The sequence below is a fragment of the Engystomops pustulosus genome, chromosome 10 (assembly GCF_040894005.1).
Source record: "Engystomops pustulosus chromosome 10, aEngPut4.maternal, whole genome shotgun sequence".
Classification (NCBI taxonomy): Eukaryota; Metazoa; Chordata; class Amphibia; order Anura; family Leptodactylidae; genus Engystomops; species Engystomops pustulosus.
In genome coordinates, this window is record NC_092420.1 from 58,949,443 (window position 1) to 59,237,800 (window position 288,358).

General features: G+C 41.4%; 2 protein-coding genes across 7 annotated transcripts; one reads left to right on the forward strand and one right to left on the reverse strand.

The window, feature by feature from the left end:
* Positions 1 to 12,981: 12,981 nt before the first annotated feature.
* AGL (amylo-alpha-1,6-glucosidase and 4-alpha-glucanotransferase) lies at positions 12,982 to 68,244 on the reverse strand. Of its 4 annotated transcripts, none has more exons than XM_072127731.1 (34): positions 68,174 to 68,244; positions 55,638 to 55,787; positions 48,164 to 48,374; positions 43,962 to 44,128; positions 43,613 to 43,816; positions 41,372 to 41,553; positions 40,143 to 40,257; positions 39,924 to 40,047; positions 39,689 to 39,791; positions 38,403 to 38,500; positions 36,240 to 36,379; positions 34,218 to 34,405; positions 32,941 to 33,064; positions 30,217 to 30,380; positions 29,284 to 29,385; positions 28,325 to 28,480; positions 28,058 to 28,208; positions 27,740 to 27,864; positions 27,255 to 27,367; positions 25,995 to 26,129; positions 24,447 to 24,577; positions 24,233 to 24,369; positions 23,897 to 24,030; positions 23,334 to 23,509; positions 22,577 to 22,679; positions 22,155 to 22,380; positions 18,865 to 18,976; positions 18,622 to 18,757; positions 18,331 to 18,443; positions 17,982 to 18,193; positions 17,447 to 17,544; positions 15,451 to 15,538; positions 15,231 to 15,364; positions 12,982 to 13,957 (listed from the first exon to the last, which is right to left on the reverse strand). In XM_072127731.1, exons 2-34 carry the CDS (start codon positions 55,717 to 55,719, stop codon positions 13,840 to 13,842), a joined length of 4,602 nt encoding a protein of 1,533 aa, XP_071983832.1. In that variant the 5' UTR covers positions 55,720 to 55,787; positions 68,174 to 68,244; the 3' UTR covers positions 12,982 to 13,839. The 4 variants fall into 4 exon arrangements, with proteins under 4 accessions (XP_071983832.1, XP_071983831.1, XP_071983834.1 ...); XM_072127730.1 differs by lacking the exon at positions 68,174 to 68,244 and adding an exon at positions 56,116 to 56,271; XM_072127733.1 differs by lacking the exons at positions 32,941 to 33,064; positions 68,174 to 68,244 and adding exons at positions 33,390 to 33,513; positions 56,116 to 56,271.
* On the forward strand, positions 64,043 to 164,406 carry LOC140104266 (LIM homeobox transcription factor 1-alpha-like). Of its 3 annotated transcripts, none has more exons than XM_072127734.1 (9): positions 64,043 to 64,352; positions 95,489 to 95,568; positions 97,753 to 97,939; positions 154,711 to 154,943; positions 157,909 to 158,072; positions 158,519 to 158,596; positions 160,002 to 160,116; positions 162,193 to 162,360; positions 163,503 to 164,406. In XM_072127734.1, the coding sequence occupies exons 1-9, from the start codon at positions 64,249 to 64,251 to the stop codon at positions 163,658 to 163,660; spliced, it is 1,287 nt and encodes a 428-aa protein (XP_071983835.1). In that variant the 5' UTR covers positions 64,043 to 64,248; the 3' UTR covers positions 163,661 to 164,406. The 3 variants fall into 3 exon arrangements, with proteins under 3 accessions (XP_071983835.1, XP_071983836.1, XP_071983837.1); XM_072127735.1 differs by having other exon boundaries at positions 64,049 to 64,352; positions 160,002 to 160,077; XM_072127736.1 differs by lacking the exon at positions 64,043 to 64,352 and adding an exon at positions 94,077 to 94,423.
* The last annotated feature ends 123,952 nt before the right edge of the window (positions 164,407 to 288,358 follow it).

A 288,358-nucleotide genomic window follows, 5' to 3' on the forward strand; every position in this document is an offset into this window, starting at 1 on the left:
CCACTCATGAATAGAGTGGACAGCTTGAATATGCTAATGCTTCATTGGACATTTCACAGGTCATTTGCATACAGCTTTAGGACCTCATTGCTTAGGTTTACAGGCATGTAGAGGGACAATGAAGGGATAGAGGCAATGCTCTCTAATGGCAGTTTATGAAAATATATTTAGTTTAGGGGGGTTATTTTGCATGACGGGTTCTCTTTAAGGCCAAAGTGGTGGCCTTGCCTTAGAAGCTTTGCACCTACTCCACTCATCAGACAAATGGTCCTCTTAGATGTTTCTGAGAATGAGTACATTGGGGAGATGTATTAATGTGTCGCTCTTTAGACCAGGGCAGAGCTAGATAGGTCTCTGCTGCCCCAGATTTATCATTGTGCCTGATGCTGGATGACTGGTGAGTCCTCCTTGGCACCTCATATTAGTTGGTCTGTTTTTCTAAACCACCATATTGAATTTTCTAGTGCACAGTATATTTACTGATACCCCACGCCTCTTTATACCGAGAACATGTCCCTTTTTCGGACATGTCGGGAAACAGACTAAAAATGGTCTAAAACCTTCAATAAATGTGGCACAAGGTATTTCATTTCTCTCTGCTGGAGATGAATACAAAGGGCTTCCCTGGGCTTCTGTTGGTGCGTCTATTCAATTGCCATACAATAAAACACTGTGGGGAACATTTACTTTGGGTTTTGCTGCAGTTTTCTGACAGACTTTTCATGTTTTCCAGGTGAAAACTGCTTGCGCAGGTATTTAAGAAGTGTCTGCACCTCTATTCTTTTGCACGCTACCCTTTTGCGGGGCAGCTGCACTTGGCACCATGCGACACAAATTAGGGGGCGTTCCGATGCTCCGTTGGACTGTCCGCCAGGTTTAACATGCAAAGTCTTTCAAACACCCTATGTTAAAGATGCACCACAAAAATGTTGTTGAACTCTGCAGTGCAGCGACAGATTCATGATTTATGGCACATGTTCTTAGTGCGACCATTGTCAGATTTCTGTCCACTGGAAGTAATATAGAAGCTTTCACTAGAAGGACAGCAAGCAGAGATCTAGAAAACTGTGTGGAATTGATACAGAAAGTCCATATATACTCGAGTATAAGCCTAGTTTTTCAGCACAAAAAAATGTGCTGAAAACCCAAACTCGGTTTATACTCGAATTAAAAAAATATATAAAAACTCACCTTTCCGGCTTCCCCTGCTGCTGGCTTTATACTGGGGCAGGGGGCTGGCTATATACTAGGGCACGGGGCTGCCTATATACTGGGGGATATGGGCTGGCAGGCTATATACTGGGAGGCAGGTGCTGGCTATATACTATGTGGAAGGGTCCAGCAGGCTATATACTGGGGAAGCTGTGACCAATGCATTTCCCACCCTCGGCTTATACTCGAGTCAATAGGTTTTCCCAGGTTTTTGTGGTAACATTAGGGGCCTCGGCTTATACTTGGGTCGGCTTATACTCGAGTATAGGTATCTTGGAAATTTGTATAACTTTTCATTATGCAAACAATATCAATTACTTGCTGAAATGGGAACTCCCCTTCAATACAGAAAATATATTGGAAACTTGTATAACTTTTTATAATACAAAGAATAACATTAAACCTGAAATGCAATATGGATACTTATAGGAGCACATTTACTAAGGGTATTGCGCCCGTTTTCTGTCGGACTTTGCACGTTCTTTTAGGTGCATACTGCTTGCACAGGTATTTAAGAAGTGTCTACACAGCAGTGGCACAGCTGCACTATACGTCATGCGACAAATTTCTGCACTGAGATGGGCGTTCCAGTGCTCATTCGAACCATGCGCCACATTTATAATGCAAACTCTGACAGAAATGTGTCACACGTCCTATGTTAAAGCTGCACCAAAAAAAAGTGGTGCACTCTATCGTAGCAGTAGTAGGAGATTCATGAACAATGGCAGAAATCCTGAATCTGGCGCCCTCTGCACTATACACAGGTAACTGCACACACTACTGCAATATTCTTACTTAATGTGCCCCACAGTGTTATTAAAGTGAAGCAGGTTTCATTTTTAATTCCAGAAGTAATATAAAAGTTCATGATGTAATTCTCATTATGTTATCAGGTTCAGGAAATGTTCTACTTTCCAACATTGCGTCAAAAGCTGATGTAACACAAGCACTATTACCGTATACCAGCTTTGTGGGAGCAGATGCCCCCTGCATTGTGCAATGTTAAAACCTGTGAAACTGCAGGTGCTTTGTGAAATTATGGAAATATTTCATTTTGGAATGTGTGGAAACGTAATTTTAACACATTTCAACCTATAATTGGAAATTAGGTGCTTAAACAAAGTATACTTTAACCCCTTAAAAACCAAGACCTTTTTCGTTTTTGTATTTTCATTTTTCACTCCCCACATTCAAAAATCTATAACATAATCTATAATTATTTTTCCATGTAAGGAGCTGTATAAGGGCATCTTTTCTGTGTAACAAATTGCACTTAGGTTTTTAATATTCTATGCATTGTACTGGGAAGTGGGAAAAAAATTCTGAATGCAGTGAAAGTGAAGAAAAAACGCATTTGCGCCCTTTACTTGTGGGCTTGGATTTTACGGCTTTCACCGTGCACCCCAAATGACTTATTCTTAGAGTCGGTATGATCACGGAGATACCAAATTTGTATAGGTTTTATAATGTTTTCATACATTTACAAAAATGAAAACCTCCTGTACAAAAAGTTGCCGTCTTCTGGTGCTAATCACTTTTTCATACTTTGGTGTACGGAGCTGTGAGTGGGGTCATTTTTTGCTACGTTTGATGAAGTTTTCAATGCTAACATTTTGAGGACTGTACGACCTTTTGAGGACTTTTTGTTGAATTTCTTATATTTTAAATAAAAAAGCCAGCACAGCTGCGCCAAAAACCAGTCGTGTGCGACATAATCCCCTATTACATACCTGTCAAGGCTGCACAAATCCTGAAAGTGCAATTGTTTCTCTGTATAACTTCTCAGAAAGCAGTAAATATATTTATATAAATATTGTAAGGCGATGGCTTATCAGATACTGGATGGGATGTACATTTCACCCAAATTACTGCTAGGTTTTTTTTAGGGAATGGCAGGTAGTGGGACTTGCCATTCCCATTCCCTCCAGTCCACACCTTCTGGACACACTTGGGGAAACCCAGATGACTGGGATTGTCCTCATAAGAGATTCTTACTTCCTGACCCTAGTCACAAACCTTTCACCCAGCCAAACCAGTTCCCTATGCTGTACGGAGGAGACCCAATCAGGTGGAAACAGCGCTACCGTCTACAGTTGGGAATCTGCTCCTTCTGGAATAGATTTACTGGTTTGGTTTTAATCCAGCATCATGTCGTAAAGCCTCTTGTGGGTCATGCTTGATGTCAAGGGAGCTGCCTTACAAGGTAGCTAAAAGAGGCGTGGTATTCCTTATCCCGTTCTGGAAAACTTTGCATATTTTCCCAGAATCCCCCTAGTGGAGCATCCACTCTAACTTTAATTGGCATTAGGAGAACTCTTAATTCCCGAGCCTAAGGGATGTTTAAGAAGAATGCTGTTAGAGCAGGCAATGGCAGAGCTAGGCTGGAAAGCCAGAAAGGCCTTGGACTGTGTGAACTATCTGTTATTTTTGGTGAGGAAACCAATTTCTGTTTAGTCAGTGCCCAGACAGGCAGGTGTTTATTTTATGTTTTGTTTCTGTGCTGCATTTGAGTACCGCTATTGGAGTGAATGAAACTCAACATTTGGACGGCTAATGGAGTTAGTGTCATTGCCAACCAACCAGCAACCCCAGATGCTGACAATACATATACAGCACAGAGTATAATCACCCAGTAGTGCACATCAGTTTTCCAGTTTCATGTCCATTAACCACTTAAGGACTTTCCGTGTACAGAAGGGTGTCAGGGCTTATTTCCTGTGTAACAAATTTTACTTCTTAGTGAGTCCAAATGTGGTGAAATTGGCAAAAATGAACGCATTTGCATCACTTTCTTGTGGGCTCAGTTTTTATGACTTTCACTGTGTGCTGCAAATGATCTTTCTACTTTATTCCATCTACTTTATTTGTTCAGTACGATCACGGTGATACTTCATTTATATAGGTTTTATTGTGTTTTAATACAAGGTGCCGTAAACATTTTTTGCAAGATCAGCTGTCATTTTCATTGTTACCATTTTGAGGACTGTGCAGCGTTTTAAGCACTTTTTATTACATTTTTCTGTTATGGGGTTCATGGCCGTGAATAACCATTTTTATGTTTTGATAGGTATTGCCAATTGTGTTTATTATGTTTTATATCAGTTATAGGGAAAGGTGGGTGTAATATAATTATTTTCTTTTTTTTTTACTATTTATTTAGACCCTCTAGGGTACTTTAACCCTAGATGATCAGATCGTTTCTACCATTGTCAGGGCTCGGGGTCAGTGAACCCCCTGGACCACTGCGGACGATGACACAAGCCGACACCTGGGTCTTCACCAGAGCCTGTTGCAAAGCAGGTTGGTCTTGCTGAGGCGTGGTGCCACAAGGTCGTTCCACAGGCGCAACTTGTCCGAGGTGGCAGCCAAGGTTGAGGTACAAAGTCGGCAGGCAATCTCGTGGTCGGGGACAGGCAGTAGGTCGATGCAAGCGGCAGAGGTTCAAGGTCAGAGACGAAGCAATAGGTCAGGGCTGGCAGTCAAGAACAGGTCCCGGGTCACAGCGGGAATCCAATCACTAGCAATAGCTATATCATCGGCAATAGCATGAAGATCCAGCAGGGTGTGCAGGGAGAGGCAGGTTTAAAAAAGATTTCTGGGAAATGGCCAGCACCAATTAACGGTGCGCTGGCCCTTTAAAATGTGCCCTAGGGGACGGGGAGACATGAGCACAGGTCGTGTTTCTCCCAGGAGCTGGGAGAAATGAGCAGCATGGGCGCCGTGCCAGCGAGCAGGAGGGGGAACAGGTGAGCCTGCAGCCCCCGATATGGGTCGCGGGAGCACCCGTGACAACCATATACTACAATATTACTAAATATTACCTAAAATACAGCATCTGACAGATATAATTCCAACCTGTCTCTATGAGTCATGGCGTATACAATTTCGGTTGCCCCAGGATTCGACCATAAATCTTCTGATTATGCATGGCCGATTCTTCTGAATAGCTTCTCCTCTTTGCCTCTACCCTCTCTTCTCTCCATTACAAGACCAGGTAACACACAGACACTTCCTGTCGGTAAAAAAATTGGTGTTTACAATTTAGGTTGCCCCTGGATACGACCAATCTGCTCTGTTTAGTGTGATCTCTGCCTGAGCTATGGTAAGATATGGGATGGCATTACCCTATATGATCTTGATAGATGCAGCCACATACATATACCATACGGTTCCTAAGTATAAATATCCTGTAAAATGTGCACTGCATGAACTCTGCACCAGCATGAACCCTCGTTTTTATGGTGATAGGCACTTGGCTTGGCTCTTACACACTTCAGGTGTAATGTGATATTCCAAGATGGGTTCTGTCACAAACACATAAAATGGTTTGGTCCTCATTCATAGCTAAGGGGCTTCCATGTAATTCACACATGGTAAAGTATCCCTCCACCATGAGCCATGTATCTGCCGTTTCACAGATCACACCCATAGGCTCAACAAAGGCTTTTCATGATGAATCCCTTGACAGTAACCTGTCATTATGAACTTCCTGAATGAGTATAAGAGCTATTATCTTATAAAGCCAGAATAACAAGACCATGTTTCCACCTTCCTTTTTTAACCCTTGCTAATTATTTTGCACCACTTTTATATACTAAACTATATATTACCCAATACACCAATCACATGTTACAAGTAATTTAATGATGACTATAAAATTCCCATTTGCAGCATTCAGCATTGCACAGAGCCATATATTTAGCATTAATGATTCATTTACACCTTATTGACGGCAGTAAACAAAACCAAACATTGCTATATTTTATATATCTCAATAACAGGACAGAAGAACTAGTTGGAATCAGTGATATAAGGAAAGATTTTTCAGTAGTGTCTGAGAGCAGAATTGTTCTAGTTGCCAATGGCAACCAATCAGAGATCAGCTTTCATTTTTCTGCAGCAGTTTATAAAATTAGAGCTGAGCTCTGATTGGTTGCCACCAGCAACCAGAACAGTTCTATCTCAGACAATTCTGATAAATCTCCCATTGCTGGACAATAGATATGATTGGGCTATAAATTTGGATGGTTACACTATTTAGAAACATTGCAAATAACAGGGAGGAGAGGTTTGTTTCTATGTGAAATTGTGCCTCAAGCCTGTCCTGTGTGATGACTAGTATAAGGAAAATAGATGCAGCCACAATACATAGTGAAGTACTTATCATGGAGGGGACGCAATGACCTGGATATAGACTGAAGAACCAATAGCAACAAACAATCCCGCACTTATGTTAGGGAATCTCAAAAAAAGTAAAAAATACATATCTATATACAAATACTAAGGATTCGAAATAGTCTCCTTTCCCATCTATAATACAAAAAATATATGTAAATGTTATATTCAGGGATAAAGGGAACCTGTTAACCTCAAAATGACTTGAGCCTTAATAGATTGATATTATGGATTATATAGCTCCTCATGAGAGCAGTGCAAGTACATATGCAGTGACTGCCACCTATTGGTCACAGCCTGGTATTCAGAAAAAGGAAACCACATATACAGCATATACAGTATATTACTTCTTTAGTTTATTCTTTGCTTTGGCTCTAAAATGAATTTAAAATGTACTGCAACATTTACAGATGAACTGTGACCTTCTGTAAACTTGTGGATACACATATGCAACAGTTATTCATTACTTTTTGCACAACATGATGGGGTTCATTTACTAAGGGTCCACGGACCGCACAAAGGTCGGATATTCCGACGATTTTGGATCTCCGCCGCATTTAAAAAGGGGATTGTGTCGGCTTTCATGCGACACAAATCTGGGGCTCTGATGGATTCGGACAAACCGTGGGATTTAACTTACAAATTGTGTCGCAAGCCAAGCACTTACATGCACCAGGAGGAAGATGGTGAACTCCGGCGGACCTGATTGGGGAAGCGACACATTCAGCAAGTTGGGCGCACAATGTAAGTGAATCGCGGCACAGTGCATTCTTGTTGGACAATGCACTTTCGGGATCTCCTTTGGACCGGGTAAGTAAATGTGCCCCGATGTTCTCTAACAAGAAGCTTAATAGAAAAATGTACAAGAGGTGGTTTATCCCGGAACCAGCAGGAGCATAACTTGCCTCCATCTGACCAATATACGCAGGGGCATTGTTACCTCCATCTGACCAGTATACGATGCTTCCCCTGCAAAAGACAAGATGAACAGATGTAGCAAGCTGCTGAGTGATGTATATGCTTAGCAGAGGCAATAGAAGCCTACTGACTGTGGGAGAGACAACGCCGGTGATGTCACTGTCCATATGAGGGCATCGCCATGATGTTGGTGTTGTTATCGTGTGGGCAGATGAGTAGTCAATGCAGAACTTCCCTACATTGTGAAAAACTTGAGAAGGATAAGGCGGCACTCAATTAAAATGTGGTGTAAGCTTTAATAATCCAAATCAACAGGACGTCACTATGTGAATACAGCCATGAGAAATGGTGATGTGACTCTTCAGAGCTCAGCGGGTCTTTAGTCATATATGGCATAGAGTGTGTAATGCTTACTGATATACCGCACACCCCAGAAATGATGTCATACAAACAAGGAATGAACAGTTGCCTTTCGGATAGATTTGCTTTGACCCTGTCTAAACCACAAAAGCGTAAACCACTCAAGTCTCCGTTGTGTTGAGTAAAAAAATTCTTTGCTACATTTGACGGATTCTTTACCTCTAGATTGTTAGAGCCATCAAGATGTTCCCGTATCTTTCCCTTTAACATGCGGCTTGTGCATCCTACATAATCTAAGTTAGAGTTAACACACAAAACGTTTTGCAATTGATAAACTCTCTTATAGGATGTTTAACCTCTATTATGGTGCGGAGCTGTGAATGATGTATGAAGAGGGCTCCTCATATAGAATGCATATTGCCCCAAACACCTGCGATCAGTGCTAGCACCAATCAAAGTTGTTAACTCTTTGATTGCCCCCTAGGCTGTCAAATTCTGGCAACGTTTGTAATTTGCGATGCTTGCAGCGTTTACGCACATCCACACCATTTGGCCACGGAAGGGACTTAAAGGGGCGCGCTGGGCGGCGTGATTTTGAAAAAAGCTGCATTCAAAGTTTTTATGCAAAACTACGCTTGGTCAGACCTCTTCATATATCCAGCGGAACGTGGGGGGCGTGACCAGTATCATACGCTGACGCAGAGAAAGAGATTAAATGGATTACTGTTCAGATAAGAGCCTAAGTATTATTAGTAACTGTGATAATAGTTTCTGTCCCTGCTGTGGAGAGTCTGCGTGATACAGTGGGTCAGCAAATGTAGATTCACATTTCTGCTAGGAAACACTCCCAATATAATACATAAAAATAAAAACTGCAAAAGAATGAACAAGTATCAGAATTAGATGAAATTCTGTAAAATTTACTTTTAATTGGAATTTTGCTTTAACCCCTTAACGACTTGGCCTTTTTTAGTTTTTTCACTTCCATTTTTCACACCCCACCTTCAAAAATCTATAACTTTTTTATTTTTCCACATAAAGAGCTGTGTTATGGCTTATTTTCTGCGTAACAAATTGCACTTCGTAGTGACGGTATTCAATATTCCATGGCGCGTACTGGGAAGCGGGAAAAAAATTCCAAATGCAGTGAAAATGGTGAAAAAACACATTTGCAACGTTTTCTTGTGGGCTTGGATTTTACAGCTTTCACTGTGTGCCCCAAATGACAGGTCTACTTTATTCTTTGGGTTGCTACGATCACAGGGATACCACATTTGTACAGGTTTTATAATGTTTTCATACATTTAAAAAAATTAAAACCTCCTGTACAAAATTTTTTTTTTTATTTTGCCATCTTCTGGCGTTAATAACTTTTTCATACTTTGGTGTACGGAGCTGTGGGTGGTGTCATTTTTTGCGACTTTTGATGGCGTTTTCATTGCTATCATTGTTAGGACTGTGCTACCTTTTGATCACTTTTTATTAATTTTTTTATATTTTCCAAAATGGCAAAAAAATGTCATTTTTGACTTTGGACGCTATTTTCCGTTACGGGGTTAAACGCAGTGAAAAACCGTTATTATAATTTGATAGATCGGACATTTTCGGACGCGGTGATACCTAATGTGTTTATGATTTTTACTGTTTATTAATATTAATATCAGTTCTAGGGAAAGGGGGGTGATTTGAAATTTTAGGTTTTTTTAATATAATTTTTTTTTTTTAAACTTTTTTTTACTTTTACTTTAACTATTTTTCAGACTCCCTAGGGTACTTTAACCCTAGGTTGTCTGATCGATCCTACCATATACTGCCATACTGCAATATGGCAGTATATGGGGATTTTACTCCTCATTCATTACAATGTGCTGATAGCACATTGTAATGAATGGGTTAAAACGAGACAGCTTCGGGCCTTCGTGAGGCCCGATGCTGTCATGGCAACGGATCACCGCTCCCCGTGACGTCATCGGGGAGCGAAGATCCGCGCCAAGATGGCGGCGCCCATGCGGCGCCATCTTTTTGAAGCCTCCGGCAGCATTGCCGGAGGCGATCGCGGTGAAAGCACCCGCGATCGGTGCTAGCACCGATCGCGGGTGTTACCGGTAAGCCTTTGCTGCAATATGCAGCAAAGACTTACCGGCTATGGAGAGGGCTCGGCCCGCGAGCCCTCTCCATGCACCGGGACCCGGCGCGCGCCGTACTAGTACGGCGCGCGTCGGGAAGGGGTTAAGTATAGGGTCATAAAACCCATTTTAAAACCTGTTCTGTGAAGACTCACGTAGGGTAATCGGTGTATATTCTGATCTCTGACCCTGTCAATTAAAGACTAATCCTAGTTAACCCCTTAACGCCGAAGCCACTTTTCACCTTCCTGACACGGCCCATTTTTTCAAATCTGCCTTCTGACACTATAAGTGGTTATAACTTTGGAACGCTTTAACATATCCAAGTGATTTTGAAATTTTTTTCTCGTGACACTTTGTACTTCATGTTAGTTAAAAAAATTTGGTGGTATGTTTTGCATTTATTTTTGAGAAAATCAGATATTTGGTGAAAATTTGGAAAAATTAGCAATTTTCGAAATTCAAAATTTTCTACTTTTTCCACACATGAGTCATAACACCAAAAAACGTAATAACTAACATTCACCGAATGTCTACTTTATACCTCTGTGGTTTTTTATGCATACTCTTATTTTTGTAGGATGTTATGGGGCTTTGAACATCACGTGCAATTTTTCACATTTTCATAAAAAAAACAAAATCCTGCTATTGAGGGACCTGCTCAGGTTTCAAGTCACTTTGAGAGGCCTAAATAAAGTAAAACCCCATAAATTACTCCATTTTAGAAACTACACCCCTCAACGTACGTGAAACAACTTTTATGAAGTTTGTTAACCCTTTAATTGGTTTACAGGGGTTAAAACAAAATCGGATGCAATTTTGAAAGTACATTTTTTTGGCTAAATGAATGTGTTTTTCATAAAATGTACAAATTCTCAGTGGATAAAATACCAAAACGCTCCACAAAATTTGATACCCAATCCCTCCCGCATATAACTATACCCCATATGTGGTGGTGACTGCTGTATGGGCACACGCCAGGGCATCGAAGGGAAGCTGCGCCATTCAGAGCAGATTATGCATTGTCACTTTATAATGGCTATACAATCTTTATTTTTTTGGCAATTTGGACATATAAGGGCTTATTTTTTGCGACATGAGCTGCACTTTACAAATACTTCATTTAAGTGGGTCTGTAGCTTTTCGATGAGATTTTATTAACTCTTTAATGTATGGAGGAAAAGAAAATTGTCAATTTGGGGGGGTTTTTTTTGTATATTTTGGGGGTCGTACACCATACACTAAAAATACTATAATATTTTCATTCTATAGATCACTACGATTACGGTAATACCTCATTTATATAGTTTTTCATTTATTTTTACAATTTTACTGGAGAAAAACTAATATAGAGGAAATCTCATTTGTTTCTGCATCGCCATCTTTTCGGGAACTTAACCTTAATATTTTTTGGTTGACAGAGCTAGTTTAGGACTTATTTTTTACGTGTTGAGTTGTTCTTTCAATTGGTACCATTTTGGGGCACAAAACTTTTTTTGATCACTTTTTAGAACATTTTTGTGAAGGGATTTTATGAAAATTTATATTTTTGGCGAGTTTTTCGGGTTTTGTTTTTACGGCGTTCACCGTACGGGTCCAATAATGTTTCTGACTTATTGTACAGATTGTTACGGACGCGGCGATACCAAATATGTGGGGGGTTTTGGTGATTTTCAGGTTTTTTCACTTTATTAGATATGTACAGGTGGTCCCCTACTTAAGGACACCCGACTTACAGACAACACATAGTTACAGACAGACCCCTCTGACCTCTGGTAAAGCTTTCTGAATGCTTACTATAATCCTAGACTGCAATGATCAGCTGTAAGGTGTCTGTAATGAAGCTTTATTGATAATCCTTGGTCCAATTACAGCAAAAAATGTTTAAACTCCAATTCTGACTGGGGCCCAAATTTTTTTTTCTAGATCTACAATTATAAAATATACAGTTTCGACTTACATACAAATTCAACTTAAGAACAAACCTCCGGACCCTATCTTGTGTCATAGCCGGGTCCTGCCAGAAGGCACGGACCCAGCACCCGGAAGAAGATCGCGCAGCCCCGGGCCCCTGCAGTCCCGGGGCTGCGATGAGAGCAGCGGGACCCCCCCGGTAAGCGGCGCGGGGGGGTCCGAATCCAGTTAAATGCCCCTAGCACGCCGCGGTCAGCGCGACCGCGGCGTGTCAGGGGTTAACAACCGCGATCGGAGATATCTGTTGTTAGAGGAGGGTGTCGGCTATAATATATAGAAGTTTGACGTACTATTACTGCATATTGCGGGAACGCACCTCCCGCCATGCAGTAATAGTACGTCAAATGTCGGGAAGGGGTTAAAATCCAACCCAATTATTTTAAGCAACACATTTATATTGGGCAGCATGGTGGCTCAGTGGATAGCATCACAACCTTGCAGCGCTGGGGATCTGGGTTCAAGTCCCAGGGTCAACATCTGCAAGGAGTTTGTATGTTTTCTCCGTGTTTGCATGGGTTTCCTCTGGTTTCCTCACACACTACAAAACATACTGGTAGTTTGATTAGATTGTGAGCCCCACAGGGACCAATTTGGCAAACTCTGTGCAGAGCTGCATAGTATGTAAATAAAGGAATATATATTATTATTATATTCAGAATTGTACATGACCTTTTATAAGTTGCCGTTATTCAATGCCTGCCAGTCTGTAAACTAAAGGTTTAGGGAGGATATACCTGTACATCATTCTAGACATATAAAAATGCGTCACCAGAGACAGATTCACACTTATGCTAAGCGACATTAGCAATGTGATATACAGAGATAGAAACAGAAAGGTAAAGTACAGTGGAGAGACTGGCAAATGTAATATCACAATGGTGCACATGGGCAACCTCAGTTTTGGCTGAAGAATCCTTTGTAAGAATACATGAAGAAAATGACTCCTTTTATCTTCAAAATGAAAGTTTGAAAATGAGAGCGGAAAATTAATCCCAGAATTATACTATACTATACATGTTAATATACCCATAGGCACCCAACACTCATACAGTAGCAGTCGGATATTCAACCAACAGCTAAAGCTCCTTACCTGATATACACATGTTAAAATCCAAAATCTACCTTCCTTCACCTGCTCCAGGAGGTGGGACGGGACCACCCCATACACATACCAGTGATATGTGACAGCAAGAAGAAGCGAAACGTAACAAAACAATTAGTAGTATCAGCTTTATTGCACAGATTTACAGGAGATCACAGACAAACATCATCTAAACAATCTTATCTATAAGTATACACCATGCACATCTCACACATTCTGTCCTCACTGTCAGGAAGACAATAATATACTTCCCTGTGTAACAGACTCAAGTCATTATGATGTTACCCTACTTATAATAGACTACTATTATTATTATTATTATTATTATAATTCAATTCTGCCGCCATCTTACTGCGAAATGTGCAATCCTAGTTCATGGTATACTGTCCAGCACCATCCTGATCAGGAATCTGATGACTCTATTTACATCATTAACGGGGTGTACCTTTAAAATTCTGATCGGTGGGGATCTGACCACTGAAAACCACGTTGATCATAACAAGGGGAGAGCCGTTCCCCCTCATGGGTCAGCTGTCTATGCGAGAGTCACAACCATCACGGATTTCTCGCTGGCTCTCATAGACACTGAATTTAGGACACATGACTCAGATGCAGCTCCTTCAATTATGGGATGGGACCCACTTACCTGTGATTGTGGAGTTTCCAGCAGTCATTCCCTATCCTGTTAAACATACAACACCCCTTTCAGGACAGAAATACTCAATGAACTGTGTAGTAAAGTGACCCACAGACCCTAACGTAATTAATGTAGGACTTGCATGGGTTATGTGCAAAGTAAACAAGCATGTCACACAAAGATATCTCCTACAGTGATGAACAAATGACTAATCCCTGTGGTAATTTGTGGCGCATCACAATGAGGTCTGGCGCTTGCATTTGCTTCCTCCAGTGCTTGGGACTGTCTTATCCTATTATTTCTTATGGTAACACAAGTCATCGAGTTGACGTGACCTACAGGTCGTGTAGGACCTCAAGCACTACAGATATAGACCAGGCTTGTGTCTCGCAGCTGAAGGGACAGTACTGACCATTTTCATTGGTAAGTTCAGGAAGACCTTTCCAGGAAGATCTAAGAGATTCGGGGAGAAATTTTCAACATTAGAAGGATGCAACATGAATTTACAAACATCACATAATAATCCACATGTTGTTAATTGATAACAGGCTGTATAATACCTGTGTATTCAATTCACTGGTCTATTGGTTACTTTGATTAGCCATATACAAGCAACAACATGTTTTGTCTGGAGCTACAATCATAAAATATACCTGTTCCAACTTACATTCAAATTCAACTTAAGAACAAACCTAAATAACCTATCTTGCATGTAACCTGGGGACTGCCTGTATATCCGACAGCACTAGCCAGTGACCTCCAAAGAATAGAGGTACAGCAATAATAGGACTTATCCCTCTGCACTTTATAGAGCACATACATATAAGGGCATAGTGCTCTGCTCTGTAAGTTAGAGAATCCCTTTTCATTTTAAGGAAGTTATACCAGTGTGTTGGTAAATATGAGGTGAAATACTGAGGTTTTTTTGCCACATCCCTCCCCCTCCCTCTACCTGATGTAATGTCACTGCAGAACGAAGTTTCAGAACACAGCGGGAGGGAGGGTGGCTCCTGCATCATGTAAAAGCCCTTCACACTCATTAGCGGAATTTTAAAAGTTGATTTTATAAGGAATGAGATATATAAGAAGATTATCCTGATTATCCAGTGCCTGGATATATGTGTAATTGGCTCTGGTTTATCATGCATTATTCTGATGGTAGATTTCCCTTAAAAGGACTCTCTAATGAGAATTAAGACCAATAAACCACCATCATCCTCTTATATGACCACAAGGATACCCTCCTAAATTCTGGGAGATTTAGAACTATGCAGGAATAGAACACTGTATGCACATGACCAGAAAGGGGTCACGGGAAAGGAGAAGAGTCACCCTGGATGTCCTTCCTCGCCTAACTACTGTCCCATAGCACAGGTCAGCTGCTGAAGGCATAAATCAAACCAGGCTGTGGAAGGCCAGTGTGACTCTTCTCCACCATATGATATCTCATGATATATTTGTATGTAACATTCAAGGTTCTCCAGAATATACAAGGACATCACTTTGATCCTGCATCTGTTTTGCATAGAAGTTTGGTGATGTCTTCTGGACTTTATCCATCTAACCTAAAGGCAGAGAGCATGGCAGAGGCAATATATGACATATTTTGCCATCATATATTGCTTATAATAAGCCTCAGATTAGACCACAAACATTATAAATGCTTGAGCCTCCACCTGAAGGCAGTGCCTTCACTAATGTTACTACACTACAAGACAGTCCTCACCTCTCCAGATGTGTGTAGTGACGAGACAGCACATTCTTCACCAACACCACTGTCTTCTGGTAAGTCTCCTGGTCTAGCAACTTGGCAAAGTGCAACTTGGCACGCAGGAAATACCCAATGGGCCAGAGCCATTCCTGGAAAATGAAACAAACTTCTTGTCAAGATCTGGCTCAGCACAGACACAGATTTATAAGAGAAAAAAAAGCACAAGCGTCCTTACTGGTCCCTGGTGGTAATTAAATCCTTTTGCTACATTATAATTATCATTATCCAGAGCATTGTCATATACGCCGCAGTAAACCATGTCACTGAAGAATAAAAAGAAGAGAAAAAAATGAATTAGTCCTCACACAAACAATGTTAGAGACATGTACAGGAGACTACAGGCAGGCCTGGGTTATGTACAAGATAGGTTCTTTAGGTTTGGATTTGTAGGCAAGGCGAAACTTAATTGTAACTGCAGACAAAAAAATTTTTTTTCCCTGTGACAATTGGATTTCCAAAAAATTGTACTGTCATAGGAACGAGGATTATCAATAAAGCCTCATTACAGACACCTTACAGCTGATCATTGCAGTCTGGGACTATAGTAAAGCATCTGGAGAGCTTCAACAGAGGTCACAGTGGGCAGAGAGGTCTGCCTGTAACTACTAGGGGGTTGTCTGTAAGTTGGGTGTCCTTAAGTAGAAGACTATATTTATATGTATTATGGAGATGTAGGGACTTTACAATATTACAAAGGTTCTTTTGCTTTAAAAAAGGCAAACAGATGTGATATTTCTGGAGCCACATAAAATTCTGCCTTACAAAACAGGTGAGAGGTGGGTGTAACAGGGCGATATGAAATAAAATGTGATATGAAATGTAGATACAGTGCACCACAAATATACGCTCTGACCCTAAACCCTGATGTATCCAGGAAAAGTCTCCTTTCCTTTTACTCTCTATTTATTGCTTATGAGACACGTTAATAATAACGTTAATAATATCTGTTGCTCAGATAAGGAATACAGTTATACAATATATGTAATACAAATCCTGAATGATGTACTGTGGGTGCAGTTAGCTGATCAATGTGATCAATGTGTCAGGATAGATGAGAAGTGATAAGTTTCCTTCATCTGTTTGTATCAGGTATGAACCCAAGGGAATAGTGACAAGGATGGCGGTAATGACAGCTTAGCCGGCCTCTACATCTGCTCACAGGTGATCCAGGGATGAACGGGGAATTATTCTCACAGATGGCCCTTCTGCTAGATTTAATTGTTTTTGTGTTTTAGGAATTACCCAGATTAAAAGATGTAAATAAAAGAGCTCCAATTTACGGTTCTACCTGCTTATTGCCATTATTACCTGCCATTTACATGTACAACAGCCTACACTGCAACATGAAAACCTTACTGTGGTTGGAAGCTATGGGCAACAAGACAACATTTCCTATTAGATGTTATGGAAGAATGGAGCTCATTTCAATCCTTAAGGTTTTTACACCCCTGTACACTTTATCTGGCTCATACATAACATAGGAAGAAGTGGCTGTAAACTACAGCATGTAAGACAGCATTCTGTCCCTTCCCTTAGGCCTCATGCAAATAACCACAAAAACAGGCTGCAAGGTGCTTAAAGGCACTGTGTACACAATAGACCTCAATGGGGGCTGTGAGCTAGCTGCAATCTTAGTGGCCCCATAAAGAGGTGTGTGAATGAGGGCTAAGAGTAATAACACGATTCCTAGATTATTGGGCCAAGGTCACATGACCAACTTTCCACAGGGAAAGGCAAGAAAGGAACTGATAACACACAAGTAAATCCTCTAGTAGGGACATACTCTTTAATTACATTTGCATAGCGCACATTTTCTTTGGCACAGAGATTAAACATTGTTGTAGGAGTTCTTTTTCAGAGATTCCAGGTTTATAGTAGGTAACTCATGTCAAATGAAAGACTTTGCAAGGTTCAGACAACTATGACTTTAGGACTTCTACCACCAGGATGAAAGACTGAAAGTCTGAGCGGCTCCAGGCTCCATTAACACATTTGAACCTGGAGGCCCTCAGGCTCAGTTACATACAGTCTTCATTCTGGTGGTAGATGCCCTTTAAGGAGTCTACAGTCTCTCTTTTTAGCTCTTTTTAGTCTCTCTCTTTCTAGCAATAACAGCAAAATTGGATGTACACTTCAATAATGGTGCATTGAATAAAAGAACATCCACTTACTCTGGATCCAGTGTTTTCATTCCCAAAGGTCCCATCAATTTCTTCTCTACAACTTCAAGAGCTTTCCATGCATTAGAAGCAGTGAAGAGCTCTGGAGCCTGAAACACGGATGTGAGTAAACTCAATATCATAGTAGAGTAATCCTCTAAATAATAGTAAAATCACATGATTTACAAATTCTATTATGGCTTATAATAATACAGACCAAATTCTGTTACTACCTCCCCTGAGGCTTAGAACAGTCTATATATAACCTGCAGTGATATCTATGCCTATTGCTATCCACAGTAATGTCAGCAGGGAATGGCCCTACTGCCAGGCCATCACTGACATGGGAACATAGCAAAATGATGAGTGGTGTTTATTACAAAGTACTGGTCTACTTAGTGGCAATGTATAGTTCACAGCTCTTCAACAGCTCTACTTCTGTTTATTCCCCGCATGAGGTGCATACAGTCAAGTTTATTAACATTCCAGCAGAGTTGTTGGTGGTAGAAGACACTGTAAGATGTCCATTTTATAGGTAAACACTCACCACCACCATGGCAATAGGGAAGTTTGGCCGGAGCTGGTAATCGCACCAGGGGCTAGATGCTCCATAGCTATCTTTATAAATACAACGCTTGTGAACCAGGTCTGGGCGTTGTTCATTGGGATCGGAAGGGTTCTCCGAGACATAGAACGACCTTTCAAAGTGATTTTGTATTTGCTGATTCCACTCACGGAAGGTGAGCAACATCTCTTTTCCTAAATATATGAAGAACGTAAAGACAAAATTGTCAAAATGTAAAGAGAAAGAAGTGGAAAGACGTAGTTGACAATAGCAGTGCGGAAAAACTTTGTAGAAAATCTATAGTATCATAATATCTTCTGCAGGTTCTCACCTTCCCTCTGGACTGTGACACCTTTGTATGGATATACGTTTTTCTCGTTCAGGTCACTTAGCCAGCGCACAGCCGATTTGCTGAGGCCGACAATCTCCACAGCAGAACCATCTCTGAAAAGGAAATTAGGAAGTCAGAGGTCGCCATCTAGTGTTAGAATCTAAGTAATAACTGGAATAGTATGAAAAGTTATGAATAAATATTACGAATATTTTTCCTGAGTAAATCCCAGTGTTACTCTACTTCAGCAAGATGTGTCAATAAATAAGATTTTATACATAAGATTAGCACCTTGGTGTTGCTGGGATTCCTTTATTTCTCGCTCTTTCACTTTCCCCCATTTTATCCATCCATGTTCCACAGTTTAGACGGTTTCCTCCATACACAAAGCCAGTCACTGGATCAACCCCAGCAATTATGTTAAAACCTAAAAAGTGAAAACAGCCATTAGTTATAGGATAAGCTTGGCCCTGCTCAGAGAGGTTGTAATAGCCAGGAAAAAAAAACAAACAATCTAGTTTTCACAGAACCCACCTTCATCTCTCATGTTCCTGTCAATCTGAGGCCCTGCGTTCCTTTCCCTGAAGTTGATACCTTGGGCATGGCGCTGCAGGGCTTCCTGGATAACCTCATACAGGGGCTGATCCTTTAAAATAAATTTAAATGAAAAAAAAGGTGGTCACTTATGGTGCTTATCTGCTAAGCTCTTCTTGCTCTATAACGCACCGCCTGCAGATAATACACAACATACAATATGTTCAGCTTGTCCTGTTCTATATGCTACCTACAGTTAGGGCCAGAAATATTTGGACAGTGACACAATTTTCGCGAGATGGGCTCTGCATGCCACCACATTGGATTTGAAATGAAACCTCTACAACAGAATTCAATTGCAGATTGTAACGTTTAATTTGAAGGGTTGAACAAAAATATCTGATAGAAAATATAGGAATTGTACACATTTCTTTACAAACACTCCACATTTTAGGAGCTCAAATGTAATTGGACAAATAAACATAACCCAAACAAAATATTTTTATTTTCAATATTTTGTTGTGAATCCTTTGGAGGTAATCACTGCCTTAAAGGAAACCTACCACTTGTAGTGGCAGGTTTCTGATGGAAATACCGGGCACCAGCTCAGGGTGAGCTGGTGCCGGAGCTTATTTCAGCCGGCGCAGGCAGGTACGCGCTCGGCGCTTACCGTGCGCGCGGCTACATAGGAAGTGAATGAGAGCCGCGTGCACGGTAAGCGCCGAGCGCGTACCTCCCTGCGCCGGCTATAACGTTTAAAAAGTGTTTTAAACCGCGATACCGCGGTTTAAAACACTAACTAAAATAAGCTCCGGCACCAGCTCACCCTGAGTTGGTGCCCGGTATTTCCATCGGAAACCTGCCACTACAAGTGGTAGGTTTCCTTTAAGTCTGGAACCCATGGACATCACCAAACGCTGGGTTTCCTCCTTAATGCTTTGCCAGGCCTTTACAGCCGCAGCCTTCAGGCCTTGCTTGTTTGTGGGTCTTTCCGTCTTAAGTCTGGATTTGAGCAAGTGAAATGGATGCTCAATTGGGTTAAGATCTGGTGATTGACTTGGCCATTGCAGAATGTTCCACTTCTTTGCACTCATGAACTCCTGGGTAGCTTTGGCTGTATGCTTGGGGTCATTGTCCATCTGTACGATAAAGCGCCGTTCGATCAACTTTGCAGCATTTGGCTGAATCTGGGCTGAAAGTATATCCCGGTACACTTCAGAATTCATCCGGCTACTCTTGTCTGCTGTTATGTCATCAATAAACACAAGTGACCCAGTGCCATTGAAAGCCATGCATGCCCATGCCATCACGTTGCCTCCACCATGTTTTATAGAGGATGTGGTGTGCCATGGATCATGTGCCGTTCCCTTTCTTCTCCAAACTATTTTCTTCCCGTCATTCTGGTACAGGTTGATCTTTGTCTCATCTGTCCATAAAATACTTTTCCAGAACTGAGCTGGCTTCTTGAGGTGTTTTTCGGCAAATTTAACTCTGGCCTGTCTATTTTTGGAATTGATGAATGGTTTGCATCTAGATGTGAACCCTTTGTATTTACTTTCATAGAGTCTTCTCTTTACTGTTGACTAAGAGACAGATACACCGACTTCACTGAGAGTGTTCTGGACTTCAGTTGATGTTGTGAACGGTTCTTCTTCACCAAAGAAAGTATGCGGTGATCATCCACCACTGTTGTCATCCGTGGACGCCCAGGCCTTCTTGAGTTCCCAAGCTCACCAGTCAATTGCTTTTTTCTCAGAATGTACCCGACTGTTGATTTTGCTACTCCAAGCATGTCTGCTATCTCTCTGATGGATTTTTTCTTTGTTTTCAGCCTCAGGATGTTCTGCTTCACCTCAATTGAGAGTTCCTTTGACCGCATGTTGTCTGGTCACAGCAACAGCTTCCAAATGCAAAACCACACACCTGGAATCAACCCCAGAACTTTTAACTACTTCATTGATTACAGGTTAACGAGGGAGACGCCTTCAGAGTTAATTGCAGCCCTGAGGGTGCTGTCACACGTCGCGTTTACTGCATGCGTTTAAAAACGCATTGCTACAGCTGAAGGGATATTTCCCTAATTAAACAGCTGTTAACGCTTGCGTTTACAAAACGCAAGCGTTAACGCATGCGTTAACATCGCGGTTAACGCATGCGGTTGTTAACGCATGCGTTAACCGCGATGTTAACGCATGCGTTTTGTAAACGCAAGCGTTAACAGCTGTTTAATTAGGGAAATATCCCTTCAGCTGTAGCAATGCGTTTTTAAACGCATGCAGTAAACGCGACGTGTGACAGCACCCTGAGGGTGAAGACACACATGGCGTTTTTGGGCCGTTTTTGGGCCGTTTTTACTAAGTGCGTTTTCAGATCGTTAAAAACGCATGCGTTAAAAAACGTGCGTTTTTAACGATCTGAAAACGCACTTAGTAAAAACGGCCCAAAAACGGCCCAAAAACGCCATGTGTGTCTTCACCCTTAGGCCGGCGCCACACGTGGCTCTTTTGTCTGCCGAGGCCCGCCCCGGTGGGTGTGACTTTGTCTGCGTTTGCAAACGCAGACAAAAGCGCCACGTGTGGCGCCGGCCTTAGGGTGAAGACACACTTGGCGTTTTTGGGCCGTTTTTGACTAGCTTGGATTAAGATAATTGGTCAAACCTGTCAAAAACGCATGCGTTTTCAAAAACGCATGCGTTTTTCAAAAACGCATGCGTTTTTCAAAAACGCATGCGTTTTTTAACGATCTGAAAACGCACTAACTAAAAACGGCCCAAAAACGGCCTAAAAACGCCACGTGTGTCTTCACCCTTAGAGTCCATTGTCCAATTACTTTTGGTCCCTTGAAAAAGAGGAGGCTATGCATTACAGAGCTATGATTCCTAAACCCTTTCTCTGATTTGGATGTGGAAACTCTCATATTGCAGCTGGGAGTGTGCACTTTCAGCCCATATTATATATATAATTGTATTTCTGAACATGTTTTTGTAAACAGCTAAAATAACAAAACTTACTGTCCAAATATTTCTGGCCCTAACTGTACATGTAGGACATTACATTATATACAATCTGCACTGCTCCTTCAGCACATGTTATGGCAACCTTATAAATGTGAAGGACCAATGTGTTTCAACTGAAGTGATAGAAGATGCAAGATGATTGAGTTTAATAATTTGATATTACATTAGCATAAATCCCTAGGCATATAGCTCATGTAACCATGGTACATGTGTTTCCAGCTTAGTAAATAATCATTAAAGTGAAATGTGTGTGAAAATATAGAAATATACATACCACTTGTCCGGCAGGCAAATGAGGAGAATCATCTTTGGGGTACATCCTGGAGACAGGACACTTCAGTATTGATATGCCATTAGGTACAATGTTGCAGTAGTCTTGTATACACTGCAGCCACCACCACACGGCGTCTCTGCAGTTATATCTGGCATAGGTGCCTTGGCCAAGAAGGTTAGGAATCAGTCCATGCCTTAGAGTTCCGGCAAATGCAAGAATAATGTTCCTAAAGATACAATAGATACAATTAGGAACATGATCAAAACATTATGCATGGGAAAGTTCCATCTACAATATCACTGGGAAAAGGAGGTTACAGAATGGGGAATTTTATTTGCATGGTGATATGCTGGTTTTTTTGTCTTATGAAATTACAACAATTTTTTTTAAAAAGACATTAAAAAACACATACAAAAACCGACCTAGCCTCAATGTGCCTTCCAGTGATAAGCAGCAAACCCCTCAGGGATATAAAAGTGTCTCTACCCCAGCAGCGGAAAATTCCAGAGGAGAAATGGGGAAGACCTTAAAAAATGGAAAGATTTGAAAATCAATATCATGGTAGGTATCAATATCATTGGTCAGCAAATACAGCCTCAACTCAAAAAACTAATTTGGAAATAACAAAACAGGGGATAGCACAAAAAGAGGTATCCTGCAATGGTGACACATTATGGAAAAGCTCATATTGAGCATATATTGCATAAAACAAGTGTTCCTTATTGATGTACTCTGAATCCCTAAGTCATACAATATCCACTCTGCACTGAACTAACGATGCATAAATCTGTAGTGAGATCGAAGGACAAGAAAACGCAGCGCCTATGTCTGAATAGTGGTCTATTCTAATCAGAGGATCTTTCATTGTGGGAACACTTCTAAAGGACTTCTTATGATCGGAAGAGAAAAAAAACATTTAAATTCACATACAAAGATGAAGAATACACCAAAAGAGCTCCGGTCAGAATATTTAAATTCTTGTTTAAATTGTGTGGACTTTGTGCTCGGTCCGTGACTGTTTGGACAGTTCTTAATAAGGAATTAGTGTGCAACCTAGTTTTATTGTTTGAAAAACACAGTGCAGGAAAATATCTAGGAAAATATATCTAAAATAATAAAATGTGATCTTGACTCTTACAAGTATGCATGCTATGAAACAAAATGTTACTGAAACATTACCCGCAGCTAAGGAAGGACAACACTGCTCCTTCTCCTGTGTTATGTTGTTGGTACGGTATGGCACATCTGGAAGAGAAGGGGATAGCACTGGGAGAGCAGGAAATCGTCCAACTCCACACATCTGCACTGATCCCATAGCCAAGTGCTTCACCAAGGTGGACCCATTCTGTACAAAGCTAAGAGGTACACAAACATGGAAAAAGTTACTTGACAGAGATAAAGGAACCTGAAAGCAATATCAGAGCAATATCAAGGGAAATATGCTCTAGCTATGGAAACAAAAAAAGAATGCTTGGCGGAAAACTTAGGTGGCAATAAACTTTGTACCCCGCAAAAAAAAACAGACCCCCATATGCATGACATCTGTCTGGAAGACCTAGCCACGACTAGTTGCTAGGGGGCGTCAATTTGCTGGATTGGCTGTTTGCCTGCCAATCCGGCAATATGTCCGGGTCAGTCATCCAATCCTGACCATCGCGTCCGCTCATCTCTATTCTTAAACCAAATGCATCAAAAAAGAAAAATTAATTAATATATATAATAGTGATATGAATATCTCATACAGGGACATCTGTTTCCAGGCGGCTTCCAAAAGGGTTGTGTATGCTCCAACCAATATGGCATCAAAATAGCAGGGGATAAGATAACGTGGAATCTGCTTCAAGTAGGAGAACATTGCTGCAAACCATTTGCCCACCTTAAAAACAAAGGAATAAAAAAAAAAATCATATTTAGAGCCAAAGACATCAACACGCATAATAGTTTACATGTAATGTTTAACACTTGAGGAATAGGTTCTCCTTGTACTCGGAAAAGAGAGTAACAAATCCATGGAATATTTTATTACTAGTTTTTGGTCCATCCACATTAGGTCTATATATAGTTTATCTGTCGCTTACATCTGTACATGCTCCTCCACGAGCAATGAGCCGATTACTGAGGTAATCAATCATCCAGTCTCCGGACCGCAGGTTATCACAGAATGGATGTCCCAGGTCATTCTTAGGTCTGATGTCGGCCATGACAGACATTAAACCTGGCAACACGAGAAATGGTGGTTAGATATTAATGTTAATTATTTTATAAAAAAATTATTACAAAAAATAACCTCACCTTGCAGACCAGCATATTTTAATGGTGTCCAATTTGGTATGTTGTAACAACCACCCCCATCCTCCTGCTCCTCTGCATCACAGCGATATAGCACTTGGTTAAGGTCAGCCAGAGAAAGCTTAGATGCGATGCTAAGGGATAGAAACATAGTCATTTATATTAAAAGATGGCCTCAACATTGGAATTTATACTGTATTGGGGTTCTAGATTTTACCTAAAATAATACACATTGCGAAAAATATATATATATATATATAATTATAAAAATGGATAGTATATGATTTATAATATATATTTCATTATTTAACTGTATACTGTACCTCTATAACGCATAGGGCTGTCTACTATACCAATCTATATCACATTATAAAGCTATAAAAATGCTATAGATACATTGCCATACAAACTGTTGTATACATCAATTGTAGTCTCTAAACCAACATAAGGGCGAATTTCGCTGGCGTACGGGAGAAAAGGAGGGGGTGAGCGGTGGTATATACATCCCATAACGGGATGTGTGAATTCGGCATAAACAGGATGCCTAAAGTCTATATATCGGTCTGTTGTCAGAGGATCAGTACAAAGATGCATTTAGGACACTAATGCAGCAGAAAGCATATGTCATGTGCATTTTAATGATCTCCTCTTGAGGACTTGAGCAAGGATTTACAAACTTAGGTGTGGAGAGAGTAAAAAAAAAGTTACTCCTTAAATATCCATGCTGGCACTTTGTATAAAATAAGTGGGCTTTGGTTGTAGTTTGGGCATTCTGTCTTTACTGGCATAGTATGTCTGGTTTACAATAAGCCATTTCTGTTGATAAACCAAGCTGGTGCTGCATTCGCAGCCTGTTATGTACGTTGTTGGAATTCTTGCTCATATAAGTGGCCATACACATTACTCTTCATATGAATAAGATAAGTCCACACATTCTAACAGGACCACCCAACAATGTAATGTGTATGGGCAGCTCACGACTCTTTTCTGGCATCTGATGTTGGTTTCACACTACCTTTTTTTAATTAAGACTACTGCATTTTCCTGCTTGGCTATGATAAGGTATAAAGTATATTGCAAGCTATAGATATAGAAAAGTTGTCCTAGAGATGTGTAATAATAACTGTGTGTATCTTGTTAGTATCAGCTTTCCTGTGCAAAACACTTTTATACTCCAGGATTTTACCTGGACTTGGAACATGGGGGAGTTCTCTCACACAGCTCTGATATGTCTGCATTCACACAGCTTCCAAGCCCCTACCCTGTGCTGTAATATCTAACTAGAAGCCTTAAACATAGCAGAAGGAAGGGGTTGTGCTGTGTTCAGTGAAGAGATTTTATGCAGGAATACATCACAGTGCTCCAAGTCCAGGTACAATCCTGGAAATGTCCTTCTGCTACGAACAACACTCACCCACAAGGTAAAGGTTACTCAGGGATACTACCTAACACTGTCTACTGCTATGTACGGACAAACTGCTGGCAGACTCCCTTTAAAAACAAAGTTCCAACTAAGAAAAGAATGACTCATATTCAGTGTATAATACTCACGTTTCAAAAGGAACCTTTAGAATTGGGAACTGTTGGTCATCTGTCAGGCTACCTGACCTGAAATGTGGCCTGAACTGGATCAAATGATTACGTAAGATGCCCACGGATTTCTGAGCATTGGGATCCAGGCTAACTCTGTATAAAAGGCATACATGAAATGTTATGAATTATTTTAATAACTAATAAATCATTTCATAAATCAAATATATAAGCAGAAGTATAATCAAATAACCATATGTTACATGTTATGTTATAGTTCACCAAGCCTTTGGGCGCCGCTATGCGTGTACACAGACTCTATGCAGAGCGCATGCGCATAGTGATGCCCAGTCAGCTCCCAAGCCACAGGTACTGTGCATGCGCTTTGCAAACATACGAGTCTATGCAGAGCGAACAAGGATAGCGGCACCGAAAGGAGCCAAGGATGCAGAAGCAGGGCAGCGCACCGATATGAGAAGGTGGGGGGGATTGCAGAGATCGAGGCTCCAGCTGCCCAGAGAAGCTAATCCACACCCCAGTAGCTTCTGCTGGAAATTAGAATATTAGTTACATAAACTGTATTTTAGTGTAAAAAGTATCATAGGAGAAGCTAGATTAGGGTTTAGAAGGTCAGTGGGAACCTACCATCAGATCTACTGTAATAGGTACATTTCTGATGGTAGGTTTCCTTTAATGCTGGGAAGTAGGAGTTCTCCTTAAGGAGAGTTTGCCAATTAAGGCCCCCTTGTAGGCGTGTGGAGGCTTAAGCATTGACGCTCCACTAGGGGATTTGGGGAAAATATGCAAATAAGTTTGGATGGGATAATAAAAACCACTTCTCTTTTAGCTACATGGTATGGCAGCTCCCTTGACATCAAGCACGACCTTCAGGAAGCCTAATGACATGATGCAGGATTAAAACTAAACCAGTATATCTATTCCAGAAGGAACAGACTCCGAACTGTAGACAGCACTGTTCAGTGTAGGGAACGGGCTGAGTGAGAGGCTTATGACTAGTGTTCCTTCTGGAATAGATACACTGGTTTGGTTTTAATCCTGCATCATGTCATAAGGCTTCCTGAAGGTCATGCTTGATGTCAAGGGAGCTGCCTCACAAGGTAGCTAAAAGAGACATGGTTTCCAAATCCCATCTTGGAAAACTTATCTGCATATTTTCCTTTAATGCTAAAAATCTTTACTTAGCAGCTTTGGCTAGATATAAAATGAAAAGCTAGGTTTTCCACCATACAGTCCTTGGCTAAATTTATTGTAGACTCTTACCTGAATGCAATTGTACTTCCTGGGGTCAGATTCTCAAAGTCAATCTCTTGGACATACTCATTGGGTCCTTTGGTTGTCACTCCAGCTTGTCGGACTATTTTACTGTCTACGAGCTGAAGGTGTAAAATACATTTATTATTAATCATAACTGTGGAATATACCCTATATACTTGAGAATAAGCCGTTTTTGTTCAGCGTCAACCTTGGTGTCCTCTTCTCCTCGCATAACCTCACGGCATCTTTCTGGCAGTACGGGCACAGGCGCGTCTATGCTCTCTGCTCGCACACATGGCACGTGCCAGCATTGCATGTGTTCGGGCATAGACGCACCACTGCCTGCATTGCCAGAAAGACGCTGGGAGCCGCAAGGGTAAGCAAAGAGAAGAGGACACCAGGGGTGAGCACTGCATAAAATGTCCAGCATGCCCCCCAAAGGTAATACTCAATTATATACTTAAACCCACAGAAACAGCAACTATTCTTACCTGAATATGTTCCCTGATCTCTACAGTATATTGTGGTAATCCATTGATGAAACTCTTATCTTGTTTGTAGGGCTCTGCGCTCTGCTCCACTGTCCTGGCTTCTAGTATTACCTCTTCAATTTTTCCTTTATACAAAGAAGTAAAATGCTATTTAAGGTAACTTTACAGTTACGCTTTAAGGACCAGTCATACTATGTATGATTTTTACAAATGCTTTTGGTTCCTACCAAATTTCTGGGGCTGCCAAATGCGTAATTTTTTATTACGTTTAATCCATTTTACTCAGTTGTGTCCTTTCTCCTAGTAATAAGACTGTACCTGGAATGCACATCTGTGGAACCTCCTTGCTGTAGAATGAAGTTTTCGGGTCTCTAAAAGCCGTCCTAGACACGGCAACCACCGACTGGTGTGTATGGGGACAGTGACGGGTTACAGCTACAATATCCTCATCCACCTGATCCACATAAACCTTACAAGAAAATAGGAGCAGAGCACATCTAATGTAGGTGATAACAAGTACACAAGTTAATGGTAGACAAAATGGTCAAATAGATGTATCATGTCCAAAAATGCTAAAATAAATACCTGTATGAATCCGTGGGCTGCCAGCTCTTGGTGCAGTCTATTTACAGCTTTCTTCCCTGCGATGATTCCACTGTTGCCATTTACTTCTCCAGGCCCAGGGACAGCCACATTGGGGTTCCACTTAGTGTAAAATCTCTCCTCAGTGACCACAGAAATCTGCAAGGCATGATAGTCTGTTAATGGGGCTTTAGGGGACAAAAATATTGATTACCTATTTTTATGAAAGGTTATAAATAGAAAATCAGAGGGCTTTCCACACCATGCTTGTTGAGTCTGAAGTGTTCAGCACTTGATGTCTCTTCACTATCCACCAAGCACAGTGCTGTACATGGTATAGTGTAGCACCAACAAGACGTGTTTGGTAACAGCTTAATCCATTGAGAGTGCATATATACAGGCAGACCCCGGGTTACGTACAAGATAGGTTCCTTGGGTTTGTACTTAAGTTGAATTTGTATGTACTTCGGAACCATATATTTTATAATTGTAACCCCAGACAAAAACATTTTTTGGTCCCATTGACAATTGGAATTTCAATATTTTTTGCAGTAATGGGAAGAAGGATTATCAATAAAGCTTCATTACAGACACCTTACAGCTGATCATTGCAGCCTGGGAGTAAAATAAAGTATCCAGAGAGCTTCACCAGAGGTCACAGTGGGCAGAGGGGTCCCTCTGTAACTAGGGGTCGGCTGTAAGTCGGGTGTCCTTAAGTGGAAGACCACCTGTATTTGTCTAGACTCATATGTATAGGGTAGTTAGGAGAAATAATGTAGCTGTTAGCTTTTAGTTTTTGTCAGGTTCAAGCAGCTCCGCAACTATGAAAATTTAGATTTGGGTTCATTGTTTTTATGTCCGATAGTTTGGTTATAGACAAGGCCCATTTATTCCAGATGTATGCTGACTTCTCCATAAACAAATACTCTAAATAAAATTTCTGACTTACTGTAATAACCTACCTGATGTGGTACCAGTTCATCATATCCCCGGGTACTCCCAGTAGCGCAGCACGCCATGGACACAATTGCTGAACTAGGCAACGAATCATAAGCAGATCGATGCTGGGGGGAAAAGGGGGAGAACAATTATTTCATTGTGAAATCTGACGTCGTAAGCCTAGTTTTCTACAAAATTGTGCAGCTTATATCCTACCAAAACAGGTACAAAACTATACATTCATAAATTGGTGGTTATTTATTATTGTTTTTTATTAGTTACATTGATTTGTTTTATTATTGATAATGTGATTATTACTATGCTATTAATTATCTATTTATGTAAGAGTTGAAAATGTAATATGGAGAAACTGGTGATCCCAAATAATCACTGCGCCAAATAATTGACCAAAAATGGAGAAAGTCTTGTTTTTCTGTATTTATTAAGTATAGTTGTTGTGTGACTGATGGCACATGTATTACCTATCTACACTGTACTAGAATACATTAGAGGTTACTGTAACCTCCACCACTCATGTTATTATCTGAACTCTTGGCTATAGGCACATTAGATTTCCATTAATTGCATTTATGATTCATATTTCAAGGTTATATAAAGTTACTCTTTGTTACGCAATAAAACTATTCATTGCACCTTCTTCCCTCTGAGCTGGTTCATACAAGAAGGGGAGATGTCTCACACTACCAAGATACAATGGAGGGGGTAATTTATCATGAAGTCTGGTTTCTTTTTCTTTTCTCATGGTGCAAATGTGTGACTGATGTAAGCTGATGCCTATTTTACAGAATGCAAAGCTCAATAGACGATTGAAGCTGTTCTTGGAGAAAAATCCTCTTTTTATACAATTCATATCACCACAATTAATTTTTTCTATTATAATAAGATCTGCACCCGTAATTTGACCTAGTCTCAAAAAATATGCAAAAACCACTTACTGTGATGGGACTCTCATTGTCATGTGTCACATCCATAAACAGTGCATGGGCAATCCCAGGGACCAGCGGTCTGAGGGATGGCTGCACAAAGGATCCCACTGGCTCCCCACCATAGCGATATACCAGCCGGCCTTCCTCATGGCTGTTGTAGGCACTCATAGCCTCTGTCAAAAAAACAATCTTGTAATTTATTAATCATCAAGCATGAATAAGATATATTAGACATGTGAGGCTGGGGTTGCCCAAAGGCTCAATTCACTTGTGGGCTAAATGCTAAATGAATTATGAAGCAGAAACTATGATAACACTATTAAAAGTGACTGGGGGGGGGGGATCTCCTGTATAATACAAGTTGAGTTTTCTCCAATGTTATTACATCTAGCGACAGAAATATTAAAGAAAATCTACCAACACAGTCAAGTATGATAAATCAGGGGGACTCACTCGTAGATCCTGGCACCATGACTGTGATAATCTTACTATATTTGTAACCTATGGCCTCCATCCTACTAAAATCTACTTTTACAATTATGCTAATGAGTCACAGGGGCTACCCTAGCCCTGTGATCTGGATTTACAGTTTGTTACACTATCTCACCCTTGCTCACTCAGTACTTGTTCAGAGAGCAGGAAGTGCCCCTCTGGGTACCCCCAGGGTAACATTAAAGTTGATTTTACAAGGAAGGAGTCCATGGATAACACATATAAGAAGATTACCACAATCACAGTATCTGGATCTTTGAGTAAGTTTATCTGGTTTATCATGATGGATTTTGATGTTAAATTTTGTTTAAGGAGATTTCAAAAAATGCCCTGTCTTGATGCCAATTCTTTTTTTGTGTGGATAAGATCCATAGAATAAGTTATTTAGAAGAATATATTGGAGAGCTTCTTATGATACAGTTATCTTATATTTTCTATGGTGAAATGACACCAGAACTAGCAATGATTGATCCTGTATCGATAAGAAACCAAGCGTTCAGACCTTGTGCCTTTGCTTGTATCATGGTTGAATAAAGCTACAATACGGCTTGTAATTATTCAGGAATAAATATATATTTTATATATATACAGTATTAATCAAAAAACGGTGGCACACTAAAAATAGTGAAAAAACTGAATTACTTTATTCCAAGAGTTCTACGTTTTAGCCCCTGAATCAGGAGCCTTTCTCATGCCCTTTTATATATATATATTATATACACTCACTGGCCACTTTATTAGGTACACCATGCTAGTAACGGGTTGGACCCCCTTTTGCCTTCAGAACTGCCTCAATTCTTCGTGGCATAGATTCAACAAGGTGCTGGAAGCATTCCTCAGAGATTTTGGTCCATATTGACATGATGGCATCACACAGTTGCCGCAGATTTGTCGGCTGCACATCCATGAGGCGAATCTCCCGTTCCACCACATCCCAAAGATGCTCTATTGGATTGAGATCTGGTGACTGTGGAGGCCATTTGAGTACAGTGACCTCATTGTCATGTTCAAGAAACCAGTCTGAGATGATTCCAGCTTTATGACATGGCGCATTATCCTGCTGAAAGTAGCCATCAGATGTTGGGTACATTGTGGTCATAAAGGGATGGACATGGTCAGCAACAATACTCAGGTAGGCTGTGGCGTTGCAACGATGCTCAATTGGTACCAAGGAGCCCAAAGAGTGCCAAGAAAATATTCCCCACACCATGACACCACCATCACCAGCCTGAACCGTTGATACAAGGCAGGATGGATCCATGCTTTCATGTTGTTGACGCCAAATTCTGACCCTACCATCCGAATGTCGCAGCAGAAATCGAGACTCATCAGACCAGGCAACGTTTTTCCAATCTTCTACTGTCCAACTTCGATGAGCTTGTGCAAATTGTAGCCTCAGTTTCCTGTTCTTAGCTGAAAGGAGTGGCACCCGGTGTGGTCTTCTGCTGCTGTAGCCCATCTGCCTCAAAGTTCGACGTACTGTGCGTTCAGAGATGCTCTTCTGCCTACCTTGGTTGTAACGGGTGGCGATTTGAGTCACTGTTGCCTTTCTATCAGCTCGAACCAGTCTGCCCATTCTCCTCTGACCTCTGGCATCAACAAGGCATTTCCGCCCACAGAATTGCCGCTCACTGGATGTTTTTTCTTTTTCAGACCATTCTCTGGTCACCTAGAGATGGTTGTGCGTGAAAATCCCAGTAGATCAGCAGTTTCTGAAATACTCAGACCAGCCCTTCTGGCACCAACAACCATGCCACGTTCAAAGGCATCAAATCACCTTTCTTCCCCATACTGATGCTCGGTTTGAACTGCAGGAGATTGTCTTGACCATGTCTACATGCCTAAATGCACTGAGTTGCCGCCATGTGATTGGCTGATTAGAAATTAAGTGTTAACGAGCAGTTGGACAGGTGTACCTAATAAAGTGGCCGGTGAGTGTATATACATAAATATATAATATACCGTATATATGTTATTTTAAGAAAAGTTTAAGAAATGAAAGCTGTGCTGTTATATTTCTAGGGTTACCGTACTTTAAATAGGTTTATAACTCTGCTCCTAAATTCCTAAATCTACACTGTAGTATATTCCTTTTCTAACAGTGCAAACTGAATGTTTATGATATGAACACATTTTCAATTATTGGTGCACATTGTAAATACAAATGTAAATTTAGACATAACCAGTTAGAAAAGCAGAAATCGTAGCAGGGTTAATGCATGCAAAAACCCATTAGCCTACCTCGTATGAGAGAGCTAATGCCCAGCCTAGTGACAAACACATTGTCCAGCTCCTCACTCCCAGTGAACAGCTCAGCCACAACATACAAGTCCGGCCGCAGCTTCCTAGCAGCATCCAACAAGTACTACAGATAGCAGGAGGAACAAAAGATGGAAGGGGGACGAGAAGTGGCATGCAGGATGGAGAGAAGGAAAAAGGGAGAGGATGGAGAGTCAAAGGAAAGAAAACAAGTGAAGGGAAGAGAAGGAATAAGAGGGAGCAGGATGCTAGGCACAGATGTGTTTGGGGTAGATATGGAGGGCAGTGTCCATGCAGTGTAAGGGAAATGTGAGAAAGAGTGACAAGCAGAGCGTTATGGGGAGAGAAAAAAAAAACAAAAACACAGCAGCATTTAGTATTTTAGGGCAGCATTAACATTTTTCATAGAAGCAGCTCCACAGAGCCGATACCTCGAATGAGGCTGGTTATCCCCAGGCGGTTGACAAACACATTGTCGATATATTCACTGCCTGTGAAGAGCTCAGCAATCACATAAAGATTGGGTCTGACTGACCGCGCTGTGGCCAGCATATCCTACAGATACAAAGTGCTGTGTATGATACAGATCATGGACATTACATACAAGTGTTGCCGTTATTTCTTTATACACATATAGAAATGCTACACAGTCATTCATACTGCTTGGAGGAAGGAACAGCAGCCTTCAAAAAGACTAACCCTATAGTTTTAAAGTGGACCTGTCATCAATAGGACACAAAGTACAATCTCCTTGGCTACTCCTGCTCAATAACATGCTGCCATGTGCATGGTGACAGGTTCCCGGTAGGCCCCATTTACATGGGCGTTGTGGGGTATATCCGGCCGCAAATACGTCTCCATAGACGACTATAGGCGACCGGTGGCAGTACGGTGCACATAATTGTGTAGCACCAAACTGTACCATGCACAGGGAAAAGATAAAGCATCTTTACAGCCTCTCCAGCGCGCTGTCATATGCCTGCTCGGCTATGGTCGGAGAAGCATACGTTAAGTGTGAAAGTAGTCTACAGTGTCAAAATAATTTAGCATTATAGTGTTATATATTTCTAAATTCTGAATGGGAATTCTGTTGCCCTTAAACCTTCAGCCAACAAGACACTACTTATATCTTTCAAGTTTACAATTATGAATACTTTTCTGTACTACAGACTGGAAAAGACTACAGCCTCTCACGTAAGGCCCGTCTCTGGTCCAGCTACTATAGAGTATGTAATGTCGCCATGTGCAGAGCGGCCTACCTCAGCAACATGAATGGGGGTAGAATGGCAATTGTCCAGACGCACTCCATGGAAATGTGTGGCAGTGATTTCTGTGTATTTCCTCATATGATCCCACAGATAAGGACAGTCCGATGGCTTGTCCCCATAGCGCAGTTTCACACTGTCCCCCCAGCATATCAGCTCCCTGCGAAGGTACACATTGGAGTCTGGAAAGAGAGGAATAATTTACATGGTCAGAAATGTGCTCACTATAAAGAAACTGAGGCACAGCATAGTCATTCATGGGAACGGAGATTTATATCTCCCTAAAAGAATGCAAAAGTGACCGTGGATGCATGTCCCTGCTGCATTCACCTCTATGGGAGCCCCGTACTCAGCGTCTCTTCTGCAGTCCCATTAGGCTGCACACACACTTGACAACCATGTCATTCATACTGGTTACAGTGGCAATCCCCTCATTTACGTGAACCATGGGTCTCCAAGCAAACAGCAAAGCTGATTGATCTGACACTTATCACCTACTTTAAGGATAGTGAATAACTTTATATGTTTCCCATTTAAAAGGATAATATCTCCTGAACCAAGACAACCATAAACACAATTTTAGTGACATATTAAAGAGGACCTGTTAGGGCGATTTGGAACACTAAACCATCCACAGGTCCTTATGAACCGGGGGTTTAGTGTTTCAAATCACCCATTAGCAAGTTCCTCTGTGGGTGATCTCTAAAAAAAGAAAACTTTCATATTTACTTATAGATCTATTGTGCTACCCACTCCTGTGCAGTACTTAAATGAAGCTGGAGCAGTACAACTCAGCTTAAGATAGCATATATTATTATAGTATATTACTTTTCAGAATGTATGTGTATTTTACAACATACATGAAAACTATTTGTATATCACATTCAATTTTCACTTGTTATTAATCAGTGTATTTATTGAAAGGATTATATTTTGATACAATTTTTTGTACATGTATATTGTATATATGGTATAGATTTATAGACAATTCTTATTCACTCAATTTTATTTATTCATTTATTTAATATAGATATTTATTGGTATGCTTAAAGGGGTTTTCCCACCTTGCTTACTTGCTGAGATCCCCACAGATCTCAAAAACGAGGTGTCCGTCGGACACCTCAGAGCGCCTTCAGACTAATGGAGCAGACAGCAGCGCATGACCACTCTGCTTCATTCGTCTCTATGGAGCAGGTCATGAGCACCCGTCTGCTCCATTAGTCTGACGGAGCAACTAGGGGTCCAATGGAGGTACGTGGGACCCCATCAGACCCCCTCGTTTTCGTGATCTGTGGGGATCTCAGCACTGAGACCCCCATTGATCAGCAAGTTAGGCCCTAACTTTAGTTTGTGGGAAACCCCCTTTAAGCTGATATGAATACATTGGCCCTTTATATGGCAATGATGGAGAACCTTTTACAAACCGAGTGCCCAAACGGCAACCAAATCAGTTTTCTTTATTGCAAAGAGCCAACACAATAGTTTAACTTATTGCTGTCTGCTCTGTCATAGATTTCAATCATATTGGGGTCCTGAATTCACCAATACAATTTAAAGGACAGGTTATTTGGATCATTGTAGCTTTCCTTCATGGCCTACCGAACAGGAACAATTGCTGGGCCCAGAGCAGGAGCTCCAATTATTATCCAAGCTTGTCCTCACTTTCTTACTCTTTCTGCAGTCCCAGGCAGCCCAAGAGGTGACTCTTTAAAATACAGCTGAGTGTGGCATGTAAGAAGGCCTTGAGTCCTGTGTCAAGCATCCATGCCATAGGTATCATGGGGTCATATTTGTAACTCAAATATGGTACTAATATGCTGTGCACAATAAGGAGATAAATAATGGTTATGTGATACTACCAAGTATATTTTATAGCCGCTGCTATATTGGCAACTAGTATTTATGGTAGCTGGGCGGCGCATGCGCAACTCATTTCAGATATTGCCCATACAGGAGTGGGAGCTGGAGTCATCAATAATTAAACAACACAATAGAATATTTCTGGGAATTCCTTACCTGGCCCAGCAAAATTGCGTAGAGGATCATCCCCCATGACCCAGCCATTGTGGGCCATGAAGTAGCAGGCTTTATCTGGCTGGTGCATGAGCGGCTCCTCTTCTTCCAAGGACATCTTTTCAAAGGGAAAAGTGAAATAACTGAAGTGGAAAAAGAAAGTTTCATAGTTAGTAAGGTCATCCATAAATAGATGACTGACTACTCTTCCAGATGTGTATGTTTAAGTAAATTTTTTACCCAATGAAACAATTTAAAAGCCAATTTACTTAGAAAAAAAGAAAAGAACCTCCCAAATTCTTTGTAACTGATTCTGGTGCACTTGGTCATAGATTAAATATGGTCAAATATTCTAGTTAGAGTTTCTACTGTCAGGTGTCAGACAGTACGACACCGCCCACCTGACTTTTCTTAGATCGAGTGCCCAAAATTCAACCCAAGACCCACTAGCATTTCCCAAGTCCCAACATAGAATTTTAGACAGTAACTTAACTTATTGCTCTGCCTCAGCTTCCTGAGGATTCCAATACCATGGAAAGAAACTGAAAACCCTGAACATGAAAGATCACTGAGGTCCAATCGCTCCTATCCTGTCTACAACTACTCTCTATTTGGACAGGCCCAGGCAACCCAGGATGGGTCACTTTAAATAAGCGGTGCACTACCTGGATTGCCAGAGACCGCAAGAAGGTGCCATGTCTGGAAAACTCTGCGCCTGGGAGACAGCCCGTGTGCCCACAAAGAGATGTCTTAGGGGCAACTCTGGCACCTCTGCCATAGGTTCACCACCACAGGTCTATAGGATGTGAAGAGTTGGGGACGATGAAAGGTTCTGTTTAATTGTTAATTTATTACAGTACTAACTCCCAGCAATCTGACATTGTGCAGGACTAGCTCTAAGAGTCACATTGTACAGGAACCCCATAACATTTAGGAAGGAGGGGGAATTTTCAACATGGTGTCAAGGTAGGCATGTATATCTAGGAGGAACAACACTACAAAAATGTTGTTACAGTAATTTATAGGGACACAAGTATTTATAACTCAGGAAAGTTGACAGGTGACCTTCAGTTTACACCAGAACACAAAAGATTCTCCAGACAATGATATGGATCCAGTTTATTTACCACATGTGTATATCGTATGCATAACAATAGTCCTATTACTACATAATATACTCATCACCACAAAATGGAATAGGTAAAAGTATCTGGATATTAAATGGTCAAAACTGTAAGGAAATAAAACTCTGCTTTCTCTCAATTACTGGATTTGGGCATTCAGATTTATTTGTTCAATGACCAGACAGTAAAGAGAACAAGCGTTGCAGCTCGATACCAGTCAGATTCATTCATAAAACACTGGGGCACATTTACTTACCCAGTCCCTGTGCGATCCCCAATCCGGACTGTCCGACGAGAATGAACTCTGCCATGATTCATGAAGATTGTGTGCCCAATATCCTGTATGTGTCGCTTCCCCAATCAGGTCCGCCGGAGTTCACCTTCTTTTCCCGGTGTATGTAAGTGCATGGCTTAAACAATTTTTAAGTTAAATCCCGCGTTTTTTCCGAATCCATCCGATGGCCCGCCCCCCCGATTTGTGTCGCATGAAAGCCGGCGCCAAAATCCGATCGCATGTGCCAAAAACACCTTTTAAATCCCTGTCCCATCGGCGCAAAACGGAAATCGTCGGGATGTCCGACGAAAGTGCGGTCTGCAGGGCCCTTAGTAAATGAGCTCCATTAGGTTTATTTGTTGTTGCATCAAATTCTGTGGTCACATTTATGGCCTCCAGCAGAACATTCATTCAGTGAGTGATGCCAGCAAAGGCTTGGATCTGTGTCATTCATGAACAGCCACAAATAAAATAATCATTGACTTACATGGCTTGTCAGGAGGTTACGATAATGGTCTGCTTTATTCTAAAACAGTCCAGCACCTGACCACCATTTAGGCCACTATTGCAGCTAATCTGTATAGAAAGTAATGGAGCTTAGTTGTGATACCACACACCACCCATAGTCAGATGTGGTGCTGTGTTTGGAAGTAAACTGACATGTTTTTCAACCTCTGGCCAACCCCTTTAAATAACATATAAAACATAAGTAATTTGAATTAGTAAAAAGGAAGCCATGTTGTAGTATGGAAGTATATATGCTGTTACCAGGTGACAATCGGATCTTTCCTTGTTACGGCTCCAAGCTTTGGACCCTGATTTGCTAAACGTTCATACGTCATGGTTCCCAAAATGCAGTTCACTGCCTAAATGGAAAAATAGAGAACACAATGTAACTCGTCCACTGTAGTACATCGAAGGGTTATTGAGAATTGGAGAATGAGAATTATAGACCTGAATAAAAAAGGGGTTGCCAAGATCAAATGCGATAGAGGAGTCTTTTGAATATTGTCCGTGTTAGTTTTGTACACATTTTTAAGAGTGGCAAAACCTCTATTAAAAACTTAGGTTATCTCACAACATCAAAAGTCAATTCAGACTGGGAAATGTAGTCAGCTCCTACATACATGTAGGATGTAGTGAATTGTGGTGTTCAGCTAAAGTTCCCATAGTGTAGACAAACAATACTGAATAGACCACCTACAGGCCTGCTGAACAGCTATTATGAGGGCAGATTCCCCGCAGTCTGTGTATACAGCTGTTTCCCCACCTGTTGTTGTTTCCAATTTCCAAAGTGCCATAATAAGGGAGGAAGAGGATAAACATTACAGGAAACTTAGGGCTCATTCGGACGGGTGCTTTTGAGGTATATATTTTTTCGCGGATGGCATACTGACCCATTGATTCCTATGGGTCTGTTCCATTTTTTTCACGGATGGGAAGACAGTGAGAAAAAAAAATTGCAGCATGGGCTATTTTATTTTCTCACATGCAGACCATGTCAATGACCAGCTAAAAGATCCACAAAAAAATAGGATAGCACATGGATGACAATCGTATGCAGTCGTTTTTTTATCCTCAAAAGATGCTAGGCAACCAGCTGGGCTGGGCAAAAAAAAAAAAAACTTAAAAAAAAGAAAACAGATGACACGCAGACGCGCAGTAGACATGTCTGTCTGAACAAGCCCTGAGAAAGATGTATATGAATTGCAATGGGGACACCAGCCATGAAGTTATAAAACACAGCAGATTGTGCAGTGTTAAAGTAGAGGACCCACAAACCTCATTCATCTCTAGATTGGTGATGACCATAACTACATTGATCTCTGTAGGGCTGAGGGAGTAGTTTTACCATCTATTTCCATCCGACTCATAAAAGTGAATGAAGTGATGGCCATGAATCCAAATTACTGCCGACTCTATTCACAAGTGGGACTTGAGGACACCTATTCATGTGACCTCACGGCTCCCAATATCTGGATATATATTTTATCATTCATGGATGTGTGAAAAGACATGTTACACTAGAGGCCTATGCTGTCACTTCTCCAGACCTGCTCATGATGGAAGTTCATCTGTCTGTGCTTCTCAGCATTCAGTTCTTCGAGCCTCTTGCGGAACCAGGTGCAGCACTCCTCTATGGCTGAAGGTCCATTACTGCAGAACCAATCAGAAATATCCTCAGTCCACAAATACAAAAACTAACTAACTTTATTATAAAGATGTAGAGGACATATAAATGCTAAATGACCAGGAAATCTACATACAATAAACAGAACTGCTGCCTACCTGTTCGGTATGAATGTGTTAAGAGCCGTGTCCATATCCACAGTACTTCCAAAGCGTCTGTACTCGGGGTCCTGGATAATCATTAGTTGCTTTTTATCAGATTTTGCCCCCTGCTTCTGAGTACCTACAATAATACAAGCACATAGGTCATTATTCTAGAGTTTTGGTGGATCTAGGCACAGAATACTTCTACACAATCATGGGAAATGTGCTCCATACCAGCAGAAGTGAGCAGGGCTCTGAACTGTTCCACCGCTTTAGCCACATTGACCTGGTAAAACTCCCAGAGTTTGAGTTTAGGGTATATATCCTCCCATATGATACCCCGGATATTCTGCAAAAAATATCAGAAAGAAAATCTAATCGTATCAAACTAATATCAGACAATGTCAAACATATTTAATCCTGTAATTTACTATATTGCATTGCTTTCAGTATTGAGAATGACTATTCCTAGAGCAGTGTTTACATACGATTTCCTTATCTCACTTTTATTTCAGAAGCCACACCTAATATACCAATATTTCATGCCAGAACAGGCCAACACATAGCCATCATTCCCCACCCACCAACGACCTGCAATCTTTCCCGGCCTGAAAGTTAGACTTGACGGGAACAAGTGAACAATCACTGCAGGTCAGACTCCTGGGATCCAGTACAATCATATAAACAGGGGTCCCTGAACCCTATATAAAAGGAGGAGTGGTGTTCATATGGGACCTCCACTTCAATGGAATGACTGATCATTGGACTTGGCAAACAAAGTAGTGACCTTAACTGAACTTACGTGAGACCAAAACTTGGCAACCCCTGATCTACACTTTCTGTTATTGATGACTTCACTGAATCGATTTGCTAAAGTTTAGCCAAATTTATCATAGGATTAGTTTCGGGTATGAATCTATTTATAATATTGCTTTAATTATGCAGAAAATAAGTGTATAAACCCCTCTAATCCACTTAAACACATGTTTATTAAAAATCTCTTATCCTGTTTTGTCATTTTCACTAAAGTGACAGAAGCTTAACAGAAATGGTGTACACGGACAATAACGGAAACAATCAAAAGTCCATTTTAATCATTTTACTGGATCTGTTGGACTTCTGTTATCATTGTATGTTACAGATTCTCCCACGGCAAATGAGAAAATATGCAGATTTAATCCGGTGCCTATAAATCACCAGATTTTTACAGAATCTGCGTACTGACGACCAGATTTACTCGATTTACGGGTGTGTCCAACCTATGGCATCTCCACAAATTATATTAAACATTTTCTCAGATACAGCATAAGCTTCCGAAACTGTATCGCAAAATTTTGTCTTTCTTATAATACAAATCTCGAGATCAGTTTAACCAAAGGATGAAACAAGAAGGCATCCAGTGAATACAAATCTCTTGAGGACCTGAAACATGTGCGAGATGCTGACATTTCATTCACTCTTACATTTAGCTGCTGGTCATTTTGGATTAAGGCTGGAAGTCCTCGGGCAGCGTACTTTCCATCTGCTACACTACAGGTCAGGTGCCACAGAGCTCTGTCCAGAAGCCAAGCTGGCTTAAGGTGGGGTGAGTTTACAAGGTTGTATCCGCACTCCGGGTGTTCCTGGATCCATTTGCTATTGGAAGCTGTTGAAAATAAAGGAAGGGATATTGGTTCATTTAAAGGTGAGTCTTCATCTTCACACGGAGACTAAGAAAGTGTTGGGGCCACAAAAGGTTATGTGTGTGGTCTGGACCAGCTTTTGCACAGTGCAAAAACTGTTTAATGCTGATTCTTTACTCTGATGTCAGAGGTTGGTGTGTTTTGCTGGGCTGTACATGTTTCTGACTTGATAAAGGAACCCAGAACTGAAAGAGTTAACAACAGAAATGAGTGAGTCTCCATCGAAATGTGCTGCTGGGAAAACATGGAGATGTGAAATTGAGCAATAAATCATTCAAGGCTATAAAAGCCAATCCAAATAGATAACTTGCAATCCATGATGCTGCAGAACCTCTTTAAAGTCCCTGTACTTTAGTTCAGCAGCTGAATATGTGATTGATGCTTTCCTGAATGCATGAACTGATTGTCAGGAAAGAATCAATCATTGCAATGACACCTGCACTGTACACACTTTTACAGGCAGATCATATAGTACATGTATACACTGCAGGTGTTACAGACGTGGGATATATTTATGGTTACAATTCAAACCCAGGAATACATAAACTCAAAAATTAAAAAAAAAAGCTGTCACAATATTTATCTCCAAAAAACACCAAAAACTATGAGATTTTTTGTCTTCTTTTTTGACTCTTCTCCAAACAAAGAGTTATTTTTATCCATATAGGTCCTAAATAAAATGTATTCAATAAATAGCAAAATAAAGTGTTTTTATTATACAAAAATGTATAACATAAAAAGACTAGATATTTGGTATTGTTGGAATCATATTGACCCATAGTATAACAATAATACACTATTGATGCTCTTCCATAAATGGGGAAAACTTTTTAAGTTTTGCTATTTTCTCATATTATTGCGCTGAAGGAGTTAATAAAAAGGAATTAATTAAGTTATTTTTAACTAGAAATGGTAAAATAAAAAATACAACTGGTGTTGCAAAAAACAAACCCTCAAACAGTTAGGTAAACAGAAAAATAAAAAAAAGTTACGGTTCTCAGAATATGGTATTGCAAAACTGTAAAAATTGCTGTGGAGCAATCCTGGAGCATATAAATAGGTCTGGCCCTGAAAGGGTTAACCTGCATTCTGTATACTTTTTACTTTGAGAAAACCAGTGACTTGAAAGACCACGTTTAGCTCAAAGGATTTACATTACACTTGATTTTCTCATACCAGCAACTGGACGTAAGGTTATAGGTGCTGACTGTATCTAAACTCAGCACTAGCACCTACTCTCCAATGTCAGACATAGAGCAATAAGCGTGGATTGAGAATAACTAGACTAATATTAGGTCATGTGCTGTGTTATCCATTATCAATATTTTATAAGTAACACACACTAGACATCTACCAAGATACTATATTCCACAAGGGAGAGAACTTGTTAATGCCATCTAATCCACTGTACACTGTACCAGGCTGACAGTGTCTTCCTACCCCCAATTACTAAGCTGTGAGCTTGCCCCACAAACTCATGGCACCAGAGCCTCCTATAGGGCACATTCAAGGTGCATGGACTGAGAGGCAATGTGCCTCACCGTGCTGGAAACCTACTCAAAGGATAGGGCAGGTCCAACTCCTGACCGTCTATACGGCAGGGGCAGTAGTCACTTGCTATGGACATCGGTGGGGTGAGAGGTGCACAACGGCTCATGTCAAACGGGCAGCGAGCAACAGGAAAATGTCCTGGCACTAATACATCTACAGCTTTATTATTCATGAAAAGAGAGTCCACAAAACTTATCACCCATCCAAGAAGAAGTGATAAGTGTCTGATCACCAGCTTTCTGTGCCAAGGGCCCCCCACTGACTAGCAGAATGGAGGTCCCATGTCTCTTGGTTGGACATATTGTATGAGACTACTGAAGAGAAAATGACAACATTACATGTTGTCAGTCTCATTCCACTCATTATGGGGTCTTCAATCCATAATACATTTATCATCTATCCTAAGGCGTAATTATTTTTTTTATTAAACGGATATCAATTCCATGTCTTAACCCTGACTTGTATTCTTACCTGTGTGGTTATACACCACATCAGTGATGCTCAGCATGTTCCATTCTTTCCTCATCTTTGACACTAATTTCCCGACATCACTCCAGTCATATGTCTTCCCTGGCCTGGAAAAGTCTGGATTTAGCTGCAACTGGTTAGCCAGTGAATAACAGGATCGAGAAGTCCCCAGGGTCTGCAGGGGTGTAAAGTGCACCATGTTGTAGCCTAAAATGTAAAAAATATATAAATTAATTGGCAGATATTAATTTCCACCTCACTCAACATGGGCAAATCTACCTGATACATGGCCAATGTAAAAAGTTCAATATTGTAATATTTGAGCAAAGACATCAGCAGCCATTGACATTACCTGACTCCTTAGCTACTCTTAGTCTGTCCTCCCACTCATCAAATGGCCCCAAACATTTGGCAAGAAAAGTCTGAAGAGTAATACAATCCAATGGGAGAGCCCGGTTATCAGATCCTACTCTCAGGACTGGATCCACCACAATGTAACCCTCGCCACTCTTCTGGTTGCTGCAGAAAGAGAATAGAGAGAGCAGATATAAGGAGACGGTATGAGACAGAGCACCGATACTGTACTGACAGCGATTAGGATTAATGGATGCTATCAGGGTCCCAGGGCTAATGTAACTTTCATTCCAGAAGCTTTCTAATAACTATTCACTGAAGGTATGACTAGGTAATGACGGGGTTCACACATACATCAGATGATTTGTGTTGATTTCCTCCAATATGTTTTATGTCAAAAACATCAGATGATAAACATCAACTTCACCCTACACTAACTAATGATGTGATTAATATTTTTTTATTCCATTGCACAGCAAACTAGACTTTTCTACGCAGAGACATCCTACACAGTGTATATTTTTCTCTTTATTTATAAAGCATCACTAAACCTTTGAAGCATTTATTTGTAAATGCAGAAATGAATAGAGAAAGTGATAATAGTAAACTTAGTAATATACTTCATTAGCAGCTTCTCTGTAACGTTTTTCTGCTCCTTCTTTCTCCTGTACTGAGCAGTGTATCTGTACACAGCATCGAGATAGAATTTTGTACTTTTGGAGTTTCAGCGCTGTCAAAGGAGTAAGTGAATAAAAAGGCGATTTACACAAACTACATAAATAATTAAGAAAGGCAAGAAAATGAAGTACAGTTCTTTACTGAAGTACAGGCAGTTAAGGACGGACCCCTCTGCCCACTGTGACCACTGGAGAAGCTCTCTGGATACTTAATTCCCAGACTGTAATGATCAGCTGTAAAGTGTCTGTAATGAAGTTTTATTCATAATCCTTGATCCAAAAAATCTGAAACTCCAATTGTCACTGGGGCAAAAAATGTTTTTGTCTGGAGCTACAATTATAAAATATACAGTTTCGACTTACATACAAATTCAACTTAAGAACAAACCTATGGAACCTATCTTGTACCTAAAACGGGGACTGTTTATATATTACAAAGTTTACCAATATCATCTGTACTATTGCTTTATGCAATTTTGCAAAAAGTTTAGTTACCCTGTAACTTAGGAGAGTAAGGCCACTTTTACACAAACATTTTAATACAGCCATGTGCTACCTGTACCATGCTGTTTCAGTAAGGGTAGCACACGGCCACATTCACTTTAATGGGTAATAAGAACAAGCTCTATATTTCACCGTACATACGGCCTGGCTGCATGGCTCCCTATGGAGAGGGGAAGGGAGAAGAGCGCTCACCCCTTCCTTTCTCCAGCCGGCAGCATACTACTCCGGGCCCTGAAAGGGTGACATTCTGTTTTTAATGACATATTCCACCATAATCGTAACCTAAGAACGCATCCTGACGTATATATTTACAGCAAAGCGCTACTTAGGCCCCGTCTGCCCATGCATTTGATGAGAGCATTTTGATGAGAACACATCTATGACAGTGAGAGTTCCAGATCTAAAGAGGTTTCAGAAAATCCTATCAACAACAGCTCTGTACCCCATGCTATTATTGTCATCATCATCAAAAAGCAAGGGAATATCAATGGAAAAGGACAAAACTTCAATTTGAATACAGTCTTACTTTCAACGCAGATTTTATCATCTCCACATTGAACATCAGTGGAAAATATTGTAGACTTCAGATGTCCAGACATACACAATTGTTAATATCCATTGATGCTGCAGGTTCATCAGCGGTGGAAGGTTTACTACAATTCACACTAAGCTTCTGCTGGCTTTATTTTATGTAGCTAACCCCACACTATTTTGCCATTTTGTAATGCATGAATATGCTCCTTTACAAACTACGTGATGTTCACATACTTTATGGGGCACATTTACAGAGGGTCTTTGTGCCCGTTTTCTAATAGACTTTGCATGTTTTTTCATGTGCAAACTGCTTGCACAGGTATACAAGAAGTGTTTGAGCCACATATGTGTCGCAGCTACAGTATTCCACACGCAACACAAATTTTGTCACTGAAGGGGGCCTTCCCGTATACAGATGGACCGTACGCCACACTAACATGCAGAAATGCATGACAGAAATGTATTGTACAACTCATGTTAAAGATGCACCAAAAAAGAGAGGTGCACTCTGTCCGAGCAGTGCAGGGGACGCCAGATTCATGAAGAACGGGTGCCACAAATCATGAATCTAGTGCCCTCTGCACACTACACTGGCAAACTGGAACTAGTGCAATTTTCACCGTTTTTAGTAAATGTGCCCTATATCTTTAAGATCAGGTATACCAATGTTACTGTCCCCGGTGGTAGATATTTCTACTCTTCATTTAAAAAGGCAATATCTCTCCATGTAGAGGTGTAACTTATTGGCCCCTACTAGGCTCCACATAATACGAACCTTACGCTCCCCCTATGCTTTCTGGGACCAAATGTCACTGTAGCATCCCCAGGTTAAAGCCAAATACATTTCTACCATCTGTGCCCCTTTAAAGTACATCAATTGTATAGATACAGTATGATATGATCTCCTGCAGAGCTCCCCTCCTCCAACCTGTCCCAAATCTGCAGCAAACTGTGAAACAAAGGGCAGTCTGCTCTTCTCAGCCAGTTGTTCCCCTCCTCACTGCACTAAAAGAAGTTCCTTAAAGTCTAAAACAAAGAACAATGATTTCATCCAATGCATATAAATGGCTGCTATACAAAACCTCCCGGCTTGTGGGGAAATGCTGTAGCAACAGCTTTCTGCTAATTGTGTTCAATAGCCAAAGCCTTAAAGAGGAGCCTATCAGAGTTGTGGTAATTATGCTCAAGACATATTATTGTGGTAAGTGCTGCTCAAGGACATGTGACAAGTAATGGAGACAATGGTGCACATTGGAATTGCTCCATAGCCTGTGCCTGAACCTGCTCAGGCTATAGAGAGAGCACAGGCGCGGGGAAGTAACTCCCTGCCCACGCCGCCAGCCGTGCCCCTTCATACCCACTTGCATTAAAGGTAGCAGAAGGGGGGAAATGGGCACAATTCCTGGCCGTATGTTTCAGGTGTGCAAGGCCTGATAAATGTGCCCCACTGACAGCTATATCCACCACTGTTATTGGTTTTTGTTACAACTGATTTCCTGAGATGAGCAAATCACCATTGCAGCTTCCACTTACATGCCCTACATTACCTGAAAGCTTAAGTTCCCTTATTTTTTCAGGAGTATAAATTCCATACAGCAAATTGTGACTTTGTCTGAAATTCTATTTGACAAAAAGAAGCATTTTTACCTTTTACCTTAAAGAGGACCTTTCACCAGATTTTGCCCTCCTAACAATGCCTGCTGAAAAGGGTTACAAGTCATCTCTATATCACCTAAAATTAGCTGCCAGTGGGGCCCTGTAATTACAGCCATTTTTCTTATATGCAAATGAGCTTTTCTGACTCATCTCTGGCAGCCTGAGAGAGGAGAAGAGTCAGAGATGCCAGTGAACCATGCCCCATTATCCTGACTGACAGCTCTGTGTCTCTTCAAATCACTGCTCTGCCTCCTTGTACTTAGGGGCCATCTGCTAATATTCATTTACATACATATAAAGCTCTATGTACAGATGGGGAATATTGTGTCAATCTTTTTACACACTGCCTTGTGTTACATTCATGATATGTGACCAGTGACATCATCACAGGTCTCTCAGCCTTCTAAGAATACTAAACTGTACCCCATGTATGTGATCACATGAAATCACAAAAGCCTCCATGGAGGATAGAGAGGAGTAGAAGTCCATGGAGGCTGCTGTGCCTTCATGTAGTCGGATACATACATGGGGTACAGCTATTACTAAGAGGCTAAAGGACCTGAGATGACGTCACCCTGGTCACATGATATGAACTGTGACCAGTAAGGAGGCATAAGGCATTACCCAATGACATGAGGCCTCATCAGTCCATGTGTATCATAGAATGTTCATGATACAGGTAACAATGCTCTGACCCATTGGCCCACAGAGGGATGATGGGAATACAGTGCAATGATGATAATTTGGGTGTAATATGTAAATGTTCACTTTAAAAAGAACCAAATCTAATTTGCAGAAAAGTAAAGTATGTGGTGTGGTTTTTACTTACGCTTGGTTAAATCGATACTGAAAAGATCCAGCAGTCTGTAAATCTACTTTACAAAACTTGTCAGAATCCTCCTCCCGGCCAGATGGATTGTGCCACGGCAGAGGGAAGAAGGTCTGACGATCAAAGATACCACCAGCCGGTGGGTAATTGGTGTACACGGTGACATCTTTCCCTTGTAGAGTGGGTCCCAACCGGAACTGAAGCTCAAACCCTGAAATAAGGAAACACTTTGTAGTAAAAGAATAGGAACAAGCCAACATTTACAATGCAAATAGCCAAGTGTTTAAAGTTTAGGCTCTTTTCTGATGGCAGATGTTGGGGGAAAGAAGTTTTATACAGTCTATTTCTCTTTACACATGAAGAACACATGCATGCTTGGAGGAATCAGACATGGAGGTGTTTAGGGTGGTCCAGAAAGATATCTCAACTTCTGCAGTGTTTGCCCAGCTTAAGAAATAACTTTAAAAATGTAAAAAAATGTCTCAATTTTGTGCACATAGGTTCAACTATGGCAATAAATGGATGTCACAAAAATCTGCAGCTATTTCCTATGATGGGACATCCACAATAACAGAGTCCTAAATGACACTAAAAGGTCACCTCCAGGCCCCATTCCAGCACGGCTAAAGCAATGGCCGCTAATATTAGCCTGCCCTGCAGGATTATAAGTCAGGGGTGTCTTGTTTCTAAGGGCTATGACACCAGAGGAATACTTGTCTTAAATTAACTTGGCCTTTTACCAACAGAGAGATGTCGGCGGTCTTCAATCCTGGGATAAGGTTAGATATGCAATGTACACGATGGACATTATGCTGCATGACAAAGATTACATGGGCATTTATCTAATCCAGTAACATATCCAAAAGACTACGATCTACCACCGGACAACGATTCTCAGCCCTGACTTCCTGTGGAGGAGCCCTACAGATCACTTCTGCCTAAACCTGCACAGAGCAAAGACACATAATACATTACAATACAATACAGTACAAACATGTGGGAAGAAGAACTGAGATCAGATTAGACACTGGTAGAGGATTGGACAATCCAATTACAGTATGTGTTATTCTGTCATTGTGCGGCTATAGTATTAAGTCATGACATGATGTATTGTTCAGTCAATAGGTGGTGGTATTATCACTGTATGGTGGTATTAACAGAACCGTATGTTGGCCACCTGCTGGAGAACAAAACCCTCAAAAACAAACTTCATTTCCATGCGTACAGCAGACTGGACCTGGAAACTCCTCTGGGCTTCCACCCAAAACACTGAGAAAATCCCTATGAAAAAAATCCCCATTTATAGAAAATCAAGACATCACCCTCAATCTACAAAAGTGGAAAGAGAAAGGCATAACAAATATCAAAAAACTATTAAAACGACAACAATGACCTGGACATTGACCACCTACACAGGAATCGAGGCATCCCACTCTCTGAACTCAGCACACACAATAAAATCAGAACAATATTAAACAATTAGATAAAATGCCACACCATTCATCAACAAGGACGTCCTCACATTCTTAAATAGAGAAGATAGGAAGGAAAAAGGCATCTCTATCTTCTACAACACATTAGGCCAAAGATCAACACAAACATCATCAAACAGAATGGAAAAATGGGAAAAGGACCTCATAACCACAATATCCCAAAACGAATGGAACGACGCCTACCTATTCATCAAAAGAAACTTCTCACCAGGAAGCAATACTAAAAACACATCTACGCTGGTACTACTATACTAGCACCGCCCTTGGGGTTACATGGCAAAGGAGAAGTGATATATAATATCTATCACTATTATTCTTATTATCATGTAGCATTTCCTCAATTAGCTTTTTCCTTTTATATTGGGCAATACTTAGCAAAAACCTATTTAGAGATTACTAGTACTTTTTCCCCTAGACGAAGGCTAGCGCCGAAACGTGCGTTGTGGAGTTCTCCGGTCTGTGGTGTACTCGGGGTACATAAGATACCAGGGGTAAGCAATACATTTTTTGAATTATGATAGAAATTGGCCATACTGTGGAGGATTGTCTTAAATTGTCTTGGTATACATTAGCACTCTTGTATATAGGTTGAGATAATCTGACTATCATTGCACTGGCACTTTAAATTATGATTTATATCAGTTCAGTTATATGTTACATTTAACATACAATGTTTCTGAACCTTATGACTTCTCTACTCCTTGCCCCTGTATTATGTCCCCACGAACAATGTGATAATCTGATGTGATGGTTCCTCATCACCACTCCTATGTATACCTGCATATTGTTTTCTTGTATTTATGTTCTGTATGTTATTTCAATAAAGATTTTATTATTTTATTTATTGTTGTGTGTAAACTGGCCTAGTTTCTAAATAGGTTTTTGCTGGTACTATACTCCCTCATTACTACACAAAATATATCCCAACACCCCTTCAACATGATGGCACAATTGCAAAAAAGAGTGAGTCCTTCTCCACACACTGGAGCTGTGACCGTATACAACCCCTATGGGCAGCCTCATACAACATCATCAGCAGACTAACTAAAAAAGAAGTCTCTAAATCTCCGACCCAAGCTCTTCTTATGATTAACATGAACTCCATTGCTCCAGCGCACAGCCCCCCATATTAATGAGTTCATAGCACAGATAAACACGACTTGTGCTTATGAGAAAATCCCGGCCTACCAGCTCTCAAATACATCAAAGGTTACCAAAAACTGGGACACCTGGATGACTAGTACTTTCTACCACCAATAGCTTTATCAATAGCCATTGCCAAATAACCAAATCTAACGATAACACCCAACATGATAAGATTCAATAGATAGCTATCTGTTGCCAGAACAAAATAATCCCCCCACCCTATGTGCAGGCTTCTTCCCCAAAGTTGTTGGTTTTCGCTCTTCTTATTATTACTGTATCCATGTCCTGTTTGATTAAAGTTAATGGAATTTAGCAGATTAAAAACGTTTCCATTTCTAACTACACATTAGAGACTAGAGAAGGATAAAAACAACGCATCCAGGTCACTGGACAAATCCATTCCAGATAACCCAAACTTAACTGAACATGAATGAAAAACTACCTACCTGTACGACTAATTGATCAACTCAGTTGTAATGTTCACGATATATGTCTTTTGATCATTATATAACACAAATTACTGTATGTAACTTTGTTTTGTTAAAAATAAATACTTAAAAAAATAGTATGAGAGCTTAGTAGGTCAATACACTGTGGCATTATTCATTATTCAGGTATATGATTTGGTAAATGTACAATAGTATTTATTTGTTCTGGTGTATTGGAATTATTTGTGATTCTATGGACATTCTATGAAAAATAAGCACCTAATTGAACCCTCTGTTGGGGTATGAAATGTACTTTGTAGAATGTCCTCTTTTATGTAAAATCTTGCCCGTTTACCTATAAGAAATCAGCAGCAAAGTCAAGTGAGAATGAGCTGAGAAAAGTCATATTTGCCTGAGAGGAGTAACGTTTAGAGGCTGCAGTCACCTTCAGTTGCCCCGAATAGAACTTTTATTTTCATATTAAAGATAAGATCATATCATTTCAAATCACCTGTGATTTAGTGATATACAAAACCAGAGATAATGTAGGTAATGTAGGATTCAAATCTTTAAGAGGACACCAAAAGCAAGTTTCTAGGTGCTATATAACAGATGATAGGGGCTTCTGAAGTGACACTACCCCTGAAGCCTCTATACTTGACTCATATGAACAAAAATATGACTCTTCTTTGCTTATTTTTACATGACTTTTTTTTTATAGGTAAATGGGTGAAATTTTACATAAAAGAGGGAATTCTAGAGAGGACATTTGATACCCTACTGAGGGGGCAGTAGTTTAATGGGGTAAAAGCTGGTGATAGAGTCCCTTTAAATACTGATATTATTCAGGTAATAGTCTTAGAATGTACATGGTATATAGTGGCATTACTATTTGGTCTCTGTATGGTGGTAGTTTTCAGTCACTGTACTGTATAGTGGTATTTAGGAATTATTCTGTCACTATATGGTGGTATTATGCAGTCTCAGTGCGGTGGTGCTACTGTTTAGAAGTCTTACCTAATTACTATGTGTAATACAGGGAGCAAATTTCCAGCACCTATTGATAAAGAGAGCTACATTTCTGAGGTTACTGGTGTTATTATGAGGTATGCACTATTCATTCATGGTGCAGTTTGGTACAAAGTGACCCTTCAGAGAAGAACGTATAATGTATAGCTATAATACCTTAATCTTTCTTATGCTCTTCTTCCAGTTTTCATGGCAAACAGCTCCTAAGGCTAATCTATGAAGTATCCTTCCCAATGGAGAGGGAAATATTTCAGACCTCCACGGCACAATGTGCATAGAGAAGACAAGAAAGCTGCTGCCAATTTCATAGAAATAACGGGGAGACTGGGAATTGCAGGAACCACACAGGCACATTAAACAGGAGGGCACCGGGTATTTTATCCTTGCATTGTACATTTACTATAGTATTTGGTAATCTACTTATATTTATTAACCATGGCCTCCTTCCTTCTAAAATCAATGTTTAAAATTATGCTAATCAGCCTGAGGGCGCTTGCTGACATCATGGTTTTTGCAACGGGACCGCGCAGGGAGCCGAAGACGGAGCCAGAGCTGAAGACAGAAGAGGCCCAGCGGGGGCTTCGGAAAGGTGAGTACAGAGTATTTTGGGTGTTTTTTTTAGGCTGGGCAGGGGGCTGCTGGCTATATACAGGGGGCGCAGGCACTGGCTATATACTGTGGGGCAGGCGCTGGCTATATACTGTGGGGCAGGCGCTGGCTATATACTGTGGGGCAGGCGCTGGCTATATACTGTGGGGCAGGCGCTGGCTATATACTGTGGGGCAGGCGCTGGCTATATACTGTGGGGCAAGCACTGGCTATATACTGTGGGCCTGGCACTGGCTATATACTAGGGGGCTGCTGGCTATATACTGTGGGGCAGACACTGGCTATATACTAGGGGGCTGCTGGCTATATACTGAGGAGCAGGCAAAGGCTATATACCAAGGGAGCAGGCACTGGCTATATACTAGGGGGCTGCTGGCGATATACTGGGGGGCAGGTACTGGCTATATACTTTGGGGCAGGCACTGGCTATATACTGGGGGGCAGGCACTGGCTATATACTGGGGGGCAGGCACTGACAATATACTGGGGGGGCAGTCACAGGCTATATACAAGGGGACTACTGGTTTTATAATAGATGGCAGGGGTTGGCTATACACTGTGGGGAGGCCGTGACCAATGCATTTCCCACCCTTGGCAATACTCGAGTCAATAGGTCTTATAGTCAAGTATATACGGTTTGTCAAGCCTTCTATAAATATGACAACATAACAAGAAAGCTCCATACATAAGTGTTGTTAGCCAATGCTACTTCCTTTTAAGAAAAATGTCAACTTGCTGGTAAAAAGGACGTGTCATCATTCATTAGCCAAACGCTTTTTAGAAGAGGAGCTATCTCTCCCAAAACACGGCTTATCCAAGTGAGCATTTTATCTGAATGGGGAGAGGGAAAAACCTGCGGCCATACACTCTACTCGTATGTTGGTGGCTTAGTCTTACTTCTCTTCCCTGACATCTGCGCCATGTGAGAGCCATAAGGAAATTCATTTCCATTAGATAGTAAGCCCATCCTGACAACATACCCAACCCACCCTTTAAGCTACGAGGGGCCAAAAATGCAGAGCCTACCTTCCTAAAATGGAGGAGGGACAAAAGGATAGATGACTATAACAGCTACCGTCCTTTTCGGACTATAAGGCGCACCAGATTATAAGGCGCACCATCAATAAATACCAAAAGCAAAAGAGCTTAGAAAAATAATAATTTATACTTTATTCAAAATAACACATATTGTACATGTAAACAACTTTCAAAAAGGATTCCTGAAAGTCAGAATATAAGGGGAACAAGATATGTCCAGGTGGAAATGGGACAAACACAGAGTACCTATGACTCCCCTACACATGCCTCAAAAAATATGCCAAAAAGACATATCAATTATGTATTATGTCCGAAAGTAGGACTTGTTTTGAGAAAAGTAGACCTATATGTAATTAGACAGTACAAACAATCGGAGGTACCATCCGGTACTAGTGAAAAGGTCAAAAAAGCAGGCCACACTTACTCAAAGGCATTATACAAAAGGCACAGAGGCAATCAGAGGGAGGGCCAACAGGAACACCCCGACACCTCCTGACGAAGCATCAGTGCGAAACGCGCGTGTTCCTGTTGGCCCTCCCTCTGATTGCCTCTGTGCCTTATGTATAATGCCTGTGGGTAAGTGTGGCCTGCTTTTTGTAGTTGTTTACATGTACAATATGTGTTATTTTGAATAAAGTATAAATTATTATTTTTCTAAGCTCTTTTGTTTTTGGTGTTTGTTGGTTCTGGATTTTGGAGGGCGGTTGAGACTGCATATGGGGCCTTTTTTGGTTTTTCATGCACCATCAATAAATGCCTGCTAAAACGTCTAGGTTCATATATAAGGCGCACTGGATTATAAGGCGCACCTGATTGTAAGGATGAATGACCAGCAGGTGGCAGACTTGTGCACAGTTCCAGGCAGCTGTTGTCTGTAAGTACTGCTCATATATAAGGCGCACTGGACTGGCGCACCTTTGATTTCTGAGAAAATCAATGGATTTTTTGTGCGCCTTATAGTCCGAAAATCTGGCATTTAAAGTGCACTAAGACAATGTTTTATAGTGCAGTCTACAAGTGGTATAAGCCAAAGGTTGGGTGAGTGGCCCATTTGTCGTCCACCTCAAATATCATGTCTGTGGCCAGATGTTCCTCAGCATTTACATGGTAAACATGTCACTTTGTATAACCCGTCAGGATCTGGCCCAGTGGATTACAAGCCAATTAGTACTTGTTAGTAAGTGCAAGGAGTCAGCAAAGACAGGGTGGGATAAAAGACACAAAGGAAACAGGTGGGGGATGGGATCAGGGTAAACCTCTTGTGTTATAACATGAGAGGTAAGTCTAGCAGCAGGATAGATAGATAGATAGATAGATAGATAGATAGATAGATAGACAGATAGATAGATAGATGTGACAAAGATAAATATTCATGTGAAAGGTTGTTATCTGAAACTTTGCTATATCTCCACTCTTGAATCTTCTGCAAACATAAGGGAACAGTGATCTGCAGTTTTGCTTTTTTAGCAATTTCTTTCAGTGTCAACATTGTGAGTGTTGTAATAGCAGCTTCATATTATTTTATCATAACCGTCCTGTGCATCGGCCATGTACCCTCAGGCTTTCTTTTCCTGTTACTCAAGTACATAGGAGAATTGCTCAAAATGCATTTCAAAAAATAGTGTAACAATAGTAATCCCAGATAATACACATGGAGGGGGACAGGGATATTCTCCAGATGTGCAGTCTGTGTGGTGCTTCATGCTGTAAAGTATAATGGGTTTTTTTTACCTTGTTCGAGCCTAAAGAGTCTTTTCTCCAACTTCTCCATATCATTGAGCATCAGAACCCGGACCTGCTTAGTGGGCTCCATCGTGGTTTCCTGGCGCTGGTTCTCTTGTCAGTTCACGGGCAGCAGTGACATAGAAATACAAATCACCCCTGTAAAGATAAACCAGAATAATAAATAAAACTAAGTAATAAGCTATTAAATATAAAAAAAAACAAAAAAAACAAACACAATCCCATAAATGATACAGGACTTACATGGCTGAGAGCTGTTAGTAAAAGTAATGGGAAAGGCTGGCAGGGATATTACAGGGATACCCTATACTACAGGCTGGGAGCAGGGTGGAAGGTGTGTGGCCATGCACTGGCGCTGTCAGAGACACAGTGTGACCATGGCATAGAGGAAGCCCTCCTAACACGACGTTGGCATGTGAGCAATCCTTGTTATCTAGCAAACAATCTAAATATATAAGCATCTCACCTCCTCCTGGACGTACTCCTCCTTCAAAGACCCTCTAAATGTCCCTGAGGCTCAGACAGAAATGCAGGACGTGCAGAGAGCGATAGAGTCAGGACAGTGCAAAGAGCAGGGACCTCCCCGTGTCCTCAGCACATCTCAGTCCTCCTCCTCCATGCCCAGGGCCCGGCCCTCCCTCTTCCCTGCCAGGATCAGCTGAACATACACAGCGCACACCTCCCACTGCATTCACAGTGTACATTACCAGCACTGAGCTCTGCTAGACGCTGCTTACATCCATCTACTGCACTAATAACACAGATCCCATCGTATGTATGGATAAGAAATAGGGGTGTAGCCGAGGGCAGGGCGGACTGTGCAGCTGCCAGGGGATAGCTATTGATCACCTCTACTTATCGGATACTGGTGACCTATTCTATTTATGCAAACTGCAAAGGCATAAAACATTGTAAAAGAAAACAATAAGAAAAAAACTAATCAATATTTTTTATTTCAGGACCTGACAATGGTATTGTACCCGCTCTCATGAGGCTGTAATTCTAGAGACGCCTGTGAGGTGAAACATGTCGGGGGGCTCGCTGTCATTGGCAGATTGCTGTGTGTACCGCAGATACTTTCACTAGTTTAGCCTAGGAGATAGACGATTACAAGCTTGTACTACCCAGGCGGAAGTAGTCTGGCCTGATCCAAGCAGTGTCCAACAGTTAAAGGGGTTGCCCACTTTCAGAAAAAGTTGTCCTAGAGCTCACATAACACTTGGCTAAGGCTAGCTACGTCTTGGCTTATAACCTTAAAGGGGTTGTCCACTTTCAGCAAATTATTGATATTGTTTGTGAAATGAAAAGTGATACAATTCCCCAATATACTTTATGTATCAATTTCTCATGGTTTTCTACATCTCTACTTGCTGTCCTTCTATAGGGGATAGAAAATCTGTCCATAGTCATGTGATGTCACACAGGTGCACAAGCCGTAAGTATCACAGAGAGTAATCAGAGCTGTGTGATAATGACCATGGAAAGATTTATATACACAGTGTAAAAATAGAAGCTTTCTGCAGCAGGACAGCAAGCAGAGATCTAGAACACTGCAAGGAATTGATACAGATAGTATTTTGGAAAATCGTATAACTTTTTGTTACACAAACAATATCAATAATTTGCTGAAAGTGGACAACCCCTTTAAGGTTATAAGCCAAGACAGAGCTAGCCTTAGCCAAGTGTTGTGTGTGCTTTAGGACACGGCACTGGCATTAAACTTTTAATACACATAACCTAATAAAAATAAATTTTATACAGCACCGTACATCACAAAAACCCTATGGCAAAACATCAGGAGATAAGGAACTCCTGAACACAGATCCTTTTATACCCAGGCTGAGAAGTTACTCCCACGTGTTTGTCTGGCAAACTCTGTGCCTGGGCGACAGCCTGTGTGCCCACAGAGATGCCTCCGAGTGCCATCTCTGGCACCAGTGCCATAGGTTCGCCACCACTGTCTTAGGGGTATGTGAGTGCAGGATTATTGAAGTGGTTTCCACCCTTGATCAGTCCCCAGAGCTCTCTGCATAGTGACTATGCTATTAGTATTAGTGTTGGCTTGATAGTATTCTGTGTCACGTAGCATAAAGTAGAAACCTATAGGAATTCACTAAAGGACATAACCTAATAATTGGCCCTCAATGTGTGATCAATGGGGGTCTAATACTAACACTACGCGCTCATCAACTGTTTCGGCAGACACCAGACAACAAAACCTGATACGGAAGCTCAGCTCTCATTACCTTTTATTTTTTAATATAACAGAAGGCAATTTATGCTGCAGAGTATCTACAAGATAACTTACCTACCTAATTTCGGGGATATAGTTTTTATTTTGCAGCGATTCCACAAAGGTGACTGATGCGGATTGTCGCTGCAGTCATTGCACTTTGTATGTGCCATAGGTGGCCTCTCATATAATACGCTACAAATGCCCCTCTGTCCAGTGACAGGCGCTTTACCTCACTCCAGCCCATACCTGGCATCATCCCTGAGGATTCAGCATTACATTCCCAGACATCCTTGGGCGGAAGAAGTGAATGTGTCACATACTTAATAAACAGAAACATGTGACTACAACTTATATGTACTCTAGCGCCCTCTAGTGGATGGCCAGAGAAACACATCTACTTGCCTGTTAATATGTATCCATTATCTTATTCTGTTTGTAAATGATAATGTAAGTGTGTCCTATGTATTCAGGGATATTTACTCATTAGGTCAGTGCCATCACAATATGAATAATTTACATCATTTGGTAATTTGTGATGTCTTGATACTTTGAAAAGCCAAAAAAAAGCCTTTGTATCTCTTTACCGTATGGAATAGTTACTTCTATACTTTGATAGATTGGGTATTTTGGGAGCCAGAGATACTTAACATGTTCATGAATTGATTTGTTTATTTACATATGTCTTCCAGGGAAAGGGGATCACTGCCAATTTTTACATTTACATTTTGTTACAATTTTTCCAGGGCATTTGAACCCTAGGGGGTCTGATCACTTGTTCAATCTACTGCAATACAACTATGTAGGAAATGCAGAGTAGCAGGACAGGGATCTTCTAAGAAGCTTGAGGCTGCAATGGCAACGGTTTGGCGCCCCTAATAATATCACAATGGGCTCCAGTCGAAACAATCACAGCAGTTACCAGCAGGTATAATACAGCAGACACCTGTCCTGTACGGAAAGAGCTCACAGGCACCATGATGTACAGTCCCAGCGAGAGGACAGTTTTCTAGACATGATCATGCTCCTTGTAGAGGTCATTGATAAGGAAGTAGGGATTAAAAATTACTCAACCTCCATAACAAATTATTACCATTAGCAATGTACAGTATACTTTCAACTGTCTTCAATGGACCGATCAAAATCTTTGGTCCTGTTGTAAGCAAGCAAGCTGGCCCGGAAGCTGGTGTCCAGTAATAGATTATGGGGGCAGATTTATCAAGCTGTCTGAAAGTTAGAATATTCTCATGTGCCCATGGCAACCAATCACAGCTCCCCTTTAAAATATTAAAGAGCACTGGTACAATGAAAGCTGAGCTGTAATTGGTTGCCATGGGCAACTAGGAATATTCTGACTTTCAGACAGCTTTATAAATCTGCCCCTATGTCTGCATCATGGCATTCAAAATGTTCAACCCCTGAGGAAGCTACTTTTGGTTGCTTCCTTTTTATAATACATGTTACTTATGGACTAGGTTTATTTGTAGCATATGTTGGCTATTTTGACTATATATATTATTATCCCAGTGGTTCTGTAACATTTATCAGCACTATCTATAGCACTTGGATGTAATATTATTGTATTGCATGTCCCCTGCTGCCACTGTATCTAGGTCTATACTTTGTAGTAGTGGGTTGGATGTGGATTCTTAAGGGGACTTTCTTTTGGTGACACCATCATATTTCCTAGTCCCGCTTAGATCTTTCATCTGGGGTATATTTCCCCCTTCTTTTAAGTTTGGGTGTACACATATGTATTTTGAATAAAGTTTTTGGTAATTGACATATGGTTTTGTGTTTTGTTTGCAATTTGATGGTTGGCATATGTCTAGCTCCTTATACGGTTGTTTAATTGTGCAGGGGGTCCTTGCTTTTACAACTCAAAACGCCCCCTAACTTGTGTTGCATGATGACTAGTGCTGCTGCGCCACAAAAGGGTCGCGTGCGGCACAAATGTAGTACAGGCACTTCTTAAATACCTGTATGTGAAAACTGCCGCACAGCCCTTTATTTTAATAATTTCAAATTGAAGATTTAAATGAATTGTCAATGCCCGGATGAGAATACCCCTTTAAGTCACGTCTTCCTCTTTAGGTTTAATAGTTGTTGTTGGCAGGAGATAGTTAAACTCTGAGTGGTAAGTCATAAGATAAGCTCACGTCACTGTTCTTTGCATAATGTGGCGCAGACAGTAAATAATGAAAGTGAAAATGATAACAGATGAACACTATGAAGATTAGTCTGACGTCTTCTAACCTGTAAAAGAGCAGTATGAGGCAGAGCTGCGCAGGTATAACACCTACCATCATGGACCTCTGCATATTCTGCTTTTCTCTGTTATCCTTGCTGTCCTTTACTGCTGTATTAGGAGGTAAGTGCACATTCCTTGTATTAACCCCTCAGGGAGACGGACACTGCAGGACACAGCATTTTTTTCATTGCCTTGTCATAAAAGTCATAACTATTTACATTTCTGAAGTTGTACTTTTTGATTGAGTTGTTATTTATTTAACTGTTGAATACATTTTATTAACTCTTTCTGGGGACAAATAAAACCCATAAATCTTGTCATCTTACTTTGTACTAGTTTTGTGCTGTTCGCTATAAGGAATTCCTTAGTACTGACCATGGCATTTAGGGGGTAAACTGCTTCAATACAGCTTCTTAGCCCGTGCACTCACCATGATGTATTCGTATGATGAAGCACAACATTAAACAATCTTGTTCTTCACCTAAAGATTATTTCTCTGTTCCTCACTACTAGACATCCCTGTCTGCACTTCAAAGCAACAAGTTTCCATCAATGAAGGGGGAAAGGCTGTCCTGTCTTGCCTCTTCTCACAAGGAGGTTTAACAGGCAATCCCCAAGTGTTGTGGATGATGAATACAGGAGCGCAGGACACTGTGGTACATGAACAGCGCTGGCAGGAGCCATTTCACAATCAAAGTGCAGCCTATGTAGGAAGGACTGCAATGTACAAGGACTGGCTACAGCGCAGAGATGCTACTCTCCATGTGACTGGGGTCAGACCAGTGGATGATGGGGAGTACAGCTGTTGGATCATAGAGGCTTCTCCAAGCCTAAAATCATCCACTAAGTGCTGCACAACAAGACTGTATGTGACCAAGAAGTGGAAAGGTGAGGACTGCGGCCATGTAAAATCATACTGTGTTGTATAGTAACATGCTAAGTAGTCATAGCCAAAGTAATCAAAAAATGGCCAGAAAACACAATATTTCGTAGTTTGGGAAATTTGGTGGGTGGAAATACATCCATACGAAGCTCTGGATAGCACAGGTTATGCAGATATTATATTTTAATATTTCTCCTTATTAATGTGGCATCCAACATGTGTTATTTCAGCATTGTGGGGGCTCTTCTCCCCAGAAATACTGTATCAATGAATATTAATACATATATGGAGCAGCAGTGGTAACTCTGGGGCGAGATGTTCTGCAGCAGCATGTAGTACTGAATCTGCTCTGGGTTAATGAATGCCAAGACATGGGGTGAGAGGAATATTATTATTACCTGAAAATATGAGATGGCTAAAAAAAATATCACATGAACGCAAGATAACCAACTATTCCTAAGGGTTACAGTAGACTCGATTGTAGTACAGATAGCACCTGGTTATTACTACAGAGAAGCAATAAAGTTCCAACCTAAACTGCAGTCATGAGTTTGTCCCAGGTGGGGAAAACCAGAACCACCACCACCAGAAGAGCCCAACCGGCTCAACCAACCCCCTGTGCAGGGGGCCAAAGACTTCATCTACCATTAAGGGGAAGGGAGACCACTGGGATAAAGTGTGGGCACTAGGAACTGATGCCCTTGTGTAAAGAATGTACCAGTCAATAGAAGGTTATAAGAGAAGCCTGTGTGAAGGACTAGATTGTAAAGTGCGTAATACTGCAAACAAAGTAAACATGTGGAAAAGATAGACAGATAGGGAGCAGTGCCGTCCAGAACACTTAATGCCAATGCTCAGCTGCCAAAAGAAAGGTGACCCTATACAATAGTCTGTGAAAAGCAGAGGTTACATAATCCCATTCATTCTACAGCAATAATAATAATAACAAATCCATATTATATAGACAATATAACACATATCAACCCTGACTGCTGGTCTTATACCCAGAACTAGATATAGATACATATGATGCTCCCAGTTTGTATCGCTGGACCCGCAGCTGGGACAGATCTTAAAGCCACATTACATGGACTGCTTTATAAAACCATTATATGATAGGATTTACAACTCTAACAATGTGGACTAGAGTTTGCACTAACATTTTTCCAGAAGGGTAATATTACTCCTCTTACTATTTTTGAGGAGTATTTTTTGCCTAGGAGGAGTATGAAAATTTCAGTAATACATATATACAACTCATAGCCGTATATAATGTTAATAGCATGTTCTAGACAGGAGAAGCTATTCATGAAAAGGGTCTGTCCTGCCCAAACATAAAAATAAGAAGATACACGGTCAGATCCCAGGGCAACCAAAAGTGTAACCAGGAATGATAGAGAGCGGTTGGAATTATATCAGTGAAATGCTGTATTTTTGTTAATAACAATGAATTAGAGAATGTGTTATTTTGTTATCCTCAATACAAAATAATAATCTTGTCTCCATAGGGATAACCCTTTAAACTGGGTGGAGGTCATGTCAGAATGTCTGAGGTAGACTGATGTCATTTCCTTTTCTCTTACAGGAGACATAAGACAAGCTGTTGTGGCTTGTACCTTTTACATTGCTTCTTTGGCTCTCTTACTTTTTTGTCTGAATCGCTGCAGACCACAGAAGGCATCCAGTGTTAACATCTATGAAATCTGAAGAAGACGCCTATTTCAAAATGTTTTCACCAGTTTTCTGTATTTCATACTAGTTAATGCAAAGAAACCATAACATAGAATGATTTACACATGCTAAAAAGTGTACATTTTACAAATAGCGATCCATCATCTATCTTATTTATTATAAAGTGTTTCTCTAATGGCCATTTACATGTTACATGCAAAAACGTATACCGTAGTTCATGGGGGAAATATTCAGCAGATGGTCTCAGGGATTGAAATGTTCAATGTCACCAGCCTTGGTCTAGAGCTAATGAGGTTAATGTCAGTATCTGTAGTGATTTAGGGTATTGAAGAGATCAGTATTAACATCTCTAGTGGTTAGTATCAGCTGTGGTCTATTACATTTATGGGGTCAACATCTTAGGTGTTCAAGGATAGAGAAGGAGTATTGCTGCATACCTGGCGTCTAGTGGGTTAATCGCCTCTCCAGACTACAGCCTGCAGGCAGGAAGCTGAATGCACTGAACATACATCTTCTTTTTCTGCTATTATCAGCCCCAGGCTGTGACTGCACAGTTATCTACTTGACTTGGATAACTTCATGATGTAAGGAATGGATGTAAATATATTGTGAACGAGTTTGAGGGTACGTTCCCATATTTCGGCCTTTCTGATGCAGTTTTTAAAGCCAAATAGGTATGGATCATAACATATAATGAAAAGATGCTTCTCCTCCTCATCATCTCCTTGGAACTTCAAAAATTGCAGCAAAAAAACTGAATACACCATTGGGAACGCACCATTGGAATTCCATTATCAAAACGATATGTAAAAGGGCCAGTAACAAGAAGTCTTGTTATATTCTGTCACTGGCCCCCAGACAAGCACTTTCATATTCTATATATTATATGGAACACCTCTTTATAGTACACATATTATTGTGTTTCCAGACATTTGTGAGAATTGTAAAGTTATTATTATTTTCCTATTTTCCTTTTAGCTTGAAAATTCTGCCGATATAAACCAACTTTTATTATTTAATATGCTGCTGTTTGTGATTGTTTTATATTTGTGTCCAAACTTGTCACAATAACGTTTAATGTGATGGAGTAATAACACAAGTGGTTGCATGTGGAAAAGACTATTTCTTTTCAGAGTAGTTGTTATGTTCTGTTCCTCGTCTGCTTATATTTGCTAATAAAGCTGGGTTTGAATAAATAACTACTCTTCCAGTGCTGAAGTTCTTCAAGGAAGTTCCCACAGTATTATGATACAATGGGAAGTATTATAATGGTGTTGTTCAGAAATAGCCAAAAATGGATGTCATAGTCCAAAAACAGCCCCACCCTTGTCTACAGATTATGTGTGGTATTGCAGCTGTTCCCCATTCATTTCCAGAAACCTGAACTGTTTTATCAGATAAAACTCAGACAGGGGAAATGCTGTTTTTTGGAGGGCAGCAAGTCTTTTTCTTACCCTGAACAACTCATTGTGGAGACTATTTCCAGCAAAGTTATATTGCCTCAGCTATGCTGTTTTTGTAAATGAGGAAATTTACTTAAATGAGCTTTACAGGAAACAGAAACAAATGGCAGGGAATCCACTCGGATAAAAATGAGTTATTCACATCTTCTCCCAACATATCTGACTGCAACAAAAAAGTGAGGTAAGTAACATGAGATTTATTTTTCCATTTTCCATTGGCAGTAGACCAACATTTAGCTTGCAGATAATCCTAATCCATTTACTTATCCATATTCAGATTATCCTAATCCCTTTCAATTAAGTCCTAAAAAGTTATACAACTAAAATATTCAAGAAGCATGAAGAACAGCATAAAGACCATCTTTGTTATGAACAGCCAAAAATCTGATGAGCATGAAGGGTCTCCTCACTCTAACCATCCAATCTTTGCAACATGAGACACAAATAAATGATACTGATATTGCCAAAATAAAGCTGACTTTAGCTGGGAGGCTTTGTTAGAGCCAATTAATACCTAGTTTTATCATCAGTTTTCTGCATCACTTAATATGTACCAAAACCACAAAGAGAATTTATTAAAACTGGTGTTGGAACGCCTCCTCAACTGGCATTCCAGCTCCCTATCTATTAGAGCAGTGGTGGCAAACCAATGGCACGGGTGCCAGAGGTGGCACTCTGAGCCCTTTCTGTGGGCACTCAGGCAATCACCCCGAGACAGCGTTCACCAAACAGGACCAAATCTTCCTGCAGTCCCAGGTACCTTGAGAGATGCTGCTTTCAGAGTTTTTTAAAGAAACACTTCATATTCAACTGCGGAAAAAGTGAGAAGGTGTTCACAGAAGTGCATTATCTTTGGAAGTCATCCTGCTGGATCCTCCATTTTCCTGTACAGAAACCTAAGGAGAAGCCACAATGATGTCTGAATTTGCCCTCCTTCTTTCAACTATATTGGTGGCCTCAGGGGGCTGATATGATTGAAAGCTGTGACAGAACAAGGACAATAAGTTCTGCTTAAAATGCCATGTTGGCACTTCCCGGCAAATAAGTGGATTTTGGTTGTAGTTTGGGCACTTGGTCTCTAAAAGGTTCGCCATCACTGTATTAGAGGCTCTGGCTCTGCCAGGTTGGATCTATTTAGACCAGGCCTGATGTTGCAGAGTTTTCTTCTATAGTCTCTATCAGTTTAGTGGTGCGCTGGGCATTCAAACCATTCCCCGTCCCACTCTCCGTCCACGTAAAACTGCGTTTGGATGCTTTGAACCTGCGTTTTTAAACAAACTGAAAACGCATGCTGTAAAACGGTCCAAAAACGCAATGGGTGGCATCACCCTTAGGGCGTGTTCACACGTTCCGTTAGCATTGCATTCATAACGCGACACTAGTGCACAGGGGGCGGGGCTCGAGCCGATCGCATATGCGTTTCCCGGCTTCTGGCTCACAAAAAACTGATGGCACTGTCAACTCACCTATACATCACATGTTGCATCCTCTATTATTTGTCTTCAAATAGATAATTTTGTTTGGGTGTAAATTACTTTAAATATAATCTTATATATCTTACATCTTACATATAATCTAAACAGTGTTTATTCTGAGGGGCAGGATGCCTTTACTTCTAGTAAGATGTCCTCTATCACATTATTACTATACAGGTGGTCCCCTACTTAAGAACACTCGACTTACATACGACCCCTAGTTACAAACGGACCTCTGGATGTTGGTAATATACTGTACTTTAGTCCTAGGCTACAATGATCAGCTGTAACAGTTATCACAGGTGTCTGTAATGAAGCTTTAGTGTTTATATTGATTCTTATGACAACCCAACATTTTTAAAATCCAATTGTCACAGAGACCAAAAAAGTTCTGGCTGGGGTTACAATGATAAAATATACAGTTCCGACTTACATACAAACTCAACTTAAAAACAAACCTACACACCCTATCTTGTATGTAACCCGGGGACTGCCTGTATAATCCAGCAGCATAACACACTGCAGGATATTCTGTTTAAAAAAGGCCTTTAAGTACAAAAATCTAAAAAGTAATATGTTTAACACACAAAAGGTTAAAATAAATGATGCAAAGAGGGAAAAATCCAATTCTATGCAAATTCTTTATTTTCTGAGCTATTACATGAAGTGGAAGGTGTTTTCGTTTTCATATACAAATTCAGTCTTTCACAAAAATGCTAAACTTGTGTATAAATTAAAATAACAGTGACATACCTCCGAACTCAGGGTAAGAGGGACAAAAGAGGAATCTTGTACCCTAAGGTTGGTGACACACATGGCGTTTTTAGGCCGTTTTTATTGTGTCTCTTACCCCCCATATTGTGTCCTGTTGTTGTATATTAAACATCAGCTACATATCTTTCCATTACCCCTACAGAATATATGTCTCAGCTATGTGTGTCCCGAAAGTTCTCTGCTTCACTATTGCATTTAACTCTATCTGCATCCTATAGAAATTAAAATAACAATGGAAAGAGAGTCAAAAGAGGCCATGACCATTGCCCAGCCCCCTAGTTTAGTATTATTTCTACCTAAGTAGCCCCCACTTATATAATAGGGAATGTCCGGAATTTAACAATACCAAGAAGTTTTTGTTGAAAAATTATGTATATATTTTATTAATATTCCAAATCATACACATATACAGCTCCCAAAATGGGAGTTTAAAAAGTTAACAAAATACCAGGGGAACAAGGTGTCCCAGTTGAAAATGGGACCACACAGACTACCAAAACGGCCCCCCTCCTCCTTTCCGTGCCCCAAAAATGAAGGCGTGCCAAATATAGATAGTGGTTATAACTATGCCCAGCAACAGGGCCAAAGAGGTAGAAGAGGGTGAACAACAATACAAATTTAGCCAATTCGATAAACCGGATGTCCGGGATTTAACAGAGAACAGGCAGCAACTGGCAGTGCTGCTGGTGAATGGGAGCGCTGGGGGAGGGTATATGTGATTGGTTTTTTTATTCCATCTTTCTGTAGATCCCTAGCAGTTTCCCTATTTTGGGTGCCCCCTCCCCACATATAATTCCCCTTTACTTGCATTTTATGCTCCAATAGGCTTTGCTGTAATCTTAGAAATAACAATACAATACAATACAATGGGGGACTACTAAGGTGTATTTTGCTCCTTTTTGCTACATGCACTTCTTGGCTCAATAAACTGCACCTGAAAAATCATCTTGGATTTGAGGTAGATAGTGGAAGCTATTACAGCCGTCCTCCTGCAAATGAGCGCAGGCACACAGCTTCTGGAAAGGGTTAAATGAGTGCAAGATGAGGTGAAGCTTTCTACCCTCCAATAAGGTGTGAGTAACATATGACAAGGTGAGATTGGCTCCTGAGTAACATATGACAAGGTGAGATTGGCTCCTGAATAACATATGACAAGGTGAGGTACTGATACTCATGGCTCCTGAGTAACATATGACAAGGTGAGAATGGCTCCTGAGTAACATATGACAAGGTGAGAATGGCTCCTGAGTAACATATGACAAGGTGAGAATGGCTCCTGAGTAACATATGACAAGGTGAGATTGGCTCCTGAATAACATATGACAAGGTGAGGTACTGATACTCATGGCTCCTGAGTAACATATGACAAGGTGAGAATGGCTCCTGAGTAACATATGACAAGGTGAGGTACTGATACTCATGGCTCCTGAGTATCAGTACTCACAGGCAGACATTACAGCTTTGGCCCTTATTCACACTTGTTTATTTTGGTCAGTTTTGCGACAGAATGTGCAAACCAAAATACAGACTGTAAGTGTGAATGCGGCCATAGCGTGTCTTGGGCAGAGAAAACCTACATACTGTCATAAGATAAATTACAATGATTGTCCCTAATGCTGACACTGTACTATACATGGAGCACACACTGAAAGGGGCGCAACACCTATCTGCATGCAGATTATAACAGGATCGCAGGGGTTAAACCCGCTTTCCGCCCTGCACTCACATCACCATATATATACACAGCACTCACCTTACTGTCACCTCAGCTGTTCCCAGGCTGTACTCTGTCTTCCTACCGACTGACAATAAAGTTGATTGAATTTTTTTTTTTCAAAATAGCTTTATTGAAAAGAAGACAATGTACAACACTCGTCATACACGGATTGTGTCTGGTATGAAGCTGTTCCTCCGTCCTATACCATTCAGTACTGACATAGCTAGAATGGAGCTACATATAGAATCTCCTCCATAGCAGCCTCACTACAGGGGAATGCCTGTGGGGAGGACCTTGAAGCTGCTCCAGAACATCTATAAGCAGTAAATTATCTTATCATCTTGTCAACTAAAAAATGCAGTTTCACTTTTCACATACTCACAATAAAATGCTATTTTTTTAGGGTTGTAAAGGTCGTTTTTTCTGTATGATAACGTGGAATGATCGAACCTGTCCAATTGATTAAAGGGGGCACCAGAAAACTTACATATAAAAGTTGACATATTTTGTGCGCAATCAATTTTGCAAATTAATTTTTAAATGGCATTTTTTTTTTTAATAAAAAGTGGTTGCCTTAAAAAGGGACAGATTGTCAGACTTAATTGTTTGACAGATGCCTCATGAAACAGGCCAAAAAAGCTGGTATGATTCATGCCCCCCATAATCCTCTCCCCAGCCCCTTTCTATATATGCTAAATTTATTTTAATGTATGTTGGGAAAGTTGTACTAAATGTTCCTAAAAGATCTGACCTCTTACCAAATAAGAGGTCGGATCCACGTATCTCCTACGCTGGCAGTCGGGTATATTCATGAACTGACAGCGGCTGTGGGCGTGGCGTGCTTAATGACAGCGCATCATGGAGAGCCGGCAGCGATTGCGCAGTATATGCGATGCTGCTGGCTTCTCTTACAGGTCCCCTCTGAGAGCGGGCGAGAAGTGAAACAGAGGGGCGTGGTGGACAAGTGTTGGGGGAGTGTCGGCCAGAGTATACAGAGAAGTGCCAGCCCCCTCATGAATATACCCGACTGCCAGCGCAGGAACATTTAGTACAAGTTTCCCAACAATACATGCAGCCTGTAAATGTATGCCCACACGGCTAGGACCGGGCCAGCATACATCCGCCGCGATGAAGAGGAGGTGGGGTGATCCCTCTCCTCTCCATAGAGATGCATGGCGTAGGTCTTTCTCAAAAGAAAGATTCACCTATTTAAAATGCCACTAGAACTGTGCTTCTAGGTGCAACGGTTCAGAAGATATAGCCATTTGAATTTGACATCTATACACCCACATGGAATGTGCAATTAGGATATTCAGATACAGTATATAGATACAGAGATATAGCAGTCATAAATGGGTTATTGAAAAGGGTCACACCTGGCAATTCATCTCTATGCAGATAAGTTCCAATACCAGAACAAACCATGATCACATATGGTGCTGTTTTTGGAAGAAAGCAGCCATGTTTTCAGCCTCCAGACAAGCCCTTCAAGGGTTGTAATAAGGTGGATAAGATAGATAAAGGAATCCTTTAGGAGCCAATTATTCCAGAGCTTGTGCTTTGACTATGGGCTACTGGGGCATTTTGACTATGAGCTATTGTGTAGTAACTCTGACTATGGGCTACCGTTGGGCACTATGAATATAGGCTACTGTGAGGGCACTTTCACTATGGGCTACTGTGGGCTCTGTGTCTAAAAACTACTGTAAGCACTGTATCCATGGGTTACCGTGGGACATTGTTACTGTAATAGCTACAGTGGGGCACTATGACTGTTATCTTCTGTGTGGGCATTATGACTGTTGGCTACTATGGGGGCACTGTGACTATATTGGCTACTATTGGCTACTATATTGGCTACTGTTATAGTGATCTCTACAGGAGCAAGAGAACAGTTTTCCACTTGTGATAAGAAGGTGGAGGATATGATGAAGTGAGGAAGTTAAAGGGGTATTCCCATCTGGACATTCACATTTAATTTAATTCATTTGCCATATGTAAAGGTTTCTTCAATTGGATGTTATTAAGAAAAATGTAAAGATAATTTCTCATAAATGTAGCCATGTTGTCCATTAGAAACGAGATAGCTTCCTCGGATACGACCACCTTACACTCTTGCAGCGGTGGCCAGACATTCGCTATAGAGCCCAGCCTGACCTCCTGGATCCAGTGTTCATTATTACAGGACGGCTGTGGAACATGCAGTAACTCCCGGATATTTCATATACAAAAACTTTTTGTTTCCTTGTGCAATCCCTGCAGCAGAGGTGGCCGTATTCAGGGACACAGTTCAGGAGAATACCCCTTTAACATTAAAGTGATGCTAAATCTGCAGAGACAAATCATGGCTGCAAGAAGATGACATGATGTGCCAGTTAGAAAAAGAAAATGAAAGAGACTGCTCCAATCAAAAATGTCATCAGATTTACTGTAAGTATTACCCATGAGCTCACAATTCTCCAGCATCACCCCTGTGCTGTGGCTCTCTGTTATCTTCTCCTACAAGAGTGACCTACATGGACATAGTCTTGTACTATGTCAGATTTATCATCCAGCATCAGATGTCTATCTGTCTGACTCTTCTTCCGTTCTAATCCTCTCTCTATGAAGCAAACTTGGTTCTGGTCCTGTATCTTTGTAGAAAGCTTTGTTCTGGTACCATATACTGTATATGTAGTAATCTTGGTTCTGTTCTATATCATTGTAGTAAGCGTGGTTCTACTATATTATCTATGTTGTAAGCTTGATTCTACGGTATTACTGTATTACTACTGTTTAGCAGTATATAACAATTTTACTGATGATCTCTAATAGCCTGTCATTTGCAGGCTATGGAAGATCATTATACATGGCATGCCTACGAGTCTCTATGATACTGTAGCCTGCGGTGGCAATGTGACAGGCTTGTGTCATCTGTATTATACAGCTGAAACCCGCTGTGTACGGAGAACTCAGCCAGTGAGCTTTCTCCATACAACCCCCGCAGCACTAGGACATAATAGTATGTCATGGTGCGCAAAGGAGTAAACGTATAATCATTTACAAACCAGATGCCCAAATGCATACGAAGGAAAGCTAGGAAACAGGAACTTTGTAAGAAACATGTTTTTTTATTTTTTGCATTCACATAGTTGTCCATAGCCTTCAATTATCATGAGTAAAGGCACTTTCATTGCCACTTCCCTTATTTCAACACTAGATGGCAGCAACACAGGTAGAAAACATAAGAAACAGGGTTCTGAATTGTATTGTACTATGAGGATAGATGAAGGCAGAGCGCTATACATATGTATGATCATATTTCAATAAGGTTACGGTAATACAGTAAAACTGAATGTTTTTTTGGCACGTTCAGTGTGTGTACGCCAGGATAGCTCCACGTATATATTCCGAACATGTGAATGGAGTTATACCAGAAGCCAGAGGCATCCTTTCTGCCTGCGTTTTCTCAGTATACATTGCACCAAGCAGAAAACACTGGATGATACAGCACAGCAGTATGTGTTCAGCAGAGGCCATTAAAGGCTATTGGGGATGGATTAAATATAGCCTCCACCAAATAGTTACGTCACTCGTAAGACACCCGGAATATCACTGGCTGCTATGGATGATCACTTCTGAAGTAAACAGGAGCAGGGAGAGAGGTAAGTATTTGATCTTTATTATTTTTAAACCTTCCCAGCCATATATTGAAACAAATAAAAACCTGGACAACCGCTCTAAGATTTGGGTTTACTACCACCCAACTTTAACCCTACCTTAGGGTTAGGATGAACCCTAAACCTACTTTTATTAAGGTCAAGGGTTAACTATAACACAAACACATGAAATAAATGTACATTTTTTTTTCCATTGCAACTGGAAGCCAATCTTGATTCTCCAAACTTCACTGGGATTACAATCTTTGATTAGGTCTTAGTTACATTTTTTTAATTTAAGACAAAAAAAAAATGTGTCTGAAAATTGTAAGCTCGCAACCCCATGAGCTAGCCAAAATAACAAAAGCAAAAATAAAAAAAAAATAAAAAAGCTTAACTAAGGTGTCCAGAACCAATCAAGCATCTGTTGATAGCATCCATCTGACAAGTAACCGCACTCTCAGGGGAAATGAAGTAGGAGTCCTGCTCCTTATAGAGTGATGTCCAGGAGTAGCTGTTGGATGATGTTCCTCCAGATCACTGTCTAAAGTACCTTGGTGGATCAAAGCATAATTACGCATGATAAAGCAGGCTTGCATTACCAGCTACACTTTGTCCGCCGTTAGCTGAAGAACGCTATGGAGCACCCACCACTTGCCACAAAGAATCCTGAAGGCACAATAAATGTTCTGTCTTGCATGGGTGAGACAGTAGTTGAAAATGTTCCTCTAATCATCTACAATAAGCTCAATGAAAGTCCAAAACCTTTGTCAGCAACAATAACAAACATTGTAGGGGGAGCAAAGGCGATCACCCATTTTGGAAGTCTTAAAAAGGTGTGCCCACAAAAGAAAATTCTCAAATATCAATCCCCTAGTGATGTTTGCACAATAAAGATCATTTTTTACCCCATACTTTACAATTTTACTCAGTTTTATTGCTGCTATAGCTCCTATCACTCAGTGATGGCTATTGTAAAATCTCAGGGTGTCGACGGGGACTCTCCAGGCAGACACTTCATGATCCATTTAGTTCTGTGTGCTGACAATGTGGTTAGATTATCAGAGTACAAGGTTTATATACACTTCATTTACCTTCTGAGCATTCACTAGTATCTGAAGCATAGAAAGAGAGATGAGACAGATAGAGATGAGATGATGAGATCCATGAGATGCATATTACACACAATGACACTAGCAGCTCTGCTACATCTTTTCTCTCACACTACCAGATCTGATTTGCCTCCCTCCCCTTTCCCCCTAATAAAGAACTTATCTGCCCGTAGATTGTAGCTCTCCTCTCTCTGCTGCTGTTGTTTGCCGTCATAAAGCCAGTCTATGTGTGTGAACTGAGTCCTGGAATGCAGGGAGGAGAGGTCGCTGCAGGGAGCAGAGAAAAGAGAACAGCTCAGCTACACAGTTTCAGACAAGATGGCTGCCAACCCTAAAGTCAAAAGATACAGGGTCGGAAACAAGGGGCAACTGAAATTGTGTGCACGCCAGGACTGATAGAGACAGGTTGGAAATGTATCTGTGAAATGCTGTATTTTTGTTAATAACATTGAATTAGAGAATGTGTTATTTTGTTATCCTGAGTATATTTAGGAAACTTGTCTTCGTGGGAATACCACTTTAACCCCTTACCGACATGCACCGTTATAGTACGGCGTGCATCGGGTGCGGGTGCATAGAAAGGGGTCAAGGGTTGAGCCCTCTCCATAGCCGGTAATTCTTTGCTGCACATTGCTAGCACCGATTGTGGGTGTTTTCCCCTTGATCGCTGCCCGCAAAGCTGCCAGCGGCTTCAGAAAGATGGCGGTGCATGGGCGCCACCGAGGATTGTCAATCCCTGTGATGTCGTTGGAAAGCGGCAATCCGTCGTTTTAAACCTTTCATTACAGTGTGCTAAATGAACATTGTAATGAATGAGGAGGTAAATCCCCATATACTGACATACTGTAGTATGGCAGTATATGATAGGATTGAGCGGACAACCTAGTGTAAAAGTACTGTAGGGAGTCTGAAAAATAGTAAAAGTAAAAAATAGAAAAAAAGTAAAAAAAAAAATTATAATTAAAAAAAATATATATCAAATCACCCCCCTTTCCCTAGAACTGATATTAATATAAATAAACAGTTAAAAACATAAACACATTAGGTATTGCTGCGCCCGAAAATGCCGAATCGATCAAAATATACTAACGGATTTCCACTGCGTTTAACAGCGTAACGGAAAATAGCGCCCATTTTGAAAAATATAAAAATTCTATAAAAAGTGATCGTACAGTCCTAAAAATCGAAGTTGCACAAAATGACACCACCCACAGCTCTGTACACTGAAGTATGAAAAAGTTATTAGCGCCAGAAGATGGCAAAATCAAAAAAAAAAATTTTGTATAGGAGGTTTTAATTTTTGTAAATGTATGAAAACATTATAAAACCTATACAAATTTGGTATCCCCGTGATTGTATCGAATAAATAAACATGTTATTTTTGGTGCACAGTAAAAGGCGTAAAATCCAAGCCCACAAGAAAATGACGCAAATGCGTTTTTTTCACCATTTTCACTGCATTTAGAATTTTTTTCCCGCTTCCCAGTACATGGCATGGAATATTCAATACTATCAGTATGAAGTGCCATTTGTTACACAGAAAACAAGCCGTCACAGAGCGGTAAAAATCAAAAAGTTATAGATTTTTGAAGGTGGGGAGTGAAAAATGGAAATGAAAAATCAAAAAAGGGCAGGTCGTTAAGATCTACAGAGCTCCTGTTGGTCTCAATATCCAAAAATAAAAAAGGTAAACATGTTCGATATCTCCACATTGCAAAATGCCCATCTTTTCAAAATGTAAAAATGTTGATTCTCTGCGGTGAATAGCACCTAAATGACCAAATCTCCAATTTTTTGCCATTTCACGACACATATACAGTATATTTGAATAAAACGTGATCAAGGTCATGCAGTCCTTAAAATGATAGAAATTAAAATTTCAGCTCATCCCGCAAAAAATTACAACTCACTGTACAAAGGTCTGTGCACCAAAGAATGAAAAAGTTTTTGGCGTCAGAATAGGGAGAAACTAAGAATTTTTTTTGGTAAAAAGATTTCAATTTATTTTTAAATTTATTAAAACCCAATAAAACCAATATAAATTTGGTGTCCTCATGATTGTAATGAAAGTATATAGTAGGGTGTCATTTGAAGTGCACAATGAAATCTGTAAGAATGAAGCCCACAAGTAAAAAGAATAGATGTGGGTCCGTTTCACCGTATTTGAATTTTTTTTCCAGCATGGAATATAAAATACAACCAATGTTCAATCTGTTACAAAGAAAGTTAGCCCTCATTCAGCTCCATACAAAGAAATATTAAAAAAGTAAATACATTTTTGAAGGTGGGGAGCGAAAAACGGAAAAGTAAAATTGAAAGAGTTCATATGGGGTAAGGGACAGGTTCTTCATACATATGTTTTTCACATCCAGCACTCCAATGCAGTTGGGAAACTGAGTTGACACCCGGAATCCCAGAGCAAGCCGGATCCAGCCTTCAGCAGTCAGCTCAGGCATCACTGTAGCTCTACGTCACTCCTAAATCAATCACAGTTCATTTGCAGAATCTGAGAATTGGTGGGAACACTTACCACAGAAACGTACCACAGTGTCCAGAGTTGAACTAGCTAGTGACATCATTTGCCACCCCAACAGTTTTTCTTTGCTTACGGCTTCATTATGGTGGCAGTCGCGTAAACGAGGCCTAAGACTTAGACATTGATTAGTCTATATGTAACAACAGTCATCGAGATAAGATCAGTGGTAGTCCAATAGCAAGAACACTCACTTGTCCATTGTCATTGGATCTGCATAGTGCATGAAACCAGAAACAAACCACTTCATCCCCTTTACATTGTCCATGTAATGGCCTGCAGGATGGGTCATTACAAAAGGTTAGCTCCAGTATAGTGGTTAGTGGATAGAGTGTGGCCAGTTACCATAAGGCATTCTACTTCACGTAGCTTGAAATTGCCCTCATTTGCTGTTTTTTGCTGCCACCTAATATCATAATCTCGTACTACAACTTCTGTATGATATGCCTTTCCCTAGAGGGTTAATGTTGATATTAAAAGTTACAATGTTTATAATTCTTTTTGCAGCTGAGGCCGGTGATTGGTTGAGGCCTTTGGAAATCCCCAGATCTGAGAGTTTATAAATATCCTCTCTGACTGGAATTCTAGGTTTTCCACCTAGTCTTTCCTCCGTTGTCTTTCCCTCAGGTCCTGCCAGAAGACAGGACCAGGTCTCTCACTCCCATGAGAGACTAGCAGCCCTGTGTGCTAATAACACAGACATTGCATCCAAATTTCTGCCAACACAGCTAAGCCCTAATTGTCTCCTACTAGCCAGCCCCTAAACACTGGACCAGGGCTGAGGTATGCTTTTAAAACTACAAATCCACATCAAACCGTCACCGCCTTATGGAAGTCTCCAAAGAGGAATGCTTACGGCCTGTTACTTTTCGCTTCATTGGACTGTGTGCCATTAAAGAGACTATGTTTTTGTTCAGGATTTCTGTCTCCATGTGTGATACTTGGCTGCTGCACATCACTACACATACATATCTCCCAACTTTTGTTGAGGAGAAAGAGGGACAAAATTGCGGCCACGGCGATTTTTTTTCCCCACAGAAGCCACACCTTAGCCACGCCCCCTAACCACACCCCCCTGGCCACGCCACTGCTCATACCTCCAACGCATCCACTGACACCAATGTATATATAGCAGCAATATATATATATATATATATATATATATATATATATATATATATATATATATATATATATATATGCTGATTAACCCCACTGGCACCAATGTATATTTATGCATATAATTGGGGGGCATATTCCACTCCCTAGACAACGAGCGTGTCCCCCCTAGACAACGAGCATGTCCCCCCAGACAACGAGCATGCCCCCCCCTAGACAACGAGCATGCCCCCCACTAGACCAGCATGCCCCCCCCAGGACGAGCATGTCCCCCCCCTAGACAACGAGCATATCCCCCCCCTAGACAAAGAGCATGCCCCCCCCAGACAACGAGCATGCCCCTCCCCCCATGGCTGCGTGCCCTTTTTTGTGTGTTTGTGTTATTTGTGTCTTCCAGGACCGTGCCTGCTGTGGACTACTTCGGATTCGAAGGATTACGTCGATGACCGGCATTTCTAACAAATAAAATGGTCAACGAGGGTGTGTCTGCGTTCTTTGTTCAATTAAACTTATATTTGTTAAAAACGGTGTGATTTCTTTTTTTGCGACACTCTTCATAGTTTGCCGTAGTAGTGGTGCCGGCTAGGTGACGGGCTGGCCTTAGTGTTTGCCTTAATTTTTTGGGCAAATTCACACTAACGCCCATACCATTACCCCGGTACCCACCGCCACCAGGGGTGCCGGGAAGAGCCGGGTACAAACCAGTACCTGACCGTCTATAGACGGTCATGCAGTGGGGCGGCTGCAGGCTGTTATTGTTGCGCTGGAATAGCCCCCTAACAGTGGCCTATCCCAGCTCAGTAATGGCAGGCTGCTGCTGCTTTATTGTATCTGGCTGATTTGAAAAATAGGGGACACCCCTTAAAAGGGGGCTCCCAGGCTGTTTCCCTCATTTTTTCAAAAAAATGGGGGAAAAAAACGGCATGGGGTGCCCCCTATTTTTCAAATCAGCCAGATACAATAAAGCAGCAGCCTGCCATTACTGAGCTGGGATAGGCCACTGTTAGGGGGCTATTCCAGCGCAACAATAACAGCCTGCAGCCGCCCCACTACCTGACCATCTATAGACGGTCAGGTACTGGTTTGTACCCGGCTCTTCCCGGCACCCCTGGTGGCGGTGGGTACCGGGGTAATGGTAAGGGCGTTAGTGTGAATTTGCCAAAAAAATTAAGGCAAACACTAAGGCCAGCCCTTAGTAATGAGCACCGTCATCTAGCCGGCACCACTACTACGGCAAACTATGAGTTTGTCGCAAAAAAAGAAATCGCACCGTTTTTAACAAATATAAATTTAATTGAACAAAGAACGCAGACACACCCTCGTTGACCATTTTATTTGTTAGAAATGCCAGTCATCGACGTAATCCTTCGAATCCGAAGTAGTCCACAGCATGCACGGTCCTGGAAGACACAAATAACACACACTGTGGCGAATGCACTGAATTATTGAGACAGGCACCCGCTCAATAAGATGTCCCCAAAATGGTATTAATTTAAGTGTCATCTCATACCGCATAAATGACACCTTAAAGAGGATCTGTCACCCAGAAATTCGGCACTAGATGTTACTAAAGTAATCAGTAATCAGTGCTAAACCAAACGCAGCGGTGTTACACAGCAACCTCTGATGACGCTAATTAACACTGCTGCGCTGTACACTACAAACGCCGGACCGCTCTCAAAGTGGCGTATTCATGAGGGGATGGGATTTTGGGCATGACATGAGGCAGTCACTGCCGGCCTATGGAACGAGCGGGGTGGTCAGGGGAAGAGGGACCGCCCCCTCATGAATACGTCGGACCCCTTTGAGAGCGGTCTGGCGTTTCTAGGGTACAGCGCAGCAGTGTTTGTTAGTGTTATCGGAGGTTTCCGGTAACGCTATCAGTATAACACCGCTGCGTCTGTTTTAGCACTAGGAGTAGCTTACTTTAGTAACATCACTGGGCGCGTTCACACGGTGCGTATTGCCTGCGTTTTCATTGCGTTTGAAATACATTACAACAGCTGAGAGGCGATTTAATTACTAATTAAATTACTGTTTACGCTTGTTAACGCATGCGTTGACATTGCGTTTAGAGTGCGTTCTGTAAATGGAAACGTTAACAGTAATGTAATTAGGCAAATCGCCTCCTCAGCTGATGTAATGCGTTTCAAACGCAATGAAAATGCAGGACATAACGCACCGTGTGAACGCGCCCTCCTAGTGCTGTTTTTCAGGGTGACAGGTCCTCTTTCCACAGCTCCGCACACCGAAGTATAGAAAAGTTATTGGCCTCAAAGTATGGCAAAATGAAGAATTTATTTTCTACAAAAGATTTACATTTTTTTAAAAAATCTAAGACACAATAATTCTTTTCAATGTTACCATTTTTAGGACAGTATGGCCTTTTAAACAATTTTTTTACATGTTTTATATTTTTTGCGAGAAGAGTTGTTCTTTTTAGTGTCTTATTTTAGAGTGCAGAACTTTTTTTTTATCACTCTTTAGGAAAAATTTTTTTAAGGTATTTATTAAAAATGATCTTTTTTCAGAAAGTTTTTTTTTTCCTGGCGTTTACCGTGCGGGTTCAGTAATGATTCTGTTTTATTATACAGCTTGTTATGGACGCGGCAATACCAAATATGTGGCGGTTTTTTGTGTGTTTTATACTTTATTAAGTGTTTTTATAGGAAAGTGACATTTTAGGGGCTTATATTTTTATGTATTTTTATTTATTCTAATGTGTAGTGTTTAGTGTTTTTACTTTTCCATACTTGAACTTGAACCAGCGATGCTCTGATACACTGCTCTACAATACTTTTTCATTGTAGAGCAGTGTAAACTGTCTGAGCGTGCAGACTGGCAGGGACATCGGGCAGCTCCAGGGCACATGCCAGTCCTCGGAGCTGCCCAGAAGAGGATCGAATCCCCCGGTAAGCGGTGCGGGGGATCCGATCCATAGCGGGAACCCCCTCACACGCCGCGGTCATGCTTGGCTCCGAGTCGGTCATGAGTCGGCTCCGATCGTGGGTGTTAGAGCGCGGTGACATTGCGATTATTGCAGGGCTTGTACGTCACAATGCTGACATACAAGTCCTGATAGATGTGTCCTGTCACACACTGACCTGTACCTGTGCATGATGTGAGGGTCAGGCTGTGTCCTACCTCATCTCTGCTGGGGAGATGCTTCTACTGGACGTCTGCAGCTTCTGAGGGGGGGAGCACATCACACAAGGTGCTCTTCTCTCTGTGCTGCCCCCTGCACCTCCACAGCTTCAGGAGAAGGAGCAGAGGAGTGTGCAGGGTCTATGGCCGGGTCACACAGCAGCCGCTCTCCAGGTGACCCCCCCTCACCTGATGATTCCTCCTCACACATCGCGGCAGCTCACACAGGGGGGGAGGAGGAGGGGCCGTGCTGTGCTCTTCAGTGCTGAGAGCTCAGGACCTCCAGGTGACACTTCCCCCCCTGATGTTTCCTCCTCACACATCCCGCGGCAGCTCACACAGGGGGAGGGGGGGCGGCCCGGGGGGGGGGGGGGGAGGAGGAGGGGTAGTGCTGTGAGCTCAGACTTCACAGCCTCCGCGCTGCCCCTGTGTCTCTGCAGTCAGTGTGTCCCGGGACCAGGAGACGGGACAAAGTCTCTTGGCCCGGGACAATGCAGAACAAAGCGTGAGGATCACTTAACCTCCCGGGGCGGCGGGACACAGCTAGAAAATCGTGACAGTCCCGCCGAAAGCGGGACGGTTGGGAGGTATGCACATACACCGGGAGTGGCCCAGGGGGAAACCTTCACTACACTAAGGCCTTCCCCTGTTCTGGCATCTCACCACTGGCCCTGACAGGCCCTCCTTGACCAAGCCTCTCGTGACATATTCCTGGCACTAGTACGAAGGCACACAAGGTGTTGATTTAGCTCATTTAAGCATAATACAAACCATTACCCTTCACCAAATAAATTCAACCACATAATTTTGTAGAATATTTAGCAGATCAGAAAAATTACATCATTTCAGACATCACAACCTGAATTTAATGCATGCAGGCGTCAGTCATCGTATGGTGAGGCATATTCCTGGCACTAGGCTGCACTGTAACCCAACCATTCAGGTCCCAGGGAATCCATATGCCCCCACTCTGCGGTCATGCCCTGTGGGTGAACAGTGCATCTATATAGGCTTAGCTCCCATTCAAGTAATCTATACAGATGTCTGCTTCTATGTACAATGTTTAGATCCAATGTGACGGTCCATCAGTGATTGTGCCAGATCTTGGAAATCAGTCATCTGACATTGATAGACAATTATAATGATAAACCATCAATGCCTAGGTTGAAGAACAACCCTGTAATAACTGTGAGTATATTTTTCTGTTTTCTTACCTTCCATAACTTCCCATGGTGGAAACATGATGGAAAATGAATCTCTTAATGTTATCAGAGATTCTGCTGTATGGGTGAAATGGCTCAGCACCACTTGCTTAATAAAATTAATAAAAGAAAATATAATAGTCATTGAGGCATGTACTGTAATGTATACACTAGGCATATGATTTTCTAGCTTAAAAAACACAGGTTACTATCTGTCTAATGTGAACAGGCAACATCGGGGCTTAGCCTTTTTTCGTGGCTTGGGGACAGCCGCTGTCCTAAGTACCTGAGTGGCTGGCTGTGCACGGCCTAGAACTCGTCTGCAGTCACGGTGCTGGGTACCAGTGAACAAGAGTCTCATCCACAACGTGGCAGATCTCTGGCAGGTGCAAGTGCCTGGTGGGGGTGAATGGGGTGCCCTTGGTGGTAACAGCCTTACACAGGGATCACTCAGACGCAGAGTTTGTAAAGCATTCAACTTCGAGTTCATTTATTGGAACTCGGCAATGGCCACAACAGCAGCAACTTTAACTGGGTTGAGATGGCATTCCACAGGAGTTGCTCACAGCCTGGTAACGGCTGTGTGCTTAGGGTCTTGTTGGAAGGTGAACCTTTGACCCCTACTGAGATCCAGAGCACTCTGGAAGAGGTTTTCATCTAAGATATCTCTGTACTAAAATATCGCTGCATTTATCTTTCCTTAAATTGCAACCAGTCATCCTGTCCCTGACCCATTACATGATGCTGCCACCACCATATGTCACTGTTGGGATTGTATTTGGCAGGTGATGAGCAGTGTCTGGTTTTCTCCTAACATACCGCTTAGGTTTAACACCAAAAAGTTCAATCTTCATCTCATCAGACTAGAGAATTTTATTTCTCATAGTCTGGGTGTCCTTCATGTGTTTTCTTGCAAACTGTATGCAGCTTTCATATGTCTTGCAATGAGGAGAGGCTTGCGTCGGCATACTCTGTGACAAAGCCCTGACTTTTGGAGGCTGCTGGAGGGTCAGCCACAGTGATCTTGGGGTTCTTCTTTACCTCTCTCACCAAGGCTCTTCTCCCATCATTGCTTAGTTTGGCTGGATGGTCAGGTTAAGAAAGTGTTGTGGTCATCACAAACTTCATCCATTTAAGGATTATGGAGGCAACTGTTAGAAATTTTGAGTGCTGCAGAAATTCTTTTGTAAACATGGCTAGATCTGTGCTTTGCCACATATCTCTGAGCTCATTGGGCAGTTCCTTAGACCTCATGATTCTAATGTGCTCTGACATGCACTGTGCGATCTTAAATAGACAGATGTGTGCCTTTCCTGATCAAGTCCAATCAGTTTTAACACAGCTGGAATCCAATGAAGGAATAGAACCATCTCAAGGAGGATCAGAAGGAAATGGACAGCTTGTGAGTTAAATATGAATGTCACAGCAAAAGGTCTGAATACTTATGACAATGTGATATTTCAGTTTTTCTTGTTTACTAAATTAGCAATAATATCTACATTTCTTGTTTTTTTCTGTCAAGATGGGAAGCAGAGTGTACATTAATGAGAAAAAAAGAAATTTTTTTATCTTACCAACTGACTGAAATGAAACAAAGATTAAAAAATGTAAAGGGATCTGAATGCATTATCACAAGTGTTCATGTAAACAAATGTTTGAAGTTAGTTGGTCACAGAACTGCTTAGTAACTTAGTAATGCTCTTATTTTTACAGTAGGGTTGATATGGAAGAAACAGTAGTGCCCTATAACTGCCACCAGATGTCACACTTATATTCCATTTCCAGATATCATATCATTTGCAGGTCGCTGTGATTAAACAAGTTATGTTTCTGTAATTATCTTATAATTTCTATTGTTCTGTAATGCCATCTGTCACTTGTGTTACTTTTATTGCTGTTATGACATGGTGTGTGCACTCTCTGTAGTATGGACATTTTGTAATGTATATTTATTTTAGCTAAATCATTGGGGCAGAGAGAATACCTGAATCAAGCTGTCATGCAGGAATTTGACCTTATGCTAAAAGAGAGTATGTTGTTTTTTATTATTTATTGATTTTCTTTTTCTTCTTTATACTAAGTGTATGTGTAATAAGTCTATGGTCCATATCATATAAAACAATAAATGGGATTGTCTGGAATCTAAACATTTTTCACAATTGGCCCAAGATTTTTGACCACAAAAATATGGAATAAAATAACTCCTACGCTCCAATGAATGTGGGATTTTGTTACAAAGTTTGTTACAGATTATAACACAGAATCTGACACTTTTCAAAGAATCAACTTCTTGTCAGAAATTTATCAATATCATGGAACTAGTGGTCCCTTATGCCATTAGTGCTAATCCACTTGTAGGCCAAGGCATTGAAACAATTATTGCCTTTGATTACAATGAATAACAAGAATGATCAAAGAATGTATTTTGAATCTGGTCGGGGAGGATTAAGGGTACCTTAGGCCCTGAGCCCTATGGAAGGTATAGGCCCCTTACATCTCAGAATTTTATAAAATAGTTTGCTACAGTGATCACCAATAAGGCACTTTTACTAAAAACAGTGCAAACTGCACTATGTGCCTTCATGAATTTGGCACTCCCTGCACAACTCTGATGGAGTGCACCAACTTTTTTTTACCTTTAACATGGGCCGTGCTGTCAGACTTTGCATGAAGAACAGTGCAGCCATACCACAAAAGGGTCACGTTTAACACATATGTGACACAGACATTTCTTAAATACAGGTGCAAACTGTCTGCACTGAAAAGAACGTGCAAAGTCAGACAAAAAACTGGCGCAAGCACCTTAAAAAATGTGCCCCAATGGCCCAGATTTATTTTAAAAAAAAGCAAACTGCCTGTTGCGGATGCAGTTTGCCTGTAGAGGGTGGTGTGTGCTACAGATCCACAAGACTTGATAAAACTGGCGCCCCCTGCACTGCTCAGTCAGAATGCACCGACTTTTTTGGGCGCACCTTTAACATAGGGCGTGGGCGTGTCACATAGTCCGACTGTGCAGAATTGTGTCGCATCGGGAATAGTGCAGCCACAAATGTGTCTCAGACACTTTATAAATACGTGTGCAAGCAGTTTACACTAAAAAAAGAATGTGCAAAGTCAGACAGAAATCTCCTGCAGAGGCTTTAATAAATCTGGACCAATGTCTTTTTGGCTAAGGAAATGGCACAAAGCAATGATTTGCATCTTTTCCCACCAAAGTTTTTATGCCACCCTCCCAACACTTCTATTTTTACGCTACAACTGACTGTAGTCCCTTAATAGAGTCAATTGCAGCCAGGATGTGCACCAAATTAATAATGAGGTCTGTGCCTTGTCAAATAATAGGCGCATGCTGCACAGGGGTAGGGTTATAGCAAGACAGGTGGGACAAACACCATTCTTGATATATCCCCCTAGTGAATATTTAACCACTGTACAACATTATGGTTGTGCCATGGTTTTAGTAGCCAATAAAGGAGTGTTAACCTAGCCATACAACTACAGTATTTTATATGCACATCCAATATCCATATTCACTTAAGTATATACACCCACACACATATACAAAATCTATATATACATATAAATACACGTATACTAACATGCTCACACACATCCAGCACACCTACATACAACCCAAACACGCACTTACATACACTACCATACATGCACATATCAATATACTAACTTTCACATGCACACACTTTGCACTTATATTTTACACACTAGAAGAGGACACAGTTTAGTGCTGTACTTACAGCTTCCTCCTTGTTCTTCACACTGAGCATGTGGTTTGAGCGCATTCAGAGCTTTTCTTCTGCAGCTCAACATCCCTTCAGATTATACTGTCTGTCACTTATGTGATATAGGAACAACAGGCATATTTTTTTGGGAGGCCATGGCCCACATGGGGCCCAGGGTGGCCACCAAACACGGACCTTTGAGAATCCTTCATTGAATGTGTGATATTTGTGACCAATTATACCGCCCATATATTCATCATTTTTTTAGTTTATCCAAACAATTATTGAAAGAGCAAATGCGTCCAAATTCTATAAGGTATTTACATGGGACAGCAAATTAAGATGATGGGTCCATTTTAACTAGTTCACACATTTCACAAATTTCAAAAAGAAAAAATATTGATGGCTTCTTAATAGGTCAATAATGATTGAGCAGAATGTCAGACTCCTAGAACGCTGCTGATCAATACAATGAAAGTCACATTGCAAGTTACTGTTTTCACATTCAGAGATGCTCCTCCATAAAGGCACCAATATCAGGCACTGAAGCTTCAGTTCATGTAAATGGGATTAAGTTGCAATGCCAGATACATCCACAATCTGATGTTCTCTGTTCCTCCACTGAAAGTGTTGCAGATGCACAGATGTTTTTACTTTTACTGGAATTGAATAAGATCCTTAATAAAAATCCAGAGCTCATTTCTTATAATTTAATGTGTGAGCTATACACTCAACCACACAGTCAGTCGTTCTGAATTTAGAAAATACTACATATATTTAAAAATATATAAAAAAAACCACACAAAAAAGTCAATTGCACATAAGATTATAATTTCTTTAGCTTAGGTAAGAGGTGACCCCCACTGCAACAGGTTAATGTATAGATTAGAGCCCTGTGTATTGGTCTCTAAGAGATATCTAAACTCTTGGTTTGGATATAAAAATCATAATAGTTCTCTCTTTCCCAGAAGAAGTAGAGAATTGTCCAAAGTAGTTATAGACCCATAAGGATGGAGACCGGACATGTAACCTGCAGTTACACCTGTTGGTGCAATAACACAGCAAAAGTGTGCAGCCAATCTTACCTATTAAAGGAAATAAAACAGTTAAAAAAAAAAATTCACCTCCACTCCTCTTGATATTGATCCCAGGGATCGTCTTCACTAAGCTTGACACGCCGGAATTACCTAGAAAAGAAAATTATAATTAGCAGCACGGAGCACAGGAACAAGATGTCCGGTGCTCCGAGCTGCTAATTATGCACGCCCCCACACCTCCCTTTCCTATGCTGAGAGAGAGAAGCATCTATCATGTAGGAGGCATGAATTCATGCCTATCGTATGACATCAGCGAGGGCGGGGGCATGCATAATTAGCAGCCCGGAACGCTAATCTTCTTAACTAAGTGATTCTGGCATGTCAAACTTAGCAAAGAACACCACCAGGATCACCATGAAGAGGAGCAGAGGTGAGTATTTCTTTTTTTTTGCTTTTTGAACTGGTTGATTTCCTTTAAAGGTTTGAAGGAGGGCACAATATCAAACTCAAAATATTGGCAAGATTTCTATTTCTTGAGAAACATCCAGATTTTGCTGCCACTGTGGTGGTATAAAGGAGTTATATTTTGACAGGATTATAGCATTTCTGATGAATTGGCGCAAAGTGTGGCTTTGTTGCAAGGATCAAGACATTTGTGTTGGGGTGAATGGGGTGTCTGCAATAAAATGGATGTGTCCCAAGCAGTGATGGTAAATTTTTTATAGACCGAGTGCAAAAACCAAAACCCACTTATTTATCACAAAGTGCCAACTGAGCAATTTAAGTAGTTTAAGTCATTGCTAACTGCTTTGCCACAACTTTCAATTGTATCAGAATAAAAGTAGCATATATTGAGTTGCCTGGGAACGCAGGAAAATTCTTTACCTTTCTGGTGAACTCTTTGCTGGGTTGATGGATTGCTTTCTCTGGCACGCGTACCATAGGTTCGCCACCACTGCCCTATAGCATATTTTATTTTGAATATGCTACAGCACGGATTTGCAAGTAATTCTAATAGTCATATTGATCCTGAAGAACAGCCATTGCAGTTTAAAGAGTAACTGTGATTTCAGATGATTTTCGATATTATGGGGCACATATCTAAAGCTTTGCACCGCTTTGCTACACACTTTTTTTTCGGACTGTGCCCGTTCTTCAATGTTAAAACGGCTTGCACAGGTATTCAATTAGTTGTGTGCTGTAATTGTGTCACACGCTACCCTTTTGTGGCGCAGCTGCGCTGGCTTCCATGCCACACAATTTAGGGGGACTGTCTGACTGAAAGCTTTAACTTTCAAATTGTGTAGCAAGCCCATGCAGTTCGATGCACCACTCAAAAGATGGTGAACTCCGGTGGACCTGAGCAGGGAAGCGACACATTCATGATATCTGGCACACAATCTTGAATGAATGCGTCACAATGAATCGCGTCACAGTGCATTCTAATTGGACAATGCACTTTAGGTGAACTCCGGTGACTGGGTAAGTAAATGTGCCCAATGTGTGTGTGGAGGGTAATAGTGAAAACAAGAAGCGCTCATAGGGTAATATTGTAAGTGTATAAATTATATAGTTGAGTCGTTTGCTCACCTGGTCGGGTTGTGCTCAACAAGGCACAACTCCAGTATTAGTGTGCAATATCAAAGGTCAGTGGCTGCCGGTGCTTCAGTGTGGTCTCCAATCACAGGGGACTAGGCCGGTTGGAGAAGTTGGGGAAGATAGAAGCGGAAGGCGCACAACGAGACCGGATATGGAATTACTCCAAAAGGGTTTATTGGAAGATATGAAAAGGGTCACAAAGCATCACAACGCGTTTCGGGGAATAAAAATCCCCTTTTTCAAGTGAAAGAAACTTCAGTCTCCGGATGCTAAAGAAGCGTGTGTCCGGAGACTGAAGTTTCTTTCACTTGAAAAAGGGGATTTTTATTCCCCGAAACGTGTTGTGATGCTTTGTGACCCTTTTCATATCTTCCAATAAACCCTTTTGGAGTAATTCCATATCTGGTCTCGTTGTGCGCCTTCCGCTTCTATCTTCCCCAACTTGATCAATGTGTGTGTGGGCACATTTTTCTTATATACTTCATCAAGGCGTTTTACTTAGTTTGTAAAGAATCAAACTGCAAAGCGCCCTTGGTTACATTATTAGTTCTCACGCCTGGGTACTTATGTCTACTGGGGTTATAGGGGTTGTCCACTTTCAGAAAATAATTGATGTGATTTGTGTAAGGAAAAGTTATACACTTTTCAAAGAAAAGTTTTTAATAAATACACTGTATACAAAGAATAGCAAAAATGTGGTATTGGTTTTTTGATTAGTCTATCCTCTTGGAATTTTAAGGTTTAACATATCATGGAAACACAATCTATAATGAACAACACACAACAGATTCCAAAATGTCTTTATTATTTATTTATTTTTCTTAGCAAAAATAAAGGCAGTGCAGCTTGCACTTATTAAATGATGAGGTGCAGACCTCATAATATGCTGTAAATTAAGTGCACAGCTCGATACAATTGACTCCAGTGGCAGACTGGTGTGAAATTTGTTAAATCAGAGATAGCCCATTTTAGGGAACTGGAAGGGTGGCAGGGTACAAAACATTTTTCTCAAAACCTTTTGCACATTTTCAACCCCAACTCCATTGTTTTCAGTATGACTTTATCAGTCTGTCACATTGTTTTGGAGGAATTTTGGATACTCTTCTTTACAATGTTGCTTCGGTTCATACAGGTTTGTGGGCATTTGTTTATGCATAGCTCTCTTACATTTTGGCCACAGCATTCCTGTTGGGTTGAGGTCTGGATTATGCAACACGATGGGGCACAATTACTAAGGGCCCCGCGGACCGCACTTTCGCCGGACATCCCAACGATTTCCATTTTGCGTCGCTGGGACAGGGATTTAAAAGGGGTTTTTGGCGCACGCGATCTGATTTTGGCGCAATTGCGCCGGCTTTCGCGGGGGGTGGGGGGGCAGGCCATCGGGCGATCCGACAGATTCGGACAAACTGCGGGATTTAACTTCAAAATTGTGTCGCAAGCCAAGCACTTACATGCACCAAGAGGAAGATGGTGAACTCCAGCGGACCTGAGCGGGGAAGTGACACATGCAAGAAATCTGCGCACGATCTAAGTGAATCGCGGCAGAGTGTATTCCGGATGGACAATACACTATCGAGAATTCCGAAGGACAGGGTAAGTAAATGTGCCCCAATGGGGCACATTTGCCAAGAATGTCAGAAATTGCACTAAAAGTGCTCTGCCTGTGTATAATGCTGGGTGCGCCAGATTAATGAAGAACGTGTGCCAGAAATCATGGTGCATCTTTAACATAGGGTATGTGACAGACTTTGCATGTTAAATCCGGTGCACAGTCCGACTGAGCACTGGAACGCCCCTAATTTGTGTTGCCTGGTGCCAAGTGCAGACCGCGTGCGATACATTTGTGGTGCAGACACTTACGCTAGAAAGAATGTGCAAAGTCCGACAGAAAACTGGCGCAAAGCCCTTAGTAAATGGGCCCCAATTATTCTTTACCAAACCACTCACACGTCGATATGGATGACATGAAAGCTAGTTAATACACGTCTTTGTTGTTCATAGTGATAAAAGAGAAATTAGAGTGTTATTAAAAAAAATTACTAAACCTTTTTAGACATCTCCCTTTCAGCCTTGATAGACTGTTTTAGAATTCCCCTGCATTGTTCACTTACCTGTCCGACGGAGCTTACCCAAAGTGCATTGTCCGACAATAATGCACTGTGCTGCGATTCACTAAAATCGTGCGCCCGATATTCTGCATGTGTCGCTTCCCCACTCAGGTCTGACAGCATTCACCTTCTTCTTCCTGGTGCATGTAAGTGCATTGACTTGCGACACAATTTGAAAATTAAATTCCACGCTCAATTCGATTCAGATCGTCCGACGGCACGCCCCCGCCAATTTGTGTTGCATGGAAGCCAGCAAAGCTGCAACAAAAAATTATCGCGTGCGACAAAATCCCAGCGCAGACACCTGTTAAATACGCGTTGAGCTGCGCAATCCCCGAAAAAAAGTGCAAAGTCCGACGAAAGTGAGCAGCGTGACCTTTAGTAAATGAGCCCCAGTGTCTATGTGTGTCATTTTCTCCGTGATGTAAAGGGTGTGTGCTATCCCCAATGTCCACTGAAGGGGAGCCCTAATATGCTCAATTATCACCATAAGGGAAAATAGGCAGCTCCCTTGACATTAAGCATGACCTTCGATCCCTTATCATGTAATAAGGTCTCTTGTAGGTCATGCTTGATGTCAATGGAGCTGTTTTACAAGGTAGCTAAAAGAAGCATGGTTTTCCCTATCCCATCCTGAAAAACTTATTTTCCCAGAATCCCCTAGTGGAGCATCAATAAGTCTCCACATGCATACAAGGCAGCCTTAATTTGCAGTCTCCATAAGTAGAGCTTTTACTTCCTGTACCATAATGGAGGCTTTTTAACAGTCCACTCTCAAGTCCTGGAATGTATAACACCCAACAAACACCTTTAAGACTAAACTTCATTTTCTCCAATATGCTAATACAGGTCAATGTAAGTAGATGTAAGTAGATTTAACTGGTTCTGGACTGCTTGCCTGCCAACCTGCCCTGAAAAGCAGCCACAAACCCCTGAGAGTAGACTGAAGTGGCTTTCAAGGGTTATTTTGTTTCTATATTCACATACAAACCACATAAAGAGATGTGTAGAATAGAGACATTAGCAATAATAATTCCATAATTCAATTCACTATCTAGTCTATCCTGTCTGCTGAAGGACAAATAAATAAACCCAAAAGAGTTTACCTTACCAAGTGATGTTGAGTTACTGGACAATACACATTAACCCATAAACATATACTTAAACAAGATGACACTATGTAAAAGAATAATTATCAAATGATGAAAATGGAAATATTGGGGCCGATGTATTAACAATCGGCACACCCGCTGCTCACACGCCAAAATTACTTTGAGGTTCCAGCCTCTTATTAATTTTAATGCAGCATTTGTGTGTGGATTTTAGTCATAACCTGAACCCAGGGGCGTAGCTTTAGGGGGTGCAGAGGTTGCGATCGCACCCAGGCCCCAGAGGATTAGGGGGCCCTTTTGGTATCACTTTCCCATATGAGAAGACTATTACTATAAACCATACATTATAGTCAGGGGCCTGGCACAGACTTTGCCCTGGGGCCCATCAGCTTCAAGTTGCGCCACTGCCTGAACCAGTTTTCTTGCACATGTTATGTTACAGTTTGCTTGCCAGGTTGTCCTTGTCATGGCCCACCTTGTTCACTACTGGGGCTCAAAATGGACAAAATTGTTTCAAAATCTATGGTGTGTGCACAAGGCATGATGTATCAGGGATTCCTAAGGAGAACCTATAACGCAGATGTAGCATTGCTAAGCAGAACATACACTCACCGGCCACTTTATTAGGTACACCATGCTAGTAACGGGTTGGACCCCCTTTTGCCTTCAGAACTGCCTCAATTCTTCGTGGCATAGATTCAAATTCTAACCCTACCATCCGAATGTCGCAGCAGAAATCGAGACTCATCAGACCAGGCAACGTTTTTCCAATCTTCTACTGTCCAATTTCGATGAGCTTGTGCAAATTGTAGCCTCAGTTTCCTGTTCTTAACTGAAAGGAGTGGCACCCGGTGTGGTCTTCTGCTGCTGTAGCCCATCTGCCTCAATGTGCGACGTACTGTGCATTCACAGATGCTCTTCTGCCTACCTTGGTTGTAACGGGTGGCGATTTGAGTCACTGTTGCCCTTCTATCAGCTCGAACCAGTCTGCCCATTCTCCTCTGACCTCTGGCATCAACAAGGCATTTCCACCCACAGAACTGCCGCTCACTGGATGTTTTTTCTTTTTCGGACCATTCTCTGTAAACCCTAGAGATGGTTGTGCTATGGAGAACCTGTTATGTAGATGTAGCATTACTAAGCAGAACCTATAATAGAGATGTATCATTGCTAAGGAGAACCTACAATGCAGATGTAGCGTTGCTAAGGAGAACCTATAACGCAGATGTAGCATTACTGAGGAGAACCTATAACACAGATGTATCATTGCTAAGGAGAACCTATAACACAGATGTAGCATTAATAAGGAGAACCTACAATGCAGATAAACTATTGCTAAGAAGAATCTATAACTCAGATATACCATTGCTAAGGAGAACCTGTAACACAGATGTGGCAATGCTAATGAGAACCTATAACACAGATGTAGCATTGCTAAGGAGAACCTATAACTCAGATATACCAATGCTAAGGAGAACCTATAACACAGAGAAACCAATGCTAAGGAAAACCTATAATGCAGATGTACCATTGCTAAGGATAACCTATAACTCAGATGAAGCATTGCTAAGGAGAACATATAACTCAGATATACCAATGCTAAGGAGAACCTATAACACAGATATACCAATGCTAAGGAGAACCTATAACACAGATGAAGCATTGCTAAGGAGAACATATAACTCAGATATACCAATGCTAAGGAGAACCTATAACACAGATGAAGAATTGCTAAGGAGAACCTATAACACAGATGTGGCAATGCTAAGGAGAACCTATAACTCAGATATACCAATGCTAAGGAGAACCTATAACACTGATGTAGCATTGCTAATGAGAACCTATAACTCAGATATACCAATGCTAAGGAGAACCTATAATGCAGATGTAGCATTGCTAATGAGAACCTATAAGACAGATGTAGCATTGCTAAGGAGAACCTATAATGCAGATGTAGCATTACTAAGGAGAACCTATTACTCATATATACCAATGCTAAGGAGAACCTATAACACAGATATACCAATGCTAAGGAGAACCTATAACACAGATGAAGCATTGCTAAGGAGAACATATAACTCAGATATACCAATGCTAAGGAGAACCTATAACACAGATGAAGAATTGCTAAGGAGAACCTATAACACAGATGAAGAATTGCTAAGGAGAACCTATAACTCAGATGTAGCATTGCTAAGGAGAACCTATAATGCAGATGTAGCATTACTAAGGAGAACCTATAACTCAGATATACCATTGCTAAGGAGAACCTGTAACGCAGATGTGGCAATGCTAAGGAGAACCTATAACTCATATATACCAATGCTAATGAGAACCTATAACACAGATGTAGCATTGCTAAGGAGAACCTATAATGCAGATGTAGCATTACTAAGGAGAACCTATAACTCAGATATACCATTGCTAAGGAGAACCTGTAACGCAGATGTGGCAATGCTAAGGAGAACCTATAACTCAGATATACCAATTCTAAGGAGAACCTATAATGCAGATGTAGCATTGCTAAGGAGAACCTATAACTCAGATGTGGCAATGCTAAAGAGAACTTATAATGCAGATGTAGCATTGCTAATGAAAACCTATAACACAGATGAAGCATTGCTAATGAGAACCTATAACTCAGATATAGCATTGCTAAGGAGAACCTATAATGCAAATGTAGCAATGCTAAGGAGAACCTATAACTCAGATATACCAATGCTAAGGAGAACCTATAACACAGATGAAGCATTGCTAAGGAGAACCTATAACTCAGATGTGGCAATGCTAATGAGAACCTATAACTCAGATATACCATTGCTAAGGAGAACCTATAACACAGATGTAGCATTGCTAAGGAGAACCTATAACTCAGATGTGGCAATGCTAAGGAGAACCTATAACACAGATGAAGCATTGCTAAGAAGAACCTATAACTCAGATATACCAATGCTAAGGAGAACCTATAACACAGATGTAGCATTACTAAGGAGAACCTATAACACAGATGTAGCATTGCTAAGGAGAACCTATAACACAGATGTAGCATTACTAAGGAGAACCTATAACACAGATGAAGCATTGCTAAGGAGAACCTATAACACAGATGAAGCATTGCTAAGGAGAACCTATAACTCAGATGTGGCAATGCTAAAGAGAACCTATAACGCAGATATGTCATTGCTAAGGAGAAGCATTATGAAAAATCCCCCCCCCCCCAAAAAAAAAAAATTGCCATACATAAAAATGTTTCCCTATACTATACACTAGTCTGCATTGTCTGCCTCTGCTTGCACAAAAAATTAAATGTTAAAATAACCCATGAAAAATACCATTAAACTATGAAATGTGGTGTATAGGGAAAATGAGGTAAAAGTTTACACACAGATAAAAGAAATAGAGGAAGGAGAGTCACATATATACAGAGTGAGATACAAGGTATCAGGCAGTGCGAAGGAGATTGTATTTGTGCAAGCACTAACTTTACAGCAGAGAGCGGAGAAGATAAGGGAGGAGGCATGTGGGAGAGGGGAGACAAGGAAAATTGGAAGGGATATCAGGAAGTTTTCCTTGCAGTGAGTGGGAGAAGTACTGGAGGACACACTGCAAGTAACCAGTGCAAGTGAGGAGAAGGAAGAGGACAGGATCTGCTGCTGAGGACTGAATGAGGAAGAGTTACAAGAAGTGTCTGATCTCAATGGATGCAGCAGGGCACATGCCCCCAGGGTCCCAGCAGCAGGGTGACCAGTGAAGAGTGACAGGTGTCAGAGGCTGGATCCCAGTGACCAGTCACCACACAGCTGGGCAGGGCTCCTGGGGAACCTGTAGCCTGGAGGAGGAGACAAGTCTCAGGACAGGAGCAGCACTGCTCCTTCTTATATCAGTATCTACATTACTGGCTGTCAGTGTCTGCAGGAGCTGTCCTGATCATCCAGCTGGGTGAGTGCAGAGCAACCCCCTGCCCCAGGGGGGAATCATCAGTATCTGGCATGTCTATGTTATTACACCTACTCTGTAATATACTATATCCACTGCTAAGATGTGTTATATCCAAGTATTGTGTCCATCTATTCCATAGAATGCATAGTGTTCATCTATTATGTTGCATTTTACTCCCTGTATCATTGTCAGATAGTAAGTAACTGTTACTTTTTTTATTCTTTACTTAGTATCTCCATGTTCCCATAACTAAAATAAAATATGTATTTTCATACAATTATGAAATTATGTAAAGTAAATAGGTATTATGCTTGATTTTCTGTATATGTCTAGAATAGTGAAAAAGTAAAAAGTACAGAAAGTTAGGTCCTAAAATTCATTCATATATATATTATTTGTACCCAAAAAATTTTTTATACACATTTAAACACAAATACTACATAGAAGTGCATGTAGATTTTAATATGGATAATCCATTAATTTATCAGATTTCTCTATATTTTATGTGTAATCTGATTATTGTCAGTTAATAAAAAACTATATATATATGAATCTATCAATTTGTGATGTTCTGTGTCCATGTAGATTTCAATTATTCTGTTATATATACTGTATTGTGTATATATTAGTAATAACAGTTCTGTATTATATCCATTTACTAATCTATTATTTATCTATATAATTATCTATCTACCTTTCCATCTATCTCTAATAAATGTATTCAGCTTGCTATATATCACTCCATCTCCATAGATGCTTATTTATTTGTATTTAATACATTTAGTTTTGTTGACTATTTGTCTATGTCTCTAATAAATACATTTTTTTTATCTATCTCCTATTTATTCTATGTATCTATCCCATATGTATCGATCTTTCTATCTTTTATGTATCTTTGTAAGCAGCACACACAATACTAATACTATACTAGGACTGATATGTGATCAGTAATGACAATAGAAAGTTCTATACAATTACAGTGTAACCACAACTCCTACAACTATATAATAATTGTTTGGATGGATCTGTATCACTATATGACGTATATATGTTTGTTCCCCCCAGTTTCACAATGCTTGATGGGCTTAAAATGGAGGAAAATATCCAGAATGTCATAGATAAGTCAGCGGCTCTGTCTTTATTTGGTGAGTGTATGTATTACTTATTGTGATCTTCCATGGGTGTTGTTAGTTATAATTACCTATACGGTAATATACCTACATCATCTTTATTATTCTCAGTATTTTCGTGTATGGACAACATTACTCATTTGTGTCTTATAATAATCACAAGAACTTATTGCATACATAGAAGTGGCATAGTGGCAGTCATATAGGTATAATTATACTCTATGTCCTCTAAGGCATTCACTATATATATACATATATATAGTGAATATATATATATAGTTAATGTGTTTGATTACTAACTGAATCTTTTGCTGTTCTTCTTCTTCTGACGCACAGGCAGACAGATAGAGGCTGCTGGGAGCAGTAGTTGTAGTAATATTCCGGGGCTCAGTTGTGAGCAGGGGAATGAAATCACACCTGGGGCTAAGGGAATTTAATAAAAGGAATTAACCCTTCCAGTTCTGCCTGCCCCCAGGTGACACAGATATCCTCTGTTTTATGAAAAACCCAATATCTGCACCGGGATCAAGAGCAGAGGAGCTGCATATATATATATATATCCAGAGCATCAAAGCAGCAGAGAGAACTGTGTCACTTATTAAAATGTGTGTAGTTATAATTATAGAGAGAGAGTTAATTATATATTTAGTGTATTATGTTTGTAAGACTACCGACGACCTTCAGGGATTACAGTCATTTATAGTGTAGTCGGATAATATATAAAAGATAATGAAATAGGTAATATATTTGGAACCGACACGAAAATATTAAGAGAAGTAATATTCAACACAGAACACAGAATATGTATCTAACTGTGGTCTCTGTATTTGGTACCTATTTTTCTATTTTCCTTTCTATAATCTTTCTATCTCTCTCTCTATCTACCCATTATCTATCTCTTTCTTTTTCTATCTATTATCCATTATCTATCAATCTGACTTATTTTTCTATCAATGCATTATATCTATCTATCTATCTATCTATCTATCTATCTATCTATCTATCTATCTATCTATCTATCTATCTATCACTCTGTCTGTCTCTCTATCTATCTATCTATCTATATATATATATATATATATATCTATTTACCTATTTTGCAATCTAACTATCGAACTGTTTTTTTATCTATCCGTCTATATTTATAAACTGCACACACTGAAAACTACTTTCATTTCTGTAATTACAATGGAAGTTCTTTAAGGTTTATAGCAAGTGTATATTTCTATGTATTATCTGGTAGCTATCACTCCATGTACTGCCTGTATAATTCTGTGGGATAATTCCTGCCTTTTCTACTACAGTAGAAGCTTATGTTAAAACGGGACAAGAGGAAAGTGGCACTAGGATGGCACTGAGTGACTGCAGATATATACTGTATGTTATAGTAATGTGTCATGTTAGGTTCATAGACTCCTCTACTGCTGCACTTATTTGTCGGGAGAAGGTTACCAGTACATAGGAAGAATACTAATATCATTACCCCCTCTCAATGCTGCTAGTTTGTATTTTACCTCCTCACTGATCTCATATATAACTCTTACTATAGATTCCAATTGACAATAATGAAAATAATAATAGAAATATTTAATCAGTAAAAGTATAGTAGCAACTTTTATGACATCCATTCTACTACTGTCAAAGGATCTCTGTGTAACACATTATTTAAAAGAGTAAAACATATTCTGGAAACAGAATAAGAAGAGGGTGGATTGATACTGCCATTCTGAAAAAATGCAGATTTGTTAATTATATTTTTGTTGATATTTGATGCTGATACCTTTATATAATAGTAGTATTACCTATTAGTATGTACATTATGGAAGCTTTATTTTTATCATGTAGGTATTATTATGGGACTATTTTTGTAGTGCTTAGAATAACTGTAATAGTCAATACTTTTTATTTTGATGGAAATTGATGTATTGATGTATTTCAAAGTGCCATTTTTGAGTCTGTATGGCTGCTGGGGTCTCGCCACACCTTGACCCGTGACCTATAGGTTTTTGCTACTAAAGGTTTAAATCTATTGCTGATTGGACATTTGGGGTAGCTATAAAAGGGGAGCTGAAGCCAATCTAAATTCTGATATATATATATATATATACATATATATATATATATATATATATACACATTTATATTAATATATATTCATTGTGTGTATCAGAGATATTGAGTGATGTTTTTATAATACAGGGCGAGCTCTGGATCAGAAGTGGGTATGTGAGGGCTGTGAACGTGTGATCTGTGACCGGTTCCTTCTGCGGATCAGTGACAGTCTCTGGCATGAGCAGTGTGCACAGTGCTGTGCCTGCAAGGAGCCCCTGGAGAGCAGCTGCTTCTACAGAGACAAGAAGTTGTACTGCAGGAATGACTACGAAAAGTAAGTCCTAAAATGTGGCATCTGTAGTGTGTCCTGTGATGTCCTATTCCCTTACGAAGGGCCTGACAGCGACATTGAGGCATGTAATGTCTGCTTGTGAAAAAAAGGGCTAATTTGGAGCTGAAGTATTTGATAGTTTCAGATGTTTTGGCTGACCTTCCTGGTCTATATAACTGACCTTGAATTTTATATGTGTGTATTTCTGTCAATGGATGTAATTTGTACTTTAACATTATTGGCTGTAACAGTGGCAAGGATTCTTTTGTTTTTTTATAAGAAATTTTTTTGACAAAGAAAATGATTATTTATGATTTCTCAGGTGGTCAAATGTTACTAGTTGGAAAATATTTTCTAAATATAGCAACTTGGGCTTCATATCTGCATTATAGGCTTCATTCTGGGTTCTCTTCTGATGGAAACCGAAATAGAAATGTAATGAACACTGTTATGCTCAATCAGATCAATTAGGCTCCATTGGTGTCCGTTATTCACAAATATGTACCCTGGAAATCCAATGGGCCCCAATTTAGTCAAAAAGATATTTGAGGCTCAATTGGTGCCATTATTTTACACACATGGACCATTAAGTGCACCCCCCCAATCAGACACTACTTTCCTTACTCAATAACTTTTCAGTTCCATGATCAGACATATCAATGTTTTCATGCCATGCTAGGATTTAAAGAAGAACATGAAAAAAAACTAAACCAAAATCCTCTTCTGAAGTTGGTGGAAACTGGAATGGAAATGTAATGGACACTGTTATGGTCAATAAGATTAATTAGACTCCATTGGTGTCTGTTATTTACATTTTTGGGCCTTAGAAACTCATTGGATCCAATTTACTTAAACGGATATTTTAGGCTCAATTTCAATATATGTGCGTTGCATTGAGCACTTCCTGAATTAACTTCTATTGTAAGATGGTACATAACTCACTAGGATGTTATATCTGCGCCAAATTAAACAGTACAAATAATTTACTGTAACCAGTCTCATTACCTACTCATAAGTTATTATGGGGCCCTGCTACGTAATATGGGGCCTGTGCAATGATGGTATTCTGAATATATGAAGATCTCTAATAATGTGGGTGTAAAACTATTACTTTTGACTGAATACAATAGGTCCTCAACAGTATAGAAAAATATGCTGGCCATCACACAGCTTTAACCTGATTACTGCTGATATACAACCTCTGGAGAGAAAATACAGTCAGTCCCCGGGTTATGTAAAAGATAGGTTCTGTAGGTTTGTTCTTAAGTTGAATATGTATGCAAGTCGAAACTGTATATTTTATAATTGTAGCCCCACCCAAATTTTTGGGGATCTTTGTGACAACTGGATTTAAAAAATGTTGGATTGTCATAAGAACCAGGATTAACAATAAAGCTTAATTGCAGACACGTTCGATAACTGTTATAGCTGTTTAATGTAGTTTTAGGCTAAAGTGCAGTAAATTACCAACATCCAGAGGTCTATTTGTAACTAGGGGTCGTCTGTAAGTCGGGTGTTCTTAAGTAGGGGACCGCCTTACTGAATACAACCGCCATACTTATGGTAAAGGTAGATGGTAAAGTATTTAGCAAAACCTCTGGCTCACCTTAAATTATAACATTTTATTCAAATTATTGTGTTTTTGAATAGACCTGTTATATTAGGAATGCTATTATAGGGTGATCATTACAAAGAAGTACTATTACTATATACTGAAAGTAGGTTTACTACTAAGGTAAAAGCATACATGCTGTTTTTTAAGTAAGTTATCTATCATATACTAGAGTACTGTTTATCTATCCCAAATGTGGGTTAATTTATTTATAAAGGTATTAATACTATGGAGGACATAATTTCAATAATAGAAATTATGAAATTATTTTGCAACAAATGAGTGGCATTTCAGGCAACCAATAAAAATGAAGTCCATGTATTTTTTTGTATTGTATTATCATACTATCTATTTTACATAATTTGTGGTGTTCTTTTGGCATGCTTGACCTGCTTGATCATAATCCCAAAGCAGCTTCTTCTATTATCGGAGCAGTTTTTAAGTGGTTGTATTTTACTTCTTATTTAACAACAAATCAATCTACTGTATAATTCTTCCAGCAGTACTGTACCTGGCTGTACTCCATGACCTGATCTGTCCAAGGTACTGAATGGATTGATGAGCCATGCTATATAATTATAACTCTTCTTTATGGGACACATTAAGACACTGAAATTAATTTGAGACCTGCAGCTATGATGTTACTGAAGGATTGAAATTCTGTGCTGTATTACTGATCAAAATCCTTGAATGTCCCTGTAGTACACTGACTAGTACCGTCACTATAGTTTGTCGCCACAACCTTCAGTTAAAAGGTCACCTACTTTTCAATGCAAGCAAATACAATTATATCTTACATAAGAGAATATGCCTCTTTCCCCAGTTATCTGGCTCATTTCCTCCCCCTTGTTCCTGGTAAAATGGCATTCATTGAGAATGTTTTTCTGTATCCCTATCCATGTGTCAATATCTTACTTGACCGCTCTTGAGGAAAATGGCTTTTAATGGTGGCTTAAATAAAACCTACCATTAAAATTAAGCGTGATAAACCAGGGGCACTTACTCATAGATCCAGGCACTGTCAATATGGTAATTTTAATATATTTGTTATCTATGGCCTCCTTCCTTCTAAAATCAACGTTTAATTTTATGCTAATTAACATTGGGGGCTACCTTAGCCCCTCTGTGATCTGGCTTTACAGACTGTCTGTTGCAGCCCGCCCCCTCCTGCTTCCTCAGCACTTATGCAATGAGCACTTCCAGTTGTAATCTAAGTCTGCACCCTGGCCCGGCCCACTCCTCAGCCTGGCACGGGCCACTCATTACCCCTCCCAGCCCATTTGGCATGAGGGGGCATAACCAAGGAGAAGGATTCCATTATATGCCCGAACATGCCTTGATAAATGATTCCCATCTACTTTATATACTTCTAAACAATGGAGTCCACCAAGATTACGTCTCATGAATCTATAGGATCAAAGTCTGTGAAATTATGATTGGGCTTGTGATATTGTACAGTTTCATTGATCTTTATAAAGTAATAACCTAAAGGGGGTGTATAAAGGGGTTGTCCACTTTCAGCAAATATTTGATATGGTTTGTGTAAGGAAAAGTTATACAATTTTCCAATATACTGTCTGTATCAATTCCTCACGGTTTTCTAAATCTCTGCTTGCTGTCCTATTATAAAAGCTTCTATGTTTATTACCAGAAGATAGAAATCTGTCCATGTGATGTGATGGACATGCAGGTGCACGAGCCGATAGTATCACACAGCTTCTATTACTCTATTAACGGTCCCTGCACCTGCATGTCCATCACATCACATGGACAGATTTCTATCTTCTGGTAATAAACATAGAAGCTTTTATAACAGGAAAGCAAGCAGAGATCTAGAAAACTGTGAGGAATTGATACAGAAAGTATATTGGAAAATTGTATAACTTTTCCTTACACAAACCATATCAAATATTTCAAATTATCAAATTAGATAACTTTTATTGTTGGGACACACAGATCTAGGCCTGGTTCATGGGAACTTATGAATGAATTTATGAACTTATTGATAGCACCTCATAAGATAGTTCCTGTATAGTTATGTTAGTGGAAAGGGAAACACGTAAGTGTCTGTGCCTGAAAAAATGCATACATCCTTAATACATAATAGTTTCATAGATTTTGCTTCTTATGTGTTCACTACATAAGAATCGCCTAACAATATTTCACCACTAATAATCAATAAATAATCCAGCAAAAAAATGAAATAACATTAAATCCTTATTTAAAAAATATATATTATTGAATAATATTACATTTTATCTTTTGAAACTTTATTATTTTTCTGTCTTATCCTATATTAGTAAGGTATGGACCAGGCACACAGTAATACAAGTGTAGTCATACCAATACATAAAGATACACAACAGACAGTAATAATTGTATTAACTCCTCCATCATGTGCCAAGAAGATGAAACAAAATAAACATATCTGTAAGTGAGGCCAAGACGGTATGTGCCCTCAGTAGTGAATCTGACTTTTGGCAGCGATCTTTTGTTTGAAGACATGTGGAATTTATTTTCCTTTTGCCCAAATATATATATACATAGTTCTGTATTTGTTGGTTCAGAGTACTTAGTGAAGGTATGGAACATTTTTTGGAGTACTTTTATTCCTGGCTACAGATAGTTTTGCTTAAGGGGTTAATTAGCTCTTTGAACCTGCCTCTTTCCAAACTCAGAGGGATCACCAGTGCTATTCCTGGAATGTCCGAGTGGGCCATAATAAGAAGCCCCTGCTGGGTGTCAGCCCTCTGGCTACAACCTTTGTCATCCTCACAATCCCTGGGCAAAAGCACTGTCTCTGGCCACTGTGCTCACCTCTGTCACTTAAAAGGTTAAAAGTGCTTTTAAGTTCTTTTCATAGTTTTTTTTTACGCAAATATATATTGATATGTGAGGAAAACTAGGATCATTATCATTTTGATTAAGTTATTGTATTATTACAGGTCACTTAAGAAGTCCTAACACTTTTGTGATATGGTGACATTTGGAATGGTTTGGGCTGTGCCTTCTTATGTCTTTAATCATTTTTGTCTTTGAGTATCCTGTCTTTATTCTTCGTTACATTTAAAAAGGCTTCTGGGAAGAAAAAACAATTAATTTAACAGGTGGAAAAATATAGTTAATATAGTTAGTTAACATATTTATCTAAATAGATAAGCTAATGCTTGAGTCGCTGCTGCTCTTCCCTTCCTTGTATCTTCTTGAATACAGTAAACCACCACAACTACTGAAAACATCAACCTGTCCATCATAAACCAGGCCTTCACATAGATTTAGAATATTTAGATATAAATATTACATGAAATGTATGTTTCATGGTAAACATTGCCAAATTTATAATGCAAAGGTGACTGAGATCATCAATAAGTTTTGCCATTGTTTACCTCATCACATACCCCCCCCCCCCCCCCATCTATAGGACATTATGGTTCTTGGAATGTGAAAATGAATCATTTCCATAATTGCTTGGTTAAGGACAGTGAAGCACTGACTATTTCTGGGAGTTGGACGTGAATGGAGCAGGGGTGAAAGTGTGGACAACAGAATAATTTATTTGATGGTTTAAGGACCAGTGATTAGTAGGGACCCAGCACAAAACAGCCACAGATGGACAACTATCCTGTGCAAAGAGTTAACTGGAAATTTCTGAAATAACTCATTAAGACCTTAAGGATCTATTTGTCAAGGGACTAAAATACCTCATCATACTTAAAGGAAATCTAGCATCACAATCAAGCTTGATAAACCAGGGGGACTTACTCATAGCTCCTGGCACTTATATTTTATATCCATGGCCTCCTTCTAAAATGAAATTTTAAAATTATTCTAATAAGCCTGAAGGGCTGTGGTGGGTGTTTCCTCATGCTCTTAATTGGTAGCCTTACAGGCTAGATTCCTGATGTTGCTAGATTACACAGGCAGAGAGAGGAAAAAAAGAGCTGGGGGAAGGTTGAGACATGTTCTGCTCATTGTAACAGCCTGTGAATCTGAAGCCCTAAGGGGCTCTGATAACTCCCCCAGAGTCCCTCAGACTTTTAGCATAATTATAAAAGATGATTTTAAAAGAACTGAGTCTATGGATAGCAAATATAAAAAGATTACCCCAGTCACAGTGCTTGGATCTATGACCAGTGCCCCTGGTTTACCATGCTACCCTATTAACTAAATGACACCCTTCTTTTATGTAAAATGGTCCATTGTATTTTCATTAAATTGACTTAATATTATCTTACCTGGCATCAGAGGGCGTGTATCCGGCTCCCATCTACGCCTTCCTTATGACATTTGCCTCCTTACCATTTAGCACTTCATGTCGTATGACCAGTGTGATGTCATCTAAGATACTTTACCCAGAAACATTAACATCTACCCCATGTATGTATCTAATTACATGAAATCACAGCAGCCTCAATGGACTTCTATTCCTCCCCATAGAGGCATGCTATGATTTCATGTGATCAGATAAATGATAATGTAGATGTACATGTTACTTGGTAAAGCAAATTTTATTGGGTGAAGGACCTTAGATGACATCACTCTCGTTACATGACATGAAGTGCTCAATGTTGCAACAGCACTCTCTCTTAAGGTTGCAGCAAGGCACTGTGTAATATATTTGACACAGGTTTATCTACCACTTATAATAAGTTAGTAGAGCTGTATATGTCTTTATTTGAATATTGGCAGAGGGTCGCTAAGTACTAGTTCCATACAGCAGTATGGTCCTAGCAGTGAGACCTGTCAATTAGTAATCAGAGTCAGGACAATGCTTGTAAAATTTAGCATGTAGCACTACATTAATATCATTGGACTCACATCAGGTGAGTTACATATAAGTATAAAAACTGATTTTTTTAAATTAACATTTCAGCCATGGAAAGGAAGCATTTAGGGCTACAAGCAATGGTATTTAATCATCGTTCTTTCAGAAGCATTTATTTTGGGTGGATTAATTTAAAAAGGCAGGTTCCCTTTAAGTAAGAAAATGAATGGCAGGCAGATAAGAAAATTATATTTGATTTATTGAGTCAAAGAAATTATCTATACCTTCTTTATTATAATTCTCTTGCAGGTTGGTAGCACCAAAAACACATGAAAGAATAACCCTATTAATATATTCACCCTAAGAAACCTAAAGGTTTGTTACAGTAAAACGGATCCACTTATATTTTTCAATAGTTTTTACTAAATCTCCCTAAAGAGCGTTATTCTGTCTGATATGATAATACATTATTTTTTTTACATTTACTCCAACTTGTCATTTAATCAGCAGATAGCATAGATAATAAGATAATATAGTAGTATTGCAAAACCGGACACTTCCAACACTTCCAAATAACAAAAATAATGAGAACCTAGAAAGTTAGTGTTTTTCTTTAATATTTTTCAGTCTGTTTCCCTGAATTCTCATCCGTAGCCCCAGGCAGTGAGTGTCTTCCTACTGTGATCCTTCAGTTCCTACTGTGACTCTCACAATAAGCGCCATCCCTACCTTTCTCTTCTCCTAAGTCTGGTGACTAATGTGACTCTGTGGAGACTATTCTCTGTGTGACAGCGCAACAAATCCTATTTAGCAAATTTATCAGTGTCTGCTGAAGGTAAGTGATGGACCTTCATGCATAGAAGATAAATCATCCCTAATTATTCTTGTGCTGGAATTTAGTCATAAACAGTCCAGGTAGAGGGACGACCGGCATGTGCCATGTATCATGTGGCATCTAGTGTACTGTATATAAAAATCTATTGCATGCACTATGTATCTTTTACTTCCACATGCAACAGTTTCTTGCGACCTCAGCATGTTAAAAATTATAATATCAGGATTTACAATTTTACTCAAGATATGACATTTAACCAGGGTCAGATTCAGGTTTTTGCGGGCCCTCTGAGTTAGAGTCACAAACTAAATTTCTTTCATCGTCCCAATATACTGTACAGTACTACTCAGGATTTTGTAATTTTTCCTTATTTCTCCCCTCCCGCAAAAATAAATATCTTTTTTGTGTTTTCACATAAAAATCACCACATGTAAACATAGTGGCAGTCTGGGTTCACATTACCCCTGAGTAAGTCACGGATACGTGACGTAACGCGTGGGGTTTCTCGCCCCCACCCGACCCCCCCTCCACCACCCCTCTCATCCGCCTGCATCTTTACTCATTCATTACAGGTTTACTTCCCTTTTATTTTTCCACATTGAGGTATTGCATGCATTAATTCTTATTTTGTCTATACCAACATCACCTCTTTTGCTTTGTATTGACAGTGTAGGGTTGGTTGTAGGGGGTGTTTGTGGTTGCCTGGGTTTGGGACCCAGGTCCCTTCACCCAATAGGGGTTGTTTTGCTGGATTTGTAGCACATTTTAATTGATTTTATATTGTTTGTGTCTCACTATTTTGCTGTTATGTCTGAAAAAAATAAAATATATTATTAAGGCCATCTATTTGCACCGCCTTTTTCTTTCCTTGCATGTTTACAGTACCGTTTTGGTGCAATTGGCCCAGAAATGTATCCATTGATTGCTGTGCCGTCCCTCTGCTTTTGGTTCCATCACGTTTTTTGTATACGCTAAGCGTATACGTTGATAAATATTCGCAGATGGAGGCATAGTTGTTGCCTCTGTCTGGCCACTAAACGTTCAGTCCACCAAAAAATGCTACGTCTTCCCATTCTGTAGCCGCCACCTGAGCGACGTATGCGCTTAGCAGAGGCAATAGAAGGCTATGTGGAGCGAATGCAGTGTATTGCATCCCTCCTCACAGCCCCGCCGAGCACATACGTCGCTTGGCGAGAGGGTGGACCCAGTGATGTCCATATTTGGACAGTGACATTACTGGGGGAACACCCTTTCATCATTAACAACCAATTGAAGGCTGCTTCCGATATACACTCCTCCCCCTGCATTCATAGGGATGGGGGGTCCCAGGGCAACCTATCCCACTGTATAGGCGATATAGTGCGATATGTCTGTGCCATACGTTGTAATGACACGTCAGAATCCTCCTGATATGTCCTTACAACTTATGGCACAAAACGTGATGTGAACCCAGCCTTAAAAGCAGAAAAAACCCTGCATTCTGCAAATAAGATAATTTAATAATTTTGCTTGTGGAAATGTGCCCACTTCTTAAGAGGCTTTTGTCTTTTCTCTTTCATGGGGATAATGTCCATAACTTCTTTTTTTATTTTCATGCCAACATGACTTTAGGTTGTGTTTTCTTTGCCAAATTAGATACATCTGCTGTAAGTACTGTCCTAAGGTAACTTTATGTAAAATAAATACATGTATTTTTCAGTCTTTTCTACCTATTGTATCATGTTTTGGCATATGGAGATGCGTGTGAATGTAATAAGACGTTGTTCTTTTCATTATTATTGGGGTTTTTAGACAAAGAAAATCCTTTCTCAGACAGCAGTGCAGCCTATGGCTCAGTGATGATTCTGCCTCATGAATAGTAAGTTCTGAATTTGAGAACTAGAAGATACAGAAGATTCTTCTTTTCCATAGAGAGAAATGTATCCACGTAGCAAAAAACCATACGTTTTTTGTATAGAGATAGTTTATATATGGATAGTTTGTATAGGGCTAGTGGACTATGCTTTCAGAACATATATGGCACCCCAAAATGTACTAGTAAATACATGCCAGGTTGGCTTGTACTTGACCAGTAATATTTATAGGGGAGTTCCCATTTAAGCAAGTAATTGATATTATTTGAAACATGAAAAGTTATACAAATTTCCAATATACTTTCTGTATCAATTCCTCACTGTTTTCCGGATCTCTGCTTGCTGTCCTTCTATAGAAAGCTTCTATACTTACTTCCTGTGGACATAAATCTGACTCTGGTCACACAGGTGCAAGGCTTGTTAGTATCACAGAGAGTAATGAGAGCTGTGTGATATAACGAGCCGTGCACCTGTGTGACCACAGTCAGGTTTCTGTCCTCTGGAAGTAAACATAGAAGCTTTCTATAGAATGACAGCAAGCAGAGATCTAGAAAAGAGTGAGGAATTGATACAGAAAGTATAATCGAAAATTTTATAATTTTTCAGCGTTCAAACAATAACATGAATTTGTTGAAGTGGGAACACCCCTTTAAGGTCATGTCTCCTCATACATCATGAGGTTTTTCTGTGGTATGTGCTAACTATTCACCTTTAATAAGCCCCAAGTAATGGGACATTTTAACTCTTACCATTCAAACCCAGTACTGCAAGACATGACTTAAGGAAAGTAGAGGAATATACTGTACACTGACAATAGTAAAGGAGTATATTGATAAAATGCTTCAGTATTTCCTTTATTCAAGTTTGCAAGGATTTCAAGGGAGTAAGGGCAATGTTTTACCATTATCACATGGCAGCTGAGAATGATGTTGGATAATGTTTCATAACCAAGCTTCACTCGGTGCAGCTCTCCAGCCTGGCACATGTAACCTTCTGCACAGTCTGTTCCTGATGTATATCTAAAAGCTGCTCCCTCCTTGCATCCATTTCAGCAGCATGTAATATGTCAGTGCTACACAGAGATGTTACTGGCAAATGCCACACCGATATATTAGAGATACAGGACTTTTATTCTCTTTTCCTCTTGCCAAAGCTGTGATTTTAACATAAATTATGTTATATATTATTCAAAGTAATGTATCATTTCTAATAATTCATAATATTTATTATTATAATTAATAATATGTTTATATATTGAAACCCTCCAGCCAACATTTTTACAATAAGCTAAAAAAATACTCATTTCTGTATGGTATTGGAAATCTCTTTGGAAAGATATCCTCAGTGTTCGGCTACATGCACATGAATGTTGTTTTTGTCCGTGTGCTACTTTTTTTTTTTTACCTGATGATACACTGATTTCAATAGACCAATGTACATAAATGTGTTTTTCCGAAAGTAACAGCAGGTCCTATTCCTGCTCTTGCTTGCAACAGTTTATAGGAATAAAAAAAAATAAAGGAACATAAATAGCATAAATGTGGGTGCTGTCCATATTTTATGGGTAATATGGGTAATGCGATCATGTGATCATTAAAGGTGTGGGTCAAGTTAGTGTCATCAATTTCCAGCCTTCCTTTTTGTTGGGCTCTGCAGAAAAGGGTGACATAAGATGACACAACAGATTAAACACTCATGATATTAGGACTGCAAAAATGTTGTTAACACCTGAGAACAGCACACAGGTAGCCTTATGTAGCATTTGCTTTTCTAGATGCCTCTTTACTGTTAGGTTCTTTATGGCCATAATATTGCTACCCTAAGGGGAAGCTGTCATCACCAATTGGCCTAATAAATCACTACCAGAATATTGTCAAGTAGCGTAACACCTTCTAGTTTTTGTTTCTGTCATGGTCTAGTTTGGTGGCATCATCCTGGAAATCAACTTAGAAGTGAGATGTAAATTGGTTGTATAAAGTCGAGAAGGAGGGGTTACGCACTGAAGTCAAGGCTCTGGACGCCTCCTCCTCTGTAATTGAAATCATTCATTGGACTGGTTATTGATGTCTCTGGATGCAGGACCATCAATTACAGTGAAGGAGGCTTTCTGAGGAAGAAAGAGCTTAATTTCAGTGTTAAAATCTCCTCCTCCTTGACTTTATACAATCTCACTTCAAAGTAGATTTTCTGGATACTGCTACCACACTGGGTCATGGAAGGAACATAACATTGAAATTATTCAGCTGCTTGGCAACACACTGGTTTATTACATCAATTTCTGCTGACAGGTTCTCTTTAAAGCAGCCATGTTGTATCTACAATAAATGGAACCATAAACCAAATGAGGATCACCCTTGGATATATGTTCGGTTCAGGTTACAACTGTAGGGTAATGTGGACCCCTAAATGTGGCCTTATACAATATATTTAGTTTTTCTTAGTCTTTCTATGATTAATATAACAGCTATAAGACTTTTCTATACAGGTTATACATGAACAATTTGAAAGCTTGTGTAGTTTTTAGAAACTTATTTATGGGACTCTATAGATTTGGGGCCACTAAACTGCCAGCATGACTACAGTGTAGCAAACATCCCAGTGCTGGCTCCAGGACTTAATGTTGACATTTGATGTGCCAGTGGCAAGTCATCATGGCTGTGAACTGCAAAAACATGGTAAAGTGACTGGTTCTCTTCATATTTTTCTGGACATTCAGCTGTATGATATTTTTTTAGGGTTTATTTCTAGGATGTTGGATTTATTTCTGCAGAGATAAATCATTCATATGATTTGGTATTTTTAAGGTTAATATTTGGGATGTTAGACTTTGACACTTTTGTGTGATATCTCTCACATGGACTCTTCTGGGATGATGTGATCATTGAGTCACTTCACAAATAGCTGCAGGCGTGTGGAAGTGTTTGTCTTCCTTGACTACATATCTTCTCCTGTGTAGTTGCAGGTCCCAGCAGTTTGCTGCAAGACATTGCAGGGCTATGGTGATTGTACATTGTAGCCACGTGTTGTGCTGTTGACAGAAGCAGAATTGTGGATAATTCAGTGACTGGTATAAAAACGAGGAAGGACAGTGGATGTGAAAAACATATCCCCATTTTTTATACAGTATTGTTTTTGTGGTGTCCTGGTTTACTACTTTAGATGATTCATTTTTGGAGTTTGTATTATCGGTTTCATTATTATAATCTTATATTTTGCACTTAGTATTTTTTTCTTCTACAGGCTCTATTATACAGGAAAATTACAAAAAAACTGAAATGTAGATATTTTTGCTAATTTTGAAATATCACATGGCCATAAGTAGTATGACCCTTTGCTGAGACTCATATTTAACTCACATGCTGTCTATTTCCTTCTGATCCTCCTTGAGATGGATGTACACCTTTTAATGGAATCCAGCTGTGTTTAATTAAACTGATTGGTCTTGATTGGGAGAGGACATACCTGTCTATATAAGACCTCACAGTTTACAGTGCATGTCAGAGCACATGAGAATCATGAGGTCTAAGGAACTGCCCAAGGAGCTCAGAGACAGAATTGTGGCAAGGTACAGTTCTGGCCAAGGTTATAAAAGAATTTCTGCAGCACTCAAGGGACCTAAGAGCACAGTGGCCTTCGTTATTCTTAAATTGAAGAACCACAACCACAACTCTTACTCGATCTGGCCATCCAGCCAAACACACAAAGGACTCCTAGACTATTAGAAATAAGATTCTTTGGTCTGATGAGACACAGATTCAACTCTTTGTTTTTAATTCCAAGCGGTATGTGTGGAGAAAACCAGGTACTGCTCATTACCTGCCCAATATAATCCAAACAGTGAAACATGGTGGTTGCAGCATCATGCTATGGGGGTGTTTTTCAGGACGTCTGGTTACAATTGAAGGAAAGATAAATGCGACCAAAATAGAGAGATATCCTATGCTCTGGACCTTAGATTGGGCCGATGGTTACCTGCCAACAAGACAATGGGGGGGATTTAACAATGTGTTTTAGGTTCCAGTTCCAGTCTCTAGCTGGAGAACATTTGTCTTTTGCTGTGCCAGATTTATCACTGTGATGATGAATTCTGGTCCAGTATAAGACTGGTTCCTACTTTAGACCTACTTTTACTTGGTCTAAACTGTGCGCCAGAATTTTGGCGCACGGATGATTTCCAGCAAACCACTCCCTGAGGTCTCCCAAAGACCATGCCACCTTAATCGTAAGCCAGCAAAGTGCCAAAAAAAAAGGTCTGAAAGGCTTGATAACTGTGGTTCAAGGGATTTTAATGTTAGCCTCAATGTTGGACGCATTGGACGGTGTCTATGGCCTAAGACTGCATCACTGCGTGAAATCATTCATCTTGCGTGGTTTGAATCTGCAGCACATTTGTCACTGGCAATAAACCCATAAGTTATATTGACAAGTTGCTCATTACACGTCTCCACTGTTTCTTTACCCTGGAATCGTGCGATATACTATTTTCTGTGTCTCCAATTTTGAATTATTTGATCAAAAGCTCCATTGTGACAGGGAATATTGGTTATAACCAATGTATGTGGAACAGCACCTCTACTCTGTATGGCAATATCTGGTATTGCAATCCTTTTACAACCACTTTAGTCAACACCAACATTAGAAGCAGGTCATTAAGGTCAAAGTCCCTAATATTACAGTCATTTGATATTGGCATGACTCTTCCAGCTGAAGACTATGTCATTTTCACTTTAGAAACTCTAGGGTCGCTGATCTTCATGTTGAAACACATAGTTTATCTGACACGAACAGCTAACACTTCTTGACATAGCCTTTAAATGTTGAGTTGGGGCAGTTTTCTCATCAGCAGTCCAGATGTCTTTATAGACAAAAGAACTTTTCATGTAGAAGAAATAGAGGGAGCACTGTGGAAATCATCTCAAGACTTAGCACAACCTTGGGCCAAGCAAGATCAAACAAATAAGACATTGTTACAAGCCTAACGTGAGAGGAGCACGGCATCTTCCACACCTGTGCTCCCGGGAATCCAAGGTAACGCATATTCCTAAGCAATATCCCCATTCTTAGAAAGATTGTCTTATAAAAGTCAGGGACACATTCTTATGCTATATTCAATGTCTTATATTCAGTTAATGTATAAAAACTAGATTTGAGAGTAGAACATCTGATGTATTCTTTCTCTCTGCATTGCCGCAATGACACGTCTGCAGCATATTCCTAATTTATCCATAAGCTTGTGGCTAGACGCTTTGGTAGTAAAGGGGTTAAAGTGTCTCAGGCTTTGTTAGCTCTTGAGTCAGAACATGGTTTTCGACAAGTAACTAGAAGGGCTCCAGGGATAGGCCAGATGTTTCACAACAATCCCCTCCATCCAGCTGTGCAGAAACCTCTCACAACTGGAAGGAAACCCAGAATTTAGTCACTCTGCATTAACTCTTGCATGATTGAATATGTCTCAAGCATTTGTATTCTATAAACACAACGGCCTGAAGGATACTAGAATACTTGAGTGGTGTCTTCTCAACACCTGACATTAGTCACTTCCCCCGAAGTCATGTTCCTCCCTGTAACTTCTGCAGCTGCAGTATTCCTCACTATAATTCATCCTTTTATAAGAGGTTATAAGAATCCAAACACAAAGTTACCAAGTCAGAAATATCTATCTTATAACGATGGATGGTAGTTGGGGGGATTAAACCTATGAAATGTCAAGTCTATGCAGAGATTCACATACATTTACTGCACATTATGATGCACATTACATTTATGTTGCTTGATACTAATATTAAAAATACTAATTCTTTTCATCTTGTTGCGGGTATATGTAATTTAAATAGGTGGGTTTGAAGGTCCATTCCCAACTCATAACATGATGGCATCACACTAGTACTTTCTATCACTTTATGATCAGTGAGGGTTGTGACCCCTTCACTTTTACACCCTGAACAGCGGTAGTCCTGGCATCTCAACTTGTAACTTCAACTGGTGCCATTCACTTGAATGGGGCAATTCCCCTTTACAGCAGGGGGCTAGTATACTGCTGTGCAGGGAAAGGCAGTGAAGTGGCCACTGCGCTAAATCTCTTCATTCTTGGGTCCTAGAGGTTTGATCCCAAGGGATTATTTTCTTGTGATGTGCCATCACTTTATAAAATGAAAAAAACCTTTTAAATAATACACCGCCTTATACCAAGTGCATGACCTTATAGGAGATTTTAAACATAAAATACTACATGATTCAAGCATTCATGAATAGATTTATTAGACTGACCAAGTTACTTCTAGTAACCAGAGTTCTTTTTCAATTTTTTTGGAAAACTACTTTGGAAAACTGTAAAAAGTCAATTTGCCCTAAATCTGAATAAATATCCTGCTTGTTTAAGACCAAAAGAGCTGTGTCCTTATGTCCAGTTCATACCTGCGTGTGGACCTACTGCGTTTTATCATCCTTCAGTACAACGATAATAATGGGAGATTAAAAGATCCACTAAAATATCCACTGATTCAATAGGGCTTTAATGGACAATTTGCACCACTTCCATTAGGGCTTTTAGCTGCCGCAATTTTTTTCAACTAATTTTTCTGTTCACGCAAAATTTATCAGAAGTCATTAAATGTCTCTTAAAATCAAGGGACATTTTAACTGATCTGATTAATGTTATTATCTGCGGGTGCAAACTGAGCCTTACGGGGTGTCCATAGTGTGTCCCTCAAAGTGAGTCTTCTTACAGTTCTGGCCATACAAAGCTTCAGATAGTGTTAGGTATTGGAGATCTGTGTAACCATACCTTTGTGGGTGTTCTTAGTTGCATCAGGACTGTGAAAAATAGATTTACATTCCATGATTGTTGCTGAACTTTGAGCTCTGGGTGTATGTCTTCATACTGCTTCGTTCTTACATCTCTGCATTGCTACTGCTGTTACTCAGAGCAAAGGGAGGAGCTATGTTGTGTTAAGTAAAGAGACCCTGCACACCAGTGCACCTCAGGGATGGAACACGCACACAGGTTTGGTTATCCTTACAAGATTTATTCTAAACTTGGATCTTTCTGCCATGAAGAGTAATCATAGATGGACTAATGGCTCGGGATGTGACGGGTGTAGAATAAAAATGGATATGATGTAATCTTCCTGCATTTCCATCTTTTTATCCAAATGTTATCATTTTTATGACTGAGCTGTGCACATTTATGTATTCTCATGATAAATGTCAAAGTCGTATTTGTTCACACAAGCAGAATGTATAAGGGTTTATAAATAGTTTCCTTACTCCTAAGTACAACTGTATGAAATATTAAGAGAATGATTATTAGACATTAAATAAAACCATGCAACCCAGGAAACATATTTTCAAATTGGAAGGGGATAAAATGAGATCATCAGGGATCTTCGTTAAGCAGGAAATTACATTTGTATTGGAAATTATAGCCACCAATTATTATAGGTAAAGTTTTAACGTTTCAGGTTGAGCTGTCTAAAACATAACATATAGTTGATATCTGTGAGAGATCTTAATGTTCTTCAACACCTTACAGACCAGTTACATTATGGACCTCATTTTATGCGCAGGATTCTTTTCATGCAGGGTGAAGAAAGTATTGAAGTTAAGGTGCACTCACACTCATCCTGTATGGTCATGCCATGCTTTTTTCACTCTCAGACGTGGAACTGAAATGATGTTTATGCTATAAATGACCCATGTTCTTCTTGTGGGTTTAGTCCTAGCATATTTTACAACGGTTATTGTAGTGGACCGTCCTAAAAGACAGATCATTGAGGAGAAGTCCTGCACTTGTTACTCCACCACTATTGGTACTCGTATCCTGTGTGTCTTGATTCTCCGCCTTGGCTCCACCAAGGGATCGGTCAGTAACCTCAATGACCAGGCTACACTTGGCTGTGTGACATTACTATAAATCTGTAATCTTGAATGCTTACTTTGCATTGTTGGACTAGGAGCTGTGTACTCCATCAGCAGATCCAGTCAGAGGGACCAACTACTGTGATGAAATTCATATATTACCCAGAACAAACATCTTTTAGCCTAAACATTCAGTAACATTTGAAGAATGGCTCTCATGCTAAGTGAGAACATGAGATCATGTTGTCCCAGCGCTAAGCATGCCGTTGGGGCCTACTGAGCAACATCAGCCTGGCAAATGTCTTAGATTATTAGATCCAGGTCTGAGCTCTACACAGCATTAACACCCTGGCAAAGAATATGTTTGACTTGGTCGCAGAAGACGTTTTACCATATTGGGTTTTGTGAATCAGCAGATATCTATGACTACAGGAGGTAAATGTGTGGGAAACCTGCAGAATAAATAAAAATGTGTAAATTGGCCAGAATTGTTGTGATACCTGTGAAAATATATTATTATAAACGTATTCTAGGTTTAAAGATGTAAACTGTAACACTAAGTCAGTCACTAGGTCTAATATACTAAATGTGGATATGATTATTTATGGTAAGCACTTAACATGGTAACAAGAAGTACTGCTACAGCAGTAGCAGCCATAACAGCTGCTATGGGGCCCGCAGTGTGAGGGGGCCTCTCCATCCTCACTAAAGAACGGAGTACATGCACCATTATATACATATTATGTGCACATTTTCCACAGTACACACCAGAGCCGGCAGCTCAGATAAAGTTTGGGGGAGAGGTACGGGGCTGCAAAACAACAGCACTAATGATCTCTCATTGTAAATCCTACCATTTACTTCCCCCATGTGGTTGGTAGCTACTGGGACAGATATGTGTGAGTGTATAAATGTATACATCAGTGAATAAATGTGTACGCATAAGTGTATAAATGTGTGAGTGTACAAATATGTAATGTACATTTTATCAAGGTGAAGGGGGCCCCATTCAGAAGTCTGTTATAGGACCCTGTCTCTCCTCTGTCAATATGCAAAAATGTATGTCCCTCTATCTAGCTACAAAAGCTACTTTAAGATAAAATGTATCCCCTTTTCCACCCACAATATATACATGCTGCTGCATATTAGAAACATCATGATATATCACATATTACACAGCTTACACAACTTACATATTAGTTGGGTACATCTTTTTGCTTACACACAACTTACATATTACTTATATACCTGTATACCTCTCATACAGTATTTATGTAGACATATATGGCATGTAAGACAGATTGCACATGCATGTATGTTCAGCCTTTTAAGTCAAAGTACCTTATATACTTGAGTAGAAGCTATGTTTTTTCCGCACAAAAAATGTGCTGAAAAACTCAAACTTGGTTTATAATTTAGTAAAAAAAAAAAAAATAAAGTCAAAACTCTCCTTTCCGACGTCCCCCGCTGGTCCTTTTCTTATTTCCTGGAGCAGCAGATCTCTGAAGTAGTGTGTGCGGCCAGTGCTCATGAACCTGCAGCTCACGGAAGAAGAAGACCTGCAGGGGGTACTGGAAAGGTGAGTTTTGGCTTTATTTTTTTTAAGTGCAGGTATACTGGGGACATTCTATATACTGAGACTGGCTAGCTTTATACAGGGGAAGGTGCTGGCTATATACTGTGGGCTGGCTGGGGCTTTATACTGGGAACTAGGGGTCTGGGTTTATACTGGAGGCATGGTCTGGCTATATACTAGAGGCATGAACTGGCTATATACTAGGGGGCATGAGCTAGCTGTCTATATACTAAGTGGCATGGGCTGGCTGCTTTATACTGGGGGTTAGCTTTCTATATACTATAGGCTGGCTATACACAGGGGGGCAGGGGCATGCTATATACTGTTGGCTGGCTTTCTATATACAAGGAGCTGGCTATACAGTGGGGGGAAAGGGCATGCTATATACTGGGGGCAAGGACTTGCTGGCTATATACTGGGGGCAGGGGTCTGGCCAGCTATATACTGGGGGCAGGAGGCTGGCAAGCTACATACTGGGGATCAGGAGGCTGGCTAGCTATGAACTGGGGGACATGGGCTGGCACCAATGCATTTCCCAACCTAGACTTGTACTTCAGTCAATAGGTTTTCCCAGTTTATTTGTGGTAAAATTATGTACCTCGGCTTATATTTGGGTCGGATTAAACTCGAGTATATATGGAAAGTACCAATAGCATACCCTGACAACGCCATGCCTTCACACCCTACTATCTGCTCCGAAATAGTTTGCATGAAAATATACACATTGCTTTACCTTTTATCTAATGATAAACAGTAGACTTCTCCTTTGCCAGAGAATATCTAAGCTGAATCCTTCTTGGAAGCCGCTTGTGAGTTTTAACACCATAGAAACACATTTAGCAAAGCTCTTCTAGATTTTGCCAAAGAGAAATTCAGCACAAAGTGCAGAGATACAAAATCAACATTGAAGCAACGCCAGAAAGTTAAGCCATAAATCCATCTTTGTGAACGTGATGCAATGTGTAGTGACACTCCTGTAGGTGCTGACTTGATCATGTACCTTTTTTGTTGTGAGAGGGAGGTGCATTAATGGGTAATAGAACTCCAAAATAGGGGTGCACATCATTTTCATAGTCATCATAGTGGATCACTATGTAATTTTTGTGTGTTAGGTACATCCCTTTCCAAAAACAAAAATCATCAAAAGACAAAGGTTGGAATGAATTATGTAAGGATGGCATATCTAGGGGATCTCAATTCAGAACCAAAGTATAAGTTTACTGCGGAAAACTGTACAATAAAAAAGGAGGCTCTGGGGCCCAGATTGATAACCTCTTAGGACCCCTCATATGACTACCAGGGACGACCGACTTTAGTAGGCAATGGCTTCCTAGACCATCACACCAGGTATTGAGGCAGCATGTTGATCCACAGCAGTGGCAGGACTAAAGTGCTCACCAGGAGTATTCAATATCAAACCTGCAGTCGCCAGACCCCAAACAGAACCTAGTCTGCGGCAGGATTTACATACACACTAATGCAACTGAAGGTGATGTTGCTTAATTATTTAGTCACAGAATGTATAAGAAATAAAAGTAACTTATACAATGTATCTGAAAACTCATTTATCAGTTATCAGTCTTTATATTTTTGTCTACCAATGAACACGTCTGTCTGAGCTAGACTACAAGGGCTGCTCCTGTGGATGTGTTTATTACTAGTTAATGTATATGTTACTGGCACATTGAATGACCTGAGCTTTTTAACAGTCTTCTGCCTTGTACACAGGGGACCTTTGAAATCTCTTCTGTAGAGCCAGACATATAAGTAGTTCCGAAATCTGTAATTCCCTCAGCCGCCTCCGATCCCTTGCAGGAAAGGGTTTACATTAATATAGGCATTAATTATTCACCACCAGCGCAGGTAGTCGGAAGGTTTCACCGCAGCCGAGGTGGATAAAGCACTGGGAACCCAATAGAAAATTGATAAATGATCTTCTAGAGAACTTGAGGTCAGCAGATGAATTGTTCAGCTGCACATATGATGTTGGTTTTATAATATATGGAACTGTTTACTTAAACAATCAGTTTTCTGTAGATTTTACATTTGTCCAATAAATTTGGTAAATGATGATAAAACTTTTTTTTATTGCTTTTCTTCCCTTTTTATTTTATTTTGTAAGCTTTTGATGAATAAATGGTGACAAAACCACAACAAATCAATACACAGCAGATGTTGGTAAAAACAAGTATCACATAGATAAAGTAAACTACAAGGTACAATTAAACCACTCCAATGGCCAGCTATTTCAGAATATTTCCCCATTACCCAGACCAGATTTCCTTTTTCAGTTCTGCCATATATTATGGAAACTGGCAGTCTTCATTGAAAAATGAAGTTATAAGGGTTCTCGGCAGGATTTTCAGCCTGAAGAGCTTCCTGAGCTCTGCATTGTTTTCCACAGTGCTTCCCCTCTGCTAAGTTGTTGTATCAGAAATGTGGTTGGATAAATCAGAAGTCACTCAGACCAAAGGGGAGGGGCTTTGGAACAGCAGGAAGCTCTTCAGGCTGACAGACCTATCCAGAGCATTTGCAAGAGCTGCAAACCTGGATTAAAAATAAAATTTTCACAAACCAGCTGCTGCTTCTTACACACAGGCATGATTACACATATCTCCATGACCAATAACTAGAACTGTCTGCAGTTTATTATGTTAATACTGATGACAGATTCCCTTTCATTTTTATACTGATCACAAAGTATCCACCTGATAGGACCCTCAGTGATCAGCTCATATCAGTGTAGTAAATCTGGGTAGTAAATGTGTCTTACATATTACAAGATTGACATTAGATGTCAAAGGACAAAACCATGTTCAATTTCAGCTTACCATTTTCTTTCTGAGACAACATGGTCAGTTCAGCCTAATGTATATGATCATCTTTAGAGTTCATGTTCACTGCAGTGCCACCTACAGGGCCCACAATAGTGCCCACTCAAATCACAGATGGCAGGGTTGTCTTTGTAATGCAGGGCAACATGCTCTGAAAAACTACTGTACGATCTGACTACAATTACAATTTCCATAAAAGGATTTCTGAAAAACTTGAGAAATGAGGATTAACTAGTTAGAGAATACCTTTAAGTGTGGATTTTTTTTTTGGAAAAGGACCAACTGTAAAAATTAAACATCATATTCTTTTGTAGAAAATTACATACATTTGGATGTTTGGATATATTGTTGGTTGTTTTTTTGATGTTTGAATGGAAGTTTTGTTTTACAGTAGAATCATTCTACTGTACATCATTGCAGATTATGTGTGCCTGGGCTGTTTTACAATAAGTATACGTATACAGTACATTATACAGGTTGTCCCCTGGTTACGTACAAGTTAGGTTCTGTAGGTTTGTTCTTAAGTCGAATTTGTATGCAAGTTGGAACTCTTTATTTTATAAAGGAAACCCTAGCCAAATTCTTTTTGGTCTCTTTGACAATTGGATTTTAAAAATGTTATATTGTCATAAGAATCAGCATTAACAATAAATCTTAATTGAAGACACATTTGATAACTGTTATAGCTGTTTATTGTAGCCTAAGGCTAAAGTACAGTAAATTACCAACATCCAGAGGTCCGTTTGTAACTAGGGGTCATCTGTAAGTCGAAAGTTCTTAAGTAGTGGACTGTATGTAATTCTAAAAGAGAAACTATGTAAAAAGAAAAAAAAAAAGATTGGTGATTTGTAAATCTTATAGATAACTCTCTTATGTACTCAGGATTGCCTTTGGATATTAAAAGACGCTACCTGTTCTCCTTTTCACTGACTTTCTTCTAAGACTCAGTTTTTAAGGAACAGGTAACATAATCTGCTATATGCATCTCAAGAATGGGATCTCCCTTTTCAGCAGCAGTGAAGAGTCTTTGTAATCTTATAAGAACATAAATGAATATGAAGTCTGTCTATGTAGCGATGCCATGTCAGGGTCATGTCTTAGTAAGATTCTTGTCATACTTTATGCACTTAAGTCGCCATTTGAGAATCTGAAACACAATCAGACTTCTACACTTATAAGCAGTAATAAGAACACATGTGCCGTAACATAGTGAATAATAACTTTCTTTATGGTAGAGGTTAGGATAAAATATGAGGAATTCATCTCCTAGATGTTAACCCGGCTTGACTGTTTAACTTCTCTCCAATGACAGTTTCCAATATCCAGTGTTTATTATAATAAGCCCCCAGTTTACTGGACAAGCTATTTATTTGCCTGGCTTCCTTGTCACTACTCGATAACAGCATTAGTCGTATCATTTTTTGGTTATTAGTTGTACATTCACTTGTTTTATTTATTAGGTGCTTTTTTGGTCGTAACTTAAAAAGTTATCACCAACCAAGGTAAATTATGTTTCTCCTTGTAGAAAAATAAAAGAAGGCAGGGGGCTCCCTAGTACAGATGAGTAGACCCGAACTTTAAGCTCAGTTCATGGGTTCAGGTGCACCCTGTGCGGCCCAGACATGTTGACGGATTGGTGACTGTGCAGCCAATTATGCAAATTGATGCCCCCAGCTACTAGGAATGCATGTGATTGGCCAGGGGTTACCTGCTGACCAATCAGAGTCACTGCTAGTAGCTATTGAGATCAATTTGCCAGATTGGCTGCATGGCCGACAATCTGGGCATATGTCAAGGGCACACCGGGTGCCCCTGAATCCCGGACCAAACTTAAAGTTCAGGTCTGCTCATCTTTACTCCCTAGGGCAAGAACCTCCTTTCTTGTGGAAGATTATTAAAGAAAAACTATGACTTCGGAAAAGTAAAAACACCTAGAAATACTCACCTTCTTCATCTTGATCCCGGTGCTGTCCTCCGCTATTCTTCACATGCCAGAATCACCTAGAAAAAAGACTTATAATCAGATGGCCGGAGCATCAGTTACCACCTCCCAGAGGAAGCCGGACATCTTGTTCCCGCACTCTGCCAGTTAATTATAAGTCTTTTTTCTAGGTGATCCCAGCGTGTCCAGACTAGTGGAGGATAGCAGCGGACAGTAGCGGAGGTGAGTATTTCTAGGTTTCTAGGGTTTTTTTTACTTTTCCGAAGTGGTAGATTTCCTTTAATCTCTATTGAAAGCATATAGTTAGGAATAGGCTGCCTCATCACATCCACTTCATGTTGAACTGTATCTAAGATAGTGATTATGGATATGTCTCCGGCTGGGCTATTTCGATTACAACAAAGGCGGACATTGCTGGATTTGGTGGTCCAGATCCTTGTTGTGAATTTTAAGTGTTTCTGACGACAAAGATATTCATTTAAAGTTATATCTCTTTATTTTTTAGACTTAAATTAAATAATACATAAAATATTTAGTTACAACAATGCGTTTTGTGTTCAGGAAGAAGCACTTAGCTCCTGAATGCTACTATTCAGCTCCCCTAGAGCCTGAATTACCTAGCAACATTTTAGCTCACTTGGGCATATACCAATCCATACCCCAGCAAGTCCTACCTCTCTCCAGATGAACCATGCATTTTGTCAAACAAACCCAGAATTGAAGAACACATAATCAATGCGGTGCATGGGGCATTGGCCAGATTTTTTTTTTGTAAATCAAGCCAGGTTTCTCACTGTGAACATGCCTAATAGAAACCTATAGTCCATAACATTCCTATAAAATTATATCAAAATGTCACCCTTTCTACCCCCAAGTGGAAAAGAGTGAAACTTTAGGAAACTTTAAGGGGTATTTTATATGTTTTAAAGGAAATCTACCACTGGCCCCAGGTAGTTTTTAAGTAATCAGACAAACATGCTTGTAATTATTCACACCTCTGCTGGTACTTATTCCCTCCTTCTCCTTCCCATTCCCCTGTCACATCGGGGAGGAGGAGGAGGGAAGAAACGCCAACAGAGGCCTGAATAATAATAAGCCGACAAAGAACCACGCAGCTTGGACAACGCCTAAGCTTAATTTACATATTTTTAGAATTACATATATTTAATTAACTATTTATTTATATTATATATTTTAAAGTTACTGAAAATAAGATCCTATTTTAGAATCATACCATCGGCATGTAATTCTAATTATCTAAAAACTTCATGGGGCCAGTGGTAGATTTCAGTTAAATCTATCTGTACACTATGTGTACTGATAGATTTATAGGAAACACATGTTTTAACATCTTTTTATAGAGAGTACAATAAAGCATCCTTTTTTTCCAAATATACAAAAATAAATCAGATACAATAAATTCCACAATAGTCATTGCATAACGCACTTCTGATGACATAGAATAGGTGTCTTCTCTCTACATGTATTCAACCTTATATTTAATAACAAACTTGCGCCCATATAGCCCCATACCAGAGTGTCTACATCCGTCGATATCTTCCAACCAAAAAGCTTATCTATTCCCTCTACGGTTTTTCCCCAGAAGCTTTGTATCATTTTGCACTCCCACCACATATGATGTGTCTGATATGTAGTGTAACCTATGATTTATAAAAATTGTGAAACTCTATTTGGTGCTGCAATTAAAGGGAACCTGTCACCGGGGACCTCATTTTCACTAAAGACAGGTTGCAGGAGCTCATCACATCTGCAGTGCAAAAATGCCTTTCTGACTTTCATAAGCATTTGCATAACAATATAATTGTGTGTTATAACTTACCTTGCACACTGACAAAATCCTGGGGTAGTCACAGGGGTTGGGCTTTGGTTTGGATGCATTTAAAAAAAACATGTGACATGCCAGTGTTACTCACTCCTCAGATCTTAGCCCCCACCTTTGTGCTCCTGTACAGTTACTCCCTTCTGCTCCTTCACAGAGAGAAGAATAATAATATCTCTACCGTGGCCTTAGTCTACAGTCATTAAAGTCTCTAATCCCCTGGTCCAGCATTTTCTCAGCTTCTTCAGTTTTTCTCAGAACTGTCCCCAAATATTACCGTTATATAAGGCCAAAAGCAGAACCTAAAAAGTAGGAACTTGGGTGCAAAGTCTGGGGTCTAGACACCCATGTTCATCCACTGTATACTAAAACCAAAAAATAGCAGCACTCCAAGAAATTCAATGACTCTACATACTTTTATTAAAATAGGGTCCACAGCAACATTTTGGATCACTCTGACTGGAACCTTTCTCAAGGGTCAAGAATAGAATTACATATATATATATATATATATACAGCCCATAAAACACAATCGAATGCCCTCAATATTTATTACCAATATAATATATACTTTAATACCACTGTAAGGTTTGCACATATTCAGTTCCTAAATAACACCACCATACAGGACATCCATAGTAACACCAGGTAGTTTCAATATAATAATGACATTTGTTTTCTTATATGGTCCCTTAGGAAATGTGGGACTAGGCAATTGTACAAATTAGCCACACATGCAGCTTTTTGGGTATCGTTTTTTATTACAGCGCTTTGCCACAATGGTTGATGGTTAAAAGGGTTTATCTATCTAAATCAATACAACATAATAAACATATACACGCACACTCGATCCTATAGGTAGTAGTGCAGTCAGTTTTACAGCAGATGAGAAGGAAATTTACTTAGCTTGAATCAATAATTTTCATTTTCCCTTTTGTGCAAGAATACACAGTAGCTTGTAACTGGCCTGTATCTAATACAATAGAAAACAAGGAGTAAGCTGCATCTCCTGGTGATGAACACGACCATTAAGAGGCGCAGGGCTGGGATCACCGGCCGAGGCACCGGCTCTCCTAGTCACTAACAATGAGGAGCAGAGATTGTATTTAACTTTCCAGCCAGGATCTGTAATTGGTACAATAAACAGGAGCTATAAAAAGTAATTGGAGGAGAAGGGTTTATTTACAAAGCAGGAAATTAACACATCCATAAAAATAGGAGCAGGGCCTTCTTATGATGAGTCTTTTAATTATGAAGCAAATATTTGAAAGAGGCCGAGGTAATAAAATAGAGGCTAAAATGTTAATAAGTTCTAGTGCATACGTCCATGCTGCTTACATAATGTGCAGGCTGCCGCTTACAGTGGAAGAAACCATCGGCTGCAGAACAGAGAGGAAGCGGCTCAGAATCCCTTTCCTGTGGTCACAGATGTCAGAGAGTTAAAGCAAATCTACCATCAAAATCCAGCATGATAAACTAGAGACACTTACTTATAGATCCAGACACAGTGACTGTGGTAATCTTACTTGCTAACCATGGCCCTTTAGTGCTGTAGCTTAGCAGGCTGTTACAGTGAGTAAAGTAGGTCCCCCCCCCCCCCTCCGCAATTGCTGCTGCTGCTATATTACACGGACAGAGGGAGAGAGCAAGGGGTTGGTTGAGGCATGTTTTGCTCATTGTAACAGTCTGTGAATCAGCAGCACTGAGGGGCTCTGGCGATGCCCATAGAGCCCTTCAGGCTCATTAGCATACTTTAAAAAGTCAATTTAGAAGAAAGGAGGATGTGAATATCAATTATAAGAAGATTACCACAGTCACAGTGCCTGGATCTATGAGTACCGTATATTCCGGCGTATAAGACGACCTGGTGTATAAGACGACCCCCTACTTTCCTGTTTAAAACATAGAGTTTAAGATATATTCGCCGTATAAGACTACCCCTTTTCCAACGCATACAAAACACCAGTAAAAATTTTAAAAAAAACAGATTTGAATTTAACATGGTCCTTTTTTAAATGTAAATTCTTATGACATGCAGGTATATAGCAGGAAAACTGTCGCTCATAAACATAAGGCATACAACAACAACATTACCATTACAGCACAGCCCCCAATAGTATACAGCACAGCCCCCAGTAGTATACAGCACAGCCCCCAGTAGTATACAGCCTGCCCCCAGTAGTGTACAGCACAGCCCCCAGTAGTATACAGCACAGCCCCCAGTAGTATACAGCACAGCCCCCGGTAGTATACAGCACTGCCCCCAGTAGTATACAGCACAGCCCCCGGTAGTATACAGCACAGCGCCCTAGTAGTATACAGCACAGCCCCCAGCATTAAAAAAAATAAATAAACTTATATACTCACCCTCCGGTGGCCCCGATGTGCGGCGCTGCTCCCCCGATGTCCGCGCCGTCTTCTTTCTTCTGCTGGGCGCCGCCATTGATCTTCCCCGGCAGGCGCCTAATATGACGCGCCGCTGCTGACGTCATACTAGGCGCCGACCCGGGGAAAGACATGGCGGCGCCCAGCAGAAGAAAGAAGACGGCGCGGAAGACTGAAGACAGCACAGCGCGGACATCGGGGCCAACGGAGGGTGAGTATGCGCCCCGATGTCTTTTTGAGGCTGCCGGCAGCCATCGCTGTGCAAACACCCGCGATCGGTGCTAGCACCGATCGTGGGTGTTACCGGTAAGCCTTTGCTGCAATATGCAGCAAAGACTTACCGGCTATGGAGAGGGCTCAGCCCGTGAGCCCTCTCCATGCACCGGGACCGCCGCCGTATAAGACGATTACCGGCGTATAAGACGACCCCAGAGAAGACAGAAGATTTTTCTGTCTTCAAAAGTCGTCTTATACGCCGGTATATACGGTAAGTCTCCCTGGTTTATCATGCTAGATTGTGATGGTAGATTTTCTTTAAAGGAAACCTACCACTTCCGATGGTGGTTATAAGCTGCAAATGCCGTGCACCAGCTCAGGGTGAGCTGGTTCCGGCGCTTATTTTCGTTATGTTTTTAAACCAATGTAAAGTGATTAAATGCTTTCATAATCTTTATATACAAGTAGCTTCACCGCACCGTGGTAGAAACCACGGTGCGGTGAAGCTACTTTGCATACTTGGCAAATGTCCTTAATTTATTATTGCAAATTATTTACCTTGGAGAGATAGTTATCGTGTGTCTATCTATCTAATCCAAAAAGGAATCAGAACTCCAAGTCCAACAAGATTCAAAGTGAAGTGGAGTTTATTCCAAAACCAGTGACATTTCGATGTGTTACCACCTTTTTCGGCTTGAGAAAAGTGACAACACACCAAAACGTTTTGGAATAAGTTCCACTTCACTTTTAATCTTGTTGGATCTGGAATTCTGATTCATTTTTGGATTTGATGTCTACAGGGGTTCCTACCCGGGACTCTGAAACCTTTACACCTTCCCTTGGAGGGGCCATCTTGGACACTGTGCTGCTGTGGACTTTCTTTTATGGTATCTATCTATCTATCTATCTATCTATCTATCTATCTATCTATCTATCTATCTATAAACAAAAGGAAATTGCACAGCACACCAGGTTAAGGGGTAAAAAAGTGTTCTTCCTCTTTATTCCATATTCAATAATGACAGCAACGTTTCAGCTACAAGTAGCCTTTTTCACGCCTACGACAGCGACGTTTCGCCTACTTATAGCCGAAACGTCGCTGTTGTTATTGAATATGGAATAAAGAGGAAGAACACTTTTTTACCACTTAACCTGGTTTGCTGCGCAATTTCCTTTTGTTTATCGCTGGAGGTCCTGTGGCCCAGACCTAAGAAGCTTGCACCCACCCGCATGGTATACTGAATGTGCTGCTTGGACTTTCTATATCTATCTATCTATCTATCTTTCTCTATCTTTAGAGGGCAGATGCACCAGAGTCATTAATTCTATAGGGAGAAAAACCACCGCTTCAGCTAATGAATAGAAATGAAGACCAATAGGTTAAAACATACTAAAGTGTGACATAAGTCATGTGCATATTTATGAGAATCAATCAGTGACAAAAAGTAGCAAATTCTTGTAAAAGTATGTAGAAAATAGTAAAGTTAATAATTTTATCTAACAAGTAAAGGGATGGGGATTGGGTAATGAAAGATTTCCCTTGTGCTTAACCCAGCAGGAAAAGCTGAGGTCACCTACAAGGAATTATCCATACAATTGTAACGGCCATAGGCAATCTCCATCAGACTGGTTTTTCTACATCATGCTGTTAATTGTTAAACCTCCCATTAATAAAAGGCCAAAAATAAACAAAAACTCTCTAAATCAACTTATCAGTGTGTGCTGGGATCCTGGTCCCGATGGTAATAATTATGCCACCAAAGTTGGTGCTTTATCCCCGGGATTGAATATAGAGCAATTTAATGACCGATCCGTCAGTATTTAATTATAGCCCTGCATACATCAGATCATTGTGGTACACAGCAGAATGTGGCGCACTGGGCAGAACATGCTGTGTTAGCCATGGTGGGGGCTCTAACAATACCTTTACACCGATAACAGAATAGTTACAACTATAACACAAAAGTTACACTTGGACTGCAATATCACAAGAAAATGGAATGAAAGGAGGGATAGAAGCCAGTGGCTACAACCACAATGAAGCCCCTGCTGGCTCCCAGTGGGAACATGACTGATGGCTATGCAGTCTTAATAATGGCAACAAAGACCGTGTTAACTCAGTCATCTACCAGTTCAAAATTTAGGACCACTTAACACTGACTTGCATTAACCCCTAAATACCCTGAAGCTTTATGCTTTTAAAGGCATGGAGAGTGTTTTTTCATACTATCAGACAATTAGATTAACCTATTGAGCTGAATTGTGTCCAACAAGATATAGGTGTATTAGCAAATAGTAACAAACTTTGGAAATGTCTATCTATCTATCTATCTATCTATCTATCTATCTATCTATCTATCTATCTATCTATCTATCTATCTATCTATCTATCTATCTATCTATCTATCTATCTATCTATCTATCTATCTATCTATCTATCTATCTATCTATCTATCTATCTATCTATCTATCTATCTATCCTAACAAGGCAAGCCCTGTACATATGTACTATAAGAGTACTTCAAAAGTAGACCCTGGGCTCCCTGCTTTTTACAATAGAGGTAAGTTCACCATCATTACTATAGTTAACACCTGTCACAATGATCACATAGAAAGCATCTTAAAGGGCTTATTTAGAAAAATTAAAATACTTTTAAACTGCAAGGTATGGTGACCCTAAAAAGGCTACAGTTCAAATGTTGCCCTAAATAGATATACCAGCAATTATTGATTTATGGGGGTACCTTGTCGGGAATTCCCCTAATCAAAAAATGTAGGAGCCATAAACACTCCATGGCCTTAAGGCAATGTTTCATGGGAAATCCACATTCCATTGATTTCAGTGTAAATCCACACAGTTGTTTATTCGGATCATATGTTTCTAGATGCACATTCAAAATCTACATTCTGGTAATAAACTGAATTGAAACAAAAAATCATGCTGCAGTGTGTTTGTGAGGCTACATCATATGTGAATAAATGGAAATGCAAATGAACAGCAAGAAATCGAAGGGTCGCCTTGGGGCAATATACAATACCCTGCACTTCACAATTCTGCAAAAACAGGGAGCGCTAACCACCTTTTTTGGAACCACATTTTGAAGTTTTACATTATTAACTCCTTTTTATTAAAAAAAAGTAAGGAAAGTATGGTAGGTTTGGTTATTTCCCTTACAACAGTTTTTTAGATTTATGTCATTAAAAAAAAGGCCTTGTATGGAGCTGTATGGAAAATATGTAAGATATGTATAGATGCCCCAAATTTATCGGCATAGGAGCTTCGTTTGGAAATTCCCCCTATGATACATTGAAGAACTAAGGGCAAGAGATTCACCTAATATGTGCTGATGAGATCAAGACTGGCGTAGGATAAATTTCTCCCAACATGAATGTAATATGTTTGTTATGATTCACTAAATGACCATCCATCAAGATAAGAGACTCCATGAGAAACCCCATGAGAAACTCCCTGAAAGTTCCTCCTGTTGAGTTGCCGTTAATACCTCTGGTCTTGATTTGTTATATTTCTGTACAACATCTCAATTTTCTACAATAATATGGATTTTTCATTCTTTTCTGTATAATAAATGTCAGTCTTAATATTTGTGCACCATATACTGTATAGGCCACGCTAATATAGAATCTTCTATCTCATGCTGAGCCAACAATGTCCTGTCGCCATGTATGAAATCTTAGAGAATATATTATCTCTTGCCTGACATCAGCATGCACTCACTGCCTTCCATAACACAAACATAAGTGTTTTCATAATGTGATATATAATGTCCATAAAACCAGTCCCTGCCTCCTCACTATTGGATTGAAACCACAGAAATGATGGCTTGGCATTTATATAATGGGCAAGAATTACTAAGAAAAATATGTAGAAATAATGGAATACAGGCAGTCCCCGGGTTACGTACAAGATAGGGTCTGGAGGTTTGTTCTTAAGTTGAATTTGTATGTAAGTCGAAACTGTATATTTAATAATTGTAGATCCAGACGAAAAAATTTTTGGCCCCAGTAACAATTGGAGTTTAAACAATTTTTGCTGTAATGGGACCAAGGATTATCAATAAAGCTTCATTACAGACACTTTACAGCTGATTATGCAGCCTGGGACTATAGCAAAGCATTCAGAGAGCTTCACCAGAGGTCAGAGGGGTCTGTCTGTAACTATGGGTTGTCTGTAAGTCGGGTGTCCTTAAGTAGGGGACCGCCTGTATATGGTGTATGCTAAATTTAGTATTGACAAAATATAATGTAGTATCTCGCGCTCTGTGAGATTTAAATATAAAATGTTCAAATCATACTGGTTATTACTTTTTCCGGTGGTGTTCTGGTAGTCTTTTAGTCCAATGTCCCGGACAGAAGCTGGGTAAACTAATATCTTCACGGATCCGAATTAGCCCCAGCCGGTGGCTTTACTCGGATGTGCGTGGACGCTGCTTGGGGTTCGTTGGTTTCCACTTCAGTGACATCACCACTTTAGCTACACGAAGGAATGAGGGTCAGATTTCCAACACGTTTCCTTCTTCAGGGATCGTATCCATTGTTCAGAGGTTTCCTTTCGTAGCTTTTGGCTTCACCTTCGAACCACAGAGTTCGAATCACAGCTTCTACAGAGTTAGTCATTAAAAGGTGAAGGTCTCTATTTCTTTATCCACATACTCTGGACAATTTATTAATGAAGTTACCCCCCAAAGATGGTTACTCCTGTGAGTAGCACCTGAGTAGCCCTGAGTGTTTTTCTATAAAGTGCTGGGACAACGGGTGACCTTTGTTCTTTAATTTTAGGCTTTTACAAGTGTAGCACCTTTTGCAAGGAAAAAAAACCTTTGATACTGTAATGCCCATAATATTTTTATTCCCTGTTATTTCCTTTTTACGGATATTCTTAATTGTCGGGGCTTCTAGGTTTCCTAAATTTTTTGCCTTTTTGAAGATGAAAGAGGGTTTTTTTGGGAGGAGTTTACCTATGATTTACCTTCCCTTAGGATCTCCCAATGTTTTTTTGATGGCTCTTTTAAATATGCCCACATGTGCTGTATAATTAATTAAGAAAGGGACTTTAATTTCTGAGGACTCGGTAGTTTCAGGGCTTTGGCTATTTCATGTTTTGTTATTTCTAGTTCTTTTACATTATTCCCTTTCAGGGAGAATTAAGCTCATTGATCAAAACAGGACAAAATAACTGTTTTGACGAAACAAGAAGCCCTATATTTAAGTGATCAAACTCCTTTATCATATACCAAAGATCCATAAGTCCACTACTGCACCACCAGGACGACCCTTTATATCGGGTATTGATTGTTTGACGGCTAACCTATCAGAATATGTGGACAAAATGCTACAAACAGCTGCCTAACACCTCCCACTAAGCATATTTTACAGATTTTAGAAAAAAACTCCTTGGGAGGAGGGTTTTTTAATCGGGTCCTTAGATGTCACATCCTTATATACCATCATTGAAAACAAGAAAGGAAAGGAAGCAGCTACATATTTTTTAAATAATGAACACAGGTTACCCCCTGAACAAGTTAACTTTATATGGGAGTGCATTTCTTTTATTTTATCACATAACTATTTCAGTTATGATAATGAATTTTACCTACAGACATGGGGAACAGCCACGGGGACCAAATTCACTCTGTGCTATGCTAATGAATATGTAGGCAGATGGGAAGAATCTGCTATATACACCAATGAACTAGCACAGATAAACTTGGCCCTATGGCACTGTTTTATGGATGATATTGTTTTTATATGGAAAGGAGGTGAAGAATCCCTACTACAATTTTTAAATTATATTAATAAAAACAAGTTTTATCTACATTTCACTCCTACGTGCAGTAAGAAGTCGGTACATTTTTTAGATCTCACTATATTTATTAAAGATTGTAACATTTTAACAAAATCCTACAGCAAACTGACAGACAGTAATATCTTTATACCATTAGACCTTTGCCATTATCCAATTTGGTTAGAGAACATACCAAGAGGCCAGTTCACAAGAGTCCATCGTAACTGTACAGACATTGAGGATTATTGGAGGGAAGCCGATATTTTGGCTGGAAAATTTGAAGAGAAGGGCATAATGTATCCATGCATTCAGTTCTTTACCTTTTTTGACAGAGGTAAGGACCAGAGATTTGAACAGTGTGAACTTAGTGTAAGACACTCTTTAGAACTGCTTGCAGAACCAGTTTCCAGCTACCTGAGAAAGAAGGGGGATCCCTTACATCCTCTTTCAATTCTATAGTTTAAGGATCTCTGTAGGACCTCCAAAGGTCCTGGAATGGATCTGTGATACTTATGTGTCTACAGCCTTAAAGATTTCAGGGTTGGACGGCCCAGTCTTTGTTATCTCCGCAAAGTACCAAACCTGGTGGTTGGTTTAGGACCAGTAGAAGCCAGCAAATAAAACTATTTCCCCTTTCACGCCAAGTGGGTGTGAAGGGAGGCACGGCTAGGGGGAAAGTGGACCAGCACGTGGCGTTCCTATCACACCTGGGCAATTAGTTTGTGTACTTTCATTAGTAAAAGTTTGCATTCTGCGTATGTTTCTACGCCTGGTAGGACCTGGTGTAGAAATAAACGGTGCATAGACTGGCCGCCAGATACATCAGGAGGCTATCCAGTGGCACCAGAGGGGCGAGGATTTCATCATACGCTGGCGCACAAGCTCTGGCATATGATAAATCTCCCCCATATCCTGTGCATAATTCTGGTTTTATTTGTGGGTGAGTTGTAATAGACTCATTTTAGTACCGAAGAAGACAAATACTCAGATTCCGGTCAAATCCATTGGTAATCCAATGGATCCCTTTTTACAGTTTGCTGTTGCTAAGAGTAATAAGAACTGGTTACAAGTTGTCATGTAGCCTAGAAGTTGTCTTTAGCCTGCAATATCCTTACTTAAATAGGGACAAGCTGTAATATCCTGCACAGCTTATGCTACATAGGCAGCATGATATATAGACAGATATACAGATATATAGATTACACACAATGAGCATTAGGTGCAGATTTCCCTCCCAGAAAATCCATAATATAATATGGTAGCAGAATAGCGAGTTTATGGAATCTTTATGGATTTTGGTGCAGAGATTGAACTCCTCTCCCTGGCGTAGAAAAAAACTGCATAAAAATACAGCATAAACCAACTGTGTATTATTTGTAACGCTGGAGGAATGGCAGTAGAGAGTAGAGTGTGCCTAACAATGAGTCACGCGCCTATTTAAAAACTCACAAAACATCTAAACTTACCGTATATATACACAAGGGGCACCAAAACATATATTTGCATTTTGTAGAGGTTTAAAACACAAAACATTGGAAATCTCTATTTTACACCATTTCATATTTTACCTCATTTATACAATCAGATGATATTGTAACAATTTCTAGATTGATGAGATTGGAGGAAACTTATTCTTCACAGGCTGAAATAAATATTTTATACCATTAATCACATTTAACATTTTCTACATTTTATTTCTAAAAAAGAATCAGGAAAACCTTCTAGGACCTCTCTCCTGGGATGGTGCCCTTTCTGCCTCGCTACATCCCAGATATTAACTTTTTAATTGGAGATATTTATCCCTCTGGGTTTAATAATTTCTGACTGGAAGTTCCATCTCATGACTCAGCTCATGTTTCTTTCATTTCTGTAGTTGTGTTACATTTTCTTCATATAAGGATGGACACATTCTCTATATTACGATTGGAGCGACAGTACCTGGGAGGGTATACAACTGTCTATGACTTCTCAAATGTTTATCTTCCCTCCTTTCCTGCTATAAAGATCGATCGAGAGATAGATAGATACATAGATAGATAGATATTTAGATAGATAGATAAATAGAGATTATTAATCAGCTCCCCACTTTATGTATGTACATTATCCTATACTTTAGAACTGTATCTGAATATATTCAATATATACATATTAAATCTAATATTCATAATTTATTAAAACATAATTTCAGGCATTAATTGAAAACTATTTTATATACGGTACCTCAGGGCACATTATTAAAACCAATAATTTTTAATTAAAAATGGCAAGTTATTATAACCATTCTCTGTCAGGCTGTGGGCTATATCGGAATTAATAAAAATTGTAATATATATATATCCCAAGATACATGTGGACCATCATGTGGACAACCATACAGTCATATATTAGTGCACAGCCAATGCATTTATAAGGTTTTTATAATAGGATGGAATAAACACCTTTTTTCACTTGAATGGAGTGCTGCCAGTTTGCCAGTTTCTGCTTTTTACAATTGGACTCTGTTGGTGAGAGGAAGGGATAGCACGCTAACTCTTTTTCTTTTTTTGGATAGATTGTGCTGCTGATTTCTTGTTGTTTGTATACATTGCTAGCTCCCAAGATACATGTGGACCATCATGTGGACAACCATACAGTTAGATATTAGTGCAAAAGGTTTTTATAATAATAATAATAATTCCTTTATTTATATAGTGCCTACAGATCATACAGCGGTGCACAGAGCTTGCACAGAGTGTCGGAGGAAACCTGAGGACCTGGAGGAAACCCACACAAACACGGTTTCTCTTGATATAAATATATATATATATATATATATTACACCATCTACATTTGCCACATTAGTTGTGACCCTAGCTTATATTTTGCAGCAATGAACTGCTTTTCATGGATATCAGTTTGCTGTCTTTCAGTAGACTCCTTCATAGTTTACAACCAGTGGATTTCAGGCTATCAGAGTCATGTGATTACAGCAGATCTGAATCCACAGGATCATGACATCATGCGGGAACAATTTGTTTATCAGAGCTTTGTATTGTGACAAATGACACATCACATGACCTGGCTAGAGAAAGTATATTGGAAGCTTATATAATGATATATCTTGTATGAAAATTCTGCTTATATGCTAAAACTGCTAGTTATAATCACCCCAGACTGTATCACTGATGTATCTAAATTCGAGGCAGACAGACAGGTTGTTATCTATTTATGGTAGATCCTGTTTATTGTATATAACGTAATGATCGTCATTGTACAGTAGGATCATATTGCTGGATTTAGTGAGCCGTGAAAATGGCATAATAATGGACTCCTTAGGGACATATTACTTCAGCAGACTGACATTCAGTGAATATGGGGAATTCATTGCCCTAGAAGCATCTGCCGTAGCTCTAATTATACCAGGATTCATAGCCAGTGGAGCCGCATGGATCCACGCTCAGCAGTTGCCGTTATGTTTGTAATAAGTGAATGGATTGGATTAAAACCAATAGAAACAACATTGGCTGAGTTACAAACAGCGCTGACATTAAAGGGCTTGACCATTTTTATTTTACTTTAGTAATATGTGCAGATAGTCATTGCTACAATTGTATCTATTCTAGATTAATCAGGTTGGACTATAAGTTGATATATATTACTTAGGCCTCACATGACATGTTATGGGGGCCATGTTCTGGCCGAAAAATTGTCAACCAGATCACAGTCCCCATAGAGATCTATGGCACCCAGTCATGTTGCGGTGAGCACACTGTGTCTCAACACACCATGACTGAGCCAGGTGGCCACTGTAAAAAATATGGGACGTATTACGGCGATGGCCACTTGGCTCTCCATGAGAAGTTTACCCTTCCTTCTCTCTCCTGCACCTGGCCACAAGCACATGTTTGTGTGCAAGAGGCCTAACACTGATGCATTGAGGCACATGTATCATAGGTCTGGCTTTGTTCATCTGTTTTTGGGATTTTCTTGGCTTTTCTGCTGGTCAGAAGTATCTTAGTGTTTTTTCTTATTGATACATGTGGCGTGAATTTGAGACTTTTTAAAACAAAGGTCACATATAGTTTTCAAAAGGCTCAATCAGTTCTTGCCTAATTTCTACACCTGGTCAGCGGTAGCCGTAGATTTGCACCAAAATTTGCAACTTTTTTGACTTTTTAAAAACATCTGGATTCAGGTGATAACTCAAGTAACACTGCAGAAAACTAGACAATGGGGAACTTTGAAGGGAGACTGTATTAGGTGCAAAAAGGCACAAATGAACGCAAGCACCATGAAATGTCTCAAAATTAAAGAAAGAGGCAAGCCAAAAGTTTTATACATGTGCCCCATTGTAATACAAATGTAGACAGTAGTGTCTTAGGGAAGATTCTACATACCTCCCTCTATATGCACGCTCATACCTAGTGGGCTTTCTTGCATTAAGCTGGACCACCCACTGGACTCCTAAACTGAGTGAGTTTAGGAATGTTTTGGAATAAAAAAATACCTGCTGAGCTCCTCCTGCACTATAATATGCTCCCTGTATATAGGACAGTATGTGCAATCTGTACAGCTCATCTTGCTCTATATGAATGCTGCTTGCGGTAAGGACCCTACATACAATCCATTCAACTCCTCATATTCTACAAAATACTGACCGCAGATAGGACACTATGTACAAAATGATCCAACTGAAATTCAGTACTTAGCATGGGTTTAAAGGTCCAAAATTCCATAAATGAAATCTATGCCAACTCATATAAAATGCTAGTAAATTATGATACCTCTGGAAGACCCTCTTGGTATACAGAGGCTCAGAAGTGATGTCAAGTTGATCACCCACCATATAAGGCTTATTGCCCACCAGCCAGCTTGATGTGTCCAACTCGCATCAAACTCTCACTGTGTGCTTGCTGGAACTTCCGACCCGATTGCTGATCAACCGGAACTGAACTGACATGCTGATTTCAGTTTCAGATGCTGAGCGTTCTGGACGGATGTCCTAGCAAGCACACAGTGCAATTTTAATGCTTATTGGCTTGTGAGCAATGGGCCTTACACTGTAGCAGATGGTTCTGATGGCACTACCTTACCATTGAGATGTCAGTGGTGTAGTAAGTGTAAGGTGTTGTGCTGCACCAGAGCATCAGAAAGAGCTGCAGTAAGTATTGCTCCTTTATTATTTTTTTAAACCACCTGGAGTCAAAAATATAAAATGTTATGCAACTGGACAAACTGCATTTGCATGTGTCGTGTGGTGGATATAGAATTGGAATTCTTTTCAATGGTTGAGAAAGGACAAGCATGGCAGTGAGAAAATTCTACACCTGTCCTCTATCTGTAACAACAGAGGAATTATAGATGATATCATGTATTTCTGACACACATGTTCACTTTTACTTTAGGGGTATTGTAAAGCATTGCCAGCAGATCCATCAACTATAACTTACAGGGTAAGAAAATCTTATAGTCCTGCATTCAAATTTTGCAGCTTTTAAAGTACACTTTTACATTAGTTTGGATCGCCGTGTTATAGAGGAGCTAAAATGTATTTACTACTAACAATATGGAAAGCAATTTGTCTGTCACCCTCATAAATGTGACAGCACTATGTACAAACGGGTAGGTGACAAAGCGGAGCAAATAATGACAAAACATGTCTATAAAATCCAGCCTGCAGCTGCCAATCCAGAGAGACGTATGCCATGCAATCTGGTGAAATGTCACCCGTTATATGTGTTCCAAACAGAACGCGGCAATAAATAGCAGATAAGACAAGCATGTGCTGAATGAGGACTGGCACAGCACAAGGCAAGGTATACCGAAATATTACACAGTAACTGTCTATGGCTTCAGGAGGGTCTATTCCTGACAGATATCGGAGGTCTTATTCTTTGGTAGCCCGGACTGTTAGATCATTTTACAAAAGACCAATCTGACAACAAAGGCTGATTTGCCATGAGGATTGTCAAAAATACAAATGTCTTCATTCCTTGCTAAGTCAGGCCTTCTAGAGGCGAGAGTCAGAGATCGCTACCGAAGTAAAAGCACTAATAGAATTTAATTAAATACAATAGCAATCTCCATTAAAGGGATTGCTGCACAGCTTTAACGTATCAGTTATGCTAGCTGTCACCACTCACGCTATGAAACCTACGGCCGGGCAAGACTGAGGTCACTTGATTGACTGTGAAATGAAGTTAAACTTGACAGATTTGTGGGAGTGAAGGGGTTACAGAGGAAAGAATTCTCCATTACACAGCAATATGCTGGGAATCAGCTTGCTGAGTGCAGGCTACATTGGCAGTCTTTGTTGAGGGGCCTTGTTAAGTATTAACTAGAGAAAGGCTGTGCCCGGCCTACTCCATGGGAACACTTTATCTCCTCTTCACTGGAGCCACGGCCTGTGGTGTTTAATTTTTCTCTCTCGGTTGGGCTGCGGCCCTGCGCCGTTCCAGCCAAAAAACGCTCATATTTGAGGAAGCTTAACTCTCCCTTGGTTGCCAGGTATTAAACGAAAACTTGTCTGTCACAGGAGGAGAGGGTCAGGGGGAGAGAATAAAGGGTCATGTTAACTACTAAGGCAAAAAACAAACTGCAGGCCAACTAGTCACGTGAGACAGCTTTTAGCTATGGAGACAGCTCGGGGGCCAGGAGTGAGAGAGATACAGTAGTGACTCTCTAGAGCTATGAGGAGTTACAACAGTTCATTCCCTGAGGGGTAAAAGAACCCACCCTTGTTTCATCAGATTACTTTCAATGTTTCCGCTCCTTGAAAATAATACCGAACACTCAATGGTGGATTATATTTTTTTTATTAGCTACAGTACAGCAGTAAAACTCAGCATATCTCCATTGCATATAGGGCCAAAGATTTGGCATATTAATTCACAATTTAGATGCAGCGGACCTCTAATCAGTACAGATACTACGTATTACCGGATGACATAACAGCATAGGTCCTTCTACTACAACTCCCAGGAGTTGAGTTGAGTTGAGAGCATCCAGTTGTCAAAGCAATGGTGGGGGAGTTATGTCTTCTCAGCACCTGGAGAGCCTAAATTATGTACATGGAGAATGAATCTACCCTGAGTACTGACCCAGTATCAAAGAGTGTATCCTTATTCTATTATGATCATCATCATCATCATATTACCATATTTATGGTCTGGCTCTATTTTTCAAATCAGCAGAATTTCGTCTGTTGGGCTAATTACTAAGTGTGCAATATCGTTCTGCAAACATTGGTCCCCTGGTCTCCTGTTTGTGGCCCATGTGTCATCAGCATGCAATGGTCTGCTCACAGATCAGTGATTGAAGAAGGCTACTCAAAGTACACACATAATCAGGAACAGAACCTGCTCAAAACCTGGCCGCAACTAGCTCATAGACAGGACTGTGGAAACCACTTCTGTATATGTGCACCCGTAGAAAAACATTGGGACATGTGCTAGTCATTGAAACAACTGCTAGCAAACAGCCCAAAACATGATTGTGTGCATATAACATTACATATACATATTTATACAAATTTAGAATTATTGCCTGTATAGTTTACGTGAAAATTGTACACAAAGCCCCACCTCTTTCAACAAACCACTACCATTTTCACGAAAATCCCCACCCACTTTTAGAGAGGTCAAAAAGTGAACTGACTTCTATGATGTATCATATTTATAGTTTTGGAAATGAATGCACATTACTGTGTTGGAGTCTTATTATTCTTAGCAGAATAGAAGAATTAGAATTAGAAGAAAAAGAATATTTTTAGAAAAATTTTTCATTTTGAGATTTTTTTCTTTGCTGATTTCAGTCTTTGTGCTGTATAAATACACTTTTAAACTGTAAGGTCCCTTTCACACTTGCGTTTTTCACACGCGTTTTCTGCGCATGCTTTTGACGTGCAGAACTTACATTGCACTCTGACCCATTGAAACCAATGGGACTCGCATTTTTTTTCACGCGCACACGTGTGTTTTTTTTAACGCGCGTTTAAATCTTGGCATGCTCTACTTTTGCAAGTCACGCGCGTGAAAAACGCACCATAGTCTATGTAGATGCATCAAAAACGCATTGCACTCTGAGACACATGCAAGTGCAATGCAAGTGCAATGCGTTTTTCACGCATCAATTGCCATAGAAAAGATAGAGCTCAGTCCTGAGTCCTTTTCACACGCATTTTCTGCACGTGAAAAACGCATTGAAAACACGCGTGAAAAACTGAGACACTGAACAAACTCTGACTGAAAACTGATTGCACTCTGATGAAAAATGTGCGTTTTTCACTGACCAAACACTGATCACACCCTGATCAAACTCTGATGTGATCTGCAACACAAGTGTGGAAGGGGCCTGATGGAATTCCAATTCCGAAAAGCACATATTAAGAAATCCCAACTGTTTACAATCAGCGGCCAGGGCTGGGGAATATGTCCTAAGTTCAGATTTTTTCCACCTGTTTATTAAATAATAAAAATGTCCTTAGTATTTCAACTTCCAGATAATGTTTTTTCATCCCAGTGACAATTGGATTTTCTAAACTTTGTGATGTCATGGGACCAAGGATTATCAATAAAGCTTCATTACAGACACATCACAGCTGATAATTGCAGCCTAGGACTGAATTAAAGAATCCAGAGATCTTCACCGAAGGTCACAGTGAACAGAGAGGTCCGTCTGTAACTAGGGGTCGTCTGCAAGTTGGTTGCCCTTAAGCCCGCTTGTATATCATCAGCATCAGCCACTGTAATACACCTGGAGCATAGTATGAATGTCTAATCTAGTTTTTTCAATGTGTAACTTTTCTTAGGTTTGGAAGTGAAAAGTTGAATTTGATAAATCTGACTTATAGGCTGATCATATTTAGAGAAGAAATAAGTGGGAGATACTAGTGAGAACCAAAATCATTAGAAAAATGGCTGATGCAATTTTAAGATATATTACTGGATATTAAAGAGGACCTGTCACCCATAACTCGGGGACTAGGAGCTGCTTACTAAAGTAAAGTTAGCAGCTCCTAGGGCTTAAACAAACGCTGCGGTGTTAGAAGGATAGCATTACCAGAAACCTCCAATAACGCTATCTAACACTGCGGCGAAGTACAATGTAAACGTCGGACTGCTAGCCAAGCGGTCCGATTTATCCATGAGGGGGCGGGGTTTGGGCGTGGTTGGGGGCGGTGACTGCCACATGACGCGTTTGGTTAAGCACTAGTAGCTGCTTACTTTAGTAATCAGCTCCTAGTGCCCGATTTATGGGTGACAGGTCCTCTTTAAGTCATAACCCCTTTCTGGTGAGTTACAGTAATTTCTGGCAATGCAAACCAATACAAAACACATAATTACTAATAGAATATAAAAAATGATGTGTGTGAATTCAGCCTAATTGCACATTCACACACAGTTCAATTTTTGTAAGTGTTATAAGGAAATTATAATAGATTATAAATATATGGAATAAAGAGATCGCTATAATCTTTTTTCTTTTCCATTTCTCAGTAACTTTTCTTTATGTGACATGAACAAAATATTTCTGCATTTATTGATAAAATCCCGTGAATCCCGGAATAATAGTAACTTTATACTATCAGTGTGTTTCCCAATTTCCATGAAGAATAAATAACAGAGGGACTATACAATGCAATTTTCTAAGGAAATTCAGACAACCAACATTTTTATTTTATGATGATTGTATAAGTTTACTCTTTAAACTGGATTAAGTAGCTTCAACAATTATTAGTTTTGATACCCATAATTCAGTTTATTTTTTAATAAACAGAAAGGAGCTCAGTTCTCGAGGACTAGTTGGGTGATATGATATGGATCCAGTATGTTTGTTATCTTAAAAATGTGAATTTATAGAAAAACAAAAGTTGGTCTTTGATGAGAACAGCTTGGCGTATCTGCAGGTCGGAGATTTGGCTGAGAGCGCTGCTGTGGTAGCAGGCGGGTAGAGGACATGTACGTAGACAACCTTCTTCATCGTCTTGCAGCTGCTTTGTGCCATGTGTAAAACAGACACATTTCTTCCTCATCTCTTGTGGGTGTTTTGTAGAATGGCTAATCCTTTAGTTTAATTAAAGGAAAATAAAAACACAGAGTACGTGAGTCAGTCTATTGTTGGCCTCCTGGAACAGAATGTCAACCGGTAACTTCTCAATAGGGGATGGATAAAACCATAGAGGAATCATAATGTCCATGTGTTAAATCCTCTTATCCCAATCCTACCTCCTTCCTCACTTCACCACTGCCCTGCTGAGAATAGAGGCCTGGGGACAAGCTGTAAACTGCCTAAAGAACAGCCTTACAGATAATGGGTTAGTAGTTGAGGAATTTTGCTAGTCTGAGTAAACAGAGAACATACAGAAAAAAGAGCCAAATAGAAGTGAAAGTGCAAAGCGGAGCACAACCCAGGCTAAATATTAGCCACTGAATGAAACTGTAACAGATCCCTGATTTTCCTATAAACCTTTACAATAATAACTTGTATAACGGCCAATGATAGCAGTGGGGTAGGGAGGATTTTTTTGCACGGAATAAGGTCATACATTTGAAATGTGTTACTGTTACGAAGTTAAAATATCTTTGACACAGTCTCCGGAGGGTTTAATGTCTTTATGTGCCGTCTAGTCGTGGTGGCATCCAATGCTAAATTACTCCCAATTAATGTGAATGGTACATGTAATTAGATCATTCTATAAATAGATTCAGCAGGGTTTGTAGATGATGTGAAGCCATCTGGCCGCTTCCACTTACATCAGCCTCTCACTTCTCAGTGTGACTTGTCATTAGAAATACAACTCTCGCTCTTCTCTACAGCCATTAATGTGAAATAACGTTTGATGATCATCTCCACTCCAGCACTGTGGTGGACCAGGCGTAAATCATCGAAAATACTGCACATGCATTTCTGTAAATATATGTGTGTTGACATAGGAAAGTGTTACATTAAAGGGGTTGTCCACTTTCAGAAAATAATTAATATTGTTTGTATAATGAAAAGATATAGAGTTTATCAAGTACTCACGGTTTTCTAGATCTCTGCTTGCTGTCATTCAATAGAAAGCTTTATTGTTTATAGAATGATCTAATAACATGTACCATTGACTTTAATTGGGAGTAACTTAGCATTGGATGGCACCACGACTAGACGGCACATAACGACATTAAACCCTCCAGAGACTGTGTCAAAGATATTCTAACTTCAAAACCATGATCATGTGATGTCACAAAGGTGCACAGCTCTTTATAACACAACTCTGTATACTCTCTTTGCTATAACGAGCCCTGCACCTGTGTGACATCACATAACCAGGGATCAGTTTTCAATCACAGGAACTGAACAATGCAGCTTCCTATAGAATGCCAGCAAGCAGAGATTTAGAAAACTATGAAGAATTGATACAGAAAGTATATTGGAAAATTATAGAACTTTTCATTACAAACAATATCAATGTGGTTTTTCATATTCACGTGGAGTTGGACCAAAACCAGTCACCCTTCCCCAGATTGTCTGATCATTGGGGGCAAGACTCCATCCAATCCACAGAGTGGAGGACTGGAGCTGCCAGCTACTACTGTCTGCCACACAGGGGAGGATAAAAACTGCCATGGGCCCTGGGCTGTATGAATATTACAGCCCCTACAAGTCTGGAATACACTTCCTGCATATGGTACTAGAATTAAACTTCTTGAAGGATTGGCTGATGCATCCCTTCTACCTGCTTTCAATCTCCAGTTTCAGAACCTTTTGGGGACCTTCAAAGGTCCTGAAATGGCTCTTGTGTACATGTGTATTAAGAAAGGTATATATTTGGGCGGTGGTTTGGGTTGCTCTGGGCCCCCTAGAAGGCTTGGACCCCAGGCTACCTCCCAAACCTCCTATATTTTAATCCACTGCTGCTGTTACACAGACGTTTTGGGGGAGAGTTATCAGAAGTGTGTGAGAGCAGAACTGATATATTTGCCAATGGCAACCAATCAGAGCTCAGCTTTTGTTTTCCCACAGCTGTTTATAAAATTACAGCTGAACTCTGATTGGTTTCCATGGGCAACTAGAACAGTTTTACCTCAGACATTTCTGATAAATCTCCCCACATTGCATTTATGTCCGTTTTCTATCTTCAAAATGTCTCAAATGTCGCAACAATTGTTGCATTTGCCCATTTGCCTTAAATTTGCCACTTTTTTGAGACTGGTAGATGTATACTCAACATGCCATCCATCCTGATCTCATGGGTCTATTTCCTGCTCATGGAGACCAATATCACAAAAAAAAATAATTTTTTTCAATAAATAGATAAACATAAAAACACTGAAATAAAAATAGAAACCCAGAGAAAATACAAACTCAGATCATAGTTGGGTTTCAGTAAACTTTATTAAGTAGAGATAATATATGTTTTGTAATTGTCAGATCCAAAAAATATTGTGTAATGAAGCTGTAGAAGGTTTTGGGAAGCTTTTGGGATAATTATGCTTTCCGGCCTTGGGAACAAATCTGATGTCTGCAGGGAGTCGTATATCTGTTAGTAAAGGAGGTCTCCGCTGTACTTTTTATCAAGGAGTTTCCTGAAAGTTACAAACACAATGTACATAAACACATTGGATCCATGTTTACGTCTAAGAATGTATTGCTGAATACTATGTCACTTTTAACAACCAGTTTATTCTGACCATTAGGAGATTATAAGCGTAGTGGTTATTTTGCATATTTTGCTGATTCAATACCCCTTAAAGGTAATGTATATGCAAGCATGAACATGAAGGGGTATTAGAATCTGGAGATGAATATCTGTAATAAGAAAACCCCTTTAAAAGGAAAGTGTCAGCAGAAATTGACATAGTCAATTAACCACTACTTTTCCAGTGGCATTTAAAGCATTGACTCCCACTATTGTGACTGATGCACCGATCTGAACTTAGCAGGTTCAGGACCTCTGCTCTTCATTAGTTGAAAAATCTAAAGCAAATAGAAATATGATGTGATACAAACTCTTCTATGATCAGTGGGAGCGCTGGTCTATGATAATGTTGTGGCCCCTCCGATGCAGCCTACTACATCAAGCTGTCTACCTGGTATTGAAATATTCTGCAGCATTCAGATTTTCATCTTTGAAACTTCACTTGCTGCAGCTTGTGCGCAGCCGTGGGGGCCCTCTCCACCAGTCTCGCCCACTTTTGACTCCCTTCTATGCCCCCTTGGTGTGGAGCAGGCGTAAATGGGGAAATAATTGCAAGTTCAGGCGGACTAGAGGCATTTATGATTATTTCAGGGCTTCTACACCAGTTTTCTGATATAAAAGCATCGATACATAACCCTGAATGTTTACTACAGCAGGGGAATATTACTACCAATTCCTCCGTACTGGCATTGGGTGAATTTACACCAAGGTGAGGGATTCCTTTTAATATTTGCTATATTGTAAATAAGGACAAGGTCAATATTAAGAAAAAAAAGCTATTTTGGACACTTATCATAAATTAAGAACTCAACTTGGCCAATGTATATAACATCCAGTACATAAAGTACACACCTTATCAACCGGCAAAGTTCCGGTCCTCTACACTCTCATAGATGTTCTTTTCTGTAGACCTGCTGAGTTCCTTCTCTATCATCACATAAGACAGAAGAGGGGCTTTGGTGGGGGCTGTGACATTTTACACTATGTGGCCTTGGGATAAAGTGTGTGAATAAATAACACAAATGTACAATTCGCTGTCTTTCTGCTGATTAAACAGCTGGACAGGATCAGGCGTTGTAAAGGTTCACTTGTGGGACGTGTGTGTGGTTATGCAGCTTGAAGTCAGAGGCCTTGTTATCTTCAGCCATGTTATTGCTGGATTTAAGGAGATTAACTCAGTTCTGAGCTATTAATGAACTCTGTACACAGTCACCAACAACACCCCCAACCATTGACTTGACAGTGGGTAGAGGGTGAGACAGGCCTCCATGGCAAAAGAATGACCCTTTTCTTACTAGAATTAGACATAGAATTTAATAATTTAGCTATTCTTTAACTTTATTATCAGATCAACACTTCAAGGATTAGGTTATAATTAGAGATGAGCGAACATGCTCGTCCGAGCTTGATGCTCGGTCGAGCATTAGGGTACTCGAAACTGCTCGTTACTCGGACGAATACTTCGCCCGCTCGAGAAAATGGCAGCTCCCGCCGTTTTGCTTTTTGGTGGCCAGAAACAGAGCCAATCACAAGCCAGGAGACTCTGCACTCCACCCAGCATGACGTGGTACCCTTACACGTCGATAGCAGTGGTTGGCTGGCCAGATCAGGTGACCCTGGGATAGACTAGCCGCTGGCCGCGCTGCTCGGATCATTCTGTCTCTGGATGCCGCTAGGGAGAGAGCTGCTGCTGGTCAGGGAAAGCGTTAGGGTGTTCTATTAGCTTACTGTTAGGCAGGAGTGATTCTCAAAGAACCCAACAGCCCTTCTTAGGGCTACAATAACGTTCTACTTTTTTTATTTTAATTTGCATCTTTTACCATTTTGTGAGGAATTAGCAGGGGGACTTGCTACCGTTGTGTTTAGCTCTTAGTGGCACACATATCCATAGCAAAGACCGAAGTGGGAAAATTCAGTAGGGGTTGGATTTCTATTAGGCAATAACTCAGTGTCATCTCATCTGGCATAGTAGTGTGCTTCCTTTGATACTTGGCTAGAAAATAGCCATAGGAGAATACAAACAGCTTCTTGAAGCCTACAGTAGCGTTCTATATATTTGATTTCTGGTTGATCTGCTGGTGGCTTTAGTTTCTGCAGTGCATGTACTTGCCAATTCTGAGCAATTTGTAGTGAGACTTGCGACCGCTGTGTTCTGCGCTTAGTGGCGCACATATCCATAGCAAAGGCTGAAGTGGGAAAATTCAGTAGGGGTTGGATTTCTATTAGGCACTAACTCAGTGTCATCTCATCTGGCATAGTAGTGTGCTTCCTTTGATACTTGGCTAGAAAATAGCCATAGGAGAATACAAACAGCTTCTTGAAGCCTACAGTAGCGTTCTATATATTTGATTTCTGGTTGATCTGCTGGTGGCTTTAGTTTCTGCAGTGCATGTACTTGCCAATTCTGAGCAATTTGTAGTGAGACTTGCGACCGCTGTGTTCTGCGCTTAGTGGCGCACATATCCATAGCAAAGGCTGAAGTGGGAAAATTCAGTAGGGGTTGGATTTCTATTAGGCACTAACTCAGTGTCATCTCATCTGGCATAGTAGTGTGCTTCCTTTGATACTTGGCTAGAAAATAGCCATAGGAGAATACAAACAGCTTCTTGAAGCCTACAGTAGCGTTCTATATATTTGATTTCTGGTTGATCTGCTGGTGGCTTTAGTTTCTGCAGTGCATGTACTTGCCAATTCTGAGCAATTTGTAGTGAGACTTGCGACCGCTGTGTTCTGCGCTTAGTGGCGCACATATCCATAGCAAAGGCTGAAGTGGCAAAATTCAGTAGGGGTTGGATTTCTATTAGGCAATAACTCAGTGTCATCTCATCTGGCATAGTAGTGTGCTTCCTTTGATACTTGGCTAGAAAATAGCCATAGGAGAATACAAACAGCTTCTTGAAGCCTACAGTAGCGTTCTATATATTTGATTTCTGGTTGATCTGCTGGTGGCTTTAGTTTCTGCAGTGCATGTACTTGCCAATTCTGAGCAATTTGTAGTGAGACTTGCGACCGCTGTGTTCTGCGCTTAGTGGCGCACATATCCATAGCAAAGGCTGAAGTGGGAAAATTCAGTAGGGGTTGGATTTCTATTAGGCACTAACTCAGTGTCATCTCATCTGGCATAGTAGTGTGCTTCCTTTGATACTTGGCTAGAAAATAGCCATAGGAGAATACAAACAGCTTCTTGAAGCCTACAGTAGCGTTCTATATATTTGATTTCTGGTTGATCTGCTGGTGGCTTTAGTTTCTGCAGTGCATGTACTTGCCAATTCTGAGCAATTTGTAGTGAGACTTGCGACCGCTGTGTTCTGCGCTTAGTGGCGCACATATCCATAGCAAAGGCTGAAGTGGCAAAATTCAGTAGGGGTTGGATTTCTATTAGGCAATAACTCAGTGTCATCTCATCTGGCATAGTAGTGTGCTTCCTTTGATACTTGGCTAGAAAATAGCCATAGGAGAATACAAACAGCTTCTTGAAGCCTACAGTAGCGTTCTATATATTTGATTTCTGGTTGATCTGCTGGTGGCTTTAGTTTCTGCAGTGCATGTACTTGCCAATTCTGAGCAATTTGTAGTGAGACTTGCGACCGCTGTGTTCTGCGCTTAGTGGCGCACATATCCATAGCAAAGGCTGAAGTGGGAAAATTCAGTAGGGGTTGGATTTCTATTAGGCACTAACTCAGTGTCATCTCATCTGGCATAGTAGTGTGCTTCCTTTGATACTTGGCTAGAAAATAGCCATAGGAGAATACAAACAGCTTCTTGAAGCCTACAGTAGCGTTCTATATATTTGATTTCTGGTTGATCTGCTGGTGGCTTTAGTTTCTGCAGTGCATGTACTTGCCAATTCTGAGCAATTTGTAGTGAGACTTGCGACCGCTGTGTTCTGCGCTTAGTGGCGCACATATCCATAGCAAAGGCTGAAGTGGCAAAATTCAGTAGGGGTTGGATTTCTATTAGGCACTAACTCAGTGCCATCTCATCTGGCATAGTAGTGTGCTTCCTTTGATACTTGGCTAGAAAATAGCCATAGGAGAATACAAATAGCTTCTTGAAGCCTACAGTAGCGTTCTATATATTTGATTTCTGGTTGATCTGCTGGTGGCTGTAGTTTCTGCAGTGCATGTACTTGCCAATTCTGAGCAATTTGTAGTGAGACTTGCGACCGCTGTGTTCTGCGCTTAGTGGCGCACATATCCATAGCAAAGGCTGAAGTGGGAAAATTCAGTAGGGGTTGGATTTCTATTAGGCACTAACTCAGTGTCATCTCATCTGGCATAGTAGTGTGCTTCCTTTGATACTTGGCTAGAAAATAGCCATAGCAATAGGATAGGATTGTTTGGTTCTAAAAACTAAAAAAAAAACAAAAAACACAAAAAAAAACAAAAAACACAAAAAAACACAAAAAAAAACAAAAAAAAGTAAAAAAAAAAAAAAAGTTATAACTCTCATTTTAAAAATGTTTAACCCCAGGGCTAGGGGTAGAGGACGAGGGCGGGGACGTGGGCGTCCAACTACTGCAGGGGTCAGAGGCCGTGGTCCTGGGCGGGGTGAGACACCACCTGCTGATGAGGGAGCAGGGGAACGCCGCAGAGCTACACTCCCTAGGTTCATGTCTGAAGTTACTGGGACTCGTGGTAGAGCACTGTTGAGGCCAGAACAGTGCGAACAGGTGATGTCGTGGATTGCTGACAATGCTTCGAGCAATTTGTCCACCACCAGTCAGTCTTCCACGCAGTCCACCCATGTCACCGAAATCCCCACTCCTCCAGCTCCTGCACCTCAGCCTCCTCCCCCCCAGTCTGCCCCCTCCCAGGAAAATTTGCCATTTGAACCGGCATACTCTGAGGAACTGTTTTCTGGACCCTTCCCACAGTCACAAACCACTTGTCCGGTTGCTGCTGAGCAATTTTCCGATGCCCAGGTTTTCCACCAGTCACAGTCTGTGGGTGATGATGACCTTCTTGACGTAGTGGAAGTGTGTAAAGAGGTGTCCGACGATGAGGAGACACGGTTGTCAGACAGTGGGGAAGTTGTTGTCAGGGCAGGAAGTCCGAGGGGGGAGCAGACTGAGGGATCGGAGGATGATGAGGTGACAGACCCAAGCTGGGTTGAGAGGCCGGGTGAACACAGTGCTTCTGAGACGGAGGAGAGTCCTCGACCTGAACAGGTTGGAAGAGGCAGTGGTGGGGCCAGACGGAGAGGCAGGGCCAGAGCTGGTGCATCAGCGCCACTGTCAACTAGTGAAGCTCCCGTGGTGAGGGCTCTTGCGGCGAGGGCTAGATCTTCAGAAGTGTGGAGGTTCTTTAAGGAAACACCGGATGACCGACGGACTGTGGTGTGCAACATTTGCCAAACCAGGCTCAGCAGGGGTTCCACCACTACTAGCTTAACTACCACCAGTATGCGCAGGCATATGAATGCTAAGCACCCCACTCAGTGGCAACAAGCCCGTTCACCTCCGGCCGTGCACACCACTGCTCCTTCCCCTGTGTCAGCTGCTAGTCAGCCCCCTGCCCAGGACCCTGGCCCAAAAACCCCATCGTCGCCTCCACGATCCTCCACAGCATCCACCAGCGTTCAGCTCTCCATACCCCAGACGCTGGAGCGGAAACGCAAATATAGTGCAACCCACCCGCACGCCCAAGCCCTTAATGTGCACATCTCCAGATTGCTTAGCCTGGAGATGCTGCCCTATAGGCTAGTAGAGACCGAGGCCTTTCGCAACCTCATGGCGGCGGCCGCCCCTCGGTATTCGGTCCCCAGCCGCCACTACTTTTCCCGATGTGCCGTCCCAGCCCTGCACCAGCACGTGTCAGACAACATCATCCGTGCCCTGACCAACGCCGTTTCTGACAAGGTCCACCTGACCACGGACACGTGGACGAGTGCTGCCGGGCAGGGCCACTATATATCGCTGACGGCACATTGGGTTAACTTGGTGGAGGCTGGGACCGAGACTGACCCTGGGGCTGCTCATATACTGCCGACGCCGAGGATTGCGGGGCCTACCTCGGTCCAGGTGTTTCAGGCCTACTATGCCTCCTCCTCCTCCCACCCCTCCTCCACCTCCTCCTCCGAACTACCATCCGTGGGCACGGCGCCATCAGTCGGTAGCTCTAGGCACAGCAGCAGTGCCGTCGCTAAGCGACAGCAGGCGGTGCTCAAACTGCTGAGCCTAGGCGACAAAAGGCACACCGCCCAAGAGCTATTACAGGGCATCACGGCGCAGACTGATCTGTGGCTGGCACCGCTGAACCTCAAGCCGGGAATGGTTGTGTGTGACAACGGCCGTAACCTGGTGGCGGCTCTGCAACTCGGCAGACTGACACATGTGCCATGCCTGGCCCATGTGTTAAATCTGATAGTGCAGCGTTTCCTCAAGACATACCCCAATCTGTCTGATTTGCTCACGAAGGTGCGCCGCATCTGTGCGCATTTCAGGAAGTCCAGCCCAAATGCTGCCACTCTCAGGGCAGCGCAGCGCCGCCTCCAACTGCCCGCTCACCGACTGTTGTGCGACGTGCCCACGAGGTGGAATTCAACACTGACCATGTTATCCAGAGTTTACCAGCAGCGCAGAGCGATTGTAGACTGCCAGATGTCAACTTCCACCAGAACTGGTAGTCAGGTCAGTCAGCTTCCTCAAGTCTACAATGAGGAGTGGACGTGGATGTCTGATATCTGTCAGGTGCTGAGTAACTTTGAGGAGTCAACACAGATGGTCAGTGGCGATGCCGCCATCATCAGCCTCACCATCCCGCTGCTTGGCCTGTTGAAAAACTCTCTGGTCAGCATGAAGTCGGAAGCTTTGCGCTCGTCACAAGAGACGGGGGAAGAATATTCCCTTGTTGATAGCCAAAGCACCCTGAGGTCTGTTTCTCAGCGCATATCGGAGGAGGTGGAGGTGGAGGAGGATGAGGAGGAAGAGGAGCAGAATGTTGGCGAGACACAAGAGGGGACCATTGTTGAGTCCTTCACTGTTCAGCGTGTATGGGCAGAAGAAGAGGAGTTGGAGGAGTTGGAGGAGGAGGAAATGGACAGTCAGGCCAGTGAGGGGAGTGAATTCTTACGCGTTGGTACTCTGGCGCATATGGCAGATTTCATGCTAGGCTGCCTATCCCGTGACCCTCGCGTTCAAAGAATTTATTCCAGCACCGATTACTGGGTGTTCACTCTCCTGGACCCACGGTACAAGCAAAATCTTGCCACTCTCATCCCTGCAGAGGAAAGGAGTGTGAGAATGCATGAATACCAGCAGGCCCTGGTGCACAAGCTGAAACAGTATTTCCCTTCTGACAGCGCTAGCGGCAGAGTGCGTAGTTCTGCGGGACAAGTAGCGAGGGAGAGTAGGCGAGCAGGCAGCTTGTCCAGCACTGGCAAGGGTACGCTTTACAAGGCTTTTGCCAGCTTTATGTCACCCCAGCAAGACACTGTCACCTGTCCCCAGTCTCGGCAGAGTAGGGCTGATCTTTACAGAAAGATGGTGAGGGAGTACGTAGCTGACCATACCATCGTCCTAAATGATCACACAGCTCCCTACAACTACTGGGTTTCAAAGCTGGACATGTGGCACGAACTGGCGCTGTACGCCTTGGAGGTTCTTGCCTGCCCTGCCGCTAGCGTCTTGTCCGAGCGGGTTTTCAGTGCAGCTGGTGGCATCATCACCGATAAGCGTACACGCCTGTCGACTGACAGCGCTGACAGGCTGACGCTTATTAAAATGAATAAAGGCTGGATTTCTCAGAATTTCCAATCTCCACCAGGTGAAGGAAGCTCAACCTGAATAATTGATCCACTCCTCCTCCTCCTCCTCATTTTCCTCCTTCTCCTCCTCTTTGTACAGTAAAGCAGAGGAAAATGGCTATTTTTTGACAGGGCCCACTGGCTCTTGCTATACTTCATGCATTTAATTTTTCTGGAGGGCCACCTACCCGGTCCTCTGTTTGAAACAATTTTTGTGAGTGCCACATACAGGCACTCAATCTATTCCATTTTTCTGGAGGGCCACCTACCCGGTCCTCTGGTTTGAACAATTTTTGGGACTGCCACATACAGGCACTCAATCTATTCCATTTTACTGGAGGGCCACCTACCTGCTCCTCTGGTTTGAAGAATTTTTGGGACTGCCACATACAGGCACTCAATCTATTCCATTTTACTGGAGGGCCACCTACCTGCTCCTCTGGTTTGAAGAATTTTTGGGACTGCCACATACAGGCACTCAATCTATTCCATTTTACTGGAGGGCCACCTACCTGCTCCTCTGGTTTGAACAATTTTTGGGACTGCCACATACAGGCACTCAATCTATTCCATTTTACTGGAGGGCCACCTACCTGCTCCTCTGGTTTGAAGAATTTTTGGGACTGCCACATACAGGCACTCAATCTATTCCATTTTACTGGAGGGCCACCTACCTGCTCCTCTGGTTTGAAAAATGTTTGGGACTGCCACATACAGGCACTATCCAAATTAAATTGTCTCCATAGCAGCCTCCACACGTTGTCTCCATTGCTACCTCCAAAAGTCGTCCATATAGCTGCCTCCATACATCGTCCCTTTATCAAACGAGGTGTGTCAGGCAGAAATTTGGGTTGTTTTCATGGATTCCACATCAAAGTTGTTAACTTTGTCGCCACCCTGCTGTGTTATCCACAAAATATACTGGCAAACTTTTACCATTTAGGGATATTATTTCAGCGCTTCTTGCGCATCTGTTTACATTCCCCTCACCCGGCATATCCTAAACTTATAAGAACGCTACTACACTTGATCTTATACAAAAGGTTCTTAGAAGTGCGGTTTGGGGAGTAGCCTAGAGACAGGGGCTTGGATTGGCGAAAGCTCGCCTGGCAGCGGAACGCCAGCTCCATGCGCATCATGCGCTTCTTGCGCATCTGTTTACATTCCCCTAACCCGCCATATCCCAAACTTATAAGAACGCTACTACACTTAACTTGGTGCAGGCTGGGACCGAGTCTGACCCTGGGGCTGGTCATATACTGCCGACGCAGAGAATTGCGGGGCCTACCTCGGTCCAGGTCTCAAAGGCCTACTATACCTCCTCCCACCCCTCCTCCACCTCCTCCTCCTCCGAATTACCATCCGTGGGCATGGCGCCATCAGTCGGTAGCTCTAGGCACAGCAGCAGTGCCGTCGCTAAGCGACAGCAGGCGGTGCTGAAACTGCTGAGCCTAGGCGATAAAAGGCACACCGCCCAAGAGCTATTACAGGGCATTCCACATCAAAGTTGTTAACTTTGTCGCCACCCTGCTGTGTAATCCACAAAATATACTTGCAAACTTTTACCATTTAGGGATATTATTTCAGCGCTTCTTGCGCATCTGTTTACATTCCCCTCACCCGCCATATCCTAAACTTATAAGAACGCTACTACACTTGATCTTATACAAAAGTGCTGTTTGGGGAGTAGCCTAGAGACAGGGGCTTGGATTTGCGAAAGCTCGCCTGGCAGCGGAGCGCCAGCTCCATGCGCATCATGCCCTTCTTGCGCATCTGTTTACATTCCCCTCACCCGGCATATCCTAAACTTATAAGAACGCTACTACACTTGATCTTATACAAAAGTGCTGTTTGGGGAGTAGCCTAGAGACAGGGGCTTGGATTGGCGAAAGCTCGTCTGGCAGCGGAGCGCCAGCTCCATGCCAAGATCCAACTAACATAGTTTTAACTGCAGCACCTTTAATCTACTACTAGTTCACTGCCTCCATACATGGTCCCCTTATCAAACGAGCTGTGTCAGGCAGAATTTTGGGTTGTTTTCATGGCTTCCATGTTAACTTTGTCGCCACCCTGCTGTGTAATCCACAAAATATACTGGCAAACTTTTATCATGTACCGATATTATTTGAGCACTTCTTGCTCACCTCCTTTGGTTCCTCTCTGCCACCCATTGGTTTGAAGCCTGAGTCCATTTAGGGTATGTCGCCATGACACTCTCTAGCCTGCTGCCGCTGCCTCTGCATGCCGTCCCCTATAGTGTCAGGGTCAATTATTGCATGTTTTAGATACTATCTAGCTTCATTCTGTCACTCTGTCATGGCCATGCTGTTGCCCATAATTTTGGCATAATGGTGCGTTTAAGCAGCCTCAGAGGCATCCATGCATGCTGCCCCTGCTGTTTCCTGTCCATTTCCGTGGTGTTTCCATCCTTTTCTGAGGTTCCCAGGTGTTTGGCCAAGCTTCCCTGTGCAGAGCCTTGGTCCCCTTGAAAAATGCTCGAGTCTCCCATTGACTTCAATGGGGTTCGTTATTCGAGACGAGCACTCGAGCATCGGGAAAAGTTCGTCTCGAATAACGAGTACCCGAGCATTTTAGTGTTCGCTCATCTCTAGTTATAATTCTAGTTATCGTATCACCTGAGAACGTGGATATACTTACAAAATAGTTTGAATCTGTCTTTGTTGCCCGAAGCAACCAACCAAAGTATAGTTTTAACTTAGTGTAATTTTTTTGGTAAACCATACAAATGAACCTAGGTCCATAAAACTTTAAGGCTATTCAACCAACCACTGAGCCAAGAATTGTGTATTTGGGGTAACAATTTACCAGTAACCATTTTTTCCCACCAGGCTATTTGCAGTGAAATGTGGATCCTGCCTAGACACCATCACACCTAGTGAGTTTGTCATGAGGGCGCAGAAAAGTGTCTACCACCTGGGATGCTTCTGCTGCTGTGTATGTGAAAGACAGCTACAAAAAGGCGATGAGTTTGTGCTCAAGGATGGACAACTGCTCTGTAAGAGTGACTATGAGAGAGAACGGGACCTGCTCAGCCTTGTCAGCCCTGCTGCCTCCGACTCAGGTAATTGATGCTAATAGTAATAATATGATTGTCATTTCATAACACATGGCACTGTATTATAAGTATAAAAATATATACATATCAATGGAATATGTACAAAGAACACAGAAAGTGCTTCCCATTAATTTTAATAGAGACTTCAGTGCAGTTTTAAAGGCTTAGTTGAGTACCCAATACAAGAGACATGATTTTATACCATGGTAGCGATAACTTTGTATCTGCTCATCACTCTCTTCACTTTAGACCCAAAGCTTTGTGGCTTCAAGTCATAACGCATATGTGATATGATAATAAAAAAGTATGGAAGACAAAAAATCTGTTTGTATAGTTGCTACATCACCCATTGAGCATCTGCATCAGTCATGTTTTGTCCCCTGGAATGAGTATTTATTTTTTTAAATGATAAAATTGAATAGTCCATGGATACTGGTTACAGTAGTTACATATATCTTTGTGGTATTCCTCCATAGCACAAAAAAGGGAATAGTCTGTGGCTTGTCTAGCCATCACCACCTTCATTCTCTTAGGTTGGTCTTTCTTCTTCTGTATCCCCCTGCCTTGGTTTTCTTTTTAATGTCTATCTTTCAAAGGGTTTTTCTATAGTCAAGAGGGTGAAAGAGGGAAAGCATAAGTTAAACCCAATTTTATTGGAAAATGTAGAAAGGGGTAGAGCTGAGCTCCAGATCCCATATGCCGAAGCTAATCTCCAAAGCCTGTACTTCAATTACAGCCTCTGTCGACTCAGGCACTCAATCCTATGTAAACAGAACCAACTCAAAAACCATCCACATTTCCAATTAAGTGCCCTAACTCTGCCTCTCCATCTAATTCACTCACACTAAAAGAAGGGGCCATTCAATAGGCAAGAATGAGACTGATGAGTGCAGCTTTATTATCTGAGATGTCCCTTTTAGCCGTCATCTCATACAATAAGAAACACCTCTGGTACAATATGGACCTTCCAATTGTCTGGAGCCATCCAAGACCAACTCATACAAAGGTCACCAAACACAATATGTTTCCTACTTCTTAGGGAGGACTAAGAGAAGAGGGTTAAGGCTTAATTAAGTAGCCCCTCCAGCGCCTGAGACATTTAAGATGGTCGAGATCTCACTAATTAAAATTAAGTCTCTTCTTGTTGAATTTGCATTGGTACTTGGAGCCGTCTCCTTTTATTTCACACAACTATGATCTTTTGTAGCAGGTGGTGACAAGCTGGGAGATATTAGGCTCTCAGTGTGTAGGTCGATCCCCTGTGTGTTCATGTTTGCTCTTTCTCAGTCTATCCTCTTGGCTTGTTGTAATATAGACCTATATATACACTGATTTTACTATAGCCCCGATTACAAAGGACAGTCTGTCACCATTGCAAAGTAGGCCAGCTTTGTCTCAATCTTAAAAAGTAAAAGCAAAGGGTTAGAGTAAACTTAATTTACTCTGAATTAAGGGATCTTCCCACTGTATACACTGATACCCTATCCACAAGCGTCGGGTCTTTAGGGTCAGCGGTCCATTCTCATGGTGCAACCCGGGGACTATGGATATGGAAAAAAAATTCTGCAAAACTTTAATATAACCCATTTGAATATTATACTAGGATTGAAGCTAGTTGTGTCAGAAGTGATAATCCTAGTTATTATGAAATCTGAGGGCCCTCTTTTTGTACATGCGCTGAATCGCAGTGCATTAATCAGGAATAGACATTCCCAATAAATTTCATACCTGATTGCTGACTGCTTGTTGGCTGCATTTACCTGCAGCAGTCTTCAGATACATTCGTGTCAGTCATATAAAGGACCCACCCTCTGCGAGATTTCAATAGATTAAATGAATTGAAATCCTAATATAGAGCCTATAGAGCCTAATACACCATAACTTATAAAGAGAAATGAGTAACTCTATGTTAAATATAAAAAAGAATTCATATGTCTTATGTGACTTTATAAGTAGTCGATAATATCTAGATGATTGAAGTAAAGTCATAAATCAGAGGTAGATGCGGGAGACCTGTACATTTATCATCAGCCACTTTGTTATTAATTAAGCTGGTACTTACGTCTTCCCGCTGCGTTCTAAATCAAGCCCCATAGACGTATAAATTTGCTCTTTTAATTCAGTGATCATTTCCTTTCCAAATTGGCTGTAATGGAGCTAAAGAAAAAGTGCTCTTAATAATTTATGCCCCATTGCAGGTAGTTTGGGATCTGAAATATTCATTAGTTTTGCTGATAAGTTTTAGAGTCTTAATTGCCTCATCATAAAATAGACTAAAATAAGTATTTACATTACACAACAACAAAAATGGAAAAGGCAATACATAATGGACAGGATGGCCATTTACAATATAAAGTACATACAAAAGTATGTGCAAATATACTGGTTACATATGATTTTCTCTTTATCAACACTTATTAACACAATAGATCTCTGGCCAACAAATACAAGAATAAGGTCCTGTGCCCCCTATTTGGATGTATTTATAGTCGTACATGTACTGTACTGTATATATACACTACTGCTCCACTCCATTGTCTGTGAGACTGATGAAGACAGCAAAGCCATGTTCTCCTTCGATCCCATAGACATTTAATGGAGGGGAAATAAATATGCATAACTGTCTATCTATATAAAGGGAGGACATGGAACCCCTATTGTTGTAATTGGTAGAGTTCTAAGTGGTAAAACTCCAGGTAATCAGACATTTATGTATGTCCCTATCCTGTAAGAGTACTGTTTATGACCAATGCCAAATTTTCAGCTCGCCATATAGAATAAGTAAATATAAAGTTGATGACAGAGTGTCCCATTGCTTTAAATCCCAGCAATAAGCTTTTCTGTTTGGGGAAACTTGATAAAAAATTCCTTAATTTCCCCGCAGTGCCACCATTAGGGTAATTACCCATACATTATTGAAATCCAAATCTTCTGGACTGTCACTTATCACTCTATGACATTTATCTTTTAGGTAAGAGTGAGGATGATGAGGATGGGAGCAAATTTGACGATGGGAAAGGAAATGAGGATGGTAAAGATCAGAAGCGACCAAAAAGACCGAGGACTATTCTGACAACGCAGCAGAGAAGGGCATTCAAAGCTTCATTTGAGGTGTCCTCTAAACCATGCAGAAAGGTAAGATGGAGCTGGCAAATGGGAATTTTGGACTTGTTTTAGCTGTGGTTTCAACAGCTAGCACACATCCCCATTCACTCCTATGGGCCTGTGTACAAGGCCCTGGATACCACTTATATTCCTGCCCAAGTTTGCAGTTACAGCAGTCTATTATTATTGTCATCCACACCCACCGATAATGCATGGGAGGCAAACAGCGGGCCAGAGGACTGCTGTTTGCATCATGTGATACTTCACTTATCGTGAGGAAGAGGGCTCATAGTGTTTTGTGTCAGGATTCTTAAGAAGCATCATCTTTCCTAATGGATCCATGGAAATCTTGACAGGAACATTGATCCAAATGTAAACAGAGCCTAAAATGTGCTTACAACTTTCATATGACCACAGATATATGAATTGTTGTAGGATATTCTATATATTAACTAATTGATGTTTTCCTTGTGAAGGTGAGGGAGACCCTTGCTGCAGAAACTGGACTTAGTGTCCGGGTGGTTCAAGTCTGGTTCCAGAATCAAAGGGCAAAGGTAAAAACTTTATTCATGTATAACTACCTTACAATACAACCATGTCTGACAACTCTTGGTTTCTAGCAATAGATGCTAAAATGGGTTGGGTACTATCCAAACTTTTAAAACTTAAATGCTTAGTTGTGTTTCTCACACCGATAACATGTCAGGCATCATGTAACTGTCTAGTCATAAAAAAACATATAAACTTAAAAACGTCATCGAAATTAGAGGGAACTTCAACTCCCCACTGCAAAATCTGTAATAAGAGCCCCCTCTGCGCTTGTGCCCTTTATAACAGTGGTGCCCTTTTATGTGATGAAGGCCGCTGGGCCCTCTTAACCTCTGGCAGTAACTTCTACCTCAACAATCCTTGTAACCAGGCCTAGTCCTTAGTAGAGATGAGCGAGCACTAAAATGCTCGGATGCTCGTTATATATTTTTTAATAAAACTGAACAGTAAAAGAACAGTGCAAAAAAAAATATTCCAGATGTTTGCAGATGTTTTACTTGTAAGAACACATTGAAATAACACTATTCTTCACTTTGCAGGTGTTCGCGCGTGTCTTCCGCTAAGTTAGGAGATGTGCACGAACATCTGGATGTGAAGAATATTGTTCTTTCAATGTGTTCTGCACTTAAATGCTCCTGTGTTCACTGTTTTCACTGTTTTTATTCTATTCTTCACTTTGCAGATGTGCGCACGTATCTCCGAACCTATTGGAAGACACGCGCGCACATCTGCAAAGTGAAGAATAGAATTAAAACATTAAAAACAGTGAACACAGGAGCATTAAAGTGCAGAACACATTGAAAAAACACTATTCTTCACATTCCAGATGTTCCGAACATCTCCGAACCTAGCGGGAGACACGCGAACACCTGGAAAGTGAAGAATAGTGTTATTTCAATGTGTTCTTACAAGTAAAACATCTGCAAACATGTGTAATATTTTTTTTTTACAATAAAAATTCTTTTATTCAATTTATTTTATTAATTTACTGCTCGATCTCGAGACGGCGAGATACTCATCCGAGTAACGAGCCGGTCCAAATATGCTAATACTCGACCGAGCAGTATACTCGGACGAGTATACTCGCTCAGCTCTAGTCCTTAGTATTCACATTAAAGATTCCCCCAATGAATAGCAGAGTCAGCCTCAATGTAATTGGATTCTCGGTATATTACGAACCAATAGTGACCAGAGAACTGATCTGTGATCTGTATGGTGCTATTATTATAGATATCTATTTTTCAATATTTTGATAAAGAGAAACAAAGATTCTCTCAGATGCTATGTAGAGTGCTCATCACGCCATTCCCGGATCTGATTTATAAGTGGAGTGCTCTAAAGGAATTACCAGAATATTTCACAGACACACCTTTACTGTAGAGTCTTATTCCTGTACTTTGCTTTAAACAGATGAAGAAGTTGGCAAGGAGACAGCAACAACAGCAACAGCAGCAAGATCAGCAAAACCCATCCCGTGTACCAGCAGGTAGGACTGAAGATCGGATCTGTGCTGTGGGCTTTTCCAGTAAGACACCAGTTCCAAGAATATGACTATTTATATACACTGGAGATCAAAATTAGAGAGCAACGCACAATTTCCTTAATATCAAGGTCATTTTGGAGCCCTATGTGAATATATCCTAACATTAATAAAATAGCAGTATTTTAAGATTATTTCATAAATTGTATATATTCTAAAGCACAGAATAAAAATTTAAATGAGATAAATGAAATAAAACACTAATCAAAATAAGAGAAAACTTTCAGATACCTGCAAGTTATTGGTGTTGATGGCACCTCGTGCAAGTTTCTTGAATTATCTGACAAACCCTATATAACTGGCAGTCTAATTTTCCAGTTTTTAATGACTGTGCAAAAATGGTGTACCATTCCAAAGTGACTGACACCCTCTCGCAGTAGGTTGTACAGATGTAGGTCAAAGAGCTGACCCTATCAGCCATAGCAAGAGAAGTTGGTTATTCCAAGTCTGTGATTTCTAGAATATTGCATCTTTACAACATCACAAACTCCATCAAGTCCCCCAAGTACGCAGGTTTCCCTTGAATGAGTTAGAATCTCCATGGCTAATTGTTTTAACAAAGCAGATGGAATTGCTCGCCAGTTCAGCCCTGAACAGGTTGAATCTGTCTCCTGATTCATTTCATTAGCAGAAAGAATCAAAAGGCTAGACTAACCTTTGCTGAGCAGCATGTAGTGTTGACATAGGAAAAGTGGCTTATAGTTCATTTTAATAATGAAAACAAGTTTAATTTATTGGGATTTGATGGGAAACCGAATGCAAACTGTGTAAATAAGTGATGGAGGAAGTGTCATAGTTTGGGGAATGTTTTCTGCAGTAAGAGTTGGACCTCTCACACAGCTACATAACAAGTGAATGCAAGTGTGTATCAGAACCTTCTTCAACAAAATGTGGTTCCTTCCTATGTGTTTTTCAGTCAATCAGCCAGCAATTTTCATGCCAATTCCCCCTGTTATGAAGCAAAATGGATAAAATGGATACAGTGTACCACCATGTAGTATAAAATGCATACAGCGTAGCACCATGTAGTATAAAATGCATACAGCTTACCACCATGTAGTACAAAATGCATAAAGCGTATAGCCATGTAGTATAAAATACATATAGTGTACAGCCAAGTAGTATATAATGCATATAGTGTACCGCCATGTACTATCAAATCCATACAGCGTTCAGCCATGTAGTACAAAATGCATATAGCATACCGCCATTTAGTTGAAAATCCATACAGCGTACCGCCATGTAGTAGAAAATGCATACAGTGTACCGCTATGTGGTAGAAAATGCAAACAGCGTACCGCCATGTAGTAGAAAATGCACACAGTGTACCGCAATGTATCACACACACACACATATATATTTATATATATATATATGCCCTGATAAACTTACCCTGCCTTTTCCTACACTTGGGGGGAGGGGCTGCCAGGAGCGGAGGGAAGGGGGAGCGAGCGGGGAGAAAGCACAGCAGCATGGACAGATGGCAACACGACAGCAGGGGCGGATGGCAGCACGGGCCGGCAGCAGCATGGGTGGACTGGCGGGCGGCAACATGGACGGGCGGGCACACGACGCAGGTGGCGAGATTCTCAACTCATCATCTCTATGCAAAATAATAGTTATATGTTATATATTTTGTTAATTTTGTATAACATTGTTCTAGTGGCATGATGTGACCCCTTACAAAAAATCCACCAAATGTGGCTCAATGGAGAATACATTATTTCTGAAAATATCAAGTTGTTATATATTGTTCTCTAAATTTGATCTCCAGTGTATTAATATGCATACATACATACACTTTAATGTTATTGAGTGTATTTTCTACTAGTGGTTAAAATATTCTTATTTTGGCTGTTATAGGCTTCTCTAAAATGCTGGATTGATTGACAGAGCCTAAACCATCCTTAGATTATATGCTCTAAATTTCTACCACATATTATATGGTTACAAAATTTTTGTGAATTTTTCTCCACACCCCTTTCTGCTAACCCTCAAGATCTTTGCGTGTTGTATAAATAAATAGGTAGATAATAACTGAATTTACTGATTATTTTGCAGCACAAACGCACAGTTCCAGTAACTCAAGCATTGAAGGAATCATGAACGTCTTCACATCAATCCCCCAGCAACATCTACTTTCCATAGAACAAAACATATATAGTTCCGACCCATTCCAGCAAGGACTTACCCCACCGCAGATGCCTGGAGACCACATGCATCCTTACGGCAAGTATTAATTTAGTATCTGTAATCTTCATTTACATTATGGACAGCTTTTATACGGTTGTAGGACACTAAACGAAAAGTCTGTTTTGCATAATTAGAGGTAGATTAGACAGTGATGGGATTAACTCTCACCTTAATTACTACTTTATGTCATAAGTTTTTTTCTCAGCCGTATCGGTAACATACACGGTATTTGTGATGTCATTGGGTGCAAAGTTGGCAAAATTACCTATTTTTGTTGTACAGCCAACTTCAGACATGGATTTATTAGTGGAGGGAATATATCTTGACATCCCCTCGACCGGAGCACAATACACCCAATACACAATGAGGCTCTGGTCTATTGATATATCAGGCCCACCTTTTTGCGCCAGGATGATTTCTATGCCAGGTCCCACTCCCTGGCCTGGTCCACACCTCAACCTTTTCCTTCCTACTTTGTATTGAGGTGAAGGGAGGGGGAAAAAAAGGTGCAATTTCTGGGTGTGTACCAGGGATAGTGACCTTTTCATGGCTTGTAGGTCAGAAAACTACTGTATGTAGAAACCATGACAAATTTCCCCCACTGACTTGAATCACAAAGCCTGCTCTTTAATACAGTAGTCTGAAACATTTACAACTAACGAATAAGTACAAAATAATTATTTTATTTATTGTAAGGTATAATAGCTGTTTTATGAATGTATTGATGTACACTGTGTGATGGTCAATCTAGTTATCAATCCCATTAGATTATTTATTTAGAATCAAGGCTGTCAATAGGAATTTTGGATATTATTTTTGACCCCCCGCACACCTGAACACCAGTGTCCCACTATATGCAGAGTTGGGCAGACTCCTTCTTCTCCTAAGCAATGATGGCGGCACCTGGGTCACTCAAAGAATACAGGCAGCGGAAATGTCACTGCCAGCATCCTGTGATCAGCGCTGTGCACGCCTTAAAGACAAACACAGTGCTGCTCTCTATGGAGGGCCGGAATAGCACTATGGGGTTGTGGGCTCTATGAATTCTTTCGCACCCCCATTGATTGCAAAATGGGAAACGCCCAGGGACACATTCCCACTGGACCCCCCATCGCATCTATGTTAATACTTATCAAGCAGAAGGTAAAATAAGATTTTATTTCACTTATGTTTTCCAGGTGGAGAGACCATGTTCCATGACATGGACAGCGATGATGCTTCCCTTACATTGGGTGAATGTCTTCTAGCAGCACCAGAAGTAGGGTCACTGCAGACTCGGGTGGGAAACCCCATTGATCGTCTTTACTCTATGCAAAGTTCTTATTTCACTTCCTGAAAGCAATGTAACAAGTTGCAATAAGAATGTTATCCGGGACTCGACATGATTCTGGTGGTCTGCAATTTCTAGTTAATGCAACCAATTTAAAGATTATGGCTGTTCACTATGCTACTGAAATCCTGGCCTTGTATTATTTAGAAAGAATTTCCACTGGACTATAATCCAAAATATAAAAAATATACTGTAATTCAACTTTTTAGATCCCTTAAACTAAAACCACTTGATCGGGACTCCATGGAAGAACTTTCTATGTAACTGCTACTGAGGTGGAACCTGATCTCAATAAACTGATCCCTGAGAATGGATCCTTTCTATATGATTGACCAGATGGATCTGTAATGTCCTCTGCTTTGAGCTGATGATGTTGACTTTGAATGGATCTGGACTTGGATCACAAAAATGACACCAAGTCAACATGACTACATTGTGATTTGACCTACTGACTCACTGCAGAACATGAGAAATGCTGCAGCAACTTCTACACTTTCAAGCACATCCAGTCATTCACTTGACAATAAATTCAATGCATTTGTTGTATTATCCGTGACACTGATTGTACAGCCCAGCAATATTGCCATTGGGAGCTATTTAATATCGCACACATGTGCATTAACTTATGTCAGAATTAGACTTTTTCTTTTTCCTCTTGTCTTAGGTTGAGGAAATGTATATGAATTTATTTTGTTTGTCTATTAATTGCATTATGTTCTGTTGTTATTATTGAAATAGATGAAGAAAGTTCATTTGTGTTTTTCTACTTTATTGCCTGTGAATACTTTGCCATAGATCAGTGATGGCGAACCTATGACACGCGTGTCATTTTTGCTGACACGCGGCCGCCCAGCGCCCGCTGTCCCCCCCTCCCTGTGTAATGTGCTACCCCTATGTTAATGTCCCGCCCCCGTCCTTGTGTTTCTGTCCCTGTGCAATGTGCTCCCCCTGTGTTAATGTCCCTGTGTAATGTGCTGCCCCTGTGGTAATGTCCCGCCCCCGTCCCTGTGTTTCTGCCCCCTTCTTACCTGTCCGGCGCCGCGTTGGTCCGCCCACCTTCTGCAACTCCTCCGGCTCCTCCAGGCTGCAATGCGCGCTGCTCGTCACGTGACTGAGGCGACCTGACGTCAGGTGATGTGACCCGAGGCGCGCGGTGCAACCTGGAGGAGCCGAGCCGCCTGCAGTAAAGCTACAGGGAAGAAGACATCACTGGGTAAGTATGTAACTTTATTATTATATTATATTTAAAGGGAGGGCGCTAGGGGTAATTTAGTAGTAAAGGGAGGGTGCTAGGGGTAATTTAGTAGTAAAGGGAGGGTGCTAGGGGTATTTTAGTAGTAAAGGGAGGGTGCTAGGGGTATTTTAATAGTAAAGGGAGGGTGCTAGGGGTAATTTAGTAGTAAAGGGAGGGTGCTAGGGGTATTTTAGTAGTAAAGGGAGGGTGCTAGGGGTAATTTAGTAGTAAAGGGAGGGTGCTAGGGGTATTTTAGTAGTAAAGGGAGGCCGCTAGGGGTATTTTAGTAGTAAAGGGAGGCCGCTAGGGGTATTTTAGTAGTAAAGGGAGGCCGCTAGGGGTATTTTAGTAGTAAAGGGAGGCCGCTAGGGGTATTTTAGTAGTAAAGGGAGGCCGCTAGGGGTATTTTAGTAGTAAAGGGAGGCTGCTAGGGGTATTTTAGTAGTAAAGGGAGGCCGCTAGGGGTATTGTAGTAGTAAAGGGAGGCCGCTAGGGGTATTTTAGTAGTAAAGGGAGGGCACTAGGGGTATTTTAGTAGTAAAGGGAGGCCGCTAGGGGTATTTTAGTAGTAAAGGGAGGCCGCTAGGGGTATTTTAGTAGTAAAGGGAGGCCGCTAGGGGTATTTTAGTAGTAAAGGGAGGCCGCTAGGGGTATTTTAGTAGTAAAGGGAGGCCGCTAGGGGTATTTTAGTAGTAAAGGGAGGCCGCTAGGGGTATTGTAGTAGTAAAGGGAGGCCGCTAGGGGTATTTTAGTAGTAAAGGGAGGCCGCAAGGGGTATTTTAGTAGTAAAGGGAGGCCGCTAGGGGTATTTTAGTAGTAAAGGGAGGCCGCAAGGGGTATTTTAGTAGTAAAGGGAGGGTGCTATGGGTATTTTAGTAGTAAAGGGAGGCCGCAAGGGGTATTTTAGTAGTAAAGGGAGGGCGCTAGGGGTATTTTAGTAGTAAAGGGAGGCTGCTAGGGGTATTTTAGTAGTAAAGGGAGGGCGCTAGGGGTATTTTAGTAGTAAAGGGAGGCCGCTGCTGGACATGTTATTAATAAGGGGAGGCCGCTGCTGGACATGTTATTAATAAGGGGAGGCCGCTGCTGGACATGTTATTACAAAATTAGGTTTTTCCTAAAGGTGACACAGCACCCGAGTTATGCTCGTTTTTTTGGCGAATTTTGACACACCTAGCTCAAAAGGTTGCCCATCACTGCCATAGATGATGGTTATAGGATTATGTCTATTTGAATGGGGAAGAGAAACCATAAGGACTCCATAAAGCCCTTGTACCTGGTTACTGCTGAATCCCATAAAGTTAAAGGGTTTGTGCTATAATTCAGTGTTATCCCATAGCCCCATAATAGGAAATTAAATGCTGATTGGTGTGGGTCACAACATGGGAACAATCAATTACAACATTCCATGTAATGAGGAGAACGGGGAGTGTTTTTATACACTGTTTTGCTATTATTTATCAAGTTTTTAGTGCATTTTGAGTGTATTGCATAGACCTAACTCTATTCTGCATCACTGTACAGTGTTCCAAAGGACTAACAACTCCTCTGACTCCCTTATATACACACATGATTGGTATGGTTGAAACGCCTGTGTAGTGAATGGGGAGAGCCATAGGCAGAATCTTCACATAAAACAAAAGTATTGGGCAGCTGAATTCCAACTTGCTAAATCCTTATATCCCCCATATCTGATATTGGAGATGAGTAGAATGGTTTTTGCAGATTTTAAACTATTTTATTGTGAGGGCATCCTGGCACTCTCCAAGCTATGTCCCTCATACAGTGGGTACGGAATACATTCAGACCTCTTTAAATTTTTCACTCTTTCTTCTTTACAGCCAAATGGTAACATCAAAATAGTAGTTTTTTTTTGTTTATTAATGTACACTCAGCACTTCATCTTAATTTAACTGAAATATAAAATAGTCTATATTCTTGGTCTATTCTATGGTCTATAGTCTATATTTATACCCTTTGCTGTGACACTCATGCTCACATGCTGTCCATTTTTTTCTGACCTTCCTTGAGATGGTTCTACTTCTTCATTGAAGTCTATCTGTGTTTTTTTTTAATAATAAACTTTATTAAATATTTCACAATATACAATAAAAAGATAAGATGAGCGAGCTTGTAAAGACATTAAAATATGGGATAACTTTACCTCAATAATACATATCTTGTCATCCTAACATTAATACAAAATCCTCCTTAAATTAATTAGACACTTCATATTTCATGACTATACAAAAACCAAACCCCCTCCCACCTCCCCTCCCCCAGCAGGAAAAAAAGAAAAACGAACAAGAGAAAAAAAAAAAGGGGGGGGGTACTCTTTGTTCTTTTTCTTTAATGCCAACCCGACCAGATGCTTTCCCATTTGGATATCTGCCCATTCCTAACGGAATACATTTTTTCGTATTGACTCACTCTCAGGGAGAGATTATGCCATGATTTTTTAGAGGGTGGGTCTTTGTTGCCCCATTTGCGAGCCACACAAACTAGAGCTATTACATTTGCAACAGTCTATCTGTGTTTAATTAAACTGATTGGACTTGATTAGGACAGACATACACCTGTCTATATAATACCTAATACCACAGATCACAGTGCATGTCAGAGCACATGACAATCATAAAGTCTAAGGAACTTCCCAAGGAGCTCAGAGACAGAATCGTGGCAAGGCACAGATTTGGTCAAGGTTACAGAAGAATTTCTGCAGCACTCAAGGTTCCTAAGAGCACAGTGGCCTCCATAATGCTTAAATGGAAGAAGTTTGGGATGACCACAAATCCTCCTTAACCTGGCCATCCAGCCAAGCTAAGCAATCATGGGAGAAAAACCTTGTGAGAGAGGTAAAGAAGATTCCCAAGATCACTGTGACCATTCAACCTGAGGTTACTGGAGAGGATCTGCAAGTTAGAATGGCGGAGGATCCCGATATCCAGGTGTGAAAAACGTGTTGCATCATTCCCAAGAAGACTCATGGCTGTATTAGCTCATGGTGCTTCTACTCAATACTGAGCAAAAGGTCTGAATATGTATGATCATATGATATCTCAGTTTTTCTTGTTTAATAAATTAGCAAAAATATCTACTTTTCAGTTTTTTTCTTCTTTCAAGATGGGGTGCAGAGTGTACATTAATGATCAATAGGCTGCAATGAAACAAGAGTGCAAAATTGAGAGGGGTCTACTTTTCATACCCACTGTAATTTTCTTAGACTTAATCACCAGATTACGCTGACATGTTAATGTGAAAATGTTAGACACTTCTACATTCTTACATACATTTTCACTAAAATTTATAGAGCACTCAATTAATATCTTCACAGTTAGAGAAAGGGGGGATTTATCAGGCAGATGTCATCTTAGAAAGAGTTAATTTTCTTCTTTCTAGGTATGAAGTGGGCAAACTCCCGAGTCTATGAATGGAGGTCACTTCATTATTTTATTTCTGAGGAGGTGGCTGGGTTCCAGGTGACACCTGTTCCAAATGTTCAGATAAGGAGGGAGAATGGATCAGCTAGCGCATAAATTAGCACCTGATGACAGACTTAACTAGAAGACTGACCTGCACACAGCTTATCTTCTCAGTAAGGGGTGGGAGTGGTAAATATGTGTGCAACAGAAAGAGAATTCATGATCGGATTCCACTGCACATCAAGTATGATCACCAGCACAAGACACAAGAGCAGTACTCAGTCACTAAGATGCAAATCTTATAGCATTTCATACAAAGTGATGCTATTCACATTCTAGATGATGACTCAGAGGGCAACTTTACATTTTAGGATTATATAGCAATGTTCATAAGGAACGTTGGTCATACAAAATGAAAAAATCTATCTTTTCACCACATTTTCACAAATACAGCTAGTGACTGACACACTTCCTTAAAAGAAATCTACCATTTGTTTTCAGGCATTGTGAATCAAAAACAATTATAAAAATTCAGGATCTTGGGAAACCTTGGTTGCATGCTGGTTGCCTTTCATAAACACATTACACGGAACTTCCTGAACTGTCCAGGACTAATCAACCTGTGCTGGATGACTCAAATACAGCAGCTGGGAGATGGAGCAGGGATTGATTACTTCTGACTGTCAGGGACAACACAGTGATTACATCATTCTCTGGAGCGGTGCATAATGTGGGTAAGAGGTGAAGCGCCGAGCTAGGCACAGAAGCAACAGAGCAATCTTTATCATTATTTTATAGTTGTTTTTTCAGCAAAACCACTTAATTCAGGAAAGATATATACAAAGATATGTTTCTGCATCAGTGTAGCCACTGCATTCTCAAGGTATGTTTGGTTCACAATGTATGAAAAAAATGGTAGATTGTGAACTAATTTTTTAACATTGCAGCCATGGAAAGGAACTATTTAGAAATTAGACTGCTGTCACACAGTGCATTCTTGGACAGTTCTTGGATAATTTCTAAACGGACTAAAAATGCATACGTTTTTAAACTCATGCATTTGGCTGGTTTGAATCTGTTTTCTCTTGATTTCTGAAAGTGTAAGCAGCTGTGAAGCAGATTAAAACCAGCCCAACACATGGTAAAAATACAAAAACACATGTGTTTAAAAAACGGTCCAAGAATGCACCTTGTGATAGCACCCTAAGGGTAATGCTTGTTAATCATAGTTTTTAATGAAGTATTTATTTTGGGTGGGTTAATTTAAATTGTAGGTTCACTTTAACATTATGTAGGTAAGAACATGTGTGAAAGCCTGGAAACCATCATGGTGTTGTGCACAATATTTCCAACTTCTTGGAATCCTGTGGGAAGGATATGAGACAATACTGCTCAAATTCTTATACTCAAACCTCAGGTTCAGCTTGATAGGTCAGATAACAGATTATGTAGAGTAAAAAGGGTTGCAAGAGCCTATACCAATTATAAATATATTTTATTGATACCGTATATACTTGAGTATAAGCCGAGTTTTTCAGCACAATTTTTGTGCTGAAAATTCCCCACTCGGCTTACACTCGGGTATATAAAAAAAATAAACTCACCATTCTGACGGTGCGGGCAGCTCCGCTTCCATCTTCATGTCCGCAGCGGGTCCGCGGCAGCTCCGTACGCACAGCCTGGCTGGCACACAACTGTGACGTCAGCAACTGTCATGTCACAGTTGTGTGCTGGCCGGGCCGTGCGCACGGGCTGGCAGGCTGTATACAACATGGGGCTGGCAAGCTGTATACAACATGGGGCTGGCAGGCTGTATACAACAGGGGGCTGGCAGGCTTTATACAACAGGGGTCTGGCTGGCTGTATACAACAGGGGGCTGGCAGGCTGTATACAACAGGTGGCTGGCAGGCTGTATGCTACGGGGGGCTGGCAGGCTGTATACAACGGGGGGCTGGCAGGCTGCATACAACGGGGGGCTGGCAGGCTATATACTGGGGAGGCTGTGACCAATGCATTTTCCACTCCCGGCTTATACTCGAGTCAATAAGTTTTTCCATTTTTTGTGTTAAAATTAGGGGTCTCGGCTTATACTCGAGTATATACGGTATTTTATGTGCTCGATAAACACAAAGTAAAAAGTATCTTTAAAGTGTTTATATGTGCTTATATGTGTTTATATGTGCTTTAACAAATTTGTGCAAATTAGAAAACTGTGGAGTAAGCCTCTTGGTTGCTGTTCTAATTTGTCCTCACCTTGTCTTGGCTGTTGGTATAGGTGGACAGACATCTCTTGGTAAGTTAGTAGTTGTACCATATTCATTCCATTTACATAGATTACACAGTAGATAAAACATATTAATAAGCAGCCCAAACCAACCTTATAGGAGCCATCCGCGATCACCACTTGGGGCCCGGGATCAATCCCACAGCCAAGAACTCCAAAAGCACCAAAGAACATATACACTCACCGGCCACTTTATTAGGTACACCTGTCCAACTGCTCGTTAACACTTAATTTCTAATCAGTCACATGGCGGCAACTCAGTGCATTTAGGCATGTAGACATGGTCAAGACAATCTCCTGCAGTTCAAACCGAGCATCAATATGTGGAAGAAAGGTGATTTGAGTGCCTTCGGACGTGGCATGGTTGTTGGTGCCAGAAGGGCTGGTCTGAGTATTTCAGAAACTGCTGATCTACTGGGATTTTCATGCACAACCATCTCTAGGGTTTACAGAGAATAGTCCGAAAAAGAAAAAACATCCAGTGAGTGGCAGTTCTGTGGGCGGAAATGCTTTGTTGATGCCAGAGGTCAGAGGAGAATGGGCAGACTGGTTCGAGCTGATAGAAAGGCAACAGTGACTCAAATCCCCACCTGTTACAACCAAGGTAGGCAGAAGAGCATCTCTGAACACACAGTACGTCGAACTTTGAGGCAGATGGGCTACAGCAGCAGAAGACCACACCGGGTGCCACTCCTTTCAGCTAAGAACAGGAAACGGAGGCTACAATTTGCACAAGCTCATCGAAATTGGACAGTAGAAGATTGGAAAAACGTTGCAGGTGTACGTTTAAACAGCAGCTTAATAAATGTACAGAGTCTCTATCTATTAGATATCAATGGTTCACATTTATTAAGCAAGTACACCGTGATTAGGTGGGAGGGGTGTTTGCCACCATTTGACCACTGGAAAGGATTTGGTCGAGTCGAGTCGAAACATGTACATTAACCTCTCCTGTACCAGGTGGTTGTATTTTAATATCCTTTTATAAAGAAGATTTTCCTTTGAACCACAACTTTTATTAGTGTTGGTTGCACATGTTATTTAGTTTGCATGGATTACAAAAGTGCTCCATGAAATGTTCAGGAATATATTATTTCTTTATACAAAGTTTGTTAAATATATATTATACACAATTTGTATTAAATGGCAGAATATACATAAGTATTCCAGAACACTTAAGTGTAAGGCATGCTGTATGAGCCCCAAAATTGACAATGAAGTTATGATTTATGACTTTTCTCAATTAGCTAGAGTAGAGGGAGTTCAATGAACAATATTTTTGTATCTTATAATGGCCGCCAAACTGAACACTTAAAGTATAACTCATGGGCATTTGGTGTTGTGAAGTTAATTGTCAGAAGCAGTGTAGTGGTCAAAGTCTAACTTCACCCTACTGGGTCATGTAGCCGCAATCTGGAGCGGAAGTACAGGCTACTCAATGCCCAAGTAGTCTGTGGCTGGAGATCAGCGCATGTGCAGAAGCTCAGGCTTCAGAGCCGAGGCCGCGCCACTCTGCATAGACTCTATACAGAGCAGCATGGCCTTGGGTATGGCAAAGACAGGGGCCAGAGGAAGCTCGCTGAAGAGGAGCTGGTAGCTGGTGACCACACAAGCTACTGGGGCGTGGAGTAGCCTATACTCCTGCTTCACAGCACAGCTACTCCATGCTCTAGTAGCCTCCAGCACTAATATAGAACATAAAGATAACTAATCTGAGGGGTTAGACTTTATTAAATGATTAACTAAAAAAACAATGGGGATTGATGTTATGGCAGAAAACTACCATGGGATCTACCTTGTTAGGTAGATCCCTGATAGTAGGTTTCCTTCAATAACAAGTTTCCTGTAAGATCGTGATTACCTTATTTTCGGGGGAAATTTCAATAAAGAGGTATTGTGGACGTCTTTGAGACCTTGTGGTAAGTATGAGGGTTAAAAGAATGATATGGCTTTTATCCTACAACATTTGTCTCCATAACACAAGTAATTGTGAATTATAAAAAATATGTATTTCTAGTGCTCCTTATATTTGTCAGGATTAGGCTGCATATAATTATGTGCAAATCACTCAAAATCCATTTCCTTTCTTCATTTGGAAACTGATGACATTATATCCAACCCCTGGCTTCATACTGGCAACCTGTCTCCTCTCTCTGGATAATGAGGGCAAATTATATTTATCCCCTCTCCTAAGGTCTAAGATTTAAAAGAAAAGAACATTTTCCAAAATGACTAAAATTGGATTTATTTGGATGACTTTCAAAATAATGTAATGTTTCAGAGAGAAACTCATAGAACGCTCCAAACTTGTTGGCAGCCATGACATAGGACTATTGTGTTGTATGGTATCTGCATTCCCATTATTAGGCTGATAAGTGTGGCTCACATGGGCAAGCGCTATCTTGATGACCCTCTGTTTTCTAAACAGGCATACAAAAGTCTGTTGTCTCTACAGCCAAGTATTAGATATACCTAAGGGTCAACCTGTTCACTTACAGGGTTATTTCCACCTTCTTAAGGGTTTATTTAGAATTTAGCAATTTCTTTCTGGTTGTACTAATTATGGGGATACTAATTCTGCCACCATAACAGATAAAGGTCTTGATGATTCAGCTCTGCAGATACCTTAAATTGGCCATTTGGCAGATCTTGGCACAGTGGGTGCCATTATACCAGGAAAGCAATATAGTGGACATCGCTAAGTCTATGATGTGGCCCTTCATTTCAGGACTCATTGTGTGGCTAAATTTTCAAAAATGATATATTTTCTAAGAAAAACTCTCTGCGGGAAACAATCACACATTGGGGCACATTTACTTACTTGTCCACGTCGTGATCCCTGATCCAGAATGTCTGATGATCATGGATTGTGCCACGATTCACTCGGGCCTGGGCCGGATATCCTGCTCCCCGCTCAGGTCCACCGGAGTTCACCTTCTTCTTCTTCTTCATGGTGTATGTAAGTGCATGGTTTGTGACACAATTTAAATGTTAAATCCCGCGCTTATTCCGAATCAGTCGGATCGTCTGACAGCCCGACTCCCGAATGAAAGCCGGCGTTGATCCGATCTCGTACACCAAAAACCCTGTTAAATGCATCGCGAAACGGAAATCGTCGGAATACCCAACTATAGTGTGGTCCGGGGACCCTTAGTAAATAAGCCCCATTGTGTTTTGGTTGTGTTTTCACTGTGTTTTGAAACCCATTACAACAGCTGAGGAGAGGTGATGTGCCTAATTACATTACTGTTAAAATTAACATTTACAAAACGCTATGTAAATGTGATGTTAACGCATGTTTTAACAATCAGTTAACACATATGTTTGGTAAACGCAAATGTTAACAGTGCTGCAATTAGGCAAATCACCTCTCCCCAGCCTCTCCGCAACCAAAACGCAACATGTGACCACGACCTATAAGCTGTAGTGGCAGTGAGATTGTCAACCAACTTTCACTTATACAGCTACGTATGATGCTTCAAGTATATCTGTGATTCAGCTCAGTAAACAGTTGTCAGGGGAGTACAGAAGGAAGAGCTGATATATACACACTGCTAAATGCAGAAAGGAAGGCAGGGTGAAAACAGAAACAAAAAAAAAATATTTCATAAAGTGTATTTTAAAGTTTACTAATATCATGATCACTATTTATTTATGCAATTTTTTAAAATGATATACACTTTAATAGGTGCATAAAAACTACTGTCCCCTACATCTCCAGTGGCAATTGTCCCATCCACAAGAAGACACCACACTCTTTGCTATGTGTGAGGTCCCTGTCTCTAGTCTCAGGATACAGCCCTAGCTTCATCTTTCAAGAATCTTACAGGTGAACCACTTGAGTGATTCTGCTGCCTTGTGATGAGCGCTGTGGCTCATTGTGAACCAGCTAGCCCTTCTTTGCTTGACAAGACTGTCAATGAGCACTCCTGACACTGCCTTTCAGACACTGCGTTGCAATACTAATGCTGGAACTGAGGGTCAGCTATTTTCAGAACCAGATTTGCCCTGATTAGTTATTCATCACAACTTTTCCCTTATCTGACCAGTTATTGCAATAGCCTCAGTCAACAATCAGTTCATATTTCCCTGCAAGAGTTAAAGGTTTTTTCCTGGCCCTTGATCAGAGTTTGATACTGATGACCTGCTGTATCTGCAGTATCTATACCAGTGGTGGCGAACCTATGGCACTGGTGCCCAAGATGGCACTCATAGACCTCTCTGTGGGCACACGGGCTGTCTCCCAGGCACAGAGTTTGCCAGACATGTCACCTTCCTGCAGTCTCAAACAGTCCAGGTAGTGCCCTGATATTTTAAAGTGACCCATCCTGTGCTCCCTGGGCCTATCCTAAGAGTGAGAAGGTGTGGACAGTGCCGGATTGGAGCTCAAAGATTCTGGTAGCAATAAGTTTGTTACTGCCTAAATTCCTGTGTTGGTACTTTGGGAAAAGATAGTGTGTTTTGGGTCTCATTTTGGGCACTCGTTCTCTAAAAGGTTCGCCATCACTGATCTATACTCTATATGGAGCCTGAGGCAAAACATTGGTGCAGTCCCGTTGCGCTGCTGCTTAACAGTAGATGGACACTCCTGCTTCAGGCTGTAGCAGGGGCCAGGCATTCCCTTGTCCGTTTTATCTTTCCCTACACATAACATAGGGGATAACAATCTGATCAGTGAGGGTTCAAACACTGGAACCCCATGAATCACAACAGGGCTACTTCATCATAAATCTATGGAGCCATGCACAGCCTTTTCCAGCACACCCACTCATCATCTATGAGAGTGAAGCGGATAGAGGATAATGATAAAATATGGGAAATCCCTTTAAGGTTGCATTCACACATTGCGTTTTGCGGGCTTACCCCGTGATCACATGATGAGGTAACACTGCATTTTCCTCCTGTTTAGCAAACAAGACGGAAACTCAATGTTACCTTGGCATGTGATCACGGTGGAAACCCTCGGATTTCATCTCAAAACGCAACGTGTAAATGTGGACTCAAGGTGAAGATACCAGATACCAGACTGATCCCGTTTAGCATATAGTCTTAGAACAACCGCAACTTTAACTTTTGGTCACACTTCTGACTGTGCTATTCACATCCTTTTTCACCGGCTGTCAACTAATCTGATTCCAGCTGCCTAGGAACTACACTCACCGGCCACTTTATTAGGTACACCTGTCCAACTGCTCATTAACACTTAATTTCTAATCAGCCAACACATGGCGGCAACTCAGTGCATTTAGGCATGTAGACATGGTCAAGACAATCTCCTGCAGTTCAAACCGAGCATCAGTATGGGGAAGAAAGGTGATTTGAGTGCCTTTGAACGTGGCATGGTTCTTGGTGCCAGAAGGGCTGGTCTGAGTATTTCAGAAACTGCTGATCTACTGGGATTTTCACGCACAACCATCTCTAGGGTTTACAGAGAATGGTCCGAAAAAGAAAAAACATCCAGCGAGCGGCAGTTCTGTGGGCGGAAATGCCTTGTTGATGCCAGAGGTCAGAGGAGTATGGGCAGACTGGTTCGAGCTGATATAAAGGCAACAGTGACTCAAATCCCCACCCGTTACAACCAAGGTAGGCAGAAGAGCATCTCTGAATGCACAGTACGTCGAACTTTGAGGCAGATGGGCTACAGCAGCAGAAGACCACACCGGGTGCCACTCCTTTCAGCTAAGAACAGGAAACTGAGGCTACAATTTGCACAAGCTCATCGAAATTGGACAGTAGAAGATTGGAAAAACGTTGCCTGGTCTGATGAGTCTCGATTTCTGCTGCGACATTCGGATGATAGGGTCAGAATTTGGAGTCAACAACATGAAAGCATGGATCCATCCTGCCTTGTATCAACGGTTCTGGCTGGTGGTGGTGGTGTCATGGTGTGGGAAATATTTTCTTGGCACTCTTTGGGCCCCTTGGTACCAATTGAGCATCGTTGCAATGCCACGGCCTACCTGAGTATTGTTGCTGACCATGTCCATCCCATTATGACCACAATGTACCCAACAGCTGATGGCTACTTTCAGCAGGATAATGCGCCATGTCATAAAGCTGGAATCATCTCAGACTGGTTTCTTGAACATGACAATGAGTTCACTGTACTCAAATGGCCTCCACAGTCACCAGATCTCAATCCAATAGAGCATCTTTGGGATGTGGTGGAACGGGAGATTCGCATCATGGATGTGCAGCCGACAAATCTGCGGCAACTGTGTGATGCCATCATGTCAATATGGACCAAAATCTCTGAGGAATGCTTCCAGCACCTTGTTGAATCTATGCCACGAAGAATTGAAGCAGTTCTGAGGGCAAAAGGGGGTCCAACCCGTTCCTAGCATGGTGTACCTAATAAAGTGGCCGGTGAGTGTAGACTGGAGCCCATTGGAAGCATCATTTTCCAGAAAAAATAGTTACATTCTATGTCCCGTGACGGCAAGTCAATAGACAAGTACGAATCCTCAGCCTCTTTGTTTACCTATTCAATTAGTTTATTCATAATTAATTTTGCATGGTATTGAGAGAAATTTGGATTAAATCTGTACGCCCCAGTCAGGATAACCAAGGATCACAAATAACAACTGATCCTATTGAAGACCTTAGTCTTGTGAGTTTAAATGTCCGTGTTTTGCTCTCACAGGCGAGATTGACAAGCTGAAGTACCGTACACCCTACACAGTGGTGTGAGCACAAAGGCCGCGTCACAACAATGCAGGCGATCAAATACCACCATGCGGTCAACCTGAGGAGAAAATACATTTTCAAGACGTTTCATGGGGAACTATGGAATAGATCTTGTTTCTTCCTTTTTGAAAAGTATTCCTGAAAACAAGGGGTCATTCATTCCATAGACGCTGCTGTGCAAAGAGTGTTCAGCCGTGCATTAAGATTATGCTAAAAACTATGTCTTGCCTATTTCTTCCTATGAGGCAAAAAAAAATTGCTAAGGAATATGAACCCAGGTTAAGAATTGCTGGAATAATGCTAGAAATATTCCCAGTCTACAACACATATATAAAGTCATGAATCCGTGGGGAGTCAGGACATGGGCACATGGTCCTCAGCAGTTCAGAATACGGTAAAATAATAAGGTAATATTCACAACAACTTTCCCAGAGAGATAAATGTCACTTAAGTAGCACCAACATAGGTTGTATCACTGAACATAGACAGTTACACCAGTCAATATAAGAATTTACAGTATTTTAAAAAGCCATAAAACTTTGTAAAGGGAGTCTACTTATCTGTTGGAAAGAAATGCACATTTCTGTCCATCACAATGGGGGTCATTTACTAAGGGCCCGATTCACGTTTTCCCGGAAATACCTGAATATTTCCGATTTGCGCCGATTTCCCCTGAATAGCCTCCTGATTTTGGCGTACGCGATCGGATTGTGGCGCATCGGCGCTGGCATGCACGCGATGGAAATTGGGGGGCGTGGCCAAACGAAAACCCGACGGATTCGGAAAAACCGCCGCATTTAAAAAAAAAAAAGTGTTGCGGAGCTTGCACTTACCTTCACTCAGCCCGGCTTGGTGTATTCCAGTGCGTTCCAGGGAACTTCAGTGCAGCAGCGCCACCTGGTGGACGTCGGAGGAACTGCCTTAATAAATCCCAGCCGGACCCGAATCCAGCGCAGAGAAAGCGCCGCTGGATTGCGAATGGTGAGATGAATATCGATAATTATGTATAATAGCCCCATAATTAAAGTCATATACTGCAACCTACTAATCAATAAACCCACTTATTAGCATTGCAGTACCCCTGCTTAATTCATTCATATGCATCACCACATTACCCCGCCTCACTAATATAGCACAGACGTACCCTTGCCTCACTAATTTACATGTAACAAAGAAGTACCCTTGCCTCACTAATTTACATGTAGCACAGAAGTACCCTTGCCTCACTAATTTACATGTAGCACAGAAGTACCCTTGCCTCATTAATTCATATGTAGCACAGACGTAGCCTTGCCTCATTAATTCATATAAAATACCAAAAGAAGAAGCAAAAGATGCCTGATGTCACAGGTCTCCTCGGCTCCGCCCATTCTCATTGCACCTTTGTTTTTGGTGGTGGCTCTACCCCTTTTGACGTCTTCAAGCCTGCGGTGGCTACGCCTCTTCTGATGTCACGGGTCTACCCGGCTCCGCCCATCCTCCCCTCCCCTTTGTTTTTGACTTTGGCTCCGCCTCTTTTGACGGCATCGATGGTGCGGTGGCGCCGCCCCCTTCTGACATCACTATGTTTCCTTCCTTTGTTTGCAATGCAATCCTGCCATTTGAGCCTGCCATATGTTAACACTGTCATCCCTTATTGGCCATTATTTCTGATACCTGGCGTCATCTGGCGGTTTAAACGCGCGTCAGGGTTGCACACCTGGTAATAGTCTGTCCTGTTATTGTCTCTCCAATGTGCAGAGAGGCCACTCTTGGATGATGTAAGTTCTGGGACCCTCCTAGATCACTGGCCAGACACATGCCCGAAAACCAAAAGTCTTGCAGCGATGAGAGCTGAAGCAGGGTAAATATACATTCGTGGATAAGGTGCCTCCCCATCAGAGCCCCTTTATTACCAAATCCTCTGCAAAAAAAAGAAAAGAAGAAAAAGTTATTAATTATTATTACCATACTTTATTTTGTATCTACAAAACACCTTCTACACAGTCAAAGGGGGTCATTTATCTTATTTCCCCCTTCTCTGTCCTCTTTTTGCGCCTGCTGTGAGTCTATTTTTTATCACCTCATTTGTCGTTTGGCTCTTTGTCAAATGCAGGGCCCAATTAGGCCCAATTTTTTAAAAAGGTGAAATTTGTTGCGCAAATCATACCATTGCCTTCCCTAAGCATGGTAAGGACTGGCATGTTACTGTGCAATTATTTGCGCCCATATAGGCGCAATAATATAATACATCTTGAAACATCTGGAAAGAGGCGCAATGTAATGACAAATAGGGCAGAACAACAGCACGGCGAATTGGGCGTAACATTCCATAAAAAGTGCAAAATAGACGCCAAACAGCCATTGCGCAGCAAAAAGGTGCAAGAACACCAATGGAAGGAAAAGATAAATCACCCTAAAAGAGTTCAATCAAACAACATGATAAATTTATATTATCTAACTATCAAATAAACACAAGTCCTATGTATCATGGATAAGATAAAAGACATCATTCAAGCCCACCTTGGATTAAACACTATGCAACCACGTGCTGCAGGCCAGCCCTAATGTGATAACATCTCGCCCAAAATAGTATGCACATTGTGCACCTCCTGAGATCCAGTTACTCGGCACTGGCTGGCAGAGCCGAGTTCAAGCTGGGGATGACTAGTCAGACGCATTAGAAGGTTTTGTTATTGAAACTCTATATGTAGAATGCCTGCCGGGCCCTGCAGGGGCTTCTCAACATCACGGAAAGATTAATATCATTCAGACCCCTGTACTTTACTTTACCATTGGGGGCTGCAGACCAGTGGTACCATCAGTTCCCTCCTTTGCATGGGAATGATGTAGTATTGAGAGACATAACATGAACTGGAAAGAACAAACGGTTTTATATAGGAAAGATGAAGGTGTAAATCTCTAAATTGAATGGGGTTTACAGTGCAACATCCGTGTATTGCTTATTTTTAAATTACTCATAATGATTGTGCAACACCCCTGCCACGCATGGAAAGAGGAGTGTTTGTGAATGAGGCCCTTTATCTGTAGCTCCCCAGCAGGTGAGCCTGCACAACTCGCCATCATGCAGTCATTATTAGGCATCAGCAGCTCTAGATACTGCCTGTCCAGGCAATGGTTAAGTTACACTGGAGTGTGATTGGAGAGTAAGGCACCACCTGACCAGGGTAATAAAAAACCCCTGGACAGGGAGGGGCTAGGTCATTCCCAGAGAGTGCTTAGCTCTTAGGCCCAGGCTCTCGCCACATGAGCAGCTCTTAGGCCCCCTAGGACAGCCCTCCGGTCCCCATACCAAGCACCGTGACCATAGCGTGCCTAGGCCGTAACTTCCAGCCACTCCGGTATTCTGGGCCCCGGCTGTCTCCAGGCCCCGAAAAAAGGCTAGGCCCCAGGATGTTGCAATTGTTTCACACAAAAAGAGGCAAAAAGATGCTACAAAAACACATTGGGGCAGATGTACTCATCCTCTAAGATTTACTCAAATGCAGCTTAAACTACATAAAAATTTGCCAGATTTATCATAGTGGCTGACGCTGGATGATAAATGTGGGGCAGGTTTTAGAAAATGTGGGGTGCTGAGAAAAACTAAAAGTGGTACCCCAAATTAAAACTTTTTTTATGAACAGTCACAGTCAGTAAGAGGATCCCTATAACCCTGCACAGTAAAGCCACCGCTGGGCATGTTATGAGTGAGGAGAGGCCACCGCTGGACATTTTCTATTAGTGAAGGGAGGCCGCTGCTAGACATTTTATTAGTGAAGGGAGGTCGCTTCTGTACATTTTATTACTGAAGGAAGGCCACTGCTGGGCATATTATTAGTGAGGGGAGGCCACTGCCTGGGACATGTTATTAGTGAAGGGAGGCTGCAGCTGGACATGTTATTACTGAGGGAAGGCTGCTGCTGGACATGTTATTAGTGAGAAGAGGCCGCTGATGGACATGTTATTAGTAAGGGGAGGCTGCTGCTGGACATGTTATTAGTGAGGGGAGGCCGCTGCTGGACATGTTATTAGTGAAGGGAGGCCGCTGCTGGACATGTTATTAGTGAGAGGAGGTCACTGCTGGGCATTTTATTAGTGAGAGGAGGTCGCTGCTGGGCATGTTATTAGTGAGGAGAAGCTGCAGCTGGGCATGTTATTAGTGAGAGGAGGTTTCTGCTGGGCATGTTCTTAGTGAAGGGAGGCTACTGCTGGGACATGTTATTAGTGAAGGGAGGCTGCTGCTGGACATGCTATTAGTGAGAGAAAGCCGCTGCTGGACATGTTATTAGTGAGGGGAGGCTGTTGCTGGACATGTTATTAGTGAGGGGAGGCCGCTGCTGGACATGTCATTAGTGAAGGGAGGCTTCTGCTGGGCATGTTATTAGTTAAGGGAGGCCGCTGCTGAGCACGTTATTAGTGAGGAGAAGCCGCTGCTGGGCATGTTATTAGTGAAGGGAGGCTTCTTCTGGGCATGTTATTAGTGAAGGGAGGCCGCTGCTGGACATTTTATTAGGGAATGGAGGCCACTGCTGGACATGTTATTAGTGAAGGGAGCCCACTGCTGGACATGTTATTAGCGAAGGGATGCCGCTGTTGGATATGTTGTTAATGAAGGGAGGCCTTTGCTAGACTTGTTATTAGTGAGGAGAGACGGCTGCTGGGCATGTTATTAGTGAAGTGAGACAGCTGCTGGACATGTAATTAGTGAAGGGAGGCCACTGCTTGGACATTTTATTAGTGAAGGGAGGCCACTGCTGGGCATGTTGTTACTGAAAGGTGTCCGCTTCTGGGACATGTAATTAGTGAAGGGAGGCCACTGCTGGGACATTTTATTAGTGAAGGGAGACCACTGCTGGGCATGTTATAAGTGAAGGGAGGCTGCAGCTGGGCATGTTATTAGTGAAGTGAGGCCGCTGCTGGGCATGTTATAAGTGAAGGGAGGCTGTAGCTGGGCATGTTATTAGTGAAGGGAGGCCGCTGCTGGGCATGTTATTAGTGAAGGGAGACCACTGCTGGACATTTTATTAGTGAAGGGAGACCACTGCTGGACATTTTATTAGTGAAGGGAAGCCGCTGATGTACATTTTATTAGTGAAGGGAGGCCACTGCTGGACATTTTATTAGTGAAGGGAGGCCACTGCTGGGCATGCTATTAGTGAAGGGAGTTTGATGCTAGACAAAAGCCATAACCTGATGACATTAATAGGGAGCTCGAGTGCTGTAAGTGCCTAGGACGGCATCAAGTCTAAATACAGCCCTGGAAGCAGTGTAGAAAAAACTAAACACATCTTTACTTTTGCCTTAAAAGGAATCTGAGGACTCTGCCTGAACTTCTGCCTTTATATTACTGATGATCAATTAGAAAAGGCATTTAGCTAGAAGCAACTGTCAGTTATTTAATTTCGTAATTCTTATAGAAGCTTTAACAGTGTCCTTTATATTTTTATATTGTTTCTGCATTTTAAACTACTCTTTGGAAAATCAGCAATGAAATGGAATCTGTTGGGTGTTGTTCATCTGAGGTTCTATTTATATAATTGGAAGACCTTCTAAAAACATGATACATAAAGCCATATTAATAAACAGCCAAGTGACATATATAAACATATACATACATATATACATATGACATGGACAATTAAGGGTTAAGGGTAATTTTAGAAAATATTTGTTTCAGTGAATGCCAGCATCAAAGACTTTTCATTGTGGTAAGATTAGGCTAATTCCTCTCCTTGGTTGAGACAAACATACTGTTGTACATAGCAGATGGATGGATAAGCGGTGCGGATCTATGAAATATCTGAGCACATTGCAGCCTTTATCTTCCACTATGGCTATAAGGTAACAAAGGATAAGTAAAATAATAATAATTATACACAGGATAACACTTTATATACTGTATCAGTCATTTTTTGTGATTTAATGTCAGAACAGGGGTTTAGATTAAAGTTATCAGTCCCATAGCTCCATTATAATACTTATGCATCTGAGCCCTATATTATTATATGTTAGACATGTTTGGTGCAGGTACAGGCTATAGTAAATGGGGGAGATGTATCATACATCATGCCCTCCATGTCCCGGTGGAAACATTGCGAAGCTTAGGCCTCTATTTAACTATTATATGTATAATGATATGTATTATATGTATAATGCTAGTTTTCTTATCTGTAAAATTCTTATTTGACTGTTGCATGATAAAATTAAGTTAAAACGGTATTCCCACCTCAGCTGCTACAGTTAATTTCATCTCTTACCCCCCCCCCAAAAAAAAACATTTCTTTAATGCATTGTTATTTAAAAAAAAATTACCTTTATTCCCATAACAGTGTAAATGGGGCTTACCTGCCCCCTAGTAATGGCCCTCTGTTATCACTAGATGCGGATACCACCGCTCCTCAGCAGCGGCTCTTAGAATGAGGCATCTCTGAACCTGGCGCTAGCGTGTGAACGCGCATAGCTAGCGAATGCACAGTTCACATATACCTCGCTCGAACAGGACGGCTGCCGGGTATGCGGAGTAGCTTTTCAGCAGTTCTGGTCGATCAAGCCTTACCGCGGGACAGCTGTGTACAAAACACAAAGCATGTATTATTATGGCCCAAAATCAAGGACGTTTTTGCCTCTGGTTCACTCAATATTCAAAATTTATCAGCATGGCTGTGAACTAAAACTTATATTTTTATTAGATATACCTTAAAATATACAAAGGTCACAGGTTGTGAATTCTAAAAACAACAACAACAATCCGTACTATAGAAGCCGACCTAGGCGACTATACTGATCACCACAACCCCCAACGGTTGTGGATCAAACAATGGGGATACCACGTACCTGCAAATCACTGTGCCATGCACCATACCATCCAAAAAATACCTTGCAAAGAGGAAATAAAAGATGGTTCTTACCACAACTGGTATTGGTCTGTAGTTGTGTCCAGTGGTCAGCTGTGCTGTTTCCAAAGTACGTGTATTGACGGGAGCATTAAGATGGTAAAGGACATACCTGTATATGTTAGATCCAAAAACGTCACGAACTGTAACAAGGCTACAACTGTCCCTGTCCCCAGGTGTGATTAGCTCCCGCCCTGACAAGGGCAGTCCCAATAACTTGCCCTAGTTTAGAGAAAAAAAAAAAAAACACCCTGCATTCCCCTTCCCTGACGCGTTTCTTCCTGCTGTAGGTTCTTCAGAGGGATTGCGGTGGAATCAATAAAACATGGGGTCTCCAATGTAGAGGAGCATCCCTTGGGGTGTAGTAAATAGTCTGATAAACCCAAGTGTAGGGTCATCTACTGGGTCCCTGGTGTGGAGCCCCAGGCGTTGATCCCTATCTGTGTACTGCAGCAAGCCAGTAAGTAAGTTCTCTTAATCTAGTAGTGCTGGCTTCCTCCAGTACACAGCTTTTTTTGTTTTTTTTGGGGGGGTAGGGGGGGGTAAGTGATTAAATTAACTGTAGTAGCTGAGGTGGGAATAACCCTTTAAGTTCAAATGAAGTTAAGCCCAAGGGGAGGGCAATTCTTCAGCTATGATTCCCTAGAAGTTAGTGGGAGGTTGCTCATGGACATTAAAGGGAACCTGTAACCAGGAGACCCTTTTTAGCACTCCCCCAGTCCCCACAAAGCATAGTACATACACTGCCAAATAGTTTTTGTATATAAAATTTGTTTTATAGAAAAAAAGATATGTTATGTAGTACCTTTCAAGGGTACTGAGAGAAAAAAAACAACAAACTGGTGGCTGCCATTAGGACGGACTGAAGGAGTGAGAAACAGGAAGCTGTGTGGAGATGCAAACGGCAGCATGGTGAGAGCAGGGAGAGGCTGAAGCTCTCACAGGAGGCAACACAGGAACATTTACATGCACAGACCTGTCTAATGGAACAGATTTAATGAAAACTGGCTAACCCCTTGAGGGTGCATACCCATACGGTAAGCCCGGCATGCGGGTGACCCCTCCTCCCTCCATAGAAAGCACTGTATACCCCCCGTTGCGTTATTGCCGTCTATGGGGACAGATGTACGTCCCCACAGACGGCCATATGAATGAACCCTTAAAGTGGACTGACTCTGCTAGAATCGCAGTCTAGAGCGTGACACCTCCAATATTACTGTCTTGCCGGGTGCGGTATGTCCGGCAGCTATGGATTGGGGTGTTGGAGAATCTCACCCCTAGCATGTCACCTGACTCCTCCTCTGATTGTTTTATTCTGATGATTTAAATAAATCTGTGGCCATTTTGACCCATTAATTAACTGGTTGTGTATTTTTTCCAGACACAGTAGTGTAGATTTCTGAAAAGTGTCCTATGGTTAGACAGTGCAGAGTTAGACTAGACAGTCTTAGGTTGCATTCACACGGACGTTGGGGGACATATATACCACGTCGTATATACGTTGGATATACGCCCCCACAGGCCGGCAATGGGCGCATGCTGCCATATGGAGCAGAACCGTACCGTTCTGTAGCCATGAAAAGATAGGATATCTTTTGTCAGAATAGGGCGCCGTGCCCCATAGTTCGCTATGGAGAGGAGCGGGGGTGAGCGTCGCTCACCCGCTCCTCCTTTCCCAGGCGGCGCCGTGTGCCCGCCGTGCTATGGGACAGCGGGTACACATCTCATAAGATTCACATAAGTGTCTAGTGCTGGATGATATAAGACTGTCTAGTTGTACTCTGCACCTCCTATTAGTTGGCTTACATTACGCCAGAAAGTTAGGACAAAATTCTATCGATGATCATAGAATTTTTGGAGCACGGATCACAGACGGATCCCTTTTGTCTAGCTGGACGCAGGAGAGTCATAAAACTGTCCAAAACCCTTTATAAATGTGGTGCAGACACTTTTTTTTTAATGCAAACTACGACATAATTAATAAATTAGATTAATAAATCTCCCCTACTGCTTTCTCTAGTCTAAGTTGTTTTCAAATAAAGTTAGGGTCCATCCCATATGCACACAGTACAATAATATGTTTATTAGTGCGATTTAATGGACCATTTCAGTTACTTTCGCTGATCTGAATTCTGGTTATTCTCCATCCACATTTCATCACATGTTATTGCAACATTTAGTAGGATGGTGTTTGCAGAACAAAGCAAAAAATGGCAGGTATACGGGTTGTGTATGAAGAGAGCATGAGGCATGCCTTGCCTACATTCCTCTGTGCCGGCCCAGGTGCAGGTGGACTGTACCTGTCCTGTGCACGCTGTAGCCCACCTCAGAGATAGCTCTGTCACAGAGACAAGGTGCCCTTTGTCCCGTCCTGGCCAAAATAAGCTGCAGATTAAAAAGCTCTCCCAAAACATAACTCATCTGTTTATTGTTATAAACCTGGAAGCTTCTTTCATTGGCACGACTCAGTGAGCCCGGAGACTCACTCTATGTTACTTTCTCCATCTTTGATCATCTAAGTAGAGTATTACACAATGCAGATGCAGTTACTAGCTCTTATACCTGCACAATGGCTGCGTAAATATTATATATTATATATATAAATATTTTATTTTGCATATATGGCCGTACAACAATTAATAGGAATGCTATTGTATAATAGATTACTGTGAAGTATAAACTTATAAATGTTAAATGGAATATAAAGAGTCACTAAAGTGTCTGAGTGCAGAACTGTTCTAGTTTTCCATGGCAACCAATCAGAGCTTTGCTTACATTTCCCACAGCTTTTTATAAAATTATAGCTGAGCTGAGTTGAGTCATGCGACAGAAATCGGTGGGTGGGACGTCGAATGATCCGACTGATTTGGACTGATCCGTGCTGGTAGGATTAGGAGACACTGAGTTTTGCCACACCCCTCACTCTAATTCTCTCTTGTAAAAGTGAACACTGTGGACCTGTAATTGCTTGCTCCTTCAATCTGCGGCAGGGCCTAGTTTCCCTTTAAGTATCCAGTTAAGCCTTGCTGGTCAAACTCCTATCTTGCTGTGTTCACTAGCTCTTCTCTTGTATTAGTTTCTAGTTTCTGGCTTCTGATCTCTTGCCTGAGTCTTGACTATTCTATTTGGATTGCAATTTGGTTATTGAAATTCCCGCTGTTGTTGAGCCAGATTGTATACCTCGCCTTATTGTGTATTGTATGTCTGTATTGTTACGTGTTCACACCTAACCCAAGGAGGGAACGTCGACCAGTTATTGGCCTCTGTTTAGGGGGGACCCAATGTGTAGGAAAGGACAGATTGGGAGCTAAGTGTCAGGGCTCACTGTCCTTGTTTGTATCCTGCCGTTACAGAAGGTTGCTGTAATGAGCAAAGTCTCCAAAAGGAGAACTCTTTCTTTTATTTTTCCCGATCCTAGTCAAAAGCCTCTTACTCACCATAGCCAGTTCCTTACATTGTATGGAAGAGACGTAACCACTTTGAAACAGTGCAGTCTACATTTCTGCATATGTTTCTTCTAGATATACTGGTTTGGCTTTAATCCCTCAGCCTGTCATTAGACTTCCTGAAAGTCATGCTTGATGTAAAGGTTGCTGCCTTACAAGGTAGCAAAAAAGGCAATGGTTCCGTGTTCCCAGTTTTTTATTTCATAGTATTAACCTAGTAAGGCAACAAACTTCCCTAAAATCTTACTATCTATTTTGCATTACTTGGGCTGAGACTTTCAGAAATTTGTTTCGGTTTTACCCTGTTAATCACGGCTGGCTTTTATTGGGCGGCAAACTGGACATTTCCCCAAGGACCCCTGTCCTAAAGAGTCCCCTTGCATGTAGACCTTTGTGGGCAGAGGATGTATTCCTCCTTTAATACCTCTTGGTTGATGCTTTTCATCTATCTGTCTAGTTATCTACAAATAGTAGAGTTCAAGTCCGCACAGCGTTATGGGGCCCCTGAGGAGGGGGGGGGGGTGCAAAGCCCGCAAAGGTCCTGGCTTGGTCCTTACGTAGGTACAAATTAGTTGGTCATCTATCTGGCTATCTACTTTATATTTATGCATCTATAAATCTTTATCATCTTTCATATTTATTTTCTATCATCAATCTACCTATCATCTGTCTATCTCCTATAGAATTCTCCTACAGTCCCATATTACAGATACATACCATACTACTGTTTGTACACTACAACGTGTTAATATTGTGCAGGGATAAAGGAGCATCGTACTGACTGTGACTGGTCATAAAATACTTTTATTTTGAGGCCCCAATTTGTCTAAAACTGGCCTTGCTGTTAAGACACCATTTTAAGTGATTGCATGGACTCACCATTACACTGCCACTACCAGTCAGCCCCAGGATCACATCACTTACTCCGCTGAGCACAACACGTGGCCTTTAGGGTCACGCAGCCAGAATAAAATATTTCTTTCTGTTTTTAAGATCTGCAATAAAATTAGGAACTATAACAGACCAGAGATGTAGATATGAGGAAAAAGTAGTTGATTGCCATGTGATACACAATTACGATAGACAAGTGGAGGTCAAATAATTGTTTCAATATAAAAAAAAATGACAGTACAACATTACTTATAGAACCTGTGGGGGAGATGTATCATTGTTTATCAGACAATTTTTGGTGTTTTGCTGTCACACAATTGTTGCATTGACTGTTTTTTGCCATATTTTGGCCTTTTCTGAGACTTTTGCCTACCTTTCTTACTTTATACTTTTTCCTACAAACAGATGTGCAAGTCAAATTTATGATGTGCGACTTTTTATAAAGATGCAAATTTAGCCACAACCATCCTTGCTTCTGATTTTAGGTAGTTCACTTCTTGGCTAGATATATTTGACTATACATTTGAGACATTTGTCAGTTGACTATTAGAGTAGGTATTTCATTGATCTGACATTGATCTGATAAAGGATCAGGAGCTTCAATGATAATCCATTATTTAAAATTGTGCTAAACACAGCAAATCTTGGCCTACCTGAGGCTCCAGGGGTAAACCTTGAGTCCTGTCTAGGTCCTGTCTGTGCTGGGGTGTCCACCTGGTTGCCCATAGAGAGGGCTCTGAGTGACACCTCTGGCACCCGTGCCATAGATTCTCCACCACTGATCTAGTGCATTCTGATGTTAGTCGGTGTCGGATGCAGTGGTTAGATCAGTGCAAGACACACAAGGTGAGCAGGTGCAGGAAATCTCTGATACAGAATACCATGCAGAGCCTGTACACCTTTATGCCCAACTGTAGCTCATCTTGTGTCTAAACTAGAGGTAGCCGAACATGGTACTTAAGCCTTTATTTTATACAGTTCATCCCCTAAACGTATCCTTATGCTATGATATTGAAATCCCTATACAGGCGGTCCCCTACTTAAGGACACCCGACTTACAGACAACCCATAGTTACTGACGGACCCCTCTGCCCACTGTGACCTCTGGTGAAGCTCTCTGGATGCTTTACTATAGTCCCAGACTGCAATGATCAGCTGTAAGATGCCTGTAATGAAGCTTTATTGATAATTCTTGGTCCAATTACACCAAAAATTTCGAAACTCCAATTGTCACTGGGGCAAAAGAAAAAAAATTGTCTAGAACTTCCATTATAAAATATACAGTTTCGACTTACATACAAATTCAAATTAAGAACTGCCTGTACATACTTTATATCATTATTAGAGTCACATAAAGTTTCATTTGTTCCCAACAACTCCTTCTTGTGGTGGTTTCACATTGGCTTTTTTTCACATCAGTGATTTCTCTCTGAAGCCATTTTGACTTATGGACACATACAGATTGGTTTTCTCTTCCTGGCTTCAGTGATTTTTCACTGATGCTTTACTGACCCAATCCTTTCGATGGGCTTTTTCACACTTCAGTTTTTTTTACTGATCAGTGGTTAGTTTAGAACTTGTTCTTTTTTTTGACAACATTGGATCAGTGCAAAAAACTGAATTGTGAAAAAGCCCATTGAAAGGATTGGGTGATTAAGGCATCAGTGAAAAATCACTGAAGCCAGAAAGAGAAAACCCATCTGTTTGTGTCCATAAGCCAAAATGGGTTCAGTGAAAAATCACTGCTGTGAAAAAAACGCCAATGTGAAACCACCCTTAGTGCTTTACATTTTTTGTCAATGAGTGTATTTTATGGTCATCTTCTCATTTCTGCCAATCAGCAATCTATGGATTAATAGCAGCCGTTAGAAAGCTTCGGACAATATCTCTTCAAGTTACAGACATAATACAAATAGTAGCTGGAGTCAAGGAGAAGACTACTGCCACCTAGAGACCAACCCGCAACTGAATGTCTTCAAACATAGTTTATCATATTGTTGTGTTGTGGGATTTACTATTTTGTCAAATGAAACTTACATGGAATGTTTTATTTTTTTTACATATTACAGAATAGTCTGGATTCATATTTAGCATTAGAGATGATAAAATAGAACCCATTAGTAGAGCAGGTTCTAATCTTAGGTTTGGCATCGACTCCAATACAGTTCATGTTATGAGCAATCTAATGGTCACATCTTCAAGCCCTCTGGGAGAAGGGATAAAAAGTTTTAATCAAATTTATCCATTTCCATAATTACACATAAATAAAATAAATAAAACAGGTTAGCTGACCAAAATTGTCCATACCAAGACAATAAAAAAAATATTTGGCACACATGGTAAACGCTGTAAGAAAAAAAATCTGAATGATCCTAATAACTATTTTTCTGCTATTTTGCCACCCAAACATTTGAATAAAATTTGATCAATGGATCTTACATTTCCCGATATGGTATCAATACACATAAGGAAGCATATAAAGTTACGATTGTTAGGATATTTTCCCACAAGGTTTTAATTATTTTACAAGGTATTTAAATATATATTTTTAGACTACATGCATTTTCTATCTCTGGAACCATAATGCCCTGAAGACATGGAATATCTACAACCTTATGAACAAAATCCTGTAGAAAATAGCACATTTTTAAAAGAAAATATTAAAAGTAATATTAAACCCATCCAGCTTGAAAAAAAAAAAAAGAGTTTGGTGTGGAGTGAAAAAAGAAAGCACAAAATGGCATCAGTGGGAAGGGGTTGAAATGGAGTCTACCACTTCCTCCAAGCATGGAAATCTGTTGGCATCACATGGTAGACAAATGTCCTGTGATTTCAAAATTATCTTTATTACTTCTATCCATTATTTCTGTCTATGAGAAATACACTTTTTAGGCTACATTCGCACACATGTAAACTCACCCCTTCTCTCTCCATAAGAAATAGCACCACATGGTCACAAACACGGGGAAAGATAGAGCATGCATGTGGCGCCATACTGACGCCATATCATCCACAAACTTGTGGTCGGATATACATCCCCACACAGTGGACCACATTTATCAAAAACAGTGCAGTGTGTACTATGTGCAGTTGCCTGTGTAGTGTGCAGAGGGCGCCAGATTCATGAATTGTAGTGCAAGTTCTTCATGAATCTGACGCCCCCTGCACTGCTCTGGCAGAATGCACCTTTTTTTGGTGGACTTTGTTCATGCTGCAGAATTGTGGCGCACGCCGGACAGAATTGTGGTGCACGGTCCGACCCTTTTGGTGCACATATTTTCTGGCACAGACACTTTATAAATACTTGTGTGGGCAGTTAGCACATTCTTTTCAGTGCAAAGTCAGATCTGCCACCAGTCTACGTTCAATCCCCCTCTTCCTTTTTGTGTGCAGTATTATTTTTGTTCCTTTTCTCTTTATTTTCTGGAACCTTCCTGTTCCAATTAAGTGTATGGCTATGAAAAAAAGCTGGACGATGACAATGATGTAAGCTACATCAACCCTCACAAACCCTGAAGAGAGATACTGGATGAGAGGAAAAGTCCACCTGATTTTAGTTAGACATCAAACAACTCTTGGGAAAATGTATCTGGACTTTATTGCAGACCAAACTCATCTACAAATTCAATAGCAACTTAATTAAACTGTATAATGCCGTATGTCTAATAAGACCCCAAAGCTATATTGTTGTTGGAAACCAGTACAGTTTTCTATGTTTGTATTGACACTGCAGTGTTTAAAATAATAAAAAAAAAATATTTAAAAAAAATAAATAAAACTAGTGCAAACACTTTAATAAATGTGGGCCAATGTGTATCATTATTTTTTTTTGTTAATGAGGCAGTTGGTGCACCCAGGTTGTGTCCGTTACACCCGGAGCACTTCTATAACTGCCTTGACCACTACATTCTCTGTCAGATAAAGAAACATGGGGCGACACTCAGGGGTGCACCAGCAATGAGGCGAGTTGAGTCTCTTGCCTCAGATAGCACCACCGACAGCAAGATGAGGGGCAGCATCAGGGGTGCAGTTATCTACTATAAATCAAGACCTCCCACCTAAAAATAGTGTCTCTTCACACCTGATTTCAGCATAGAGAACCCACTTGCTAAAAATATAACCTGGAGTAAAAGCAAGAAAAATCCATGATAGAGTCGCACACTTTCCAGTGAAAAAGTTTTTTTATTGAATCTTGTAAGTTTCAGATTTGTCAGGGTCAGATTTATATGCCCCTGAACAAGACATCCATCAGCTCAGCAGATTACAACATACACCACCTTTTCATTGTGGTTCTACACTTGAATCCGGCCCTTTACCTCTGATTCTTAGTTTGATACTCCACAAAATCATTTTAAAAATAAGTAAAAAAGCTCACCTCAGGCAGCAGAGAGTTCAGGTTCACCCCACCCGCGCGACACCGGAGGAAGAGGGGAGTGATTTATGTGGGAATAGCAGTGTTCCAGTTGTGGAAGACACATACTGGCACATGGACTGCCTCAATAATATATGGATTAAACTGGGAACATTTTGGAAATGGCATAATGGTCAGAAATAATAAAGTTATGAGGTAAATCACAGTGAATTTCACTGCAGGGAATACTTTGTGGAGTATTAATTAATAAATTGGTTCAAAGTCACATTTTGCTTTGTGGTAAAAAAACAAAAACGTATATTTCCAAAATGTTATTATATACACTTTTTCTTTTACCAGAAGTAGTTTAATTAAATAGACCTTGCTCCCATATTCATTTTTCTTCTCTTTCATTTCTTTCTTCATTTTTGCTTCTAAGGGGTTAATGTGCGTTTCCAGCTCGGGTGACCCTGGGTTAGCGGCAGCATGGTTTGTCAGACTTTGAGTTCACCCACAGTTCAGCAATATTCTGTAAATCTATTTTACCCTCTGCCTCATTCCGATGATAACAGACATAATTGCACCTCAGATGAGACCCGCGATTACCTATCAATGTACACACACAGGCTGAATGGATGCTCAGACAGAGAATGCTGCTGTGCCAACAATTGGTGACACTTCCAGGGACATGGACTTGTGCTTTCATTCACTGCAGGCTAGGCTTTTACATGGGGGATGGCTGCAGATGCCACCCTAGATTTATGTGTAGCCCTAGTTAGTCATCTCACAATTATGGCTTAGAGCCTGTGTGGCAGTTTGGTAGTAGAACCCAAAAGAAAAACATCATCTTTATAGAGTAAAGAGTCCATGCTCTTCCACCTTGACCTACAAGACTACAGGCGGTCCCCTACTTAAGAACACTCAACTTACATACGACCCATAGTTACAAACGGACCTCTGGATTTTGGTAATTTATTGTACTTTAGTCCTAGGCTACAATGATCAGCTGTAACAGTTATCACAGGCGTCTGTAATGAAGCTTTAGTGTTAATATTGATTCTTATGACAACCCAACATTTTAAAATCCAATTGTCACAGAGACCAAAAAAGTTCTGGCTGGGATTACAATGATAAAATATACAGTTCCGACTTACATACAAATTCAACTTAAGAACAAACCTACACACCCTTTCTTCTATGCAACCCAAGATTATTCTGGTATAGATCTATTGACAGCTGAAAAGCAGGTGCATGTATGGATCCTGGGCGATGGCACATGAAACCCCTACAGTCTTGTATTACAGGCATGCTTCAAATCAGTTTTTCATAACCAAGTGCACTAAGGTACAGAATGGCCTCATCTATAGGTATAAGATTGTAAATCCATTCAACATACAGTTCATATCTACTGTCATATAACTAGATCCAATGCTAGACTTTGCACAAAGATACATTTAAGATAAAAAAGTCTACCTAACACCAGTTATTTCTGTGCCTTTTAAGAGCTTGTGCACACAACTGTAGGAAGGCTGAGAAGCCCTTTAAAAGATAATATGAGAGCAAGGATGAGCAAAAATCGAAGCTGTCTTACAGGAGTTTGACCATGACTAATCGGCCATATTATTGGGGACTTTTCATCACTAACATTTAATAGGACAGCTAGAGGATATGTAGGTCTTTCACTAGCCCAAACATTATGTGAGAAATCAATGCCTTAGGAAATAAGGCTATGTAATGTCAGGTGGGCGGTACCAAGCTGTCTACTTCAGCCTAGGACTGCCTACCTCACTGTAGAGAGCCTAAGGTACTGGCACTGTTTGCTCGGAAATGGTGGGACACCTTATAACCCTCCTCAGACAGCTTAATAAATCTGCCCCATTGTGTCAATGTATCATTATAACATAAAATATAATGCAGTATGGTGGGGTATTAAAAATCTTCCATCCCTGCATCCTCCTCACTTAATTTCAACTGCATCTTGCACACATAGGTATCATGTATTGTGCGTATCAGTCTATAATATTAAACCATAGATATTACATTGGCCATTATACAGGGTATATTCATGATGCGCTGCTGTGTGTAATAGCTATTTATACTAACTATAGTTCTAGCCTTCATTTTTTTCAGCCTTTTATTGATAGACCTTTCCATTTCCTAGATGGCTGCTCTTATATATTGTAGGATTGCAAACTTACACCCCATAGTAGAATGACTACCTTACCATCCGTCTTCTCTCTGATACAGAAGCACAAAAAGGAGTATAGAGGGAATAAGGCTTCATATACAACAGGAGCTACAAAGGAAGATAAACTGGTTAATGTGCACATGGAGCTAAATACACTTTATATATTGTGCGCAAATCACATATCTGGTGAAGGCAGCAAATGCTCTGTTATTACTCTCAATTAATAGAAATACACAGGATGGACTCTTTGAAGTGAGTTGCTGAGGCGATGTCCATGACATCAGAGAGATGAGAGATAGTGACTGGAACAAACAGGTTCTTTCATTTGGTCTCGGTCCAGTCCCAACCCCTCTTTATAGGCTCCGGATGACAGACATGTGGCCGGCTGACCTCACTGCTGCTCTATCGCTCTCGCTGAGATGGGTCCTGTTCTCAACAATCCGCCATTGTCTTGCTATTTGCAGGTGAATCCTTTCGGCTTATTGGTTTCAAGTGGCAACGCCTTCATGCTGCAACAATGTGATAACGCTCGGCCGTGTAACACCCTGTTAAGTTCTCAAGAATTATGGTGAAAGATGATTCTTCAAGCAGTTTTTAAGACAAAGTCACAGGCATTATGTTGGTGCTATAATAATACAGGCAGTCCCCGGGTTACATACAAGATAGGTTTGTTCTGTAGGTCTGTCTGTAGGTTTGTTCTTAAAGGAAACCTACCACTGCTGGCATGATAAAATCATGCGAGCAGACCACCTGGTAGGCTATTTAATACTGATGCCGGCACATACTTTAGTTAGGCACGGCGATCGTTAGTTTAGATAAAAAAATGTTTTACTTACCTATGAAAATATTCCTCCGGTGCTACCCCTACGTCATCTTCGGAAGGGAGATGTCTTCCGATCTTTAATTATTCACGCCTCCTTCATTGTAGCCGTTTCCTTCGGGTGCCGAGAGCCGTGACGCCACCAAGCTCTCGGCACCTATCGCGCATGCGCAGATACTAACTCTCACACAGCCGGACAGCGATAGGTGCCGAGAGCTTGGTGACGTCACGGCTCTCGGCACCCGAAGCAAACGGCTACAATGAAGGAGGCGTGAATAATTAAAGATCGGAAGACATCTCCCTTCCGAAGATGACGTAGGGGTAGCACCGGAGGAATATTTTCATAGGTAAGTAAAACATTTTTTTATCTAAACTAACGATCGCCGTGCATAACTAAAGTATGTGCCGGCATCAGTATTAAATAGCCTACCAGGTGGTCTGCTTGCATGATTTTATCATGCCAGCAGTGGTAGGTTTCCTTTAAGATCCAGACAAAAATTTTTTCTGCCCCAGTGACAATTGGTGTTTCAAATTTTTTGGCTGTAATTGGAACAAGGATTATCAATAAAACTTCATTACAAACATCTTACAGCTGATCATTGCAGTCTGGGACTATAGTAAAGCATCCAGAGAGCTTCACCAGAGGTCACAGTGGGCAGAGGGGTCCATCTTTAACTATGGGTCGTCTGTTAGTCGGGTGTCCTTAAGTAGGGGATTGCCTGTAATAAATCCTTTATTTATAAAGCGCATACAGACTATGCATCACTACACAGAGCTTGCCAAATCGGTCCCTGTCCCCAATGGGGCTCACAATCTAATCAACCTACCAGTATGTTTTTGAGTGTGGTAGGAAACCGGAGGACCCAGAGGAAACCAACACAAAAACGGAGAGAACATACAAACTCTTTGCAGATGTTGACCCTGGGACTTGAACCCAGTTCCCCAGCGTTATGTGTCAGTTCTTTTATGGACAGTAAAAATATATAAAAGATGATATAATATTAATCATCATGACTTCCTAGTCGCATGCAATCTCTATAAAGGAAAACTAAGCATCTGCCTCAAGTTCTTATGATGCTTATGATTAACTGATGATACTATGTCAAGTTATAAGCTTTTTAAACCAATTGACATATGATTGACATTTCCCTGGTAACCACCTGACCGGCAAACCATCACAAATCTCTGTGAATGTAATATTTCTATTTACAGTGAAAAGTTAAGTCAAGATTTAGTTTGATAGACAAAGTTTATTTTTACGCATTTTTCCATTGACACATATGGTAAACAATATTGGAATGTTTCCATTCACTAACAGAAAGCATAGATCTTGGGAAGTATTTCCTGTTCTATATAGTTTTTCTGTTCTATATGATAGTGGTCAATAGAAGGTGAGGGTCCATCACCCAGCAGCACCACTAGGTGGTTAGGGGGGGGTTAGTAAAAGGAGGAGGATTGGTTCAATCATGGAAACCTGTGATATGCAATGTAACATTGTAAGTCAGTATTTGGTTGAGTACCTTGACAATTAAAATAGTAGAACTCAAGACAATCCCTTTAAATTATAAATGTATTATAAAATGCTTAACTTTTAATTTGATCCCAGATGCAAGAATGTCTTGATAACAGAAGCTGCTGAATCTCTCTTGATTTGCTTTGCCCAGTTGTCGGGACAACTCAGGAACAGATGACATGACCATGGGTGGCACTGTCCCTTCTTGGAGATGAGCTGAGGATTTCTTTAACTCGATGTGACAAGCAGTCCCCTTACTGGGTCCCACTGAGAAATTTTAATTATTGTACGAACCGCAGTTCATTTGTGTTTACAGACAAAGAAAAGAGAGGGAACTCTGTTATCTTCCTTCATAGGGATAATGATCATGTGTTGGGGTGTCATGTTTTATTTAATATGAATGGAATATCTTATTTTAACAAGACATCTTTGTTTTCTCTTCATATGCAAAATAGATCCCAATTATAATTTACAATATTTATTAATGCTGACAAATTTTTGTGTGGTCCAAAAGATGTGCACTGCATAATGCAATATCTGGTTAAATAGACTGACACAGCAGCAGCCTAGAAAAAAACAGCGTGGGCTTGCGGGGCAAGGCATAAAATAAATGACTTTTTTTCTGGTTCTGTGGTCACCTTGGTGTCTGATCTTCCCACCAAAAGTTTTGCAGGCAGTGGAAAAGGTTGGTGGACAAACTTGTGCAGCCCCTGGTGATGGCGAATAGTACATTGGCATCCCAAGATAATTCCAGTTCATCTCATTGTAGATCATTGTAAACCACTTTGCCTTGGAAGAAGGACCTTACTGGTGTCCAGTGTTAATTTTCTAATTATTTAAAAAAAAAAATTTATGTGGGTTACATGCAGTTTCTATGCACAGATTTTTTTTGCAGAAAGAATATATATTAAAGAATATATAAATATATGAATGGTCCATACAAAAAATATGTTGGAATGTTGTTCCAGGTTAAATCAAATCAAAAAACGAGGGGGCACAGTCTCTGGAGAAAACAAGGTTTGATAACCAGAGGCAACATGGTTATTTTACTGTGAGACCTGTAAATCTGTGGTATAGCCTCGCCTGTGGTATAGCCTCTACAGGAGAAAGCTTCAGGAAAGGGCTAGATCCCTTCCAAGAAGAGGACCCTAAGTCTCTGATGTCCCTATGTCCTTATATGAAATATAGACAGGAGTTGTTTATAGATTATTGTCTTACTGTTGCTGTTCTACATATGGTGTGTTAACATGCATAGTTGTGTCTTGCACTAAGTTTTATTGTGGAGGGGGTCAAGTCTAATTTTGGTTCATTGGATACACCCATTTAACATCCAAAGTGTATGTAAAGTATGTTTCGTTATGGCATTAAAGAAATGAAAATCATAAAAATTAATACAACAAGGCAACGAATCTCTCTAGTTCCACTATTGTGAGCAATCAGTGGACTAATGAATATAAATTAGAATAAATTCATCACTTTAATGAGTAGTCAACATCACGTAATTGTCTGAATTCTTTTTTGACGATCTAATCCATACTTGGTGGGAAGAAGTTTGTTAAGAAGATCGTGTGATATCATTTTGTGTAGAGTGGTGGTCTACAATGAGACAACATAAGACTGGATGCTTTCTGCTCTGTCAGCCATGAACTAAGTGCAGTACATCCAAGCCTGGCTCCTACTCCTACAGCTGCTCTGGGTCCTAGCCCAGCATTCCCAAGCACATGAGGCTTTAGAAAAGCTGGTAGGAATGTTTTCTTCATGCTGGTCATTCCTCATCTGTTGTCTCTGGAGCCCTACGGGGAGCTAATTAGAACTAAGGTGTAAAGCATCCGATTCTCCTCTTTTTCTTGGCCCAGGAAAGTGCCTACTGAGCACACTCAGCACATGGACTGCTGCTCAGGTATTTCCAAACTAATAATTAGGTTATTAATGCCCTGCTGTTTGGCGGCCTCTGTGGATTCCAGGCCAGTTTGGCTTTTTTCCCAAGCAACTCAATGGCTCTTAGTCGTAGTCGTACATATAAGTAGAGAAGATGAGATTCCACAGTTATAATTGTCATAATCTCATTCAATGGAGCAAAATCGTATTCATCACATATCAAAGGGCCATCTATGAAGTGTGAGTGTGTCCGTGTTCTATACCAATATTTCTCATGTTTTGGCTCTACATACAGAATAAACTGAACATGGAACATTGGGGCTTTATAGTAGTTTATGAAATGGCTGTTATGTGTATGCACATGGAAAAATATGATCAGATTGTTCAATACCACAAATGTTAGAAAACATTGTAAATATATTTGCATACAACTATTGCTATTTTATTAAAACAGCGGTGTACTTTGCTCATCTTATTTATTATATCGGGTAGACAACTTGATAAATGTGGTTTCTACAACACCCCTGCCGATGCAAGGCAGAGGGGTTGTTGCGAATACGTTCCACCATGTAGCTTGCAGCCTGTGTAGGGTCTGATCAGCCCCACAGCATGTCACTACATAACACAGGGGAACACTGCAGCGGTAGAGTCTGCCTGGTAATGCAGGAGTTAAGTTTAGAATGTGATGTAATATGTGTCAGCCAATCACATCAGTTCATGTATTGTTTCTGTAAGCTGGGATGCTAATGGAGGAGTAACCACCACCTGACCAGTGGGAGTAATAAAACCCCTGGTCAGGAAATTTCTAGAGTCTTAGTAGAGTTCAGAAGAAGAGCTCAGCCAGACTTGTTAGTCAGACTCAGAAGAGTCAGTGCAGCCAGCACACCAGAGCAGCAGAGCTCAGCTCCCTGCCTGAGTGGAGTGAAGAGCTAGCTAGTGAGAGAAAGGAGTAGCATCCTACCTTTAAGGGTGATATCTGAAGCAACCCAGGACAAGCTGAAGCATCCTACTAGGACACAGCTACCTCCCAGCCTGCCCTTTGCATCCAGGCTGATGATCCATCCTGACCCCTGAGGAAGCCACACATTGTGGCGATACGCGTGGGGCTCGCAGCCACATACCCCCTGAATGCAGTCCCAATTGGGTAATATTTGGCTTTGATGTCAGCATGATATGGCTTATGCATTGATCGGCTATTTGTGCCTCTAATCTAGATTGTGATCCGTATACCTACCTGCTTTCTCTCAGCCATTCTTACATCTGTACTTGTACGTCTGTGATTTGCTTTTTCTGCATTGTTATACCCAGGGGGTAATGTGGAGGGCTTTCTTTGGTTGCATCATAACCATTCCCTCTGTATGCATGAATCCTTTCATGCTGTTTTAAATGTTTTTAATGGTGTCTTCAATAAACTTTGTACTTACTATTTGAACCAATTTGAATTTTCTTGAGGATCTTTCATACACACCACACTGGTTTGCTTTTGACATTGTTGTTGTTTTTGGTGTGGTTCCTCCTCTACATGTCATTACTCGCACATCCTGCCACCCTCCTTCTATATCATGATGATCCATCCTGTGGCTCCCTCCAACTGCATCTCCAGCATTCTACCATTTGTCAAGGCACGTTGCTACTGTTCCTGTCAGTTCCAATAAAGAACTGTAAGTTATTTTTGTTCAACGTCTGCCTCCGTCTGGTCCCTGCTACTACGGCTGTCACCATCACGGGCACCCTATCCACTACACAGGGACTCATACTCCAGACCCCAAAGGGTTGCCCCAGGGAGAACCGCTATAGCAGCCTCTCCCTCATCATTGCTTGCCAACACCACCCTGCTGGAGACCTGCCAGGCTGTAGGACAGCCCTCCGGTTCCCCATACCAAGCACCGTGACATTAGCGTGCCTAGGCCGCAACCGCCAGCCACTCAGGTATTCCGGGCCCCGGCTGTCCCCAGGCCCCACGAAAAGGCTAGGCCCCGGTGGGGGATGTTGCATTTCAATGAGGTGTATTTTAGATTGACAACTTTTTGACTTTCACAAAAAAAGTCACAACCAGTCCATTTTCTTTGCCACTGGATGACTTTGTGCCTAAAGCTGTGACTTTGTGAAAAGTTTCACTTAATAAAATTTTCTACCACTTATAGAGGCACTTGATAAATCTGGAGTAAGTTGCGTGTACTGAAAAACCAAGTGGGTTGGTTCACTCCAAAATTTGTGCAGATAAAAACTGACAAAACTGCAATGATACTACCCCCCTCCTCAGGAATCTTGAAAGGATTTTTTAAGATGATAGGATCTTATTCGAAACAATATATCACAACTTTATCATATCTGAAATTGCATTGTACAGTATACCTCAGTGATAGACAATTAAAACAACATAACATATTCAACACAACAAACCATGTAAAAGCATAGTACTATAAATATTCACCTATTTTATTCACTGCATTTTAAACAGTCTTTGTTTACATGGCCTCACTGGTGTACGCTGTACTAAGGAGACCCAACCAGATGGAAACAGCGCTGTCTACAGTTGGGAGTCTGTTTTCCTTATGGAATAGATATAGGGGCACATTTACTAAGGGTAAGCGGACCGTGATTCTGCTGGGTTTCCCAACTATCCCTGATTTGCACTGAATTGCCCCGGGTTTTTGGCGCACGCGATCAGATTGTGGCCATCAGCACCGGCTTTCATGCAACACAAATCGAGGGGGCGAGGCCACCGGACAACCCGACTGATTCGGACAAACCGCAGAATTTAAAATTCAAATTGTGTCGCAAGATCAGCACTCACATACACCGGGAAGAAGAAGGTGAACCTAAGCGGGGAGCGTCACATGCAGGAAATTGGCCACACGATCTTAGTGAATTGCGGCAGCTCCGAATCCCCGTCGGACATTCCAGATCAGGGATCACGACGGGAGCGGTAAGTAATTGTGCCCCGTAGGGGCACATTTACTTGCCTGTCCCGTCGCGATCTCCGAGGTGCGTTGTTTGAACGCTAAGAATGGCGCTGGCTGGTGCTGTTTAAAATCATTTTATTTATGATAAATAAATTATTTTAAACAAGACCAGCCAGCGCCATTCTTAGCATTCAAAGAAACAACCATATATCCTGAGGGGAACAAGACTTACTATTGGGAACTGCTCATCCATACATTAGCGGAGGAAGCAGAACCACGAACGCGGTTGCGGAGGAAAAAAGGTCCATCAAAAGAAGCAACACCTCGGAGTTGTGCCCTAGATGCACAACTCTCTCAGGTTAGTAGTTCTAAGCATTTAACATCTTCCATCCACAAAAAGCATAATACACTATAGGAGTGCCCCTTGTTTTTTTCCCCTACACTCTCCAGTTTTTTTCCCCTACTCTCTCCAGTTTCTGGAATAGATATAGTAGTTTGGCTTAATCCCCAATCATGTTCTTAGACTTCTTGTAGGTCATGCTTGGTGTTAAGGGGAGCTGCCTTTCAAGGTAGCAAAAGGAGGCATTGTTTTCCTTTTCCCACCTATTTGCATACTTCCCTGGTGTACAACACCACATCCCTTAGGCCATTGATCAGCTACATGGTCATGTGAATATGTAAGAACAATCCCGCTGCAGGCAATATTTAACACCTTCCCGATGTGCATCTTTTTTGCCATTTTGCAACTCATAAAAATTTGAAGAAAAGGTGAATAAATGATCGTACAGTCCCCAAAATGGCAGCAATGAAAACGTCATCTTGTCCCGCAAAAAATGAGACCATACACAGATCTGTATGCTGTAGTATGAAAAGTTATTAGCGTCAGACGATGGCAAAATGAAGACTTTTTATTTCATACAATACGTTTTAATTTTTTAAAATCTAATAAAACATATTAATACCTATGTACATTTTGCATGCCAATGATCATATAAACCAAAGCAATAAACTGGAAGTGTCATTTGGAAAAAAGTGAAAGGTGTACATATGGAGCCAACAAGAAAGTGGGGCAAATTTGTGATTTTTTGCCAATTTCACCATTTTTGGAATTTTTTCCACTTTCTAGTACATGGCTTGTAATACTAAATACTGTCACTGGAAAGTACAATTTGTTATGCAGAAAGCAAGCCCACACACAGCTCTGTACATGGAAAAATATGAGTGTATGAATTTTTTGCCAAGTCGATAAGGGCTAAGTCGTTGAGAGATTAAAAAATTAGAATGTGAAAAATAAAGATTTTTTCATTGTTGAGTTCTCCAATCGCTCGTATGTGACTTAATGCGTTAATAGTATGTGTGGACCCATGTGTGTACACACAGTACCATGGTGTTCTTCTATGGGCACACTGTTTTAGGTTCTGAGCTTGACTGTCTCCAAACAGCTGGTATGGATGTCAGAAACTATTACTATTAGGGGGTAAGCACTGACACCCAGTTGGAGCTCCCTGCTGCCACTAGACAGATGTGGAGAGCAGCACATGCTCTAGGACTCATCCTTCCCTCTAATTAATCACCTCTCCTGCAAAGTGATATCACAGCGTCCCAGGTAACGGGAACAATGTAGACTGAGCCGCGACTTCACTTTCAAGATTTTTATGCATAATATGTTTCACCATTCACTTGGATGGACATTTTCATTAATATGATCACACCTGACATCCAGATGCAATCTGTATATAATGAAACATCCTCCCCTGAGAGTCAGAATTGTGCAATATAAAGAATTTAACACATTTTTATGAGCTATTGCTTTGTGTTGTGTTTTTAGAGATGGATGTTTCATACTAGTCCACCAATAATCTACCATATTGCAAACCTTTGAAGAAGGAACTAGCCATACCACTGTACATGGCCTGTACAATACTGGATGTATCGCATAGTATTTATAGCTGCAAGCATTTTTTTTAAGTAACCTGGCCATACATTTTAGATATCTTTCAACTCACCACTTATTTGGCTGACAACTATCTTAGATACATTTTTTACACAGATGAATGATTGACTCAACCGAGTTGTATACATGTAGGAAACGGATGTGGGGAACAAGTTAGATCAGTGGTGGCAAACCTATGGCACGCGTGCCACAGAGGCCACGCAGAGCTCTCTCTGGCGGCACGCGCATCGGCCCCGAGGCACAGGTTCAGTTCATAATCAGAGCTCCGGCCAGGCAGAAGATACTACAGCACGGCCGGAGCTGCAGAGAATCCCCAGGGCTTCTCTGTGCTATTAACTGTACTGGTGTCCTGTGACACCAATGAACTTAAAACAAGTGGCAGCACATAGTTATACACACTCTCTGCTGCTGCTACTACACACAGCATATGATACAAGTAGAGAGAGGGGAGAGAACTTACGGCAGCTCTTCATGATATCCTCCGAGACCTGCCTTCCCTGCTCAGCATCCCTGCTTCCCATCAAAACATTGCTACAGGTGTCAGTGCTGCTCCTGTGACACTGAATATCTGCTCCTAGAGCAGCACTGACAGTGATTTCCTCCAGCAGCAGTGGGGTAAGTGCACGCTCTGCCTCAGTGCTCCGCCCTGCCTCCTCATCCTGCTAGCAGCAACCTCCGGGGCTGGAGCTGTACAGCTATACACACAGCAGTTCCCTGGCATCCACCCTCCGCCAGAGAGTACAGAGAGTGGCAGGGGATTATAAAGATGAGGACTGACACTCCATAGCTAGTTACTATTCCTCTTTTCCTGTGTGTATCTACAACTCCCAACATGCCCTTAGGGACCTATGGATCTGCTGGGAATCGTAGTTTCCTTTTCTGCAGACCACCATGTGAGTGCAGCATTTATACCCACAACAACACTGGCTGCTGGAAGCTTATTCACACTTGTATTAGAATTTCATATAAAATAATTTAAAAACCTATAGTCACTCCACCACTTTCCTAGGCAATCCAGCAGAGATCACCGATTTAGACAGTTAGCCATTTTATACTTGGCAGTGATTGCGGTTAAAAGTAAACAATGACAGTAAGTGTGGTTCTGATACGTGATTTTGCCACTATTTCCCAGAGCTGTTTTTTTTATATGTATATATATGGCCGTAACATGTATCCATGTACCGTATATACTCGAGTATAAGCCGACCCGAGTATAAGCTGAGACCCCTAATTTTACCAACAAAAACCAAAAACTGGGAAAAACTACTGACTCGAGTATAAGCAGAGGGTGGGAAATGCATTGGTCAACCCCCCCCCCCCCAATAGTATACAGCCTGCCAGCCCCCAGTAGTATACAGCCTGCCAGCCCCCAGTAGTATACAGCCTGCCAGCCCCCAGTAGTATACAGCCTGTGAGCCCCCAGTAGTATACAGCAGCCCCTAGTAGTATACAGCAGCCCCTAGTAGTATACAGCAAGCCCCTAGTAGTATACAGCAGCCCCTAGTACTATACATCAGCCACCAGTAGTATACAGCTGCCCCTAGTAGTATACAGCAGCCCCTAGTACTATACATCAGCCACCAGTAGTATACGGCAGCCCCTAGTAGTATGCAGCAGCCCCTAGTAGTATACAGCAAGCCCCTAGTACTATACAGCAGCCACCAGTAGTATACAGCAGCCCCTAGTAGTATACAGAAAGCCCCTAGTACTATACATCAGCCACCAGTAGTATACGGCAGCCCCTAGTAGTATACAGCAGCCCCTAGTAGTATACAGCAAGACCCTAGTAGTATACAGCAGCCCCTAGTAGTACACAGAAGCCCCTAGTAGTATACAGCAGCCCCTAGTGGTATACAGCAAGCCCCTAGTAGTATACAGCAGCCCCTAGTAGTATACAGCAAGCCCCTAGTAGTATACAGCAAGCCCCTAGTAGTATACAGCACCTAGTAGTATACAGCAAACCCCTAGTAGTATACAGCAAACCCCTAGTAGTATACAGCAAGCCCCTAGTAGTATACAGCCTGCCCCTAGTAGTATACAGCAGCCCCTAGTAGTATACAGCAGCCCCTAGTAGTACACAGCCAGCCTGCCCCCACGGACCTTAAAAATATAAACTTAAATACTTGCGGCTTACCGATGTCCCCGATGTCAGCGCGTCCTGTCTTCTTTCTTAGAATGCGTGGCCATGAAGAAAACATGGCCGCGTCAATGCCGGAAGAAAGAAGAGAGAAGAGGAGCCGCGGAGAAGAAAGAAGACAGGACGCGCTGACATCGGGGACATCGGTAAGCCGCGCCGACATCGGGGAGCTGCGCTGACGTCGGAGGGTGAGTATTTAAGTTTATTTTTTTTAACTGGGTAATTTTTATTTTATAATAGACTCGTGTATAAGCCGAGGGGACGTTTTTCAGCACATTTTTTGTGCTGAAAAACTCGGCTTATACACGAGTATATACGGTATATATGACAGCAATATTTATCCCTGTGTATATGGCTGTAATATTTACCCCTGTATGTATGATTGTAATATTTATCCCTGTGTGTATGGCTGTAATATTTACCCCTGTATGTATGATTGTAATATTTATCCCTGTGTGTGTATAGCGGTAATATGTATCCCTGTATATATGACAGTAATATTTATTCCCGTATATATGGCAGTAATATTTATCCCTGTATGTATAGCTGTAATTTTAATCCCTATATGTATGGCTACAATATTCATCAGTGGTATTATTTATCTCTGTATGGTTGTTATATTTATCACTGTATTCCGGTATTATTTATTCTTGGATAGCGGTAAAATTAATCACTGTTTGCTCTAGGTTAGTTATATTATTTTATTATATTATTTGTATAGTAGTCTTTATTATCAGTATTGTGGTACTTATATTGTTGTAATGGTGATGGTCATCATGTACCAGTATTATTTGGCCCTTGTATAGTGATATTGATGGCAATATTGGGCTAAATTTCCATGTTGCCACTTTGTGATAGATATGTTGACTTTGGTTTGCAATTTGGGCACTCAGTCTCTAAAAGGTTCGCCACCACTGAGTTAAATGGTCATCAAACCTGAAGATACATACTATACATTTAATCTGAGTAGCAACATTTACCTGAAATTTTGTACTAAAATGTGATCTATTTTTACACAGTAGTCTTGTAGTTTATACAAACACACAATCTGACTGAACCAATAGCATATTTGTAGTGTAGTCTTCCGTTCCTGGGATACATCATTTCTGACAAAGGACTACAAATGGATCCTGCCAAGTTGTCTGCCGTACTTCAGTGGCTTCGCCCAGTGGGATACGTGCCATACAGAGATTTCTGGGCTTTGTCAATTATTACCGGCAATTTATTCCACATTTCTCCTCTCTTGTATCACCCATTTGGCCCTCTGGAACAACTGGTCGATGTGGCTCCTGTGAACCTACGGCATCTCCCTCCTGGCAAGGTCTCTGTCCAATCAGCTCTTCAAAATAAGATAGGATACTCTCATGTGGCTGGGCACCCTGGGGTGCAGAGATCTGTTGCCCTCATATCTCTTTACTACTGGTGGCCAGATCTGGTCAAGGACGTTTGAGATATTGTGGGTTCCTGTGCTTCCTGTGCCCCTAACAAAACATCACGCATCAAGGCTGCAGGTCTGCTGTGCCCGTTGCCGATACCCAGTTGCCCGTGGACTCACATAGCCATGGATTTTATTACGGATGTCCCATCTTCTTCCAGAAATACAGTCATCTGGGTGATAACGGACCACTTCTCTAAGATGTCCCACTTTTTTCCTCTGCCTGGTCTACCGTCAGCTCTGCCTGGTCTACCGCCTTACAAGCCTGTTTTTCCTGCACATCTTCTGACTACATGGACTTCCCCTGCACATTGTCTCGGACCATGGGGTCCAGTTTGTTTCCCATTTCTGGTGCTCTCTGTGCGGTCAACTACAGGTTGAACTGGACGTACGTCCCCCCCCCCCCCCAGTCTCTTTTCCAGGAGATAAGGTGTGGCTTCAAGATACGTCCGGGTGAAGGTTCCCAGGTACAAGCTTGGTCCTCGCTATCTGGGTCCATTTGAGGAGCTGAAGCGAATCAATCCCGTGTCCTATAAGCTGCGCCTTCTTCCCACCATGCGCATACCGAATTACTTTCAAATCTCCCTTCTGAAGCCAGTCATCCTGTACCCCTTCTCAGCAAGAACGAACTCCTGAGCTCCTGAGGCGCATTCCACCAATGTCTATGAGGTGAAAGAGGTCCTGGGTATGAAGTCTGTCAGAGGGAAGTAGTTCTTTCTTGTTGACCAGAGGAGAGGTCTTGGTAGCCCGAGGACAACATCCTGGATCATGCTCAATGTGACATTGTGGCATTATGTACACCGTTCGGAGATTTATTAACTGTCTGTCTAAAGGGGTGATATACAGGGCCTTGTGCGCTTGTGGCAAAGAATATATTGGCAAATCCTTCAGTCCTTAGAAGACATCAGGAATGGTTGTGATAAACCTTTATCCCGACACATCAATGAGACCCACAATGGAAACATCAATGATCTAAGTTTCATAGGGATTGACCTAATTGATCCTCCTAAGCAGGAGGGGGGGGGGGGGTGACTGTGACCGCATCTTGCTTCAGAAAGAAGCACAATGGATATATCGCCTAAAAACAATCACCCCTCCATACAGTATTCATAATGTAAAGTACTTTTTTTTTAAGCACCATTACCATGCGGCATGAAACACGTGTCATCAGACTTTGCATAATAAATGTGGCGCACAGCTCGTCTGAGCACCGGAACACCCCCTTAGGTGCAGAAATTTGTGTTTCTTGAAGAATAGTGCACCACAAAACGGTCTTGTGTGATACAAATGTGACGCAGACACTTTTTAAATATCTGTGCAAGCAGTTTGCACCTAAAATAACGTGCAAAGTCCAACAGAAAATTCCATCTTGTACAAATGTTCGTTCACATATTTGCTATCGGAGTCAGTCAATGCTCAATAAAAGAAATGACCAGTACCAGGGCCAGCCTCAGTCGGCAGAATGCAGAGCCCTTTCGTAGTTTTTCCAATACTATGGTGGGCGATTTTAGCGTCCGAATCAATTGCACCTGTCTCTTTCCGGCTGCCTGCGTCGCTCCGTACTATGTAGGGACACAGACGGCAAGTGATGATGTCACAACGCCTGTGTCTCTGCGTGGAGCCACAGCTGACAAGAGGAGGAAGTAGAAGGGAGCCACTCATGGCCGGCGCTAGAATGAAAGGGGGGAATCTCTTCTTTCAAATGAATCTTGAATTGTGTTTCTATGTGCCATGGATCCAGAGATATTCAGGTTTAAAGTGAGAATATCAGGTGCCATTTTTATATATAAAAATCACTCCCGACGGCAGTTTAACAGTTAATATCTCAGTTTTCCTGACACTTAGAAAACAAATTTAGATTCATATAAAAGTGGAGACTCTCTTCTTTCATAGGAAAAAAGAATTGAGGTTCTATATGTCACAGAGCCAAAGATACAGCCCCCTGAAGTGTACCCCCCCTCCAGATTCTTATTTTATTTAATTTTATTTAATAAAATGTTTCAGTTTGTTTCAAAATTGCATGAAGGCGCCTATGTCTATAAACTCTTTAATGCAATTTTGAAAATGGGGCAAGTGTCTACTTTCAGAAATTATGTGTTTTGTTGGGTTTTCTTTTTAATTCTATTTGCTGTAATTTCAATTTTAATTTTTACACGTCAAAATTGTAAAAATTGCTCTGGTCAATAACAAGACAAAATATCGAGAAATGCCAGGCGGTAAGCGGGTTAATACCCCTTGGTTGAATTCCTGGGTGAAGTTGCATCTATCTGTCTAGTTATCATCTCCTACAATCTGACCATTTACATATCTAATTTTTTCTCTATTTATTAATCAATCTTCTATTTCTCTTCATCTTTCATATTTATCTTCTATCATAATATTTATAATTAATAATTCTTTATTTATAGAGAGCATACAGATTACGCAGCACTGCATAGAGTTTGCCAAATCAGTCCCTGTCCCCAATGGGGCCCACAATCTATTCAGTAATTTTTGGAGTGTGGGAGGAAACTGAAGGACCCAGAGGAAACCCACGCAAACACCATGAGAACATGCAAACTCTTTGCAGATGTTGACCAGCGCTTCAAGGCTGTAGCGCTAACCACTGAGCCACCGTCCTGCCTATCAATCTCACTATCATCTCCCATATTAGTTTGTTTTACCATACTAAAGGGAGGCTCTTACTGACTGTGACTGGTCATAAAATAGTTTTATTTTGGGGCCCCACTTTTAGTTTTGCCCAGGGCCCCACTTTGTCTAGAACCGGCCCTGGAGCCACTATCTCCAGGTAAGTATAAGTTTTATTATTTTTATTAAAATATCTGGGGATCTCAATTTATTCATATGGGGCCAAATACTTTATACTGGCAGGCTCTGTATATAGTTATAATATAAATAAACTGGTGGGTTATATATGTTATATATGTGAGGCTGTAAATAAAGGAACTGGGGGGGGGATTTCTGAATATAATAAAACTGGGGTGGGGGGATTTATATATGAGGCAAGTTAATAATTAAACTAGGGCTATATAGCAGACTGTATATAGTAAAATTATACGATTCTAATTAAACTAGGGAGATTGTTTATAGGGCATAGAATATAACAAAGCTGGGAGGGCTGTATATGGGGGGGGGGCATATTTTATTTAAGAAGGAGTGGGTCTGTATATAATTTAATTAAAAGGGGTATATTAAAGGCCTTTGAATATATTAGAGGGGGTGCTGTAAATGCTATAATTCCAGTAAAAGCATGTGGTCAGTTGCGTGGGGGAGCATGTGGTCAGTTTTGTTGTGAGGGGTATATATCATTTATGATCACAGTGCTATCCAGGTGACCTTATACTGTAAGTGACTGTGGTATTTTTAGAGACACTGGATGAAGCTGCACAGAGCTGAAGACATTTGGCCGTAAATTCAGCACTGATGGATGGGAAAACCCATAATAAAGTCGTCCTTCTGATGGAAAAGTTTGTCATCTATAAGGTAATTATTGTCAGAATCTGTAGTCAGTCATAGTGTGTCAGTGAGTTTACCTGTGGGGATGTTAACAATTGTTAGTAAAGTTTTCAGCATTTACTGAACCTGGTGTCTGTAGAGGAACAGAAGTGGCTACCGAAGGAAGTGGGGGGCAGCATTTTACTTTTTTCCTCAGGCAGCAAATATGCTAGAATCGGCCCTGACCAGTACAACTATTCTCTCCATACTATGTTGTAGGAGTATATGTTCTGTAGTGTGATTTAAACTTTTCTGGTTGTAATATTCCCACATCCTTCCAATATGATTTTACATGTTACTATTCGCAGGCTGTAGGAACATCTAGATGACAGCTATCCTCTCACACAATGATTTGTAAATAGTGACAGATTTTTATGTACCACCATTAGCAAATGCCAACTCTGTGATCCGTCAGCTGGATGTTACTGACAGTTCCCTTTGGTCTCCCCCTACACGTAATGAGGAAGTGGCAGAGCCGCACTTAAGAGATCAGCTGCAGGAGCCACTGAGATTGATATATATTTAAGATACAGATGTTTAGCCATACAAGTACATTGCTCATTTCTAAATATGACATGGAAGCGTTTTGGATAATATAGACACCAAAGTTCCATGTAAAGTAATGTTTAAAGGGGTAAGTCAGGGAAAAATTACAGGCAGCTCACCAATATATGTTTAGTTCTAGATTGTATGTGCAACACCCTCGCCGATGCAATGGCGAAGGAGTGCTTGCGAATAAGCCCCACAGCATGTCATCACATTACACAGGGGACATTGCAGTGGTTAATCCTGCCTGGCAAGGCAGAAGTTAATCTGTGTATGATGTAAGAGTCTAGTATCCAATGATCTGTGTTACATCCTGTCTCTGTGAGCTGAGAGGTAATTGGAGGAGCAGCCACCACCTGACCAAGGGGAGATAATAAAACCCCCTGGCCAAGAATATTCTAGAGAGCAGTTAGCTGAGCAGTAGCTCAGAAGCAGACTGGAGTCTCTCCAGTACAGACTCTTCGGAGTCTGTACAGCTAGCACACCAGACCAGAGCAGGAAGAGCCTAGCCCCTGCCTGAAGTGGAGCTAATAGCTAGGTAGTGAGGAAAGGGGTATCATCCTACCTTCAAGGGTGATACCTGAAGATATCCAGGATCAAGCTGAAGCATCCTATTAGGACACAGCTACCTCCCAGCCTGCCATTGCATCCAGGCTGGTGATCTACATCCTGTGGCTCCCTCCAAATACCTCTCCAGTACTCCACCATCTTGTTAAAGGCACGTTGCTGATGTTCCTGTCGGTTCCAATAAAGAACTGTAAGTGTTTCTGTTCAACCTCTGCCTCCGTCTGGTCCCTGCTACTACAGCTGCCATAATCACAGGCACCCTGTCCACTACACAGAGACTCATCCTCTAGAGACCAAAGGGTTGCCCCAGGGAGATCCGCTATAGCAGCCTCTCCCTCATCATTTCTTGCCAACACCACCCTGCTGGAGACCTGCCAGGCTGTAGGACAGCCCTCCGGTTCCCCATACCAAGCACCGTGACAAGCTCCTGTGGCGCAGGAAAAATTAGAGCCCGCCACAGCTCTTGGTGGGAAGGACTTGGACTCCTCCCACTGGCTCGAGGCGGACTTCCTGCTCCGCCTCAGAGAAGCGCCAGAACTCGTGCTGATCTTGGAGAGTGAGGTCAGCACCATGTGGGGTCCTCCGCCATTCCCCCCTGTGGAGCAGCCGGAGTTCTTCGAAATACTGGAGACTATGGTCGTGGTCTCTGCCCAGCCGGTCCGGAGACCCTCCGCTGGACACCGGCTGCACCGAGGACTGACCCGGGCCTTCGTCACCAGGACGTATTTTCAAACGGTGACGCAGCACCAGGTACCACCCGGGCGGTTCCTCGTGCCTCTCCCGGCTACCATGCTGGTACCGCGGACCCATGTGGAGGCACCCCGTGGGGAGGCCCCGACTCCTGTTGAGCCAACGCCTGGGCCTATTGCTGCCGCTCCACCTGCTCCGAGGCCTACCGTTCCCGCTGTGCGGCCTGCCAGCCCCGCTGTCACGGTTCCTGATCCTCCGGCAGTTCCTGATCCTCCGGCACCTACCTGTCGCCCAAGGAGATCCGAGCCTGCACCGGAGCCACGAGCCCAAGCACCGGCACCTCCGCAGCCTCAAGGGACTCCGAGATGCTGCTTTGGAACAGCGACGCCGAGAGAAGGAGGCCCAACGGTACATGGCCGGCCGGTCTACAGCTGGAGCTTGGGTGGAAAAGAACCACACCACCGGCATGGTCCGGTTCTTCAATAAGCAACGTGGCTATGGCTTCGCCACCCAGGACTACACCGGACGGGAGGTATTTATTCCCCGCTGGTCTGTCAAGAGGCCTGACTTGCCAGAGAGGCTGCACAATCTGAAGCCAGGAGAGTGCATCGAGTTCTCCCTGCAGGAGGGGCCCCGAGGACCATGGGCGGCTGGTGTGATCCGGATCCCGGACTCCGATGAGGACCGCTACCCATCGTACGACGAGCTGTATGAGGACGACGAGTGGCCGGAGTCCCCGAACACTTCTTCTTCCTCGGCTGCGAGTCCCCGGGCGGTGACCCACGTGAATGCCCCATCCACGGTAATCGTGAGTACGGGTCCCATTGCCATCCATGGGCCGGGCATGATCCAGGGCGCCACCCCCACCGTCTCCCCTGCCGGGAGCATTGCCAGGTCCCGCGGCTCTTCTGTGGGAGAAGACATTCCGGCTAGTGAGCCTTGTCCGGAGGTTCCGTCTAGGCCCACATCTCCTCTTGCCGGTTACCAATGGGGTGATGACCCGGCCCCGGAAGAACCGGAGCTGGAAGGAGCTGCGGCGCTGCCGCAGGTCCCTGTTTATTTCTTTCTGGACCCCTCCGTGGTCCCTGGCTCAGTTGAGCCCCCGGCTGGAACAGCCGACACCCCGGGCGACAGTGCTCCTCCCCCTGAAGGTCCGGAGGATGTTGCTGCACCTGCAGTACCCGCTACTGCCACCGGGTGTCCCCAGCCGGCACCTACTCCCGCTGAGGATGCACAGGATTCCCTGCTGGAGCTGGATCCTGTCTCTGCTGAACCCAGCGATGCAGAGTAACCCCTGAAGGGCTGTAGCCCACTTCAGGTACTGTACCATGTGTATATATGTATATTTATCTCCATTTTCCCTAAAGAGCCAGAGACTTTCCTGAGACTCTCACCCTTATTTATCTCAGTTAAGAGACTTTCCTTGAACTGCCCATTGTACTGTGCTATGATAGCACCCCTTCCTCTGCCACAGCAGAAGATTCCTACAAAGGACTCTGTCCCTCTACACAAAGAGGAGACCCTTTGCATCTTTATTGCACTTTTCCCCACATCAAGGGCTGTACCCAGAAGATGAACTTTGCTATTAAAGACCTTCTGTGAGACTTTTGCCAACTCCAAGGAAAAGTTGCTACTTCATTGACTTATTTTTATATTGCACTTAATGCCTTCCTTTTAGGTATGGACATTCTGCTTGCACTCTTTATGCCTTTTCTTTGCAGGAAAAGAGACATTTACTATCTTGCTACCCTGAGTAGCCTATCTACCTCTGTAACGTTTGTAACGTTTTAAGATGTGTATCCATTGGGCTCCTAAGCCAATGTGATTTTACCAAATGTTTGCACACTGTCATATATGCCAGTAGTTTGCATTAACCCTTTCATAGGCTTTTCAGGTTGTAGTGTGGCTGTGTCGGACCGTCTATTTGTGTAAAACACTGACCGCTACCTGTACCCTCAAACCGAGGTTTGCACATGGGGGTAGTCCGTAAACTGCGGGTCTTTAGGGGACCGGGGGTGTTACACAGTTAGCACCTGGATGCCACCCATACATGGGTAAGGATGCCAGTCAGGAGGTACTCGTGTCGCATATGCTAACGCAATGCAGATATACACACTATATAATTGCCGCCAGGGAAGAAGCGTTGATATAACAAATATACAGGCCTTGGTGCAAGGAGTGGATTACAGGACATGACACCACACCTTTCCTACTGTACAGTTCGCCAGGACCATGGGCGGTTTGTCCCTACACCTCACATAGCCTGCACTTCCCAGAAGTGCCCTTAGCCCCCTCTGTGCCCCAAACCATCTATAGTCGAGCCGAGGGCGGCTCTTTCAATTGCCCCCGGGGTATGCAACACCCTCGCCGATGCAATGGCGAAGGAGTGCTTGCGAATAAGTCCCACAGCATGTCATCACATTACACAGGGGACATTGCAGTGGTTAATCCTGCCTGGCAAGGCAGAAGTTAATCTGTGTATGTTGTAAGAGTCTAGTATCCAATGATCTGTGTTACATCCTGTCTCTGTGAGCTGAGAGGTAATTGGAGGAGCAGCCACCACCTGACCAAGGGGAGATAATAAAACCCCCTGGCCAAGAATATTCTAGAGAGCAGTTAGCTGAGCAGTAGCTCAGAAGCAGACTGGAGTCTCTCCAGTACAGACTCTTCGGAGTCTGTACAGCTAGCACACCAGACCAGAGCAGGAAGAGCCTAGCCCCTGCCTGAAGTGGAGCTAATAGCTAGGTAGTGAGGAAAGGGGTATCATCCTACCTTCAAGGGTGATACCTGAAGATATCCAGGATCAAGCTGAAGCATCCTATTAGGACACAGCTACCTCCCAGCCTGCCATTGCATCCAGGCTGGTGATCTACATCCTGTGGCTCCCTCCAAATACCTCTCCAGTACTCCACCATCTTGTTAAAGGCACGTTGCTGATGTTCCTGTCGGTTCCAATAAAGAACTGTAAGTGTTTCTGTTCAACCTCTGCCTCCGTCTGGTCCCTGCTACTACAGCTGCCATCATCACAGGCACCCTGTCCACCACACAGAGACTCATACTCTAGACACCAAAGGGTTGCCCCAGGGAGATCCGCTATAGCAGCCTCTCCCTCATCATTTCTTGCCAACACCACCCTGCTGGAGACCTGCCAGGCTGTAGGACAGCCCTCCGGTTCCCCATACCAAGCACCGTGACACTAGCGTGCCTAGGTCGCAACCGCCAGCCACTCAGGTACTGCGGGCCCCGGCTGACTCCAGGCCCCGAGAAAAGGCTAGGCCCCGGTGGGGGATGTTGCATATGGTTAAATGATAGAAGTAGCATCACACCACTTGCTATGACATCATTTCTTGACATCATGTGAGCACAAGACAGGGAGAGGATTTTTTCACTGCTTCCAGTTTGTAGGGATTAACTGTCAGAGCCTCTTAGGGAAGAGTCAGTGGACCCTCTTGGCCACCGTGGGAGAGTACCATCACTAGCTGAGACCCGCGACCGGCACCTGGTCTTTCCACGGGTGCAACAGTCCGAGCCTGGGGTGACAGCAGGAGAACAGCTTCGAGGGATGAGCTGGAACTCACAGCAGGAACGCAGGAGCTGGCACACAGTGCTGGAACGCAGGGACGGACTGGCATAAAGAACAGGAATCAAAACAGAAAAAGATAAAATTTTCTACTCACCGTCTTGTGTCCATTCACTGTGCGGGCTGCTACTCTGGGACCACGAGAGTTGAATCGGAGTTTTGCAGAGAAAAATCGCATGCCACACCAGGTGTGAATAAAACCATGAAACTTTAATTCCAAGACTTCTTAAAATCACATAAAGGATATAGGTGAAACATGGCGAAGCATCCTGATTGACAAAGAGTAAGTATGCTGACAGATGGCCTACGCGTTTCGGGCGTACAAGCCACACATGTGATTTTTCTCTGCAAAACTCTGATTCAAAGAACAGGAATGCAGGAACTGGTACACGGAAAAAGTCAGGAAGACGCTGGTCCTTTAAATCTTGAAGAGCCAGCGCGCGCCCTAGGAGTGGGGATGTGCGCGGCCTAGTCGGACGGGAAGCAGGCTCATGGAAAGTTAAGTACAGGCCGGGGGGGGGGGGGGTGCCTCGCCACACATAGGCTCACACGACAAGTATCGCAGGTGCATCCATGACACAGTGCCACTTGAACAGACCGTGTACATTATAATTGCCAGTACCTTTTGGTTATGTGATGAGTAATGTCAAATCCAAATGGGAGAAGGGAATATTTATGATGGTTGTGCTTCATTGGCATTTGATTACAAGGGGCTGACATTCGGTTTTCTGAGCTATCCCTACTCTATCCCCTTTCAATCATGTGCCTAGAAATTGATGGAGCAGGGTTGGAGGCAGAACAGGACACGAGGCGGAGAGAGAGACAATCATTTTATAAGCAGACCTCAGGGGCGTAACAAGGAGAGGCAGGGCCCAATAGCAGACTTCTGAATGGGGCCCTCTTCCCACTTAAAAAAGTGTGCATATTTTTATACTCACACATGACTGTTACAATCACACATTTATATACTTATGTACACACATATGGAGCATATACACACACATACACTGCCAAATACAAATGAACAGCATATATACACACCATACACTTTATACACATCACATATATGTTTTATACAATGTACAGCATAATATATTACATTGTATAATGTGTATCATACTACATATATATAATGGTGTATATCCTCCAGTCTTTAGTGTGTCAGGTTGGATGATGGGCCCCCTGACACTGGAGGCCCCATAGCAACTGCTATGGCTGCTACCACTGTAGTTAAACCCCTGGCCACCCTCTACCACCCAGAATTTTGGCATTGGCAATAGCAGCAGAACCAGGCTCATTGAATGAGCAGACATGGATTTAAAAATTAGGCTATGCAAATATGACAGCTCTGACAGCTCTGTTCTTAAAGCAAGCCTCCAGATATCCCCTTTATGGAGGTCATGTATATTGTGTTTAGAACAATTTTTAAAACAGTGCATCCTAAAGAGCGGGGGGAGTCACATTACAACATTCATGCTTAAAGAGTAGCCATCATTTCAGGTGATTTTTGATATTGTGTGTGTGTGGGGTCTTTTAAACATTTTTCTAATGTACTTCATTAAAAAATTCTGCTTAGTTTGTAAAGAAAAAGACTGCAAAGTGCCCCTTAGTTATTGTAACTATATCTGTCAGGTTAAAGACAGGTCTCTCTCTCTCTCTTCTCCAGTTTGTTACACAGCTGTGAGTATTAACCAAATTTGCTCTAATTCTTGCTGTAGTATGCTAATAGCAGTATTTTAAAAGATTTAGCTGAAAGTGAAAGGGTTAATTCTCCCTTCTTAGAGCTGTTTAACAAAACAGGTTAGATGTGAGAGCATGAAGCCTCCATAGACACACACTGTATAGGTTGGAATACAGATGGGAGGGAATGGCTTGATTTTTTATCTTTACAAACTAAGCAGAATTTGTTAATAAAGTATACCTTATATACTCGAGTATAAGCCTAGTTTTTCAGCACAAAAATATGTGCTGAAAAACCCAAACTCGGCTTATACTTTAGTAAACAAAATATAGGTTTAACCAGGTTTTTGTGGTAAAATTAGGGGCCTCGGTTTATACTTGGGTCGGCTTATACTCGAGTATATACGGTATTAGAAAAATATTCACCACATCCCTCCACTCACAATATAAAAAATCTTCTCAAATGATGGCTACACTTTAAGCTGATTAGTCTTTTGTTTAGAAGGGGAAAGTCTAACCAGTAATACTTTATGAATCTTCACAATTCTCCAGCTCCATACCTGGACGTGTAGATTTCTAACATTAACAAGAAAGATGTGACCTCCTCTTTACATTCCTTCCTTCTTTTCATCTCCAGTGAGCTGGAGATTGATGAGCACCATGTTGTCGGCATTACTGCCCTGCTGTATAATGTGTTCATCCAATGTGCAGAATGCTTTATTTCCAGATATTTCTAGTCATATCTACATCTTCTTTCATTCTTCACTCTCCTTAGTATGCCATCGTCTCACCTTACGTCATCAATTTATCATCCTGTTACTTCTGTCCGGCTTCCCGCTAACATAATCATTTCACATCAACAAATGAACCATTACCCGTTTAGAGAATGATAGGAGCGCAGTTAGGTTACAAAATGTATACATTAGGCTTGATTCATGCTTCTTCTGATCTTCTAATGGTCATACAGCCAAAAAACAGTAAATGAATTGTGCTAGTGGTAAGTCTCCTCCCTTGGAAGTAACATTATGGGAGCGCATTCCCAAAATATTGTGGAGAGGTAAATAAAATGTAATAATGCTATAATTTTGTCAAAATAATATTGCCATACAGTGGCTAATTAATTTCACAATATAGTGGATTTAGAACTTTACTACCAGGGGGAGGCAAGTCCTTGTAGGGATAGATTGTAAAGTTATTTTACTGATATATCATTTGGTTTCCGCTTGGCTTGAGCCCTAATATAACAGCTATAAAGTTTGCCCATTTCATGGCTGTGGATACAGTGGGGCACATTTACTAAGGGTCCGTTGGACACATTTTTGTCGGGTTTCACAATTGGTTCCGTTTTGCGCTGAATTGCCGTGGGTTTTTGGCACACACAATCGTACTGTGGCGCATCAGCGCCGGCTTGCATGCGACACAAATTGGGGGGGCGTGGATGTCAGACAAACCTACTGATTCGGGCAAACTGCAGAATTTAAAAACCAAATTGTGTCGCAAGATGAGCACTCACATAGGGAAGAAGGTGAACTCCGGCGGACCTCAGCGGGGAAGTGACACATGCAGGAAATTGGACGCACGATCTTGGTGAATCGCGGCAGCTCTGAATCCTCGTCGGACATTCCGGATCGGCGTTGTCAATGGGACAAGTAAGTAAATGTGCCCCAGTGAGTAATATAAGGTATGGACAGGGATAGATGATAAAAGACACATAAGACACAGTGGGGGACACTATGTGCAGTTTTCCTGTGCTGTGTGCAGATGGCGGCAGATTCATGAATCGTGGCATCTGTTCTTCATGAATTTGGCAGTCACTGCACTGCCCTGACAGAGTGCACCCGGTGTGCACCTTTAACATCGGTCATGTGACACATTTCTGTCTGACTTTGCGTGTTAAAAGTGATGCACGATCCGACTGCACAGGAATGCCCCTCCCAGTAACTAAATTTATGTTGCGTGAAGAATTGCGCAGCTGCAACACAATGCGGTTGCGTGTGACACATACGTGATGTGGGCATTTCTTAAATACCTTTGCAGTAGAAAGAATGGGCAAAGTCTGATGGTGTGATAAATGTGTTTGGGACTTTAAACCCCAGCTGTACAAAAGTCATACTTGTAGTTTACTAGGCTCAAATGGCCTGACCGGTTCCCTCATGCATTGTGTATTGTGTAAGTCTGGAGGGCAGGATATTAGATAATTTACCAATATACTTATATTAAAAGTTCTCCACCGCTTTCTTGATATGTAAAGTGAAAGCCTCCTGGCTTATATCCCAGTACTCTAAATTGATAACACAATTTTTCATATTTCATATATTCTGTAACATCCTCATACAGTAAAAATGTAGGAGATTTTCCTGACAGATTTTACGGTACAGCAGGGATGATATCCACTGTGAATCATTTTTGTAATACATTTGCTATGAAAATTGCTGTGGAAATTGTATAATTTGGAACAAGGATATATTGATTGTTATCCCAAATAGGGAATCATGTATTAGATTAAACATATCACCTGTAACTATGTGGGTTTCCCTGTACAAAGGCTTCATACCTACTTCAGTTCTCAATGATGTACTTAAGCTGTGTCACTGAATTACTCCAGGTGCCTCGGGCATGTCTCTAGTATATTAAAGTGCTGCGTTATAATGGGTATTACTTCATCTACACAATGTAAGTCATTTTAATGAGCTCTGCTGGCTTTAGATGTAAGTGTAATGTACTTGGTCTGTGTGACGGGTGGAATCCTGTTGCTATTTTCCTTTTGTCCACAAGATGTCAGCACTGCAACATAATATTCAATCACTGTCATTTCTTTTCTGTGTTTGTGGTGTTTTGGATCAATTTTTTCACTAGACAATCACCATTGTTCTAACATCTTCACTGTTTAGGATATATTTGCATAAGTAGTAAACAAATCAATATGTAACCCCCACCACTCCTTGCAAATTGGCTAATATGAGAATATGACAAAGGTTGCAACGCACATCATCATAAATGAGGACCGTGAGCTGAGCGCAAAAACGTCAGCTAGCTCACAAGCCAGGATTATAGAACGGCTCCAGTTCCTGCCCAGATTTGCAGTGTGATGGGTCATTTTCTCTGGAGAAGGGGGGGGGGGGGTGAGAACCCGAAACGGGGTGGAAGCTTTCCCCCATTTGTGGCCCATTTGTGCATAAAACCTTGTGTACGTAACTTAAAACTTTGGTGAACTGGTGGCTATTTAGCTACAGAATCATTTCTGTTTACCCCAATCATTGAATAAGATTCATCTTCCTCCAGTTATATCATGTGTTTGTTCTGTGGGTTGCTCAGCTACTTCTGGTCCTGAGATGGTTAACCATTCTTATTATTAATATGAGCCCTTTAAATCTAACATTTAAATTTAAGGGCAGTTCACATTTGCATTCAGGCTTCCGTTTAGAAGTGTCAGTTTTTGGAAAAATGGATTGTAATTTAAACAGATGTCTAAAGTGATCTATTAATAGTAAAGTATTTGTTTTTAACGGATACTGTTCTGTCTGTGAGTGTCATTTAAGCTTTTTTAATTATTTTATAGCCATACAGTTTTTCAATTCACCTGTATTGGCCACTAGAGCTCTCTGGAATGTAAAATTAGAGCATGCTATGTTTAAAACGGTAAAAAACAGTCATGCTGATTATGAACATACTTAAAGGGGTATTCCAGGAATGAGCATAATTCATATACAAATGGGTCCTCAAAATATAAGCTAATGTGTAATTAGTTGTTATTTAAAATTTTGCTCCCGTTATAAGAAAATGCTGATGACATACACTGTAATGAAGAATTAAAATGCTACTGGCCCTTTAGTCAGTCCGTTAATTTCCTCCGCGCGGTCCGTTGCAGAACAGAAGATGGCCGCTGGTCACATGTCCACATCACATGTCCTGTACCTGCCTGGGCAGGTCATGTGATCACCACTATGTTTGGCTGTAGTCGGTTGGTTGCAGTGCATCCAGTATGGCCGGTGTTGTGGTGATGGCAGTTACACATCATTACTATGGTAACAGAGCAAGAAAACCTGTTAGATCATCACTGGGAGCAGAGCATAAGAGGGAGGAGGAGTTACTGAGAACTAAAGGATCATGGAACTTGTAGTTTCCAGTGGCGGCCATCTTAGTAATAACTCCACCTACTTTACAGAGGCCATAAATTTTGTAAATCATAAAATCAAACAATTTAAGCTCCGTTTCATGACTAATGACATTGAGTATTGTTGTAGCCATTTATTTATAGCATTATGGGTTTTTGTGCCAGACGTTTATATTCCCGGAATACCCCTTTAAATTGAACTTGGAAAAGGAGAAATATTAAGGTTAATTGTGAGGAGACATGTCACAGAATGGTGGACATGCCTCCTTTTACTGTGATGTATATTATTCCTGTTTGTTTAAATAAAAATTTAAAATTTAAAAAAAACAAAAAAAAACTGTCCTACTGCTACTAAGAAAACACGGATAAAGTTAGGCTACCTGCACACAAATGTGCTCAGTCTGTGAAAACTGATGTTCAGATCTCATGGGGGGGCAATGGGCAGGAGTCCTTGCATCAAAACGAAAGTAAGTTGCACGAAGTCGGTGTCTGTACTCCTTTTGCTCTTCTTGTAATTTTTCCCTTTTAGAAATTATTATTAATTTTATATACCATAATAGTATAATATAATGCTTTATTATTACTTATTATTATTACTTTATTCATTATAATTTTTTATTAATATAATTGGTATTAGTATAACTATACAATTGTTAGAATATTCAATAATAAAATCTATGACAATAATAAAAGCAATGATAATAATATCTGTAATAATTAAAATAATATTAAATAACATTTTACTTATTAAGAGAGATAAAAGACCATAATGATAATTAGACTTATAATTAGTATAATAAATGTATAAAAGTACATGGTTTCCTCTTCTCCAGCAACTATGGCTCTTTATGTTCAACCCATTCATATTCACATATTTTTTAGAATGTTGCCAAATCCTGTTGTTATCAATATTAGTAGAATAATCATTTATTCAGCTATGACGATCATTTATTTATCACATAATTAATAATAAATATTCAGTATATTATTTATTTATCACAGCTCAACATGTCGTGCTGCAGAGTTTATTCAGATGTAAGCACAATAAATAGTAACATGATGACTAATTTATAACACTGCAACATGTTACACAGAATGGTGCAATCCGGATTCACACGAGTGGCCTGTGTGGACATGGCAAGTGAGAGAATAGCATTGATAATGTTCTCTTGTATTGTACCGATAGGGGTTTTCTGGCTGGGGATCATTATTATACTTATGTCATATTATTGGGATAGATCATCAGGATGTGATTGGCGGTGGTCTGGACCTTTCAGCTGCTCCTGGATGCATCATGAGCCATAAGCTATATAGCGGGTGATGCTCTGTATAACAACAGTGTCTGACAACCGCAGCTCTGTTCTTATTCATGTGAATGGGAGCAAATCTACAGTATCCCCACTCTACATTGGGAGCCTCTGCTTCCAGCACCATCTCCTATAAAGCCTCTAGGTTGCCTGGACCCCTGGTGTCAGACTTCCACCTATCATATGCTAACAACATATCCTAAATGCCTTTTGGTCAAGGAAATCCCTTTATCCTCTTCTGATGTCTGCTTCAGCATGTCAGTACAGGGAGATTCAGTCCAGGAAATCCCTTCAGCACCAGGGCAGGATGGTACTAGAATCAGGCTTCTTGGGGAATGGAGGATGAGTCCCTTCTGCCTACTTTCAATCGGCAATTTCGGGACTTTTGGAGGGCCTTCAAAGGTACTGAAATTGATCTTGAGTATGTGTGTATTGACAGCAGGAACAGATGAACAAGGATTTCATGGCATGGAGTATAAAATTTGGTGGGTGAGTTTGGCTGGTGAGTTTGGCGGCCATAGTCCCCCTAGAAGGCTCGGGCCCCGGGCTGCCACCTGAACTGCCTATATTATAATCCACTACTATGCAAGTGCAAAAAGCATTTTTCTCGGACTGCACTCCTTGTGGAAAGCGATCTCAGTACTCATTCACACGCTAAATTTAGCGCCATTCAAGCACCACAAGATGGATCTTCTGTTGACTGCAGATGCGTTAAGACCTAAATGCTTGTGATCTGACATTGACGTGTTTAACTGGTAAAAAGTGCAAAACATTTCCAAATTGCAAGTGTTTAGGTCTAAACACATCTAAAAACAGAGAAGCTCCTCCTCCCTGCCCTTAAAATGCTTTTCTGAATGCATATGAGGTCTCAATAATTGTACATAATTAACAATTTTAGATCATCTCTTCTTGAAAATCCATTTTGTGCTGAAAGTGTCAGTCTCTTATGTTCTCTCCGTGTTTGCGTGGGTTTCCCCTGGGTACTCCAGTTTCCTCCCACACTCCAAAAACATACACTGTTAGGTTGTTTAGATTGTGAGCCCCATGGGGACAGGGACCAATTTGACATGCTTTGTGCAGTGCTGCGTAATCTGTGTGCGCTATATAAATAAAGCATTATTATTATTATTATTTTACAAGAGGAATGATGACACCCCGTTGTCAATGTATTAATTGTCTAGGAAGAATGACAATGGAAAGGTAGAATGCAGAGCTCCAAAATGATGAGCCACAGTTGTCATTTCATGGAAAGGGAAAAATAAAGTTAGGAATGGAGACCAATCCCCCTTTAACCACATTTTCAATGTAAACACATCCTTTACAGCCAAGTTAACAGCAGAATACAGAGACTTGCAATTGAATGGAAAGAAAAGAAGGACTATTGTGTAGTGCTGAGCCATCTCCATATAGAAAGAAGCTTAAAACATGTGTAAAATGTGTTCCTTCACTAAGGACAAGGATTTCCTTCACTCCTTCACTTCATGGATCCTTTACTAGTCTGAAACTTTTTGTTTGAAAACCTTGAGTCGCCGATATCTTGATAAAAAGTTTTCACTCGTCTGCGAAGCCGATGGTTCTGCGCATGCCCAGAGCGCACGCTTAAGGCTGCGTGGTCTTGGCTCCAAAGCCGGGGCTAATGTGCAGACCTATCGGCTTCTCGGACAATTGTGCGCAGCTCCAGCGAGCTGCATGCTGAAGATAGGGTAGGAGGGCTACAAAGAGGCTACTGGGGTGTAGAGTTCCACTTTTAGTGTAATTTGCATATATACAAGATAAACATTTTATCAAGATATCGGCCACTCAAGATTTTGAAATAAAAAGTAGAGGACTTGTAAAGTAAGAGGACTCCTAGTAAAGGAACCTTCCATCGGATCTACCTTAATAGGTGCATCCGTGATGGTAGGTTTCCTTTCAAATTCTAAAATTTTAATTCTGCAATCACAATTTCTATAACCTGTTATGTATTTTTCCTGGTGTTTAACAGGTAACCTGTTATCTTGCCAATATTAGGTTATTCTAGAGGGAACTATAAGATTCTTGAAACTAAAGTTCTGGGGTGTTCCCTTCTGCTGCCAACTATCTGAATTTGTCAGTGTGAGGGCAGCTCTGTCTGAATCAGCATTGTCCAGCTGCTGAACTGTCCAGCTAAATAAATCAGCTACTCAGCAGTATTCAGCATTCAGCTGGGCATGAAAGACGTGTTCAGTTCCTCTAACCTCTCTGGTTTAGAGGGCTTTCTAGTTAATATAATGCTGAATATTGGCAGTTTTTCGGATGGAAAGAAGATAAACGTAACTGTTCCCAAGGTCATGTGTACCTGATTATTGCCATCTGCAAACTGGGAAGCGATAAATACATCTTTAGTTCTATAACACCATCGTATTCCCCAGGGCTTTACAGATCATGTGGTACATATACAAATAAAATAATACATTACTGAGTAAACATGGTCTGATAGGAATAAGGACCCTGCTCACAAGAGCTTGCAATCTATGAATTAACTGGTGATATTGCAGGCTTGATAATATTTGTTGTCAGAATCAGTAGATAGAAAAGCTAAAAAAAAAAATTTTCTCAGTTGATACCTTTTAGGGCAAATGCACACAATAATAATTGTGAGTGGATTTTTCCAGATTTTAATAGCATTCAATTTGGATTGGAGATTAACAACATCTAATGTACATAAAATAATCTGAGAATGAGAATATCATACTGAGGATCTAATCTATATATTCTTTAAAGTGACCCCATCATCAGGTTTTTTACCATTAAACCTAATGAGAGGTCCCCAAAGGAGTTTTCTCAGTTTTTCATTCAGGTTTTATTACAAAAATCCATAGCTAATATCTTTTTAAAATCAATTTTAAAAAAAGTAGCTGGCATCTTGCCAGCAGACTCACCGAGTCACGAGGTGCATTATTTCTTTCTTCCCATGTCCCCCTTTAGCTCCCTCATAGAGAAATGAGGGAGGGGGAATGAAGGAGTTGAGGCAGACGTTAGCTGAGACTCAACGAAGAACGAGGGGGGAATGAGGGAGATGAGGGATACATTGGTTGTGTGTCACTCGCTGAAGAGAATCCCTGAGGATTAGGGAATGAGGGAGACATTGGTGAAGAGAAAACACTCTCCATGGGACTCGGTCTGCTTGCAAGGTGCGAGCTACTAAAAACATTGATTTATTAAAGACATGTGCTTTGGATTTTTAGAATATAAGCTGAATGGGAAACTGTGAGAGAATTTCTGTGGAACCCTGTAAATAGATCTAATGGTCAAAACCCGATGACAGCTTCCCTTTAAAGTCAGTTGAAAGTTTTATCAACCTCTTTAAGTAAAATTGCAATAAAAGAGACTTGTTGCTGGTTTTGATGAGGATTCAGTAGCGGATTGTGATGCAGACGATTCTCATCATGTGCATTGATGGTGACATATTGCGCTGTATTAACACTTCTTCCTTCAGCATAACATGTGGCCATGACAGATGAATATTGGGAAGCTAGTGTGCCCAAAATTTTTCCCAGCCCCCAACCCCAACTATAATGCACATTTGCTCCCCTCCATATCCATTTGGGAAAGATTACAATCCTCAGAGTAATAATATAAATGGTTGCATCAAACACTGGAGCTACAACCATAACATATAAAGGTATATTTCAACGAGAATATCCCATTATGGCAATGTGACTGTGTAATTATAGTACAATGGGCTCAGGGTGCCGATTATTCTCATCATTATGTGTAAAAGGTTTCTTTAGTTCAGGTTTACCCGTGTATGCAAATACAGGGAGCGAGTAATTAGATTGCACATTTATGTACAGTCCGTTTCCATCTCAGACAATCCAGTGATGCCTCTTCACACATTGTCAGGGCAGTAGAGAAGAATAAATCATCTACCCTGGTATTTTAAAGCTTGCATGTTCAAAAGGAATATCAATGAGTCTCAATGTATAGGAGTCTGCCAGAGTGTCTCTGCTTCTAAGGCCTGTCAGGTTTCATCCTAATGACTCAGATCTTGAAAGCTCTTCCCTTCATCTCTCTCCTCCTTTTGTCTCTGTGCAGCAATTGTCAGAACTTCAGACCTTGGCGAGCTCTCCTGCCCCTAGAGGTTTTGCTTCTGCATTGAACTCATTAAAAAAGGTTGCATCCAGTCCATGCAATTCTCAGCCTTGGTGACAGGAGCAGGGACGTGAAGAGAAAGGAGCGGGGAGTGTGGGGCTGGAGGGCGAGAACACCACTGAGTAGGAAAAGATGCCATTGATTTTGTATTGATTTTAGGGTGAAGGTAAATTACAAGGGGTGGTCCGGGGTATAGCGGATATCTGCTGAAGGGCTATGCTGTCTTTCACGTCAACACGGGCAGGTGCTCCTGCCTTCCAATATAAATCAAAATCTAACAGGGGTTAAACTATGGTGTCACTGACATGCGAGCAGCTGGTGCCTCCTATAGATGTGCAATGACGAATGGGTCATGGAAGAGGTCATTGCTGACCACTAGTAAGATGGGAAATGATTCTTACAATAGGCTAAGGCTTTATCTGTCTCAATGTCAGATCTACCATCAGCCCCATAAATGATGTTAGTGACTTATATAATCTGTAGATCTCATCTCAGAAGAGTAAATAATAAAGTCTGTAGCCTTTGGAAGTGCAATGCTTTCCAGCACCACTAGGAGGAGGTGTTTGCTGGAGATTTTGAGGCATATGAGGCGGAAGTGGTAATGCAAAGCGAATTAGAGTTAAAACAACATAAATACAATGCGATGTGACTGTCACTACCCACATAAAGCTGTGTAAAATGTATGAAACTACCACCGCTGTAACAAGCAGAATTCACAATACTGTACTTATATTGTTACAGAAACAATTCATGGGAAAGATATTAGAATTTATTGGGCAATTGCTTACATAGAATTTCCCTAAATTATTGTTAGAATTGTGGGAATTTTTGGGCTGAATTACACAAAGGACATAAACTATTTGCAAGATGGGCTCATACAGATGAAAATAACCTTCTATATTATGTTGTAGGAGCTCTGTAGGGTAGGGTTGTATATATCTACATACTGTATATTATATATTTATATATAATGTATTTTTCTAGAAATATTTTATATTTTACATTATGATACATTCTAACACTATTTTGCATTGCATCACAGCATTTGAGCTGTTATTTTGTGCCCTGTTCAGAGACTAAAGTGTGTGAATGTATGGACTACCCTGGCATAATGGAAAAAATCAAATAAAATTATTACACTGAGAAGTTAATTCTGCGGATGGATCAATAAGTAACCCTTTGCTATAATCCTTGGTATATGATTAAGATCTGCTACACCACAAAATCTTATGGTTAACTACAGGATAGGCTTTGCCTTTAACACGCATTTTAGATTCTTAATGTAAATGTTATTGACGTACAAGTTATTATGTTGGTGGTGAATGTCCATCAAATCTGAATTATGCCTATGATAGTCAGTGTGTGTGTGTGAGTGTCTTTTAGGTTGTGAGATGTTTTTTAAGGGAACCGGTCAACTTGAAAATTGTGGTTAATCTGCTGGCAATATACTTTAAATCAACAGATTCTCAGAAGATTGTACATAGTATCCTACCAGAATGCAGGATGGTATAGAGCAGGTAGAGCTGAGCAGATTCTGTTGAGTAGTTGTATATAATGGGGCACAGTATTTGCACCAGTTTTCTGTCTGACTTTCTACTAGAAAGAACATGCAAACTGTTCACATAATTATTATTTAGTGTCTGCGCCAGTTTTGTGTCGCAGATTCTCTTTGCCCGACAAGATAGAAAGAATGTGCACCAAATGTGCGTGTTAATACTTAGTCGGACCATGGGCTGCAATTCTGTCTGCTTCACTATTCAGCAGCATGAACAAAGCGCACCAAAAACAAAATGGTGCCCACTTCCAGAGCAGTGCAGGGGGTGATAGATTATTAAAGACTGTGCACCAAAATGCATGAATCGGGGGCACCCTGAACACTTCAAAGTCAAACTGCACATAGTGGGCCATTGGGGATTATTTACTAAGGGTCGGGGATGGCACTTTCGTCAGACTGTTAGCCATTTTCAGCATTTGAGCAGCTTTAACAGGTATTTAGCAGGGGTGTGCGCTGGAATTGTGTCGTACATGATTGCATTGTGGCGCTGGCTTTCATACGACAGAAATCTGGAGGCAGGATTTAACTTTAAAATTGTGTCGCAAGCCAATGCACTTACGTACACCAGGATGAAGAAGGTGAACTCCCTTGGAGCTGATCGGGGCAGCGACACATGCAGGATATCGGGCGCACGATCTTAGTGAATCGCGGCAGATCGTCGGCATTTTAGGGGAACTCAGTTGGACGGGTCAGTAAATCACCCCCATTGTGTTTCAAACTCCGACTAAGCAGTTACACCCCCCTTTAGGTTTCTGTCTTGTAAGACACAGAGCATCCGAAACAAAAAACTGGTGCAGACACTTTATAAATACATGTGCAAGCCCCACAGACATTCTTTGCAGTGCAAAGTAGGACACAAAATTGGCGCAGCCAGAATAATAGAACTGGGCCATAAAGTATCTTCATCTAATCTTCGTGACGTTGCCAGCAGTGATTTACTGTGGGGTATAGGACTTATAGCCAATTTTTTTTCCTCCAAACCATATAAATCTGTTTAGCTTTTTCTCTTTGACTTGCTACCTGCAGATAGGTCACTACAATGTGGGGCATTTATTATCAATTTCAAAATGGAAACTGGTGGAAATTTTTTCACCCTTGCTCTGCCTCTTGTGCCTTACTTATGAAGTGCCGGCGCCACAATTTTGGTTTTCCGAAAACTCATTACTTGTTCTTCTTTTAGTGGGTGCAAAGTTTCTATTTTTTCAACTTGTTTTGGTGCACAATAAGAGCAGCTAAAAGCTGAGAAAAATAGAGAATTCTGAATATAAATATATTAATATAGAGCTCTTCAGTTGTCTGAAAAATACAACACCCAGCATGTAGTCTCCTAATCCTCATCCGGAGAATACCAAGTTGTCGACTGCTGTATCGGCACATGTATTTGAGAAGAAATGTATTTTCAATGAACTATGTATTATTGTAGAAGCATTGCTATAGTAATAAAGCTGAATTCACACTAGAATTTTCCTTACTTTGTTTTGACATGTATTTCGCCATAGAAGTAAAGAAAGGGATCCTTCCATCCATTCATGTCTACGAGATTCAGATGGATAACAAAATACATCAGTTTTTATCTATTCCATCAGGATTTTCTTACAAGCAAGTAAAACAGTGTCCCTATAATACAGTAGACAAATCCCTAAAGGAACAGTTTTTGTAATTACAGATATCTTCGGGTCATTTTTTAAGTCCCCATAGACAATAACGGGACAGAAAAAGTGACGCAAAGCGGATGTCACTTCATGCTTCATTTGTCCAATTCATTTGAATGAGCAGAATAAATAAAATCAATGAATAGAAATGTCTTCCATAATAAATAACTGAAGCTGCTTCATCCGAACAATACAGGCGGAGATATCCTCATTAATAGCAAAGCAATGTGGGGTGTGGGTCTGGGTGATCCTCCCACTGTGCCCACTGGGAGCCTCTTTCTGTTCTCGAGCAGATCCACTTCTTTTTTTCTTAAGGCCGGCGTATAGCAGAGAAATGATTTGAATATGGATGCTCTGCAGCGCTCTATTTAGCTGCTCCCTGGATATGGGTTTATTGTTTTCTTTGAAATTACCCTGCCTGATTTACTAGGATAAAGCACAGCATTGCTGGCTCTCCAGTGATTAATAATTTGGAGACATTTACATTTCAATACAGATTCTTACTACTGGTTTCCTCTAATTTTTCCCCTACGGAGATGTGGAATATCCCTACTGGGGCAGGACAGACAGCACACACAGAGATGAGAAAGTGCATTCTCTCCAAATATATTCACACTTTCCTTAGTAAGTCCCAGGTTTCCAGCATCAGCATCTCCTGCAGAAGAGCCATCACATCTGCATCTGTCTTTGTAGTGTAATTGTGCTCTATTTCTTATTGCTATAACGCTCTGTCAGTATGTAAAGCACTATACAAGCCCCATGTTGTAGGATGGATCTGCGCCGTTGTGGAGAGCGCAGCATCCGGGAGAAGACAGGGGGCAGAGGGCTGAATTATGTTACAAAGGAATATTAAAACTATATCCAGGATCATTGCTGATCGGCTCATCAATGGGATTTTTCATCAGAGAAGCGCTGACCTGGGGACCATGAGGCTCCTATTGTTTGTGAACCTACATAATGCGGCTGACATGTTTGTCTAATTTAGAAAATCCAAGTTTGATTTTTGGCTCTCTAATGTCTATTCTGTGAAACAGGAGGAGTGTATATATCTACATATCTACAGTATATATGACATATGCACTCACACATAGGATGCTATATGAATTAAGTCATTATATTATGTATATAACATACCATATATAGCACGTGCACCTTAAGAGCAGCACAATGCTCCCCTATCTTTTTGATTACAGACTGAGCTAGTAAGACATACATGCAGACCCTGACTTAAAGACATCTGACTTACAGACAACCCCAAGTTACAGACAGACCTCTCTGCCCATGGTGACCTCCAATGAAGATCTCTGGATGCTTTACTTCAGTCCCGAGCTGCAATTATCAGCTGTAAAGTGTCTGCAATGAAGCTTTATTGATAATCCTTGTCTCCGTGACTGCACAAAATGTTTAAAATCCAATTGTCTGAAGTCATGCACAGAATATTCCTGTTACGACTTATAGTACATACAAATTCATCTAAAGTACAAGCACAAAGATCCTATATTTTACGTAACCTGAGGACTGCCTGTACAAGTAGGCAGTGCAAATGGGAACAGAGGTTAAAATTGTCCAGCGAATGAGGATGTGACTGTTGAGGGGTTAGGATCAATGGAAAATTGCAACATTTAGGAAAATAAACACTTGCCAAATAATAAGGCTTAGACCCACAGGGGTGCAGGTGCCCACAGGGGTGCAGGTGAGTACCATGTTGCGTGGGCAACTGAACGATTAGGATACTTACTGTATTATGTTTGTATTTGGATTCAGCCCATTATTATGTAATTATGTATCTTAAATGGTGTTGATGAAACACCATGGCTATGCTAGGTCAGTAAATTATCTTTTTTACAATGATGAGTAATTGTGGCTAGCTATGGTGAACATACTAGCATTTTCCTTTGATCCCTCTTTCTAAAAACCTTATATATGCAGGTATGAAACATTTGCTGAAAAACCCCAAATCGGCTTATACTTGAGTCAATAAAAAAATAAACCCAATACTCACCTTTCCAATGCCCCCTGCAGGTCTTCTTGCTTCTGGCAGTGGTAGGTCCATGTGCAGAGCTGGGAGCTGGCTGTCTATATACTGGGGCAGTGGCTGGCTATACAGTGGAGGCTTGATAGCTATATACTGGGAGCTGGCTGGGTGTATACTGGGGGCCGGCTGGCTATTTACTTGGGGCCGGCTGGCTATTTACTGGGGGCTGGCTGGCTATATACTGTGGCAGGGGCTGGCTATATAGTGGGGCAGGGGCTGGCTATACACTGGGGCAGGAGCTGACTGATGAAACATTTAGTCACATGTACACTGGAGATCAAAATTAGACAATGCATGATTACTTGATTTAAAAAAAAAAAATGTAATCTCCAATGATTAACATTTGAAGGATTTTTTTGTAAGGGGCACACCATGCCAATAGAACAGTGTTTCACAAAATAACTAAAGTATAAATAAGTATAAGTATACATAAAAGTGGCTATTTATTAGGGCTTCTGCGGCTTGCCAGAAGAAGTGGCGCAGAAGCCTGTATTTTCATATGTCCAGTTAGGGCCTGGCGTAGAAATAAACGCTGCACAGGTACCCGGCGGATACATCAAGAGGCTGAAGACTCTTGATCTATCCAGCTGTGCCGGATGCTTGGTGGGGCTGTACGCCGGGGTATGATAAATATTCGCCAAAGCCTTTATTTTTTTAAAACATGATGATCATTATAAAAGAACAGCAATGATTGCTGTTGGCCAACTTCAGGAAACTTGAAAAAGTGGCAGCCAAAAAACTATGATACATGTGCCCCTATAACTACTATTTTCTGGAGGTTACAGTCACCAATCAGTAAGAGGTGCACAGGCCTTTGCTGTGAATGGCTTCCGCACATCTGTGGCCACAGGACATCACTAGTCTCTCACTAGTCTCTGGTGGGATTTGGTCCACTCTTCTTCCTGTCTCTTCCACAGTTCTGTAACTCATGTGGGTTTCATGGTCATAACTTTGTCTGAAGGATCTCAGGGCTGCCTGTGATAACTATCTAATAGGCCAGGCTGGTCAGTGACAGTGTAATGCACTGCACTATATAAGTAGTGCAGTGCATTATTATAGATCAAACAATCTCATGTGAGTGTCCCCTTGTGGAACAATGTAATATAAAATAATGCTAAAAAAGAAAATAAAGTTTTATTTAAAAAAACAATAAAGTCTAAAAGTTGCAAACAACACACAAAAATCGCCCACCCCTTAAAAAATGTTAAACCACACACATTTTTTTTACTGGGACAGCCCGGTTATTGGTTAGCATTATAGCGCTGGGGACCTGGGTTCAAGTCCCAGGGTCAACATCTGCCAAGAGTTTGTATGTTCTCTCCGTGTTTGCGTGGGTTTTCTCCGGGTCCTCCGGTTTCCTCCCACACTCCAAAACATACTGTTAAGTTGATTAGATTGTGAGCCCCATTGTGGATAGTAACCGTTTTGCCAAGCTCTGTGCAGCGCTGCGTAATCTGTATGCACTATATAAATAAAGGAATTATTATTATTAATACCTCCAAACCTGTATCAACCCAGACTACAAAACTATAAAGATTTTTTTAACAACTAAAAATGTTATAGGATAAAAACCTGGACTACAGAAAATAAATCCATTGAACAGGTTAAAGCTGTATCATCCCATTATCTGCAGAATTAAACATGTGCTGGAGAATTTGGCATGCGCTTGCCACCATGGCATATGATTGAGCTTCCGAGGCCATATTCCAGACTCCAAATCTGTCCCTTGTAACATATTTCTTTGCTTGTATTTTTTTCTATTACGCTTTTTTTCTAACTTTGCATGAAAGTTTACATTTGATATAAATTTGCATCACCTATTTTATTTCCATATAAACAAAATGCTGTTCGAAATATCTCTGCACACATTGCTTTCCTTTTACAGAACATTATGGAAATCAGCCAGGAAATATAAGGCAGATGATTTATCTTGCAGCAATTATACATTTCAACCATAGAAAGCCTGAGATAATAGCCAGCCACAATACTTTGTATAATGTGAACATTTTAAAGCAGCTTTGTTTGTTTACAGCGCTAATAAAATATTTTTGAAGGATTCGAAACGTAACAATATATCAGAATCATCAAAATTTGAGCGTCTTACTGACTGCACCAAATACAATTAATCATTGTAAAGTTGTCTATTGAATTGCTTGACAGTACAATGATCAGTGCTGGGGCTGGAGTTATGATTTTCTTCTGGAAATTATGTATAAAACACAGTTTTGCAGATAAAAAATAATCATGTTTTTGTTGTCACCGTCCAGTGATTGAATAGAAGCGGTTACTAAATAATTTCTGATTTCACAGCCCCACAGACAACCCGTGTACATCTGTATGACTGACTTCTATCCAAGAAGCATCGCATGTGCTGAGATAATGCAACCCACACAACTGCGTGGGGCCCCGGAGATCAATGGAGCCCCACATAGCTCTCCCAGTCCAAGTGTTAAAAATACATGGGGGGGGGCGATGTATTAAGCCTGAGTTTAGTCAGTATTAGTATAAGTTTCTGGTGCAGCACTGCCATCCCGGAAATCAAATCTTCGGCGCGTCAGGGCAGGCATAGATTTCAGCGGGTTCATCAACTGGAGAACTCTAAAATCTCATTGTATGGCCACTATTATATTAATAAAGTAATTCCTCATTCTTCGTACCATCTGTACAATGGCTGAAACCATAGGAAAAATACTTATAACCACAGTGTCAGTATACACGGGACTCGAAGTTGCTGATGTAATGTTTTAACCTTCAATACTGTGGCAAAAACCATAGTTATTTTTCAAAATCCCACATTTGTATTTAGTACAAATATAATACCAACACAATATAGTACAAAACACAAGTATCAATAAATGGAATCTCCTTATAAGGTCTTCATCCAGAAAATGAAAAGAGGCCATATGGCACTTCTTGCAGATGAGGAGAGGAGTCATTGACTTGTGGTGGCCATAAGGGAGGGAAGTTGTGAGGGACTGTGTAAGTGACAGGAGTCTTCAGAATCCTACTGCGGCCTGTAGGCATCTGCTAGTTATTTTTTTTTTATATAAGTTTTGCTATGCGATGTGTGATCCTACTGTGCCATGTATTTCTGTAATTTGCCTGAAAAAAAATGTATCGTATTTCAGTGCATCAGTGCCCCTCTGGCCTCACTGGATACATCAAGAGGCTTAGACCGCCTGATGTATTCAGCAGGTGGCTGCTCCAGTGGCCAAAACTATGCCAGCTGCTAGCTGGCGCAGTTTTTAGCAAAGATTATGCAAACTTTGAAGGTGAACATCCGTATTGTTAAGGTAATAGTGCATGCAGCTGTCAAGTCTCTCCACAACTCCTTGCCGGATTAAAGGGGACATTAATTGCAATGCCTTGTGGTTTGCAAGTTCAGCGTCAACCCACCAGGGCCTGACTGCATTGTGGGGCAGCTGGATTCCCTGGTTCCTGAGTGGGTGGCTTGTAGAGTGGCCTATATGTCACAGGTGGCTTGTAGAGTGGCCTATATGTCACAGGTGGCTTGTAGAGTGGCCTACCACCAGATATATGTCACAGGTGGCTTGGTCCAGGTTAACAGGCCTCATCCAGGCCCATCAGGGCCAGTGAAGGGATGTAAGAGGGGGAGGCCACAAAGTAGTGGAGGGTTCTTCCTGGGGCACTCCTGGAGTACATGTAGTGATGGGTCCCTGGGAAGGTGGTGAAGGGGAGACCTGTGGTGTTAGCCCCAGCAGGCAGGGATCACACATGGAGACAAAGCATGATAAACTCACAGTCTCTTTATCCAGTCCAATGTAGCAGAAAGTAACATGTTGTCACAGTTATGCTCTGCAGGGATCCACGAGGCAGTGCTTGGCACGGGATAGCACCTCAGCCCTGGTCCAGTAGCTAGGCGTTGGTAGTGGCTTAGGTTACTTAGGCAGCTATCTGGTGCAGTCTCTCTGGATTTAGGCACACAAAGTCGCTGGTCTGGTGAGGGTATGCTTTTGAAGGGAGACAGCAGAAACAGGCTGATTTTCTTAGCAGACTCACTGAAACTCACTGAAACTGAACGCCCCTGAAATCCAGCCAGTGGGAATGTATGTAGGCTCATAGCTCTGGGAGATTTCCAAGGCTCCAACCAATGATTGGCCTCACGCTGCAGGAAATAATAACATGGAGAAACATTTAATATAAACAGTGAGAACATTAATCCTCTAAACTTAGGCACAGCATATGGCAAATGTAATACCTTAAAATGTCACTAAGATGGTAGTATACAGTAAGGAATAAAAGGAAGGAATCCAGCAGAAATACAATGGCTGGACTTAAAAGAGCCGGCCAGAATCCACTAGCTAGCCAGGGAACCAAATGGAGCTAATTGGTTCATAAGTTGCAGTTCTGTGGGCCATTACTGAAGGCATTGGGATTATTTTAGGGCTTTGACACCAGTTTTCTCTATGGTAAGAACATTAGTACAAAACTGCAGTCATTTCCTGTACAAACACTTGTGGTCATTGGTTACGGGGGAAAAAAATAAGGCACCATTCATCATATGTACTGTGAGTTATGTGTTATGTTTTTAACACATAATCTATTAGTTCTCTGTGCTACAACATTTCTCTGCAGTAATTCACAAAATGGACATTTACATTGTCCAGTCTGGCTTGTTTTGATTTTTAAGTAGCATTCACCAGTTTAATGGGTTCTGACTGTCCTCTGTGCCTAATAATTCACATCAACCCAATATTCACATAGTATGGTTTGGTTATGCAGTAGGCTCTGGGATTGTGGTTGCGTGGGTTTCCTCTAGGTCCTCTGGTTTCCTCCCACACTCCAAAACATACTGGTAGGTTGATTAGATTGTGAGCCCCATGGGGAGAGGGACTGATTTGGCAAGCTCTGTGCAGCGCTGCATAATCTGTAGGCACTATATAAATAAAGGAATATTGCTTCATATTTCTGAGTTATTAAGAGAATGCTAATGAAGTGTGAAGTCAAGTATGCAAGCCTTTCTATTAAATCCAACTTAGACGGGCAATGCCTTTAAAGAACTATTTCAATTATTTAATATGTATTATGTAGCCCATAATAAATTTTACTTTATGTCTTTGTAATTGTTTGGCCTTGATGCTCCGTGGTTTCTACCTTCAGAACTTTGTGTTTCTTCAGAGAAACAACTCTTGGTGTTTACATGTGATTTCTCCTTATATCCTTCTTTATATGGTTGAACTACCATTGATTTGATGGATATTGACATGTGTGTAGATTGTTGTAATAACTACTGTGCATAATGTATCATTGCAACACATGAATAGTCTTAGTGCATTTGACTATACCCAATCTCCATGACATGATTGGTGGTGAGAATATTTTTTGCTTGAAAACAAATGGGTATAAGTGGGTCACATTACTTTCATCATCTGGTAGTAAGCTGGGCATCTGCCAAAATGCTGTGATGGTTCTTGTGATTGATAGTGTCATTGTATCCAATTAGTCGATAACACAGTTGGTCTGGTAGCTGAGACTCGTACTATGGACATCTATTCTACTCAGTAGAGCTGCCACAGAAAGTTGCACTTTGCAGATACTGTTGGAATCATCAGCCACTGATCCCTATAAAGCTGTAAAGCACTATTAAATAAGCACTTTTCAATAAATCTTTTTTTTTAGTAGACATATCTGTATTTTTGCCTACTTTGAAAGCTGCAGCCTTTCCCTGTTCTCAGCATGCTGCCCGCTGCATAGACCCGCATTTGCCATTTCTGTCTTTTCACCGGGACGTCTAAGTGATGTCACCCACTCTCTCCTCACAGTCCGTCCACATTGTAGGCTCCAACTATTCAGCAGAGGTTTTAGATGTAAAGAAAAAGGCATAGAGGTTCTGCGCTCAATACAAGAGTAAATAGCAGGGCTGCTTAAAGGAGTTTTCCCACAAAGCAAGTTAGGCCCTATTCTCTTTGGACCTGAAGAAGATTGCAGACAGCAAAAAGCTGGTGGAGCAACAAGCAGGGGCATGGCTGAATCAACAGATCTGTGACCGATCTTTTTCTGGAACCTCCAAATGTCTCAGATCCCTTAATCAGCCACCAATACGGTTGACTGTGGTAACAGTCAGGAGATGGTGAAAATAAATATGCAAACTCCCTCCTCGGTGCTATAAACTGTATAAGAGTCCTGAGGACCTGATACATTGTAAAGAAGAACAGAGCAGGGAACAATAGACTCCCCATCCTGTCATTGTACAGAGCAGCACGCAAGATGACAACGTGTTGGCACTTTTGCTGGACGAAATGAAGGAGCCATGCCTCGTATATCTCTCATGTCTCTCTTGTCTTTCATTGATGATAAGGTACGTTTGATGGCAGTATTTTATTATCATTACTTCAGAGACACATTTAGGGGAGAATGGGGGTGTAATGTGGGAAATCATAGAAGTAATTATCTGCCTGATTAGAACGTTTAAAAGTCTTTAATATCTTTATTCAAAATATCATTAAAAGTGAGCTAGAAATAGCATTAAGATTTCATTCAGGCTTTTCAAGGTTCATCTTCAGATGGCAATCCAAACACATATGTGCCTACTGAAGTCCGATAACATGACCCAAGAAACAAGTAGGCGCAATCACAGGAGCACAGGCTAGCTTCCCGCTGTAACACCTATTATCAGTAGTTGAATATAGTAGGTCTGTCTCAATTTTGTCCCTGCCTGACGCGTTTCAGCATCGACCCTACCAATCGATGCGTCATCAGAGTCATACCATTATGGAATTTGAGCCTAGAAAATTGAAGAAAAGTGCTCTGTTTTGAAAGTCCAAACAGGTTGTGTCGCAAAGACCCTCTAAGACCGTGCAGTGATGCAGTATTAAAATAGTTACAAGGTACTAGCACCATGATCAATAACACTATTTTGTGGATGGTTACTCCCTGAAAGAGTTAAATTGGCAAACAAATAAAAACAACATTATTTTTATGCTTCATTATTGGGAGAAAATGTGGTGTGCCATGTTGTCTGAATTAATGTTTTTTAACAATAAATTAAATATGAGTGTTCTGTGCCAAGCTTGATCTGTCTGTTGGCAGTGACAGGCTTTGTGTGAGGTTTGAGCGATCTGTTCATTGCCCCACTAACCTGCCTGCGTTGGCTCTGAAGGGCAGCGTTTACTGCTGATTCTGTTATTTGAATGCACAGTGTAACTCTCTGTTCTATATAATTGTGTTCATTCACCTAATAAGTCCAGGAGATGTGATAGAAAGAAATTACTGTCAGATAATTAAGCATCCACAATGCAGAGAAACTCTACCTTGGCTGAAGTGTGAAAACACATTTACACCTAATGAAACTCGGATGGGAATGTTTCGGAATAAGTGACATCTGGGAAGCCGCAAAGTGACAGAGAATGAAAAGCCCTAACCACAGAGTGTCCTCTGAGATGAAATTCAGATGTTTACAGAGTGTTTCTCCATTCCACCGATATCACAACATCAGCGGCGATGCACCAAACCCTGGAAAATATGGTCGGATAGGAAAGGCTGTCTGGTAGAGATATATTGCGGTTTTGAAGGACAATTTGACACTGGTTTGGTGAGATCTTTGCAGAGAATATCACTGACCACAGTTATTAATTGAATTTCTCCTTCTTTGGAGCTTATCACAGTGTCAGGGATTATCAATAACTACTGAATTTCATAAAAACTCCCACTGGTATCAGGAGCAACTTCACAACAATTTCTGAGAGAATTGTTTGCACTTTAACATTTTGGTACAGAATGGCTCAGATTTATCATTGCTTTTCTTTGCACTAAAAGGAACGTCTTTGGAGCTTGCACATGTATTTATAAAATGTTTGCGCCACTTTTGAGTCGCAGTTGCTATTGTCCACCAAAAGTGGCATGTTAGTGCTTTGTTGATACTAGCCACGGTCATGATTGGCCGAGTGGGTGCCCCCCTTGCCAATCATGGCCATGGCTAGTAGCAAGGGGTGTCAACTCGCCAGACTGGCTGTTCAGCCATCAATCCAGCAATATGTTTGTCACCCCATGTCACCCCGCCAAACCCAAACTGTATCTATGGGTCTTCTCATCTCTACTTTATAGCTTGCATGAAGGAAGAAGACTCAAGCACCATTGGGAAAGCCAGGATCGCAGGGCCCACCGGAAATCCACTTGTAGTAATAAACTGGGGTTTCAGAAAGCCATTTATCTTTCCACACAAAATTCAAGGCTGCCAATATCAATATGTAACTGGACTGTACAAGTGCCCTTGAGTTATTAGTCAATTAATTACCATCTGCACCTCACCATCATCAAGGGACACCTTGTCGGACAGCAGTGTCATGGTTTAGCCCTGGATGAAATACAGGTCCACACTGCTGACCACCATAAATATCTGTGTAGTACAAACCTCTACAGCGGCCTCCAGAGGAGAGAAAGGTTACAGGGAAGCGCAAGAGAGTGGTCCGTTCTTTTGGAAGCCATTGGGGCACATTTACTTACCCGGTCCTGTCGCAATCCGGCGGTGCATTCTCCTTCGAGGATTCGGGTCCGGCGCAATTCACTAAGGTCATATGCCCAATTTCCTGCAGGAGTCGCTTCCTCGCCGAGGTCCGTCGGAGTTCACCTTCTACTTCCTGGTGCATGTGAGTGTGTGATATTGCGACACATTTCGTTTTTTAAATTCTGCGTCCGAATCCATCAGGTTGTCCAACGGCTATGTCCCGTCCCCCCCCCCCCCGCTTTCTGTCGCGTGCAAGCCGGCGCCGATGCGCCACAATCCGACCGCGTGCGCCAAAAAACCTGGGGCAAATCGCAGCAAAATGGAAATATTAGGGAAAACCCGATGGAATCGCGGTCCGTGGACCCTTAGTATATGTGCCCCATTGTGTCCACCTGAGACCGTAACTCAGAGAGTAAGGCTATGGTGCACCACAAGGCCCAGTCGTAGGAATTGCATTTTGGTACACTACAAATGTACAGTAGGGATGTATTTGTATGTTACCATTGTGTAGCTGTATTGTTGATTTAGACCTGGTTGTTTGAAAGGATATAACTTCTGCAGCCACTGCTATGAACAATATTTTGCAGAAGTGTTCATTTTTCTTCATCTTCATAATCATTAAAAACCGTGATGATTAACCACAATATGAAATCTTAATTTTAAGAAATCTCTGCCAAATATGCAAATTCAACCTCTAAATAACGGCCAGGGAGATCATAAAAGGACATTTCTTCAGATATGCTGCAAATACAAAGCATTGAGTTCTACAAATAATGATACTGTATTTAGTGTGCTAATATACCTGTGAACTGGAGCGGGTGGGGGCACTTTTTCAGCCACCGTATAATTTGGACCCATTTTATATTCTGGACTTTATCATTCATAACAAAAAGCATTTATTTCAAAGTAAAGGAACAACTAATAACAATGAAATACTATTAGTTTAAAGAATAGGGCATTTTTTGAAGCAATAATCTAATATTTGTTAGAGGAAACCTACTATTATGGTAGATCTGATAGTAGATTCCCATTAATATCGTAAACCCTAAAATATCCTTCCCTAACCCTATAACACTTTCTAATCACATTTACATTTATGCTACTCCACGCCCCAGTTTTCTCCGCAATCCCTCCCTACCTGTGCACTTCCAAGTTGAATCTGTGTGCCACTGGCTGCCAGAACTGTGCGCATGCGCAGAAGCTACAGCTTTGGTGCCATGTGCGAGTGATAATGTGCGCATGTGCACCTGGTACTAAACCCATAGCTATTGTGCATGTACAGAGTAGGAATGGATTACAGAGGCTACAGAAAGGCTACTTATAGACATTGACACTCCACTTGGAGGATTTTGGGAAAATATGCAGATACATTTTTCAGGAAACCATGCCTCTTTAAGCAACCTTGTAAGGCAGCTCCCTTGAAGGTCATGCTTGATGTCAAGGGAGCTAGTTTACAAGTAGGTAATAGAGGTATGGTTTTCCTTATCCCATCCTAGAAACCTATTTTCATATTTTCCCATCATGAAGAAGCCACACACTGGAATATAAAAATAATCATTTGTTTCTATGGTGGGAATATTAATTCCATTCCAGTCGGCTTTATAATTGGGGCCAGTAATTAGTATTCTTTGCACTTCTAAAGGTACAAAGGGAAACCCTCCTTATTCATAATGGAAGTTTCTCCATTTTCTGAAAGAGAAACAGAAATTTTCTAGGTTTTTGATATGAATATGTCTGTGTTCACACCAGAAGTGTTTTTTTTTTATATGGCCAGAAACTGCTTCAGAATCCCCTATACTGCATGTAAAGAACACCAGGGCTGCCACCTTTCAATCTCTAAACAGGTTAAGGGAAGTACATAGCACAGGTCACCAAGGGGATAGTATTTATTGTACTCACAAACAATAAAGTTTTAAATGCTTTGTATAAAATCAGTTGCTAGAAATGTTAATGCACAACCAAGGATTTTGATGTTTTGGCCTCTTACAGGGCAAAGTAATACCCTGAAAGAAGCCAAACTGGCGAAACCCTGGGTCGGGGACCTGGAGCAGGAAGACGCATACAATTTCTGTCCCCATGTGCACAGCTACCAGGAGTGGAGGAGTAAAGGAGATTTGGGTCCAGAAAACCTTTTTTTAATTTTTTTTTTAATCTTAGCAGTGAGAAGTACAGGAAGACTTGGACTCTTTGATTCTTCTGAGGTAACAGCTTGGCATTTTTTTTGTTTTTTATACTATTTGAGTTTTTGGATTTCCACTGTAGCCATTGCTCCCTCGCTTCAGCTTTCCAATCAATATTTTATCATTTTCTGTGTCAGACTTATCCATGTATTTATTTATAGGGGTATAGTTTACTTTACTTTACTGCTTTATAAAGCACATTAATACAATTGTTTGCTGAATTTCTATGCATTTTTTAAAATCAAATTATATCCTACTCCCTAAAGTAACACTTCCCTAGGACAAATTCACACATAAAACCCACTCTCTAATTATAGGAGATTGTTAGGAGTCTTTTACTTATTTGGATAGGTTACAATAAAATAGAGACAATTTAGCTACTATCTGTGCAAAAGCAATTAAAATCTCTCACCTACTTGAAGTGTGTGAGATTATCTTTGGCCAAAACTGCGGTAAAATCTACAGTTTTCTCTACTGAAAGAAAGATTGTCTCTGTCTTTAATATGAAGTTTCTGGGGAGACAGAAATGATCAAAACAGGAACAGCGTTATTTTTGATGGGTGAACAATTACTGAAACAATTGCAGTTTCTACTAAAATGGGAATTAATTGCAAGAAGCAGGAAAAAGTAGTAGTTGTAAAAGTAAAAATGAATTGTCAAGTGATAATCCATCAACTATCTATGACTTAAGTCAATGAAATGCACACAATGGGAAAGAATTACAACCATATTGAAACTATACATTTCTTTAAAATGGATTTCTGGGCCAAAAATAATACAGACCTACTATATCCATGGGAACTACTGTGTGACTGCTGACACTTCCAACCCAGCCTGGTGATATCACAAAGAGGACCACACCATGGCAAGAGGAGGATGGAGCAAGATAAGTACATCATGGGGATTCAGGCAAGTGCAGGACCTCATGTCAATCACAGCCAGTAGTCAATGGGAACCAGTATGCAACACTAAGTGCTGTACGTTCTTTTACATTGCTGTGGTAGGGGACAGTTACGACCCCTGGATAATGGTCTGCTTTGGAGAAGACTGAGATCTTATGTGTTTAGTCATTGTAATAGTGCTCCGTGTGTGCTCCAACTACCGTAGGTGATATGTATATCAGGTGCATTCTCAATTCCCTGAATGTCCAACAGCTGGAACACCCAACAATCGTGATAATGGAAGATTGAAAGTGAATGAACAGCTAACACATTTTTCAATCCTCTCACTTCAGTGAGGCTGTGCATGACTACCGCACTATAGCCAAATAGAAGATAATAGAATCCTATTCAACTATGTGCTGCCACTTATTTTACTGTAAGATCTTTAGGAATCTTTTGGACATCCAGATATCTGACACTTATCTGTCCACAGGGAAAGAAGATAGTGGAGCATCTCAAATCAGAAAACTAAGAGCACAAATGTGTGAGAAGTTCCAATCTTGGGATATAAAGGCATTTTTCACAGTAATTTGCATGGCAAAGCATATTAAATATTCCTTCAAAAAGTACACACTTGAAGTAGCCTTAAAAATAACAAAATCCCCCCTTCCCATTTTGCTGATATTAAAAGGTTACATTAACATATGGTCCAGTGCTGTTCCTGATACAACAGTACATATACATATACATTACATATAACATATACATATAACAGTACATATACTTTAGGGATTAGGTAGACTTATTAATTGCCATCAATTTCATGTCTGAGGCTGGATCTCTGTTAACCCTTATTGGCAATATACAAGCTAGCCCTTCATAGTGATGTCACATCTCATCATCACACACAAGTATAAAACTGACATGTAGCAGGGGGCAGCAATGGAATAATATAAAAGTTCTATATATTCAGAATTTTCAGAAACCCCTTTTACTACCTCTGTGTGAAGGAGAAATGATCGTAATTGTTAAAAAGGCAATTTCTATTTAATGAAGTATCCATGAAGTAGCGGCTTTAATAAAAGCAGTTTATTGATACTAAGCCAAATTAAATTCTTTGTAGGCTCACATACCTGATCGTCTGACAATAATAATATGGAAACCACTTACTCAAGAAAACAAGGGCAAACTCGCATAGCATAAAATACACAACGGGAAAGTCTGATTATTTTGCCATAAAAACTGCGGTAGGGTGCTAAGTAGAGATGAGCGAGCACTAAAATGCTCGGGTACTCGTTATTCGAGACAAACTTTTCCCGATGCTCGAGTGCTCGTCTCGAATAACAAACCCCATTGAAGTCAATGGGAGACTCGAGCATTTTTCAAGGGGACCAAGGCACAGGGAAGCTTGGCCAAACACCTGGGAACCTCAGAAAAGGATGGAAACACCACGGAAATGGACAGGAAACAGCAGGGGCAGCATGCATGGATGCCTCTGAGGCTGCTTAATCGCACCATTATGCCAAAATTATGGGCAACAGCATGGCCATGACAGAGTGACAGAATGAAGCTAGATAGCATCTAAAACATGCAATAATTGACCCTGACACTATAGGGGACGTCATGCAGAGGCAGCGGCAGCAGGCTAGAGAGTGGCATGGCGACATACCCTAAATGGACTCAGGCTTCAAACCAATGGGTGGCAGAGAGGAACCAAAGGAGGTGAGCAAGAAGCGCTCAAATAATATCGGTACATGATAAAAGTTTGCCAGTATATTTTGTGGATTACACAGCAGGGTGGCGACAAAGTTAACATGGAAGCCATGAAAACAACCCAAAATTCTGCCTGACACAGCTCGTTTGATAAGGGGACCATGTATGGAGGCAGTGAACTAGTAGTAGATTAAAGGTGCTGCAGTTAAAACTATGTTAGTTGGATCTTGGCATGGAGTTGGCGCTCCGCTGCCAGGCGAGCTTTCGCCAATCCAAGCCCCTGTCTCTAGGCTACTCCCCAAACAGCACTTCTAAGAACCTTTTGTATAAGATCAAGTGTAGTAGCGTTCTTATAAGTTTAGGATATGCCAGGTGAGGGGAATGTAAACAGATGCGCAAGAAGCGCTGAAATAATATCGGTAAATGATAAAAGTTTGCAAGTATATTTTGTGGATTACACAGCAGGGTGGCGACAAAGTTAACAAGTTTGATGTGGAATGCCCTGTAATAGCTCTTGGGCGGTGTGCCTTTTATCGCCTAGGCTCAGCAGTTTGAGCACCGCCTGCTGTCGCTTAGCGACGGCACTGCTGCTGTGCCTAGAGCTACCGACTGATGGCGCCATGCCCACGGATGGTAATTCGGAGGAGGTGGAGCAGAGTTGGGAGGAGGTATAGTAGGCCTTTGAGACCTGGACCGAGGTAGGCCCCGCAATTCTCTGCTTCGGCAGTATATGACCAGCCCCAGGGTCAGACTCGGTCCCAGCCTGCACCAAGTTAAGTGTAGTAGCGTTCTTATAAGTTTGGGATATGGCGGGTGAGGGGAATGTAAACAGATGCGCAAGAAGCGGCTAATGCGCATGGAGCTGGCGCTCCGCTGCCAGGCGAGCTTTCGCCAATCCAAGCCCCTGTCTCTAGGCTACTCCCCAAACAGCACTTCTAAGAACCTTTTGTATAAGATCAAGTGTAGTAGCGTTCTTATAAGTTTAGGATATGCCGGGTGAGGGGAATGTAAACAGATGCGCAAGAAGCGCTGAAATAATATTGGTAAATGATAAAAGTTTGCCAGTATATTTTGTGGATAACACAGCAGGGTGGCGACAAAGTTAACAACTTTGATGTGGAATCCATGAAAACAACCCAAATTTCTGCCTGACACACCTCGTTTGATAAAGGGACGATGTATGGAGGCAGCTATATGGACGACTTTTGGAGGTAGCAATGGAGACAACGTGTGGAGGCTGCTATGGAGACAATTTAATTTGGATAGTGCCTGTATGTGGCAGTCCCAAAAATTTTTCAAACCAGAGGAGCAGGTAGGTGGCCCTCCAGTAAAATGGAATAGATTGAGTGCCTGTATGTGGCAGTCCAAAAAAATTTTCAAACCAGAGGAGCAGGTAGGTGGCCCTCCAGAAAAATTGAATAGATTGAGTGCCTGTATGTGGCACTCCCAAAAATTGTTTAAAACAGAGGACCGGGTAGGTGGCCCTCCAGAAAAATTGAATAGATTGAGTGCCTGTATGTGGCACTCCCAAAAATTGTTTAAAACAGAGGACCGGGTCGGTGGCCCTCCAGAAAAATTAAATGCATAAAGTACTATAGCTAGAGCCAGTGGGCCCTGTCAAAAAATAGCCAGTTTCCTCTGCTTTACTGTACAAAGAGGAGGAGAAGGAGGAAAATGAGGAGGAGGAGGAGTGGATCAATTATTCAGGTTGAGCTTCCTTCACCTGGTGGAGATTGGAAATTATGAGAAATCCAGGCTTTATTCATCTTAATAAGCGTCAGCCTGTCAGCGCTGTCAGTCGACAGGCGTGTACGCTTATCGGTGATGATGCCACCAGCTGCACTGAAAACCCGCTCGGACAAGACGCTAGCGGCAGGGCAGGCAAGAACCTCCAAGGCGTACAGCGCCAGTTCGTGCCACATGTCCAGCTTTGAAACCCAGTAGTTGTAGGGAGCTGTGTGATCATTTAGGACGATGGTATGGTCAGCTACGTACTCCCTCACCATCTTTCTGTAAAGATCAGCCCTACTCTGCCGAGACTGGGGACAGGTGACAGTGTCTTGCTGGGGTGACATAAAGCTGGCAAAAGCCTTGTAAAGCGTACCCTTGCCAGTGCTGGACAAGCTGCCTGCTCGCCTACTCTCCCTCGCTACTTGTCCCGCAGAACTACGCACTCTGCCGCTAGCGCTGTCAGAAGGGAAATACTGTTTCAGCTTGTGAACCAGGGCCTGCTGGTATTCATGCATTCTCACACTCCTTTCCTCTGCAGGGATGAGAGTGGAAAGATTTTGCTTGTACCGTGGGTCCAGGAGAGTGAAGACCCAGTAATCGGTGCTGGAATAAATTCTTTGAACGCGAGGGTCACGGGATAGGCAGCCTAGCATGAAATCTGCCATATGCGCCAGAGTACCAACGCGTAAGAATTCACTCCCCTCACTGGCCTGACTGTCCATTTCCTCCTCCTCCAACTCCTCCAACTCCTCTTCTTCTGCCCATACACGCTGAACAGTGAAGGACTCAACAATGGTCCCCTCTTGTGTCTCGCCAACATTCTCCTCCTCTTCCTCCTCATCCTCCTCCACCTCCACCTCCTCCGATATGCGCTGAGAAACAGACCTAAGGGTGCTTTGGCTATCAACAAGGGAATCTTCTTCCCCCGTCTCTTGTGACGAGCGCAAAGCTTCCGACTTCATGCTGATCAGAGAGTTTTTCAACAGGCCAAGCAGCGGGATGGTGAGGCTGATGATGGCGGCATCGCCACTGACCATCTGTGTTGACTCCTCAAAGTTACTCAGCACCTGACAGATATCAGACATCCACGTCCACTCCTCATTGTAGACTTGAGGAAGCTGACTGACCTGACTACCAGTTCTGGTGGAAGTTGACATCTGGCAGTCTACAATGGCTCGGCGCTGCTGGTAAACTCTGGATAACATGGTCAGTGTTGAATTCCACCTCGTGGGCACGTCGCACAACAGTCGGTGAGCGGGCAGTTGGAGGCGGCGCTGCGCTGCCCTGAGAGTGGCAGCATCTGTGCTGGACTTCCTGAAATGCGCACAGATGCGGCGCACCTTCGTGAGCAAATCTGACAGATTGGGGTATGTCTTGAGCAAACGCTGAACTATCAGATTTAACACATGGGCCAGGCATGGCACATGTGTCAGTCTGCCGAGTTGCAGAGCCGCCACCAGGTTACGGCCGTTGTCACACACAACCATGCCTTGCTTCAGGTTCAGCGGTGCCAGCCACAGATCAGTCTGCGCCGTGATGCCCTGTAATAGCTCTTGGGCGGTGTGCCTTTTATCGCCTAGGCTCAGCAGTTTGAGCACCGCCTGCTGTCGCTTAGCAACGGCACTGCTGCTGTGCCTAGAGCTACCGACTGATGGCGCCGTGCCCACGGATGGTAGTTCGGAGGAGGAGGTGGAGGAGGGGTGGGAGGAGGAGGAGGCATAGTAGGCCTGAAACACCTGGACCGAGGTAGGCCCCGCAATCCTCGGCGTCGGCAGTATATGACCAGCCCCAGGGTCAGACTCGGTCCCAGCCTCCACCAAGTTAACCCAATGTGCCGTCAGCGATATATAGTGGCCCTGCCCGGCAGCACTCGTCCACGTGTCCGTGGTCAGGTGGACCTTGTCAGAAACGGCGTTGGTCAGGGCACGGGTGATGTTGTCTGACACGTGCTGGTGCAGGGCTGGGACGGCACATCGGGAAAAGTAGTGGCGGCTGGGGACCGAATACCGAGGGGCGGCCGCCGCCATGAGGTTGCGAAAGGCCTCAGTCTCTACTAGCCTATAGGGCAGCATCTCCAGGCTAAGCAATCTGGAGATGTGCACATTAAGGGCTTGGGCGTGCGGGTGGGTTGCACTATATTTGCGTTTCCGCTCCAGCGTCTGGGGTATGGAGAGCTGAACGCTGGTGGATGCTGTGGAGGATCGTGGAGGCGACGATGGGGTTTTTGTGGCAGGGTCCTGGGCAGGGGGCTGACTATCAGCTGACACAGGGGAAGGAGCAGTGGTGTGCACGGCCGGAGGTGAACGGGCTTGTTGCCACTGAGTGGGGTGTTTAGCATTCATATGCCTGCGCATACTGGTGGTAGTTAAGCTAGTAGTGGTGGAACCCCTGCTGAGCCTGGTTTGGCAAATGTTGCACACCACAGTCCGTCGGTCATCCGGTGTTTCCTTAAAGAACCTCCAGACTTCTGAAGATCTAGCCCTCGCCGCAAGAGCCCTCGCCACGGGAGCTTCACTAGTTGACACATTTGGCGCTGATGCACCAGCTCTGGCCCTGCCTCTCCGTCTGGCCCCACCACTGCCTCTTCCAACCTGTTCTGGTCGAGGACTCTCCTCCGTCTCAGAAGCACTGTGTTCACCCGGCCTCTCAACCCAGCTTGGGTCTGTCACCTCATCATCCTCCGATCCCTCAGTCTGCTCCCCCCTCGGACTTCCTGCCCTGACAACAACTTCCCCACTGTCTGACAACCGTGTCTCCTCATCGTCGGACACCTCTTTACACACTTCCACTACGTCAAGAAGGTCATCATCACCCACAGACTGTGACTGGTGGAAAACCTGGGCATCGGAAAATTGCTCAGCAGCAACCGGACAAGTGGTTTGTGACTGTGGGAAGGGTCCAGAAAACAGTTCCTCAGAGTATGCCGGTTCAAATGCCAAATTTTCCTGGGAGGGGGCAGACTGGGGGGGAGGAGGCTGAGGTGCAGGAGCTGGAGGAGTGGCGATTTCGGTGACATGGGTGGACTGCGTGGAAGACTGACTGGTGGACAAATTGCTCGAAGCATTGTCAGCAATCCACGACATCACCTGTTCGCACTGTTCTGGCCTCAACAGTGCTCTACCACGAGTCCCAGTAACTTCAGACATGAACCTAGGGAGTGTAGCTCTGCGGCGTTCCCCTGCTCCCTCATAAGCAGGTGGTGTCTCACCCCGGCCAGGACCACGGCCTCTGACCCCTGCAGTAGTTGGACGCCCACGTCCCCGCCCTCGTCCTCTACCCCTCGGGTTAAACATTTTTAAAATGAGAGTTATAGCTTTAATTTTTTTTTAACTTTTTTTTGTGTTTTTTTTTTTTTTTGTGTTTTTGAGTTTTTAAAACCAAACAATGCTATCCTATTGCTATGGCTATTTTCTAGCCAAGTATGAAAGCACACTACTATGCCAGATGAGATGACACTGAGTTATTAAACAAAATAAACGTAAAATAAAAAAGGACAAATGGCAGACTGTGCCTAATTGAAATCCAACCCCTACTAAATTTTCCCACTTCGGTCTTTGCAATGGATATGTGCGTCACTAAGCGCAAAACACAGCGGTCGCAAGTCTCACTACAAATTGCTGACAATTGGCTAGTAGATGCACTGCAGCAAGTACAGCCACCAGCAGATCAACCAGAAATCAAATATATAACGCTACTGTAGGCGTAAGCCGTTTGGATTCTCCTATGGCTATTTTCTAGCCAAGTATGAAAGCACACTACTATGCCAGATGAGATGACGCTGAGTTATTAAACAAAATAAACGTAAAATAAAAAAGGACAAATGGCAGACTGTGCCTAATTGAAATCCAACCCCTACTAAATTTTCCCACTTCGGTCTTTGCAATGGATATGTGCGTCACTAAGCGCAAAACACAGCGGTCGCAAGTCTCACTACAAATTGCTCACAATTGGCTAGTAGATGCACTGCAGCAAGTACAGCCACCAGCAGATCAACCAGAAATCAAATATATAACGCTACTGTAGGCGTAAGCCGTTTGGATTCTCCTATGGCTATTTTCTAGCCAAGTATGAAAGCACACTACTATGCCAGATGAGATGACGCTGAGTTATTAAACAAAATAAACGTAAAATAAAAAAGGACAAATGGCAGACTGTGCCTAATTGAAATCCAACCCCTACTAAATTTTCCCACTTCGGTCTTTGCAATGGATATGTGCGTCACTAAGCGCAAAACACAGCGGTCGCAAGTCTCACTACAAATTGCTCACAATTGGCTAGTAGATGCACTGCAGCAAGTACAGCCACCAGCAGATCAACCAGAAATCAAATACTGTATATAACGCTACTGTAGGCGTAAGCCGTTTGGATTCTCCTATGGCTATTTTCTAGCCAAGTATGAAAGCACACTACTATGCCAGATGAGATGACGCTGAGTTATTAAACAAAATAAACGTAAAATAAAAAAGGACAAATGGCAGACTGTGCCTAATTGAAATCCAACCCCTACTAAATTTTCCCACTTCGGTCTTTGCAATGGATATGTGCGTCACTAAGCGCAAAACATAGCGGTCGCAAGTCTCACTACAAATTGCTCACAATTGGCTAGTAGATGCACTGCAGCAAGTACAGCCACCAGCAGATCAACCAGAAATCAAATATATAACTCTACTGTAGGCGTAAGCCGTTTGGATTCTCCTATGGCTATTTTCTAGCCAAGTATGAAAGCACACTACTATGCCAGATGAGATGACACTGAGTTATTAAACAAAATAAACGTAAAATAAAAAAGGAAAAATGGCAGACTGTGCCTAATTGAAATCCAACCCCTACTAAATTTTCCCACTTTGGTGTTTGAGGTGGATATGTGTGCCACTAAGAGCTAAACACAACGGTAGCAAGTCCCCCTGCTAATTCCTCACAAAATGGTACTGGATGCAAATAAAAAAAAAAAAAGTAGAACGTTATTGTAGCCCTAAGAAGGGCTGTTGGGTTCTTGGAGAATCACTCCTGCCTAACAGTAAGCTAATAGAACACCCTAACGCTTTCCCTGACCAGCAGCAGCTCTCTCCCTAGCGGCATCCAGACACAGAATGATCCGAGCAGCGCGGGCAGCGGCTAGTCTATCCCAGGGTCACCTGATCTGGCCAGCCAACCACTGCTATCGACGTGTAAGGGTACCACGTCATGCTGGGTGGAGTGCAGAGTCTCCTGGCTTGTGATTGGCTCTGTTTCTGGCCGCCAAAAAGCAAAACGGCGGGAGCTGCCATTTTCTCGAGCGGGCGAAGTATTCGTCCGAGCAACGAGCAGTTTCGAGTACGCTAATGCTCGACCGAGCATCAAGCTCGGACGAGCATGTTCGCTCATCTCTAGTGCTAAGGCAATGATTTTCTTCTATGGTTAATGCTGCGTATTGGTAAGATGGCAAATTCAAACCAATGGGATGATCAGCGGGCAGTCACCCATCACAGTTTCTGAATACTAATATTGACTCTCATTGATAACAATAGGAGGCAGATTTGACCAGTGTTACCATGTTAATGAATTTTCATCATTGGAGGAATTGTGGAAAAACTCTGAATTTTTCTTAATGTGAAGTCTATCCTTGGACACTATTTTCCTTTATTTTCAATAGTTATTATCTATTGCGACAAACCCACTCTAGTCAAGTTACGTTTTGAGGCACAACAACACTAGGGAGTCTCACAATTTACAACATAAACCCCGCCCACCTATCCAAGATGGTCTGTTTACAATAAATGTACTCCTCTTGTGTCCCAGCACCCGTATGATTATATGCGATTATACACAATATACTTCCTATACTTATACTCCAAAATAATTTAGGCAGTAGGAGCCTTCTTTATACTTATTTATAACACTTGTTACAATAAACAAAATATAATTAGATATGCTTTTTTGTAAGTTAACACCGGTAACATAATCTACTCAGAAACCTAAGTTCTTTAAGACTATAAGTTGAGACTTATTAAGTTTTAAAGCTTTAATACACAGATATATAGAACAAAACATAAAATGATTGTCAGATAAAAATTGACAAATGGTTACAAAGAAATATACACATAAAATAAAAAACCTTTCTATTGTGATATAAGATTAACTTGACATGGAGTAAGGCTGAAGAAAATATTGAACAGCCTGTCCAGCCGAATGGATCCCCAATGACTGACTCTGAGCATTTTCATAGCCCAATAATTATGCTCCATGGATTTTTTTTCCGCCCCCTGCTTTTGACATCACTAATATGGAGATGTTCACATGCCAATGTGGCCTGTCTCTCCCCTCCATGTGGATTGCAGAAACTGGTAATACATACAGTAGAGACCAAAAGTGTGGACACACCTTCTCATTCAAAGAGTTTTCTGTATTTTCATGACTATAAAAATTGTAAATTCACACTGAAGGCATCAAAACTATGAATTAACAGAAAGAAGTGTGAAACAACAGAAAATATGTCCTATATTCTAGGTTCTTCAAAGTAGACAACTTTTGCTTTGATTACTGCTTTGTACACTCTTGGCATTCTCTTAATGACCTTCAAGAGGTAGTCACCTGAAATGGTCTTCCAACAGTCTTGAAGGAGTTTCCAGAGATGCTTTGCGCTTGTTGCCCTTTTGCTTTCACTCTGCAGTCCAGCTCATCCCAAACCATCTCGATTGGGTTCAGGTCTGGTGACTGTGGAGTCCAAGTCATCTGTTGTAACACCCCATCACTCTCTTTCTTTGACAAATAGCCCTTACACAGCCTGTCATGTCGAAAAATAATTGATTGTCCAAATAAACGCAAACCCATTGGAATAGCATGCTGCTGCAAGATGCTGTGGTAACCATGCTGGTTCAGTATACCTTTAATTTTGAATAAATCTCTAACAGCATCCCCAGCAATGCACCCCACACCATCACACCTCCTCCTCCAAGCTTCATGGTGGGAACCAGGCATGTAGAGTTCATTCATTTTCTGAGTCGCACAAAGATATGGTGGTTGGAACCATAGATGTCAAATTTGGACTCATAAGACCAAAGCACAGATTTCCACTGGTCTAATGTCCATTGCTTGTGTTCTTTAGCCCAAACAAGTCTCTTCTGCTTGTTGCCTTTCCTTAGCAGTGGTCTCTTAGCACTATTTTAAGGCTGCTGCACACAGTCTCCTCTTAACAGTTGTTGTAGAGAAGTTTCTGCTGCTAGGACTCTGTGTGGCATTGACCTAGTCTCTTATCTGAGCTGCTGTTACCCTGTGATTTCTGAGGCTGGTGACTCGGATGAACATATCCTCCGCAGCAGAGGTGACTCTTGGTCTTCCTTTCCTGGTTTTTGCAACTGCACTTCGGGCTTCCAAATTTTTCAGACTGATTGACCTTCATTTCTTTAAGTAATGATGGCCACTCTTTTTTCTTTACTTAGCTGACTTTTCTAGCCATAATACAAATTATAACCGTCTATTCAGTAGACTGTGTATCCACCTGACTTCAGCTGTGTATCCATCTGACTTCTGCACAACACAACTGATGGTCCCAACCGCATTTATAAGGCAAGAAATCCCACTTATTAAACCTGACAGAGCACCTGTGATGTGAAATCCTTTTCAGGTGACTACCGCATGAAGCTCATCAAGAGAATGCAAAGAGTGTGTAAAGCAGTAATCAAAGCAAAAGCTCTCCCAGTCCTTAACCCCTTTGTCTGGCCTGCTTGGTAACTATATTTACTATTTCTAGATTTTTCTGTTACCTGATAGATAACTTTTGCTCATTATTTTGTTTCCATACCCTGTTGTATTTGACAGGCTTAGGGTTTGGGGCTGGGTTAGGGAGGTGTTGTTTCTTTGTGGGCATTATCATGTGCCCTACCCTCCCCTGGGTTTTGTCATGAGATCTTTTGGATCTTTTTAAATGTTTTTATTGTCTTTTGGTTTGGTGTATAATAACTTTTATGTGATAGCATTATTTAATAAAGATTTAGTATTTTGGCATAGCACATGGTCGTGTTGTATTGTTATTCAATCAAAGCAAAAGGTGGCTACTTTGAAGAACCTAGAATATAAGATATATTTTCAGTTGTTTTACACTATTTTGTTAAGTGTATAATTCCACATGAGTTGATTAATAGTTTTGATGCCTTCAGTGTGAATCTACTAATTTTATAGTCAGGAAAATACAGGAAACTCTTTGAATGTGTCCAAACTTTTGGGCAGTACTGTTTCTTTGTAATTTTCCTGTAAAAGTTCTTCATGTACATTATAGGTTTTGCTCAATGTGACAAATAGTTTAGTCTGTAGGCAGAGATTTAGAAACCAAACTTGACAGATATACAGTAGGAAAATGACTTGCAGAGCAGAAAAAGAGACAATTATTGCTTATGATTTTAAATAATAGGATTAACACTTCCTACGCATTTAAAGGGAACCTGTCTTCAGAAATTGACCTAGAAAACACTCTCAGCATGTTTTCAAGCAGCTGAGCAGCTTCTAGATGTTGTTTCTTTCTTGGTCTGGTGTGGTGGCATCATCCAGGAAATCAACTTTGAAGTGAGATGTAAATTGGTTTTATGAAGTCAAGGAGGCGGAGAGTTTAAACTGAAGTCAAGCTTTCCCTGCCTTAGAGCACCCCCCTTTACTGTAGTTTATGATCATGTGTAGAGGGACATCATTGATCATATCTACTGAAGTTCGGTGCATGGTGTCAATCACATGGGAGGAGGTTTTCAGAGGTAGGGAGAACTTGATTTTAGAGTTTATCTCTCCTCCTCCCTGACTTTATACATCGAACTTACATCTCACCTCAAAGTTGATTTACTGGATCATGTCACCAAGTTGGGCCATGAAAGAAACATGATCTAGAAGTTTTTCAGCAGCTTGACAACATACTGGTAGTGGTTTATTAGGTCAATTTCTGATGACAGGGTTCACTTTATGATCTATGATCTGACAGGGTACAAACTGAAATGTCAACTAACTGAACAAGAGAAAACTAAATATTAAATCTGTACAATGCAATAGATCATGAGGCTCTGATGAAATGAGGATGAAGATATGACCAGTGTTGGACTGCCACAACAAAGGACCATAGAATCCTCCAATGAACCTAACTTAGTGCAGATACTCAGATGTCTTAACCCCACCTACAAGATTAGAGTTTCTGTAAAGCGACTGCAGGCTGTACTTACAGTTCAGTCCAGTTGTGTATGTGCTACTTCTGGCCATGGGTATCCCATTTCCTACTAGTGATCCTGTCAGTGTCTCCTCCAACCTCTCCAGCACTGTTCAACTTAGATTGCTGTATAGTCACAGTGACAGGAGGGGAGTCAGTATGAATGCATATATTCTATACAGTGGTATAATACTAATTACGGGAATTGTTTGTGGCACTTCTGAGTGTATTCTGTATATGGATATCTGTGTATAGGTTAAACTGTAGGAGTCTTATGTTGGAGGCACATATTGAGAGACAACAATTGTTAAAAATAGGGTCACAATAAAAAATAAAGACAGAAGGGGTGGTTTAGAAAACCAAAAGAGGGCTGGAACGGCGCTATTCGGACAAGGGTCTTCAAGAGGGTTAAAATGCTTTATTCCATAGTAGACGCGTTTCGGGCTAATCAGCCCTTCTTCAAGTACAATTGGATAAAATAGGAGGTGATTTTCAGCGGCAGCTTAATCTGCCAAACCAATAAAAAATTTGTTTCCTCTGGGTCCTTCCGGTTTCCTTCCACACTCCAAAACATACTGGTAGGTTGATTAGATTGTGAGCCCCATTGGGGACAGGGACTGATTTGGCAAGCTCTGTGCAGCGCCGCATAATCTGCATGTGCTATATAAATAAAGGAATTATTATTATTATAAAAATAAAATAAAAGTGCTGCATATTATATAAATTTAATTCTGTATACATGTATATAAAATGCCACTACTATCAAAAACTATTTCTGACTTCCACATTTTACCCTTTGAGTATGTTTCATTTGGTATGGCAGAATTATTCATATGCTCAATGTATGTTTTATCTGTGTACTTTTACGTGTTTGGAGTGTTATCTGCACTTCTCTAGTACAGTACGGGAACAATGTTTTTTTTTTAGTGTATGGTCCTGTTAAAGTAAATCTACAATTATTGGCAGGTTAGGTTAGGTTGACCATTTAATATATATTGGGCTTCAATATTTTACACCATATGAACATTTGAGATACACTTGACATAAGCTTCAGGCTAACGGCTGATGAACATGATGAATATCAGCTGTAAAAAAAACATCCGTTTTCTTCTGGTTTCCGTGGCCGTTTTGCATGCATTTTGCTCACTTCATGAATCGGTTGCACTCTCCATTAATATAACAGCTGTGGGCACTGATCCATTGAAAAGTATCACATTTACGGCAGTCGTGTACCTACAATTTAAAAAAAAAACATTTGCGCCTGCACATTTTGTTTAGTCAATCAGGAAATGTTTTAAGAGTGTCCTTTGTTTTTGGGAGAAAAGTCTAATGGCTCATGCCAACACAAGTAACAGCAGCAGTGTGCCATAGACTGTAGATCATGAGGCTCTATCGAAAAGTGATGCCAGAAGGAGGCAACTTGGGCCTGAAAAACTGAAGAAAACTTCTGATATTCACGGTATTCAATAGCAGATAGAGGGGAGATAAGAATTATTTAAGCTGGATCTTCTGGGTGCAAACACTTAATTTATTACACATGCATGCTTGGATGTGACAAGCATGCATGTGAATGAGGGTGTTGGGAGAAATAGCTGGCAGCTGAATGAAGGTTCGACCAGCAACTATAACTATCTCGTATGAATGGGAAACATTAGTCTTGCACCATTGACTTCTACTGTATAGAGTATTCTCGTTTAGAGAATAGAAGGAAAATACAGTATGGGATAAAAGAAGTGAAAATTCCTCTAGGTTATGCAAAGGTGGGATCCCAGATTAAGTTCCTCTGATGGGCCCCCTGCACCCCAGTCTGACACTGGATATGACCTATTTTTCTCTACTGTGAATATCAGAGAAATTTTCTTCTGTTTTTCAGGCCCAAGTTGCCTCCTTTTGGCATCACTTTTCCATAGAGCTTCATGATCTACAATCTGTGAGTGATCCATGAAAAGTAGTTTTGACTAGGACTTGCTCTACTATATAATGGAACAGTAGCACAATAATTGCACTGCATTTTGTGTAGCCGTATGTCATCCGTTAAAAAAACATATTGCACACTGCTGCTGTTACCTGTGTGGGAATGACCATAGACCATGAGAAAGGAACTATGGCGGTGGCTGAAGCCATACATGATTGGCAGCTAGAAGATAATGGCAAGGAATTCATTATTTCTCTCTTGGAAATTGTGCTACAATGTAATTACTTTTTGTTTCAGTCAGACTTTTATGTACAAAAACGTGGCGTTGCCATGGGCTCCAATGTTGCACCAACTTATGCGAATATTTTTATGGCCTGGTTTGAAGAAAAATTTGTGTACCCATCCAGCCACTTCCACCAAGTGGTAGGCTCGATGAGGTACATAGATGACATATTCTTTCTTTGGAAGGGTGATGAGGAAGGCCTTCTAACTTTTGCCCATGAAATCAATCTCCACGTTCCAGAATTACAATTCACTATGGTCAAATGAAAAGACCATTTACAATTTCTTGACACTGTGGTTCGTATCAGCGGTAGCCAACTATTGACTGATCTATATTCAAAAACGACGGATAAAAATAGTCTCCTGCTATACAGTAGCAACCATCCTAATAATATGCTGAACTCCCTCCCATATAGTCAACTTCTAAGGGTTAGGAGGATTGTTGCAGATGAAAATAAAGTGGACGCACAACTGAATGCGATGTGTGTAAAATTTGAGAAAAGAGGTTATCCCCAACGGTTACTAACACGTACAAACAGCGCCAATGATAGGGAAACACTCTTGCGACCTACCCATAAAAACACGGAAGGTACCAATAGAATTCCCTTTGTGTCAACCTACTGCCCAGTAAGCACAAAAGTGGCAAACATCCTTAGAGAGAGTTGGTCAATAGTTCGCGACTCACTACCTGAATTTCATAACCCTCCGATTATGGCATATAGAAGAGCTAAGAATTTGGGCGACCGTCTAGTACATGCTGACACACAGACAGAGGTGGATAGAGTGCCTAAAAGAACTGGTTGCTTTCTTTGTTTAGGCTGCTGTAACTGTAACAATATGCTAAAGGGGATACTTTTCATCATCCGCAAACAGGTAGAAAATATCATATCAAACAATATTATACCTGCTCTTCAATGTACATCATCTATTTAATTCAATGCCCATGTGGCCTTTTATACGTTGGCGAGACCACCCAAGAGTGCCACCTACGTATAAATCAACATAAATACACAATTCGAACCGGAAAAATGGATCTTCCCTTCCCAGATCATTTTCACAAACACCACCACAATGTCTCTCAACTCAGATTTCGAATTATTGATGGGGTACAAGACATCGTAGAGGTGGGAATAGAGAAAGAACGTTAAAGCGACTCGAATTAAAATGGATTTTTGAACTTAACACTCTTGAACCATCCGGGCTCAACAGAGAATTTAAAATGGGAGGGATTATCTAACTCCCCTTTAGGATACTTACGCATCACTTGTCCGTTTTATGATATATGTTCTACCAATAGTGTTCATATGTAGTGACATTGTACACTTACCTTTTATGATTATTTTAATTGTATAGAAGCAGTGGCTATATGGATAATCATTATTTTCACAGATATATGCACAAATGGCCCTAATCCACTTTTGCACCCATACTTACCTGTCCTTATCGATTAGACTCATCTTTTGCTCCTTGACTGGGATTACCATAAGGAATAGGTACGACAACACTTTGTCCATTCGGATGTCTTCATGGGTCTGTTTTTCTGTAGCTTGGAGGTGTGTTTATGTTTTTCCCTGAATTGTCATCGTATCTGAGTTACCTGATATACTTTTGGACAAATACGTGGGCATGAAAAATCTGACTCATGATATGCCAGGATTCTTTTGGCATGAGTTGAAGGTAGTGCCATTCACGTTCGGTCCATTTAGCCCATATGGAGTACCGTATGGGGACATGTGCTGGGATCGGACATTACCAGTTATGGTTTCTGTTAACCCTTTCCATGCCACCCCCCTGGTACCAAATTAGAGGCATAAGAACTTATAGATTATGAAATGATGTGTGTTTCAGATGAATGTATGTACCTCCGAATACCTTTTTTCTCCCATTTTTCAATTTTTTGACCCACCAGACTCCTTTGTCTGGATCTACATGGACACAGTGGCTTGCCTTTCAATATCCCGCTACCAAATAACCATATCCTCATGAATTATATTTTTAAACGCTATGCATAGTTACCTCTTATAATTCTATGTCTCTTTGCTTTTAAGACAAGACAGACTCATCTATGACAGTGTTTTTACTAAGCACATTAGCATAATCTCAGTATACTTATGGAGAGATCACATGACCGAAGTAGCAGTCACATGGCCGGAACCTGAGTTTGAGCCACGGAGCCCTCTGAATCCAACTGGTTTACTTGATCACCATGACAATGACAATGATTACACAAGCGCAGTAGAGCTCCTGGACCTCTGACGATAGGATGGGCTAATTACCTTAACAATACACATGTGTGGGGCCAAGACACACAGAGGTATTTGTTTATGTCAGTGCACCTTCTCCTCTTTATTGTATATTATGTATATGTTTACGAGGCACCAGATGTTTTAAGATATGTATTATATATTTTACATTTTTGCTGCGATATAAACATTGTAAACTTGAACACTGATAATGAATTTTATTGGATGATCACGCTACACAGGATATGATGTCACTATCACTTTTTTCTATATATGTGTTAACCTTTGTAATGATACCTATGTTTGAGAAAGATTCAACTGGAATCGAAACGTCACAATTTTTATGCTTGGATGATGTTACAATAAAGACTTTTTGGAACTGAATCGTACCGGGTGCTGTGGCTCTCTCCATTCCCTGTGTGGGAATGAGACATTAGACTTTTCTCCCAAAAACAAAGGACACTCTTAAAAAGTTTCCTGATTGACTAAATAAAGGGCAGGCACAAATGTTTTTTTGAATTGATGGCACACAACTGCATTAAATGTGATACTTTTCAATGGATCAGTGCTCACAGCTGTTATATTAATGGAGAGTGCAACCGATTCTTTAAGTGAGCAAAATAGATAGCATATTGATGCAAATCGGCCACGGAAATGGGAAGAAAATTTTCACAGCTGATATTCATCATGTTCATCAGCTGTTAGCCTGAAGCTTATGTCATGTGTATCTCAAATGTTCATATGGTGCAAAATCCATAAAATACGTCTCTGTTACTGGGGAAAAAACTCAAAGTTTACCATTAGCATGTATGTAATTTTTTTCTTGGATCTTCTTTATTAATGGGATGAAGGTAATGTCAAACTCACCATTCTAAAATTATACATCAACCTCTATGAATTGTAATTTAAATGAAATAAAAAAATGTTTTGCTTGTATGTGGATTGCATGGGTACAACTTATTCCGATGAGTTTGTTGACACGGAAGGTTTTCCCCCCCAAAAAAAGGAAAAATATGGCAAAGCACTTTACTGGCAGGAGGCTACATTGGAAATGATTCCTACTAAATTATTTCTGGTATTAATGGTGTGTGTGGAAGTAGGGGCGTTTCAGCCAATTACAGTCAGACGGTATTAGTTGTTTTTTAAACTTCACTCCTTTTTGCATGTTCCAAAATTCTTCTGTAAAAAGCATTAATTGGTAGTAAACTGTGTGAAGAAACACAAAGCTTTATCTCATTTTTTAAATTCCCTTCTGGTGCCTAGACTGGAGTGGTGCATTGGTGCCGGAACTTATTGGTTTTGAAAAAGAAATCTACAGCACATCCTACCAATAGTTATTGTACTACAAATTAAATTGCAGTGCAAACATGTAAATGTGTCATTATCCTCTGTCTACAATCGCCAACAACAACTAATCTGTTGTGGATAACATCAAAATTGGTATAGAAGGGAAAAGACCAAACCAGGAGGTGAATTGTAGGTTTCCAACTCGCGCAAATTCCAGACCTCATTTCACACCTATTGATCCTCAGTCCTAATCTTTGTATTGCTCCGGCTGCACAAGCTGCCAAAGTTGAACCTGCAAAATGGCTTTTGAAATGAAATTGTAGGGAGATTTTTTTTAACGAAATGTGTTGTCAGAGTAATGATACTATACATGTAAACTATCATTACAATATAGGAAATAGAATTGGCAAAGCCGCTGGCTGGCGATGTCTATAGATAGGAAGAAGATTGATACTATGTGATACATTGTCTTGACGAGACAATGAAAAATAACCTACACGGCAGCTGTGTCAATATCAGACTTGGTAATGTGCTGCTGGCTGCGGCTTCCATTTAATCCACTACTCTTTTTTTTCTCCTTCCCCCGCTCGCAGACGATAAACGCTTGTTGCTTTTCTCAGGGGCTGTCCGTCAGTCCCTGGCCTTGCAATATTCCTCCCAAGCTTTCCGACGTGGCTTTCCATTTATTTTAAAAATACCATTTCACAGGCTGCTGCCTTTAACTAGCTATTATACAGTGCTCGGCTCGACTCGGGGAGATTGAAAAGTGACAGAAACAACACGTTTTTATGAGAATACAGAATATTGAAAATGAGGCCTGCTTTTTCCCCCACTCTCTCTACAGATTGCAGTTTTCACGACAGCTTGTATATAGCATCCGCTCTGCCGAGTGCATTTGTAGTAACATTGAGGATGTCACTTACAGCATTGTGTGGAAATTGGAATGCAGTGTCAGCCTGCCTGAGAAGTCTTTAGTTTGGGTGCTCCAGGTTAATTTAAAAGCTACTGCATTGCAGCTGGTGACGATCAGAAAAGAGCTCGCGTTAACCCTTTTCTCAAGATATACAAGTAAGGTTAAGTTCACGCATGGCAGATTTGTTGAAGAAAGTTCTGCAACTGTAAACTGTAAATTCCATATTTCTGAACGGGGTTGTTTCTGCAGCCTTTGCATGGATTTCTGCAATGGCTAATAAAAAAGAAAGGGATAGGCATAGAAATTTCTGCATCATATATTCTGCCTGTGTCTATTCCTTTACACCGGAGAAAGGAAAAATAATAAAAAGAAGCAACAGTTCAATGCAATAAAACTTTATTAATCCCAGAAAGGAAATTAAGGCATTAAAAAAATTCACAAAAACGAGAAATAGACATAAAAATACATAACAGTATGTAACATGTATCCCCCCCAAAAATTGTTTTTTTAAAGCAATTTCCTTATTGTAGAAGCATCAGAAGAAATGGTTGTTGAAACTGGACACTTATAATGTGCTTTCCTCACTGCTTATCATGGCATATAGGGTGCGGTTCTGAATACCAATGTATTGTTTTAAGCTTTGCAAAGACCCTTCTCACGACAATCAAATAATAGCCGTCTAGTTGAGCAAACTATTTTTGATACTAATAAGGTGCTGGGGAAATAAACACAATAGTAAGTATACTCTCATCTGGATATGTTGTACAGGCGGTCCCCTACTTAAGAACACTCGACTTACATACGACCCCTAGTTACAAACGGACCTCTGGATATTGGTAATTTATTGTACTTTAGTCCTAGGCTACAATGCGTAGCTGTAACAGTTAATACAGGTGTCTTTAATGAAGCTTTAGTGTTAATATTGATTCTTATGACAACCCAACATTTTTAAAATCCAATAGTCACAGAGACCAAAAAAGTTCTGGCCGGGATTACAATGATAAACTATACAGTTCAGACTTTCATACAAATTCAACTTAAGAATAAACCTACAGACCCTATCTTATATGTTACCCGGGGACTGCCTGTACTAGGTTTACAACTTGTTGACTTCAGACTTAATCCAGAAAGGCAGGCAGGATCATCCCCACAATCCTGCTGTTAGGCAAGTAAAGAAAATCAATTTGGGGCTCATTTATCTTAGAATCTTCTTTCTTTTCATGGCACACATGATATATATTTGCGCCTAAACTTGTGTCCTCTCCACTCACTAAGCAAATTTAGTCCCGCAAGAATTCTTTAAGTGTTGTGCCTGATATATCTTTAAAATCCAGATGTGAATGTATGGAAAATTTGCAATTTTGGCACAAATCGTGGTTAAAAAGTAGAAAATAAACTCCAGTCCTCGCCAGGGATAGGAAGAACATTGCAGAAGAAGTTGCAGAAGAGTTTGAGACTTTTGTGCAACTTTTTAATAAAACGTCGCAATCCCACAACCTCTAGGATAAAACTTACAAGTCTAAAACCTGAAAAGAAACAGGAAAAGACATGAACAAATGTCCTGACTAAAGATAAATGACCCTCATTGAATCACTGCACTTCTCTGGATAAAGATGTGGATGCCAACTTCATATAGGACAAGGCTTTATTACAGTTTATCATTCGGATGTTTTTTCTTTCCTTTTCTTTCCAATTGTACCTTTATACTGACATTTCAATATGGAGTGCTGTGTTAGCTGTGCATTAACTTTTTCACTTTGCACATAACCAAAACGAGGAGAGAGAGCCACTTCCAATGTAGTGGCTTTATCTGTTATTGTAGTTTGAGTTTCTAAGAATAAATCTTAAAGGGCTATTTGGCTAGCTCTTTCAGTCATTTCTTTCAGGAAGCCATGATGTATTATTAGTTGGTTCCTCTACATTAATGTAGGCTTCAGGTTTCAGTAGACCCCTGGGCGACCAAGCCTCATTGGCTCCTTTGCAGTGGACTCACATGGCAGCATTAAAAATTAAGAAACTAAAACAGTCTCCGGTTCCTTTAAAATTTCCCTAATTTAACATACAAAACGGCCCTCTCATGGTTATTTTACATAAGCTCACTCACACCCTATGGATTCATTAGATACATCCCCGTTTGTGCCCATGGATTCATTATGTACAGCCTTATATGGCCAGGTATGTGCAGTGCTGGCATACCTTCATGTATATATATGTGTGTCATTAAACCCCAAATTATCCAAAAAGATATGTCATGAACAGATGTTAGATGCAGGTCCTGTCCTGGTTCCCTTCCCACAGCCAGGCTTTGCAATGAAAATAGCCAAGACTATAATCTGGGATAAGACACCCCAAATACCTAGTACCTGCAGTAACCCATTTATAACAGCATTTAAGGTATCGAATTTATATAGGTCAATAAAAAATGTGAGAAAATTTAATTTAATTCTTTAAGGATGAGCTCTCACAATTTGTTTTGGATACATTTTCATTGTGTTTTGAAATATATTGAAAATACCCTCTAAATGCAAAGACAATGCTATGAAAACACATAGAAAATGCATCATGTGAACTCGGCCTAAATGACCCTTGTTGTATTGTAAAGAAAAGAATCCGCCTAAGAAAAACAAGCCATTACAAGCGTCTCACAATTCATCTGCAATTTGCTTTATAAATCAATTTGTGAATGATTCAGAAAGCTGTTCCGCCAAATGTTTTTTTTGTCAGTTAATTCTGAGAAAGATATTCACACGGGGACCAAGAGACACGGGTTCCTGAAGAGGCATTAGGAGACACTAATAATCTGTAAGATACTACCAGAGATGAGAGAGACTCTCAAATTAATTTAGAGAGACTCTAAGGAACTGAGAGACACTCGGAAACAAATCGATTCCTACAGACCAAGAGACCTCCAGTAATTGAGAGCCTCTCAGCGGGAGCTTTGGATGTGGGCCTATAGGATGTCATAAAAGTTTTTTTTTTTTATTTGAGTGTATTATTATATAGTATAGGTTACAACAATGTATCAGTTGCTGTTGTTTCATCTCCTGAATGTACATAGATTTTGACACGACCATTTATCTAGTTGCAAAGTAATCGAATGGACACGTATAAACAGGGAGGAGCGCTCCGATAAGTGGGTCAGATAAACATTATTTATGGAGTGCCCCGCTGAAATATTCAGAGCGCTGTGAACAATAAAATACATAAAACATTAACAAGGGCTCATAAAAAACACAATCAAGCAGCAGAGAGAAGCTGCCAAGATACCATTAATATACAAGCTTGTTAAAATAATTAAGCTTTAAAGAGACAGTGCCGCCACAGTCTGTTCCCGTTAACTCTGAAGTGACATGATCTTTTATTTTGCTATTATTTTTCTTTTCCCAGTAATGGTGCAGTGATTAGAATCCCTATTAATGCAATTAGGGTGAAAACTGTACTGGATCTCATTAAGATAGACTTTTTGTAATTCAGGAAACGTTGACGTGAGCAATTGCGCCGCCATCGAGGCCTTGACTACCTGTGACTGGAATGCCAATTAATTCCAGATCTGGTCTGATACCCCACTGTAGCTTTACTCATTAAGGAGGCAAAGCATTTATGACCAGAGTCTCAAAATGTGAGAATTCGACATACTGTATAAATGAGTAAATTCTATGGAGGGCAGACCGGGATTATTAGCTTTAATTAAATGCGGTAACAGTGGATTCTGACTTTTCAGTCATACGCTATTACTAGTAATGTACAGTTTATTTGACTAATTAAAGGGGATGTCTGCTCCAGGCAATCATCTATGTGCCATATAAAGATAACCATGGGGTAGTCCAACTTGTGACCTTTCTATATTATAAAAAGCTGTGACTAATGTTCTGCTGGTGGAAGATCCCATTTGTAAAGGACATTCATTCACATTCCTTATTGCGAACACATTATACTGCCTGTATGTTGGGGGTTACAGAAGTTGCGCCTTGCCATTGTTATCCGAATTCTATTTCTAAATGTTCTGGAAATGTGTTTTATTTCTAGATCATCTAGGGTATCCCAATAAAAAAGAATGTAGTGTGAGACAAAGGAGATTATCAGCTCTCCAGGTGTTGGTGATGGTACCATATGGCTCTCCAGATGCACGCTTGGATAGTCCTCATGCATGGATAGACCTTGACTACAGGTGCGGATATAAGAAATGGACATCCAACTTTATAGGAAACATCAGTAATGAGATAAAACTTTTTTTTTAATGAATGGATTAACAATTAGCATATATAGCAACAAACCAGATGATTAAAATAGTGTCTTGATGGTAGGGGGAACCTGATACAGAATCAGGGCCATCATTTAGGGGGTAGCTGTTTTATCTATGATGAAATAAAAGCTTTAAATGCGTGATTTGGAGTCCTGGACACAATTTCCTTTGATTGCCTTGTGGATACTCATTTGATGATCGGCACGGCGTCTTCTATCCATGCACCTTCTCCCATGGACAATCTAAGCGCTTATAACCTACATGAGTGAGCTGACTTTTTCCTCTTCTCTTATGAATCAAGAATAAAATCATTTTACGATTTTATTTTTTGCCACAAAATATTCAAATGTATTTTTTATGGACTATTTTATTTACTTTATTATTATAATTATGGGGGAGAATAAGGAGCTAACTTTATTATATGTGGGATTCAATTTAATATAGGGACAATATATATAAATCTTTGTGGGAGGATTGCTATACATAATTATTTAATATTGTATATAATGATGGGGACCCAAAATATATATTTAATACTTCCTGAGGGATCAATATACCTAACATTCATTAAGATGGACTCTATTTCTATAGTAATAATCATGAGGAGCAATGTAGGAACCAGGTTATAATGCTTAGTTGGGGTAGGTCAAGGTGTGTTTTTAATGTAATTACTGCAGGGTACAATGAAATGGATGTAATAGAATTAAATCAGAATAGACCCTGTATATAATGCAATGAATTCAGGGGTTTGCATTAAATAACATTTGGAGGCTTTGTGTTTATTATAATTAAAAGGGTTGTCCAACATCAATAAAAACTTTACTGGTGGGGTGGGAAAAAATAAATCTATACTTACCTCCTTAGTTGCTCCTGGTGTCCTGCACTGCTGCCCGTAGCCATACTTAAAGCCATAGATGCTCGACTAGAGAATACTGGGAAGTATGCAAATTTTCCAAGGTGTTAAATGGAAAACAATGCTACTCTTAACACCAAGGATGACCTACAAGAAGTCTAATAACATGATGTGGGATTAAAACCAAACCAGTATATCTGTTCCAAAAGGAACAGACTGCCAACTGTAGACAGCACTATTGACAAGGGTCAGAAGGTAAGAGTTCTCTTTATGGAGAGGTTGCCAATTACACTTGGGAGTCTGTTCCTCCTGGAATAGATATACTGGTTTAGCTCAATGCCACATCATGTTTTTAGACTTCTTGTAGGTCATACTTGGTGTTAAGGAGGCTGCCTTACAAGGTAGCAAAAGGGGGCATTGTTTTCCATCTAACACCTTGGAAGATGTATTTGAATATTGCCTCTAGTGGTGGAATACAGGAACTTTTATCATGCTTTCACCTTTCTTATCTCTGATCACTTTCACTGATTTCCTAAAATTGTCTGCAACACATTGTTCCCCAATAATCAATATAAATGAATTGGGAGTAACTAGACACAGGGCGATATAAAGGCCTGCCTGCCTTGATCTCCTGTTGTCGTTCCTGGACTTGACCTCTGACCTCTGCATCTCTGCCGCCTGCCCTGACTTCGTGCCTGTTCCTGACCTTGTGCCTGAATTCCGATTCTGTTCCAGGTGCCACTTTGATTCTGGTCCCAGGTGTTGGCTAGTACCATCTCCCAGGGTGGTCCAGGGTGTCCACTTACCCTGAACCCTGACATTCACCTTGTTTTTCCTATCCTGTGTATACTTTTTTTTCTTCACCCGGGGGGACTGGAGAGGATTTGCTCCCAAATTTGTTACTTTTAGAAAGTCTGTCTACTACACCTAAATTCACATGATAAATCCAAAGTAAGTTGTTACATTGGGGGGGAGGATAAATTGTTAGATGCCATCATTTTTAGACATTTTGAAGTCAGAAAACTCACATAATTGCGAAAATAGAACCTCCAAATGGTGTTTTGCAATAGTTGCTAGCGCCAAATTAAGTGCTATGTACATCTATTGTGCTATAATAGTAATAATTACGTTTATTTTTATTATTATTAAAAAAATACCATGGGATGGCTAAACAAGTTTATGTCTGTGTTGTGTCTAAACTGTGCTGCATCTTATACAGATGTGGCTGTGATATTAATAATAATGTGCATGTAAAAGAGTCTTGGATGTGCAGAGCAGAGCAATCATTGTCTTAAAGTCCTCCTGTCCTCGGTGATGGTCCGCGAACAATATTTAAAGTGACTTTTCAATTAATCAGAGCTATGAGAGGCTGCTTTTTTATTCATTTGCTGGGAGTGGGGAATGTCCTGCCAATGCACAGGATTTTATCTTATTCCGTCAAAAAGAACATAGAAATCAATTTTTACCAGTCTGAGTTACGACTGGGAATCTATTCCTTTTAGGTCAGCCAGAGAATTAATCTATTGAGCAGCTCCACAAATCTGCTGACATCTCAGCATTTTGAGAACACTAATTTTTCCTCCCATTTCTTCCTGTGCTCTTCACAGCTCTGGCCAAGAGAAAACATTTATAGTGGCTTAATCTCTTCTCCGAGGCCTTTGTTATTGGTGAATTGTTTGGATTTTCAATGTGCCGCCTCCTTAATGCACTGAACACTTTGTGCATTATCTTGAAGAAAGCAAGCAGAGAATTATTGATCCAGGTTATATATTTTCCTTCTTACTTATTTCATTTTTATAATAAAACTCAGCGGGAGGAAATGTCCACATTATTTACAGCTTTCAGAATCAGCCCATTAAATAAATACACGCAAACTACATTTTCTTGCTTTCTCTTTGTCCTTACTTTTCATGTTATTAATTTTCAAGCAAATACCCTTAAAATTTGTGCACTGATGCAAAAACCTAAAGGGAATGAGTCATCAGAAAATGACTTATTGCCTCATCAGGACGTATGATGTGGTGGGCGAGATTCAGTGGGGGAATGTATTAAGACTGGTGCATCATGCTCCCCGCATCAGGGTGCACAATGCTTGTATTCCTAAGACATTACAACCTTACTAATTCCGCTCACCCAAATGAAATGTACTGGCTCAGGCTATAGTAAATTTAGCAGGCCGGGGTGTGGATGCCCTACACTCAGTCATGTCACTACAACTTAAAAAAAAAAAAGATGCATTGAGAGTGGAGACCCAGAAAGATAAAAAATTCCCCCAATTTATGTATATATAAATCTGTATATAACAGCATGTGGGTAAATATGTCAGCATCTCAATGTGCACACCATCAGGCTGCAATGAAGGGGCACGCCTATGGTTGTGACCTCTGGCATGGCTTGGGAGGATCAGTATTTTGGCTCTCTTTCTTTTTGTGAAGTGTTGGGAAGCATGTATCTTGTGAATCTGCAGTTTGGAGGGGGGCTCTGGCAACTACCCAGAAAACCCCTCTGACTCATTAGCATACTGTTGATTTTAGAATGAATGAGACCAAGGATAACAAATAAAAGAAGATTACCACAGTCACAGTGCCTGGATCTATGTGCAAAGCTACATGCGCTCGACTGTGTGCTCAACCGGGCCAGATGCCAGGCGTAGCCCACAGCTGGGTGGAGAAGAGAGAGTACTCCTCACTCCTCCTCTCTTTGCAGGCAGCCAAGCGGCCATGGCCAAATTCTGATGTAGAAGGCCAGAATAACACCATTCCAGATTGTACCTCTGCAGGAGCGTAACTTGAGGGTGTGTAGAGGGTGCGATCGCAACCGGGCCTTGGAGGGCCTTTTGCACCAAAATCCAAACGCGTGCAACACAATCCCAGCGCTGTTAAATACCTGTCAAAGCTGTGCAAAACACAAAACTGGCGAACAGTCCGACGAAAGTGCGATCTGCGACCCTTAGTAAATAATAATAATAAAAAGAATAATTTATTGTCCCCGAAAAAGGGGAAAAGAAGATGTCACAACCAGTTTAAAAGTAAAGACAGGACTTAAAATACAATACCATATAAAACATTAAAAATACAGTTAATAAATGTAGTGCCAAGAAAGACATTGAAAGATGTTACACCGTTGGATAGTACCCTGTCATCATAGCTGCCTTACAAAAGCAATATTTAAAACATACAATAACCACGTGTTAGCCAGACATCGGCCACCACTTAACGATGCCTGAAAACGCCCTATTTCGTGTTCGACAAGTGGATATTGAGTGGCAAGAAAGATTTTTTATATCCATCAGAACGGCATTTAATTTCTATTAATCTACCACTGAAACTATTTCACTTCCCTTGTATTTGGTTGTGCAATGGGTGAGTCTGATCCATCATCGTGCTGGCAAATTTTTTGAGTACATGACGGTGGAGCATATTCTCCCATTGCTCCATTTTTACACCAATTGTGTTCTCCGCTTTTTTAATTATTTTTCTGCATTGATATTGATTCTGAGCAGGTAGGCACGGCCCCAGGCACAAACTCCATACAGTAAGGAGCTAACTACCACTGACTCATAGAAGTTAATCAAAAGACTGATGATCACGCAGAAGGCCCTAAGTGATCTCAGGAAAAACAGCTTACTTGTTGTCTTCCTGTACACGTAGTCCGCTTGAGACTGCCATTTTAATTTTTCATCGATCATTATGCCAAGATATTTATACTCCCTTACACATTCTATTTCTACCCCTTCTACAGTCAATGGTTCCAGCCAGTCCTTCCTTTTCCTTTAGAAATCAACTATAATTTCTTTGGTTTTAAGCAGATTTAATTACAGGCTATTTACCGCACACCAGTTACAGAATTCGCCCACAGTTGTCCTATAACCCCCTTCCTCGCCATCTTTTATCAATCCAACAAAGATCGTATCATCAGAATATTGTTCCTACCGAAATCCGCTGTAAATAAGCCCAATTATGTGCTCACCGCACTCTGACTGGGTGCCATAGATCTCTATTGTGGCCATGATCTGGTGCGGCAAGATACACATGTAGCCTAAGTGCCCCTGAATTATCACGCTTGATTTTGCAGGTAAATTTCCTTCAAAGCAACAATGTCCAACAACAATAATGCAATGATCCTAATAAAGGATAACACATTTGATAACTACAGAGCTTCCAAAAAGACCCTAGGGTCTACTCAGATTGTTCTTATATATATATATATATATATATATATATATATATATATATATATATATACCTGCCAACACCTGGCTCATTTACAGTGTAAAATGCAACATTTCAGGTGCTGTCACCAGATCAATAACAGAGTGACAGTAATTTAGATGTACGTGTTATGCTGTCCATGATTAGCCAGAATTAGAATTTGCCTTTAAGGTAGACATATACTCATCAGCAGCTAATACCATTTTTGACAACCTCTGTGTTTCTGTACTATACTGCACACATTTTGAAAATTTCAACCATCTGTCTAGAATGCAGGAATAACCTGTTGACCTTTGCATAGGTTAATTATAATTAATAGCCTTCGGAGATGAGCTTTCTTCATTTTGGAATTCCTAAGTCAATCAATTATTTAAAGGGGTTGTCTCACAAAAGTCACTAATATATTGAATCAGATAGCTGGAACCATCACCAATTTGGGGAATCACCCTGATTCCTTCATTTAAAGGAGACACCAGTGATAGTGATGAGTAGATTTGAAAGGAAATGTATCATTAAAATTAAGCAGGCTAAACCCCTGGTTTTTACTCTGGTTTACACGTACTTATACATCCAGGCACCATGACTAAGGTAATCTTCTTATAGGGCCTGCTTATTTTTAAAATTATGCTAACTTACATCAGCCCCCCACATTATTCTGAAGGTTCTTTGGCGCACCCTGACCAACATGCCCTATGAAATATACATAGATAAAGCAATCCATGGATCTTCACCCTCGGAATACCAGCATAAGGGTAAAACACATCAAAGGATAACCATAATACCCTTTAGTTTTCAAAGGAAATAAGACTTAAAACTGATTGTTCTAAGCAATCTTCTGACTTCAATCTTCACCCCTAACCTATAACAGGCAATCTCTAAGTGTCATACTCTCACTACTTACTGGTCTGCAAAATGTGTTGTGTTTCTTACTCCTAGATAACACATTCCAAATTTCTTAAAGTTACTTAGAACAGAATATTCACAGTAGAAGGTTAGAAAAATACATCAGTCCATCAAGATTAAGTACATTATATTGCGCTGATCCAGAAGAAGAAAAAAACCCTGCAGGGTTGATGCCAATTAGCCCAAAGAAGGGAAAAATTCCTTCCTGACCCCTAATATGGGATTCAGAAGAACTCCTTGTATCCACAGAAACTACTAACAAAAAGTTTTATTCAAATACAATGTGATATTTTTGCTCTCCAGAAAGTCATCCAGGCCTCTCTTGAACATGTACATAGAGTCCGCCATAACAACCTCCTGCGGCAGAGAGTTCCATAGTCTCACTGCTCTTACAGTAAAGAACCTTTGTCTATGTTGATGGCAGAACCTCCTCTAGGCTTAGTGCTAATGGTAGTGGTTGAATTGTATGGCGCACTCAGAAGTGGAAACTACATTTTTATTGAATAACAGGTCAAAGTCACAATGCGTTTCAGGGAAAAGTACCCCTTTCTCAAGTGAAAAAAAGACTAAATAGAGTAAAACTAATAAATAAAAGAATAGATAAAAAGTTCATCCCATAGGGAAAAGGAAACATATGAATAAAGAAGTCTATATTAGTATAGGGGGGAGATGTACAAATCAACACATACATATGCAAGATATATACATATTTAAGGTGCAATCACTACAAGATAGCTGTACAATACAAATTGAGTCCAATATTAATAAAAATGGAATTAAAAAGGTGTAAAATATATAAATTATATCATGAAAAAAGAATGAATTAATAAATAAATCATGCAAAAGTGTAGAAAAGTATAAATCATGCAAAAGTTTAAAGAGCCAGTGCGCTGCTAATTGGCGCTGACGAGCCGCTGACCTGTTAAATAGCCAGCCTCTTCCTGTGACCCTGCAGGATATTTGTGCCTTTATGCCACAGAGAAAGTGTTCCCTAATTGTCTGTGTACTATCCGTTGTGGCTTTCTGCTACGTTCCTGACTTCAATTCTCTGCCGCTTGTCGTGAACTTCCTCTATGTCCCCAACTCCTAACCTATGCCACCTGTCCTGACCTTCTGCCTGAATACGATTCCGATTTTGCCTGCTGATTGTGTACCTCGTCTTGGCCATCACCGCGAGCAAGGCGTGCCTGTGGAGCGACCTGGTGGTATCCCGCTACAGAAAGTCCAACTGATTTGCAGCGGGCTCTGGTGAAAATCGTGTGGCACTTAGACTTCACTCCCAGATGTCGGCTTATGTCATCACTCGTGGCGGTTCAGTGGGTCCACTACCCCTGATCCTGACAACCTGAACATAAATAAAGCATATTTTCCTTTTTCCTAATTTTCTGTAGCTAATTTAACTTGCAATACAGACGTTATAACTGCTCATTTAAATAAACAAATCAATTAAAAAAGAAACAACTGTGGGAAATGTGCTTTTAATTTGTGTTCTCTGAAATATAGCCAGGATCTCTCTCTGGAGGTATTTTATTGTGTAGGTTTATTTGGCATTGCTTGGCTAGAAGGTAGGATGGTGTGCTCAGTAATAAAAATATCTGGCATTTTAAAAAATATTTTACATATTTATACCACCTGTTACCTAATACATGACCCATCCTTTTATGTTTAAAATTGCTCGGTTTATGAGAAGGAAAAAGCTAAGATAAAAAGATAAAAAAAATATGGTACCACTTTGGGCCTATGCTAAAGTTGTATGAGAGATTGGTGTTGTATGGAGCCATGATATACTGTATCTCCTAAGCTGGAGTCCTTATCTTTACAAATTCTGAGGGCCCCATTATCCGACTGTTCCACTCCAAGTGGCCACAAATAAAATGTAGACCAACCACAATGCTGGGAATAGGGCTCTGTGCATCATAGTCATATTTGATAGAATGAGTCTCATCTTTCCTGCAAAATAGAAGTGCCATGATTACCTTAGTAGGTTAGAAGGGACTGAGCATCATATATCATAAACACTGTGGTTGGTAATGAAATCAAACCAGCACAGGGTCCATTTTTCACAGAACGCGTGACCACGGTTGTGTACCACCAGCATTACTTAACCTTTCCGACAGCTTTTCAGATACAGTGCTGTAGATGACTCCATGAGGCATAAAGTACCACTTTCCTTTTTTGGCCATACCTTGTATTCTATCTATTCCTCATGTGTAGTTGAGCTAGTTGTAGATATTAGCTGCCTGATGTTAGCACATGAACACAAGAAAATTGGCTCCACTTTCTCTGACAAACACAGTAGAAGTAGCACCATACAGAACATTACAGAGAAGTACTCATCTGAATTAACATGAATCCACTACAGATGAGACAGTAGGATGTCTGATCCCTCACTTATCTACCACTCTGCTCATCCTTCCTTCTCCCCTTCCCCTCTCTAGAGGGGACATGTATTTTATGGACATGTATTGTTAGATACTTTAGTGAGTCAGCAATCTTTCTTGGGAGATCAAGACTGATTCCACAAAAATGGAAGTAGAAGTAAAGGAGCTTGAGACATATAATAAAAAGTTGCATCTTAGCTTTTACTGTTGAGTTGAAAAGTTAGTGACCATTTATAAGGAGCTAGATTTTTTTATTTCACAACTTTCATGAACTTAAATAAAAAGAGGAACCTATTGTCAGGTTCGCTAGGGAAAATGCTGGGACTTCTGGTTCTTCTGGTGGTGCCAGCAGCGTTCTCCGAACCCGGCGCGTATCCGCGCAAACTCCATCTCTCGTCCCGGGCAGCGGCTGCTAAGATCTCGCGCTGTCTAGGAGTTGTGTTCGGAACTGCTGGGACTTGTGCTACCTCTGCTTGGTGCCTGGTTGTTCTGCACCATGAGGGGTTAATTCCCAGAAGCTGTCCAGCTCCTATTAGGTTCTGGAGGTGGAGTTCTGGCTGCATAAATTGCAGCTTCACTAGTCACCTGTGCCAGTGTTTGAAATCCCTTCTCCACTCGCTCTCAGCATTAGGTTTGACTTGCTCTGTATCTGTATCTGTATCGTTGTGACCTCGGCTCGTTTTTTGACATTGACTCTTTGCCTACTGATTTTGCTATTGACGTACCCTCTCGTTGTGACTCCGGCTAGTTTACTATTCTTTTGTGTTTTATGTTTGTCAGTCTGTTTGTGTTTCCCTTCCCACACTTATCAGTGTATTTCGAGTCTTCAAGTAGTCGCCCCACGGATTAGCATGGGGGGGCTATAGGAAGGGACAGAGGTTGGGGCAAGCTCAGGGCACAGCTCAGGCACTGTGACTCTGGTAATCTTATTATATTTGCTTTTCTATTACCTTATTCCTTCTAAAATAAACTTTTAAAATTCTGCTAACGAGCTTGAGGGGCTCTAAGGGTTTCCAGAGCCCTTACAGGTGTCTTTTCACTTCTTTGTGAGCAGAACATTTCTCCCCCTCTCCCTGCTCTCTTCCTCCTCCCTCTGCCTGTGCAATCTAGCTGCAGCAGGAAGTGCAGGGGGTGGAGAGACCTGTTCTGTAACAGCCAATGAAAAGACATCACTGAGGGGCTCTGAAAACACCCCAGCATAATTAGCATCATTAGCATAATTTTAAAAGTTGAGTTAAGAAGGAAGGGGGCCAAATACAAGAAGATTACCACAGTCACAGTGCCTGGATCTATGAGTAAGTGCCCCTGGTTCATGATGCTTGATTTTGTTGTTGAGCAAATCTTGTTGCTATGCCATAAAATTTTTCGATTAAACTACAACTTTAGACAAACCCAGGGATATTTTATACCTAAATAAGATATTTTGGCATACTTCTTTAAAAAAAATCTATGGAGTTAGTATAGCGTAAATGTAGGAGCTTGGCCCCAGTATTGATTTCATGCTACCAGGAATAATTTTACAGTATGCATCATGTATTCCTTAATGATAGAGGATGCCCACTTTATCCATAAATCCCTCATAATTACATTTTTAGATGACGGGGATAACTGTTCGCTTTATTACATCCAGGTGGAAAAACTTGTGAAAGACACAAAAATAACAGAACAGAAAAAAACACCCATCTAAATCAAAATGAAGCTTCTTTCTTTAGATACCATGACCCCTACCTCATCCATCACAAGCCGGCCTGACCCTGACTTTTCACCTCCTGCTGCAGGACTCTCTGCTCCTGGGGAGGAGACAGAAATGAACACTGCTTTAGATCCTCACTAGAGATGAGCGAACATGCTCGTCCGAGCTTGATGCTCGGTCGAGCATTAGGGTACTCGAAACTGCTCGTTACTCGGACGAATACTTCGCCCGCTCGAGAAAATGGCAGCTCCCGCCGTTTTGCTTTTTGGCGGCCAGAAACAGAGCCAATCACAAGCCAGGAGACTCTGCACTCCACCCAGCATGACGTGGTACCCTTACACGTCGATAGCAGTGGTTGGCTGGCCAGATCAGGTGACCCTGGGATAGACTAGCCGCTGGCCGCGCTGCTCGGATCATTCTGTCTCTGGATGCCGCTAGGGAGAGAGCTGCTGCTGGTCAGGGAAAGCGTTAGGGTGTTCTATTAGCTTACTGTTAGGCAGGAGTGATTCTCAAAGAACCCAACAGCCCTTCTTAGGGCTACAATAACGTTCTACTTTTTTTATTTTAATTTGCATCTTTTACCATTTTGTGAGGAATTAGCAGGGGGACTTGCTACCGTTGTGTTTAGCTCTTAGTGGCACACATATCCATAGCAAAGACCGAAGTGGGAAAATTCAGTAGGGGTTGGATTTCTATTAGGCAATAACTCAGTGTCATCTCATCTGGCATAGTAGTGTGCTTCCTTTGATACTTGGCTAGAAAATAGCCATAGGAGAATACAAACAGCTTCTTGAAGCCTACAGTAGCGTTCTATATATTTGATTTCTGGTTGATCTGCTGGTGGCTTTAGTTTCTGCAGTGCATGTACTTGCCAATTCTGAGCAATTTGTAGTGAGACTTGCGACCGCTGTGTTCTGCGCTTAGTGGCGCACATATCCATAGCAAAGGCTGAAGTGGGAAAATTCAGTAGGGGTTGGATTTCTATTAGGCACTAACTCAGTGTCATCTCATCTGGCATAGTAGTGTGCTTCCTTTGATACTTGGCTAGAAAATAGCCATAGGAGAATACAAACAGCTTCTTGAAGCCTACAGTAGCGTTCTATATATTTGATTTCTGGTTGATCTGCTGGTGGCTTTAGTTTCTGCAGTGCATGTACTTGCCAATTCTGAGCAATTTGTAGTGAGACTTGCGACCGCTGTGTTCTGCGCTTAGTGGCGCACATATCCATAGCAAAGGCTGAAGTGGCAAAATTCAGTAGGGGTTGGATTTCTATTAGGCAATAACTCAGTGTCATCTCATCTGGCATAGTAGTGTGCTTCCTTTGATACTTGGCTAGAAAATAGCCATAGGAGAATACAAACAGCTTCTTGAAGCCTACAGTAGCGTTCTATATATTTGATTTCTGGTTGATCTGCTGGTGGCTTTAGTTTCTGCAGTGCATGTACTTGCCAATTCTGAGCAATTTGTAGTGAGACTTGCGACCGCTGTGTTCTGCGCTTAGTGGCGCACATATCCATAGCAAAGGCTGAAGTGGGAAAATTCAGTAGGGGTTGGATTTCTATTAGGCACTAACTCAGTGTCATCTCATCTGGCATAGTAGTGTGCTTCCTTTGATACTTGGCTAGAAAATAGCCATAGGAGAATACAAACAGCTTCTTGAAGCCTACAGTAGCGTTCTATATATTTGATTTCTGGTTGATCTGCTGGTGGCTTTAGTTTCTGCAGTGCATGTACTTGCCAATTCTGAGCAATTTGTAGTGAGACTTGCGACCGCTGTGTTCTGCGCTTAGTGGCGCACATATCCATAGCAAAGGCTGAAGTGGGAAAATTCAGTAGGGGTTGGATTTCTATTAGGCACTAACTCAGTGTCATCTCATCTGGCATAGTAGTGTGCTTCCTTTGATACTTGGCTAGAAAATAGCCATAGCAATAGGATAGGATTGTTTGGTTCTAAAAACTCAAAAAAAAACAAAAAACACAAAAAAAAACAAAAAACACAAAAAAACACAAAAAAAAACAAAAAAAAGTAAAAAAAAAAAAAAAAGTTATAACTCTCATTTTAAAAATGTTTAACCCCAGGGCTAGGGGTAGAGGACGAGGGCGGGGACGTGGGCGTCCAACTACTGCAGGGGTCAGAGGCCGTGGTCCTGGGCGGGGTGAGACACCACCTGCTGATGAGGGAGCAGGGGAACGCCGCAGAGCTACACTCCCTAGGTTCATGTCTGAAGTTACTGGGACTCGTGGTAGAGCACTGTTGAGGCCAGAACAGTGCGAACAGGTGATGTCGTGGATTGCTGACAATGCTTCGAGCAATTTGTCCACCACCAGTCAGTCTTCCACGCAGTCCACCCATGTCACCGAAATCCCCACTCCTCCAGCTCCTGCACCTCAGCCTCCTCCCCCCCAGTCTGCCCCCTCCCAGGAAAATTTGCCATTTGAACCGGCATACTCTGAGGAACTGTTTTCTGGACCCTTCCCACAGTCACAAACCACTTGTCCGGTTGCTGCTGAGCAATTTTCCGATGCCCAGGTTTTCCACCAGTCACAGTCTGTGGGTGATGATGACCTTCTTGACGTAGTGGAAGTGTGTAAAGAGGTGTCCGACGATGAGGAGACACGGTTGTCAGACAGTGGGGAAGTTGTTGTCAGGGCAGGAAGTCCGAGGGGGGAGCAGACTGAGGGATCGGAGGATGATGAGGTGACAGACCCAAGCTGGGTTGAGAGGCCGGGTGAACACAGTGCTTCTGAGACGGAGGAGAGTCCTCGACCTGAACAGGTTGGAAGAGGCAGTGGTGGGGCCAGACGGAGAGGCAGGGCCAGAGCTGGTGCATCAGCGCCACTGTCAACTAGTGAAGCTCCCGTGGTGAGGGCTCTTGCGGCGAGGGCTAGATCTTCAGAAGTGTGGAGGTTCTTTAAGGAAACACCGGATGACCGACGGACTGTGGTGTGCAACATTTGCCAAACCAGGCTCAGCAGGGGTTCCACCACTACTAGCTTAACTACCACCAGTATGCGCAGGCATATGAATGCTAAGCACCCCACTCAGTGGCAACAAGCCCGTTCACCTCCGGCCGTGCACACCACTGCTCCTTCCCCTGTGTCAGCTGCTAGTCAGCCCCCTGCCCAGGACCCTGGCCCAAAAACCCCATCGTCGCCTCCACGATCCTCCACAGCATCCACCAGCGTTCAGCTCTCCATACCCCAGACGCTGGAGCGGAAACGCAAATATAGTGCAACCCACCCGCACGCCCAAGCCCTTAATGTGCACATCTCCAGATTGCTTAGCCTGGAGATGCTGCCCTATAGGCTAGTAGAGACCGAGGCCTTTCGCAACCTCATGGCGGCGGCCGCCCCTCGGTATTCGGTCCCCAGCCGCCACTACTTTTCCCGATGTGCCGTCCCAGCCCTGCACCAGCACGTGTCAGACAACATCATCCGTGCCCTGACCAACGCCGTTTCTGACAAGGTCCACCTGACCACGGACACGTGGACGAGTGCTGCCGGGCAGGGCCACTATATATCGCTGACGGCACATTGGGTTAACTTGGTGGAGGCTGGGACCGAGACTGACCCTGGGGCTGCTCATATACTGCCGACGCCGAGGATTGCGGGGCCTACCTCGGTCCAGGTGTTTCAGGCCTACTATGCCTCCTCCTCCTCCCACCCCTCCTCCACCTCCTCCTCCGAACTACCATCCGTGGGCACGGCGCCATCAGTCGGTAGCTCTAGGCACAGCAGCAGTGCCGTCGCTAAGCGACAGCAGGCGGTGCTCAAACTGCTGAGCCTAGGCGACAAAAGGCACACCGCCCAAGAGCTATTACAGGGCATCACGGCGCAGACTGATCTGTGGCTGGCACCGCTGAACCTCAAGCCGGGAATGGTTGTGTGTGACAACGGCCGTAACCTGGTGGCGGCTCTGCAACTCGGCAGACTGACACATGTGCCATGCCTGGCCCATGTGTTAAATCTGATAGTGCAGCGTTTCCTCAAGACATACCCCAATCTGTCTGATTTGCTCACGAAGGTGCGCCGCATCTGTGCGCATTTCAGGAAGTCCAGCCCAGATGCTGCCACTCTCAGGGCAGCGCAGCGCCGCCTCCAACTGCCCGCTCACCGACTGTTGTGCGACGTGCCCACGAGGTGGAATTCAACACTGACCATGTTATCCAGAGTTTACCAGCAGCGCAGAGCGATTGTAGACTGCCAGATGTCAACTTCCACCAGAACTGGTAGTCAGGTCAGTCAGCTTCCTCAAGTCTACAATGAGGAGTGGACGTGGATGTCTGATATCTGTCAGGTGCTGAGTAACTTTGAGGAGTCAACACAGATGGTCAGTGGCGATGCCGCCATCATCAGCCTCACCATCCCGCTGCTTGGCCTGTTGAAAAACTCTCTGGTCAGCATGAAGTCGGAAGCTTTGCGCTCGTCACAAGAGACGGGGGAAGAATATTCCCTTGTTGATAGCCAAAGCACCCTGAGGTCTGTTTCTCAGCGCATATCGGAGGAGGTGGAGGTGGAGGAGGATGAGGAGGAAGAGGAGGAGAATGTTGGCGAGACACAAGAGGGGACCATTGTTGAGTCCTTCACTGTTCAGCGTGTATGGGCAGAAGAAGAGGAGTTGGAGGAGTTGGAGGAGGAGGAAATGGACAGTCAGGCCAGTGAGGGGAGTGAATTCTTACGCGTTGGTACTCTGGCGCATATGGCAGATTTCATGCTAGGCTGCCTATCCCGTGACCCTCGCGTTCAAAGAATTTATTCCAGCACCGATTACTGGGTGTTCACTCTCCTGGACCCACGGTACAAGCAAAATCTTGCCACTCTCATCCCTGCAGAGGAAAGGAGTGTGAGAATGCATGAATACCAGCAGGCCCTGGTGCACAAGCTGAAACAGTATTTCCCTTCTGACAGCGCTAGCGGCAGAGTGCGTAGTTCTGCGGGACAAGTAGCGAGGGAGAGTAGGCGAGCAGGCAGCTTGTCCAGCACTGGCAAGGGTACGCTTTACAAGGCTTTTGCCAGCTTTATGTCACCCCAGCAAGACACTGTCACCTGTCCCCAGTCTCGGCAGAGTAGGGCTGATCTTTACAGAAAGATGGTGAGGGAGTACGTAGCTGACCATACCATCGTCCTAAATGATCACACAGCTCCCTACAACTACTGGGTTTCAAAGCTGGACATGTGGCACGAACTGGCGCTGTACGCCTTGGAGGTTCTTGCCTGCCCTGCCGCTAGCGTCTTGTCCGAGCGGGTTTTCAGTGCAGCTGGTGGCATCATCACCGATAAGCGTACACGCCTGTCGACTGACAGCGCTGACAGGCTGACGCTTATTAAAATGAATAAAGGCTGGATTTCTCAGAATTTCCAATCTCCACCAGGTGAAGGAAGCTCAACCTGAATAATTGATCCACTCCTCCTCCTCCTCCTCATTTTCCTCCTTCTCCTCCTCTTTGTACAGTAAAGCAGAGGAAAATGGCTATTTTTTGACAGGGCCCACTGGCTCTTGCTATACTTCATGCATTTAATTTTTCTGGAGGGCCACCTACCCGGTCCTCTGTTTGAAACAATTTTTGTGAGTGCCACATACAGGCACTCAATCTATTCCATTTTTCTGGAGGGCCACCTACCCGGTCCTCTGGTTTGAACAATTTTTGGGACTGCCACATACAGGCACTCAATCTATTCCATTTTACTGGAGGGCCACCTACCTGCTCCTCTGGTTTGAAGAATTTTTGGGACTGCCACATACAGGCACTCAATCTATTCCATTTTACTGGAGGGCCACCTACCTGCTCCTCTGGTTTGAAGAATTTTTGGGACTGCCACATACAGGCACTCAATCTATTCCATTTTACTGGAGGGCCACCTACCTGCTCCTCTGGTTTGAACAATTTTTGGGACTGCCACATACAGGCACTCAATCTATTCCATTTTACTGGAGGGCCACCTACCTGCTCCTCTGGTTTGAAGAATTTTTGGGACTGCCACATACAGGCACTCAATCTATTCCATTTTACTGGAGGGCCACCTACCTGCTCCTCTGGTTTGAAAAATGTTTGGGACTGCCACATACAGGCACTATCCAAATTAAATTGTCTCCATAGCAGCCTCCACACGTTGTCTCCATTGCTACCTCCAAAAGTCGTCCATATAGCTGCCTCCATACATCGTCCCTTTATCAAACGAGGTGTGTCAGGCAGAAATTTGGGTTGTTTTCATGGATTCCACATCAAAGTTGTTAACTTTGTCGCCACCCTGCTGTGTTATCCACAAAATATACTGGCAAACTTTTACCATTTAGGGATATTATTTCAGCGCTTCTTGCGCATCTGTTTACATTCCCCTCACCCGGCATATCCTAAACTTATAAGAACGCTACTACACTTGATCTTATACAAAAGGTTCTTAGAAGTGCTGTTTGGGGAGTAGCCTAGAGACAGGGGCTTGGATTGGCGAAAGCTCGCCTGGCAGCGGAACGCCAGCTCCATGCGCATCATGCGCTTCTTGCGCATCTGTTTACATTCCCCTAACCCGCCATATCCCAAACTTATAAGAACGCTACTACACTTAACTTGGTGCAGGCTGGGACCGAGTCTGACCCTGGGGCTGGTCATATACTGCCGACGCAGAGAATTGCGGGGCCTACCTCGGTCCAGGTCTCAAAGGCCTACTATACCTCCTCCCACCCCTCCTCCACCTCCTCCTCCTCCGAATTACCATCCGTGGGCATGGCGCCATCAGTCGGTAGCTCTAGGCACAGCAGCAGTGCCGTCGCTAAGCGACAGCAGGCGGTGCTGAAACTGCTGAGCCTAGGCGATAAAAGGCACACCGCCCAAGAGCTATTACAGGGCATTCCACATCAAAGTTGTTAACTTTGTCGCCACCCTGCTGTGTAATCCACAAAATATACTTGCAAACTTTTACCATTTAGGGATATTATTTCAGCGCTTCTTGCGCATCTGTTTACATTCCCCTCACCCGCCATATCCTAAACTTATAAGAACGCTACTACACTTGATCTTATACAAAAGTGCTGTTTGGGGAGTAGCCTAGAGACAGGGGCTTGGATTTGCGAAAGCTCGCCTGGCAGCGGAGCGCCAGCTCCATGCGCATCATGCGCTTCTTGCGCATCTGTTTACATTCCCCTCACCCGGCATATCCTAAACTTATAAGAACGCTACTACACTTGATCTTATACAAAAGTGCTGTTTGGGGAGTAGCCTAGAGACAGGGGCTTGGATTGGCGAAAGCTCGTCTGGCAGCGGAGCGCCAGCTCCATGCCAAGATCCAACTAACATAGTTTTAACTGCAGCACCTTTAATCTACTACTAGTTCACTGCCTCCATACATGGTCCCCTTATCAAACGAGCTGTGTCAGGCAGAATTTTGGGTTGTTTTCATGGCTTCCATGTTAACTTTGTCGCCACCCTGCTGTGTAATCCACAAAATATACTGGCAAACTTTTATCATGTACCGATATTATTTGAGCACTTCTTGCTCACCTCCTTTGGTTCCTCTCTGCCACCCATTGGTTTGAAGCCTGAGTCCATTTAGGGTATGTCGCCATGACACTCTCTAGCCTGCTGCCGCTGCCTCTGCATGCCGTCCCCTATAGTGTCAGGGTCAATTATTGCATGTTTTAGATACTATCTAGCTTCATTCTGTCACTCTGTCATGGCCATGCTGTTGCCCATAATTTTGGCATAATGGTGCGTTTAAGCAGCCTCAGAGGCATCCATGCATGCTGCCCCTTCTGTTTCCTGTCCATTTCCGTGGTGTTTCCATCCTTTTCTGAGGTTCCCAGGTGTTTGGCCAAGCTTCCCTGTGCAGAGCCTTGGTCCCCTTGAAAAATGCTCGAGTCTCCCATTGACTTCAATGGGGTTCGTTATTCGAGACGAGCACTCGAGCATCGGGAAAAGTTTGTCTCGAATAACGAGTACCCGAGCATTTTAGTGTTCGCTCATCTCTAATCCTCACATAATGCCTTCCAAAATACAGGATTTTTTTGGCCTTGTGCCTCTAGCTCTTCCAAACAATTCACACTATTCCTATATACAGAACCTTAGACATCCCAGCTGCTCTACATGTGTTCAGTTACATATCTCTATCCACTGTCTGCAGGAGGCATCTGAGGTAAAGGTGTGTCAGTACATGCAAAGTGGAACATGCAAGGATACAAATATCAGTCAAAACTAACAAAAAATATAGTATATTTATGGTATTTTAACCCTATTAATGACACAGCAGTTTTCTGTTTCTGTATTCCCATTTTTACTGCCATATTTCAATACCCACAACTTTTTTTTTTTACCATTTTCAAATTGTACAAATTGTACTCCCTCAAATCAAGATTTAATATTCTGTGAAATTAATAATGATCATAGATATTCTAACTTTATATAGATTTTTTAATGTTTTAATAATTGTTTATAACTTTATTTTCTACTACATTGTATGAGACTTGTGAAAATAAAGAATTTTGAAGTGTTTATGTTTTTCCTACTACTTTGTGTTGCATATATCATCCAGAGCCCAAGTTTATTAAGCCTTTTCAAGGAAAGAGAGCAGTGATGGCCACTACACTATAGACTAGGGTGTCTACATAAAGAATTGCTAATAATTTTTGATATAACTATACTATAATCCATACAACCTATACTATAATCTAAATGCTTTCATTTTTACAGTCAAAATCAAGCATGATAAACGATACTCGTAGATCCAGGCACTGTGAATGTGGTAATCTTCTGATATTTGTTATCCATGGCCCCCTGCCTTCTAAAAACCAACTTTTACAATAACGCTAATGAACCAGAAAAGTTCTGGTGGGTATTACTAGAGCCCCTCCATGCTCTGTCATCACAGGCTATTACACTGTCTTCAATGATTTATCAGGATTTTTTTTGAAGGTAGATTTCCTTTAATTTTAAGCAACTTCTATACCCACAACATATAAACACTATACTAAATACAGATAAAACAGAAAAACAGAATCAAACTCATCACATTACTCGGAAATAAAACTCAAATATAGGAATGAACACAATGGGGCAGATTTACTTACCCGGTCCAGTCGCGACCCAGCGGCGCGTTCTCCGGCGCTGATTTGGGTTCTGCCGGGATTCACTAAGGTCGTGCGCCCAATGTCCACTAGGTGTCGCTGCTGCGCTGAAGTCCGCCGGAATTCACCTCCTACATCTCGGTGTATGTTAGTGCTATTTTTGCGACACAAATTTTTTTTTAAATTCCGCTGCTTTTCCGAATCCGTCGGGTTTTACAGCGGGCAAGCCCAATTTCTATAAAACTAATATGTCCAACCCTGTTGTCCTTCAGCACCACAGTATGGCTTCACATTGACCCTCTTGGACAGAAACACCTACATACAACATAGCGGGCATTCATTATTAAATTTGCACCATTTTTTCTTGTCAACATAGTTATGATGTGTCAGCAAATTTTGCTTCTTTTCCGACACTCTTTTTTATTTTAGTGGCTAAATTTGAGCGCAGCTCTTCAATCCCAACACTTTTCCTACACTTTTAGTTTCCTGACACTTTTTGGTGCATAATTAGACCAACAAATAGCATGTCTACCAACCTCTAAACCTAATCTCTATCTCTAATCAGAAACAGAAACCATTACTCTTAAAAATCAGGGTCTACAGAAGAACTGTGTTGGAAAAAGTAGAGGGGCACATATTGAATGATATTTGGTGTTGGAGGTATTGTAATGTCCTAAAAATTATTCCAAAAATGGATATGATGTCATATGAGTATATTTAATCCTATTTGTCCTGAGCTTTAAGGTTATTCATGTTCTGCATTTTAATAAAAGACATTCAGGTTTATTCTTGCCTGTATCTTCCTCATCAGGAATGGCTTAACCATTTCTGTCCAGTGCAGGCTCTGCATCTTACTCTTTATTTCTGAATGTGTAAAAACTGCTCCCAATCATATGCAGAAAGAGTAAGACCATTGAGCCACATTGAGAAAAAAAAGTTGTAATGAAGACCCCAGTGATATGCTTATGAAGTCATGCAGTCTTGTAATCTGAGAAGAAGACCACTTGATGCAAAGTGGAGCCTTATGAGATATCAAGTTTGACACATACTTCCTGGTCTTGGATAAATAGACATTGACAGGTCAAGAGGAAAACCAGGTGAACTCTTGAGAAAAATGCTTTGTTCCTATTTTGCTATTACCCTAGGGTTGAAATATGAAATGAGAAAGCTCCTGCCACATATGCTTCATGTATATGTTATCCTTATTGGTCCAGCATATGGCAGATAATGGAAAATGCTTAG

Excerpts from the sequence above, each read along its gene's own strand:
- AGL (XM_072127731.1), bottom strand. The coding sequence starts at position 55,719 with ATGGAGCCCACTAAGCAGGTCCGGGTTCTGATGCTCAATGATATGGAG. Across the intron at positions 38,501-39,688 it reads TGAACTTCCATCATGAGCAG|GCAGTGAACTGCATTTTGGG; the intron begins GTCTGGAGAAGT and ends TTTTCCATTTAG. Across the intron at positions 30,381-32,940 it reads CATTAGCTCTCTCATACGAG|AGGCTATGAGTGCCTACAAC; the intron begins GTAGGCTAATGG and ends TTTTTTTGACAG.
- LOC140104266 (XM_072127734.1), top strand. The coding sequence starts at position 64,249 with ATGAGCTTTACAGGAAACAGAAACAAATGGCAGGGAATCCACTCGGAT. Across the intron at positions 95,569-97,752 it reads AGCGGCTCTGTCTTTATTTG|GGCGAGCTCTGGATCAGAAG; the intron begins GTGAGTGTATGT and ends TTTATAATACAG. Across the intron at positions 158,597-160,001 it reads TCCAGAATCAAAGGGCAAAG|ATGAAGAAGTTGGCAAGGAG; the intron begins GTAAAAACTTTA and ends TGCTTTAAACAG.